Here is a 288,358-nt window from a genome sequence, read left to right on the forward strand (position 1 = left end):
ATAAATACTCCATATTCATCACTGCATCACTTGTGAGATATGAGTCACTGTCCTATATGATTCACTCCATCAAGGCTGTTGCCACATGTGAGAACAATAAAGGGTCTGGGCCGCTGTGATTCTCTTGGAAAAATAAAGGTATAGTACTGAAATAGAGTCTCTGCTTCACTACTGCACTGTGAGATCTGCAACTACGCACAGACATGCTGCCATGTTAAGTGCTCTTCTGTGTAGTTAGGTGGGAGGAGGTGGCCTATATTTGGATGTTCAGGGTCTCAGAAGTTAAATTTCTGCTCTTTTTCTGTAAGGACTATTGCGGTGGGGTTTGGACTGACATTAAGTGGTTGAATCATCAGAACAAACAGTGAGTAACTGTGATGAAAAGAGAAAAAAGGGCTCACTGATGAGGATAAAAAAATATACAAAAAAATACTTCAACTTCCCGAGGAGCATAGTGGTGAGAAACTGAATCACAAAGCTTACACATCGACTGTCTGCAGAAAAACAACAGCTGTTTGGACTGTTTACCTTTAAGGAGAACTACGCCCATTTTCAAAATTCATATTTTCTATGGTCTGAGACAGTCCAAAAATATAAGTAAACATGAACCACTCTCTGCTAAATCCAAAAACTGTAGTTTAGAAGAAGTTAAGAAGAAATAACCCAAAAATTAGTACAAAGTACAAAAAACATTTGCTGAAAATTGGCCAAACAAATAAACAAACAAAAAATGTGAAATTAAAAAAAAAGGAAATGACCTGAAAAAGTTTTTTTAAAAAAGACAGTTATAAAAACAAAAGTTATAATTCTGTAAAAAAAATTATTTTTAGAATAAAATTATGGCAATTATAAATATAGTTTCATTTTAGATATTACCCCTTGCTTATTTAAAATGCTAAAAAACAAAACATAGTTTTGTCAAGTTGACATTTTTGATAGAAATCAAACCAATTTGCTTAGGGTTAAAAGTTGTAAATATTTGTGAAAGGCTCTAGAACTGTGATCCAGATGTAGGTTTCAAAGGGTTAGTTGGGACAAATGTTACAGACACTGGGAGCACCCAGGGGACTGTTCCCTGGGTCCACAAAATCAGGCTCCCATTTCCGGAACTTTTTCACAAAAGATATTTTAACTCCTCAAAGTAGGAACAACACAGGTGTAAGCAATCGAATGATGGCTTAAATCCGTTTAGCTGCTTTGATTTCAGGATCCTGGTTCCCTGCATGCTGGTTCACTGTCACTCTCACTGGAGCAGTTAAACAGAACAGAGCCATCATTAGTGTTATTAGTAACACCTGTGCTTTTTCCTACTATGACAAGTCCAAATGTCTCCTCTGAGAAAGGTCTGTCTACGGAGCAGCTCCAGACTTTGTACTTGATGATTTTACAAGTTTGAAACTTACTCTCTAGTTTTGGCAGTGTTCCCCCTGTGGAGCTTTTGACCTTTTGTAGCACAATGTATTTTATTTTATTTTGCTGACTGCCGGGTAAGGGGAAGTGCATAGAAACACAGCAAAGCACCAACAAAGGCAAGGAAAAAGACTGGAAGCAAGTAAACATGGAACACTTTATTTTTTAAACACTAGTGTGTTCATGTTTATTGTATGTGTTGTTCATGTACAGTATATCCAATGTTCAGTTTCAACCTATAACCTCACTGTACTCACTGCCAAAACACTCGCACTTTCAGAAAGTGAAAATTATTTTATAATTATATTTTTACTAAATTGTAAGATACATTGCAGCAGAATTTATTCCTACGGTTGTTTAATGCGTCACTTTTTTTTAACTTTGTGTGAACTTCATATTTTTAAGCTCTGTGATGAAGAGTGACAATTATATTTAGCTGCAGCATAACGATGCTGCCAAAGCCCAGCATAGGCCACACACACACACACACACACACACACACACACACACACACACACACACACACACACACACACACACACACACACACACACACACACACAGAAAGAAAGAGAAGAAGAGGCAACTAAATGAAAAGACACTCACAAGTGAGCGGGACACACAGTGACATGTCTTGGAAGAAAAAGACCCTTTTTGTGGCTTTGGTGTCCTCTTTCATACGACTGCAGTGATTAATTTATCCAGCACAGTCAGAAAGTATTAGCATAGTGATACATTTTTCGATGTGTTGGCTCTGTCCTCCAGCATATTGGATTTGAATTGAGGTTAAAGTTAATGTGCTGACTTTAAGCTTTAATATAAGGGCTTTGCATCCATATAAGGAGAAAAACATAGAAAATGCAGCCCCACATAATGACACAAATTCATTGGATGATGCATAATTGGGCAAGTTACCAAAAAATAAAATAAAACAATGATTTAGAATTTGGTTGCAAATCCTTTTTGAGTGAATTTTATGATCCATACATTCCAGCAGATACTTTGTGTCTCTCCTTGGTGATACTCTGTCAGTCTTGTAGTTGCAGTTTTTTGCCATCAGTCTGCTATTCAGCAGGATAGATTGAGGTCAGAAGGCCAGAAAAACTGTTTGCTTTGTCTGTTTGGATTATTATTTGGGTCACTGTTCTTAAAATGGGGGACTCAAATACCTTTGAAGCTGAAAGTCAATACTCCAAACACCATTTGGAGTACAGCACCACAGCAATAAGAAATATATCAATGTCCCATTTCTTTTTAACTGTACGAGACATTTCAGTTTGATACATTATACCTGAAATCCTAAATGCTGAGGCCTCAGATACCCTACTAAAAACTTAAAGGGTACCTCACTGATTTAGCGTTGAGCTCCTATAACATTGTTGGACTCATGTTTTTAAAAAGATTCAAATTGATGCAGCAGATCCAGAGATTTGTTTATATTTAGTGCATTGTTCTTCCTCATCAAAATCTGGTGCCAACATTAATAGGAATGCAGTTTGTTTTTTGACAGTTTGATCGGATAATCAGATGTATCTTGCTAGAGCTACCATGATGTCAACACAAGCACATGGTGGGATTAGGCGCAACATTGTTATGTTTAGGCATAGACTGTATAGAAAAATGATGCTGTCCTGCTGTGTATCATGTGTATGTGGCAAATGCCGTCCGCTGGCGTATATAAACACTGCTGGTTCTGTCTGGCCGTATTCTCACTTGACACTGTCCAACGGCTTATCAAATGGATGGCAAATGTTGCTTTTTGTCATCAGGATTTTGTGCCAAAAGCATGGTCAAAGCGGTGCTATTTGGTGACTTTGGAAAGAGAACGGGCTGGTCTGACAACAGTGTCCTCGTCTTATCTGTCAGATCCACCCCTCACTTCTTAACTCCAGCCTCTCATCCAAATCCAAATCCATAAGACACCTGAAACCCAACCCTGTGACCCCAAAACTGTTTATCATCCCCCCTCTGCTGACCAGACCGGATTTGTTAAACTTATTGAAACTTACAAGACACCCTCCAAGCCATTAAAAATAACCAAAAAAATTAGTGATGAATGTTTAATGTGAAATCTTCAAACATTGTTATTTACCTTGATCAACGCCCCACTTGCCGAATAAAGTGGTTATTTTCAAGGGTTACATTGAAAATCAATCGTGAACAGCACTTGTGGCTGAGACAAGATTTAATTTAGAACCAGACCTAGAGAAAATCAGATAAGATGTGGGACATCTGTGAAGTGTGGGACACATAATGCAATAATCATAACTCAATAACTGTCACCAGAAATTGTTTTAACGACTGTAGACCCCAAACTGTGGTGGTCTATTGCCGAGGTCACACATCCAAATGAATTTCTGTCATCTCTCGGCCAGCAGGAGAAATAATCGGAGCCAAAGGGCGTGAAGATGAGGAAATAGAGACTAGGTAGAGGGAAGGACAGTGCAGGAAAAGGAATCAATACCTGATTATCTGAGAGGAAAAGGAGAAGCTTGTGAGGAGAAGAAATGGAGCCTCTTCCATATGAGTCAAAGGAACCCTGCAGTGTAGCTGTTAAAGTCATTTCCTCTCCACACATTTCTGTTGCAGGCTGAAAATAGACTTTGCCATTATATGCAAATAATAGAATATCCTGATGATTATACGGCTGAGCTGCACTTATTTCTAACGTGCTATTTTTTCTCCTTAAATTTACATTTTCTCCACAAAAAATACTGGGATGGGCGGAAAATAGATAAATTGGTGCAGCTGCTCAGTGTAAATAGACTTAAACCAGTCACTCCAAACAGACGCATCTTTTAACTAAAATGAAAACAGCAAAAATGGAAATAGGTACTTACTTTCAAACAGTTTCACTTCTTCCTGAGTTCTTGAAAATTCGATTTATCTGGACAACAAACAGTTTCGTAAATAAAACCATGCAAAATATTCATAGGGAAAGTAAGTCTTTTGTGGAACTGTGTATCTGAAATGTGATTTAGACCCTCGTGACCCCTTTTGGCTCAATAACAATCATATAAAGTATTTTATATGATGATATGTTTCCAATATAATTTTTAAATGTGCGTTTAAACTCTACCTGTCATATATATGTAGTAGAAAGAAGAATATATCCATCTGAAATGTAGTACAATCAACATATAAAGAGGAAAAATGGAAATAATCCAGTGCAAGTACTTAAAAAATATCCTTTGGTACAGTATTAGAATAAATGAACTTTGTTACATTCCACCACACCAAAACATAATCCTGAAAAACAGCCAGAGCTGCTGTCTTTAGACTGGAAGACAGTCACAGGAGATTAATGTCGCTTTGACATCAGTCTCAACTGCCTCTAGTTTATGAAGTCAGTACAAGACGACAATGATTTGTTCAGCTTCTGCAGCAGATAAAAAGCTTGAGGTGTCAGATTCTTGGGATGAAACATCTCACTTAAGGTGCGTATCAGACTTCAGAGGACATGTCTCACAGCTCTTCGTTTCAGAGCTATATTGGAGATGTGCATTGACTTAAATAAGAGTGAGAAGATGTTTTGCTTCGTGGCCGGATACAAAGCAAGGAGGAGTTCTTTGCTTTCACAATACCGGACATTGGAGAAGGTGCTGTATCCAACAGAGAGTGATAGATGACATGAAAACCGCATAAAGCTGTGTCTGACATGTCGGAGACTTGAAAATATCAACCGGGATGAGAAGACATTACTCAGTATCAGAAGTAGTAGTGTTTCTCTTTGGCTTATAATTGAACAACTTTTGGAAGGTGAAGGTATTAGAGAGACTTCATACTTTTAAAGCTTTTATGAATTCTATTTTTGAGCAAAAAGCTATTATGGAAGATGAAGGTGATTTTTGATAGTTTTCCTACAAATCACAGGGCTACATTAAAGCAGACAGCCTCTACCTTTTTCCAATAAAACCAGTATTCACAATCATGTATTCATTAGTGGCCATTGTACACATACAATAGCACAATCATATAAATTGTCCTGGCTACTTCTTTCACACCGTGGGCCTGAGCCGAATCAGTTGCATCTTGACAAACCTAATGTGACCCTTTCTCCGGCTATTTTTGTCATGTGAGTAAGGTGATAGGAGGATTTCAGTCATTAGCTCACATTCTTGAACAGATTGGTGCTATCTAAAGAACAAGCCTGCGTTTCCACCAGTTTGATTAGAACCATTTTAATCAAGGATGCATCATCAATGAAGGGTGTTGCACAACGCATAATGGAAGTAGGAGTAGTTGCAAGATGGCAGAATGTTTGTTCTGTTATCAAAGCGATTGTTTTTATCCAAAAACAAGCACAGGGTGGGATGTGCTGCACTAGGTTATGTAGGAAACAAAAGCACATGGCAACCAATACTGGGTTGTGGCATCGCAAACTTACACCAAAAGCACTGGAAACTGGTGGTATTTGATGACTTCAGAATGAGAATGGGTTGGACATGCAAACATGATCTAATTTGGGTGGAAAAGAGGTATATTTTTGCCTTCCCCAGCCTCTCTTTCCAACTTTTAGAATATGGCACGCCCACTAATACCATCACGATTCACACTTCAGGTCAAGAGAAACCTGCTATTTTTTGGTTCCAGCTGGGAACCAACTTTTCAGGTCATGAATCAAGTTATTCTTGGTCAAAATGCTGTGAAGGTTCAAAATTAGGTGAAGGAACTGGAACAGAACGCGTTCCATATTGGTGTAAAAGGGGCATCAGAGAGTGAAAGTGGATGTAAAGGTGGTGGCCTGTCAGGCAGTAAAGAAACAATAAAAAGGTCACATCTGAGCCACTGTGACCACTATCACTTTGTCAAGGTACTCACACCCCACGTCCCCATTTGGGACTTCTCTCTGTACATCAGCCTGTGTCTCTGTCATGTTTTCAGCCACACCACCACTTCCTCAACTCCCTTGAGAACCTCCACATCTGATACCAGCATACTGATGTTAAATGCTCTCAGCGGGGGGGAGTGGTGTCCTGCCATACTCCATTTCAGTTACTGAGGAATGTCTTTGCTCTGGGGGACTGTGAGTAAGACACATGGGGGTTTTATCTCCTCCATCACTATGTGGTGTCAGGGGATGACAAAACTGTCAGGCCCTAACCCTACAGGCTTTCCTTTGAAAGAGGTGTTACTGTGCGATGTGGGAGGTGGCAGGTGAACATGTGTGTTCAGTGAGATGAAACACATCCATGTCAGTGTCTGCGGACATTTATGCTACATACATGTACTGTGTTCAGTTGGGTTAGCTGTATCTGCAGGAACAGCTCCACAGAGCGAGAATTATTTACACTTTAATAGACTAATGACCCATTGTGCTGGGTGAGCAGTGTTATGGAGGGGATGAGGTCAATTGAGAAGGGAGATAATGAGAATGACAATGATGTGTTGCCTCTATTAGAGTCTGTGTCATCCTTCTTGCCCTTTGATTTGATCACACAACCAGTTCTACAGCCTGATAAACAAGACTCTCATCCCTCACTGTCACCGTGACAAGGAGGCTCGACACCCAGACGCTCTCAAAAAAACACAGGCTCTCTCAAACACAGGCCGACTCATTTAACACAACAAGCAGTGACTAAATTCAAACAAAATACGAAGCATTGTAGAAAAACATGTTAGTATTTCTAGAAGTACGATTTTTTTTTTTTAAGTATCATTTTGATACTGGATGTGTAAAGAAGCAAATGTTTGCACTATCAGTTTTATAAAGTATAATCTTTTGTGTTTGCAGTTTCTTGGGCTGCCCCCATGTGGCCTAAAAATAACCGGTTAAAGGTGTACTATGCAGGATTTTTATTAGGATTTTAAGAAAAAACTCAAAAAAGTAATACAGAAGTAATTCCTCTCAATCGTCACTTATAACCCACTCGAAGTGTGTGATGGTGTATTTATCTGCAGAGACTCTGCCCTTTGCCTGTATTTTCTTATTTTCTTTATTTTGCTGTGTTTGGGACATTTATGGGTACAGTCCGCTGGTGAGGTTGGGACTTTATAAAGAAGTAGTGGCCAGATGCCAGACCGTAAGCAGGAGGCATCCAAGAGAGAGCTACAAATATCATAGACACAGTGCTGAAAAAACACCAATATAACAAGGTGAAACGCCAAGCAGACAGAGTTGGGTTTGGCTTTCAAGTTGGATGGGGATGCTTTTAAAAAAACAGTAGCCAACAATGCCTGCATTGTCTACCTGTAATTGGTTTAATTAAACTCAAACATCTAAGAAATGTATGCTTAGACTGTTTATCAAGTAAAGTGTTTGGGGCTGTAACAACTGATTGATTAAACTGACTAAAATCTAGATTCAGATTCAGAAAACTATTGTCTGTCATGACAGAAAATCGTATTAGACGTGGCTCAACACAGCGAAAAACGGTCATTTAGACAGAATTGAAAAAACATTATACAATGGTGGGTAAAGTGGCATAGTATATGTATGTAGACGTATGGATCATTACCTTGATTTAAGATGTTTATGGCAGTTGGAATGAAGGAGATTTTGTAAGTATTTGTCTTGGTCAAGGGGACTTGATGGTGGCAGCCTGATGGTAGTAGCTGGACAGACTTATGGATAGAGTGAGTGGGATCTTTTGTAATGTGATTGGCTTTTGTTTCAGTTACTTGGGTATGAAATACTGACAATGGAGTTTGGGTTTTACCAGTTATTTTACTTGCTTGGTTAATGATCCTGATGAAAGCTTTGATTTATTCTTAACAGAGATGAAGTTAATCCAGTTGGCAACAAATTTCATCATCGATTAGTTGGGTCCATGTTATAATGTACAGCTATGGCAACGTTACCTAAGGCGTAACTAGTAAGCCAGCCAATGCTGCCCCTTGTGAAGCTCACGTGATGAATTAGAGGAAATGACACTGTCTCCCTTGTTTCTGGAACAATTTTCTGTAGAAATAAAGGATTCATGTCGCTCTGTCTCCAACTAATGGCTTGAAAAATTCTAACTGGAGTTACCGCCTTGGGTTGTATGCTCCTTGAACCAGTCATGCTACAGTTTACATCCATGTCTGTGAAAACATGAATGCTTCACTTATGTCTTCCCCCCGTCAGCACAGAAGATCTATACAATCAGCACAGTTTAAAGGTGGACAGCCAATATTAATGTCACCAATTCAGTGTCACACCAAATGTCTCCCCTTCTTTTTCAGATCAGATCTGACATTGAATAATGGCCAGAAAAGTGTTTTTTTATATGTCACAGTGTAGTTCACCTTTGACCTTTTGAATGTGTAATGTCATTAATTCATCATTTTATTCTTTTAGACATTTGTGTAAAATTTTGTCAGGGAGGGGGAGGCTACGTTTAGAAAAAAAACACAGGCCGTAACCCACTGGCGAACACCATGCGCCCACTGAGCAACTGTCATATGACTGAATGGAGTCCCATCTTTGATCACAATACCCAGTTCTATCTATGGCTTTATCTCATCAGCGGCTTTCTCATCCAGCACACAAATAAGAAGACCACATTGGCAGTCTATTGTAGCTGTTATTCTCAGGTTTGGGTCCAAACAGCCCAAAAACATTTACAAAAATACCCTCTGTGAAACAGGAACAGTTCAGCAGGGACCAGATACAATTCACACTACTGTTCAAAAGGTGAAGGAACTGCCATCACCGTCACAGAAAATACAGAAATCACAACATACACAAAGACAGACATGAAAAATACTTATTTCCTTTGGGTGAAAACACATTCTGCTGCAGAAGTGCAGCCTGAGACACATGTTGTGTTCAATTTTGTTAGGCCCCTGCTTTTTATAGATGACCTTCTCCATCTAAACAAAACATCACCATTTCCAGGTAACGCTATTTTGTGCAACCGACCTGTGAATATTTACAAGCCATACCAGGACTGTGATGGAGTGATTATGTCCCAGTGTCCCCTTTCCAATTACCATGCCTGCTTTGAGATGACAAAGGTCTGTGTTTTTCTTTCTCTGGAAATATCAACCTCTTCACTGAAATCTAATAAAGCTACACAGAATCTGTTTTATTACATTGAATAGTATTTGTGACCCAGTTGACGATGATAATGTTTTCTGGTCTATTAAATAATCTTTTAACTGAATGTATTTATTAGATGAGGGCCGTTGCAATACATGGAACATGATGCAATTAATTGAAGCTACATCTACACCCAGACTGCAGGGATTTGGCTATTCACAGTGTTAAAGAAACTGTTTTTTCTATTGTCATTTGGTATTAGAAGATTCCAAAGAATAAAGATGAAGCATTTAATAAATTATGCCATTGTATTTTCCATAATTAAGTCATTACTATATTGTGCCATTTTCCACATTGGTGTTTGATATAATGCTATTGAGGATCTTGTGTGAATGAAGGTGCCCAAGGGGTTAACACTCGGTCATAACTACTCACTCTTGTAACCACTAAGAGCTTTCAGGAGATGAGCCATTGATTCCCTGGTGGCTCAATGCACAACTGCACAGCAACAACACAGAAGGAGGAGAGTCACGCAGCACAGATAATCCACTTTCACGGGCCAGAAAAAGCATTTGGATCACAACATACAATTCAAAAAGAAGAATTATGTAGAATTATGGCTGTTTGTGCTAAAAACTCAGGATGCATGGTGCATCGCCATAAAAGGGTCGTCAATGTTTTCAGGCTAAGGAGGACGGAGCAGGGACCCACAACCACATATATTTTGTGAAATTGAGTTAAACATGAGATAATTCTCAAAATATTTTTTTGGTCTTCTTGGCTTTAGGCTTGCCTGTAGCTGCTAAATCAGCAGTAGCTGTAGCATGGCTATGTGTGTTTAGTCTCTGCACTTTGCCAATGGTTTGGAGGTGGACAGTATGTATCTCTCGCTTGAAAATTACTAGACGGTTTCATTATGGCTCACAAGAATATTGGTACTTTAATAATAATATAGCTAACTGGCCAGTATGTAGAATATTAGCTTACTATTTCACCTCACTACTATGGATAAGTGCTGCACAGGGATTTATTACTATCTAGTCGGATGGGCATTTTAAATAACTTGCATAGCCTATTTGAGTACTTGCATTACATTGTTATTGAGGAGTTGGGTACTCACAGGAAAAAGGAATGTGAATTGGCCAACAATGAAAAACAAGTTCAATTTGAAAGGCATCTATAGAACAACAAGGTTTGTGTACTGCTATTGAAATTAGTTTATTTTATGACTAATTATTTTTGCTAAGAATGTGGCGCATTCGTGTTGATGTGTTTTGGACAATTAAAAAGCAAACAAACAAGAAAAAATAAAATGAAAAGTTAAATCATCAAACAGTAATTTAGAGGCCTCACTGCAGTAACTCTGAGGGCCCCCTGGGGGTCCCTGATGAAGATCCCAGTACAAAGCTTTGTGTACATGCATATAGGGCTACAATATATTCATATTACAGTACCGATATTGTGATATAAGAGTAGATATCATCTTAGCCTTTAGAGATTATATCTTTTCCTGGTTTTAAGGGGTCCATTACAAAGTAAAGAAAGTAACCCTCTGAAATCATCGGACTATTCTAGCTGATCCATTATTTGCCTTTACTCAGTCATTACATCTACATTACTGATTATTATTTATCAAAAGTCTCATTGTGTGAACATTTTGTAAAGGCACTGATAGACAACACTACAACATCCTTGTAATATCGACATGCAACATGCTTTCGTCTCCTTGCCCTATTACTATCAGTCTCCCTCCCTGCCCATTTCCTTGTCTCTCACCCATTTTTAATCTATTCACATCCATCTCGTCCACATATTACCCTGTCCACCTGTTCCCCTTAAAGCCCCTGACTGATAAACAGCCCTCCTCCACAGGGACCCCATGTTATAATGTTGTGGAAAAGAAGATGTCAACCAGCAGACATCTTTATATGTTATCTTTCTTTATAACAACTCCCTTGGTACTGAGCTGTCATTTTTTTCTGCTTGGAAAAGAAGACTGAACTGAAAGACAGCACAGACACATGCGTGCACAAACACACACCGCTCTGCAGGCAACCCTGCAGGAGCACACTTTGGGTGAAAACACAGACAAAGTGTGCACTAAGATACATACAAGATACTGAACATGTAGTTTACACTGTGCTGTGTTTATTATCCTTAGCTTGAAGATCCCAGTAGCTATTTTTTATTGAAGCAAGAATGAAACCTTGATGTGGAGATGTCTCACTCAAGGAAGATTAAATTAAAATGAATAGCGCAGGAATGATAGGCAAGGTCTCTGGCTGTTTTTCTTTGAGAAGCCATCCTTGTTTCATCCCGTGCTGCTTTCCATCTGCCGCATTTTCAAAAGATTCAGCAACTGCAGCCACATGATCTTTTCCTTAACCTCCTGTGAAATCAGACAAAAACTTACGACTGGAAATTAACTGCATGTGCACTGAATTCTACGCATATTAACAGAAATCAGTAAGTATAATTTAGTGCCTAATAATCTTTGCCACCACACATTAGAATGTCTTCGTATTTAAGTCCCTTTGCATTTAGCACAAAAGCATTACATCAACAGTGTGGAGCCCAGAGGACGAGCCTCCTGGATCTGCCACATCCACTTTGACTGGAAGTAATTAGATAAGACACTTAATGACAGCACGTTGAATAGATGAGATGGAAACCACATGGGCACAGTGTGCAGTCTGCCCTCTAATCCCACCTATCTGTTACCATTTTTGCAAGATGCCACCACCACAAGAAACACACAAGGGGCTATTAAATGTTTGTCAGCCTCCTGCTCTCATCTTTGGCCACAAGAGCAGCGGCAGATCTAATAAAAGCAGAGCAACAAAGCTTCGACTTTAAACTAAATGCAAAAATTAGCCCAACAAACTGTGAAACCACACTAACACAAACTATAAACCTTTGAGTGATGCTGAATAAATCCTCTGTGCTGCAAAATACTGTAATAGAGAAAGTCACATCTGGGGATCAGATTGCTTATTTTATCATACAGCCATTTGCCTGTTCTGTGAGGGCAGTAAATCACCTCTAATTGGATCTCATATGCAGCATGTGTTTAGAGACTGCAACTCCAACCCCTCCAAACCCCCTTGGTGGCATGATATTGAGTGAAGAAAAAAATAGCCATGCTCCATGAATGATGTGGCCTTCATACAATGTAAGCTGCCTTTATGTTAAGTCCATCAGTTTTCAGCTATTACAAAGGGTACTAACGAAGCATGCCGTATTTATGAAACCCATGAAAACCTATTTGGATGAGGTTTCTACAGCACTGTATGAAAGAATGTAGCACATAAAAAGTAAATAGATCAAGATAATGATTTCTATATGAGGAGTTATGAAACTCACCATTTGCATATCTATTTCCGTCCGCTCTCGGGCATGTCTCCATGACTGTCATGGATTAACGGCTTCAGATGTTACCTCATCGCGCAGGAGGGGCAGGTCACCCTAACATTGTTGGATTCAGAGAGAAGGGGTCATATGATACCGTCGACAGGGGAAAAGCTCAGTCCCACTCTCTGCTGAATTGCCCGTTTCAATCATAACCTTTCCTGAATTAATTTGCTTTTTTTGAGAAGGATAGAGAGCTGCAATATATACAGGCAGAATTATAACCACACACTGTCACAAGATGGCTTGTATATGGAGCACATAATAATTAAATAATTTAATCACCTTAGCTGACAAAAAGGTCCACATACTTAGCTTTTGTTTCAACTAAAACTTGATTTTCCCATAGGGAAGGGAAATTCAACTTTAAATGGACATATTTTGTATTCATTTTAAATACCATCAGGAGCTCCAAACCTGCAAGAGGGGTTTAAAGGTTTCCTTTAAAAGATTTCAAAAATCACACCATTTATCATAGAAAGAAACTGTAGTATATTTCAGTGACAGTCACAGCTCGATCATGCCTATAGCTGGACTGAGAAGTTTGTAGGTTCCTGTTAAGCCTGCTGTGTTATGTTTCAAAACACAAATGGCACTTTTGTTAGTGATAGTAATATGCTTGTTCATAACATTGTGGTTTATGTTGGATATTCTAATATATGTGTTACTTTACAGTTTACACCATCAGTGAGTTGGTGGCTGCATTTCATGAGTCCAGCTGTATTTTCCCTCTTTTCATTGTTTTAACTGCTTCTTGTATGAACAGATAATATCATATGACGCTGCCTCCTGTCTCTACTTCAGGTGAAGTCTGGCTGCAATGTAAGGAGTAGTTATGTATCAAAGATGGCAGAATCTATTGACTAAAGCAATTGCCAAAAAGTAATTTACACAAAGCTAAATTCATGGAAACCTTCCATTTTTAAAAATTTCTATAATGACTTTTTGATGTACTGCAAAACCCTAAAGTGTATAAACTCTACATATGTAAATCAACTGCTCAATTGTGCTGCAATGTACAGTTAATCAGACCCTGAAAAATAATATGTTTACTCTTAAATGAAGACCAGTTGCTTCTGTTTTGTATAATTTATGTTGTATTATTTATAATTTGTGTCTTTATTCATTTATTTTCTGTTAAGTATCTTTATTTTCTTTTATTTTTATTTTGGCTAATTTACCAGACAAATCCTTTTTTTCTTTCTTCTTCAGATTCAAACCCTTATACTTTATTGATATTGCTGACCTGCTGTATTGCTGTAGGCCTATATGTGAATCTTTTCAATAAAGTTTCAAAAAAGCAATATGTTTATTTGTAGTGAGGGGAGGGCATGGACGTATAATTGGGAAGGACATGCATTATCCCCCAGTTACTTAAAAAGGCTCAAGGTTGTAGCTGCAGGGAGGGTCAAGATATATAACAAAAAAGTGTGTCAAAGTGCCGCTCCAGCCCACCCACTTCCCTGATAAATAGAGCACAGTCCCTTGCCGTACACATAGGTCACACCGCTCCCTCATTAGGACCGAGCGTCAACAGGTGCGGGCGGGGCAGGGTCAAGAGCCTTTTTTCTTCTAAACAGACGTCGCCAAAGCGTTAAAGTAATTATTAAGTGATTTGTAAAGTTAACAAAAGGCAAAAATATTAAGCACGAAGTTGCCAAACTCAAGAATTCGGATTGTTTTTTCTAGAATTGTCGATAACGAGTGTGGAGGCGGAGGAGGAGGAGACTACCAGCAGGAGAAGCTCTTCCACCGGTGAGTTTACACTAACTTTATACAAGTGTTTGTGTCGAGCATCCGCCGTAACATTTACTGTTGTTTTGAAGACATTTCTATATTTTTTACTCAGCTGCAAACATATTCAGTGGGCAGTAGCCTAAACATGATTTTTAAACTGTTTTTTAAAACATGCTCCTGAGGTGTCAAACTAATGTTAGCTCAACAAAGATGGCAGCAGGTGTGCTGAAGACTGTAAGGGACTGTGGTTTATTTATCAGAGGAGGGGGTGGCGCTGGGTGTGACAAATTAAATCAAATAAATAAATAAATTCCTCACTAAATACTACTTTATTTTTCGGACTTCAAAACAGTTTAAGTGCTGCAAAACAACACAACAACTCAGTTTTCTTGTGCTGCATTCAGAAGCATTTTATAAGCATATAAACTTCTGCAGTGTAAGTAAATTGGTTTGATTTCTTTAAAAAATAATAAAAACATAATAAGCAAATTGGCAAGTAATGTCCCACAAAATTCTAAAAATTAGTAGAAAGAGACCAAAAATGACATGAAGTAGTGAAAAGTCTCCAGAAAACTTTATTCATAATTCTTGTTTTAAGATAATAGATAATTTTCAGCGCTTTCTTAAGGTCATTTTGTTGTTTGTTTTTTGCTTTTTTTTAAATACATTTTTTAATTTAATTTAATTTTTTAACTTATTTTCAGTTAATTTCCCCTGTAACCTTTTTACTCATTTCTTGCTAATTTTTGGGCTGTTTCTTTTTTAGTTTAGATGTTTTAAAGGGTTAAAACAGATAAATCATCAAAGTTGAACTTTTTTTTTACCCGAGATGCCCATGCTCAGACTACAGCTCTCAAGTCTATATTGTGTTTTTGTTGTCTGCTTTGATGATGCTATGTCTTGCTGCTGCAGAATCTGTGTGTGATTTGCTGTGTTTATGCATGTGGAGCCCGCTGTGGTGTCCATCGCCTTTGAATTTTATGTTGGTCACTGTTTGTTTGTTTAATGACATTGTGCTGTAAGGCTGCTCTACAGGGACGTTTGTTGTATTCATAATACATATGGTCTGTGGGTGATATGACAGTATGAATCATGGGACGGTAAGAAATGTTTCAACCATCGGATATGTTGCCATACTGTTTATCCCGAGGTGTGGAAGCCTTATTGATGAGGTGCAATATGTGTATTCATTATATGAATTGCCTGGACCAAGGATGCTTGGATGGCTGATGTATTGTTCTGTTGTTGTTGTTATTGCAATTTTATAGGCCTATAATTTCTGTATAGTTTTTGTGATGTTTCTCAGTGTCTTGCTTCTTGTACTATGTGCTGTAACACAAATTGCCTCTTTGTGTGTGGTTTAGTTTCCTAATCTAAACCAAATGTGCTTGTGTTGTGCCATTGTAGCCAAAGTTGCACACAAATGAACAGGACTGATGGATGGCTTTATTGAATTTTAGGATTTTGGCATTAAAGCAAGTATGATGTATATTTTTTTTATGAATGGGCATGCATGTGTGCAGTGCTCTCATAACCCCTAAAAATAGGGCTTCCAAAAGCGATGGTGTACTTTGAATACTGACTTTATCATGCATGTAGCCTAATGTCTTTTATGTAAATTCTAATAGGAGTGGAGTAGGGATATCCTAATCAAGTTTATTTCGTTCCTGATCCGAGTCATTTGATGTATCTGCTGAAACTGAGAATCGATACTTGGGATAACACAGCTGCACATTGCACACTTCAAGTACTTTTAAAGTTATTAAAATCAATCTAGTGTATATGCTTGACAGTGTAATAGCTCTGCAGTGCAATACAAGAAAAAATGTGTGCATCCAAACACTTCTTGGCTGCAAGTCATGCTCTTCGTTCACAACACCTGTGTGATAGTGAAGGTAAACAAAGGATCAGGCTGGGCAGGTGCTCAAAATAACTGATCCTAGTCAATTAAAAACTGTGTTAATTGGGCCCAAAACCTATCCTTCAACTCCAATTTGGACATCCCTAGTATATTAACCACTGAATGATATCATTCTTTACATTTAAGGATGTCAAAATGATCTAAATGTCCTTCCTTTATTTAATGCATAGATTAAAAAAGTGGCAGATGAAAAAAAGTCAATTCAGACGCTGCTTATCAGTATCTCTTAGAATCAGTTTGGATGACTTGGGAAAACAAATTTCAGTATAGCTGAGTAAATGTTTTATTTGGGCTTGTTGACATCAAAGAACTGTACTACCACTGACGCCCAGGCGGCTGCCACCACAGGGAATGGCTTAAGTGTAGATAAATCCTTTCAGATAAATTTCTAACACATGCTTGCTCCGGAGACTTCCCTAACCGTACAGCCAAAAGGAGCATTAATATTTAGCACAGAAAAATTTATCATTTGAGGTGACATTACTTGTACAGTTGCCACTATTGCTGTTGAAGAGGTTTGCATGTGTGCGAAAATGGACGAATGCTATCAAGACCTAACAGCAGCTTTTAGACCTATTTTCTTGCAGTCTTTGAAATATACACAGTATTAAATTAACTTCATCTGATACATGTGATAGATGAAGGAACACATTGTGTTGTGTTTTATGCCTCATAATTCATCACAGTGCATGCTGTGCTCCTCTGCCAAACACTTGTGCTGTTTTATTTTTTTCATGTTTGGGAAACAAAACAAACAACAAGATTTGAAGTCACCGAACATGGTGCATAAACCCGCTGTTGGTTGTTGCAGACCAATGGAAAGCCAGGATAAGGCCATAGCAATGCATGAATCAAGGCTGTGTTACTGGCAAAAGCTCATATGGTGGGTGTCTGGAATATTAAACTGGGCAGACTGGTACTCTGTAAGACCCTGTGCTCAGCAGACATGATCACACGGTTTGGCCATGATCTGTAAGACACTGTCATTTTACCAGACAGTGAGGAGCTCTGTCTCCTGCATGAGTGCAGAGCTTTGAGGAGGTGTTGTGCCAGCAGCCTCCGAGACAAGCAACAAACAGATCACAAAATGCAGAGATAAAACTGTGCAGCAGCAGAATCTCAACAACTGTGAACAAGGGTGAAGGACAGCAGTACCTAACCACTCTGTGTATGTGAGAACCGACACTTACGCAACAAAGTACTGGATGATCATGTTAGCTTTTGGGTTATTCAGTTCTATTCCGAGCCTTGCAGGGATTACTGATGGGCCTATCATATTTTTGGCAACATCATTTTAGAGGAATTATCTAATATGGGCCGTGTCATTAAGTAAGTGAGTAGGATGAGACAGAAGTAGCGTTTATGTGAGGCAATGAGAAAGACGGGAGAGTGTTCGGTGCATTATTTTATGTATTGTGTCTAAAATAGCAGGTTTGAATCTTTTAACAGCGGTTGTACATTATCATGAGGAACATCACAAGATGCCGTGCAGCTTTTATTTATGATGAGGGCGTCTCTCAGTTCACACACATGCACAGACACACAACAAAGCACAGACAGATGCGAGCGCACGCGCGCGCGCACACACACACACACACACACACACACACACACACACACACACAGACACATAAATGGTAAATATTCATCTGATCCAGCTTTGATCAGCGACCACACATAAACACATGAGGCATTCTGTGAAGCACATTCTCCTTTTTTGCAGACAGGCAGAGAGAAGATATAAATTAAAACTACATCCATCCCTTTTAGAAATAATCAGCATCTCCAAAGGCAGAGATGGTAATTCAAGCATGTGTTCCTGCGTGCATCTGTGCACGCAGCTATTCACTTTCATTGTCTGGTGAAATTGGCTGGAAATTTTGATCAGTTTTGTGGGTCATAGAGGATGAACACCTTCTTTTCTGCTCAGATTTGTGTCCAAATAACATATTAATTATTAACTAAGTGACTTGCTACCATAAGTTATATATTCTTACTGTGTCATTATGTTTATTTTGAATTTGTCTGCTGTCGGTTTGGCTGTTTCGCAGACTTTTTTTTTTGGGTTCTAGTATCTTCTGTTCATCCAAGGCTGGGTCTGGAGGGAGCTGGCTAAGTTGCTAATTCCAGTTACTGGTTGAAATGTGAATGATACTCAACCCTTAATTTCAGACCTGCTGATTAGAAGAAATGTTTAATTTTGTCAAAGCATTTTTGTGATTATAATTTCAGGGATATAACCAAAAAAACAATTAAAAAAAAAAAAAAGACATGAGTGAGGGAACCGGAAATGCAGAAATGCTCATTTATTTTGGTGTTTTAGGGCTCATTCCTGCAGCACTGTATTGCTGCACCGGTTTATACACAGACTACTTGCATCAATTAAATAATCTTACACAATACTCAGCCAATCAAATCTGTGCATTCTGATAAGCATTACAATTTGACTGAGTAAGAAACACACAAGAGAAATGAGACGAGAGACAACAGTCAGAGAAAAGCTAATTCACACGGCGTGTTTGTAAGGAGACAAGTTGACAGTGAAAACAGAGCTTTTAATCAAGAATTCCCACCGACAGTTCAGAACTATGTCTCATAAAATGTTCAGAGACCGTGGCTATTATTAAGAGCAGCAATGTGAATTGCCACGAGACACAACACAGAGCATCTTTTAGGGAAACATACCCACTCAAATCCAAACTGAGGGCACAGAAAATAAAATATTTGTTATGCCAATGAAACATCACCCAAATGGGACATTGGATGCTTAATTAAAAATAAGCAAATACCCTATTATTTGTAATTTAGGTTTGGCTGACCAAGGCCCTATCTCTGCACTTTATGTTACATAATTACAATTGTGACAATTTTTCTTATCATGGAGAAATTATAGATCTACATAATTGCTCATAACAAAAGACTCAGAATCTGAGGCAACGCCTGACAAGGAGTGAAAACCTCCCGAATTTCTAAATCCCAAAATCGATAACCGAATACCCAATGAATGAATATCCGAGTAGTCAAATATTCAGGTCCAGCCCTTGCTGTCAGCAGTCGGAATTAATAATTCAGAAACACTTGCGTCAAAGGAGACTGGACCATTTGTAGCTACAAATGAATTTAGATTTGAATTTGATGGGGGCAAAATGATGCTCCTCTCAGCATTCAAGCAGCAGAAAATAACAGAACAGCAGATGTGTATCACTGAGATATAGCATATACATAATGCACAAGGCAAGAGATGCCAGTGAATGTATGATTAATAAGGAACCAAAACATGGGGCAGAGTTTGAGGTGGAGGAGCTGTAACTAGCAGCAGCTGTGTGTCACAGGTAAACTGCAGACAAAGCAACAACAATGACCAGCAGAGTGTGAGCCTGCCAGACTGTGAAGGCCACCAAATTTCTACAATTGTAGAAGGGCTTCAGCTAACATTTATTTACATTATTGATTAATCTGTCTTTCTATTTATTTATTTATTTATTATTAACAGAGTATTTAGTTGGTCTCTTAAATGTTGACATATGGGAATACGCCTTTTTTTTTTTTTTTTTAAATTTAACCAGCAGATTGATAGAGAAAATCATGCTTATGGTTTGTGCCCTCGCATGTTGACCTATAACGTCACAATAATGGAACATGGAAAGGATGGTCATTTGAACAAGAGTTAATTCACCAGAAGCAGTTAAGGTGGAGCATGTTCTATACAAGAAGCTTATTTTAGATTTGCCCTTAGACTGTTACCTGCTGATATGGTGTGAGTGCTGTCTAGCTAGATACACAAAGATTTGTACTCAAAGACCTGGTCTAGAATAGCCAGGTTAAAGGTGTTCAGTATCCCTGGTCGGAGGGGGCACAGGGCCCCTCCTATCAAGCCACATGACATTAGTCTTGGTGGTGTTGAGACCTTAAGGAGGCTGAGTAAATGCTGCTGTCAGAGGTGCAAAGTTGTCAGCTTTCAGCTAAAATCCTGTGTGTGAATCATGTAGATCTGATGAGATGAGTGCCCATTTTAACTCCTTTATACCCTGTGAGGTAGTTTAATCTACAGCAGCAATGCATCGTATTCTATAAGGTCATCATATGTTTGTGGCGTGGCTGTCATGTGAGAGACATAGTATATCTCTAAAGAGTCAGAAAAACAGCCCAGTTTTCAGCTTTGTGACAATGTATTTTCCAGCTGATCCAAGAGAGTTTTTAAGGAGTTTATTTAGCAACACATAGAGAAAGACTTCATCCTTGAGTTTATCGCTAATATTAATCATCAACACATCTGGAGATAATTGATTTCCACTGTACAGGAAGGGTATGAAAAACAGTCATCCGAACAGTAACTAAAGCTGTCAGAAAAATGGAGTGCAGTAAAAAGGAAGTGGAAACATTTAAATTAAATATACAACTAAATTATGTTGAATTTGTACTTGAGCAAATGTACTTTGTTTTATTCCACTACTGCAAATTCAACCTGAGGGCTATTGCACAAAAAACTAGCGAGCGGATTATGGCAGGATTTTCCAGGTATTCAGGCTGAATTTAGCCGTGACTTGGTTGCACGAGAGCAGAAGCACAAAAGTTGCCATGAAGATTTATTCTGTTCAGCTAGCCTGCTCCTGACCAGGCTAACAGCCAGGCTTGTTCAATCCTAGTGTCTGATTTTGTTCAGCTGTCACTCAGCATGATCTTCTTGGCCTATGTATTTTTATTCATTTTTATTAGCCTGTATTAAAACAGGCTTTCACACTGTAATTCAGGAAAGTTGGCCCACTGTTTTCATTTTTATTGTGGAGTTAAAGGTAATAATGAGTAGACGTTCTTGTCTAAAGTGCTATGAGCAACATTCACACCAGGACATATCTGCCAACCACAACACTACCTGTCCTGATAAACAATATCTGTCAAGACTCTCAACTGTTCATATTGCTCCCAGAAGCAGAAGAAGATGAATCTGCTACATATAGGCTGTTATCACAGTTGTTGAGATGATTAGAAATGGTTAACAAAGTTGCAAAGGTGGTTTTAATGAAGTCAGTTGGCAAATGCCTCATCACTGACGCCCTCGCCATCCCACAGATGGTCTGTGTGGCTAATTGTGGGTGAGTGCGGTGGAGGTGGCCCATGTTGCTTTGGATAAAAGCGTCTGTTAAATGCATGTTGCCTTTAGTGTTAGTGTTTAGTCTTCATAGTATATTTCCGGAACATTAATTTCCACTTCTAACTTTTAAGGCAAAGTGACCAACTGATATTTTGTGAAAATGATAATGACAATGACAATATCTCCTTAAATGGTACTTATGATGTTTACAGTGCAGCTGTAGTTAAAGGTAACGAATAATGAACAGCAGTCTCACCCAGAGCAGCAATGATACTGTCGGAGGAGACTTGAAATCCGACCTGTCGATTGTAAGTTGGCATCATTAATCATAACACCACCTTCACCGCAGGGTTTGAAGTATTAGCTGTATATTTATTTCACTAATTGTGCATCTTAGTCAGTCCGGTATTGTTTGCCAGGCCTTTTCTTTCTGTTTGATTATAGCGTTCATATTTCCTTTTTTTGCACATGATATGCTTTACCTCCTCATATATTTCCACGAGGACCTCCTGCTCACTTGCTGAAAACTATGCCGCATGTGTCTTTTCCATGTCTACATCAGGAAAATCTGTGAACGACACCATGGTCTATTCATGAAAGCTGTTAACACGCATTTATCTGAAATGCTTGGCTTGACATTGTCGCACCCTCTCATCCTGGCTTGGCAAACTTGCAACAGATTAAGCCAGGAGGCACTGATGAGACTAGATCAAGGCTCGCCTTTTCTGTTATCCTGGATTTCTTAATTCTGCTTTTGTGCAATACCCCTCTGCTTGTGTTGTTTTTATTAGACGCCATTGGCTGTAAAGAGATAATGTGACAAGTGATGCGTAAACACAGATGTAGGAGCCAATGAGTTAAAATGAGACATGTAAACTAAACTCAGTGCTTATTGTAAGTGTGACTCTGGTCAAATTATTGTACATCATGGCAATTTTGAAATTTGAGCAAAATGATCGTACAAATACGATAATTTTCGTACATCAGACAACACTGCATGATCCTCACTCGCTCTTATTCAGTTTCCCAGCAGACCAGTTGCTATGCCAATCATCAGACCCCCCCATGTCATCTAATAAGCAGACCTGAGGCCTTGTGGTATTTCTGATTCTACAGGGAACGCTGACTAACTAACGAGACTTCAGTCAACTCTCAGGCTGAAGCTGAAGCTCCTCAATTATAGCTGTCACACTTCTCAGTCTTTAGAGACAAAGTGGAGCATTTTATAACCATGAGTTAGCAAAGAACACAATCCTCCTGACGTAAAAAGATGGTTTGATCCTTGCCAGTATTACCTGTGGTATTTAGAACAGCGAAACACTTTTCATTTTCACACACTCCTCCAGGAAAATACTTTTTTTGTTTATTCATAAGTCAAATTAAAATAATGGCCTGTCTTCTCTGGAGAACTCAAATCAGGATACCAAGCAGATGGGGTGCAAAGCCTTTGAAGCCTATTCCCAGTTACAACCCTCAGGAGCCCAATCCATCATCTGCTGATCCGTCTCTGAGTCTGTGCTAGTCCCTCCCTCTAATTAAGGAAATGAAGGCCATAATTGGAAATTGTGTTAATTCTTTGACATGTTTGAAACTCTATCTCCCCTCACTTCCCCTAAATTGGAGACACACTTGACAAATTTGGGGTGTCAGATCCACTGATGCATATCCCGGTTGAATGTTTCATCTTAGCCCAATTTCCACTATTTGTGCCGCATTATAAGCCCAATGATGAATACCAAGAAATCTTACACGCATGCTTGTTCACCAAAACTAATCTGTAATGGAAAATTGGAACGGGTAGTGGCGAGTTGCTCTAACAGTCATGCATGAATACGAACTCTGTTTTGAACTATGTAATCTTTCAGATGACTCGTTCAGTGGCATAACGGTTCGGTGCTCCGTTTGTGTAGGACACAAACACATATGATTAATATTAATGCATCTACACAGATGAGCATGTGCCAACGTCAAATGCTACCGCTGTTTAGATATTATTCATGCTCTTCTTGACAAAGCCCTCATGTCTTTTGACCTGCGATGTCTAGAAATGAAAAACAAAGCAGTAATAATCATGTTTTGTTTCCCTTGTTCAGGTTACAGAACGAGGAAAACAGTGTGACAAGAAAAAGGGCAAAGTCGACCTTAAACCCACAAAACACCTAAGTAATAAATACAACAAGCTTATCTGTAGAGTCAAGTGGGATGTAGTTTTAACAATAATCACACAAGACAAAACAATCTGTCGCAGAACTCAGCTCTGATCTCATCTAATCAGTGTGTCAGGAAGAACTATTTATGCATTTATTTAAGGGGTTAAATAATTACATGTCCAAATGTTTTTTTGCATCTTGCATTTGGAAGCAGTGAGATACCAGAGGCCGGTGGCAATGGTAGATGCATCTGTTGTATTATTAAACTCTAATTATAGTAGAAAGATGATTAAAAGGGTTGGAAGACGCTTAGTTAAAGAGCAGCGCTGTTGTCAGGATTTGGGATTATGTGTCAGTATTGGAAGCAATTTATTTTTTCATCTATTTTGCACAGGTGAACCACAGACTGGAGTTTTTAACCAGATCACAGTTTGATTTGTTTTTGAACAGTATTTTCATCGTGGAGTCGTAAAAAGAGAAAAGACCAAAGGTCACTTTAAGTTATTTACGGAGGTTGCCTGTAGAGCTGGCTGATTTTATGTGTATTATATATCTAAAAATGTAGTTTAAAGGATAAGGGGCATCATTTTACCATTGTTTTCTTGATTGAACAAAATGAAAAATAATATGAAATAATTCTGTTAAAATTTGTCTATTAAAATATCTGCGGGAAAAAAATTGTCATTGTTTTATCTACTGTACTAATTATTTTTGGCTCTAGACGGACCCTTTTTAAAATGTTAATTGTATGTGTTTATGTTAAAAAATTGACCATTAGCTGATATGTCATCATTAGATTTTTAGATGCCTGAAATATCTTTATTTGTATCAGCCTCAAAGGTGCGACAAATTGAGAGATGATTCGTTTGGCTGTGTTCGGCAGTGGAGGACCAAATGCGAGTTGGATCTGAGCTATATTTGGATATATATTTGGATATTTGGATGCCAGGTTTGGCTCAGGTTTTGGGGCTGTAGATATGGGATGATTTGGTCTGAGAATCAGTTCTAATTAATAGCTTTGGACCAGTTTTAACCCGACTGATATTGACACATCATTCATGACAAGTCTGACATGAGTCTGGCAAGCAGGAACACCGGATTTAAGTCAGTTTTTCCTACCTGGCTACATATGATAAACATATTGGAAAGATTCATGTTGAAAATTGACAGTGGCTCTTTAAAAAAAGCACTAAAAGTGGATAAAAAAAACATTTGTCGACACAGTACGACAAAGGTCAACACACTGGGATCATGCCTGACCCGAGTGTTTACCTTACTTTCCGCCACGCTCCAGTTTACAGCCCCAAAATCTGTGTGGCTGTTTAGCATATGAATAATGAGATATGATAAAAGGAGTTTAGAGAGGGCTGATGAATATGTGTGGCTTTGAAGCGGTTGTTGTGTGATCGTGTGCAGATGAGAGCGTAGGAGGTGTTGTGTGTGGATGTGTGTGTGTCTGGAAGTGTTTGCTGATGAGGGTGACATTTGTGCGCACAGTGAGAGGTTTAACCGCCAGCATCTGGGGCTTCTTTCTCTAAACCCCTAAAATATCAATCCAGGAGAGATAAGAACCCAGCTCAGCCCGACGTTTTAGTCCACCGCATAGTCAGTCAGTGTATGTGTGTGTGTGTGTCAAAGTGAGGACATTGCTCTCCACATACTCCACAGGATTTCAGCACTCTGCACATACACGGTGGATTCATCACCTTAGCAACCATTCGATTGAAAGATGATGAATCATGCCAAAGACTGCTAATTTCTTTGCAGTTGTCAAACATGAACAATGGGCGGTAAGAAGGAGTCACTGAAACGTCATTACAGACTAAATGTTGTGTTTGTGTGTGTGTGTGTGTGTGTGTGTGTGTGTGTGTGTGTGTGTGTGTGTGTGAACTTGAAAGACTACCATAAAGAGACAGAAAGGAGGAGAAACAAAATCATGGCTAATCGGAGAGTAGCATTGGAGAGAAAGAGCAGAGAGGGAGACTTCGTGCTTGTTGTTTATATTTCTGACTGACCAGAAATACCGTAAGCTCCTCATCAGCTTGCTGGAGAGGCTTTCTTTCTATTTCTCCCAGTACAATTAGGTGCTTTTAAAGAAATATGAGGTCATTATGTACTCTCTTTGAAGGGGTCTATTACATGCTGAATTTGACTGCTGCAAATTTGATCGCACACCAGGCATAAATAGCTACGCACTAATGGAGAAATCTCTTTCAGACGCATAAAAAAACAGTCTGACAAGTCTTCCACCCCCTAATTTCAGGTGAGAGAGGATATGGTTAATGTAGGATGATCGAATTTCCTGTTGGTCTCTGCTGAATAAAGCTAAATAACATATCTGACCTCATCTTCTGTGCACTTTAAGGTGACTGAATGGGCCTGGATGCTATTCCCGACAAATAGCAGGCTTTGATAAGAGGAAAGGGTCTGAGGGTCTCCATGTGCGTACATTACTGCCTGCTGAGAGTGCTGACACATCCCTCTCCACACAACAATAGCAGTGATGGTCTAAAAGACATCAATTTAGTTAAAGAAGCATGGACGTGCACCAGCTGCAATGCCCCCGGATTCGAGGGAAGCACTGCTGTCACAAACAATGTGAATAATGTGTTTAAAAGAGGCAGCTTGGCAGCCTCAAATAGTGCCGGCCTGAAATGGTGCTACTAATTCAGCAACAAGATGCAAATATTGCTTCAGCTGTACAATAATGCTGAATGTGAACGATTTCATGTCAAGCAGCGCAGTGAAGGTTAACAGCTCCCACTGCTGGCGGACATCCTGAAAGCATGCGCAGCACCAGTGCACCTTTTTTATGTGCAGCTTTGATCAATTTACAGTCCTGTTTTAAACTTTGAAGTGCAGATAAAAGAGTCAATTTTCTACTGGGGCTGGCAAGATATATATCAAAATGAATTTTTTACTATATTCACTGTCCTGTTGATTTTTAGTCTGGAGTTTTTGTGTGATTGTATCCAACCCAAACCATTGTGATCAGCAGAGCAGCTGGTAATTACTGAAATCAAAGCTAAATCTATTATCCAACAATTACAGAATATTAGATCATTAATCATAAGAGTTATGGAACCTCTACTCTCTTTTTTTAATCACTTTTATTAATCCTGGACGCATTGATTTCACTTGTCTGTTTTGTACATACTCACCCAAACACACACACACTTATAGACAAACACCTAAACCACCTGCTCAAGATAAATCACATATTTTATCCCATTACAACGTTCATTTTCTACAAATTTCACAAGCCTTCTTGGTATGTCTTGAGGGCAACATTATGAACAGATTTGTGAGCTACTCAGATTTTATGTTTATGTAACTATTTTGTCTGTTATGTGTTATCGCTCACACTCAAAGAAAATGTAAAAAAAAAAAAAAGGTAATTTATCAAGTAAAAATGCCATAGTTGCCAGTTGTAGCTTATTTAATGTGAGAATTTGCTTATTTTCGTTGTTTTATGTCGAGAAAATAAAATCTTTTAGCTGTTTAGGCTGTCATTTGGACAAAAGAGATGTTACCTTTGGGAAATTGTGATGGACACTTTTCACCGTTTTCAGATATTTTACAGACTGACTGATTAATTCATTAATTGATTTTAAAAATGAATCAACAAATTAGGGGCCCAACTAAAATTTATTTTCATGATTGGTAAATTTTCCACTTATTTCTGATTAATCATCTTTTCTGTCATTTGTCAGAAAATAGTAAAAAAAAAGCCTTTCAAAATACAGTCCAAAGTGATGTCTTTCTGTTTCTCTGAGCAGCAGTCCAAACATGAAAAGATAGGCTATACAGTGTACAGGGTTTTCCTGCCTATCTAACTCAGTAATATGGAGACATAAAAAGGTATTTAACTATCTTTCGACCAGACTTGTAACTCAGGGCAGTTTAATACACTGTCAGTGTCTCTTGCGGTCTAACACTTTCTTGATAAATCAGCCAGATGAGACGGTTCAGGAGGAAAGTGAGGGTCAGTGTGAGACTCAAACCAGAGACGGGTGAGCTATTATACATATTACAGAATTACGGTATAGCCAATCAAGTAAAAATTAACTTAATTTTTTTTTAATTCTTTTTTTTTCTTTCATATTTAGCAATCAGTGCAGCTTTGACCCAGCATGATCACACTTGATGGGATGTTATGTAGGCTAAACTGAGCATGAACAAACCGTTTGCTGCGCACGCCACCCCTCTTTCAGGCCTTTGCAACCTTTTATCTAAAAAAAACTGGAATAATTTTCTTTCAACTACAGGTCTACAACAAATTAATAAATAATGAAAACCATTTTTAGCTGCAGTTCCAAACCAAACAGCCACAAGGATTATTTTAAGCATTGCATGTAACAGTTTTTATTGTTTGGTCAGTGAAAGTCAAACATCGTCGACAGCAGCTGAGGTTATTTTGGCTGTTACAGGCCCGATGATGTATAACCCTCAGTGTGAAATGTATGTGGGAGCTGGTGGTGTGGAATGTGCCATGTCGTGGTCACAGTGTTCCCTCTTCTCTACCGGTCACTCAGCAAGAGAGTTCCTGTGGGCAGAGTGAGAGAGCATCACACTCTGCCCACACATTTGTCCTCTAAAAACCACAGTCATCTTCATATACACAAAAAACCCCCCCCAAAAAACTGAAGTCAGGAATTAAAGCTCTGGCTTTTTGAATAAGTTTTATTTGTAAAATCCATGTAATATCAAAGGGTACTGTCAGGTGTCTAAATCTAGCTTGGACTGACAACTACAGAGCTGATGTTGGAAACACTAACTCCCCAGAGTTTTTAACATAACAGATACGAGTCATTATTGCCATATAGTGCTTCTTCCAGACCATGCCGACTTTACACATTAGCACACCTCAAGGTAGTAACAGTACATCTCCTGTGTTCCTCTTCGGAAAGAAAGTCATACACTATTCATAAGAATAAAGTCGAATCCCTGTGTATAATTCAGTGGAGAGGCCCCTGTCTGAGACATCTATAAACTCAAGGTGGATACTTTTTAAACACTGCAGTTCTGACCATTTTCAGTTTAGCATTTTAGAAAGAGGAGTGCATTTGAAATTGACCAGTTCATCAACCAATAAAACCAAAACCACAGCCAACACAGTATGTATACACAATTTAGAAAAACAAGACACTCAGACTGAATCTGTCTTTTTTGTGAGACTTGAATGGTTAATGTAGCTATTTCAGTCCAGGCTCAAAACAAAAATCCCTTTGGCTTCCTGCTTAATGTAGGAAATACAGATGCACGGGTCAGGTTTTTTAAAACCTGACCCAACCTGGCCTACTATGAGAACTAACCCAGCCTGACCTGCCTGAACCATACACATACATTAATTGCATTAATCAGTGACCTGAACCTGAACCGCAAACCCCCAAACCAGAGCTGAAAGCTTCTGGTAATGACCTATTTGCTTTTGGCTGTGTGTCAGTTCCAGCAAATATCACAATTTCAAATGTGTGTTTTCTGTTTTAAAAAGTACAAATGACAGAAGAACTCACAAATGACAGTCTCATCTATTTTTTAAGTGGTTACGTCTTAAGCATATTATGTCGAACGCACAGCTGATAACCTACTTGGTTTGTTTACATGAGCGCTCAGCTTATCAGTTTAATGATTTGTTTATATGACGTTACAGAGATACATATTTAACAAATTTAGTGTGGACAGAGAGACTCTTGAACATGGTGTTAGGCCTACATATTTTGAGAGTGAAATATTTTAACAGGACATTATGACTGGAGAGATATAAAGTTAAGATTTTTTAAGTTGTGCAGTTGTTTGTTTTGTCAGTGTGCAGTGTACTACTTGGGGTGTTTTGCTCCCCAAATGTAGCTTCAGAGTGAGTGTTACTTGCTTTTACACTGCTCTCTGGTACAGGCAGCTGCAGATCCACATTCAAGGTGAGGCTGAGCGAGTCGGAGGCAGCTCCCTGAAGGAAGCGAGGCTTTCAGGCTCTGAGATAACATTATCTTCTGCCTTCTGCTTAGAAGAGGTGAATTTAGAGCTCACAGCAACTTAATACAGCACCGTCTCTGGGTTTTGTTTGATATCTAGTATCTTCAAAAAATGTTGCAGATTTCTGATCTGTGGTTAGCATAGTTGGCATGCATTAGCTCGTGTACAGCCAAATCTGATTCCACTGACATAATTCCAAGTTGGGTATAGCCATACTGCTTAAAGGATTATGTTTTTAGGATTTAGGAGGTTAGTGGTTTAAAGATCTTGACAGACATTAAAACATGAACATAATTTAGAAGAAATAATATATTCCCAGTGGTGGAAGAGATATTTAGATCCTTATTACAGCAATGGAAAATATACTCCTTCACAGGTCAAAAACCAACATTTAAATTCAACTAAAAGCGCAGAATTTTTTAAGCTAATTTTTAAGTAAGTGTTGTTAAACTGCAGTCTGTCCAGATAGATTATGATCCATCCAGGCAGATAAAATTAAAATTCCATTTTTATTGATTGATTGAGTCATTCATTCGTTGTGCCAAATACCCTCCAAGTCCAGATGGACTTTAATTTATAAATTTTTGAACCTAATGAAATAGTTTTAACAAGTTGCAGTTTGCTATGCAAATGAATGAAACAATGTGAGCATGATGACAAATTAATGGCCTGTTTGTATCATTTGTTTCCTTACATGCTCACTGCTTCCTAGCCTCTAGGGCCCCACTAGGGGGCGCCATAGCTTCACATTGAGTTAAAGGACATCTTGATTTTAAGAATAACTTGTAATAACTTACAAACATTAGGCATTTATCTCAACATTTAATTTATTTCATTTCATTCGTTGAAATAATTTGTTATTTTTAAAGTCTGGATTATTATTAAAAAACTTGTCATAAAATGTCATAAGATACGGGCAAGACCTAACCTTGGTGAACACCTGAACACAAGTTATATTCATGAAGACCCACTTTCTGCTAAAAAGCTGGAAATGCATTTAAAAAGTACACAGTGAAAACAACCTAAGAGCTAACAGAACAATGGCCAAGTGTCAGGAAAAAGAAAACACCAAATTTGTCACAAAAGAAGCCTATTGTGTGTTTGTCAATAAAGACAGACATAATACAGGCAGAATTGTAAAAGAAAAAAAAATCAGAACAGTTATCAGGAAAACCCATCTCTGATGCAATATTCACAGGAAATAATCTGCTCAAAATCTATCCAAATAGCTTGTTTTACAAAAACTTCCTGCAGTTATCAAGTACACTGTTTTGGTTAGTTGTATAGTCATGGTAATCAGTTATTGTGCACTGTTATTGTTATGTATTGAATCCTTTTTGTCACTTGTTAGGAGTTGTCAGTTTAGTCAAGGACAGACAAGGGATCTCTTAAGGAAAAACATTTGGACCCACTGCTCTTTATGAATGTGTCATGTGCGTGCTCAGCCAAGAGGTTGTCTCCTGCTGAATATCTTTAATAATCATTCATTTACTGTAATGTTAACATTACAATACTTTGAATTTGTTATTTTATGGTGGTAATGAAAATAGATCCTTGGATTTGTGTTAAAGTGTACTTATTGTGGCTTCCTGGGGAGGGCAGCAAAACACTACAGATCACACAGCAGAGCAGACAGACTTTACAACTCAGCAACAGGTCTGTCCTGATCTCACCCAGGATCTGTAAATCCTTTACAGCCTGTGGATAAATAACTGCTGTAGAGTTTGTAACTTTGAAGTCTCTCCTAATGGCTCTAGTGTGTTTTGCCTTTATGGCTTTTTGTTTTTGCAATTGATGGCTGTACTTTTACTTAAGTACTCTAATTATTTAGAACCTCATTGCCAGACATAGATTGTCCAAAAACTTACCAGGACTATAGAAAACTAAAAGAACAACTAATAGTAGTTTGTAATCATTAACTTTTATGTTGGTCGATGCTAACCTAGGTTTTGTTTAAACTTTTACAGATGTGTACAGACTAAGGCTGTGACCAACGATTATTTCATTTAAGATGAACCCTTTGAGACCTGGATGGACAATACTTTTCTTGTGCTGCGTTCAGACACTTTCACAATTATTTGTGTTTTATCATGTAAAAGTTGCAGCTCTGTTTACACTTTAGACTCAAGAGTTTCCATGATATATTTTTGTCAGTATGAGAGATTGTATGCATGACAAAATCTTTAAAATGTGAAGAAACGTGTGTGTCTGTGTATATGTAAAAACTTGTGGTGACAACCTTAATTTAACAACATGGAGTTAATTATTATGTTACATTCTGTCTGGTTTACACCAATCCTCAGTTAGGCTATTGCATATGAAATTATTCTTATTTTATTTTTACTAAATGCCATCTACATCTTTACAAATATATTTTCAAGTTGTCTCTATATTATTTTTTTTTAAGAATCAGTGATCAGCTAACCCATCTCATCTCTTGCTATTTTTCTTAAACAGTAGCTAAGAATCTGTGATTCGTATTGATGCCATTGATTTAATTAATGGGCTCTCATGTTTGGTTACTCTCCACCAGAGAGCACAGTTTACTCTGGAAGCAGTACTTTTTACTCTCCTTTACATTTGAAGTTACCACACTACCATTTTTCACAACAAATAACCTCACCTCACACCACACAGAAATAGAAATATTAGGCTTTCCTTTAATGACAGGTCAATTGGCCCGATTTGCTTCGTAATTTTCTTGAGCAAATTTATTATTAGAAGAGAGAAAAATATATATAATTAATCCTGTAACAAGTATCCAGGGCCCTGCAACCCTTAACAGGACAATCAGGTGTTGTTTGGTGGGTGTATTTTATCCCAAAAAGCAGCTTTGGGGTCTTTGGGTCTTTTTCAGCGTAGGTCTTTCTCTATTTCTGTCCCTTTTCTTTTTGTTTTAGTTATTCTCTCTCTCTCTCTCTCTCTCTCTCTCTCTCTCTCTCTCACAACACACACACACACACACATATATATACAAACTCCATAGTTAATAATAATTAGGATTACTCTGACATACCACGCATTTGTTTAAAAAAAAAAAAAAAAAAAAAAAAGGAAAGAAAAAATAAAGTTTCATGTCTGAAGACAGCAACATTACTGAGCGAGAATGACCCAGTGCGACATTAAATCCATTACAGGCCTGTGAGAGTAACACATCCATAAGCCCCAAATCTCTTTAATACAACACCCATTAGGAAAGTGCTGAGCTCTTTACCAACAGCTAAGATGGTCAAGCACTCAGTAACACCACTGTCTCTGCTCTACGTCCAATATCTTACAGAACATCGACCACTTACCACACATTAATACAAGAGACCAGGGTGTATTTTAACAAAACTTAAAGGGATGCTTATTCTGATGCTTTCTTAAATTATGAATGTTCTTTCTTTGATCTACAATGTCTTTCAACATCTTCTAAAAAAAAAATAACCATAGAAATTTTGGGTTGTTACTTCATGAGTCTCTGAGTCATTGTATGATAAAATAATTGTGTAAAAGTGTAAAAAAACAAAAAAAAAAAAAAAGAGAGAAAAAAAAGCATCATATGGAATTCAGAAATCTCAACAGCATCATAATTGACAGCTGATTTATAATGTATCAGTCATTTCATTATGTCTTTAGCAAAAATGCCAAACATTGAAACATTGACTTGTGGTTGGAACATTTGCTGCTTTTCTTTAATGACAAGAAATTGAATATATTGAAGTTTTGGACCATTGTTTTGACAAAAAAAGCAAACTAAAAACAGCATTGTTTTCTTCTTTTTTTTACAATTAAGATGATAAATGGAAGATGAATTGATTATGGAAATAATTGTTAGTTGCAGCCCTATACAACATCAGTTTGTCTCGGGTATATTGTTTGTCAGAAGGGTAAACTAAAGTTCACCATATAAGAGTAAATTTGGCTTCTTTTGCCAAAATGAAATTAATTTATAGGTTTTTAAATACACCTGTAGTTGTCCTCACTAAAGTTGTTTGAAAGACATTTTCTGAGGCTTCACAAATGTTTTCACAATGTGATGTGACACCACACGACTTTAGAATGAAAATTACACTAAATGTTATAGTTGTAATATAATGTTATAATATACTGTACTTCCAGCATTCGATTAATGATTTAGGGCTCCAAGTCATGAAATGAAATTATGCGAATTCATCATTTAGTTAACTCCATTCAGGGTCAGGGGTATCTTATGTATCTCACAGCAGAAGGCAGAAAGACACTTTAAACAAGTCACAAGTCCATTGCACAGCTATATCAGATTGAACTAATGCTTGAATTCACATTGATATATCAGCAAATCAGCTGCTGCAATCCCCCAAACTGCACATTTTTGCTTGAGGAGTTCAGAGCACCAGGAGGAAAGTTATACAAATGCAGGGAGACGTGCACTTTTTTCTGTGCACAGTAACCCTCAATAGTATCTTTCAAATTCAATTTGCATTAAAATATTAAAGTTAAAAGTTATTTACATTACCATGTTGAAATAATGCTTTAAAATAAGAAGTTATAGGATAGCTCAATGATAGACATGAGCAGGTGTAACCTTAATATCTTGATGAGTGGTCAGTTATGTTTGCAGTGGTGGCTGGATTAGATATTAACTGTGGCCTAAATCACTTTGTGCTGACGGATTTGGAAAGTGATAATCCAAGGTGTGCCTTTTAAAAGCCAGACCGTGGCCACTTCGGTCCATTTGTAGCAGGGTCCTCTCCATCACTCTCCGTAACAGCCAGAAGAAACAATACAGAAGGGCTGATCGCAACCGCAAGCCGCAACCATGAACGGCACAGAGGGACCTTATTTCTATGTCCCTATGGTGAACACCACTGGGATTGTCCGGAGTCCTTATGAGTACCCTCAGTACTACCTTGTCAACCCAGCAGCTTATGCTGCCCTGGGTGCCTACATGTTCTTTCTCATCCTCGCCGGCTTCCCCATCAACTTTCTCACTCTGTACGTCACCATCGAACACAAGAAGCTGCGGACCCCTCTAAACTACATCCTGCTGAACCTTGCAGTGGCTAACCTCTTCATGGTGTTTGGAGGATTCACCACAACGATGTACACCTCTATGCATGGCTACTTCGTCCTAGGACGCCTTGGCTGCAATTTGGAAGGATTCTTTGCTACCCTTGGCGGTGAGATTGCCCTCTGGTCGCTGGTTGTTCTGGCTGTTGAAAGATGGGTGGTCGTCTGCAAGCCCATCAGCAACTTCCGCTTTGGGGAGAATCATGCATTCATGGGTTTGGGCCTCACCTGGATGATGGCCTTGGCTTGTTCTGTGCCCCCTCTTGTCGGCTGGTCTCGTTACATCCCTGAAGGCATGCAGTGCTCATGTGGAGTCGACTACTACACACGTGCAGAAGGCTTCAATAATGAGTCCTTTGTTATCTACATGTTCTGCTGCCACTTCATGATTCCACTGACTGTCATTTTCTTCTGCTACGGTCGTCTGCTCTGTGCTGTCAAGGAGGCTGCTGCTGCCCAGCAGGAGTCTGAGACCACCCAGAGGGCTGAGAGGGAAGTCACCCGCATGGTCGTAATCATGGTTATCGCCTTCCTGGTATGTTGGTTGCCCTACGCCGGTGTGGCCTGGTTTATCTTCACACATCAGGGCTCTGAGTTTGGACCAGTCTTCATGACCATCCCAGCCTTCTTTGCCAAGAGTTCTGCTATCTACAACCCAATGATCTACATCTGCATGAACAAGCAGTTCCGCAACTGCATGATCACAACCTTGTGCTGCGGCAAGAATCCCTTTGAGGAGGAGGAGGGAGCATCCTCTACCAAGACCGAGGCCTCCTCTGTCTCCTCCAGCTCTGTGTCACCTGCATAAAAGGGCCGTCAACACAGGCTCCATGATCCACAGTCCAAGAAGAAGACTTCTGCTCCCCCCGGGAAACGACTGAAGGCTAATGTCTACAGAAATAACCTCCTTTTTGTATTTTTGAGTTGGTTCAACCTAAAGACAGTTGCAGGAAAGGTCAGCCCATTACAGAGTTGTTCCTGTATGTACAGAATATCCAACTTAATGATCTATGAGATTTTTTTTTCTGAAAGGAAAGGAAAAAATGTTAATCTTTTACAGTTGGATCCTATATGATACTGGCTTATTTTTTGAATGTAGAGGCATGTAATCAAGGCAACGTAAAATAAAAGGCACTTTGCAAATGACTCATTCTGTTTATGTTTTACTTACAATTTGGTTGGCAAAGTTCATATGACTCTAGTATATTTAATCGAATAAATAAAAGTGAATGACCTGTTCAGAATGCATTTATGTCTTGAGTTGATTACTGCTGAGCTACTGTTGTCACTCCTGTTCTTCTGTTACAAAACGCAATGGTACAAACACTTAAAGCGAAACAAAAACTTAGAATAGTATTTGAATTTCTTTAGAGGCGTATGTGGCCTCAGTAATCTCATTTCCATCACAGGTCACCTTGGACTTGAAACTCGGCCTAAGGGATTATGACATTATTAATCAGGGATGAAAATACACATGACACAACACCAACTTTATCTGATGACGAATATTAATCACATTAAAGGTTAACACAGACAAAGACTTATTGGATAACAGTATAATCAAGAGACACCTTGATGCAAAGTTTATTAAATGGAAACAATATTTGTGTTCCTTACATCAGTCGTATCACACTCAAACCATACACCATTAACTAAAGTAATTGTTTACGAAAGACTCTGCAACACTTTTAGCATCTCTAACCAGTATTAAACTGATAAAAAGTTCTTTATATCACACTTGATTGTGGCTGTATGAAGAGATTTAGGGGGGATGCAGAGGACATGTGAGAACATGTGCATTTGTCCCCCATAATAAAAATATATAAGGAGCAGAGGATTTTTATTTTGACAAAGCTAAAGACATTTTCAACATATATTTATGCAGAAAGGCACAAATTGGTGCGTTGAAATTCACCAGACTGCAGGAAATTTAGTGTTTGATGCTCAAAATTTGCTGGTGGAGGAAAAAAGGGAGGGTGGTGTCCCCCCAAAAGTTGAAATTAAAGCTATGCCCTTGGGATGGTCTATAAACACGTAGTGAATTACAATACAGTGTGATTGCTGATGCCTACTACACATTCACAAATACTTAAACATGTCTCATAGCTGGAATAATTCTAATAATAATAATAAGATAGGACTTATATAGCGCTTTCTAGGTCATCAAAGACCCTCTACATGAAATGCGAAAGAAAACAAATACAAAATAGAGAAAACAAAATACTGAAAGATGCATACATGAACGGAACAAATACAAGAATAGAATACAAAAGAAAAATTTAGAGGATATGGAAGTTCAGATTTGGGGAGGCAGTGAGAGACAGGTATTGCAGGCTGTTTTGAAAAGGTGTGTTTTGACTTTATTTTTAAAAGAGTACAGTGAGTCTAGGTTGCGGTTGTTTGGGGGGAGGGAAGATCTGGGGCAGCAATAGCAAAGGCTATGTCCCCCAAGGTGTAGTGTTTGGTCCTGGTGATGGGGGTCAGAAGGTGTGCACCTGATGATCTTATGTGGCGTATGGGGGAGTGGTGTCAGAGAACGTCAGTAAAGCATGAGGGTGCAAGGTTATTGAGGGCTTTGTAGGCGATGAGGAGGATCTTGAAGTGAAATTGGTTCTGTATCGGGAGCCAGTGAAGATGTTGAAGGAAGGGTGTGATGTGGTCTCTGGAGCAGGAGTGTGTGAGCAACCGGGCAGCAGAGTTCTGAACATACTGTAATTTTTGGAGGTCAGTGGAGGGGAGGCCATAAAAAATGTTGTTGCAATAGTCAAGTCTGGAGGTTATGAAGGCGTGAATGCAGCGGAGGAGGAGAGGGCGGGTCGTAGACAGGCAATATTACCAAGGTTGAAGAGGGACATTTTGGTGATGTTATTGATGTGAGATTTGAAGGAGAGATGGGGATCCAGGATGATGCCAAGGTTTCCGACCAGGCTGTCTACTGTATTGTATTGTAAATTATTTGTTAAATGTTCTTATGCAGCTGATAAATGCTCAGTGGGGGGACTTAAAGGGTGTTTTTGACTTTTTCAACCAGGACTCTGTTTTCAAATTTACCAATTTTTGAAATTCGTTTAGTACTGAGTGAGAGGGCTTCAGCCGCAAATCAGGCTGCAATTTACCAGCTAGTTTACTAAAAGTTGTTTTTGCCACTGAACGGCTCAGATTGTTATTAAAAGTGTCTGATGACATTCTGGAAAGGATTCAGAGGTAGCCCTTGTTGTCAAAAATTAAGATCATTTTTGTTTTACCACAAACAGTCCTGAAATCACTGCCACCAGACCCCACTTGAATAAACAGTAATTTTAGACTGTATAGAGCCAGCATATTTTCGCAACTAACTGAATGAATTAAGGGTTTTTTTCAGCCAAACCAGAGCAGAGGATTGTGGGAACAATGGAAAGTTGAACCAAGATGGCTTTCTTTTTGTTTCTGTAGCCTTTTGATGAAGTGTGTTTTACAATGAGAAATTACTGTTCATTTAAAGATATCTGGTGGCCTTTGTGATGGTGATTAAGGTCTGCTTCTGGATCTCTGAAGGAGTCATTTTGATAATGTTTTCGCACACTTAGACTAACAATCAGAGCCTCTCAGTGTTAAAAACAAGCACTTGTGGTGGCTGTACATTGACGGTAAAACATGCCACGAGTGGTTACATTTAAGCTGTTGTTTCACAGCTGAAGCCTTCTTGCCCAGTTCTGGACCAATTACAAAAACTGTGTAACACTTTGTCACAAAAACTTTGGAAAATAAAGTCAAGGTTGAAAAATCAGTCACCTGTTGAAGCAGGCGTCCCATGTGCAGAGGCTGCGGGTTTAACTCCCACCTGTGGCCTTTTGTTGCATGTCATCCCCTCTCTCTCCTCCTTTCAGGCTTGAGCTGTTCTATCATTATAGAGACAAAAAGCCCCCACAAAAAGTCTTTTAAAAAATGCCCAAGTTATAGAGAAATGTGTTACCGAAGAATAAGTTATTGGAACAATAATTTGGAGAGCCGCACAACCTTTCTCAGTACATATCCGTAATAAAAAAAAAACAACAATATTTAGAGCACAGGCTTTCTGTTATAATACACCCATTCAGTTACAGTCTGTGTGTATAGACACACCAGAGGTTTCCTCAGGTTTATAGGTCATTTGATGAGAATCCGGCTGTTTTTTACCCTGTGAAAGATGTCATGATGAATTGTATCATTATGATGAATGACTGAAACGCATGATGGCATGATTCCTCGAAAGCTGTCAGTTGTGCAACATACCAGACTAGAGAAAAATAAACACCTCTCCCATAGTGACCTTCGTGTGTAGCTATAGCAACCATCTTACCAGTGGATCTTTGACAGAATACAGATTTTACTCATCAAGCAGTCTGAAGTCAAGCTCCAGCTGAGAGCTTAAGGAGAAGAAAAAAAAATCAATCACTCGCTGTTTAATTTAGCACTAAAAAAGAAACGCTTCTCTTGCTACGGTCACATAGTCATGCTCTTAAAATTTTAATGAAGGTTTTTGGAGAACGTTGGATAGATGGCAACCTTTTGAAAATTTGTCACACTGATAAGATAACATTTAAACTTTTTGTGAATCAATACTGGTTATAATCAAAACTTCAGAAGAATCCAGTAAAAAACAAATCTGTCTCCTAAACAATTATTACCCTAGAGTCATTTTATTATACCATTTCAGATGATGAATATCTGTGCTAAAGTCAGTATTATTGCAGCATTGGCAACGTTTTTCTAACAGTAACAAACATGCTTATTTTGGCGTGTATGTAGGGTATCTTTATAGTATTGACTGATACAACCCAGTACCAAGTAGTATTGAAACGTTTCCTGTCAAAAAATATGTCAGGGGTGTGATCTTAGTATGTACCAACTGCCTGCCAGATCAGAAAATTTTCTGTTTGTGCCGTCTCTGGAGCTCCTCTCCTCCTGGCGAGTCTTCTTGGTTAACACAAGCTCACACAGTCCCAACAAACTCACACCGACACTGAAACTCCTCAGCTTTTTCATTTAACCACTTAATAACCATTAACATTAGCCATGTGATGTGACCAGGCCATGGAGTTATAATAATACCTAGATATCAGATAATAAGATGGCACCTGGTCAGTTCTTTGAAGTGGCTTCTTTTTTTAGAGCATGCTGCAACAAAGTTTCAAGCTTTTGATTTACATGAGCGGTATGCCGCCCACTGAATACATGCCTTAGTTTTTCTGCTGCCCACCATTTCTGGCTCGGATCATAGTCTCATTGTGATGACTTTACAAGTGTTTAAAATGCTTATTTTTGCTGAAGGAAAGTTTCACAAATATAAGACCTCCGTGGATCAAAATTTCATAATAGAAAGAGTCGTAGTTGACCTTGTTAGCAGTTCAAAATGTCTTGTTAACAGTTTTACAGATATCTGTTTCGTAATGCTGAAATATTGCAGTCAAGGTTGGCTTGCTTTCCTGGGGGCTTTGACAGGTGGACAATTGTCCTCGCCACAGAGGTCCTGCAGCAGCAGCAGCTGCAACCCATACGTTCTGTGGTTTGGTGAAGTCGAGCAGGATGTAGTGAACCAAGTTGGCAGTTCAGGGTGCTGAGATACCACCATAATAGTCAAAAGTATTGCTATGCTAAACGCCACTCCATTCAAATTATGTGTATTGAATAAAGCGATGGTATTGGTATTACTTTGGGATACTGGCATTGGTACTGGTATTGTCACGGTTTAATGATAACCAGCCCCAGTATAGAGAGAAATAATATTGCTTGTCACTCCATTCTGTGCAATGCACCGTTAATGTGTGGTACAACTATTGTACGATGATATGCCTTTCAAGGAATGCAGCTAACAAGCTGTACTTCTTATTTTTAGCATTGTGCTTTTGACATGATAACTTTAGTTGTTGATTTTATAGGTGTGTAAGCTGTTAGAAGGTGACTTTTGAATGTATCGTACATTTTCCTCCAGTGTCGATCTTCAGTAAAACAAAGCCTTCAAAGCTGCATATTCAAATGTAGTGTGACCACGACTGACACACCAGAGATCAAAACAAGCGTACAAACTTAAAAGCCTCTCCAGAGACATTACTGAAAAACGGCTGTGCAGAAATATGAAAATCCTTTTGAATTTGTATGGAAAACTTTATTTGATAATAAAAATAGCATTCACAGACTTCTTTTGATAGCTACATATACATTGTAATCCATCTCAAGGAAAGAAGCTGGATAAGTCCACATCTACTTGTACTTAGACTAATGTTATGTATAGCTTCATGGGTCAAATAAAGCTATGAACAATGTAGTATTTATATATGCATAGTTTTATAAAAAAAGATTGGCCCATATACATGTACTGCTTTTATCAACACAGAGACAGCATTATGTCCGGAGCACATTGCAAGAAATAATGCTTGAAGAACACAGACTGCATACAAGTGCTTTATAATACAAAGGCAGGCTAACCATCGAGAGAGATTCAAACCATCAAACATTTTCTGATTGACCAAATACAGTCTTTCATTTTAAAATGTCTTTACATACCTGATCCAGAGTAAATCAACATATTTCCCATAAATCATCAGGTCCATTTCAGAGATATAAACACAATATCACATTCCTCACTGCTGAGGTTTTTCATAAATTTCTCTTTTGTACAAGAAAAAGGCAACATTTTATTCCTTGACAGGTTCCTAATAGATACATTGGAAAAGATCTTTACAGGTGATGGCCAACAGGTTAACTTCTTAAATGTGTTTTTTTTCTTCTTTTTTTTTGTTAATACAGTACCATGGCGACAACAGTGATCAAACAATGCATTTGTTGTGGTTTATCCAATATATTTTAGTTCTTTAATGAAACATAAAACAGAGAATACACACAAAACACATTATAAAGCAGCAGTCAGACTCCAGTGGCGTGACAGCATGGCTCAGCATGGCAGATTGGTCGTCTCCTGTACCGGGACTCTACGTATATTACCAACACAAGAAACCACATCAGCTCTTTGTGTCAGGACCCAGGAGGTGGTCGGTGCGCAATGTGGTTATCGTCAACATGAGGACAGGGCTTATTGTTACTGCGGGACTACAGTGCATGTTCCTTATCAATAATTCTCGCTCAGTCCTATCAGATAAAGTGGTTAAACTACACTTAAATTACACATGCATCTTGCACAGGGATAATTTACACATCTGTTTGTTTTTTTTTTGGCATATCTGAAAAATAATATTTTATGGCAGCTTCAAGCTGGTATTGTGGCATTATGCAGACTCATTTAAAGTATTAAATTGAATATTTAATCAGCAACAAATTTCGATAACTAATTTTCCTGCAACAGAGTCTACCAGAGCAGTTTCGCCTGTAGTTAAAAGTGAGTCAGGTTCCTTCACTGCTACATCAGTACACACAGAGGAACAAAGTGAGCATTCAAGTTATTTTTATAATCCTTCTCCAAGGGAGAAACTAATAACACCATTTCCAATTTTCTCATCAGATCTCTCTCCTTAATATCAGTGGTGTGTGGGTGTATTAGGCAAAGGAGTGTGAGCTGCCACACATTTCAAGGATGCAACACAAGTAAGGGTACAGCATGCTTTCCCAGGTACAGTGTGTACTTTTACCTTGGTCCTCGAGGATATAACGAACCTTGCTCAAGATATGTGCCAAATTAAAAAATAAATAGTGAGCAAATGCAAAAAAAGTCATTTATGTAATTATCACTCTATTATCAGATCTTAAATTTAGATTTTTGCCTTACGTCTGTGACTTTCACAGCTCTTGTGAACCATCAGTGTCTTGTGCTATAGTTTGTTCAGTAAAGCAATTCAGGAATGGAAAAGACATCTAAAAACAAGTTGAAAACAAGCTTAGTAGTTAGAAGATACCACAACTGGAAGCATGTTTCATATCTCTGAGGGAACAAATATTTAGATTCAGCAATGCCTACAAAAAGCAATATCACTGATTTCATATGCAGGCACATACAATACCTTTACTATAGTACAACAACCTCTGATATGTTCAAAATAACTATAACAATGACAAAACAACCAGTATGAACTGATAGAAGGATTGTACTCCTGCTGTTTTATGAATCTCTGGATGGGATCACAAGTAGTTAAGTCAATCAAATCAATCAATAAACCATTTGACCAAATAAAGCACAAGAGTTAGTATCCTCAGAAGTCCAATTCCAGTGTATGGTACATAGTTTTTACAGATAGAGGAGAGTGGCGAGGGGGATCTCTGCTCTAGATGCTGAGGTCTTTGGGGCTTTCTTTGTACAGCCTTCTCTTGGGCTCAGGGAGCTGGTTTGGGCTGTGGCCAACGGTGTTATTGTTATGGCCTGTGTTGTTGTAAGCAGCATTGTTGTGTGCAGCGTTGTTCTTCATCATGCCGTAGTAATCCTTCAGTCGGGGTGCTGCTGCATAGTTCAGCTCGTCCCGGCTGTAGTTGCTGTCAGGGGAAGAGTCCCGTTCCACTCTGTATCGTCGCTCCGGTGTCCCGTTAATCAGAAATCTCTCCTCCCTCCTCTCTGAGGAGGAGTCTCTCAGGAGGTTGCCGTTCTTTGTGGCTCTGTTATAGGTACGGCCCCTGGAAAGAGACAAGGAATCCCCGTTGTTGTTAGTGCGCTCGGGGGTTGTGGCCTCCCTGACTCGCCCAGCCATCTGTGAGTCCTTGAGGAGTCTCCGCTCGTAGAACTTGCGTTCAGGGGTGACTGAGAGGAACCCGCCGTCGTCGTACTCCCTCTCAGGTGTACGGTCCCGATGCGCTCGCTCTGCCCTGCGGTCCATCGACTTGGCCCGCCGACGATCTGGAGACGAACCACGCTTTCGGGTTGGTGAGCGGTCAAGGGAGCCGCGACGCTGCTGACGAAACCTCCCGTCCAAAGTAGAACTGCTGCTTGAGAGCTCTCGCCCCCTCAGTTTCTCGGCAGCTGCAGCCTTCTTCCCCGAGCTGTCTTTCCTCAGAGTCTTTAGGAGTTTGGAGATGCCGCTCTCTGACTCGGACTTCTTGACTTTGCGGCCTCGGCTCTTCTTGTTGCCACTGCTACTGCTGTTACTGTTATCTGGAGACTGCTGTCTGGGGGTACTTTGACTGTGATTGTTATTCCAGGTGTGATGATGGTGGGGGTTAAATTGCCGGCCTTGGTAGTCCATCTGATCTGACCCAGCCCTGTCCCTGTCTCGGCCACGCGGAGCCTCCTCCTGGCGTGATGGTTTGTGAAGGTCTGGTGGATAACTGGACTCCAATGAGGTGTGATATCGGCTGTTAGGTGGCAGCGTTCTCACTTCCGGAGTGTTTTGTGCCCCGGGTGTGGGAGTGTGCCCGTCACTGCTGCCGTCTGCAGGAGAGGAGAAAGGAAGAGAAGCTTGTTCACAAGAAATTTCTTATAAGAGGAAGGAGGTTGAGGAAATCTTTTACATCAATTACATGTGACGTTTATTGTGTTCAGCAGACATGGCTTTCCTTGCTGGCTCATGTGAGCTCTTGCATTGACATAACAGAAAGTCAATGCAGAGATTTATGGAAATCATGCATACATGTGCTCTTTCATAGGCTGCATATATCCCTAGAAACAATCAGGCTAATTTTAATTAATGTAACATTCTGTTATACATCTATACACATAAAATGCATTGAAGTGATGAATCACTTCAATATGTTTTCTCTATAGGGCTGCGAGTTGAGACACGGGGTGATGTCAGCAACAACAGCAGGTGCAACACATCAGCACGTGAAGGGCAGGGGTTATCAATGACACAGCAGGCACCTAGGAAATCATTCAAAACAAAATGGTGAATAACTCAGTGTGCATCATTGGGAAGAACATACCAAAAGCAAAAAAAAAAAACAAAACAAAACAATAGCGTGTTTGGCTGCAGGTCTGCCAAATAAGAGACAGGTTGCTATGGCAGCATCATGTGAGGTGGCATTAAATTAGTCCCAGTAAAAATATCTGGCATGGGACTGGCGGAGGAGGGAAGTTTGTACGTGTACAGATTAGGGCTGCACGATTCTTGATCAAATGAGAATCACAGTTAATTTTTTTTGTTAGAATTAAGATCATGATTCTCAGAGAAAACATTTGTTTATTCGGTAACAAAAACAAATGATTGCTATTTGCACTTTTGCATTTCTTGCTTGTAAAAGTGTCCTACAAAGAAACAAACAAGCATATGGACTTGTTAAAATACCAACATCGCCAAGATCAACATTCCTCTACAAAAAAACAATTGCTTTCATTTGTTGCAAAAGCCTTGATCCTGCTAGGAAGAGCTGGTGAGTTGCATCAGCTGCTTCAGGTGTGTTCAAAACATAGCTCAATTAATATTTTACTAACTATTGCTGGTGTGTTATTGATTTATTTTCCACTGCTTGGGGCCAGCAATCTCATGTGGATGACAGTGGTGTGCAACGTACTGCAGATCATGGTTCCTGTGGATCCGCAAAAAATCTTAAAAGGCATTCATTAATATAAAAATAAGGCCCTAATCGGTATTTAAATGCCTTAAATCAGTCTCTCAAAAGTCTAAAAAATGTTAAGACGTGGGAGTCTGTTATGAGCCTTTTTTTCTGATGTTGCATTGCAAAATTTAAAATAGCTTTTTTTCATATATTTGTTTAAATAAATTAACTGAATATCTCTTGCATTAATGTCACACAGATCACAATAGTGAAACCTACATTTATGTTTTGTTCCGCCTGGGATGCCAAGAGCAGAGGACCTCCTGCCTGCTAGCTACAAGTGCAGATTTAATGGAAATGGGCTATTTAACCAAGATTTTGTATCGCAACTGAAACCAGAACAAGACCATGCATATGAGGCTTGGTCCATTTATGCAAAACATTTTTCTAATTTAGGATGATGTGAATCAAGGCAGATCCCACATGCAGAGTGAGAAGCACTCATGCAAGTCATGTTCTATGTTACAATTAATACTTGGGAAAAATATATCCCTAACTCTAAGTAATATATGGATTCACTATATAGAAAATTATAATACAGACATTGCACTTAAGTGTCAGTCCTTGTACTTTGGCACTCAATTAGCGTGGTGAACATTGTTTTATCGGTGCTTATCATTGTGTATTAGTGATTTACTCCCATTGGTGATATACTGCTTTTTAAAGGGCTAGTGTGCTTTCTAGCCAACTAATTTACTTTACACTTTGTGAGATTTACATCAGTTTACCAGTGCTTACAGTGACTGGTTTACTGTGGAGAACTATGGGTAGCTTGCTCGATAGCCAACAGCTGCTTCTCATGTGTCAGCTCACTGAGATGCTTTCTGCATTTTTTTTTTTTTTTTTTTTTACATTCATACAGCGTAGATGTTGCACCTAAGCCACGTAATGACTGGGAAAACCCTAAATATCTCAGGGTGCACTAACATACATTTTCAGTTATGATATCGCTCAGTGCACAATAGAATAGCCCCAGGCTAGGCTTGTATCTGCCTCCCACGTAATCGCGACCAAAGATTAGGCACTCTTTGTGGTGACCCAGCCTGACCTGACAGATAGCTTTGTGGCTAATTAGATTTTTTGATTGGTAAGCTCAGCAAGAGTCTGTCAGCCTTGAAGTACATTTGTGTGTGCTGCAGCAGGGACATATCATTAGCACTCATTCTAGATAAGCGACTCTCCAAAGCAGATATTTCGGAATGGTTGTCCTTCAGAAATAAGATTGCATTCATGCCTGAATCAAGATGGTGATCTTTTAACGGTTAATCGTGCAGCCCTAGTACGGATTCACAGAAGTTACATTAAGTTTAATCCAGGCATGCCAGGACAATTAAGCATGCACACGATGTAAACACATCCGCGCGCAAACACACACAACGAGGGATTCAGGTAGGGATGAGCTGACAGGAGGGGTGGATAAAATTGAAAGGAAAAAGATGACAGGGAGCGTGGATTGGGACAGACTTTTGGCTACAAACCGTGGTCTGATTTTGGCCCATTAGGTAGAAACAGGGCTCTCCCATCTTGTCATTCCTCATTGTACCAACAGCGAGATGAGGAGCCATCATCGCTGGAGAGAGGAGGAAGAGCCCGCAACAAGAGACAATCAGAGAGAAAGAAGTCGGAATAGAGAGGAGAAAACAAATAAAACAGACAAGAGGCTGTTTTACAGTGCATATTTATAGAGAGAAGAAGGGCTTTGTTGTGAGAGGCAAAAAAATGTCACACTTTCTACATGATCACAAGTCTGTCTGAGAGGGGAAAAGAGTCCGAAAATTAAACCCCAGAAAATAATGCAGAGATATACAACAATATGACTCAAACTGTGAAAGGAATAATCCATCAGCAGAGCATACAGCTTTTGGGAGGGAATATTACTTAAGCTGTAAAACATCTGTGGTAGAGATCCTATACAGTATGAATCACTGAACAAGCTTTTGTAGCAACCATTACTCCACTGATCAATAATATCTGAAAGCTCAATCTTGCACTGAAAGTATGACAGGTTGCTTTAAATTCATGGATCAGAAGATGACATTCTGTAAAATATTTATCATTTACAGTAAAAGGAGTTGTGAAAATCAATTTTTAAAAAAAGTATATGTCCCTGTAGTGCACTAAGCAGATAAGAGGCTTTATTCCAGTCCGTGGTGTGTACAACAGGAGCAATAATAAGATTTTAATGCTGGGATAAGCAGTGTTATTTACAGGAAGGGGAGAAAAACATTGAAAAACATTGCAACATGTTAACCTACCATATTCAGGTACAGATCCATCTCCCCGTTTGAGAACGAGCCGTGCCCTCCGACCACCGTTCTTGATCAGTTCAATGGCACGTGAATGCTTCATGTTCTTTGTGCTCTCACCATTAATCTCCAGAATCTCATCTCCCACCTAAAATGGAGAGAACACATTATTGTCACACCCAGTTCATGGTAGTGTTTCATCAATAATGTGCAAAGAGGAAATTTATGTTGTCATGATGCATAGAAACAAGTACGCACCGATTTATTGGCCGCACATCAGTATAAGCCTTCCTGCATTCACTGATGACAGTACCAAGTTTTTCTATTGTGTCACATAAATTTTGTTCAGGCTTTAAAGCAGGGCTTGAAACTAACGGCATCCCGTCAGGAAACGTGTGCATTGAGTTACATTATGATGCATTCAAGCTTTATTCAGTCAAAATGAGTATTGAGCGAAGATAAGTGATAATGTTCTTATGATTAGTTCAACTGTTAACTTGTAAAATGTAGTTTCTGGTAAGAAACTTGATAAAGTTGTTTGAAGGAGAAATCTGTTCATCCTTTCACAGCAATGGATATTACAGAGGGAACTATGGTATATTAAATGAAGTTAAAGCTATTGAAGCAGTTGTTTTAAAACATGTTTTTCATGTGAAAGGAGGTTATTTTAAAGTTTTTTAAAATAAATGTGTATGTTAGAATTTTCACTAATTCATAGGTAGTGCAATGAAGAACATAATCAATTTAAAATACTTGTTTATTTATAATGGAGATTACTTTGTTTCCCTGCCACAAAAGGAGGACTAAACAACAACATACGAAAACATCAGTGTTCTTAATTGACATCGTTATAGGCCCAGAATTTTAATTGGTGCATCCTTATATAGACATTTAATGGTTACGTACCCTCATCTTGCCATTTCTGACTGCAGCTCCGTCTTCTGCTAGTCTTAACACATACAGGTCCATGTTGTACTCCCGTCCTCCTCTCAGGCTAAAGCCAAAACCTTTACTGTCCCGCTCGAGGTCCACAGAGTAAAACTCAGCATCCTATGAGACAGAAAATCAGAGATAAAGAGAGAGTCACAAGGAGACTAGAGAAGACGAGTAAGTAATCCATGGTGCACAGGGGAGTCAAAAGGTGAGTCCAAACTTCAGGACTAATCAAGCCATGTCCCACAAAAACTCACAAAATGTCAATGGCAGTACAATACCCTGGAATGCATGAATAATTAATGCCACATGAGCCTGTGCGCAGAGTACAGATCACTAAGCAAGGGCATCGCAAGGGCTGGACCCAAAACTTACCTTACTCATCAAAAGTTCCCTCCCAATGGATGTATGGGCTCTCCCAAAATCAGCTTTATTCCTAATCAGACTACTCCCACGTTTAATTTGATAATGTAGAACTTTACAGTTTCAAGTGAGGAGAATTTCATATTAAAGTAAAATATATGGTAGTTTTTGTGGGGTATATCCATCTCTCCATATGTGATAGAAAAATAGAGGTACTATTTTAGGATACGACACCCAGACTTAGACATGAATGAAATTAGAATTGCGTTGAAAATGTCAAGAAAAAGTAGGACGCTGCAGGCACTGTATATGAAAACTCAATCTTGAACTTTAAAGGAGATCTATACGACATTCAGAGCATAATTACAGCAGCAAGCAACTATTTGCTTTATAAAGATAAAGTGGAGCACAGACGTCAGGGAAAACCACGCTCCCTCTGTGTGTTGTAATCTGAGCTTCTGTTGTTGTTGTGTTACATGATCCGACTGCACGTGCATGTAAGTATGTGTGAGTCCCTGTGTGTGTGTCCCACTGTCTAGCTAAACGCCACTGCTCTGCACTGTGCTTACATGGCGGTTAACGCTGATAATAGGATGGTGTTGGTGCAGAAGAAGTGCCCTCCTTGATTAACAATGTTAGCTCTGTTAGCATTATTGCTGTTGTTAGCGCTGTTTGTGTTAGCACCACTAGCTGCTAGCCCCCTCCATGTTGAGAACCATGTGTCTCTGACACAAAAATACACTTTAAATGTCCTATAGAGCTCCTTTTATACCCAGTTTGATGCAGAATGCTCACAGCTCACTACGTTGCCTTTATGTCAAAACTGTCACACCTCGCTCAATATTCTGACATGCAACATTTGCCCCCCCCCCCCATGGACGCAGTTCTGTTGTATATAAGGAAAATGTGTTATGGTACATGACTGATAGGTGGTAACTGATTTATTGATGGCGTGATAACATCTGCTCTTACCTGTGTTGTCTGACTTTGTATCGGTGGAGGAGGAGGAGCTCCTTTCGACTTTGAGTTATTCCTTTGAAAAAGAGAAACCCATATGAATACGCATGGTGCTGCATTATAGAATAAATTGAAAGACATTTGCATCAATGCATATTTAAAAAATGAATGCATCAACACCTACCGGGACTCTGTGGTCTGTTGAGGTGTGTGTGTGGTGGTGATGGTAGCTATCTTCTCAGCATTAGTCAGCAGAGAAGCATTGGAAGACTCTGCGGAAAAACAGACAAATCGAATTAAAAAAAAGAAATAACTCAGTTAAAATGAAGTGACTGCTTTTTGTTAAATGCATTTGCCCACAGCTACGTTTTCAAAAAACACTCTGGAGAACAAAATGTTACTGTCCAGAAGAGTCCACTGAACCGCCCACAGGCTGCTCTATTCAACCTGATGCTAACTGCCTGTGATGTTGTCATTTGCCATTTGCTCATGGACAACACTGGCCCGACTGAATGGAAGAAAAACCAGCAGTAAAGAGAAAAAAAAACCTCATGACTTGCATCATTGTTTCATTCGCTTTTTCACAAGAGATAAAACAAAAACAAGGACAACTGTCTTTTCTTGCCTTTCTTCAACTCTATCTTATCACCCACTAGAACACTGCAGCACACATTAGTTTCCACTGACACTGGCAGGAGTACAGCTCTGTCTGTGTTTAGCAAGAACATCAGGCTGACTCATTCATCTCAGGCTCCTTTACTCACTCTGTCCTCATTACTCCAAGAAATACGACCTCCTCACAGCCACCTCTCTGTGTTTTTGAGGTAAACAGCATGCTGTAGCCACACACATCTTGCATGAAATGAGAATAAGGTGGACCGATAAATGCCATCATTCCCATATTGCAGGACCATGCCATGTTTTCTACTGGAAAGTTTTGCATTGTGCATGTTGAACATGTGGAGGAGTTTGTTCCCGCCTCTCTCTCCTCTGGTCTTAATTGAGCTTCATTTTCTGTCTCTAATGGAGAGTATTACAGTGCAACGCTGCTCAAGTGTTTTCATTGGCTGATCAGTGGCTCAGCCAGTAACAAGCTCCCTTGTTACAGCACTTGACATACAGTAATTCACCCAAAATGTGGACCTTTGCGATACAAACTGCTTGTACTGCAGTATTATGCAGCTGCATTTCCTTCCCTTAACTAAGCTGAGATTAACACCAACAGGAAGCACTTGATTAAATGTGAGCAGCGTTTTTTAATCCTTTCAAACTGGCAAGATATTGCAATTGGTGAGATATCCGGCGAAGAAAATAAACAAAAATCAGAAAGAGAAAAGACTTCTGGAAGTGCTACAGTAGTTTCTGGGGGCAACTTCACCTTACTCCTACTCAGTGACTCACTCTCTGACATACCAGGGTTCACACCCTGATGAAAAGTGCTCTTGCCTGTGAAAAGCAGCGGTGCCCTTTCCTTCCCACCACATCCATGAATAAGTCACATCATGCTGCATTATGAAAGAGCCATGTGAGGCTGGAAGCCAAAAGCCTTACCATCACCCGGGATGATCCTGAGTGAGACCGTGTTCCCGGCTTCCTTGATCAGGTTGACGATGTCCGAGTGTGACTTGTTGGTGATGGAGCAGCCGTTAACAGCCAGTATTCGGTCCCCAACTTTCAGCTTCCCACAGCGGTCCGCTGGACTGCCCTCGATGATGCGGCCTATTTTGTGGGGCATGGCCACACAAGCATTTCCAGCTTTTGTGTTTGTTTGTTTACATGTACATTGTATGTTTGCATGTGTATGTTAGAAATAGTGCAAGGTGATTATTTGATTGATTGTGTTGATTGGTTATATTGATTTATATTTCATAGGAAGGAAAAGACCAAAAGAAAACAGGGAGAAAGAGAAGAAAAGGAAGGTTAATTATCCAAATCAACACTCCAATTGAACTTTATAAAACATGTAGCAATCAGCACTCATGCAAAATATTAGAAAGGGGGAATAAATCACTGAGTTGCAACAGTGATTAATTTAGTTAAAGACTTAGCCTACATTAATTGCTAACTAATTTGATTATTGATTTTTTTTCTTTTTAAAGTTTAAATTCTCTGATTCCAGTTTTTAGTTATAGTAGATGTATGCGGCCTGTGGCCGGAGCTAATTCCTGACAGTGGTTGCACTGAGTTACATTATGATGTGTTCAAGCTTATAGATTATAGTGTGCTCATGAAGTGCTCAAATGTAAATTTGTAAAATGTAGTTTTTGGTGAGAAACTTGAATGAATGTACAGTTTAAGTTTTCTCATTCAAAGATAGTGTAATGAAGGACTGGATGATTTGAAAACAGTTCATATTTTTTTATAATGATGATTTATAGGTTTCACTGGCACTAAAGAAGGAGATACATAGCAATATTGTATAAATTATATAAATATTGGAATTTCAAAATCTGCGCATCTCTAAAAATAGCCATTTGTCGCATCCCTAGTTAAAACAGTATAATGTTGAAAAACTAAATTAGTGGGCTAGGTGGGGAATTTGCAGAATCTCTCTGCCCTCATCGCCTGACATATTAATCAATGTGCTCTGAATCATATGCCACTGGTCAGGGCCCACAGTGACTAACGCCCGACAGCCTATCAATACACTGGTCACAGCATCATTACTACACCTCCCTGCAAGGGATCAATGAGCACACAATCGCTGCCGCAGTGTAAAACCTTCAGGTAATTGGACTGTTAGATTGGAAAATGACACGGATTCCTAAAAAGGAGCAGTCTGAGGTGACGTGCAGCCTATAGCTTATATATGGCTCTAGCTGTGTGGTCATTGCAAACACTGTGAGAAATACAGTCTGCAGCTGAGTGACAGTTTTCAATACTGCACATCTTGTTTACACAGAAGCTCTGAACAGACCCTGGGGATCTCCAGTTCTCCTCACCGGCCTCCCTTTATCTTTGCTCTTCCCTGCACTCCCCTCTACCATCAAGTATTTTTGCAACATCCATATTTATAACATCACCTCACCCTGCAGCCACCCCCCCTCTGTCTCGATTGAAAAATGTACTTGTATCCTGTCACTCTATCTAAATAATGAGATGTGGGACATTAGAGGGTGTGGCAAGTACGCGGGATTTAATACCCAATCTGCTAAGCACATCACCAACCCCAGGTCATAGTGGGAGGGGATGAGAGAGGGGGATGGGCCCTGCTGAACTGGAGAACATGGTTTATGTGTCCATGATGTATGGGAGATTGAATCAGCTGAAACTGCTTTGTTCTCTCCAGGACTGACAAACACCCTGGAAGAATCCTCAGAGCTGTGTTGTGTTTTTTTTGTGTGTTTTTTTTTAAGCACACACATCCCTCTGTCAGATTTCAGCTCGTGTCCCACATGGTTGGAATCCATTAGGAGAGTGAGCGCAGGATGCTATAGCACAATCCCAGATCAGCACATGAAAGCTCTAAGTCCATTCATCTCAGCATCCCAAGAGGAACTGTGGTGCAGCAGAGCAGGGGAGCGCAGAGAGACAGCAGCAAAAACAGGAGCCTCAAAAGACTAGAAGGCGTTTAGACAAGGTTGTTGACGAGCACTGGTGTCACTATAAATAACACATTAATTCTTGCATTTTGCAGAGTAACACCATTAGCCCGTGGGATCAATGAAATTTTCCCTAGCTCGCAGTCAGTGTGGCTAACGTCTCATCCATTCTTGTGTTTTGCCCGTGACACACCACAGTACATCATCATAATGGCCAACTATACAAGGGACCTTGGTGTGACATTGGTGTTGGAAATTCATCACTCTGAGGTTAATACCAAATTTGTTCAAGGAGGACATCTACAATTCCTCATCAATGCCTGAGCAGCTTTAATACATGCAATTCTGCTGTTTTGCTGTGATACTTAAATGGTATAGACAGCGACGGAGTGCGCTGAGTAGACTTCAATTACATGCTGAATGAATTGGTGAGGGCAGCTGTGAGGCAGGAATCTGTGATGATGGTGTTTGTGATAAAGCTGCAGCCAGCCTGATCCTGAGGGAGTGCGCTCTGCACATGAGGAGATTTCTTTATCCCTAAGCTCATGATAGTAGCTTTGTGACCTCGCTCTGTGGCATTAAGTGCACTGCTGTCAAACGCTGTTCGCCTCCTATTCATAATGTGGGGGAAACTCAAAGAGAAGAATATATTTCATACGTTATTCTGCCAGGAGATGGCATCAGTCATTTTATGCAGTGGTTGACTTTCTCTCTTTGTGTCTCTTCGCTGGAGGTATATATGGGAGACTGGGGCTGTTTCATGCATCACCTCTCAGCTTTTTAAATTGGTTAGGGGTAACTGCAGGTCTTGAAAAGGCTTACATTTAAATTACAAAAGCAAAGTTGGAGACGTAGATGTTTTCTCTTTGCCTGTGAAAGTAATGTTAGTTAGCAAATGCGTCATATCTAATAGTAGACTGCCAGGAGACCCTTTCTTACACAAAGACTGCTTGATAGGACTGCAATAAAGACTGTTAATTATGGCGGATTTGCTTTTTTTTATACAGTACCAATCAATGCTGGCATTATGCCGCCCCAGTGTGCAATTTTAGATGGCATGCCAGTGTTCAGCAGTCAAAAGCGGTGTGAAGTGTAACACAACAGTGTCGGCCCCTAGCGTGACATACAAGATGCATGTTGGCAGTGATTTTAACAATGTTATTGCCATTTTATGCCATTCTCAGTCATTTATCAACCCTGTTATCGGGTGGGTGGTCTTGTCCTCTGGTTGGAGGGTAACAACCAAAATACATGGGGCGCAGCCGCAGCATGTCACCTAGGCAGAGCTCTGTCTTTGCAAGGTGTGTTTGCTGCTAGCTTCATTAAGTGTGTACTGAATTTTGCGGCTTTGAAGCACTACAACAGCGGCTACAATTACTAATATTGAATTAGGCTGATTAACTAGATTGTTTTAACTACAGGATGCAATGATTTGATTGATTTTAATGTGAAATGTAAAAACTTTTTCTTTCTTTTTTTTTTTTTTTTTTTACAGATTTTTACACAGTTTTATGTAGTTTTTACCTTTTGAAGGGCTGCAGACCCACAAACAGAGAAGAGAAAATAGACCAGTGACGTAAAAATAGAGAGGAGCAGCACTGTGCCTGCAGGGGCAAGCGTGGCTTCTGTGTCAGTGTAGCATCTTCAGTTAATTATAATGGTTGCGGCTACGATGTAAGAGGTCTAAGGGCAGAGGGATGTCGTATGCTGTAAAGCCCTCTGAGGCAAACTGTGTTTTGTGATAATGGGCTTTATGAATAAAATTGACTTGACTTGACTTGACTACTGCAGGCATGCCCTTGTCCCATGTATTTTGGCTGTAAGGAGCTCCCAAATCTTATTCTCTCTCCAATTTGTGAACATTTTCTTATCTTTGAGTTAATTGCTAACTCGAGCTTTTAAATTTTCTGGTGGTGGTTCGCACTCATAGCAAGTTATAAAAATGTCCTGCCAGCTGTTCATTTAACAAAGACATCGTTTTGGCACTGTTACTATCTTTGTCGGTGGCTGAAAGGCTAACAACCCCCCCATTTTGCTCTTTTTATTCAAAACGATGAGGCATATTAACGACATGGCATTACCGTGTTGAGCAGGCAATATTAAAGGAGTTGTTGATACCTGTTCACTAATTGAGATTGTTTTCACTATGAAGTTGTTAAATCTGACATTAGCAGATACTGTGTTAAATTAAGTAATCGGTTTTAATTCGTAAATCCATTCTTCCATTTTCTGGTTTTACTGGTTTAGGTCAAATTATTTTCTGTAGTTGTATCACTGGGATTTTTTGTTATATACTGCTGGGAAGTACTGAAAGAAAATTGATATAATAATAAATACTTCAAGGCCATATCATCTCTGGTTTACTCTTCTGGTTTTCTCTGGTTGAGTTGCATTCTATGTGATTTTGAAAATGTCAAAAAAGTCTTTAATTTAGCTTGGTGACCACTGCAGAAACACTACCAAACAGGGGTAGAGTTTAAAATTGTTTTCAGCAAAGTATTGTCTTCAGTGTCATGTAGTAACCTTTAAAGAATAATGCTTTGAGACCAAAATATTGCTTTGTTCTCAAGTTGTTTGTATGCTGCTCACAGTCTGAGAGTAAATTAATCACTGAGAGAAATAATGATCTTCAGAAAGACTCTTTTCACATAACATGCACCAATACAGACAGCAAATGCCCAAACAATCAAACTGTTGAGTCAGATTAAAGTCTAATTTGAAACACGCTGAAGTCAAACAGTCGGCCTAAACAAAATAAATTCTAATGTCAAACTGAGTAGAATTCCCTGTCAGTCTCAACTAGCTTAAACTTAGCCCACATCACTTACAAAAGGTGGTGCCAGCGTCAGGCCTGGAAACGGATGACACGATGACGAAACCAAAGCCTTCATTCTCTCCACGTTGGATCTCCACATCGTATGGCTGGAGGGAGGCAGGCACCACTGCACTCCCGCTGCCGCCTCCGCCCCCACTGCCTATCCCGCTGGTGGATCCACTGCCAGAACTGACGGTGTTGAGAGAGTTTTGACTCCCCTGTGGAGTCCGCTTACCCTCCGTCAGGCTGGGTGCCTGGGTGCTGCTGTGGTGGGAGGAGGCTGGCGACGGGGGAACGTCACCTTCCCCTTTTGACACTGAGGATGAGGAGGAAGAGATCAGTATTACTCATGCATTTCATTAACTGTGGATTCATGTATTCATGTCAGGAACCTCGTCAAGGTTAAAGATGGTCTGTGCAGCGTGTGCATTATGTTTATATAACATGCATGTGACAGCACGTGACATACGTATGAATACACATGCACAAACTCTCATCACCTCCGTATCCGCTGGACTTGCGTCTGACAGTGAGGTTGACATGGCCCTGTTTGGCGGCCTGCTGCATCAGCTGCACCACCAGCTGGTGAGACTTGCCCACCACCGCCGTGCCGTCCACACAGATGAGCTCATCACCCGACCGCAGGCGCCCATCTTCATCTGCTGCGCCGTACTTCACTATGTGCCCTATGTAGATCTGAAAAAAGCAAAGCACGCACAATGTAATGGATTACTGACTTTTGTTAAATGGCACTGTAACTCATTGTATCGTCTAACAGAGTGATGAGAATACAGTAGCTTTTATGATTATGATACTGTGCTATGGCTAATTAAGAGTCATTATACTGCAGTAAATTAAACCACCAGCCAAGAGAGAGCGCAATGATTCATTGTGACTTATCTGCTTCTGATTTTAAATGAATCTGTTAAACACAGCAGCGAGTCGACTCTTGCATTACTTCAAGGTATTTGTGGCTGACGTTCGGAGAAACCAAGAAGGCCAATGCAGCCCATTGGGGCCATGGAGAAGCTTGTGTGCTTTAGGCATTGTGTGGGTGTGTACACACACAGCTCTGACAGAAACAAGCGCACAATCACCACGCAACACCTTTTGGCACAAACACCAAGTACGAATTCCTGTGGGGTAGACCTGAAGGCTGCTGCCATTTTATTTCCCTTATTTCCTCAATATCTGCCTTCCACTCTCCCTTTTGCTCCCTACTTTTAAGACAAATATACGGTGCACAACCAGAGGGATTGTGGGTAAAGCTTTGCTTCTCTTAACAAGCTGTCTATATGATGCTCCAGAGAGCAACAGCTCCAGTTAGATGGAGTGATAGGACTTTCTGCAACTATGGTTTAAAGGCAGACTAAACATAGAAGTAGGAGGAATAGGGAAGACAGAGAAAACAGAGAACCTCCTATAGAATTGTGAGGCATACTGAGAAAAAAATTAAAAGCACTAAATTTTTTGGAAACAGGACATATAGGGTGCATTAGTGTGCATGTAGATCTTTTAATTCTTCAGCTATGGCAATAAACTATTAATGGGAGGGTGGAGGAATACTTACCGGCTCCCCAGGCTCGTTCCCTCCTAGGATACGGAAGCCGAAGCCTGTGTCCTTCCGCCAAAGGAAAATGTCCTGCTCCTGGCAATCTGGCACTGAAATACACAAAAGAAACAGTGTGGGGACTCCATGGAGCTCAATCACCAAATCCGCCAAAGACCTAAAGGCTTTGTTCAGTGTTGACTGATTGGCATCTATGCAGGCAAATCTCACTGGATGCTTGTTGCTCTAAACTAACATTTTTTTTTCTTATGTTTTGTTTCATTTTCACAAAGCCTCGTACATTTGTGTACTCGCTGATCAATAAGATGTTTGTTTTTCTATTAGAGGGGCTACAGGTGCTCCTTTCCTCTTTAGCACTGCCTCTGTTGGCAGATTGGCTCCTTGTTCTCACAAGTAGACCACAAACTAGACTGCGAATTCTCATGCTGTGACCTCATCACACTCACAGACCTGAAAAGTTACTGGATGGCGATCCCCTATTATTAGCCCCTATTTATAACTGCTCACATGGATTTGTAGCTTCACTTTTCCCTGTTTTCTCTCCTGCTTTCCATCTCTCTCTCTCTCACACACACACAGCTCCCTACACATTTGCATCTCGCAGTGGACAGAGCAGACTGTGGAGGAGGACACAGGCAATTTGGTGTCAGTCTGTTCAAACCCACAGGGCCAGTCCGCACAGGAGGCACAGGCCGCTTCTTCTTGCACCGCCTGCTGTCTCCACGGCTGCCACGCAAGGCCAGTACTGAACCCATTAACTTAAACTCTCCACTTCCCACGATAACTTGCTTGGTGTGCATTTACGTGCTGCAGGTAGACTTGTAAATAACCCTGTGCTGACCTGTGTATATAGAGCAGTGACAGTGACAGTGGACAAAAAACCCACTGACACCCACAAAAATCTGGCTGTTGTCTTTAGTGAGAAAGGTTAAAATTCAATCCCAGGTCAAAAGACTGCAGTAGTCATGAGTATTTATAGGCTCCAGCCAGGGTGCAAACTTAGCATCATCCACAAGCCGAATGCTGGTTAAAAATGCATTTAGCTTCACTTACCAGCCCCAAATACTAATCAATTGAATGGAGGTTAAAATTTAAACGTTCACTAGCCATTTGGTCATTGGACAAGAAAGTTAATTTCTCAGTGATAAAAATATGACATCCTGGTAGACAAGATATTTTTCATTCCCTTTCCAGTGTGATGCAATGACATGTTGCCACAAATTCCATCAATTTCTGTCAGAGCAGCCTTAAAACATCGTTCCAAACATGTTGGCTTTTTTAATGATTTAGCCACCACAATAAAGGCTTTCTAATGTAATTCCTCTTTTGGAGTGCCTGTATTTCCCTTCTATTTAATTCTAGGTATCGGTATTCGATATTTGATATATTGACCGATATAAATCAAAATTGTCTACAACACAGAAATTTCTCCAGTCAGACGATACTTGTATTCGATCCTTTCTGTACCCAAATTTGATAAAAAATCATTATTTGTTGGGTGTTGCTTTGCACCAATCACTGCAAGCATTATTTGAATAAATGCGACAAGAGATTGGAAATACCACAGCAGTTACAGCCCATGTAGTCAGTGGTGTGCTGAAGTCAGGTGTGGTGTATTTGACAATTTTGGCGGTTCAGCAGGCTTAGACACCACTAAAAGTTTTTTGGTGGCATTATACGCAATTCCATTCACATATACATGTAGTACATAAAAAAGGTGTAAAAAAACTAATCAATTGGTATTAGAACACTTAAAGGGTACTAGGATTGTAATTTTTTTTAACGATACCAGGCCATAGTGACCATTCTGACATTTTCACTGGCCTCCATGCTGCTTTCAACTATTTGGGTAGCCATTTTCTGGTGTGTTTGTGATGTCAAATGTGTAAAAGGAGCACAAAGGCAAACTTGCCTACTAAAAAAGTGTATATCACCAGTTTTTAGTGCGTTTTCCTATGTTTTAAAAACATACATATACATGCTTGTTTGGTTGGAAAAAGGGTGCAACAGTAAATGGTACGACTGTGTGCCACATCAACTGACAGGTGACATGAAGCACTGAGGGAAGCAACATTCCCAAAAGCTCACCTCTCAATCACACCGCCCTGCCACGAAAATATTGCCTTTCTATTGCACTCAATGGACTATTGGAATCACCTCATCACAAATCAAGTACACCTGTGTGGCAGCATGCACATGAAAGCATAGGAAACACAGAGAATCTGGGCGTCTTTGTCATTCTTTGTCTCCTTCTCTCTTTCTTGTTTCATTGTGTCTCCCCCCTCCTCCCCCCGTCGACTCAAAAAGGGGCTGCAGCTCCTTCAGGGGTTATCAAACAGATATACCAATCAGCCGCAGCTTAAAGCAGCCCTCTCCGGGCCCAGTTAATATTTAATCAGCAGCAGTCCTAGATTCTACAGGCAGCCATGATTGTTAACCAACGCTGCAATACACAGCAAGCGCACGTGTGGCTGGCGACAATAACAATGCGCGACAAGCAAACATAGAAGAGCTGCCATAGACATCACCCCTCTACAATCACAATGCAATCTTTTTTACAACACAGAGATGTATTTCACAGCATATACAGACCTATTTTCCCTTTACATATCAGCGGCAGAACCAAGTGCAGGAGGTCTAAAGGATGTAATTCATCCTGAACAGTCGAGTGAACCCATTATTTTTGGAAGATCCTTCCCCCTTTCTCACAGGCTCTTCTATCAGAAACAGAAAATAAGTGGTTTGACACCCTTACAGTGTTTCCCTATGAATAATGCAGGAATAGGCCATGACTGCAAATGATATTGAGGAGTCTTACAGAGAGGCTGCCTACTTTCTGCTGTTCCAGTTTGGGATTTTGGATACTCTGTTTTTCCAGTGACTAAACAGGGCATGAGACAAGCTGTTTGGCTGCTGATAATGTAAATGTGGTCAGTTTTAACAGGCGGTTTAAAAGGTGAAGTGTGACTTGTCCGTTCAATGTATAATGTGAAGGGAAGTACACACGCGCTGCTATTCTTTGTTTTGTTTTTGAACTTGACAGCTCTTTTCAGTCGAGAGGAAGGCTGGGACAGAATGCGTACGACTGACACATGCACCCACACACACGCATATACCTACACATCACTCATCAGCCAGCACTTGTGTGTTTTCAAGGACACTTTCCTCTTGGAGGCACCTTTTGTCACAGGATCAGTTGTGACTCAGTAAGCACACCGTTGTTTAGCAAACACACAAAAAGGCTTCAACTGACACAAACACACAAAGCCAAAGACGTGCCCTGTGGTGATCACACTGTATACACAGCTGTGATTATTTTCCTTTGTGCATCTTGCCACAATTGAAGAAATACATTTAAGAAGCAAAACAATCAGATGTACCTCTCATCTTTATCGAACGTGTCAAACTATCCAAGCAGTGGACATTATAGTTAAAAATTCCACATAGCAGTTATCTGTTGAATCCTAGTTTTGGGGAATTTGGCGCATTTTCTTTTTGGTCAGGAATTAGATAAGGAGATCAATACCAATTTCATGTCTGTCTGTAGCTCTTTCTACACAATAAGGCTGCTACAAAGTCCATTCTTTATGCCTCCTTTCTTCTAATGCTGCCCCAGTGTGTCATTTTTGGACAGCGTGAAGCATCTTGGAAGAAAAAGAGGCATGACAGCCGTGATGTGTAACCATTTTCTAACCATCAATAACAATGGAAAACATGGCGATAACAATTATTTACCATCACTGTTTTATGGAGGTCAATCTCACCCTCAGCTCTTAGGGTGAGGAGCTCCTGGACCTAACTTTTTTTCCAATTTGCCAAAATTTTCAGCTGCTGTTCTTCTTTGAGTTACCGGTGAACTGCTGCTAGTTGCTCTTTAAATCTCCAGGCAATGAGTGGCACGTCGTCAAAATGTCACAACTGTTGTGCTGGCTTTTACAAGTTTATTTAGCATGGTTACTACCTCCGTTTGTCCCCTCATTCTGTAATCTTGCTTTTTATACAGACAGGCAAGGGGAAATAACAGCACAGTGTAAAAGACACTAGTGAAATATGAAGCTACAGCATGCAGCTTGTTAGCTTAGCTTAGCATAAAGGCTGGAGGAATCTTCTCATCCAACTATCCTGCAGAAAATTCCTTTAAATCATTACACAAAAGCTTATCTACAAACGTGTAATAATTGCTTCAGATCTTTAGGTAGGTTCTTCTAAAATTGAGTTGTTTTTTTTCCCCAGATTTAAATCTAAGCCATCAAACGTCTCCTGCCAGATGACCTCAGGTAGTTATATAAGGTTAAAAGGTCTGTAATAAACTCTAAAGTCAGCAAAACTCTCAAAAATTAGTTAGAACTACATGCTACTCACGTCGGCTCTCGTACATGCTCCTGGACTGCGCCCAAATCTTAAAGGGGTCTGGCTTCTTCTGCAGGGTGAGGGTGCCATCTGCAGGGTCCTGAGGGGGCAGGCCTGGCAGAGGCTGGGTGGGGGCAGCAGGAGTGGGAGCCACAGCCTCACTGGGCATGGCAGAGGGTGGGTGGCTGGGAGAATCGGTGTGGGTGCTGCGATGGCTGCACACACTGTGCTGGGAGCTGCTCTGGCTGTCTTTCCTCTCTAACTGGTGCTGGGTGGAGAGAAAACAGAGTGAGAAGTGCATGTGTGTAAAGGGATGGGGGTGGATATAAGCAGAGGATGGAGGTAGAGGGCAGAGAGTGGAGAAAAAAAAGTGAGAGTGATAAGTGAGTCAGTGATAAGGGCAAGATATAGGGGGAAAGAGATGAGTGAGAAGAGTGTTGATGGAGGACAAAGAGAGAGAAAACGCGTCCAAGGTCATCTTTTTTAGACATTGCAGTAGAATATCTCTCACTAAAAACTGCTGCTGGAGTGTGAGGAGAAATGACTTGGTTACCATGGTTGCAAGACAAAGACAGATTGAAATGAGAAGGGAATTTCAGTGAACAAAGATATTGCCTTTTATGAATACCACGATTCCTTGTTTATTGCAGAAGGTCCTGCTCATGGAAAACCAATGCTTAGAATCAAGGTTAGTCTCAGTTGAAGGAGGGATTTGTAAAATTTGGCAGAGAAGACTCTAGGTGGGTAGGAGATAAGTATTATGAGTATTTCGTTGCTACTCAGTCAACTGAAATTGCTCAAAACACTCAGTTGTTTTAACAGTGAAATAAAAAAGTGTTTAACAATTAAAATATTCTGCGTAAATGTTGTGTTTTAGGCCACATTTAGACCGACATTGTCTCTGTGCGTGAAACTGCAGCGTCGCTCTGGCAACACAGGGGGGCTCCAGCAAAACAATGCAGGATCGTCCAGCAAAACCAGTTTAACTTAAATACCTCTTTTTAATCTTGTATCTTTTACTTAAACTGAACTTCCTGATTAGTTTTTCCTTTAGTCACGAAGCAACACACCCCCACCAACGGAGCCTCTTGCTTTGCTGTAACAATATATAGTGTTGTTGAGTGTTGCAGGAATAAGCCCTAAAACCTGAAAATGAGTAATCATTTAAAATCTTCTGATAATCTACCTGGTCTCAAAGTCAATGTTTTTTTTTTTTTGTTAGACACCTGACATAAGGTTTGTGGTTAACACAAGCTTAAAAGATTTTCACATTATTTTTCTAAAACATGAAGTACAGCAGTAAAAACCCTGCCTTAAAAAAGGCAGTTGCTGAAGTGGCTAAATGATACGACATAATGTAGTATCGCACAGAACGCAATTTTACATCCATGTTGTGGCAGCAGCTTTGAAGTCATGTGACTGTGGTGTAGCTTGTTCATCGCCCAACATTAGCTTTACTATTTGCTATTTACTTCTGGTGATTGCATTTATACCGCAAAAATCATAAAAGTGGTGTATGTTTGTGATGGTTATCTTGCCAAAAAAAATGTGTAAGTGTCATAAACTCTCTTTTGCCATGGAGCATATTTTTTGCAATAATTCAAAATCCAATTAAAAAAACAACAACAACAACAACAACAACAACAACAACAACAACAACAAAAAACATTGGCTTTTTGTCCAGGGAACCAGGGTAACGCTAACTTCCGGCCTGACTCACAAATAAATGTCATCCATGCACAACTCTAGAATATCTTAATTTTTTTTCCAACTTGATATTCTGCTGCTAGGCACCATATGGTTTCCTGTAATCGTTGTATTCTGATTCTGCGACCAGAATATGTAAATATCTCAGTTCTATCGCTTGCAGATGCACATTACAACAGACTTTACAGATTCATAAAAAATGAGCCTGACTGAGAAAATGCAATTACTGACAAGCACCAGTGTGACAACTGAATCATTTTTGATCTGGTGTGAATATTAAACCGGTGCGTGAAATGGTAGAGAAGCCATGGCACAGTCTCTCACTCATCACACTGTACGAGACAAAGGGTCAAATATTCCAGTAATGCCTCTTAATGAGAACAACAGCCATGCAAAATTGACTTCTCATCTGATCACTGGAGACTCGCTTAATGAGTTGAGACAGCACAGTCTCTCTTGCATATGGGAGTTTACCGTGAGCTTTAATTTAGACTTTCAACTGGAGGCAAAATGGTCGTTGTGGGCTGACACGAAGTCGCATACAGCATGACATTTCACTGACATAACAGAGAGGGGAAAACTGGCTTTTTCATCACCGGAAAGCTAATCTAAAGTGACAGTCAGGCAGTGCCACTATCGGTTCCACTCGACCCCCTTACAGCACCCACCCCTCCTCTATCCGCCGTGACATGTGACCTGAATAGGTAACACCCACAGCCCTGACTGATACCATTTCAAACTAATCCTAATGCTAATATCCAGCCAGCTGAGGGGCTTTATATGTCGATCAAGACCAACTGAAGTGGTGGGAATAAGACCCATCACTGACCTTGGAGGAGTCTGTCCAGAGGAAACGTCCTTCTGCTCTAACTCAGTGGCTCTCCAGGGGTGAATTAGGGTGACAGTAATTTAAAGCTGCACTGGCGTCTCTTCTGAGCCTGTATTGATTTTTTTTATCAGGTTGAGATGAGTCGTAAAAATGAGGAGGCGTTTGCTCTTTAAACTCCTGAATAACTGCACTGTCCCTTAAGAGACCCTCGCACTGCTCACAGAGCTGGTCTTTCTGCCTCTTCTCTCCTCTTTCCATATCCTCTCTTATCCGCCACAACTACGAGTCACATTGCAATCTGTTGCAATCTTTCCTCCAGCTTCTCCAATCTCCCTCTGCTTTGCTTGCAGCTCACTCTTGTCATCAGTGCCCCCTTCTCCCTGTCTGTTAGCCTCAGTGCATCCTCAGTATCTGTGGGCTATCATAGTTATTCACTGTTGTGGGACAAGCCATCTCCACACTAGTCTTCCCCTCCCTCCCTCCCTCCCTCCCTCATCCACATCCTTTTTTTCCCCTATCTTTGCTTCATGCCTCTTTCCCATCTTCCCTCGGCTGTGGCTGTCTGCCCTCCCTAACAGCTGGTCACTGTTGCACTGTTCTGCCTAGGCTATGCTTAATCAGTCACAGGATGGCAGCATGGCAGGAGTGGAGGGGTGTAGAGAGAGAAAGGGAGAGGGTATAAAACAAAGAAAGATGACAACACGGGCAAGAGGAGGAAAACAATGCAAAAAGTCAAAGTAGCACACTGAGAAAGAAGTGAAGAGGAGTGATGACAGCTGGAGGAGATGAAACGATCTCAGAAGCTCTGGATACAGAACAGTAGAGCAAGAGTTTGATATCAAATCTGTCTTTTGTTCTTTAAATAGCGCTCCTTTCAATCAGTAGAGCTGACACACACACAAAAGAGAAAAGAGAAAGATTATAGTACTCACCACCAGCTTTGGACTCCTCTTGGCTGGCACCACTCCTGCAAAACATCGGCAGAGAGACAGAGAGAGCATTAATGACCTGCGGTGCTCTTCCCCTCGTCCCCTATGATCAAAAAACTCCCCAGGACAAACGGGTAGACCCAGGTTCCTGCTGCAGAGCAGAGCGCAACTGGCCCTGGCTCACTCTCCTCCTCCTCCTCTTCCTCCTCTCTGTTGCTTTCTCTCTGAGCAACACACTGCGCTAGGCTGCTCGCTAATCTAAGTGATCTCCTCCCCCTTTGCTGTATCCCGCTCCACTCAGCGCTCTCACCCGTGCTATTAGAAGCGGAGCAACTGATCTATCTGCATCAGACAGGGCTGACTTATGCTGCAGCAGCCCCTGGACTGCCGGTCAAAGCTACAGGTCGCCACAAGCAGATCCCACCCCTCCTCCGGTTTACTTCCCAGCAGTCTTCAGCACGAGCTCTTCAGCTGAATCTCAACTATTATCCACTGAGAGGGAGCTCAGTAGCTTGAGTATCATATCAAAGGAAACCTTGAGCTTCTGCCTTGCTATGCACATCTTCTCAGTAACTACAGAGCTGTTTCCTCTCCACTTCTCTGCTTTGCTCAAGGCTTACATTGAGAAGCTGATCTTCTCTCACTGCCTTTTTCTTTTTAGCCTTCCCTCCCCTCCTCTTCTTCCGTGCACCATGACTTTCTCTCCCTCTATCTGCCTTTCTTTCTCTCTCTCTCTCTCTCTCTCTCGTATATACCAGTTAACACACTGTAGAGAGTCACCAAGAAGATCAATCTCATTTGTGCTAATGAAATATTAATACTCTGAGCCAGTGTCAGGGGAGAGGATTCACAGCATACCAGTGTAAGGAAGGGAATCATCTACATTCCCACTGAAACTGCTTTCTTTTCACATCCATCACAAGCCAAAAAAACTCCACACACTGATTGTATGCACCGTTTTCCAAGAAAACTCCTTTCCCCTTCCTGATGCTCCTTTGCCTGCCATTCACTACAGAAAAGTGTGTTGAGACAAAAATAGACAAATGAATGCATGAACGACACCGGTACAAAGAGTTGCTGTTGCCAAGGCATTCAAGTAGTTCTGTGTACAGTGACAGCAGTCTGCCTTGATAAATATGAGGTGTGAGCAGCAGCAGTAGCACAGCACATTTACATTATTGCCAGACCTTTGATCCTTTTCGCTCTCCTTCATTACAGAGACCAATGAAGACATTCTGTCTATTCTGCAACATCTGATACGGAGCATGTACGAAACCTACTGGAGGTATTGATGGAACGACTTTAACACATGCAACAACATGCAAGCATCCATCTTAGGCTCTTTCTGCTGCATTGGCAAAAAAATCATTAAATGTTAAAACTCTCTGTTGCTGCAAAGCCCCTCTCTCTACATGATTCATAATTTATCCTCCCTAGTTTCCCCTCTCTCTCTCTCTCTCTCTCTCTCTCTCTCTCTCTCTCTCTCTCTCTCTCTCTCTCTCTCTCTCTCTAAGATTATGGGGTGCCAGTTACTGGAGGAAGTGGAACATCCCAGCTGCTGACGTGCTGATGAGTGTTTTTGGGTTTGTTTGACCCAGGAAGGACACATCAAAAGGTAATAAGTGTTTCCCATTAAAACAGCAGCTTATTTGACCCAGGAGCTCTAAATTAGAGTATGGGAGGTCAAAAAAAAACCATTTCACTTTGAAACAACCTCTGAAAATCTTTAAACTGGCAACAATGTCAACCTAATTAGCATCAAGCATATAAAAATTGAATTTAACTATAGCCATATGGTTCATAAATTTGTGCACGGAACTGAAGGGGAATTAAGATTTGAGGAACTGACGTAGCTTGACCCCGACTCTACATCCCACTCTACACCCACTGTAGCTGTGTCAGCTGAAATAGCTGATTTACATGCTGCACAATGTGAACGCATCTTCATGCATGATGTAGATTTTAAATCTGCTTAACTTTCTTCAGCGTCGTGTTGCTGCTGCACACGTGTAAATTTAGACTTGATCAAATCTGGCCGAATGTAACATTTATGAGCAGCTGAAGCTCGGTGAGAGAAATATGGGAATAGCATGTTCCTGCACACGCAACTCTGTGGAAGCATCCATGAATGCATGAATGCTATGCATATGTAATATGAGCAAGGGTAGGTATGGAAAAAGGTGAGCATTTATTTATGCACAGAGCACAAACACTGACAAATATACAGCAATGCACATAGCATTATCCACTGAGGCCGTAATCCTGATATTTTTTACTCTGCTGAAGCTGCTGAATGACAGTAAAGCTCTGCTCTATACCCCACAACAAACTTGAACACTGAGGATGTAACATTGGCTTAAAAGGCTGATTTTATTATTACTGAGGAAACCTTCCACCACACTGACTAAGACGGTGCCCATTATCATTCAAATGAGAGGGGAAGTAAACAAATTGGGAGTGAAAGCGAGCGCCGACAGTTGTTTGGTGACCTAAACTGGCTCTTAACATCAGTGTGGAGGAGGCTGCTTCCTTTCCCTCTTTTACAGTAGACAGTGAAGTACGCCTCTAATAACTCACACACTAACAAAGAAATATGCTAATGAGGAAATTATTGAACAGCGCTACAAGGCAGACATTGAAATGTAGAGCCTCAAAGATGGGTTTATATTATCAATCTGCAATATAAGCACATGCCAAGTAAAAATGTCCTTGCCTTCTGTCCCATCCCCATCAAAATAACTTATCACATAGAGACTGACTTTTGAGAAATCACACATGCAAACAGCAGCAAGTAACAAGTTCAGAAAAACGCAGAAAAAAGTGTGTTTCTGCATCGCTGTGTGGGTACAAATGTGTGAGTGAGCTGGAGCTTTTCAAACTGAATCTGCAGTGCGTGAATGGCCCTGTGTTTCAATATGCTGTTGAAGCTGTGGCCTTGGTGGGTCTGTGCAGAGCCCACACAGTGAGTGAATGGTCCTTCCTCCACGCTTTCTATATACATTGTTAGAGGGTGTACAACATGAGTAATGTTCCCTTTTGTTGAGCCAAACCTGTAAACATTTGTCCTTGCTCTGCTTATAAGATTGTGCTATTATCCAACAGTCCCCCTCTCTTCATCTGCTCTAAATTATATTGTCCTGCTCTCCCTCATCGTCTGTTATCATCATATTTCATTCCACTTCCTTCATTTCCTCTTCATTTTCTTTCCCCTCTCTCTGTCTTTTCATTTTCTCTCTTCTTTCTCTCTGTCTCTCAGGGGACAGGAGAGCTGTGCACGATTGTCATGGCAACAACAGTGGGAAGACAAGATGGAGGAGTCATAGCTGGCCTGGCCTCCTTTACAGGAGAAAATCTTATGTGTGAAAACGCCAGATGTTATCTTTACAATTTTATCGGAAAATATAAATTTTCCTGGAGTAGAAAAGCTTAAGGTAAAATAAACGTTTTTACAAGTACACATTTGCACATGGAACTGCTTAGAGTGTTTAAAGAAATATATTTTTCCAAATCTTTGGTGCAGGTGGTGCAGATGCAGAAACTTGAGTGTAATATCAGTATATCCGTACATATCAATTCTGAATATGTGAAACAGTAACTTATTTTCCGCAGTATTGATTAGGGATGTTGGACACAATCAGTACAGGATAGTATGGCAATATTTTACGTGGCAATGTTGTATCGATACACAGACACCTGTGTTTTTTTTAATAATATAAATTATAAATATTACAAAAACAAATTAAACTTTTGATAGCCTTCTAGAATAGTAAAATCATCAATTGCTTTTACAGTCCACTGGATACATTTTGCTGCAATATATATGACTGAAGTGAGCTGAACAAACTGAGAACTTTTTAGATAAAATAGATGTTGACAAAATTTTCCTTTGGAGACAAAATTAGCAGATAACAAAAAGGTATTGACTCATATTGCAATATATGTTATTGCTATACAAAGCACATTGCAATAATTTTAAAATTGCAGTAACATTGTACTGTGATAATATCATATTGTGGGGCCTCTGCTGATTCAATTGTAGTATCGATACAATTTAAATTGTATGTCCTAATTGTCAATAGGGGTGGGGGAACAAACCAATACACCTTGGTATCATGGTATTTTGCACAAGTATAATTTTTTAAATAATATAAATTATTCATATTGCAATTACAAATTTAACTTTTGGTAGTCTGCTAGAATAATAAAAGCAAGTGCTTTTTCAGTCCACTAGACACATTTTGCTGCATAAAAATGACAAGTGAGATGAACAGACTGAAAACTTAATCTCATTAGATAAAACAAATTTTGCCAGTTGAAAAAGGTAATAAATCACAATACAAAGCAGTGTATGTTATCGTAATACTTGCATATCATACACGGTTTAAAACCGGAATAATATTGTATCTGGACTGAAGTATCGTGAAAATATCATATCATGGGCCCTTTATGATTCCCACCCCTAAATGTCAGTTTTTCATGTTTTATCGAAATGGTTTTGAATATCTATGTTTTTCAAAATATTGTATCGTAGAAATATGAGTATCATAACAAAACTAAGACATTCAAGTATAAATTATAAAAACTATTTCTGCCAAGTTTAAAGATGCCTATCTGGCTTTTAGACACATTTTTTTCTTTGTAATAGCTGTCACTACACAGTCCTACTCAGCAGCTACTTTACAACACAACAGCCTATTCAACCTCTTGTCATTTTCTGTTTCACAAATGACACGGTGCCATTCTCCCCTCTTCTAGGTGTTCAACCACCACAGAATTGAAGCTAGGGAGATCATCTGCTAGGCAATCCAAAAGCCAAAATGTGGATCTGTTCAGTGTAAGTGCAATGTTCTGTCTTCACATGGAGCATTATTTTAATGGCAAAATGCACTACAAACTTCTGCAAATGCTCTGTGACAAAACAAACTTGAATTTTTTACTTGTAAAGCTTCTGAACTCATGTATCTATGTGAGATTAGCCACGAGCAAACTATACTGACACTGTTCAGTTCAGAGCAGTGCTGCCTCCTGGGGTAAACCGCTGAACTGGTGTAGTGTTGCAAAATATGTTTTTCTCGCTTTGTCGTGCACATCTTATAATACAGACAACTCAGTCTGAATTTTAGTCACTTAAACTAATCTTGGTTCAGTTTATTTTTCACATTTTGTCAGTGCTGTAAGTTTATTTATAACTAACTCAGAATGTTTTGCAACTTCTGCGACACAAATCAATCTACTGCAAAAAAAATCCTTTAAAAAATGAAACATAACAACTGCTGGTCGAAACAAAATAACTTCACGTCTGAGAGAAAACGATTCCTGTGGAAAATCATTGTGTGATGTTATGTTTGTTTGACCTTGTGCTTTGCACCCTCTCTTAAAAACAGTCTCTGCTGACTCTGAGTCAGACAGCGCAGATTGATGAGTCACAGATGAGCAGATTAAGGCTGCTTCTTCTCCTCCAGCTGAAGTCCACCTTGTTCCTCCGCTGAAACTTTTCTCTTAACCAATCTCCTCATACACACTCCCCCTCACTGAACTTCCAGTGCTGTTCAGCAAATCTCACACTCTCTCCCCTAATCCTCCTCCTCCACTTTCTCAAAACATGATCCCTGGTCCTCCTATTCCTCATCCTCTGCTCTCTCTTCTTAACTCCCTCACCCCGCTCCCCTTAGTTCCCATAATTGTTGTTTGTGAATGATTATGTGCTAGCTGCTGGCGATCACTTGAAAGGTTATCGCATTATTCTCAGACAGAGAGAACTGTTACAACTGATTACAGCTGCATCTAATAATTATTTCTACTGTTAATTAATCTATGATGCATATTTTGGATTCATCTCATAAGTCAAGAAAATTACAATATCCCAGAACTGAAGTTGGCGTCTTCAGGTTACTTATTTTGTGTGATCAACAGTCCAAAATCTAAACATATTCAATTCACAGTGATGTTAAGAAAGGAAAAGAAGCAAATCCTCGCATCTGAGAGGCTATAACTACTAAGTGTTTGGCATTTTTTTGTTTGCCTTTACAATTCGACAGGCAAATTCACAAAAGGATAGCGCTGCTTTTGCAGCTTCTATACCTGCACAGATAAGACAAAAAGAAACCGTGGAATTCTCAAAGCACACGCAAAGGGTGAAATGCAGCACTAATTGAGCTGCCAGGAAAAAGCAGTCCTGTGCTCTTGTGCTATTTGCAGATATTTAAATTAGATAATATGCATACATTTGGCGCAAAACTGGCAACTTTCTATGCAAATGAGCGTAATTGCAAAACAGTCCAATCAACGAAGATCAGCGCTAATAGCCACAAGCAGTTACAGGGAAATTATTAGTGTCCTTAGAGACATGGTGCTAACCGAAGCGCACTGACGACTTGAATGTGAATATCTAAGTAAGTCAAGTCAAAATACCTTGCCCTAAGTTTTGAGGAAAGCCTCTGCAGCTCACAATCTGAAAATATCAAAATGTTAAAATGTCATTGTTCTGCCTATTGTGTTACTGGCATCAAGGCAACATTTATACTTTTCCACCAGTATAAGTGCAATAAGATGTACTAAGATGGCAAATTGCACTCAGCTGCAAAACTTTATTGGGGACGTTTGCACTGAAATATCATTAATGCAATATTTTTTGTGGAGAAACCTCTGATGTTGAGGCAGGACAGATAGAGGTTGTAAGTAATGCACATATCATGGCGCTGTCAGCAGCCGAAATCCATTCTTTGTTAATTTGCCCTTAACGCAACGACGACCGTAATATTGATTGCATGCCTCAGTCTGAGAGGTGGCTCCTACTAAAACAAACTTGGTCACAATTTGTGTCAGATTGTGCAGTATATGAGTAGTGAATTTATCGCTATGATGCAAAAAGGTACTTTAGAGCACAGGCGCGTCATCAGCTCACATCATCCATATCCGCCGCTCTTGTGTCGTATTCTGATATTTTGGTTTGTAGTCATGGGTTTCAGCAGCAGTCAGATGTGAATATCTGGTCCTAAATTTGTCACATGATCTTTGGTTATCAAAGCTCCAAATTAGAAAATTGGCTTCTTTTGTAAAAAGGAAAAACATGTTTATATTGCTCAGAATTAAGTATCAAACAAATGTTTTTAGTAAGTGAAAAATTGTTTTGTATCAAGAGGCAAAGTCCCTCCCCTTCTGTTGGACCATCATGGGGCCTTTTTTTTTTTTTTTAGAAAAAATATGTACCAAGTCAAAGGGGGGAGACAAATCACTTTTTGGATCTCGATGAATTGCAATAAATTACATGTAAGTTGTCACACTGTATGTTTTTTGTCTTTCTGTTCCCGGCTGATATAAACACCAGGAGTTGTTAAATAAACAGGTCAGACAGTATAACATTTGTGTGGGAAACAAAGCTTAGGTGACATGCATAGTGCGAGACGAAAGAGTTCACTTAGCAGTTTCCCACAAAATTAAATAGTATGACAAACTGTGACTTGACATGAGAATTTTATCTTTAAAACATCATTTGCGTAATTCATGGCGAAATTCAAATGGGATTAAAAAAAAATAAAAATTTTCCATTCATATTTTTTTCGAAAATAGATCCCATAGGGGACACCGAAAGGGGAGGGACTTCACCGTTCTATTGCACTATTTTAAATTTCAAGCCATACTCCGCCGTATGTCTAACCATTGTAATAGAAGATTAATTATTCTTATTACCGACCCCCTGGCTGCCTGCCCCTCATCACCTGGCCTCTCGCCTGAGCTCATAATAATGACAGGCTGGTGTCACAGCTAACAGAGATGATCTCCGCTGCTGTCAGTCGCCTCTCCTGCCCCAGTGACTGCCTGTAGCCTCCTTCTCACTTATCCTCTCCTTCATTTCCTCTCTGTCTTGCTCTCTTTGAACCTCTCTCTCTGTGCTCTGGTAGAAGGAACACTGTCCTGCATCTCTCAAGACTCACTCACACAGGCCCATAATGATGCTGACATTTAACACAATACAGCAGGGTTATTCCAGCAGCAGTGCACAAGGTCAACTCATTAGAGGGCATAATTGATGTAGGGTGCATATCCCAACCTGCCACTAATAGAGATGTGGGTCAGCTGGCATGGACGGTGATTTAACAACAATAAGGATTGGACACAAATGAGGGACCCCCAATGTCATTCAGTGTCTGTGAGGATACTTTGCACTCGGTCAAACAATTTGTTCTGTTTTGACAAAACATTTATCCCTTGGTCATTCCAGGCCAAAAGTGCCAGCTGTAGCCAACAGTGTAGTGTGTAGGAACATGAATGGCTCAGTATAGAAGTGAACCAGTTGAGAATCCACATAAAAACCATGCGCCTACATAGCAAACAAAAATAGCAAAAATAGCAGAGTATGAGCCAACTGAATACTCAATTTTCTAATCAAAATCAATGGAACGTTCAGTCAAGCTCTGATCTCCTCTCACTTATTCGCTCCAAGTACAGTATTTTCAAAATAAACCACATCCAGAGCAGAAAATAATACCTTTCACAATACCCAGTTATTATTTAGGCAACATAGAGACAATGGCAAAGAGTGACAAAGTCTCTGAGGTCCAATTGAGCTGCAGCCGTATTCATATCATATACGAGTTCCTGACCTAATGTGCTCCTCCTCCCCTCCCCTCTCATTCATCCATCTCGCTTCTTTACCCAGCCTCCCACTCCTTCCCACACTCATCTGCTCCTCGACTGCCATGCTAACTCAGCTCATCGTCTCTTCTCCTCATTTCATCCCATCCAGTCCGAGCATTTTCAACCTGCCGCCCACTCTCTTCCTCACTTTTCTCTCCTGCCTTCTCATTATGTCACTCTTTCCATGCCAGCTATTCAAGCTGTTGTCTGTTCAGCAGACAACAGAACATTCTTTTGTGCTCTAAATCACACATCCTTTGGCGTGCAAACTTCTGTTCCTGCACCTTTTTATCCAAACATCTGACAGCAAGATGTAATACATACCTCTTTGAACCAGCATGGTGACCTCGCTGCCTCTGGGACATTTGCTCAGCAGGTCCACCACCTGATTGTGGCTCATATTCTGGACATTTCTCTTGTTGACCTCCATCAGAATATCTCCCTCTTTTAGGCCACGACAGCGCGGATAGTCCACTATCTGCTTGACCCTCTGCCCTCCTCCCGTCAGGCTGTCTGCGATTGTGAAGCCGAATCCCTTGTCGCCCTTCTCCATGTGGATGGTAATCAGCTCGGGCTGGGTGGCTATGGATGAGGCCAGTGTGACCACATCACTGGAGTAGCCGTGCGAGCCGTTGGACGCCACCTCAGCCGAGGGGCTGTGCGGCCGTGGCTCCCTCATGCCGTTTACGGGTCCGGCCTGGTTGGACGGTGAGTCAAATGTCTCCTGTCCGTTGACAATGATAGGCTCTTTGTCCAAGATTGCCACTGAGGTCACCAGGCTAGTGTTGGGGTCATCAGGGTCAAAGGGCAGCGGGTAGCCACGGCATAAGGCCAGGTCCACCATGGAACCGATGGGGATGGATTGGAAGATCTTCACCACCTGAGCGTGGGTGTAGCCCAGCACGATGGTGTCATTCACACTGACTATCACATCACCTGCACCACGGAAAATGATTCTGTCAGTGATGCTGTCATATACATATTTAACAGCTATTTACTGTTAATATATCCAGTCAAAACACTGTTGGTGTTGTTTAATATAATTCCCCAGTTGTGTGAAATTCAATTATTCAGTGTAATCAGGCAAGAACAAGGTGCCTGTAACAGGGGTGCACTGTGCCTCAAACCCAATGTATGCTGGGACATGATCAAGCTCCCCTGCCACCCCGAACTGCAGGGCCCAATTCAAATGCAACAGTAAAACCTAAAATGACATCACCTCAGTAAAACAGTGCAGTTGGACCAAATCAATATATTTGATCGTCACTATCATGTCATCATATTGACAAACAAGTATGAATATAGGAATATAGAATAAAGGGCTAAAAAAAATATCCACTCTGGTCCCTTAAGCCCTTGCTGAATTCACAACGGGACATCCCTGAGCCGTCATGGGCTTTCAAAGTCTGAGTGCTTTAGAGGAGACACTGGGACTGAGCTCGTAAGTACCACTGAACAGTGTTAATGTAGTGGAGGGAGGTGTGTTGAATGAAAACAGTGCCCCCTGTGGATAGTGGTCGTGTACTGCACCTGTCTCCATCTTGCCATCCACGGCTGCAGGCCCATCCAGCACCAGACTTTTGATCTGTAGGAACTCATCCGGCTCGTCGCCGCCGACCACAGTGAAGCCGAAGCCACGACGACTCTTCTTCAGCTTTGTGTTGATGAAGGTTCCTTTCAGCTCTGCTGGGTTTCTTGTGAAGAAAGGTTTCCCTCCTGTCGAACACCCGAGAAACAACTCTTACTTTAGTGTCCATCTGCAGATTCTACATTCAGCATTCCTTAACAATGACTGCAGTAATTTTGTCTCTCAGATGAGGATCATGCTTTGTAGACAGCGTTCTTATATGTGGAAAAATTTGCAAGTTGAGACAATGACTGATTCCTCTAATGTAGGGCGCCATCAACATCAGCTGTGGCAAGCTACAAAACAGTGGATTGGTTTGTCTTGTTATTAGAAGTTATGGTTGCTGGTGCATCAACATCTTAGACAGTTTGCCATGTGTCCAACATTTTAGGTCTGCAGCACAGCTGCTTGATTATGGCAACAAAAAAAAGAAGATTATTTTGGTGAATGTGAATATTTATTAACGGCAGGTTTTCTTAAACTTATAAAATATTATTCAACTGAAAAACAAATTTAAAAAAATAATTGTAGAATAAATACCTAAAAATGCACCTAAAAAAGAGAAAATAATTCATATGTAAACATAGTGCAAGAAGAAAGAGAGACACCCTGCACTCTTGGCATGGACTGCAATTACTCAGGGCAGCTTGCATGGAGTGAATAGCAGTATAATATATTTGAATATATTTCTCACTTATTCCCTGATGATCTGAATAAGTTGCTAAAGTGGTTGCTAGTCACTTTCTAGGAAGAAGGTAACTAAGAGGGTCTGAAAAGTTGCTGAATCCAATTCTGCATGTACTTTTTTTGTGGTTTCCTTATATATACATTTCCAAAGTCGTTCTTTTTGAACGTCACATCAACAAACTATAAAAACAACAAATCAGCAGAAATTAAATATGTGGAATTTCAAATGTAGATGAATTCAAAATTTGTTATTCATCTTGACAACATAATATATCTTTGGGCCACTGTCAAGAAAACATCAAATTTAAGCAGTAATAATGAAGTATATACTGCGTGTATACAACATAACGACTTACGTTTGGCTCCTGCAGGGACGGGAGGTAGAGTTGACGGGACTTGCGGGTCCCTGTAGGTCTCCAGGTGGTTTGGAGCGTAGTTTGCTAATGGAGCTGCTGCTGAGGAGTGCTCCTCTATCCACTCTGTATGAACACAATCACACACACATTATCAACACACACTCAACACAAGAGGTGTATTTACATGCCACACACATGCATACATATAAACACTTGACAACAACACACGTATAGACACACAGAGCTTTAAGCACACACTGTACATACTTGCCATTCACTTTTACGCCTCAGTTGTAATTAGCTCCTCATCTACATCAGCTTCTGCTAGTGTTATTTGCGAATGTCATATTGTACAAAAAAAGTAATATATATGCAAAACAGTTTAAATTTTATTACATCTCAGGCTAAAGCAGGGGTTTAGTCTGGCACTGTGGGCCCTGCTAAGACAAAATCGAGACAACTGCATCTGTATGTCCAGAGGTTTTCAACACAGAGCAAACATCTGGATATGAATAGATGGAGGAGAGTGTCAGTATTTCAGGAATATAATTACACAACATTGGAATGGGATAATCTGAGCCATAGTACAGTACAAAAAATATTGATAATGTAACATGAAATAAAGTAAATAATGCATGTTTTCACCCATATTATTCTTATTCTTTGTCTTTTCTTTATTTGGGGGATAATCTGAGTTTTGGAACTACAGTTCCTATAATGTAATGGTATTGGGAGATGTAAACGGGAAGTGTAATGTTGCCATGTATTCAATGAGTTAGGTGTAGACTACAGCTTGAGCCCATTCCTTTTTGCCTATATCTGTAATTACATTTTGGCAAATGGGCATCAATTAAGTGTGCTCAATAAGCTTTTAGCAGTTCCTGTTTGCAGCGTATTAAAGGATAAACAGACAGCTATCACTTCATTACTGTGGGACAAAAGAAAAGCAAAAATGTGATGATTCTCAAGCAAATTTGAGCATGGAGCATCTTTTTTTCTATGATTTCTAAGCAGATTTGTGGACATGTATTCAGAGATAATGATATGTATATAATATATAATGAAAAGTGTAAGTTCCACTGAATCTAAAAATGCGTCAGTCAAGTCTGTATGTTAAAATCTGACTGATTTATGACTCTGACGACTACAGTTTTTGACACAACTTGCAGCAATTGGGTTCTAACTGTTTTAAAGTACCCTAATTGCCTCCATGAGCTGCATGTCAGTCGCTGCAGCTCCAGCTCCTCGCGGTGTTGATGAATGGGCAAAATCACAGAGCCAAACTACAATAACTAACTTCCCGTTGTTCTCCGAGCACCAGCAGGTACCTGTCCTTTTCACCTCACACAGTATTTTAACGGCTCTCCCCCCGACCCCCCGGGGAGGCACGTCTCACACTAAAGTAAAAAAATCTTTCTCAGCTTTTTATGGCAATGCAAATTAAATGATCAAATACAGAATGATATAGAGCATATATGATTTTAAATCACAGAACTTAAAATCTAAACACCAAAGACGACACAAGGGATTCGGCCAGCCATATTTTAGTAAAACTTTGTCCCTTTGAGAATCAAAATTTGCATTTACTGAATGTGGGTTTTTTTTGGATCATGTATTGACAGAAGTTGAAGTCAAGTCACAGAAGAAAGGAGAATAGCAGTCTGGCCAAAACCCAGGAGAGCACTGGACGAACTAGAAGGACATGACACTCACAGACATGAAGAAAGAAAGAAATGGTGCCGTGCCAGGGCAGGAAACGAACCTCGAATATACCGCTCACCTTCTGGAGGCTGCGGCTGCTGCTGCTCCAGGATTTTCCGACGCCGCGCCTCCACCACTGGGTTCTCATACTGGGTCTTTCTGTTAATATGACTGAGATGACGAGAGGGAGAGGAAACAAGATGAAAAGGTAAAAAAAAAAAAAAAAGATTAGACAAAAATGTTACAGGATATAAAAACTCATATGTTCTCTTATCAATGTGAAGGCTCAGCTTAAAAGAATCTTTAAAGGAACAATTCACCCTGAAATACATATTTTTCCTCTTACCTACAGTATTATTTATTCATCTATATTGTTTTAGCGTAAGTTGCTGAGTGTTGGAGATATCGGCCATAGACGTCTGTCTTCTCTCCAAAATAATAGAACTACACACCAAAAAAATACATTATAAAAACACAACACTAATGTCTCTTGGTGGGTGTCAATGAGGTGATGAACTTACTCTACATAGTACACCCCATACACTGGGTCTTCTATCCTTTCCCATCCTGGAGGCAGCTCTGAAATACAGAAAGCACACAACATAAAACACAGAATAATACGTAAACCTCTGTCATTAGCAGATATTTTATGTAAAATTGTATTGTATCAAATTCAGCTATCTTATCCAATCTCTCTGATTATGGCACTTGAGGGTTCACGTGACTTTAATGTTTTTCTCACAGTTTTGAAATTGTTTTGCTATGTTTATAAACGTCTGGACATGCTGTCTGAGTTTTCAAATAAATGCAAAAACTGGATCAAATGCCAAGAATAATTAAGGTAAATAACAAAAGACTTTTAGACCCAAAAAACTGGATTAGTTGTAACCCAATTTATGTTGTTTTTAAAACCAATGTTTTTCTGTTTTATCTCATTTCTTAAATTTTAGATGTAGCTTCTACATGCCAAGGACTCTTCTTCCGTTATTTTTTTCTGTTTTATTACATTTGTAAAAAGTAAAATGTTTCAAACAGGTGCAAAGGGTTAAGCAGTAATAATGAAGTATATACTGTGCCAGTAGCACTTATATTGTATGTCGTCAAAGGACATTCATACCTAAATTATGACCCCAATCACTCTCCTGCTGCCCACAACTACTTTATTATATTTTACTGACTTAATCATGACTAAAACATCTCACTAAAACTGTGTGGAAACAACAAAGGGTCTAAAAACATAAAAACTCAAGTGCTAACATCTGCCTTTGTCTGCATGCAATCGTACTAAATATTACCACATTATTCCACTCAGCTTGACATGGTCTCAGCCTGTGAACACACCCCTGCGAGTTGTACACACACCTAACCACACTCCAAGGGAACAGGCAGACAGACGAGGCCTATTAAACTGACACATCCCCATTAAGATGTTGGCATCTCAGTCCTCCTCCTCCTCACTGTATTTGATTTCAGACAAAGACATTACCTCCTTGTGTTACCGTGGGCTTCTCCAGTCCAGTAAACACTTTTATAAAAGACTGGATTTCACAATCAATAATCGCAGACTGTCTGCATCTGAGCAGCCAGCAATAATAAAGGCTTACAGCCAGACATTCAAGGCCTTGTTTGGAGCTGAGCTCTTGTTCCATTATGGGTTTGTTTGTGCTACCTGCAACTGGGACAAGAATCAGCAGCTGAGCCATTTGCTAGTTTGTGAAGCAGCTGCGAGTACATATATCAACCTCTTCAAACCCTTAGCATAACATATAGGACTTTTCCATCTGCACGTTGGCCACAGCAAGTCAGACCGTGCCGCTTTGATTTACATTTCCATTACCAGTTTAAAAACATGCCAAACTGTACTGAGTCGTGCCCGAGATGGACCATCTCCAGAGTCGGGTCAAAGCCCGCCCGCCCCCTTTTAAAGCAGATTGCAGTAGCGTAAGATAGGCTTTGTCATGGTTCAAGAGCAGTTCAGTGTTAACACTCATGAACCATTATAGATCAGTTTTGTCATTCTGTCCCCGTTTTTAAGCAAAAAATGGTAAATGCCAATCAAAATCATAACAACAGCTTGAAAATCCATGATTATAAGTAGCTGGCTACCAACAACCTTTGCACAGTAGGACTGGGTATTGGCACTCAAAAACAAAATCATAAAAAAGTACTTTTTGTTTGGTTTTGCATCTAGCCAATCACTGCAAACCTTCCATAAAATGCGATGTGTGATTGACAGTTGTGTGGTGAAATCTAGCGTGGTGTATTTGATAGAGCTGGCAGTTCAATGTGCCAGGGTGACATCAAAAGTACGACTTTATGACAAGGCTGTGGCTGTGGCATTTTATGCAACTGAGTGCTTCCATTCACTTGATGGGTCTCAAATGAAATAGAAAAGAAAGGTATCGAATGAAGCACTCCTCTGGTATCAGTATCACTTTAAGGGTACTGCTATTAGAACTAGTACCTTCATTTTTTAAACGATATCCAGCCCTATTGCATAGTGCAATAAATGCAAACCGCACTAAAGTGGGTGTTGCTTTTAAATGTCATTGACACAAGACAAGTACATAATCAATTAAAAACGCAGATTCAGGTGTGTAGCCCTGTTGTATGTCTGACGCACCAAACCAAGCCAGCACATGTGTATGGAAAAGGGCTAATAGTTCAAATGTGAGCAAATAACTCCTGGAATTTAGATTATAAACCATGACCAGCAGAATATCGGAATTAGTACATCAAAAGCAAATTGAATGATCCTAAATCCCAAACGGCATGACCTTTGGATACTGATGTTAGAATTAAATCAGATCTATGATCAACAACATACGACTGAACCAAATACGGAACAAGACACGTCCCTGTAATAAATGTGAAGGATTAATGAGCTTAAATTTTTCGAAACATTTGAAGAGCAGAGCAAGAAATGTAATAAAACAAACTGCCAACAGGAATAAAATTAAATTGGACACAGACCCAGGAATAATTTATGATAGTCAGGTGTACATCAGATGGTTTAATTTACCATCTCTAAACAAACTGTCTCTGTTCTGCAGGAATCTGGAGAATTATGCTATCTATAATGCTATTAATGTTTCGGTAAACAAGTACCACTGCTCTCTGTAGCTAGCACAAGCATCCATCACGTCAGTCCTCTGCTTGTAGGTTACAGAGTGTGAGCTGGTAGAGCATCAAATACAAACATTAAAACATTGCTATGCAGTGTCTTTCGTGGTTAAAAGTCTTAAATTCCTTTTTTTTCCTACCTCAAAAATCTCTAAAGAAGAATTTTGAAGCTTCAAATTCAAACAGCATGATCAGAAGTCATATAACCACAGAGCAGCTATTTAGAAATAATCAAATTTCAAAGATGGACAGGCCATACCTGTCATTTAACCTAATAAAAATCCTCAGCATACATTTTTTTAAAACAAAAAAAACTTACCTAGATCACTCTCCAGGTCTTCCGTATGTATCCCTTCTTCTCCAGAGTGAAAGCAGGATGAAACAAAGAAAACAAAATGAAGAGTAGAAAAGGGGATAGATAGAAGAGAAGAGGTGGGTCGGGAATAGAGGAATCAAGAGCAAATAAAGAATGGAGTGACAGTCCAGAGAAAGGCAAACAGGGAAACAAAAACCCCTTAGTTTCAAAGCTTACATTAAACAGGATAAAACACCTTAACAAAGCTGAGCAATGTAGAGAGGTGCAGCATGCCACTTTAAATTTCACCACTTGATGGTGCAATTTTGTAAACTGTGTTCTGAAATAGTCAAGTGACACTGGGGAATTTATCAACATTTTGTTGCTATTTGGGAATTATTTGTCATTTTGTTGTGTGACAGTAGTTGTGAGAGAATGTAAAAGCTACTATTTACTTATATTACAGAAGTAGGACTCATTACAAATCTTGATTTTAACGCTTCTGGGAAATGAACTATTTCATTTTTAGTAAACAAGGAAGCACCATGTATGAGACCTCATGCACCAGCTACTGATCCCCGAAGCACCATGCAGAAGTCAGAATGTACACTTTCACTGTGTGAAGTAGCTGCTTACCATCGTCATCACACTCTTCCAGAGGCCTGGAGGCTTTGTCTCGACACCGAGGATCCAGCCATGATGTGGTCTTCGTGTTGTGGCTGAGAGGAGACAAACAAGACAACAGAATAATTCAACACAGGCCGTCAAACCGACATATAAAAGCACAGCAGGGGTGCATGAATGCATCAATAAGAATTAGAGAGTAAACCACGTCAGCAAGTTTACAGAGGACAGAAGACGCCTGCTGCAAAGAGAAATGAGAATAACAAGAGCGACACAGGCAGGATATCAACAATAAATGACCTGACCCCTCTATTGTTAAACAAGTAAATACTGTTAAATCAGTGATAGCAGAAATGAACATACAAGCTCTGAAAAGACACAGCCATGTCCTGGTGGTGTGCCTTTGCCGTGCTGCAGAGAGGACAGAGAGGTGGAGGTAGTCAGGTGATCAGGATGTGATCTCCTTTAGAGATCGGGGCATGCAGGGATTAACAGGAAAGCAGTGGCACCCAGGGGGCTGGGCAGGTTGGCTGGGGAGGCCTAAAAACCAAATCATTGGGGAAGACAAGCCACTGGACGAACAAAAGTGATCATTGTGCAGGTAAAATACAGAAAACACCAACTACAGTATGAGCTATGGTGAAAAATGCATATTCAGGCAGTGCAAAGAGCGTGATGCAGCAGCTAAAACTGTGAAATGTTTCAGGCTGTTGATACATACTCTATGAAGTAAAGCTCTCCGCTCTCGGTGTAAGCCATCTCCCAGTTCTCAGGCAGCGGTCCCAGCGGGTCCTCCGGAGAGACCTGCGGTTCTGCGAGGGTCTGCTGCCCACTTTCTGCTGTGGAGGTGGCGGCATTGTTCAGAGCACAGGATGGAGCATTATCACGTGCGGGATACGGCCGGAGGATGCCGCCGCGGCTCTCGTCCTGGTCGTTAGGGTTGCCTGTGCACAACAAAGGAGAGGGGAAGAGACTACGTACTAAAGATCCTGGGTAACACAACGGGCACAACACAGAACAATGACAACAACAAAAAAGAACAAAAAAAAAAAACAGTTTATGTTTTGTGCATGCAGGAAAAGAACAGATGAAATAAGCAGACATGCTCACTCTGGTTCCTCTGTAGCACATATTCAACTGTAAAGGTCCAGTGTGTAGGATTTACAGGCATCTGGCCATGAGGTGACAGAACTGAAACTTCTCCCGGTGTCAAGCATGTAGGAGAACTATGATGGTTGATGCGAAAACACGAATGGCCCTATTGAAAGCCAGCAGCTCCTTTTACAATGCTTTTTCAAGGTGGGGATATTGTGCTGGTATGCTGCCTCCCTGTTCTGTGTAAAATGTACAATTGTTTGTTTAGAGAGGGCTGCTGATGCATATATTAATTTATCACACTAGAGTCCGAAATCGTCACGTCTGTCATGCCTCTTTTGTGTCCACGGTACCGGCATGCTGTCTAAAATCACACACTGGAGCGCCACGATGCCCTTGTTGTTTGGTCCTGTTTATAACAGCAAAAGGAAGGGAACCTTCTCTGTTTAAAAGGGGCTTGTGATTTTTCCGCTTTGGGCTACTGAAGAACAACATGGTGGACTCGTGAGAGGACCCATTCCATATGTAGATATAAATGTCTTATGCGAAGGTAACAAAAACAAAATAATTATTTTCAAGTGAATATACAGTAATGAAAACATACTTCTGAATATTTTTTACCATTTCTGCAACTAGACGCCCCTAAATCCTACACACTGGACCTTAAATCACACTAAACTCTCCATAACTGCCCTTCCCCCAACCTTAAGTTTAGCTCCTGTGGTATTCTAGTGTACTGAAAGGCCCCCAGGAATATGCAAATTTTTTCAGCAACAGGGTTTCCCAAACTGTTTTTGACCCCCACCCTGTTTTACCTCTCCACCCATAAGCTTTTTTTCTCCTAAAGCTAGCTGTCCCCCAACCCCCATCCCCACGCTCTCCCCAGATCTCTCCCCAATGTCCTCCTCCACTTCCGTGGGCCTTTCAGAATTTGATCAAATGCTAATTCAACACTCTGGCAGCCTGGCAGGGGGACAGAGAGGGCATAGATTCACAGCATCAAGAGAGAAAAAGAAACCATCGCCTGCACTCAACAAAACAGGATAGAGCTTTAAGGAGAGAGGATATGCCTTAGCTTAAAAATATCATATTGTCACCGTTTTTTATGCAAATTTGAATTTACACGCAGATGAAAAATCTGTCTTTTTAATAAATATCTGGCAAATATAATCATCACCTGAAATATGCACACTTGATGAACATGTTTAGATGCCACAGGGAGTTTAATGATCCAGAAGTTAAAACAGAGGATACAGTTGGGAGAGGATGTGAGGCCTACAGCATGGAGAGCCAATGAGTGCAGCTCGTAATCTACTTTCCCCCACTACACCCCTCCTCACAGGCAGATGGCAGTGTTTGGAGGCTCACAGAAAAAGGAATCAGCATCACAAAGGCATGATGTAACCGCCAGACACCCAGCTCCAAACAACAGGGGAGAGTATCATAAACATACAGACATTATCTCTCTCCCTCTGTATCCCTAATCTCGGGCACACACATCCACACACAGATTCTCCAAAACAAGCATCCACTCGATGCAGCACAGATGGAGAATACTACACAAGCACAAAGAGAGCTGCAGATGCAGAAACTTCAAGAGGTTGTAGAGGTGCAGTGAAGCCCTCACCTGTAAAACTGTTGTTCATTTCCGTGGCCTGGTCGTCATCGTCGTCGTCAGCAGGCACTACGCGGGCGTTTTGCATGTCATTGTAGGACTTGGTGCGCTTTGGGGTGGACTGCTTGGAGTCTGCATCACTGAGAATCACTGTCCCACTGATGGGCTGCCTCGGCGGCTTAGGGGTCCCATAATAGTTACCTAGGCAACAAGAAGGACATTAGCATGCTTGAGAGAGACACAGAAGGAGAAACGGAGACAGAGAGAGGAAGCCGGGGATAAAAACAGGCAGAGCGTGGGGACAGAGAGGTAGCAGGCAGAGGATCTATGAAACCTCCTAATCTTATGCTGAGAGGAAAAGACATAAAGCTGGATCACAATGTGACCATGAATTGTGGAAATAAGCTGGTGGAAACACAGAGCAGTTCTAGTTTGTGTTCGAGGTTGCAGAGCTGTATTATCTGGATTCTCAGAGCATACTAAGCAAAAACATTGGGCCAGCTCACAACACCCAACTTGTTTCTGACTGAAATCGTTGCTGTTAGTGGGGCAAACAAAGAATTCGTCAAGTTTTTCTCTTATGGACTGTCACATGTATCCACTTATTTGCTGTAAATGTGACAGAAAGAGGCACCCTGGTGGCCACAGGTTATAATGCAGAAAACATAAGGGCAATGTCAAAGCAATAGTTTAACATTTTGGGAAATTTTCTTACTTGCTTTCTTGCAGAGAATTAGATCAAAACCACTTTTTTAGCTGTTCGTTAACATGTTGGAAACAGCTAAAAGAGCTCTCTTAGTGGGTAACTAAGGTTAATATCAGTTCCTCTAAAGTTCACTGTTATGTGTCATTTGGTAATCTTTATGAAAGCCAAAATGTTAAGGCCCAAACACACCAAACTGACATCAGAGAACCACCGGCAGTGAAAGCTGCTGTGTCACCTCATGTCGCCTGTGTCTTGACCAAAAAGTTGCACCTTAACAAACCTGCAAAGACTCCAACCGGCATTGAACCAGCACATACACAAACCAGCACATACACAAAATGCGACCAGATGCAGTGGGACATCCTGGTATTTTTGGCATACTGCATTTGAAATACTATGTTTGGGACCTACTAAATCTTTTTCTGGTATACTAAATGGTGTGGTTGTATGGGTATTGTAATGCACAGGCACATATGATGTGTGCAACACGTAGATGAAAGTGGTCTACTTGTCTTTTTCTCAGCAAGAAAACATATAGCTGTCAAACTATTCCTGAAGCATTTTGAAACTGGCCATGGATGTTGTTGCATGTCATCTCCCCTCATTTCCTGTCAGCTCTCTACTGGATACTGTCTAATAAACCAAAGTCACCGCCACACAGTTATATGTATCTGCACTAGTAACACAAGTTTCATTTTACATACAGGTCAGTGAAAATGTGGATGTCTTACACACATCATTCCCTGGCAGCACAGAGGATCTATATATTCAGCACAGTTTCAAGGTTAGTGTCACTGACACCTGAGGGAAGATCAGAAATTTAGAAAGTTGATGTCTAATTTTTGTTGAGAGGCATCATTTTATTTTATTGAGTTCCAGCACAGCAATACAGAGCTCAGACTTGGACGTGGAAATTCAGATATTACACGGATGTATATCTCATACTGAGCTGCCTTACTGCTACACATCCTGTGAAATAAGTCTCATCCAGAGTAAAATATATATTTAGCGGTAACCTGCTTTGGACTTTATTAACAAAGGACACATCAAATGCAGTCATTTATTGATATTTTCAGAAGCAGTTACTAAATGAAGATCAGCACTTACTAAATGGGTGAATTTTATGCCATGTTGGATTGCACATAAGATAAATTTGATATGATTCATATGACAAACAATGAAGAAATATGTTTTTTAGTTAGTGACGACTATAAGTACCACTGAGCTATATGAGGGAGACGTTGTCTGTGTTACTTATAGATTTTAGGTTTTCTGTCAGACATCAGACAGAGATAACAGAGATATTACCCAATAACACTCTTTTAATGCCATTTCAGGTAACATACTATACTATGATGTTTTTATGCAGTTTTGGACTACAAACACTACAACACTATCACTTTTTATGTTATTTTGGGCGACATACTATACTATAACTTTTTAATTCAACAACATATTATCCTATGACTTTTTCATGTTATTTTGGATGACATAGCATACGATGACTTTTTTATGCCGTTTTGTATGATACACTATAGTATGAGTCATATAGGTCATAGTATAATGCGTCAATCAAACAGCATAAAAAAGTAATTGTGTAGCATGTCATCCAAAATAGCAGAAATAAGTCAAAGTATAGTATGTTGTCAAAAAAAGCATGAAAAGTCATAGCATAGTATGTTGTCCTAAACAGCATAAAACAGTTATGGTATATTTAAAGTCATACAAAAAAGCATAAAAAAGCCATTGTTTATTATGTTGTCCAAAATAGCACTAAAAAAGTCATAGTATAGTATGTCATGCAAAATAGCATAACAAAGTTATAGTATAGTTTGTCATTCAAAATAGCATAAAGAGACATAGTAGACAAAAAAGTCATCCTTAAGTATATTGTCCAAGATAGTATAAAAAACTCATTAAAAAATAAAAAAGCATGCTATAAATTTATTATATATATTTTTGAAAAATTGGAAAAATTGCCTCAAGGTGTTATTTAGATATCACATTTACAAAAATGAGAGAGACAGGTCATAGTGACTATGACCTTTGACCTACAACCACTAAAATCTACTCAATTCATCCTTGAGTCCAAGTGGATTGTGTGCTAAACTAAAAGAAATTTGAAGCTTTCCAGAGATATCACTTCCATGAGAGTGGGAGGGAGGGACGCACGGACAGGCAACCCAAAACATAATGCCTCCAGCCTTCGATGTCACCGGCGTGAAGGCATAAAAATCTCTAAAAAAAAAATACCCAACAAAACTGTGAGGAAAGTTGTAAGATGGTACATATAATCAAAGATGTTTCTATAACATCATATATCTATAGAACTCCAGAGTTACTTATAAATCCATAATCCTATCTTCCTGTGGTTTTCTGGATGGCCACAGACTCCTGTGGACAGATATTTGACATTGTCTGCGTGAAAGGGAGAAATGTGCCAACACACAGCAGAACCTGTGCCAAGCAGATTAATGTCCTAACATTCTCTCCCTGCTCCGTGCACACAATCACACACACACACACACACACATTAGACTTCGCTCTGCATAGCACACAGACCCAAAAACAAACACATCCCCACACACACACTTTCGCACACACAGGTTTGTGTCAGTACGAGACTTAGCGCTGCACAACACTGTCCTAATCAGAGTGAGAGGGACAGATTTGGAGTGACCTGCTGTCTCCTGAATGCATCTCCTCCCATCATGCACAGTCTAATCGGAATCAACTGAGTGCACCATCTTACAGCCCGCCTGCATGTAGGAAAAATAAATGTTGCTATGCTGATTCAATCTGTGGAAAATCAGGACACCTGCGCTAGCATGGAGCGTCAGTTCTGATCATCTTCCTCACCTTCATATGTCCCTATTTCCAGAAGTGTGCCACTATCCTCAAGTTCAAGGAAGTCCTCCACTGACAGGAAGTTGTAATCCACCCCTGGGACCTCTCCGTCTCGAGGGGGGCGGGTTGTACCTAACGACAGGAAGAAAGAAGTAAAGTTAAGGAGGCGGCAAAACACTTGATAATATAAACCATGGTGTTTACAATTGATGAGAAGATGAAATAAGATTTTTTTCCTCCTGACACATGTTCGATATACTCAATAAGCTTATTGTTAGTGTTAAAATGCAACATCACATCATTCATTCAGCTTTTTTTGCAACAGGGGGTGGCAGTAAATGAGAGAGCTCTAAAATGAAGAGGGTATGATTGTAATTCAGCACGATGATTGGCAGAGTTGAGTGGCTGCGAATATTATGTCAGGAAATTAAATCGAGGCTCTGCATCCCTCTGCCTCTTGGGAAAGTGCCGCCTGCTAAGAAGATAAAATAAAGGTCACCTTAAAGAATAGTCCTGACTCTGTTATCAATCCATCAGTTTCTTCACGGTGAGTCTGGAATTGTAAAATACACTAGCATAATAGTATTATAGTCACTTTATTTAAGCTGTTACTGATTGTTGAAGCTGCTTTGTCCCTGTTAGGACTGCACTGCTGAGCTGATACACTTACAGCATTCTTATGCATTGTTTAACTGTAGTACAATAAACCTCTTTAGTCTGAGGTATTATAAACCAGGACTGATTCCCAAGTGTGAAAACATGATGTGAAACAGGATATTTTACATAATTCCAAAAAATATTCACATTAAACTCCCAATCAGCGCTTTAGTTTCACATTCTGTTTAAAAATAAATTGACCTCAAGATTTTCCTCACTGATCTTACTGCCCTGAGACTGATCCCCTATTTGAGTTGATGACTGGTGGTCTGTGGTGTTTTTACTTTGTAGTGGGAACAATCTGTAGGAGGAAGGTGACACCAGACAATGGAGACAGAGGCAATTGTTTTTCTCACTCTACATAAAGGAGATGAGATGACAGGCCAGATGGTATACGGAAGTTGTAACCCATCTGTGGTCAGGACAGGAGTGTATCCATGCACACTGTAATGCGTGCAGCAGAGAAGCATTGTGAACTACACACAATGCCTCCTACTGGGTCTTAGTAAGGGTAAACAGACATACAGTAACATACTACTGGAAAAGAGCAGCTACCCTACAACAAGGCTACAGCCCGGCTAACATCTCTGTGAGGCTGTACTCACAGTATACATAGCTGCACTTTGAGCTAAATGTGAAAGCATCTTAGCACACAAACTACAGCTGAACATGATGGGAAAGTCAATAATTTAGCATGTATTTGGTCAGACGTTGTAGGGCCGCCCCCGAAATGTTTTTAATAGGGGTTATCGGCCTGGCTGGTTACTGGGGCCAATATTTGGCATTTTGCTGATTATCTACCTCAGAGAGCTATTTCTATGTATTTATTTATTTATTTTTAATTTCTTATTTGACTTAATAAAAAAAAGTTGCTGAGGCCTTGCTGTATGTGAGGTTGAAAGTTTCAGTTTTGATGAAACATTTGCTAAAGGTATTTAAACAAAGTTTGGGTTGGAGTTTTTTATATTCTAAATATTGACCAGCAGAGCACCAGCGAGAGAGAGATTTTCATTTTTATTATAAGTGTATATCAGTTGCAAATATCACTTATCAGTCTCAATAACTACTAATAATTGGTATCGGCCCTGAAAAATATCAGTCAACTTTTAATTTTTTAATCATCAGTTGAAGACCTCTCAGTCAACTGAGATTATTCACGTAAACCAGGGTTTTTTTTTTCTTGTCAGTCAGTTTGCATTGTACTTAAAAGGTCTCATCTGTCCCTAGATTTAGCTGCAAAGTGGCCCATCCTTCTGTGATACTCTCAGGTACAGGTCGCTGCAGACCCAGGGTGAGCAGTGAGACAGAGGTAGTATCCCTAAAGGAAAAGAGCCTCGTCATGTTTTCATCACTGTTTTCTTCTACCTTCTGCTTAAAAGCAGTGGATTTACAACTCACAGCAACTTAATATTATATACACGTGGCTTTTGTTTGATATCTAGTGCAAAGTACAAACGTCTCTGTCAATCCATCAAGTCGTTATTGTTATATTTCACTGGATAAGTGAAATCTTTTACATTCTACCAGCAGGAAAGTCAGAGGGTCACCAAAGTCACTTGGGTTTATCCAGGCATCATGGAGATCTTCTCCAGATTTCATGGAAATTCACAGAATATATGTTGAGATATATCAGTAAAAAGCCATATTTTGCAACAAATGAAGTGCTTGAGATGACAGTCACCAAAAACATTTTGATCCATCCTCTGGGGAACATGAATATCAGTACAAAATTACATATCAATCCATCCAAAAGTTATTAGCTAGATATAGATATAACACTGAACCAAAGTGTTGAATAAAAATTAAAACTGCTCAATCCAGGCCACTAGCACTGTTAAAAACTCTTTTTCAGAGCAGATATGACTGTTGACAATCACTCTTCAGCCACTTTTACATCATCTATTTTAGACAAGTGAGCTCATGTTTGACACAAGACTCTTTCTTGTTGGAGTGTTTACCTGAGCCTCTCCAATATGCAAGCTCACACTCTGCATCCCTCAGGGTCCATCCAGCCCACAAACACCTGATAATAAGCAGGTATTTACCGCTCAGTCCTACACCTGTACTGCACTGCAAAGGAAGAAACTGATTCTCTTTATCGCTTCTCTTCCTGCCTTTTTGAAGATGATTCTCAAAATAAAATGAAATGAAAGGAGGGCAGAGATTCAGTTGACAAGACATAGTGTTTAAGATGTGAGCAAAAAAAACTAAAAACACAATATATCATCGAACTGACCATTTACAGCAGCAGCACAGAGGCAAAGTGCTGCTTTGTATTCGCCTCAGTGGATCAGGATGAGATGAAAGTGAAGTTGTCTGGGAGTTTGAGTCATAGGACGAGGTGGTCCCATGGTGGGAGATGTTTCTGAGGCTCAGTGTGCTCTAATGACGCTGTCTGCTGAGCAGGGAATGGAGCTGTTATTCCAGGCTATTCCCCACAGTGGAGGGCTCTGATAGGATGACTAATTCTGGTGTGCCTATATTACAGAATATTGAAGGCTGAGCGCTGCCTCTTTCAACTTTGGTTATGTGTTACATCATTATACGTTTCACATACAACAGTAAATTCTCTCAATATTTGATCTCTTTTCTGTTTTAAAATAAATTTTATTGAGTTTCATAGTGCACGACAACAACCAAAGACAACAAAACAAGAGAAGGCAAATCTAAACAAAAGAAATATAACAAGACAGCACTAAAAATTGAGACTCATAGTCATGGCACACTGGTATCAGAGAGAACAACACAGTTTCCTGGTACTTTACCACTAGTTCACATGAAACAGAAATAAGGCAGGAAAGATTATATTTAAAACGGGACAAGCAGATAAAAACTCCATTCAGTTCGATTTTATGAGATGGATTCACACTGAAAGTTAATCCACCCCTCTTTAGTAAGTCTGTACTTTTATAAGGTAAATGAACTAAGACTGGTTGCCATATTTTTTTTAAAAAGTGTTGTTTCCTTTTAATGTAGCAGAGAGGTTTTCCACTGGTAAGACCTTGTATATTTCTCTGTACCACTGTGTTACCATTTGGGGGCTTGTCTTTAATCCATTAAAATAAAATAAATTGTCCAGCTAGCAACAGCAATTTCATCAGGAGAGTGTATTGTGAGTGGTTAAGATCAAAACCTTCTGGTGGGAATCTCAAAAGAAATAGTGCAGGTTCAAGCTTAAATTTCATTTTTAAGATTATACAGAGTTCTTTTTTTAACATTTTTCCATACACGTGCAATCATTGGGCATTGCTATATTAAGTGAAAATAAGTCCCCACCTCTTTTTGGCATTTTTTACACAGGGGAGAAATGTTAGAGCTACATTTCTTAAGAAACTGAGGTGTGCGTTGTGTCCCGTGAAGTATTCGATACTGGCTTTCCTCAAGGCGATTACATGTAAAGATCTTATTTGACAGTAAAAAAAAACCTTTGACCATTCTTCCTGGCTTAGTTGGGTTTTGAGGTCTTTATCCCATGTGTTGGTGATTTTAACAATGTTATATTGATCCAGGGACTGTAGCTTCTGATGAAAATGGAAATAAACTTTTTTTATATATATATATATATATTTGGAGTGGGTAAAAATTTGTCAAGAGGACCCCTGATGTATTTATCATCAGGACACTTACATGAATTGTAGATTCCCAATAGCCTCACACACTTCCCATTCAGTAACTGGGGAGCATAGAGTTGCCCTTGCATCATCAGACAGAGATGATAGTGCAATTTTGTCAAAAAACTTGTAACTCGGGGTAGAATTGTACTTACATTCAGATTCATAGTTCAGAGCATATTTCTTTTGTTACTTTTGTCATTTTTGGTGGTCTGATTTTTTTTGAGGGATTGTAGTCCATTATCATGTCTAAGCCCCCCCCAATACTAAAATCACCCCCATAATTGTATAGTGTGTGGATAAAGAGTAAAATTCCCTGTCAAATGTATTAGGGACATAGACAGATCCTATTAACACATAGTCCCCAAAAAGGAAACCTGTTTTAAGGATATATCTTCCATTTTTATCTGAAAAGATTTTATCAATGGTGAAGTTAAGCTTTTTATGACTTAATACTGCTACTCGCCTACTTTTGAGTTATACGATGAATAAAATACCTGTCCAACCCATTTCCTCTTTAGTTTTAAATGTTCTGCATCAGTGAGATGAGTCTCTTGGAGCAAAGCTATTCCAATGTTATCTTTCTTAAATTCTGCAAGAATCTTTCGTCTTTTAACTGCACTGTTGATACCCTTAATATTAAGTGTCACAATTTTAATCGTATTCATTTTATGCTATCTTTAATACATGCAGCTGTGCTTTCTTGGCTGACAATAATAGTATACAAAACTGTAAATGAAAGAGGTGCTAGCTGAGAAAAGTAAATAAATAATAAATACTTCTTGTATATTAGCACAGAGCCATTGTGAAATAAAACCATTAACTGCTTCTTAGCCAATGTTTTCACAGGGCAGCAGGCAAAAAAAAATATAAAGATTAAAAATTGCACGGCATTTAAGGATCATCTGAACCCTCTTGTTAACACAAAAATATATTTTATCCCTCTTACTAACAGAAAAATATATTTTAACCCTCTTATTAACACAAAAAAATATATTTTAAGCCTCTTACTAACGTAAAAATATATTTTAACCATTTAACTAACACAGAAATATATTTTAACCATTTATCTAACACAGAAATATATTTTAACCATTTAACTAACACAGAAATGTATTTCTACAATGTGTGCGTTTAGTCCAGCTGCAGTCTGAAGCATCACGTTTGGGTATTGCCCCGGAACATGAATAAGGCAGTGCGTCCCGTAACGTGTATAAATAATAACCAAAACATTGAGCACATGGCTACATCACGTGACACTGCAATTAGTCAAGTTATAATGACAGTACGGGCTATGTTGATACTATGAAGAGTTGTTTAGTAGTTTAACAATATTAGAGTCGTATTCATGCAGTGGGCTGGAGAAAAGTCTCCTCTGCTGTGCGGAACCTTTGCTCCGTGCCACCGGACCCGTCCGGACCGGGCGGAAACACGGATAGCAAAGCCGGGTTTCTCAACATGAATCGGATGCGTTAAAGTTTGTTGAATTCACGGCTTTTTTTCCCTCACAGCTGCGGAGAGATCTTGCTGTATGAAGAAGGATTAACTCTCGTTTATTCTTGGCTGCGGCCATAAGTTTCAGCCTGTCTCTTGAGTTGTGGATTTTGTTTATGACCGGCGGATTTCGGACTTCTGTGGGCTCTGTCGATCTTTATACGGCCTTTCTCCATCTCCAGTCCAAAGATCCTCAGGAGCCAGCCTTTAAAGACTTGCATGGTTTTTTTTTTTTACGGATATTTTCCGTTTCCACGGATATTTCACGGATATTATCATCGAGGAGCTCGGTGAGTACCTGTTTCTGTGTTTGGGATTCTCTTAACTTGTTCAGGATTCGTCACGTTGTCGATACGCTTTGCTTGAATGTCCAGCTTGTTGTTTATACTTTCCATGGTAGCATTGAGAGGCACAAGTGTTGTTTTTTTCCATGACCTTGCTGGTGTTTTTGGTCACTTCACGGATTAACGTTGCCATGTCTAAATTGGAGGCGTCCATGTGTGTGACTCGCTGCTGGCTTCGTTAGCCTCCAGTGCGGTTGTTTCTTCTTGAAGTTGAAGTTGTTGTGTCGGTATTAAATTATTTTGTCTCCTCGGCATATTCAAATTGCTGTCGTGTCAGTATTAGGTGTTTTTTTTCTTGTTAACTTCAGTAAAGGAAAGATTACTGGCAGGGTGGCAGGAGCTCAGCTGACACGCGTCTACCTGGCAGCCATAATTTAGATTTCTAAATTACAAAGTGACCTATAAATATTGTATCTTATAACCCTCATGATAACTTGTTGAACTTGACGTTGTACTGCATCAAAATGTGCAGATTTTGTTCATCAGAGGAGGACTCTGCAACCGTTTGACAATTCAACCTCCTCCTGCTTCTGAGTTACGTAACTTGATCTGCTGTTTGTACTCTGCTTCTCTGTGAAATACTGCACAATTTAAACGCAGTAAATTCAGTACAGTAGGACATCACTCTTGTTGCGTGGGAGCAATCAATCATCACCATCGCCACAGTGTGATGTATTTTATGTTACATCCATGGATGCTCAAGGATACAGTCATATATATGTGCCCATGCAGTGGGAACCACCAACAGAATATCACCTTACTACTGGAAAATTATTGGCTGCAGCAAACTTAAACAAGAGAAGACAATTGTCACGTGTATCATGATACAGCAGTATAACAATATTAATTCTCAAACAGGCAATTATACTATTTATTATAAATAATATTGTTTATTTTTAATCAAAGTAAACATTGAAGTTTTATTTTCTGATGATCTACACTGATCTTTCTGTGAATTATTTTATTGAGTTCTGATTGTTTAAACCTAATTGCAAATAAACATCTCTTCTACTGAAGACGGCAATGGAAATTTAACCCTTTGGTCCCCAGTTTAAAGGTGGACTAGTTCAACAAACACTGGGCAGCAAAACCATCAACAGCCAGCAATGCAGCACAGGAATGTCCTGTGTTTCAGTCCTTCCAAAGACCGAGGTCAGTGCTCACAATGGACAAATTACAGCTAACTATTAAATAGACCAAAAGACTACGCCCAAAAGAAAATACTGGAGAACATGATTTACTTAAATATTTAATAAGGTGCAAACAACTAATGTTTTGATGCGCACCGTGTCTTCAGAGTCAAACAGTTACGGCACAGTTTTAAAAACATTTAACAACCTTCTCCATATAAAGAATCAAAGTAATTATGAGTTGCAGCCCTAAATCCATTTTTGTTCGCAACGGCATCCACAATGGCCGAATACAGCCAGAGATATTAAAGGGATAGCTATCATAGTATAAATGGTACAGCAGGTCTCTGACAGTCGACTAATTTGTATTGTGTCCTGGTAAATATACGGTTATTTGCTTATTGCACAGACAATCTCTTATAACAGAAAGATGATAAACATACATGACATAATAAAATATGTTTTTCATCAGCAGTTGTCATCTGAAGCCCATTTGATGATGAAATTTACTGTTGCTAAAGAAACATTGACGTCTTTAAAGAAAAAGCTATTTTGCCAGAATCATAAACTATGGAGTCTGTGTTTCGTGCTGGAGATAATTCCTGTTGAATAACTGGCAGCTTGTCTTGAGTTGACTCTGAATGCTCTCAGTGTATGACAGCAACAGTGAGGTAGGGCTCGTCTCCATACTATCACAGTGGATGGTCTCTATTTTCTCAGGCCAGAGAGACAATGACTGGACCGTACTCGGCCCTGACCGCGGCTCTGATGAACTAACAGTCATCAATGGGCTCCATTCTTTCACTGTGAGAAACCAGGCAGGGCATGCATGAATGGAAAAATGAAGCAAGAGCACATTTGGAAACGTCTTCAGTTATGAAATTCCACCAAACTAAACAGAGAGTAGTCTTTGTTCAGGGACGCTTATTCATCCACAGAGCATACAAAATGCATGAGTGTTCATTTTTCCTTCCAACTTTGTTGTACTGGGAAGAAAAAACAGTATAGAGCTTCTATAAAGGAGGTGGGCACAGTAGCACCTGTATGCAATCCTGTACGTCAACTAAAAATAACCACAGCAGCATCTCTCTGTCACTTCTAAAACATTTAAAGCTTCATTTCTTGCAGGGACATTGCACTGGATTACATTATTTGCCAAATCCCAGGGAAACAAACATTAAAAGATTTACAAAAAGCCAGCATCATACATTTCTATAAATAATTACAATAATTAATCACAACCGAAAGATCTTTTTGACTGATATGTCTTTGAACTACGGTGGAATTAAGATCTCTGAGTTGTGCCTTCGACTTTGTTTTGCTTTCAGAAAATCAAATGTGACAGGCTCGGGCCTACTTCTGCAGGCATCAAATATGCTCTTGAAAAAGCCACTTCTGCACACCGCATTTCGAGTTTAATGGTGTCAGTGGGTATGATCGCTCACTAAAAGAGAGGAGACAAGTCTCTCATCGCTCTCACTGATGGAATTTTAATTCAGCACGAACACTGGCTTAAATGTGCCTAACTGAAAAGATGCTGCACACTTTCTAATGCCAGAAACGCTCAGGACTTTCATAAAAAAAGTGTGCTCACTTTTGGTGTTTAGCACCGAGTTATTTTCAGAAATGTTGTCTTAGTATAGACAGAGTATTCATTCTGTATGTTTTCAAATATTTTCAGTGTATTGTGCAGTAATTCAAAAGACAGATAAGTATCTGACTTGTATGTACCAGTGCAGTGTGCATCATACATAAGTCACACAACAAATGAATCACAGATAGAGGTAGTATTATGTAACAGGCTTTTTTTATGGCAGCTTGTTACAGATAGAGTCTACACCAGAGCGTCTTCCTTAGTAACCCAAAAATACTAATCTTGCCCAAGGTGAGACTGGTCACTGCTGGTTTAAGAACTTGTTTTAAATCCACCAAATGTTACAACAAGAACTGTATTTTAAAAAAACTGGTGAAAGATGTTTCAGAGAATATTTACTTATTAACTCCTATTAACTCCTCTGTTTATTAGTCGCCTCTTTCACCGACAGTAATACTTTTTAAAAATATGTCAACATTTAAAAGTCTGTTACACTTAAAAGAATTGTTCAACATTTTGGGACATATGGAAATTTGCTTTCTTGCTGAGAGTAAATTCAGATGACTGATACCACGCTCATGTCTGTAAACATGGCACTAAAGCATTCAGTCTGTTAGCTTAGCATAAAGACTGGACCTCCAGGCTTGTAACAAAATCCAGTTTGCAGCAACTCTATAGCTCACTTACGCGTTATATCTTGTTTGTTTAATCTGCACAAAAAAAAAACAAAGTGGAAAAAGTTGTGGCTTTTCAGGGGTAATGTGCAGGCCCATTTCTTGGCTGGATACACATTCAGTAACTCCATTAAAACCTAGGGGTGTAAATCTCAAGTTTCATCACATTACAATATAATATCAATTCTTTGGACCATGATACGATATCAATAAGTTCCACAATACGATTTTTGATTCAATTCAGGGACCTGCGATCGATATAAGACGATATCAGTAAATATCATCATAGTCTTTTTCTTGGCAGCTTACTATTCACCTACTATCACCCTGATGCTAGGGATAGTAACACTGTTTGAATGTTTAGGAAGGAGGTGCACGTGGACAGAAATGGTGATACATACATACGTACATGCTGTAGGAATTTCAAAATAAAGGTGTATAATGCACAGGATAATCTTTTTTTTTTAAAAAAGAAGTTGACATATACATCTATCAATCATCGCTTGACCACCAGAAGTGCGCGGCGGTGTATTTTTCTGCAGAGACTCTGCCCTCTGTTTGTGTTTTCGTCTCATTTTCTTTGTTCGGGACATTTATGGACGTGTACCCTGATTGCACTCAGGTGAGGTCGGGACTTTATAAAAAGGCAGCAACCAGGTGTCAGACCCTACGCAGCAGGTATCCAACAGACAGCACTGGAAAAAACATATAGCGAGGCTGGCGTACGTGTTTACATTACACATGTACACGTTATCCTTTGCATTGATAATATTTGATCTATGACCATTTAATGGTATATGTATATATAGTGATGTGTTCTTTAGTGAGCTTTAGAAGCGTGCTTACATTCAGTCAAGATAGCTGTTTACCTGTTTGTAGTCTTTATGATAAACTAAGCTTACTGCCTCCCGGCAGTAGCTGCTTATTTAACATACAGACACGTTTCACATCTTTTATATCACTCCGTGGTCAAGACATCCTGTCAGTTTTATTTACTTGTAATAAATCGATTAAGACAAAAAAGATATTCATTATCATCCAGCTCTCTAAATTCTACAACACAGACTGCTGAGAGGTGTTGCTGATCTTCTGGTGACACTTAAGCAGCATGACGATGCAGACTGCTGATTAAAAAGTAGTTCAGCAAGATGCAACATCTTGCTGAACTACTTTTTTGGATGCAAGCTTAAAATTGTCTGTGCTTCAATACTACATATCTTAAATGGTAAGAGAACAGTGAGCTATAGTAATCCATTAACTGATAGATTTTTCTATTAGTTGTTTAAACATCAATGAGGCCACTTCAGGACTTGAGCGAGGACAAAAAAGCAGCAAGGTTGACAGGCACAACCAAACAGGGCATTCATCAACTGTTATTTTTTAACAGAGTAATTTCACCTGCTAGTTTGATCAAGACTCTTGAGGTGTCACAACCAAAAGAAAATGATCACAATAAACGCCTTTTCAAAAAGAATTTGGCTTAAAAAATGAGTTGAGAAGTTAAAACATGCAAATCCAAATCTCAACATGACAGCGGATGACAGAAAACTAGAAACTGTAAGAACAAAATAGTTCAGACACAGCATTTGGCTCCCAAGGAGAGGTGTTTCAAAATATTACCCCTCAGGTACAGCAGATGAGTGCGTGTGAATTCTACCTCCATGCAAAAGTTTCCAGCATGTGTATGAAAAAATCCTCTGCTAAATGCATACATGCTGATATTTAGCAGGTGTGTTTACCATGTTAACCATCTTTGTTTAGCATGTTAGCATGCTAACATTTACTAAGTAGCACTTAAGAGTAAGAGCTGATGGGAATATTATTAGTTTTGTGAGTGTGTAGTCATAAACCAAAGTATTGGACATACTGAGATTCATCCTGAAGGAGAAATTAATATCTGCAGCAAATTTCATTCATGCAGTTTTTGCACAAATAAATTTGCACACAAACCTTCTTGTAGATGTTTGCCTGTCTCACACCAAATGACCGGTTAAGTGATTTAACGGTTGCAGACATTTTTCCAACGTCTGAAAATCATGACTTTCAATAGCATTGTGGTGCCCTCATATGATCTGGTGGGCATAAATCTCAGTCCGCTCATCTTAAGTCAATTTTTTTATCGTCTTGACGTTACAGTGATATCATATATATATATATATATATATATATATATATATATATATATATATATATATATATATATATATATATATATATATATATATTTCCAGTTTCATTGCAGATTATTTTGATGCTGAACTGACAAGAACAACATCAATATCTGACATTCTTTTAACTTGTGTTTCTGACATGTTTTGGGAGAAATGTAAGAAACAGTTAATATCTAATATTTCATAAAGGAGATTTGGTGTCATATTTTCCACCAGAACCAGCATGGGGAATGCTCTCAAAAGACATCCAGTTGAGGTCTTGAAAATAGTGACCCTGCATGATCCCAAGTCTTTGCAAAATCTTACAGTCTGTGTTAAAAACTCAGTGTCAGACTTTAGCTTTTTCAAAGTCTTTTCAAAGTCTCCTAGTGTATGATGAGCATCAGAGTCATGTGATGTAATGCGTCTGAGTGAAATCAGTGATTTTTCGAATACATTGAGTAACCAAATTACAATCATCTCTTTATTACAAAGTCAGCCGTGTTCTTGTCATACATTTATACATCTATCTGCTTTCAAAGTGCAGTACTACAGTGTATATAAACACCGACATTCAGAGTACTGTGAGACCATAGAAATGTTTCGACCATTAGAGATTTAGCAGCGCTGTTTATACCAATCCTTTAAATCTCTCTGGCTGCATTACGCTGTCATTCACTGCAGGAAATGTGGCAAGTCAGTCAGCTGGATTGCATCCATAATATTGCTTTCAAAAGAAAAGAAAAAAAATCACCAGCATTACACCCACAGCTCGCCTTTGTTACCCTTTACTTTTTATTGTATAAGGAATAAATATAAATCTCACTGTCTGCTCAGCTTATAAGCATCTTGTGTCTCTCCCACAATCTCTCTTGATTCCTCCTTTGTATCTCCCTCTTTTTCCTCCCTTACAAGTTTTCTGCCTCACCATTAAATCCTCCTCTTCTTTCATCTTCATTTCTCACTACGAGGAAGTTTAATTTATCTATTTCTGTCTCCTTACTTTTGGAAATATTCATAGGTTTTAGTGGGCGGACACAGCAGTGGTTTCTAGGTGTGATGAGGTAACCATGCCACTTAGGAGACTTTAGAGATCGAACAACATCCAATCAGTATCACTCTCTCTTAACAATGACGTCTCCGGCTCGTGTCCATCCTCACAGGGAGAAGGAGGGAGGAGGTACAGGGCTGTTGCGACAGGGGGCATCTGCTAAATGGTGGAGCGTCAGAAAGATGGAAAAGGACGAGGACAGTGTAGACACAGGAAAAACAATCACCTAATGGGCACGTGAAATCCCTTGCACAACAAAACAGCTCGCACTTTCTCCCTCATTCTCACCTCTTACCGTCTGACAAACAACCGTCACACTGCCGAGAAGCCAAATGCAAACACACACTGCACCTCTGGCCTGTTGTGCAGCACACTCTCTCTACTGCTCCTCCTCACATCTCCACTTTCATCTTGTCTGGGCATCGTGTTATTGAGTGAGGAGCATCTCGCTCTCTTTCTCACAAGGATAAAGCTGTGTGTGTGTGTGTGTGTGTGTGTGTGTGTGTGTGTGTGTGTGTGTGGTATTGATCCATGCACTGCTAAAAGGATAAGGGAGTCCAGGCAAGCGTGTCTCCACTTCTGTCACGTCATCAACATAGAAACAGAGAAAACTCTCTGCAGAATGCAGAATGGACACAAAATTAATCAAACTTTTATTTTAATTGTTGATAAATTCATTATTTTTTTCCATTAACCAATTAATCCTTTAGTTTTCAAAGCATCACAAAAATGCCTGTCACAGTTTCCCAAAGCCTGCCTGAAATCCAAAGATATCTAATTTACAATAATATAACAAAGAGAAGAGCAACATTTCTTCATATAAGAAGCTGAAACCAGAGATTTTTTGCCTCATCATTGAATTAAATGATTAGTAGTTGATCAAAATTGTAGCAGCTGCATTTACAGTCAGTTGACTGATCACTGTAGCTCTAATCTTATTTATATCTTTAACTGAATATTTTTGCATTTTGGACTGTCGGTGAAATGAAACAAGCAAATCTGAAGAAAAAACTTCAGCTCTATTGACTTGTAATTGCCATTTATTTTATTATTTCTGACATTTGGGACATGGATACTGGGGATGCATCAATCTGTGACTGATATCAGGCCGATACTGACTCAAAAAGCTGGACTGGGTATTGTCTACAATGGGGCACTGACTGCAAAATGTGGGGACCAAAACGTCCCCAAAAGTGAATTGCACTGCTCGACCTGAAGCAATATTAGTTGACTGAGGGGTCTCACAAGAATGATTTAAGTCTCTGATGTCCAGATGCCAGCCCTAGACATTATACTACCTTTTGTGAATGCATAAGGTCCAGATATCACACAGTTAATAATCAAAACTGGAAATTTGTAAGTCACATTTTGTAGAAAGCTTGCAGTGGATTGCACTGTACTGTAAAGGTGATTAATATGCCCACTTGTATAAGAAGTGGAGGCGCACAAAGAGCTACAGTGTGTCATGAGCCAAATGTTAGAGTACAAACCTGAAAGTGGTTTTGCAGTCTGCAGCTAAATCTAGAGCAGCGTGCAGTGGGGGGTGTAAAGTAAGCACTCTGTAAGGCGTTACGTTTACAGTAAACACGCACACATAATGCAGGTATGAGTGTCCACACTGACACACAATCAGACCCACAGCTGGAAAGACACAGATATGGAAGAGAGAAGAAGCATGTAAACATATATATACAGTGGTGTATTCAAAGTGTGGACTATAAATACCAGGTTGTGGAAGCCAGTTTCTGTCCTCACTGGCAGTTCATAAAAAGCTCTGGAGCAGGGGACATGTGTCCCTGAAGTGGCCTGTTTGAGTGCCTGCTATGACCCACATCCTGTCTCCTAATACTGGGCCACTCACTGCTACTGAACACGCATCATAAACTGTAGGAGCATCCAAACTGCCCCAGCTCATTAATTACAGACCTTGACGTTATTACCTTACAGTAGGTACTCTTACACACTTTTAACAATATCATATGAACTGGCTAATCTGCAATCGTGACAAAAAGCAATCCTTTTCAGCTTTGTCATGGCAAAAGGTAACAATTCATCCATGCATAGATAGGTTTGTTTCGGTATTACTCAAGTTTTGAGATTAACATCCTCCAAAGAGACCAAATTAAACTGCAGAATAGCAGCAACATCTCTCGCAGAGGTGCCAAAGGAAGCAGCAAAACTTACTGATAACACTGAGATGACCATCACCAGCTGTCCTCCTTCAACTACATGAGGGCTACAATGTCCTTATACTCAAGTCATGACACAAAGACAGATTGATTTCTTCTTTTTTTTTCTTGAGAATTTAAAAAAAATTACATTAAAAAACAGTTGTTTTGCAATGAAAATGTATCAGTTTGGTCATGAAATGATGTAGAAACCCGCGTAAGAAAGCACTCATAAAACTAGACCCTCTTTGCAGTAGGAAGATACAAAAATTGGTGCTACACGACCGGAGAAACAGAGAAAAAGGACTCTGGCATTGGCTTTTGCTCAAAAGGGAGAAAACCTACAACTACCAGAATGAATCGGACCAATGAATGCTCCTGCTGGTGGGTGCGCCGCCTCTCCCCAGCCTCCATTTGCTAAATGTCACTCAAATAACAGACCAAGAAGTGACTCAAAATGACCACAAAGAGATGCAAAGGAACTGCAGAGAGACAAAAATTGCCCAAAAGTGTCAAAGAATGACCCCAAAGAGACACACACAAAAAATATGCTTAATTACCACAAAAAGATACAAAACAATAACAAAAAGAAGCAAAATCACAAAGTCTATGTGTCTTGCTATTAGGTAGGAGAGGTGGTGGGGCCGTTTAAATATCTGTGCCCAGGGGCCCATTGTCTTATGATACGTCCATGCATTTAAGTAAAACTTCCCTTCCATCTGCACTAAAACATTTACAGGTAATAGAGAGCACCTTCAAGTTCCTTAATCTTATTCAAATGGCCTCGGACAGAATCAAGAGGAGTTTGCATTTTCCAAATGTATTTGAATTATTCTGCTGCTGTAAATGAGAAGGGTTAGTGGCGAGCATTTAGAGGCCATTTTATCTAGCTTCAGAGAAAAATCATATTTTCTGAGGCCATCTGGCTACTGAATCTTTTAAAATGCACAGCGCTCATCTTTCTCTGTTTTAGCAGCCAGAAATTCATATTTTCCTTCATATATTGCTCGACATAATTTGGCATTTTGCCATCACAAATACTGAGCTAAAATAGATCCACTGAAATGCTATTACTCTCAGTATTTGCACAAAGGTCAAACACAAATGGGCTTTTACGTAGTTGAAAATGCCAAATGCTGTCTTTTATTGGGCACTGTAAAAAAATAAAATAAAAAAAAATCATATTTTTGCATGAAGTTGCACTGCAGCCCTTTCTGGTGGGCTGATGCAAGGCGTGTGAGTTTATACTGAGAGGGAAGCTGTTATCTGTGGAGGCTGACTAAATATTTCATTCATGTAGCTGAGTGGATGTTTGTATCGTCTAAAAGTGGCACTGAGCCTGCCAGGGATATCCACATGTAACATTATGTACTGTACAGGAGTGGGAGGCTGAAGGATTAAAAAAATGTGACCTGGTATGAACGATGTACCCTAAAAACATCCTCTAATGCCACAATGACTACATTCACATGCACACCGATATTCCACCAAATATGACAGTATTCTGAATTTGATACAGCATCCTAAACAGCATTTTCCATTTGGATCTTCCAAAAAAAACGGAAGCATTTTCTGATTAAGATGTGGGATTATTCAGATTTTAGGAGCAGTCTTTGGACATGTACGGCGCATTCTGAATATGAATCTTAGTTGAGGCTTTCACTGCAGTTTGTGACACACAGCCTTTTGTCTCTTTAGGGTCAGCTCTGTGCGTTGTACGCAAACCACCAAGCCAACAGTTTGCAAAGCTGGGGTGGAGATGCAAGCCCAAAAGAAAAGCCCACATTTCTGAAAAGATTAAGAAACGCACTTAGGCTTTCTAAACATCACGAAAGTCTTTGATATTAACCCTGTGAAACCTGAGCAAATGCATCTGATTTTTTTTTTCTTAAAAACATGAGGAGAAGGTTAAGTTAACTTAACAAAAACTGGCTCAAACATTAGCATGAAATTAGCAAAAATAAAAAAGAAAATTACCTAAAAAAAAGTGCTGAAAATTAAAAATAATCTGGAACAGAATTTTAAATGATGGAAATAATAATAAGTATAGTTTTTTTTATCATTTACCGCCAGTTTTATAATAATAAGCCCACATTTTTAAAAGCAATTCTCAGGTCATTTTCTTGTCATATAGTACTAATTTTTCCATTTGTGTGACATTTCTTGTCAAGTTGCACATTGCTTTTTTTTTCCTTACATTTTTTAAAAGAAATCAAAGCAATTTGCTTAATGTTCAAGAGGTTAAATAGCTTACAAAGGGTATCTAAACGCATGAAAACTGGTGTCGATCCAGGTTTCAAAGGGTTAACAGGTTTTTGGTTTTACACAGACCTTTTCAAATAGGTTACTGAACCTGCTATCAGAGAAGGTTGACATTTTTCTTCCTAAAAAAATACTTAATGCAGCTGATAAATAATGAAAATATTTGGCAAAAAATGTATTAATCAACAACTAACTGGTTGATTTAGTTGCAGCTTTGGTTGAAACACTGTAGCTAACAGGGATCCCAGTAAAAAAAAAAATAGTAAAAATTGCCCCTGCCTAATTATCCTTATTACTATTTATTACAATACAACAACAGTGCTCCCTCATTCTCCCACATTCTTACCTGCATCTTGTTTAATCTGTATATCTTTGATTTTTTTTCTGGTATATCTTTGATTTTTGTATTTAAAACCTGTACATTTTTTCTTCTTCTTTGATACATGCCTATTTTTGCACTTTTGTATATTTTATATTTTGTATATATTGATATTTTATATATTTTTTCTGTACACACGGCTGCTGTGACAAGTTAATTTCCCACAAGTGGGATAAATAAACGCGTCTAAGTCTAAGACTAAGTAAACTAAACATTTGCTCACCGTCAGCATATTTAGCTCAGATCATGCATTATGTATGTACTTATATATTTAACATAACTGATAGTGATTACCAGGCGGGAAAGTACATGTTAACAGTGCCTTTTTTCTTGGTGCTGTTGTCATGTTTTTTCACATTTGCTCTGTTGTTCGCTGAGCTCCTGATTGTCCAGTATCAACATCATAAGCTACTCCTACAGTTACTTAATCTGCACAGACTACTACAACAGTAACCTGGACTTTATTTTTGGCCTGAAAATGAACCCTGAATCTGACACTTGAATGTCTGCAGACTGTTTCACACTGTTGTTTCACAATCAGATTTTCATAATCCAGTAACTTGATAGCACTGGATGCTATTGTGTGCAATTTGGAGCTTCAGAAGTCAATGTGTCGTAGTGTTTCATATTTTTCTAAAAGCTGAGGTTGTACAGAAGCTAGAAGTTATTTGAAGTGTGTTCTTTCTGACTGTACATTTTATATTTCTATCTTGTATTGTGGAAACAAACAAACAAGTGAAGTGCAGTATGTCAGAGTCAGGCTGATATCTATGTCTCTGCAGCCTCTCTCTTTCTCTCGATGTCCTGTTGTGACCTCTGGGTCAGTTTGGTTCACTGTTACCTGAGGCCAAGATAACCTGAACACTTTCACACCCACATCAACTCCTGTTTGACTCTTCAGACCTTTACTCCTCCACCAGCTGTCATCATGGCAAAAACAGCTTTGGATTATGTCCACAAAAAGACAAAGCTAATATTTTTGTAAAATAACAACAAACAAAAGACTATACACACACACGCACACACACTACCGCGACCGCAACCGCATACACAAGCACAACTCCAGGTGAAGAAACGTCCTGTGTATTAACAAAAGACAGCGGGGCTGACGGCACTCTGACATCTGATACCCTCAATCATCTTCCTGCTGTTGATGGTCTGGGGAGCTTCCACTCATTGTCTAACACAGACATACACACACATGTAGACACACACTGGTTCAGCCAAACATCTGCTGTTTTTAACCCTTGCTGGTTGCGAGTGTGAGCTTGACGGGGGGAAAACACACCAGACAGAGCAACTTCCAACTGACTTTGGGAGTGAGATTAGCCTGATGATGCGGCTGTAAACTGTGCAGAATTTTCTAGAATTTAATAAGCAAGTTATAACAAACAACAGATGGAATTTATCCTAAACTACGGTGAAATTATGTCACATCAAACTTTATACCCCTAAAAGACAAAATCTTACGACTGCTGCTTGTCCCGTCCATAATCTGAGAAGCTGCAGCTAAAGCATAAATCGGGGCGTGTTTCCAGCATAAACACATGCTCAGTGTTGATGGGGATGTGTGTGTTATGAAAACAGAGGCTGAGAAGTGACGTGAGAAGAAATTACATACATATCTCAGAGCAGACGGAGCAGGGGAGGGGCAGAGAAGGCCAACAGTCACACAGGGAGTTAGCAGGGAACTCTCTTGGGCCTCTAAGCCAATTACCGGAGCAGCATTGATTGAGGCAGCACTTTAAGGCCTCATCTACACAAGTAGTCCCTTAATACACTGGTCAGATTATGGGAGCGTCTCAACCACAAACTACAGCTAGACGACCATTTGCATCCATTATGGTGTCAGCAGGTTACATCTTTTTAGTGATGCTAATAGGACTAATACGAAATACAACAAAATATTTGATCTAAACATGGGCGACGTTTCTTTTAATTAAAGGAACTGTTGCTCCATCTTCATACTCAAAGGTTTTAAAAGTCTTCGGCTGCTGAGATGGACAGGTACCTGACCTGTTTCCTGATCGGCTGACCCGTAGACCAAGGTGAATACTACGTCCTGAGTGCCGTGGCTGTGTTCAATCAGCACTTCCATCCCCCATTAAAGGGATTGCTGGCCCATAATGATTTATGAAGGGGAACGGAGAGAGAATCAATGTAGTGGAGGCCCTCAGATTAATGATTAAGCAAATAGCAGCCCCACTCCAGATCCTATCAGGGGCCGAGGTGCTGCGAGGAGCACGCCATGCTGTAGTAAGTTCAATTAACTGCCCTGGGGTTGGGGAAGCTTCAGCAGAGAGCTACAATGGTTCTGTTTGCCTCCCACAATGAAACATAAATGCAAAACCACTTTCACTGCCGTCATGATTCAACAGAACAAGCTCCTGGAAGAGTTTCTGTCAAATACGTCTGCAGTGTTGCAAAAAAGGGCCACATTTTTGTATGTCAAAATTCTCAAAATATGTTTGAAGCGAAAGATATCAAGCATCGACAGTTTGTGTTCACATTTGCTGATGCTATCATCAGACAGTTTTTGCTTTTAAACCTATTAAAATCTATTTATTTAGTTTGGCTTTTGGTTAATGCCGTGCTAATTATTAATACTGTTATTAGTTATAAATTATTTCGGTTTTACTTTTCTTACTCTTTATCGTCTAATTTTGTTGTCCCTTTTGCTTTTGTTTTGATTTGTTGCATCTTCATTATAAATCATTTTGAGCTACATCTCTTTTATGTAAGTCAGGCATGTCAAACTGGTCCACAGGGGGGCCGGTGTGGCTGCAGGTTTTTGTGCCAACCAACCAAGAGCACACAGTTTGACCAATCAACTGTCTGAAGACGGAGATCAGTTGATTAAATGAGTCAAGTCTGGTGTGCTGCTACTTGGTTGGAAACAAAACCTGCAGCCACACCGGCCCCCCTGTGGACCGGTTTGACATGCCTGATGTAAGTGATCTACAAGTCAAGTTCATTATTATTAATGTTATTATTACAGCATTTTTATAGGCAAAGTTCCTTTATGACTTATTGGGTTTCACATTTAATGTTTAAGACTACTGGCTTATTTCTTTAGGGTCCATGACTATTTTTTAAGGATTTTATGCAAAAATTTGTTCTCAATTAACTACTTATTTAGTCTAAAACAATGTTGTAAAATAGTTAATAATAACATTACATTTTTTTCAGTCACAAAAGTTGTAAAAAAGCTACAGATCACCACATTTGAATAGCTGAAACAAGGTGATGTTAAGGTGTTTGCTCCAAAAATGACTGAAACGATTCAGCAATTATCTAAACAGTAGCCTGTTCTATTTTTGTTGATGAATTAACTGATTAATCGACTAATCATTTCAACCCTTCAGGTGGAAAATCATGCTTACATTTAATAAAAGTGAGGAATCTAAATAAAAGTACTTTTTCAGTATTTCAGGTATATAAGACCTTGCCCACACATACATGGGTTTATTTGAAAAGTCAGCTTACGTTGCCTTTGAGCCTTTCATCCACACACAAACTGCACTTTGGGTTACTGAGACTCTTTTTCCCAGTGTTGACACATCAACTTTTTTGGCTTGTAACATCAGATTTTTTGTCATTATCTCCATTCAAATTAGGCAGCATTTTGTGAAATGGCGAAAGTAGCCAAATAGTTTCTAATAGTTGATATAATAGTTTACAGCTAGTAGTAAGTACAGTTACTCTTCCACTATGTTGAGGAACACACGCGTCTGAATGTCTTACTGCGGTCACTGTTACAGGTAGCCCTCTGTTAAAAGCTTTTTCAGGCTTCTGATTAAGCCAACATCTTCTTCTTTGTGTGGCTTAAAGTTTAAATTGCTGCCCGTTAGTTTGACCTACTCTTGGCAGTGCTTCAATTGTGTTTTTGCATTTTTTTTTTGGTAAAAATTTCTTGGAAGGAGGAGGGAAAACGCTGTTTTCAAAAATACTCCGTGCATGTGGACGAGGTCTTACTAGCACTCACATTGAAACATTACAAACAATACCCAGCCCTTAATTTAAAGAAAGGCTAACTTTCTTTATCAAAGAGCCCATTTTAATGGTTTTAAAAGCCGAGCAGGTTCCTTGCTGTGATTGTTTGAATAAAGGGATGATGCAGTTACCCATTAAAGAGAAGCAGGACAGAGGACAGAGGGAGAGAGAGGCCAGACACACAATACTGCTGCTGCCCAACACAACAGGCCATTCTTTCAGCTCGCGCCACAACACTCCTCACAGCTGAGTCCCAGCCGCTATTCTCCTGCTGTTCCCCCGGCTCCCTCCCCGTCTCTCTCTCTCCCCTTTCAATATGGGGGAGAAGAATGAGGGAGGAGGGGACATGGGGGCTGAAAATGAATAGTGGGCAAGCTGAAGCGTCATTAGCAGGAGATCTTGTAAAAAAAAAAATAAAAAAAATCCACAAAAGACGTCAGGGTTTTTGTTTTTCACACCCTATTAGAAACCAGTGTTTATTAGGGGAAAAGTAAAAAAAAAAAAGGGGGACGGAGCTTTCATTTAAAGCTGAGAGGAGAGAGCTGGTGTGTGAGGAGGGGTGACTCAGGGAGGTAAAATTGAGGGGAAGATGGATAAAATGTGGCAGACAAACATGCATGTGTGCACACAAATCCGCCATCATCACAAACACATGGCACATCACTCCATCAAAACCACCACAAATCTGCATCAGCACTGATTCTCACACTCTCTCTTTCCAAAAAAGAAATCCACCTGCCTCTGTATGTCTGCCTCCGTATGTATCTGTTAATTCTCCCCACCCACATCCCCTTCAATCTAATCCCGGAAGCCAGGGCATCATTCCCAGGAGAAGAAGTAAATGTCACAGATTTACCTCTACACCGCCACTGCTGCCGCTGCTGCTTTCCCCTCCGCACGTTATTCCACAGAAATATTCAAAAAGATAAATCCAAGCAGGCTGATTTCTGCTCTCCCTCTTCCCACCACACCACCCATGGATCATCCAGTTGTCTGTGAGCGAGTGCTAGCTCCCAGCTTGCGAGCTCATTCAGGCAGGCAGCTAGTAGGCAGCTGCCGTTTTTCTTCAAAGCTCCACAAGCAGAGCAAATTAGAGGTCCAGCCCAGCTTAGAGGCTAAGCCATTGTGAGCTATTCACACTCCAGTTCCTGTCTGAGGCCAATGGCTGCAGCCCCCCTTCATACTCCCGCCCACTCTCCCTCCCTCCCTCCCTCTCTCTCTCTCTCTCTTCCCTGTCACTGTCTTCCCTTCTCCTTCTCCTGCTATCTTAGCCATAAATATAGACGCTTGGCATTACCTAACACATGGTAGCTCCTGATAAACAGCCAGCTTCGGGCAGGTCTCAAAACCTCTCCAGGGGTGAAGCTGGGTTAAAGAAGGAAGCAAAGGGCAACAGGACATGGATTCAGGATGTAGAAGAAGACGGGAGGAGGGCACCGGTCTCATATAGTGTAAAACAGGCTCCTGTGCTAGTGTGTAAATATGATGACGAGGGTTTTTGTTCGAGTTGGATGCAGCTTTGTTTACTATGCTTTGACCGGACTTCAGCAGAGAGCCTGCGCTTCATTAGGGCCTTGGGAGATTAAGAGCCCAATGGCAGACCAAAGGAAAGCTTCCACCTGGCAGTGCAGGCCTGTACCTGCATGGACATGGATGGCTGCCCAGGCAACCTGACCACAAAACCCCAGAGCTGCCCTGAGGGGAGAGGACTGCAGCTTTCTGTTTGGATTCACAATGTCCAATCTTAGCCACATGCCCTCATTGTACCACAGCTCAAAGTTAAAGAATAGAAGCTGGACTGGCAGACCTGGAGTGAATCAGCAAAAGTAAAATATGTCTTACATTGTTTGTCATTGTTTTTCCTGAGTATTTTCAACGACCTCTCCTGTTAAATGTTGGAGTATTTGGGTTAGTCTTTGCAGTGTGACACTAAGAATGACATTTGTTACTTCTGAATAGTTGAAGGGTGAAGTTGGGCATGTCTTGGTAGGATTAACAAGAGGCTAAACTCACTTTACAGCTTCAACAGAACATCCTTTGGCATAATTTTGCAGTCAAACAAGGAAAGACTCCAAATATTGAGGGCTTATTTTACCTCACTCATGCAAAACCATCACCAGAGTAAACTTCTGCAAACCATATGGAACATTTGTACATGATTATGTAGTGGATGTTAAATCTTTATGTTTCAGCAATGCTGCAGATAACATGTGGTTGTCTCTAGCACAAAAACACATGGCTATGGAATTAGCTCATAAAACACCTGCTGGGTCACAGCTGGATATGCCGATGTCTCAAAAAAAAGCCCAAAAAACACCCAGTTTTGTTGACTGCTGGTCTCAAAGAGTGGTCTGTGGCTTGGCACTTATCTCGTCTAGATGTCACACCATCACCATCCTATTCACCTCCTGATGACAAAGTAGTGTTGTCAAACATATGTATCAATACATATCAATTCTGAATATTTGAAAAGGTGGCATCAAAAATCAATATTTTCCAAGGTGTTGTAGCATATTGAAGTTAGAAGTTCCAGGTTCCTGACACCATGACATATTCAGCTGTACTAATGTTTCCAAAATACTTCATATTTAGGCTAAACATATCCGTGGTTTGCATCAATGTACAACGGCAACATTTTTTCTGGCGGCTGGGCTGCTGATGCAGATTTTACTGATGCGGTTCTTCATCAGACTTTGCAGATATTGTATATCTGAAAAATTGTGAACATTGCCTGTTTACTTGATGATATTTGGTCATTCTGTGCAGTAGTGATTTAACGCTACTGAAATTTCTTCACTTTGAAAGCAATGTTATTCGATAACATTTTTGATACTATGGGGAACAGTTGAAATTTTGAAATAGGAATCTTAAATTCATTCAAGATAAATATAGCAGGCTATATCATGACAACAACGGACCGTTCTTGTCTTGCTTTGTAGCCGCGAACAGCAGAATGACAGCATTGATATGAAGTGATACATTGACATTTTTGTCAACGCTTCTGGTCAGTAAAATTAAACAGCTGAATTTCTTTATTTTTACAAGGAATATCTGGACATTTTGGGAAATAAACTTGGGAGTTTTAGTAGATAGAAAGCATTCTTGTGTATGTCAACTGAGTATGAAGCTACAACCAGCAGATTAGCATAGCTTGGCATAATGACTGGAAACAGGGGGAAACAGCTAGCATGGTAGCTAAGTTTAAAATAAGTCAAAAACTAAGAGTGAAAATAATAATTTGCTGTAGATTTTGTTTTACTGGGAACAACCGAGAAATGTTAGCAGTTTCCCCATGCTTCCAGTGTGTGAAATAAGCTAACCATCTGCTAGCTGGAAATGAGTTGAATCAATCTTCTAGTCCAACTCTCAGTAATAAAAGGAATAAGTGTTTATTCCAAGGTGTCAAGCTACTGACAAAATAACAGCAGCAGTATGGCAGTGAGGACTAACAAAACAGTCATGTAACATATGTCGTTTACAATTTGTAAAATGACCAAATGCTCTAGTTGGGTCTTCTAATAAGCAAATAGTCAAATAACAAGCATGAACTGCACAAAAAAAAGCCGTATAATCAATCTTGAAGTAGATTGGCAGGGTTTTTATGTATAACACCAAGTAGGGCCCTAGGATAATAACAGCTGGCTCATCCCGGGAGTAAAAATGATCAAAAACAAAACAGACACTGTAAGCATCCACATGAAAACGCAAAGTTCAGTGAAGAAAGTTGAAGCATATCCCATTTCAGATCAATCTGGCACGATCACAGTCACTGCTCGGAGGCATCGAGGCTCCCAAACACCAGCTACAGTAATGTGGGCTAGCTGGCCGCCACAGCAGATCCACATCTAAACCATCACAAGACTCGCGCACAGATTAGTCTTTTAAAGACGACATGATCAGAACAGAGAATCTTTGTTCAGTCAGTGTACTTGCACAGTTCATTTCCTTGACCTCAAAGATGCAGCTATCGTCATCGTTCCCCGCGAAGAAGACACACTAGCAGGCGAGTGAAATTATCTGTGAATATCTAAATCAGTTCACACCTGCTTTAACCCTCTGAAAGCTGGATCGACATCACTTTTCTTTTGCAGACAGCTTTTACAGTTATGTAAACCTTTGAAACCTGAGCAAATTGGTTTGATTTCTTCGGAAAATGTGGCGAAAAAAAAAATGTCTAACTTGGTAAGAGCTGTCCCGCAAATTGCAAGAAATCAGAAAAATATGACGAGAAAATGACCTAAAATTTATTTATTTTTTTTAAAAAGGGAGGATTATTAGAAAAGTATCCCAAAAACTATATTTATAATTCTGATAATTTTATGTTTAAAATTGTTACAGGAAAAAATAGCATAAAATATATACAGTTAATACATTTATTTTTAATTTTTAGGTCATTTTCTTGTGTGTTTTTGTTTTATTCTTTTATTTCGTTAAATATTTTCTTATTTTCAGGAAATTTAAGAAATGTTTTAAACTAATTTCTTGCTAATTTTTGGGCCATGTCTTGTGCAGTTGCTCATCTCCTTCAGAATTCAATGGGTTAATTAACAATCCCAAGCTCTGGTTATGCTTCATGTGGACTCCCAGTTTGGCTGAAACATCTCTGGTTCAAGCATGTAAGAACTGCCGTTCTCCCCAGTCGTACAGAGAGGACTACATGAAGCATTTCAGCAGTTGTGGGACACGATAGTGACTCATTAATCAGGGAGAGATCACTTTAATTTGACCTGAGTGACTCTGGGATGATCCTGTCAACAAATCTTTACTTGAGTATCCACAAGATCAAAGGAGGATTGTCTTACATGAGCTTGGTGAGGATACATGAATGAGGATTTTGAATAACAAAATCATTGTGAGCCACATTTTACGGTCACGGTCTTTGTGTTTTCTCATCAGGATTGATTGACTTGATGTAGGACCAGATTCAAAGTACAGCTTGTTCTTAACTCAGAAACAGAGACTGTGTTGATGTAATGGTTTCTTCTAGATGATGTATGTAAGATGCCTTTGAAATGGGCTCGGAGGAGATTGTCAATAACAAATACAACGTCAGAGACCTCAGCCTCCAGTGCCACCTTCCTCCCACTTGCCAATCACACTAAAGCAGGAAGGAGGATCTGCAGGCCTTTTAGCCTGTACGATGATTTATTCTAATGTTTCCAAATGATGCCAGTTTGTCACTGTATCTGTAAAATATGCTAAACATGGCAATGAAAGCACATGCATTAAACATAAGTCTAACACACACATAGTCCATGTAAACACACATAGCGCCTGCACCTGTCTACATACATCATTACTATGCAAAAACACATATTTGCCCAGCTTCCTCAATGACCTCGGAAACCGTCGTTTTTCCCCATCGCTCGCCATTTCCAGAGCGAAATCTTGTGTTAGCACAGCAGATATTTGGTCACAAGAACAAAATATGAACCGTGCGTGTGTGAAAAGCAGGCAAACAGAAGCTGGGGCCCACTCATCCGTTACAAGAATGAATGGCCATCATTAGCATGAGGCTCCCCGGCAGCACCCTGCAATGCAGCGACACACACAATGGCGAGTGCCACGCTTCCCCCTGCCGTTCCCCCAGAGAAGCCCTTTTGTTTGAGCAGCATCTGGACCTGACCTCCATACATTTGAGGCTGATGACCCCCCTCTCAGCTCCTCATCTCTTCTCCTCTCCTCTCTTACCCTAACCTCCTCTTAAAAACCTGCTCTGCCTCTACAACAACCCCCCTCCTCCTCCTCCTCCTCCTCCTCCTCCTCCTCCTTCTCCTCCTCTCCTCTCCTGTCTGTTCTTCACACACAGATACCCCCTCCTTCTTCTAGCTAAGGAGAGCAGCCATCTCTTGCTTCTTGAAAAGAAGGTCTGTGTACTAGTGGGCCTTACACAAAGCCTGCAGGGTGAATTAGAAAACCAAGAGGAAAAAGCACCAGGGCTACTGGCCATCTGTCCCTCTGGGTTGGACGTGCCTGCTCCGACTGTGCCTGCCCCCCTCTTCCCCTCACATAATTCCCACCCCTACCCCCACCTTCCCTGATTCCCTTAGCCTATATACACAGCATCAACCACATACACACTCTCTGCCATGCATACATCACAGGCTTCGGATGGCGGATGGTGGTTGGCGGTGAGAGTGGAGAAAAAAAGGAGAAGGAGAGAACGAGGAGAGAATAAGGAGCTGCCACTTGCCTGGATGCAGAGCGAGCCCGGAGCCAGCAAATCAAGCCGTAATCCCTTTCTTTGTGTGAGCGGCAAACAGAGAAATTTGTCTCCAACAATGATTTCCCCGAGATCGGCAGTGGAGTGGAAAACAAGGAAGCGAGGGAGTGAAGGACAGCGAGGAGGGGAGGGAGAAACAGAGAGAGAGAGAGAGAGAGAAGGAGAGAGAGAGAGGAGGAGATGGAGGGTGAGAGCAGCAGAGGCAGGGAGACAGTGGGAGCAGCTACAGTGTGACAGAGAGAGACAGAGGAAGGCAGCAGTCACCACCGAGCCACAGGGACGCTGACACTCACTGGAGGATTTGAAGTGAAGAGAGAGGAGGACGACGGAGAAGAGAGCAGAGAGGGAGAGGGAGGGTGAGATCAGGTGGGGGGAGGGAGGATTGGTTCGCTCTGTGGCTCAAACGCCGGGATAACGCCGAGATAACCCTCATCCCCAAGCAGCAGCTGTAGACGTGAGAGGGAAATGAATCCCACGAGAGAGCGACTTCTCTATCAATTGTGACATTTGCCGCACATGATAACAATGGCCATCTGTAGCAGTGGAGATATGAAGGAGAGGGGAGGAGGACGGGTTTGAGGGGGTGGGGGGTCCTATAAACACACACACATGCCTCAAAAGAGGAAAAAAAACACCTCGACCAGTGGTGGAGGGAAAAGCACCTGTTCGAGTCAAGCAAGAGGGAGCAACACATGTGCTCAGGAGAGAGAGGGAGTGGAGGGGGGACATGAGACACAAAGGAAACAGAGGGCCGAGAAGTGTGGCTTTTATTTGACTGCCTTTGTCATTCTGCCTTGTCATGCCATGAAAACATTTGCATGTGTGTGTGAGAGAGAGAGACAATAAACAGGAGGTGGCAGCGATAGTAGGTCACCAAGAAAGGAAGAGAGGGAGGAACAGGAAGAAAGAAAGACAGAGCGAGAGAGAGGGAAACAGTATAAACCTTTCAGTGTTGGACTGACCAGCATTGTGTTGTGACCCATTTTTGTCTTTGAAGTGGCTAAGAGAAAAAATCTAAGAAAAAAACTCCATCAAAACATGACCACAATTTGCATCATCACTAAAAGGGGACCAAAATGCTTTTCCTTAATTGCCGTCTCATTTATAGTTTTATATATCGGTTGTTCATCTTAAATGATGCCAAAGTTTCAAATAACACGTCAAACTTATTTTAAAGTAATCCCTGTGAGCAAAAACTGCAACCCAAAAATACAACGAGCTTGCCGCATTTTTCTGAGGCTGGTAGCTGTGTTAATGTGATTTAAGCTAGAAGAAATTATTTGTTACACAAGTTAACTTTTCACAGGAGTCACAGGACTTGTATTATTGATTATCTCCATCTTTTAGTTTGACTGCAATTTGCTGGAAAATGAAATGGCTCTACCTTAGAGCAGCTGATGCAGCTTTCAGCTTTTCATAGCCATTTCTGCAGGCCAGATTTAAAAGTTATATTTATATGGTCATCAGCTCCATGTGCATGACTGCAAGTATTTTCATCACATAGCCTACATTGCTACATGTAACTACATGCTAATGTCAGGGAAACGTTGAGTCTTATAGTTGTAGATACTGTTAATTTCTCCCTGAGTTTGAGTCACATTCCTCCTGATACATGTCCATTTGTGAATTAGAGGCTTTTATTAGTGATTTTTCATGCTTGAGTGTGGCTATATTCTGTTACAGTCATTCCCCAGCTGCAAGTACACTGCTAAACGTAGCTACATGCTAATGTCAGGGAAATGCACAAACTTGATTGCCAACGTTGTTAATTTCTCCTTTATTTCGAATTGTATTCCTGCTGGGCCTTGTCAGGTTGTTAAGATTTAGCTTTTATTGACTAATTTTGGTGATTTTTAATGTAAGAGAGTGGCACAATACTTTGTTACAGTCATTCATTTGCTGCAAGTATCTTGCTTCATATGGCCAGCTACTAGGGATGCGCGATAATTATCGGGACCCATAATTATCGGCCTGATAATGGGACCTATGATGTCATACCAATAATTCTGATAATGACATTTTTAGCCGATAAATAGAACTGATAATAAAAAGCATAAATTGCTTTGAAAATCACTGGTGTTGCCCATGGCTTTACTCCACTAGTGCTGCAAACTGCATATTCTAATGCATACAATTTACTTTTACTCTGATTAAACAGATTGTCAGAGCATTTCATTTGAAAAATAAAAAAAAAATCATTACCCTATTCATACCTTCAGGTAATGAAAAACAAACAGAAAGAAATGATCGGTTATTGGTATCATATTGGCAACAAGAATCTGGAAATTATCGCTTATCGATATCGTCTGAAATAATCATTATCGTGCATCACTACTAGCTACATGCTGACGTCAAGGAAATATGTATCTTGGTTGCAGACGTTGTCAATTTCTCCCTGATATTGGATCATATTCCTGCTGGAACATGTGTGGTTGTGTTTTAAAGCTTGAAATGGTGATTTTTCAGGATAGAAATATATCCTGTCACAGACATTTCGCTGCTCTTGATGGTGCAGAGACGCTTAAATGTCTCAGAAAAGCTGGCCAATCAGAGCAGACTGGGGTCTTTCAGGAGGGGCGCTAAAAGAGGCAAAAGGTGAATACAGGTGTTCAAGCATGAACAGTATGAGGAAAATATGTGTTTTTGGAACATTAAAACATGTAAACATAGTAGAAACCCTTAATTGCAAGAACCTGAAAATAAGCATAATAGAGCCACTTCAACACTAATAAGCCTCACATAGGAGTTTTGTCATATTAGGTTTTTCTTTTCCTTTTCATTGAATTCCATGAAAAGACCAGTACCAACAAATATTCTCTGTCTTACAAGATCTGCCGTGTAACCAAAGCCCGATATGCCATATTTTTCTGTACCAAAGCCCTACATTGTTTAGAAACACATTAAAAACACATCAGTGAGCCACACTGTTTCACTGGATGACATGTTCCTTTATCAACATGAACGTGGGCACTGGAGTTTATTTTAAGTCAATCCCACATCCACCATCCTGCTGCTGTAAATACTCACTAAAGCACCAAATTCATGTCCTCAAATAATCCCCAACAAACACAATTTACTCCCGTTAGAGTCAAGTTCTCAGAGCAACTATACATTTGAGACCGGTTAAGATCGATGCCTCCAGCAGGAACAAATAGGCTCAGGCCTTAAAGAAGCCAAAAAGTACAGAAAGACATGCTAGCACATTTTTATTTGGGTGTTTTTATGGGATTTGTTGACAATCAGAAAATATAGTTCCAGCCTCCTTTACTGATTTATCACTACGCATCTGTTCTGTGTTCATGGACTGATGCATTATCTCGAGACGCTGGCCAGATTTATTTTGACATACAGGCTGTAAAAAGTAGAATATTTCACTTTAATGAGTAATCAGGGACACTTCTTTCTGCATGTATGTGTTCAGGTGTGTGTCTAAGCAACAGTGTCATGCTTTATTGCTTATATGTATTGTTCCAAAAAGTAGTGTGAGTAATAACTTGCTCAGGTGTGAGAATACAATCAGCAGGATTTAAAGTTGACTCTACATTTTACTCTCCTTATATTTTTCAAGCACAGCCATTCTCATTTCTGTGGCATCAAATACAGCATCTTGGTCAGCGGCCATTGCCAGTATTTTGTCCATGCTAAAGTGGAAATAGACAAGTGCTTCGCTTTAACTTTACAATTACAAAGTAAAGCTTGATTGCACAACGTATTAGCTATAGAATAATGACACCATAAGCTGAAGGATTGGCTCCCTGTAAGCCGCGCTTTCACTATGTAATTTCGGTCTGCCACTAGACAGAATCTGAAGAGGATATCACTATTGTTTTCCCCAATAGTGATTAATAGCTATCACCAGTTAACAAAGAGTTCTTTGCAGTTACTAGAGGTGAGAGTACCTAACTTTGAGTATGAACATTATAGGGAAATAAAGAGGAATTAGGAGGAAAATGTGTCCAGAAAAAAATCTGTCAACCCCTCAGACTGTATTACAAAATGCTTTACGACATATTTCCCATTTCTGTTGTGCATAAAGTCAAATTTTAATGTGTGCCCTATGCACTCAGAGGCCTTTCCATCGTCCTGTGATGTTTGCAAGAGCCCAACATGTTCATCACATAATCAGGCAGGAATCTATTTTCAATATATCAGAACATCATAATCCCAGGCAGGGCACTGGGGAAGGCTCAGAGAGGCGGATTTACCGGTCACATGGCAGAGCGCAAGAGGACACACAGCCAGAGATAGGGCAGAGAGGCAGAGAGTGAATAAGCAAAGAACAAGAGAGACAGAAAGAGGAAAAAAAAACATTAATCTAGTCGAGAAGCCGCATTTTATTATGAAGCACTGCAATGCAAATGAACACACACACACAGGCGCAGTCCATAGAAACCAGAGGAAGTGGAATCATGTTGCCTTCCTTGATTAAATCATGTCTATGCATATGTGTGATAATCAAAACTATTCCTCGGAACACACACACACACACATACACACACTCTCTTTCTCTAATCACATCCCCAATAGATCCACTGTGCCGTTTTGTTGAAACGCTTTAAGCCTAAAATGTTGTGGTCATCACAACTCATGCAAAAGGCTCTTTTAACACAAACATGACATGAGTACAGTGGGGAAATTAACAGAGTAGAGCTGAACTGTGTCACCCAACCGCAGATCCAACTGTTTGTGACGTAACCGAGCCCAGCTGTGGACTCTGGCACGGCACTGAGTGTTTGGCTCGAGCCACACTTTTTGTATATTTCTCAGTTATGTGAGACAGCTGCAAAAATGGTGCTCTGGCACTGTCAAGACACGAGTGGCTCTAATGGACACTAATATGTAACAAAAACTACAGGGATGATGATGATGTGGAAAATGTTTGTCTTTTCAGAGGTGGCGATGATTTCAAATGATGAAAAGGAAATAAAGTGTAAGGGAATAATTCATGGGTGAGTGAAAGGGAAGAATGAGATCAAGAAGAGATTAAACAAACAAGAAAAAAGCCAAAAGAAAGTGGGTTATTGAGTAAAGATGGAGAAATTATGCTAAAGATTGGTTAAATTCTTCAGCCAAACGTCCTGGTTTTAACATCAACCAGCACAGCGTCATCATTACTGATTTTGTTACTCACAAGGCACAGCATGGCGATACAGATTGGCTCGGATGATCTTTTGAAGCTCGTGATCGGGGGAAGACTTCTGAAATCTCAGGCTCAGGTAGTGCTTCAGGTCCTTGTTGAGCTTGTGACCTGGAAACAGCAAACAGACCAAAACAGCTCAAGTAAACAAACCCCCACATCGAGAAATCTGCTTGTCTCTTTGCTGTTTACATGCTGTCATTCGACCAAATTTAAGGTCATGAAAGGTTGTGACATTTCTGTTGTGGAAATGCTCCTGGATACTACAAGAGCTAAAGACAGATCTTGTTTACCTTCCTGTGGTGGTTTGGAAAAATATAAGTCCTCTAGTGAATAAACAAGTTTGTTTATTGTGTTTACATCTAAAATGTCATGTCAAAAATGTAATGAGTAATCCTAATATTTTAATTACTTCATTACATAATGTAGCTTACTATGGCAATGAAGCTGAAAATTGTCTGGAAAAGAGCTATCCAAAAAGAAGACCTCCCTGCATGATGAAAAGATCCAAAAGGAAAAGAATATATGTTTTACTCGACATACAAACTTTTACTTTTAATGTGACGGCCCCTCTGCTGGTTCCTCTTTCTCTGTTAGGTTCCTGTGCTCATTGCAGGGCAGCAGACTTTATGATTTGAATGTAACCCCTTTGTAATCACCAACATTTTTATAGTAACTGAAATTTAATTACATCTTTTTTCTTAGTAACTTTAACTAATTACATTGACATTTATTGTGTAATTTAATTACACGTTACTACTTACTCCTCAAAACTAGATAAGTGGGTATAATTTTCAACACATTTACCGTATTAGTTTAATGTGAAACATAGTTACCGGTCAGTGTCAAAAGAAAAAGTGATAAAAAGCGTTCAAATCAATATTATCCAGTGAGAAAACAGCACAAAGTAGGATACAAAGATCCAAATGTCGTTACAATGACAGTTTCCATTTGATATAATCAGTCGACAAAAACAAAACCACAGATGAAAAATTCTACCAAGCAAAGTTAAGTGAACTATTAAAATCGTGTTGCATGAAACTCATTTTTGATTTTCTTCGTGTTACTGTCGCATGGAAGTTATGTTTCATGCAATTTGCAACCTGCAACTAGTTGCATTAATGCTCCACAGTCTAAAGAAAGCCTAACATTTGCTGATTAGCAATAAACACAAAGTACAGCTGATGCTGATGGGAATGCCATTAGTTAAGCTGGTATTAGACAAAAATAAAATTTTGACCTGATGCTGACACTAGATGGAAAGTGAATGGTTCGACAAAGCCATTGGAATTCATCCTTAGAAGACATGAATGTTTGTACCAAATTTAATGGCATCTATCAAATATTTGTTGAGAAATTTCACTCAGAACAACATGTCAACCTCATGGTAGCACACAAGGAAAAAATAAGTGCATCACCAAAGTCATTAGGATTCATCCTCTGGGAACCATAACACCAATGTTCATGGTAATCTATCAAATAGTCTTTGGGATGTTTGACTACAACCAAAAAACATCACTAGCCGATGACACTAGAGGTGAAGTCATTGGGTTTTGTCTGTGCAAAATGTCATGGCAGTCCATAAAATAGTCCTTGAAATATTTTAGTGTGAACCAAAGTGTGGGACTGACCTACCAACTGACTGACCGACCGACCGACCGACTGACTGACACTCACTGCCATCCATACAGCCCCACTCTACTGGATTTCATTCATTCCAACTTCTATCTATTTCTTAGATGGAAATGTGGCAAATTGCAAAGATGTAATGTTGACAGTGTGAGTAGAGCAGAGAAAGACACACAATGTCTAACAGGATGGTTAATTTAGAGAGAAACACAGAGATTGAGGCGGGTTTGTGTAATTGATTAAAAGAGTCTCTGATTGGCTGTAATTCTCAGGCTTACTCAGCATTCATCCAATCAGAGGTGCTGATGCTGCTGGCTGCGTTTGGACAGAGCCGCGGCGCTCACAATGGGGCCAGATGGTCAGAGCTCACTCTCACACCAGGGTCTCATTTAGGACCATTTAATGATCTCCAAATATATCATCCATGTCTGGGAGAGCTGGCAAGCAGTTGTTGGGGGAGGTGCCATGGCCTCCTGTCGGCCTCCGATCACAGCGGAGGAGTTTCTCTTGGCTCCGTGCTTTCAGATGGCAGGGTCAGTGTGCTGACCGGGTCGGTAGAGTTTACTTTGAAACCAGTGGGAATAAAGATGCAGTGACATGACTGTTTAAGCACTTCTAGGTTCTGTTATGTCACATATTTCAGTGTGAAAATGAAAACGTGAACATGGTAAAGTTGTGCATTTTCTTAATTTGACTGGGTCACTAAAAAGTGGGCGTGTCTTTGCTGTAGCGCTGTAGAGAACTGTTTAAGCTTCACCATACCTCCAGGTCAAAGGAGAGATGAATAAATTAGACCTCAACCACATTCTTTGGAAATGTCAACAAAGTTTTTCTCAACTGACATCCAAACACAAACCTGCTCATATCGCTTCACTGACCATTAAAAAAAAAAGAAACTTTCAATTCTAATTTCTGATATTGCATACTCTTACTTTTGTTGCTTGTCTTACCTACAAATTAGTTTACTGTATTCAGTAATTGATTTAAAGGAGAAGTTAAGTATTTTGTGAAATATGTTTCTTAACTTTTTTGCTGAGTCAGATGAGAAGATTGTGTCTTATATGTCTGTATTGAAAATAGCTTTGGTTAGATGAAGGCTGCAAACAGAGAAACAACTAGCTGGGCTCTGTCTAAAAGTGACAAATCAAACCTATCAGCACTTCCAATGCTGGTCTTACACCAAACAACTTTTCAGTCGACTTCACTATTGCAGACATAATTGTGGCATGTTCCTGTTTTCTTGATTGATTGGTGTAAAGAGGTTAGAGTCGGAGCTGTCTAAGTAAGTCTTTTTTTTGTTTGTTTGTTTAATATAATCACACCTTTTTACACTTGGCTCATTCAAGCTGCAAAGTTTAGTGACATGACTTTGTCAAAAACCAATAGCTACACTCTCTCTGGCACCACACAAGAAGCAGCAAACCAGATAGACAGTAAAAATGGTGGGGACTCACATGAAGGCCACTAATCTGAACATGTTTCAGTTCCCTTGGACTGTGGAAAAGGAGACAAAAATGGTGAAGTTGCAGATTGGACAAGGGTAGGTGTTTAATAGACATGTACCTGATCCACCAACCAGCCCTTATTTCAGTGAAGTCTTACATTTTGAAACAGTCCACCTCTCATTCCTACGGTCTCCTCCCACTAAAATAGTGCAGCTAACCAGTAGAGGCTGGTAGCAGGCTGAAACAACAAAATCAAAAATATAAAGCTTGTATGCAAATGCAGCGTGTACCTGTGCTGAATTGACAAAAATACTGTCGACATATGGCAACTTGTGTTTCTCTGGCCGCTTGAGGAATAGTTAATATGCCACAATTCTTAAAGGGAGCTTGGTGTGAAATTTTCGACCAAGAGCAAAATAGGAAAAATCTCAAAAGGAATCAAAATCTTATAGTGTATGTCTACAAAATCTCACATTATCTTTAGATGTGATAGGTTGTCATACACTTAAGTCTTTTAAAAGTCCGCTAGTCTATCGTGGGCGTAGAGCTCAGTAGTTAAAATGTTGTATAAGGGCTGCACAATAAATTGAAATATTATCAAATAGCAAAATTGCCAAGTGCAATGCCCATATTGCAGGAGCAGCAATTGTTGGATAAAGGTTAATTGTGTCATAACATTACAAATGAAGTGTTGTATTGCTACAGATGCCCAAGCCTGCAAATTATATTCCAGTATGTGTAAAAATGACAATTTGCCGCTTAGGGCTTTGTGCTGGACTTCTTCTTGACTGGGAATAGTTGCCCAGAAATCAGCCAATACTCCAGGAAGCTGCAAGCTAGGTCTCCAGTCTTTAAGCTGAGCTAACTGTCTGCTGGCTTTAACTTTACCATATAGACATGAGAGTGGTATCAATTTTCTCATCTATCTCTCAGTAAGAAAGCAAACAAGCATATTTTCCCGGTATGCTTGTAGATGTGGAATGAGGTTTGTAACTGAAAATCCTTCAAAACGGAGCAGGAAGTGCTTGCGGCCTAAGAGGAAGTGCCTCTGCTAAGACAGTCGAGGACAAGGACAAACAAGCATCAGTGAAGCAGCTGAGAAAGTGAAAACAGTCTTAAAGCAGAGGAGTATCTGTCATCTGCCCTGAGGTGTGGCCCTGTGGTGACATCATCATCTGTCAGCTTCACATCCACCTCCTCCCCCCTCATAGACATGACTATAAATACCGAAGAATATAACACTGATGATGCGACATCCCAAAAGACACAACAGCCACACACAGTAGGCTACAAACATTAAATCTTAACCAAATCAGCCACTAATATGTTTGTCAAAATGAAGCTTGGGAGACCATATTTGCCATGTAGGGATTTGCATCAATTTGATATCAATAATAACATTTAAAGGTGTGAATCACATTCATAAACACAGCTAAGCTAATGTTATCATCGCTGTTATTTAGATTCTGACGTGGGGTTTATCTACCCAGAAGTGGAGACACTGGTTGGTAGTCTACCTTGCTGTATTTTTCCATTCCTCTACACAGACACGCACACACGCATGCACACAGCCCACTGTGTAATTCAGTGCAAGCAAAGCACAGTCAGGTAATTGTTACCTAGCAACCAGTCAGTGCTGACGACCATCATTACGGTCCCTGCTAGGCAAGCAGCAGTCAGATTGTAAAAGGAAAAACACATACAACAGTGCACACACACACATACAAGTGTTCAATTCATTCTCTGCATCTCCCATGTCCGTGGTTATGTGATTTATTTAAACTGCTCCTCAACAATAATGAAATATGCTACACGCACGTTAGTGTTTTGCATTGTGTCATTTCTGCTGGCTCAGATGCTTCCCTGAGATAAAGACCGCTGTCAGGAACAACCCCCCTCCTGTGGATACGTACAGCGAGCAGAGGGCGGGCCGCCCAGGTGTCATGCTCCATCAATGAGAAAGTCATCAAATATTTAATATTTATGAGGATTAAAGCCGTGTGGATCAGAGATTACCGTCACACCACTGTGTGTGCGTGTGCAGTTCATACACTGTTTACTTAGTTTCTCCCCGGATTTTTAATCACAAATGCTGTTTCACCAGCGAAGAACCAGATGTTATGGTGCTGTAAATGTCAAATTGAAAAATAAAACCATACTGGTGTCTAGCTGCTTTACTAAATAAGTTCTTCTCAGATGCAGACAGCAGGTTCATGGTTTGATATGAAACATTTCAGCAGAGTCACAGTTTGATACATCGTCAGCTTAGAAATATAGCCTCCAGAGTGTGCTACACTTGTTTTTATTTTCAATTTCCTATTCAGCTTTACCAATTTATTACATGGTATTTAAGATTTGGGGATAAAACAATAGCTTTTTTTTATTGACCCATTTAGAGTAGTTTCCCAGCAGCATGCAACAAAAGGAAAAACAAAAACAAAGGTTTAAACAAAAACAACTAGATGGGGTGAGAAAACAGGAGATATTATCTCACTGTGCTGCAGTGTTCCACAGATTTTGAACAATACACACGCTGAATTGTTCAATTCACCATGTGCACTGAATGGGGTTTCTTAAGACACAGCGTATTGTGACTGGGAATGTGATGTATACATTATGTCTGCTAATCTATAGATGTATGTTTTTCTCTAAATATAATCTGTATAATCTGTGTTGACATTTTCATATACTAAAAATAGGTTTATATTGAGGGATTATATAGATTTGACTAAATAGGTTTATATTAAGGGATTATATAGATTTGATTAAATACAATAGAGGCTGCCTATATGAGAGTAATTACTCAGAGAGCTCTTTTATAGCACGAATCAATATAATCAATATCAGTGCGTTAATGTTGATATGCCTATGAGGTAAATATGTAGTTTACATGGGCATTTAGATTATGGAAGTAAAACATTTCCAATATTTCTATCAAACACCATTTTATAAGACCACCTTTTACTCCTTCTGCTATAAAACGTTAGACTCGACTTTCAGATGTTTTTGTGAAGAAAGCAAATATTTTGATGCTGCATTTTCGTGTCTGTGACGTGTGCTAACCGACCCCGGTCTCCCCTATTTCTACTATCCCTGTATTTCTTCACAGAGCTACAACATTTGGATGGTGAAAAGTTGGATTTAAAACAATTAACTAATTAGTCGATTGACAGCAAAAAGCTTTTTTTTTTTTGCAAAAATTACATAAATTTACAATTTTAGCCAATAAAATGTGAATATTTTCGAGTTTTCATAGCTTTCTATGATAGTAAGCTGTATTGTCTTTTGGTTTTGGACTGCAGGTCAGACAAAACAAGCTTTTTTAAATGAGTCATCTTGGGCTCTGGTAAAACTGTAAAAGGCATTTTTGATGGTGTTCTGACATTTTATAGACCAAAAGAGGAATCAGTGGAGAAAATAAACATCAGTTGCAGCCTTAAGAAAATGCAATGTTATTCTGTCTGCCAGTGAAAATACTGAAAACAACAGACAGTCTGTCTCTGAATGATAAAACGGATCATTTGAGAGCTTGCAGAGGATATTCTTGATTCTCATAACAATGAAATCACTCCATCAGGGAAAATCTGAGACACCAGAGACGTTAGCGCGTTGAGAGATGTTTCCTGGGAGCTGAGATGTTTGTGGAGTCGGCTGGTAAAAGACTGACGGAGATCGCTGCTTTTCAGCCCGGGATGAGGCAGAGCAGTGAAGTGTGATGATGTGAGGCCCCTGTCATTTTACAGATAGTCAGAGAGTGAGACAGAGAGATGGGTTTAACCCAAATAAGAGTGGATTATACACATCCTCCATGCCTCCAGTCGGCATTACATAACCTTAAATCTAGTTATGCATCCCTGTCTCATTTTGGGGACGGGGTGGGTGGGTAGATGTGTGCAAACATCTAAGGACGTAATGATACACACACTCTCTCGTGTATTCCTTTGAACATAAAAACACAGAAATGAATCTGCGTTTTAAAGATATGATATTAATTGCCTTTGCAGCTCTTTTAAAAAGGTTTGGATGCTTTTTTAAATTAATGCTACATAATATAAAAAGAAGTGACATTAAAACAAACCAAAATAAAATAAACATATGGCCGTGGCTGCTTCAAACATCAGCAGAAGACTGTCAAGCAGCTGCAGCCCAGAGTACCACAGAGCAGCTGTCTTCACTACAAGTCACTGGTACTATCTGTCAATCATGTCTGTGGAAATAACCACGCCAGGTGGTTACTATTTCAAAAAGACAAAGTGGTAGACATCCAAACAGTAGTTGTGGTTTGGGTGTTTTTGGTGTCTCTCATAAAGAGTGAACATTATTTTAAAGAAACATCCATGTGAGTGTTTGTGTGTGTGTGTGTGTGTGTGTGTGTGTGTGTGTGTGTGTGTGTGACGCTCTGTTCAGCTGCTGATTGGGATTCATCTCCCGTCCTCCAGCTCAACACTGCCCTCTGTGTCTCTGAGCCTCACCACTGAAAGTCTGCTTCACACAAGCACCGTTACCACAGCAACCCAGAGCCAACCAGCGAAAGAGGTGAGCCATGTGTGGTCATTATGGGCTGCTGCCCCCCAGTGGTGGAGCTCAAGTCCATGAGGTTGGGGTGAAAAAACAAGACCTACATAGCATGTAACTACAAATATGGCATGCTTCATCCCTGTAAGAGTTACTTTGAATAATCAAAAAAACTATTAATTTTAAGCTTATAACTAAAAAATTATTAAGTATTACCTTTAAATACAGTTTTTTAATATTCACTTGAGTATGTCACTTTCTTCAGAGGCAAATAATGTACTTTTTACTTATCTACATTATTCTGAAGATACTTTTTAGATTAGGATTTAACAAACACAACATCTCATGAATTTGTAAAATATGATATATTGTTGAAAATCAAAATTTTAAATATTATATACAATAGTTTAAAAAGAGCTCCAGCTGTAATGTTAAAATGCTGCCTTCGCATCCTACCCCTACACAATATTTAAATGTGATGTGTATAATAATACTGAGGGGCTGGTGCTTTTACTTTTGATATGACCCACTAGAAGTGTGAGGCAGTGTATTCATCTGCATAGACTGTACTCTGCCTTTATTTTCTCGCTTTATTCCTATTTTCTGGGCTTTATAAAAAGGTAGCGACCAGGTGCCAGACTGTAAGCAGCACGCATCCAATAGACATAGCGTTGAAAAAAAAACCAAAACAACAAAATGCATTAGCGAGACGAAACGCTAAACGAGTGAATCTGAGGTTGGCTTTTACTCTCACTTTCGCTTGGGAGAATGTTTACAAAGAGTAACTGACAGTCCTGCATAGTATACCTTTAAGTATTTTCATTTTAAGTAAGTTTATACTTTTACTGCACTACATTTTTGAGGGAAATATTGCATTTTTACAGCTGGAGTTCATTATTACATTAAGATATTGCTAACAAACCATGAATTTATAAAATATGATGCATTCATTAAACTATCCAATATTATATAAAACAGTTATAATGTGCTCCAAGTCCATCAACTGTTATAATAAAATGCTCCCTACACATAAATAATAATATTTAAAATAGGATATATAACATTAAAAGGCCAGTACTTTTACTTTTGATTACATTTTTCTGATTATACTTCTGAATTTTTACTCAAGTGAAATATCAAATGTAAGACTTTAACTTGTATTTTTAGTGGTATTACTAATTTTACTTTCATTAGGTAAAATATTCTTTCACCTCTGCCACCCAGGTGTTTGTAAGACACCTTAAAGTACCAATCATACTTGCTTACAGTCAACAATTAAACAGCAAACACATACAATCTGCAACCAAACTGTAACGGACAGATCTTTTGAGTTTAGTAAAATATCAACACAATGGTTTTCTTTTAGGAAACAGACCACACATGGATATGTAGTATAAGTGGCCACAGCAGCAAAAATCCCTAAATTATAGCTTCTCTCTGGGAGAATGCTGTACAGTTAATACTCTGCAACTGGTAACTGACTAATTACTGAAAGCAAAATACACATTACAAAATAATGAGGATGGTTACACTGAGAATGGAAATATTCTCATACAAACTCTTGTTTAAACACTAAAACAGACTCAAAACAAACATCACCACAGAGAAATCAACTCTGTATGTGTGTGTCTCGTCAGGAGCTCTGCTCTTGTGTGTCAGGCTCGTCTTTGTGTGTTTCTCTCTCTCCTGGAAGTCGCCGCTGGCACAGATTAGGTGTTAAATGACAGGCAGGTTGCCCTTACTGTGTGTAGAGGAGAGCAGACAACCCTGCAGTAATTGGAGGGCACACACATACACACACTCACACGCATACATGCACACACACACACACACACACACACATTATCCCACCTAATGAAACACCACCTGTAGTGATGACAGAGAGGATTACGGCACAAGACAAGACGCCCTCCCAAGCTCGATCACCACCAGAGGGTGTTGGGCTAAGGTGACCCTGTGTAGGTGTGTGGCCAAGAAACAGTCAGGTGGAAAGCCAGCTGCTCTTCAGACTTCGCACAACTGGTATGGCGTGTTTTAAAGGAATATAGGAACATTTCAGGGAAATAAACTTGTTTGCTTTCTTGATGCAGCCTGTTCTACACTAAGTGCACAGTTTGGTGTATGAGTGAAACACACAGGCTTTCCACTAAGTCCATTATAAATGGAATAACTGACGTTGTTTAAAGAGCGTGAAAGACCGCTCAGTTTGGATGGGACAGGAGGTGGACGGGTCAAACAAACACCGGACTTTGACCCAGGTGACTAGCGTTTGACACCAATAAACAACACTGGATGTGGTGTTTCTCCAGACGTGTTTGTGCCACTCAAAGCGAGATGAATTTTAGTGACATCCACATCTTTTTCGAACCACAAACTGCCAAAACCTAACTGCCCCCTCTGCTTCAAGATACAACACAAAAGGCTGCCTCCAGAGTCATTTCGGTAACGCCCAGGGCTTCTGCCCAAGTGTCAAAATATGACTAGTAGAGATGAGATCGTGTTGCTTATCGAGTTAGATGTAAAGATCAATACAAATCGCACATTTGTCTGTTATAAGCAGGCTAGCTTAGCTTAGCATAGAGACTGTAAACAGGGGGAAACAGTTAGCCTGGCTATGTCCAAAGGTTAGAAACCTACCAGCATTTTAGTTTTAGTTTATTTGCACACAGATGTGTGTAGAAAAGATTATGTGTATAGAAAGAAGTTTTATAAATGTACAAATTACAAAAAGGTTTATATTTACAAGATAAAATGTGTTACAAAGGAATCAATGGAAGCTCTAAAGGTCAATTATTAATATCTCATTTGTTTAATCCAAACAAAAACTATAGATTTGCTGTAAAAACTGCAACATTTATGTGCTGGTCTATTTCTTCAGTTTTAGTACAGATGAAATTAAGATTTTACCTGTTGATCAGTGAGCTTTAGAGGTGGCGGTAGGTGCATTTTTTTTTACCTTCAGACAGAGCCAGGCTTGTTTCTTCTGTTTCCACTTGTTATGCTGAGCTAAGCTAACTGGCTGGTGACTATAACTTCAGTTATATAGAACACACGTGAAAGTGTTATCAATCTTCTTTCCAAATTATTGACAAGTAGACAAATGCATGTGTTAGTATGTATAATGTCAAACTTATCCTTTAACACAATAATTGGGTAGACACCATCAGATGTGCTCAACATTACAAAGAGCATTGTTGTACAGAATGAGAGAGATCTCAGTGGTCAGTTGAGGATTTCACAAGCCCGTCTGTTATCACGTTTTGATTAAGACGGCTCCACTCTGTCTGCGTGCTTCTATCTAGTGCTGTGGCACAACAGGAGCAACAAACTGAAACACAGTTACACAAAATACACACACTGATTGTCCATCACAGTTTTATTCCAACCACGCCATCTTCCAAATCTTTAAATTGCCCTCTTTGTCATCATCCCAAGTCATCTCAGGCCGATAACCCGGAGCTGAGACTGAGCACAAAGAGACGGCATTTCCTCCAGAGGACAAATAATATTGTATTTCCTCTGGCTGATTCCAAATAATGGCCACAGAGTAGGAACTGGAAATGCTGGTTCTTAAACAGTAAATTCCATTGTTTCAGCAGCTTCCTGTGGGTCTCAGGACATCCCGTCAGTCAACACTGGACTCTCCAGTTACACTTGAGAGCATTTAACTCTACATTATCCAGCAATATGAGGAGGGGCCGACTGAGAGAGGTGAACACATCAGTAAGGATGCAACAGACAAAACTAATCAGATACTCTCTGCTCTCAGTGATGGGTTTCACTCCACTCGCTTGGTGTGATAAAGTAGCTACAATCTCCAGCTATTACATCGCCATTATCCCAGCTGAGAGGTCACAACAGCTGATGCAGAAGACATGATAAAAATGATCTTAAACATGGGACACACTTGTTTTGTTCTCATGTCAATTAAACACATAAACACCCTCCCTCTTCTTCTCCTCGCACACAGATATAGAAGCAGGGTGTAAGGCTTTTTGTTACTGCTTAAAGCTGCCGCCGTCTTATTGCGGCCTTCTATGAGCCCTGCAATCAGCGTTGTAGGGGTGGAGAGGAAAAAACAACAATCACAGAGAGGTCCGCCATAAAGCTCTGGACCGGTCCTCTGCCTTCTACTTCTATAATTACGTCCATAAGCAGCCACACCCTGGGCTGCTTTCATGTTATTCCCAGTCTGAAGCTGTGTACAGTGAGAAACTAGACAGGAGCCCCGATTCATACTGACATACTCCTCCAAAGGGTTTCTCATCTGTGTTTTTGTTAAGCCTTTATCTGATTTCCAGCAACCAATGGTATCAGTAAATTTCAGTATGGCGGGAAATTACTCCCAGATTGAAACTAAAGTGAAACTAAAGTCAATAAGTATTTTAAAGTGAAAATATCCAGGGTTTTTTTTTTTGCTTTTTTTTTGCTTTAACTTATCATTATGAAGTAAATTCTGACTGTAGTATGTAATGGCTATAGAATGATGACAATAGAATTTAAGAATTTTAAATTTATTTTTTTAAACATTTAAATCCTGGTCACCATTTGCTTCAATTGTTTGGGAGATGAGTGCAACGTCTTTTCACCTTGAACCTCTGCCAGTGTTTTGTAGACTATAAAAATTTACTCGAATTTCCATCGGTATGAGGATGAGTAGATAATGACTGAATCTTCATTTATGGGTGAACTGTTCCTTTAATGGCTGAAGCGCACAAGCATGTTTTTAACTGCTAAATAGCTGTGAGATAATTAAAAGACTTTAAAAAATGACCCTCCGGTGCCTTAAATGTCCTCAATAAAGAGTCAGTTCATAAAAAGGGTGCATCTGGTTGTTCTCTTCAAACACTGGCTTACAACAAACCGTCTGGTTTTGTCTGTTGGACAGGCAGAAACATATGGATGGTTTATGTGAGGAGGCAGACGGGCCAGTTCTGACCCAGTTCTCCAATGCTGTGCTGCTGAGTCAGAGTCAGCAGTGCATGATGGGAGAACTGGTATGAAAGAAGAGTCACAGACAAAGACGCACACACAGGAACACACACCGAGGCGAGCAGAGGCGGTATGTTCCGCTCCAGTGCGCTGCATCTGTTCATAGCTAAATATAACCAGAGGAAGCCAGGCCTACCGCTCCCTCCGCTCTGTGTTAATAGCTGAGTAGGCCAAAGGATGGAGGAATAAAAAAGAAGGCAGGGAGGAGAAAGAAAGGTTGGTGCCACTGTAAAAGAACGAGTAAAAGCATGAGGGAGTGGGTTGAGAGGAGGGTCAGTCTTGAGTGATGTGGGCTCCATCCCAGATAAACAAAGATACTGCTTATAAATTCTGCGCCCAAAAATATTTTAACACAGACTAAACATGGAAACTATTTCTGTCAAATACTGGAACACCAAACTCAACACGCTCCAGATGGCAGGATCTCTATTCTTGTCCCCTGGGTTCATTTTTAAAGTTAAAGGAAAAACACATCTTTGTGCCATGTTTCTAAAAAAAAAAAAAAAAAAAAAAAGTAAAGCACACAAAGCAGCTATTTAATGTGTCCATTGTATCTTTTTTCCTCCCGTGGGCAACACGTGTAAAAACACTGAATCCTCCCTGTCGCTGATGGAAAGCATCAAGCTTCGGCCGGTATGTGAGCATGCCATCAGTTCTAACTGGCTGCCTCTGTTAAATGTCATTGCCTGCCTGGCCGTCGCACACAAAGGGCCCCACTGTGATTAAAGTCCCCTCTTTCACAGGAGCCAATGACCATGGGCAATGAGACGGAGATGAGATACACGTCCCTGTCCTCCCTCGGCTTCAGCAGCAGACTGGAGCGCATCACACCACGGGGACGAGTGTGTCATCACCGGCCGCCTAATTTGATGAAACTCACAATAAAACAAGAGACGAGGAATTACCACATTAGGCTTGAATTATAGCGTATATGCATCTGGATGAAGGAATGGAAAAGGAGAAGTCTTTCCACCGAGCATAATAACCACTAATTTGTACCTTGAGGGTTGTAATTGAAGGAGCTTCTCGTGCACAAACAAACCAATGAACTTGAAGGGGAAACCAGAAGACGGGACATCTAGTGACCTATATATCTGACTTCTCTGCCGTGTTAAACCTAATATTAATTAACATATATGGAACACCCAATTTTACAAGAATAGCCGCTCTAACCAAGGGGCCATCCATCAGATATGCAGAGCTATGTGTAGGGAGATAGCTGACAGACATGAGGCCCCACAGGGAGGTTCATTAAATTAATCTGTCATGTGAATTTCCTCAGTTAGTTACCCAATGGATGCTGCTACCACAATTTTATGCTGAGAGGAAGCAGAATTTCAGAAGTGCCAGCTGAGCATGTTTGTTAGAGGATTTAGCTAACATGCTAAAAAGTGTTTTTAACCAGAACATGAGGCGTAGGTGCTCAGAATTACAGTTTTTTAAGTTCAAGAAACCTTCTTTTAAACAGACGAGAGGGGGGAAAATAAATGCAACTGATTACTTCCAGTGAAGCAAAAGTCCCCCACTGTCGACATGCAAATGTTTTTGCCAGTGACTCTTATTTATGAACTGCATTTCTTTATGTCCTTATTTATTTGAATATATGTTGGTGCTTGTTCAATTGTTTCTAATTGATTGTGTGTGTCCTGTCAAGATTTTGAAGATCCTCATTCAAAATGAGGATCTCCCTCAATGACTCCCGAGTTTAAATAAAGTATAAATAAAAAAAAATTTAAAAGTCTGAAGTCTCCATCAGAAGTGTCTGAGAGTAGAGATAACACACCGCAGACTGACAGCTGGGGATCAGCAGCTGAGATTAGATTAAAGAGAGGCCTTGGATCTCAGCAGCCAGCAGTGATGTTACGATGCTGCAAACCTTTGTAGGTGCAGCCCTGCCTCTTCAAATCTAATCACCCTCAGCAACATGTAGCAGCGCATCACATACACGAGTTCACAAAACGGAAACCATGAAAGTGAAGTTGTTAATTATTAAAGAAGTCACTGCTGGAAATATGGATCTTTCATAGAACCAGGCGTCTATACAGTATAAAGACAAAAATACTTTTGAAATTGGTGCTCCACGACCAGAGAAAATAGAAGATAAGGGATAAAGCATTCGTTTTTGCTCAAGAGGTAGAAAACCTACAACTACCAGAATGCACTGTGCTGCACTGGATCAATACATGCTTCTGCTGGTGGGTGACGTCATGCAAGCCTGTCCAGTTTGAGACGGCAAACAATATGGCTCATAACAAACAATACAGAATTTAGTTAAAAGATAAGCTAAAATATGTTTCTGAAAACACTTTAGGTGAGAAATAGCTGCTCAGTAACAGTATCTTTGGTTTGTATTTGCTGCACCATTTTACCATTTCATCTAAGTTTTTTTAGCCTTCGTGTTTACAGGACAGAAAACAGTGTGGCACTCCCTTCTTGTTCACAAATTCTCATATTACAATCAAAACAGTGCACTAAAATATACTTATGGAGACATTTTAAGCAAGAAATAGGCAATACAGTACCAAAATCTTTGTTTATATTTGATCAGCACTGCTGAGTTTCACAGTTCGATCTGAATTTGGTTTCTCTTATGAGAGTTAGAGGGGCTCTCGCTCTTCATCCTGGCTGTTTCATTACTCCCTGCAATATTTTAAACTGACCCACTGTCCAAAAAAAGGTAAAACTTAACCATTGTCTGGTTTGGTCGATTCATTTTTTGATGAACATTAGTTCTAAGTCCTAAGCTCACTGAAAAACACTGGTTTCCTGTGACTGCTTCATAATAAAAGTGACTTAATGTTTTGCCAGTTAAATGCTTTTAATTTGAAGCTGCATCAGTAAGAAATGTTCCGTTTGCATTAGCAGCATTTTTTCCCACAATTATCACCATAGACACCCGGTTCATAGTACTGCAAATATACAAATATTGCAGTATTTTTATTTGTGGGCCACACGTCAATCATCTTTGTCTTACCTCATGGCAGGGATAGATAATGACTTAACATACACATTTTGATATTACCTAAAAGTTCAAGAAAAAGGAATCAGTGTTGATAAAAAAAAAAAACAATAAACAGTATGAGAACAGCCAAAACTGACTTTATGTTGTGAGATACTTCCCACACTGCCAGGCACGGCTTCTGGCTTTTGCTTTTGGTGATGCAAGAACATTGATTTGTCGGGTAAATCTACCCCGTATTCCCTTCCCACAGGTGACAGTATAACAGATGGTCCAGAGAAAAGAAGAGCCTGTCTCTTTTTTTTGTAAGCAATGTGTGCATACAGAAAAATGCAAAAAAAATTGTACAGATTTAACCAACCAGAGGCACGCAGATAAAATGTGGAAATACTTTGATATTTTCTCCTGAATGTTCGTTGTGCCTTTAAAGAAACACAAACCATGTCGAGTGTGTAAGATCACCTCATTGTGCTCAGTGAAGAGACTAAACTGGAGCATTCAGTCAAACTGCAGCAAATTAAAGGTGAATATGTGTCTGTGTGTGAGATGTTAGACTGCGGTCACACACTGTGCATCCTTCATGGTTTGTTCTCCATCAAACCATCAAATATCTGACCTTCAGATCGCAGGAAATCGCAGACTCTCTTCACAGCCGGATAGCACTGAACACAGAGATGATTGCGAGACATTTAAGATGAAAGAATGAAAGGAGATAACCAACAGGTGATGAAGACAGGGCGATGAAAAAAGCTGCAGGGGGCAGTTTCATTATGGTGTTGAGCAAAGTGAGTGGCGATGTGGAGCAGCAACTCTAAATGATCGAGAGACCTTTGAAAAAGATTCCTGGTTGCTTCCACCAAAAATATTTTAGTGTTACTATTATAATAATCATTTGAAGTAGAGCTGATTAATCAATTTTGGAGTATTTCCCAAACCTCCCCTCAAGAACCTCTTGTCCTGCATGTGTTATATCTCTCCCTCTGATCATTTAATTCAGCTGTGCTGGAGCAGGAAGAGATCTAAAACATGCATGACAAGAGGTACTCAAGTAGAGGTTTGGGAAACACTGGATTAATGGATTGGCATAAAAAAGACACACTTTTCCCAAGTCCCATCATTTTTTTGCAGTTTTTTGTATATCCCATCATCTGTGCTGTTCTGCAAAGCAGTTCGTATGTGTGATGGTGCAGAGGGCCACATCACACCGCCTGGCCTACAGTGATCACAGAGTTTACATCCATAAGATGCCCTCCTGCTTGTTAGACTGTCTCCTGATTTACCCTTGTCTCAATATTATTATTATTATTATTATTATTATTATTATTATTATTATTATTATTATTATTAGTATTATTATTATTATTATTATTATTATTATAGGGGCTACCAGCGTTTATTCTAATGCAGGAGGCGCTACCAATAACACAGAGCGATAGATACAGTAGGATTAGACCAATCACAGTGCAGTTTGCTTCAGATGACGTGTGGCATACGTAGCGGTGACAAAGTGTCGGATCGTCTTCCGATTGGTGGACACGACCAAACAAACCTCTGACCTCTCTCCAAAGGAACTATGGGAAACCAATATGGCGTTTAGCATCGATGCTAATGTACTCTTATCATCGAAATATGGATAAAATATGGACGGAAGACACCCAATATCGGATCTATCATCATGGATTTATTGAACAAGGTCCCGATAAAATACCCGAATTCCGGGGCTGGATACTGAGGCCTCTAAAAAAACTACGATGCCGATCGGAGTCCCTCTGAACGGCACAGACGGCAGCTTCCACGGGAAAAAAGTAAGATCCGACAAACGGTCTCAAAGTTATTAAAACCTTTCCAAACGATACAAAGAGGGTTTAACAGATAAAACAAAGAATTTTAAGATGGCACCTTGTGCTTAAATGTGCACATTTTTTTCACTTTTGTTTTGACATTTTGAAGTTATTAATCGAGGAAATGCGTGTCAGACATATCGATCATGAAAGTAATTGCTAGTTGCGACAGACAAATGAGGAAGACAGAGTTAAGAGGAGGAGACAGGGACATTTGAGTATTTTGACACTGTTATCTCTCTACATTCATCTTTAAGCAGTTTCCACCTCTGCGTCAGACATAATCTTACAAAAAAGGATCCTGCGGCACAAACTTCACCTTTGACACATGAAAAAAAATTAGGTCGACTGAGGAGATGGACAAAAAATGTTGACTCTTTAAAAATAAATACAAGAAAATAAACATTCGTCTGGATCAGAAATGATTATATAATCACTCTTAACAATTATATGTTGAGATGACTAAAATGAGATCGAGCACTACCTCCCACTCAAAGCCATTCTGCCTCTGCAGGATTTAATCATGGCTTTAATGAGGCGCAGATTCATTGTGTTTGATTTAACATCATTTGTCAGGTCCTTGTCCTCTTAGCTCTCTCTTAATATGAGGCTGTTGTCACCCAAAAATTAAGCTTTATAAAGGGATCTGTTGTCACAACATAATTAGTCGACTAGGCCCATTCGAGTCAATTTCTCTTTTAGTGATCTTCTTTTGTTGCTCCTTCTACATTCAAGGCTATTGTCACAAATTGTAAAACCAGATTAGTAATTCCTTCCTTCTCACATCCTTTACACTAACAACAAGAAACCCACCAGAGTTGGAGAGGTGGTGACAATAGGATTGGACTCTTTCCAAAGCGTACCCAGACATATTCAAGCCAGTGACGAGTTCAAGGTCTAAGAGTAGGAAGGATGTGTATTAAATGTGGCCAAACATAGTAAAGACCTTGTGTTTTTTTCTTATACGTGTGGTCTTACTTCCCCGCCGGGGATGATTCGTACAATAGTGCAAACTGTACACACTCACACTGTATGGATTTGCTTGTGTGTTCAGGTCATTAAAATGTTACAAATCCCCCGTAAAATTAGGTAAACTACAGGCAGCCCTCTCTCTCGGTGCTTTACCAGTTTCCAAAAAATGATCGTCTTCATTAGTCAGAAATGTCAGAATCTTCTTGTTCCCAAGTAACCAAGTTAGAAATTAACTTTTTGTTTTATTAATATCTGCTTACAACTATATTGTAGTTGTTTTTTTTTAAATAATTATCATAACTTATGGTTCAAAATTTCTCAGATTATCTCATTTATATTCCAGTCTTACAAAGCTCGGGTTCATTTTTGTGATAACTGAGAGGGAACTTTTATCACTGAGATAACAGCTGCAGCACAGCCAAGTGCATGATGGTTATGCTGACTCTTTGCTACATCACAAATACAGAACGTATTCGTTCTCAAATCTGCAAGACTAATATCTCAAAACACAACAGAGAAACTAAATTATCTGCATGGTTATATAAAACAAAATGTAAGTGGTAAAAAAATCTTATTTTGTTACATTTGGGTGAGCCAACTTTCTAAAAACTGTTCAATCCATAACTCTGGATGTAACCATCTTGTCGCTGCAAACGGGCAGTTCTTAGAAACTTTTTTTCAAAACTGAAAACTTATTTGAAAGCTCAAGGATGCGCAGAGCTTCTGACATTAAATATGTGAGAGTTGGTTGCCAACAAGCATTACACTCGTGAGGTATGGCATCACAAATCAAAGAGAAACGGTTACCAAACACAGTTTCCTTGAACACATCAATATGAAGTGTTTTCAGAGCGGTCCCTGGCTGCAGATGCATCAGCAGGGGATGAAAACGTTAGGATGTAAGGAATAAAAAAGCTAGTGTCGCAGCTCTGCTGGAACTCAGTCTTTTCCAAAAGGTTTATGTAAAGACTTGTTAATAGACTAAAACTCGCTTTGACTTTTCTCCGTGTATTAAAGGACGACTTCACCCACAGAATGATTATTTGTATATCAATTACTCACCCAACGTTATTTGGAATTTGTGAACAAAACTTTTTCCCGCATGCCTCCGCAGTGAAAGATTAATCCAAAAATAGCAAAAATTCTTGATGCATTGAAGTAAAAGGGGCTGCATTTAACAACAGCAAAACAGTGTCTAAACTTCTGCAGGAGTACAACTGATGCATTTTCTAGGGTTGGGTACCAAACTTTTAACTTAACTTTTACCAACCTAATTACGTCAGAACTACAGGGTACCGATTCTGTATGTCAGTACCAATCGTCTGTACCTGAGAGCACATCCGTGTGAAAACACTGGGTTTAGACAAGAAGTGTAAGTGCTGTGAGGTGCCTGAAAGCCAGGAAGCCAGCCACAGCGTTTCTACTCTGGCAACCTGAGCCACACTTTCAACTTCGGAAAGGAAGTGGAAGCACCGGAGGCCTGGTAGCCCACCGCATGGCTCCGCAGCCGCCCAGTTGGCTTTCAAGCGAATCAAAACTAGCGCTGCTGTGTCGACGGCCACGATATTTCAACATCTGGTCTATTTTCTTTTCTTCATTATTAAAGTAATATCCTAGTCTCACTGCCACACAAAAACAAACATACTTTAACAGACGGACGGAGGCAGACGATTAGATTAGAAAAGAGCAGAGGAGCAGAACTGTGTTTAAGTCTATAGCGTTACCCTAAGCTTGTTCAAAATGTACATTTTTTGTCATGACAGACAAAGCAAACTGGTAACAAATTCAAGGAAAAAATAAATAAAATAAAACTGATATGCTATTGTTTTCACTAAACCCTTGCTCTTTAAAACACTTCTGCATAAACAGTCTCACGCACAGATGAGTAGCACACCTGTGCAGCTCAGTGGAGTGCACATGCAGAGGTCAAATGCACTCACCTTGGCGTGCAAATCTTGTATAAAAGTTTTTAAAACAGTGGGTTTTAGCACAAAATGCAAAAATGCTAAGCACGTAACTATGTAAGTGATTAATCATTCTCCACGCGTTGTGTGAGAGTTTATAAACAGATGTGTTTCATCATGCATTTCTCAGTTTTTGGCCGTTTTCTTCGCAGAATCAGTGTAAGACAGGGTGAATAGTTTATATACAAATGATCATTTTGTGGGCAAAGTATTTCTTTAAACTGTTTCCATTTGTCTCGCTCTAAACAAATGACTTGTTCAGGCTTTATCCAAATCACAGTCCTGTCCTCTGTCTCACCCTACCTGACCTGCTCAGCACAAAGTATTTCTCGACTCTGTGCACCCGACTCCCCCACCGCCATACCTCACCCCTCAGCGCAGCCAGATGCTGCCAACTTCTGACGAACAGCTGCAGTCCAAGGTCACTCCCTCCCCCGGACAGACAGAGGCTTGCGAACAGTCCCAGGCTGTACCAGTACTAATCTGCAGTGTTTGAGTTACCACGTATATCTCTGGAAACAAATATTTACCTTTTATCATCTTTCCTGTTTTAAAAATATGCTTCTGTCTGTGCTCTTCATTTTAAGAAACAGTTATCTTAAGGCATTTCAGTCAGATTATAGCATTCACAGTGACGGTTCACTGATGAAACAGCCTCAGCTACCATATATAACCTCACACTGGAGCTCTATATTGAGAACAGAGACAAACATAAAAGATTAAAATAATGTTTTCCTGCTGAGAGCTCAATGAGATTTGAGTCAGTTTCAGGTCACGTTTACAAAAGGCGGCATAGCACAAGATGAGACGGAGAGCGAGTTACACAAGTTAAGTGTTCAAAGTAAATTTAGCCGACACCAACGGCTCAAGAAAAATGTTTCCATCATTATGCTGCTTTGTCAAAAAGAGTCTAAATTTACTTTGGAGATACAGTGATTCAGAGCCACAGCTGGAAAAAAAACAGCGAGTGATTTGATAGGCGGAGGCATGTGTCAGACTGTGGTAGATTTGTATGTGAAAGCAGGCCAACGGACTGAAGAAAAATATTGGTTTTTAGGAAGGCTCATGTGATATGTTTGTTTGGTCAAGACCAGAAAGTCAGATATGACTTTGAAAAGCAGGACAGAGGAGACACTCAAATTATTTAGGTCTTTATAAGGCTTAAATCAGTCAGAGAAGAAAAGTGTCATTATCGCTGAAATTATTTGTCTATAATTGATAAGTCAGATCATCGGATAGATGAATAAAATAGATCATTACTGTCCACTATGGTGGAATTTTTTTTTCCTTGGCCCACAGACACAGGAGACAATCAAATAAAAAGCAGACAATGGGCCTTAATCAAATGTACATGGTCCACAGAGTTGTTATGGGTGTTACAATTAGCTATTAACATTTTTTGTACCAAGCTGTTAATATGTTTACCTCTGCAGTAAAGTTGGCCATTTTAACAGAGGCGTCTATGGGGATTTAATTTGTTTAGGAGCCGGCCTCAAGTGGCCAGCCGAGGAACGACAGTCTTCGGCGCTTCCACATTAGCTTCACTTTTCAGCTTCAGATGTTGCCTCAGCACTGTTGAGTTAAAAATATTGCTTGCATTTGGGATGAAGGACATCTTAAATTCATTTTTAGTTGGCAGATGGACTCTATTGCGCCTCCAAACCGGTTGGAGAAAGGATGGGCGCTATCTGCCAAAACACTTTTTTCCTGTTTCTTACTGTAAATATTTGGATCAAGGGCTTTTGTAGTTTGCTAAAGCCAAGGACCCAAAAATGACAACTTACTAGTTTTTTAAATGTGAGAAATTGTCGCTTTTCTCTATTTTATGTTAGCCTGCCGCAGCGCCGTCTTGATTCTCCTAATCCTGCTTTGTGCCAAAACGTGGGCATGTGTAAGGTTTAACATTATATTATTGTTGGCTTACAATTAAGTTACAGTGTGCCTCAGGAGATTTTGCGGAGAAAAGCAAATGTAATGTAACAGGTAGTGTAACGAATGACTTTTTACAGAAAGTAGTTAGGTGAACATATGCATTACTCTTTTTAAAAGTAACAAGTAATGTGCAAGACATTACTTTTTATTTTAGAAACGACCCCAACACTGTATTAGTTATGCAAGCAATATGACAGTAAGGTGACAAAAATGATGGTGTTGCTTGTATATAGCAGAAAATGCCACAGAACAAGGACAAAAACACATTATTTTTCAGAAAATAAACTTGCAGTGGCAGGTTGAGGACTGATTAGCCTGTGGTGCCAGTCAACAGAGTAATGCCTTATGGGTTTTTTGCAGATGAATTCCAGCTGCATGCACAGCTGTTTTCATGGATCACATCAGTAGCACTGTGTGAAGCTGCTGAACACATGAACTCTGTTATTAAGTTTTGTAAATTATACTAAAACAGTAGTTACGATCTTTGTGCACCTTTGAGAAGCTGCACAGCTGCAGCAGACAACCTCCCCTTCCAACACTAATAACCCCCATTGTCTGGGCCAATCTGCTGCTGTGACTAACTCAAACCACCACAACTGGAACCATCTTCAAGCTTCTTGACAGTAATGAGAATATCAGGTGGAGGAAGTCTTTGATTTAGAAAAGATGTTCTTCCACCTGCCACGAGACGCAGATATATGATTGAGAATGAAGGAGATGCTGTGGACACACAGAGCTCATGAAGGTGTTTGAACCCTCTCCACCTGTTTGAAGTTGTCAGTCCTCTGGTGTGATTTAAGTTTTTAAAGGGTGAAAACTCTGGGAACAGCATCATGGGAAAATAGTTCCTCTAAACCGCTGAGATCAAAGCGGGCTCTGCGCACTGACTCCAGCTCCCGTGTATGTGGTCCGTTTCAGGTGTAACATAAACCACAACAGAACAGAGGATAGATATCAAGACAAAAACCACCATAAACTTTATATTTTTATGCTCACAAATGTTCCAATCTGTCAACCAATGAAGAAATCTCAGAAAATGAGCATCTTTAATGTCATCATGAAAATATCATCACTGAATCTTGAAGCTGCGGAATAAAAGCATTTCAGCGTATTTGCATTCAGCACTGTTCCTAGTAATACTGAGTTAGTATCATCATCAGGTTACTCACAAATCCCTGCACATATATACTGTAAAGAAATGTAAACATGTTTTGACATTTCTTATATAAACTATTTTAAACAGCTATATAACATGAATTACATTATCTTACTATTTTAACACCAGCCTCTCCTCAGTCCTCCACATTCATCATACTACATGATTCTACCACTAGAGGGCTCCGTGCATGACATCTGTATTGACAACAGCTTCGCTTGACACATTTCTATAGCAGTCATCTCCAGCTGTTATGTATAAATAAATGTTTCTCTTGCCAGCTGACGACTCATAACATAGATCCAACATCATGCAACATGCTGTGGTTCAGGCCTACAGTGTGGGGGGCGTCTCACTCTGCCAGGAAACTTCCTCTGCTACACAGGAAGTGATGCATTTTTAAAATTCACAGGAAACAGCAGTGGTTTGTTTGGGATAAACATTAAAAAAAAGTCCACCAGACTAAATACAGAAAGCAGTCAACCCTGAACTGCACTGACAGATTTTAGTACCACTAACTAAACATGATATGATAAAATCTCAGTAAATATAAAACATTATTTATTTGACTAAATACAAAAACTACCTTCCACAAAAATATTGTTACGATGGGTACTTTTTAAAACTTTGCACAAATACACAGCAGAACGAAACCAAAGCTAAGCAAACCATTTAATAGTTTACTCTATAAAATGTTCCAAAAACCTCAATACGTCATCTTCAAACAACTAGTTTCAAGTCCAAAAACACAAAAAAATGATATATTTTTTCAATTAACATTTTTATATAATCAATCACTTAAGACAAAGAAAATCAGCCAATCCTTTCAACTGACTTGTGGAACCAAACATGGCATTTTTACTTGAAAAAAATACTTTTATTATTAATGAAAATAGCCACAAAACATTTTTTTGTGGATTGACTAACAGATGAATCATCGAATAGTTTCAAGTCATTACCTTCGAACAGGAAATGTAATTTTGTCAGGATTAATCAAAAGATCAATAGTTATATTAAACAATACTGAAAATAATTGTTAGCAGCTCTGTACAGTCTAATAAATTCAATTTCATGCTTTGGTTTGCAGATATTGAACAATGGGATGAACAGATTTTTTTTTTTTATCATAACTGCATTACTGTCCAACTGCAAAGTATTTATACTTCATCCAGGACTACAGGCTGCATGTTTTCTGGTCTGGATTTTGTTTAATGAAGCATGATAGCTGAGCTCTTTGAGGATATTCCAGGAAAAGTATTTCACATGAAAGCATTTCAGATACCCCCCCTCCCCCCCTCCTCCTCCTCCTCCTCATGGTTTTGTTGTTTCATTAAGTGTGACCCACTGGGACAACAATGGCAGAAACAGAAGTGCGACTGTGCAAGTCTGACTGGGTTAATTTCTTACAACATTAGATCACCAACCCTGGAACTCAGTAAATATTAACAAGCAGTGTCCTGCCAGTCGAAAGCCTTCACAGTGATCTGGTGCAGTCATCGCTGTAGTGTAACTACAAGGATAAAGCTGAGTTATTCAAACTAATTCTAGCTTCTCCGTACAACTTATTTTGCTTTAAAAGTGATCCACCTCTATACGTCTTACTGGTATATACAGTCAGAAGCTTTCAGATTAAACAGCAGTGTGAATATTAGTGTCAGGATATCAGACGATTGTGCATAAAGCTTTTTATACCCTGGTAAACCAAGTAGGGTCGGGTCAGCCCTCTCAAGAGCTTATGAGCAACCTGAATCTCTGGAGATTGACGGACGCGGAGGAGGGGAGGGACAGAGAGATCAGCAGCAGGAGAAATCCTCTAAGGATCATCTGCAAACCTTTCACCTCTGCAAAACAACACACCAAGGCTTATCAAGCTTTATATCATGAGAATGATGTTACAAGTGTAGCAGCGTTTTACAATCAAACCAGCACAGACTATGCCTTTGGAGATGTATTTTGAATTCTAACGTCCTGCTCCAGTTTGTGAATCCAGCATGATGACAGAGGACCTTTGGGAAAATTAGAGCGTTTCTCACACTGTGCTATTTGCATCTTAAGGAAGGTGTAATTACTGGTCCTAACGACCACAACAAACCCAAAGAAACAGACTAAAAGTAGCACTATGATTCATGTGTATAAAACAGAGCCTGTAATGGTGCGTAATCCCTTCCAGATGTGTGAATCTAGGAGGAGCACAGCTTAAATGTCAATTTATCTCCACCATACGAGACTCTCTTTCAGTGAACGTGTGTGTGTGTGTGTGTGTGTGTGTGTGTGTGTGTGTGTGTGTGTGTGATTGACTTAGTAGGAGCATGTGTTAGTGTGTAGGTCACTGAAAGTGCATGTTAGAGCAGCAGAGAGAGACAGAGGAAGACAAACTGAGGGAGTGAATCCAGTGACAAGCTCTTAAAGCTGCATCATTTTTCTTTCTGGATCACCTGATTCAAAACGTCGTAGGCACTCTGCAGGAAGAGGGGAGGACAAACTAACAGTCAGCAGCAGCACAGTCTGCTCAAACATAACTAGCTCATATGACGAAAGTTCAGAAAGTTCAGTTTTCACAGACAAGTAATTGCATCATAATAATTATGGTGCAAAAGTCAAGAGACATAAAATAAAATGGGAAAAATTAAAATAGAAATGAAAGAATATAAGAAATACGTAAAAAAGTGGTTTACGTTTTTTCAGCACGTCAATAATAAGTTGCTGCTCTGTAGGATTCAGCAAATTTGTGCACAAATGATATTGAGGACAAGGAGAACATTTTTAATTATGGCTTTCTGCGGAGCAATGACAGCTACTTCTGTACAGAGGATTGTGTTTGCATGGGGAGTCAGAGTCAAGAGTGATGGGATCATCACGTGAATGGTCTCACTAAAACAGATTTCATCCAAAATTTCAGGATGTCAACAGCTGCTTTTAACCACATTTATCAGCGACTCATCAAAAGACAGGACGTAAAAGTCGCATGAATGTTGCTATCACTGTTCGGACTGAGGCCGCTCTGCAAGAAATCAGATCTGCATCCGATTTGGGACCACATGTAAAAAATGTCCCATATCAGTTTTGAAAAGATCAGATTAAAAAAAAAGTTATCTGAGATACATATGAGCAAAAAATCTGTTTGGGGCCATTTTGGCCTGCAGTCTGAATGTAGCTTCAGAGAGAGACAAGACGTGATTCCTAAGAGACATTCATCGTGTTGCACTTGGTTGTTCACATCAATAGTAACAAAAATAGTGATTTTAAAAATGTAAAAGCAGAGCTACAGTGAGTGGATCAGTTATGGCCAACAATGGCATGAAGATGGTGTGACTGCAAGTTCTTTATCAGCCTATGGGGGATAAAAAACTGCTCTAACGGCCAAAAACTCTCAGCGTTTAACTATCCCGGCTGCTCAGAAAATACTGACATTTCCACACAATGATCACATTTTCTGTCTCTTTCTCATTAACTGACTTATCACTAAGCCCCGCCACCATAGGTCACTCGGACAAACAATCGGCGCGCTGCCTAAACTAACAACGGCAGCTGTCAGTGTCAAGGACATATCCAAACATATACAGAACTTTTGGGCACAGAAGCTCTTTATTTCTCAACAGAAGCCATTAAAACGGTCTTCACTATGCGGCGGTATTGGCATTAGCCAGCATTTGCTTTCTATGTAACGTCACAGCTATGTTAATGTTGATGGTTTTCAGTTGGATGGGCTTTAACTACAACCTTTTGCTACAGTTAACACTGATGTCCAAATGTCACAGAACAAAAATACTAAGCAGATGACATGATGAGCTACGCTACTAAGCTGAAGCTGAAGTTGATGTTATACATGATGTTGCCGACACAGTGTATGAGGTTATACATAAACTTGTCATTTTGCTTACACGATGTTGCCTTACCTTAGAACAAATGTAGACACTCTTGTTAATATTCTCTGTGTGCCACATAGCTTAATCCAAAGGAGACATTTGCTCTGTTAATGTGAGGTTTAGGGTACGGGATAAAATAAAGTCCATATTCTAGCCCCCATTTTTTAAGTTTTAAGTGCATAAATTTTAGTAAAACAGCAGGGAAATCAAAATTTTTTGGATGTTTTTCTATGAGGGTCCATCGTCAGGATGTCCGAGTGCATTGTGTAGCTGCATGAAATGTGATTGGCTCGTGGCGTTTGGCAACTGTCCTTGGGCATTTATTTTACACTTTTACATTTTGACAAAACAATGGAGGGGAGGCTAATAAATAAATTATTGATAAAAAAAAATATCTGTTTAATTCAGTACAGCTTGTTTATTCTTGTTAATCTTAATGTGGTTTTATTTAAATTGGAGAGCTGTGTGCTAATATAATAATAATAAAAATAAGTAAGGTATGGCATCAATTTAAAAAAAAGTCTCTTATAGATGCCAAATATAGATGAAACGTCTCATAACATCAACTCTCACTGTCCATGATTCAGTTAATTATGGAAATCAAACATTTGTACGATGGGCGTCCTATTTTCACACATTAAACAAACACAACATGATTAATTGTAGAGAAACCTGTCAATGAATTTTAAAAAAAAGGAATTACCATGTGTAAACAGCAGTATAACAGGAGACATGCTTTACTTTCATATTGCACATGCACACATATTCATGTGAAAGCCTTACAAACAAACTATGGCAGATTAACTTATAAAGTTTGTTTGTCTAAATTCCTAATTTTGAAAATACAAGGTTTTATCCTGAAAAATGTGCTATTCACTAACAGCAATGTAAATGTTATAGCTGAATGTCATATTTTCTTTAAATTTCCTTTAATCTTTTATCTGCTCCAAATAAATTCCAAATAAACACCCAGTGATGTGTTCGATGAGGTTACCACTAGTAGTAGGCTACAGAGGAGGAAGTGGGTATATTCTCTATTATATTCTAACAGCATTTTTGGGCTGAGAGGTGGACACACTGTAAGTCAGTGACATTCAACTTACGGCAGGGATTCACATCGGGTTTTTTGTACTTTTAATGTAAATAAAGTGCCAAATTGGATAAAATACATCAAAATAAAGCTAGTGCCTGGGGAGGAGATCCCACAGACCCCTCTACACCTTTCAGGCTAATCCCCCGATGTCTCCAAATCCTAGAAATGCCCTTGTGTACACCTGACCCACGTGAAGCTGGTGCAGCTGGCCCCTGGCCTCCTGTCGGAGTATCCCTGCTGAAAAAGAGAAAGAGTAGGGTATACCTCGTATAACTGTGTATAGCCTATATCACTGCTACCTACCTGCTAAAAACCTTCAACTTCTGAGTATTTGAGACATGTTAAATGCCAATTTCTTATCTGTAAATTCATTTTATTATGATAAAATGTAAGCCTTATACAAGAAAATACTGAGATGCAGATGGTGGCATGAAGGTGAGAAGCAAACTAGGATTGATAAATGATCTAAGGCAGTGTTTCCAAAAACCTCTCCTCGAGTACACTTGTGTTTTAGATCTCTCCTTGTGTTGGAGCAGGGAGAGATATTATATAGCAGGACTGGTGGTACTCAAGAAGGGGTTTAGGAAACTCTGATTAAAGAAAAAGTGTCTTAATTCGAGGATCAAGATGTGGCCTTCGCACTGTAACGTGCTGCCTGTTTGCTGCTTTTGCTCAGCTTCATGGCGAACATGTCTCTGTTAAGGACTCTGTAGGGGGTGAAACATGATGCATGTGAACTCCACAAGAAACAAACGTACAGTATTTTAGAAACCCTGAGAGCTCTCTATGCTTATACTGATAATGTGACTGGCATGCGGTGGAGGAGTAAACTGCATCTCTTCATGAACTAACTGTGATGACAGGCTACTTAATCAGCTGAGAATTCCTTTCAGGCTGAGGAAGTTTCTAAAAGTTAAGCTCCTCTTTACAAACTGCACGTTGAGATATACACGATCTGACCACACTGTGACAATACGTGAAGCACAAATACATTGTGTCTGTCTGTCTGTCTGTCTGTCTGTGTGTGTCCTGGCTGTGGGGTAACACCTGTTTTCTGCACCGCTGAAATAATGCACCTCCTCCAGCTTTCAGACGAGCTTCCAGTTCATAAATTTCAGTTGGACTTTGAAAGTATACAAGGCAGGAATTGTCAGCTACTGTTTGTAAGGTATTTCAGCGAAAGTGAAAGCAGACCCCATGTTGTGCGCTGTGTCCACGAGTTTTGTAGCATGTAGAGTTTTTATAAGTCCCGATCTCACCTGACCACTGGGCCCAAAAAGTTTCCGAGCAAAGTAAAATAAGAAGAAAATAAGACAGGTGCACTCAGTAGATTGCAGCTACAATTCTTGTGATTTCAGCAGACTCAGCACATTTCAGAAGCATCTAAGAAGTTAGGGAAACTACACGCCTTGTCTATTTTTGACAGAGTTAAGACACATTGCACAGAGCAGATCGAGTTTTCATGCTAATACAAACTGTATGTATGTTTGTAGATAGACAGACAGACATATGCATGTATTTCTAAATACTAAACCACAGTCAAAAATCTTTGATCCATGTCATTCAAAACTTGACTTTTAAGTAATAACTTTGTCTGTGGGCTTCATCACAACAAGGACATAACAATAAACACAACTAAAACAGACTAAAAAATAAACCATTTGAATATCAAGGACAAATGACCAAAGCAACAAAATCTACAAGTATACAAATCGGGCAGGCAAAATGCTCCACTGCTGAAACTCTCCCTGTGCAGCATCATGGCGTGCAGCCAACTTTAATGAGAATATAATCTTGCTTCTTTTCTCTGCTATGACAGTAAACTGAATATCTTTGGGTTGTTAAATAAACATTCGAGGACGTCATCTTGGGCTTTGGGATACACTGATCGCCATTATTCACCATTTTGACATTTTATAGACCAAACAACCAATCGATTCATTGAAAAAAATAATCTACAAATGGATTAACAATAAGAATAATTGTGAGTTGCAGCTGTGCTGACCTAGTGCCCAACTTTTGGCACAAATACCAGATTGATATCTATTTAAAAGATGATTTGGAGAAATGTGAGCGCAATTACAAGGAGCAATAAGACCTTTGGTTAGATAAAATACAGTCTTGAATTTTGATCTAAAGCAGATCTGAGCTAAGAGGAAATAAACAAGATTACAAATCTGAGCGGACATTTGTTCTGTGTTACAGGCTCGAATAGAGTATAATAAAAACTGACAAAAACACTGTTTCATGGCTACAGTTAACTGAATGGAAATTATAACAATGACTGTCTCTGCCTGCTGGAGTATCACATCCACAGTACTGATGGTTGTGTCCTGTTTCTGTCTGGTCTGCGCTCCATTGCAACCTCAATGTAACAGCACCTGAGGCAACATGTCTGAATTAAAGCTGTTTGTTCAAGCTTAAATGACACAAGCTGCTTGTGTGTCGCTGCTCCTTCACTGGTATGCTGCCATAGTTAGCAATATTAACACATCACTTTATCAAGACCGAAGCAAAATCCTAATGTATAATCCTTAAAAAGTGAAAAACACACAGCTCCTTTGAAGACATCCACACCAAAGTTTCTCCAAATGTCAAACTCTCAGTCTGTGTGACTGTTTGTACCCAATATGTTTAAAATATGAAAAGATAAGAACATATATACCACTGCTGCCTAAAACACAGATGGATGGTGACTGTGAAGAAAAAGTAAAAAGCAAAGAGTACAGAGAGAAGAAGGAGAGAAAGCTGCAGCAGTCGTGTCACAAGCTGTTGACAAGCCTTTCAGGGATAAACTTATGCAGTCACTAAATCAAGACTGACAAAATCTTCATACTTAAGAAAATATGAGGGACTAGCATTCTGGGACGAGCACATCACAGAAGAGATCTGTGTCTACAGAGCTGTCGCATCCTCTCTGGATGTGTGTAAACCTTCTTAACTGTGCAAAAAGACTAGAGACACAATTTCAGTGACAACTTAGTGCAGTCTTTGGAGACAGTTTGAAGATGGAGCTTGAGATTCAGATCACAGAGTATGACGGGGATGCTGAGGTTACAGGACCAGTCTTTGCTTTGAATATTCACAGTCGGACTATTTCACAACATCAGGACCCATGAAAGAAAAACAGCTAATACAAGAGATTACTTCAGGTCAAGCAGTTGCCTTATTTTTGTCTTTGCTTGTCAGTGTGCTGTGCAGTGATGTTCTCAGCTACAGTCAGTTTCATTTCGGCTTTTTTTTTTTTTTTTTTTTTAATCTAGTGTCGGCAAAAAAAAATGTTGCACGTTTTCAATCCGTCATTAGCACCATTAGCTTGTTTACCATATTACACTAATGTCCCTGTCACACTTAACGTCTCACTGAACTTTGTTCAAACGTTCAAACTTGATTTGGAAAAAAAGTTGAATATTCATTTTGAACAGCCAAATTGGACTCCACTCATTCTGAGTCGGCCCTGAGAGTTACAAATCTGATCTGATCAATCAAACAACAGAGTGAACAGTCATAAATCTAATATGAGAAACAAATCTAATTTGCCTGCGGTCCGAATGTAGTGACCCTTGAGTTGCACTCCAACTTTTGTTTACTTCAGCAGGATGGAGCTTACTATCTGGGAAGATAGGATGGAAGAATATTTAAACAGATGGTCTCCTTAATCACAAGACCACCTTGTTGCCAAGAAGTGAGAGGGGTAATGGTGGAAAGCAAGATGTGACCTAACTGGAAAAACAGGAACAAAGTGGAGAATTTGATGTATAAACGTTGTTTCATCAGGGTGTACCAGTGAACTCCCGGCCCCACCTCTCAGGAATGCCTGGCATCCAGCAGGCCGCCCTCATTCCCTCTGGCTGGGTTCAAGTGGAGGCGAGATCTAAGGCGACCGAGGGCCATTTGTCCCGGAGATCAGACAGACACCCAGACAAACCCACCCATGTTCCAAGAGCCATAAACCCCCTTTTAGGTGCTGGAGGGATTACCACTTCACTTTAAAGGTAAAAACTCTCAAAACTCACACCACTGTGCTGTTCACACCTGTTTTTGTCTCAATATACTGTACATAGCTCACAAGTATCATTTGGATGACATTATATAACCTGATGCATAACCTTTGCACCTTTACAGGACACCGCTGTTATCAGATGCGCATTAAAATACAGAAACAACACTATGAAGACCAAACCTTTCACCTGTGAGCTAAGTTCAATTGATGGTAAGTGATAGGAGCCTCACTGGATAGCGAGAAGGAGAGTACTCCCTCTTTGAACTTTAACCTCATAATTATGCCGAATCATAAATCTGTTCATCATTCACATGGGCCTCTGTAAACAAAGTACACTAATGATTGTTACATTATAAGTGACCACAGCCCATTGGTGGGGAAAAAGGAGAATATGTTGCACAGTCACTCAGTGTATTTGTGTTTAATTTGTACTTTGTGAGTATAAGTTTGAATAAGCCAGGGGGTTTCAAACTGGGTGCAAAGGGACAGATATTAGGCTGAACTTGCACCTGTATGTCATCTTTCTAGTCTTCCAACAACTCAAAGCGCTTTTCACTATATGCAATATTCACCCATTCACACACACACACACACACACACACACACACACACACACACACACACACACACACACACACACACACACACACACACACTCACATGGTGGTCAAGGCTATCATACATGGTGCCACCTGCTAATCAGTTAAACATTCACCTGCACTCACACACTGATGGCACAAGTAAAAAGAAACATTCATGCTGGTATTTAAAGGAAAACAACACATTATTATGCTACATTTAAGCTTCTCCTCTTAACTAAACCAAGACAATGAAAAGTATATTAAACCCTTTTTCCATCAAAATTAGGGTGTATGCAAATGTTTTATACACAGGAAAATCTGTTAAAACTGGACTGCTTTCCCATTGCCAGTGAACCAGTCTGTTCACACACAGAGTTTAGAATAATAACTGGATTTATAACTGGATGGAGAGTCAGTCTTATGAATTACTGCAGGGCAGAGTCACATGGACACTGTGTGTGAACAGGTTACCATGCTAACAGTAAACAACAAAGATGGTGACAGCTGTAGCCTCAAAATGCTAAGTAGACAGATGAGTTAAAAATGCACAACAAAAATAGACTAAAATGTTTTGTTTTTTAGTGACTACAAGGGGAAAAAATCAAAAAATGACATATTTGTCAAAAGATAAAAACTAAACTTGAAAAGGTGTCAACGTTATTGCTGATTCTAGTGTATGATTATACATTTGTTGTGTAAATAGCAAGCTCTCTCACATCTCTGTTATTCATTCCCAGTTTGTGTTCATTAAAACCTAAACTGAAAACCACAGGGGTGTAATATTTCACCTGTCCACCACAGGAATGCCAAGATTTCATTCAGGTGGTTTTCTTTCTGCATTCCTCAGTGGGAGCTACACACACACCTGTGGGGCTGAAAAATACCACAGTAACGACCCGCCTCCCAGCACACCCTGATACAGTTTCCACCTACAGCACTGAGGTGATGTGACCTGCTGTAATGTGACCCACAGCTCTTTGGTGGGGAGAGGAGAGAGATCTGATCCATCCCGGCTGGTTCTGCATGGGAGCCCAACAGACTGTGAGGCACAATGGAGGTCTTGTGAGCGACTCTGATGGAAGAATATCCTCCTCCTTTAATTACAGATGAGGAGGAGAAGCTGCAGACTTGTGCAAGAAAATAATGACAAAGCCATGAAGTCGGCTCAGGATATTTTTCATGTCTGGAGTCAGGGTGCTGAAGCAGGCTTTACAAGTACAACTTGTTTCCACAGGAGTTTAGAATAATTAAAAAACTGTACGTTAAAAAATCTCCCATGGTGCAACACTGGTATGATCAAGTGTCAAACAAATGCCCCCTCTGCAGATGCAAAGCAGCGTTAGCGCTGAGCTCGTGTCCCAGGGGTCGTGACTTCAGCTCCGGAGGTCAAGCGTTCACTGTGCAGCCACTAATGGACACAGTACACTGGAGAGGCAATGATGCTACACTGAAACTAAACCGCCTTATATAACACAGTTAATGATTTCCCTGGAGAAAAAGCACTGCAAGCCTTGTCAAATATTGTTCGAGCGAGGGGAGTGAACGTGAGCGTGTGTGTAGAAAGAGACATTTGAGGTGAAATATACAAAATGAAAAAAGTGATTTCAGTATTCACTCAGGCATCGCAAAACATCCGGATTTGGCCAACAGGAGGAACAACAGAAACATGCACAGCACACTGGAGACACTTGAGAGAAAAAAAATAAGTTTGAATCAGTGGCTGCATCCCTCTAGCTGTCTTCTCAGACAGATGCAGATGCAGCCGACCATGGTCAATGGGTCAAGCCCATCTAACACGCAGCGAGCACTTCCAGAAATAACCCCAGCTGCCCGTGAGTGGTGTCACAAACAAAGCCTCCCTCAGTAAACATAAACAACATTACAGGAAGAAGTAGAGCTCGAACGATAATAATAATTCTTGGATTAGCTGATCAACGGAAAAAATGTGTTTCAATCAGTTTTCAAAAAAATTAAGGCTGCATGATATGCAAAAAAAACATTATATTGCAATTCACATGCAACCCACCAGTTGGGAACCACTACTACAACACGCATGTCCAAAGCCTGGCCCATGGCCCATTTATGGCCCATACACTCATTTGAAATGGCTCACAGCATGTTTTTTCAAAACGTGGCCTGCCACACTACTGTATACTGGTCAAACAGGAGAGTTCATTTTGCATTTTTTCTGTCAAGTCAAGTCAAGTCAATTTTATTTATAGAGCCCATTATCACAAAACATGGTTTACCTCAGAGGGCTTTACAGTGTACGACATCCCTCTGCCCTTAGACCCTCACACCCAAGGAAAAACTCACGAAAAAGAACCCCTGTTCACGTCATGATGGCGAAATTATCATACAGTCTGTAGACAACTAGGAACTACACAGACAGAACTACTGTAGTTTCATAAACAGATGGTAAACAAGCAAACAAACAGTTCAACACACTCTCATCCTAACTCATAAAATATTGCTGCTTTTGCATCTGTTGTTGGCCAAGCGGCCATATTTGACAAGTTGGGAATGTCTGAACAATTACAGAGCAGCAGACATAACCTGCGAGGTAGCAAACATGGCCATAGCAAAAAAACGTTAAGTCAACTGAGAGGGCCGTTGCTTTCAGGAGCGGTGAAAAATGTACTTTTTGTAACCCATGCAATAAGAAGCTGGCCCTCGGGTTTTTTCACATTACTGAATCTAGCCCCCATTCAAAAGTTTGCAAAACCCTGCTGTATGTATTAAGGAAGAAGCCTTGTGAGATTTTAAACTGCAGATGAAACACTGCCATTAACAGCTGAGAAAACAACAAGCCACATAAGGTGACAGCGGCCTTTAAGCCTTGGGCAGAGAAAGTAAGGTATCATGGCAGCAGACAGTTTGTGTGCTGTGAGTGTTGTGAGTGCAGATGAAGCTCTGGAGGTCTCTGTAAGTGGCCTAATCTGTGACCCCGCAGGTCTGACCCACAGTGGCTTTAACAGCAATGTTAGACAAATGAGGGCAGGAGGACTGTCAGGGCAGCTTCATGTCAAAGCCTGTGAAAACTCCAGGCTGCTGTTGGAGGAGAAGACGAGCAGCGAGCGGCACCGTGCATCCCTCCCTCTGCCCTACTTCACACACGCATCACCATTTTGTTATGTGCTCATAATGCTGGGCCACATGGCAATTATAAAACAACTTCCACTGGGACTGTGTTGTGCGTGAGTGTTAATCTCACTCACTCACTCACACACACAATGATTAAAGTCAGGTATTGTGGGACTCTTTTTCGTAGATTACCAGGAAAGCTACCTAAAACTTTGAATCCTAGCTTCAGTTTTACTAAAATATGATCATTAAGTAACATATTTTACAAACTGCGGACCTTCAAACATGTCTTAAACCCTTACCTAACTCCAATGACATGTTCAGGTAAAATGGGAGAATAATGTTTTTTTTCTTTTCTTTTGATTTGTTTTTTTTTTTTTTAACAGATAAATCAGTTCAGTCATAAATGAATTTAATCATTAAGTAACTTCTGTGTATTTTTTTTCATGTCCAACTTCTCTACCACACTTTCCCTTTTTTAACAGACTGTATCTTTGATGCTATACTGTCTACACTGGACATGTTTGTGTACTTGCAAGTAAGAAACAGTTACGGCTAATTCAGGACTATCGTGGCTGACATGGAGTCAGTGCATCATGTTTGATATTTTTAAAAGACAAAAATGCTAAAAATGTTAGTGATATTACATGGTGGCACACAGTTGCATAACTAATGATTTCATGGCACATGACAGCCTAAACATGCTGGTTTCACAGCAGAAAAATGTCTCGTTTTACCGATTTCTTTGTCCCATTTTACCTCTATTCACTAAGTAGGAACTCAAAACCCCTTTTCCATAAAAGGTTTAGAGTATTGTGAAAATATTTTTATTAAAAGTCAAACAATTTATTTAATTCACCATCATTTTTAAATGTCTGGTTTGCCCAAACAAGCTACTCAGATCAATAAAAATGGTTATTTTATGCAAAGCACATTTGTTATAACAAACAATAACACCTTTGGTGACTGGCTGCTAATATTTAAAGAGCCCACACAGTAAAACCTTATTTGTCCCATTTTACCAGATGTTTCACGTTACCTGACTTCATACAGTGTTGGAGACTTTTGTCAGTGGTTCTTACCTTGACGCACAGTTTTCAACCTGACGGGACCTTTGTAGCAATTAATCACAGCTAAAATATCATAGAGGGGTAATCCAGACACAGGCAACCCTTCCACCTCCAAGAGCAGCTCCCCATCGCAGAGTTTACTGTCCTGACAAACCACAGCATCCTCCCTAACTTGTCCGATGTACGGAAACTCTCCATTCTCTGCTCCGCCGCGCAGATCCACGTTCAGCTCCCCGGACGCGTCCCGGATCACCAGGCAGTCGTTCACTTTATTGATCCAGTGGTTCTTCTTCTGTATTACTTTTGACATGATGACTCAAGTCTAAACCCGTTAATCCCGCGGAGTGGTGTAAAAACCAGCCGATGCATAGCACAGAAACAGTCCTAACAGAGAGAAAACTTCATGTTTGGGTGTCACTCCAAGTTGGGCCATTTTTACCCTCCTCCTGAGCCAAACCATGCTGCTCCCAGCGCGTGCAAATATCCCAGAGGATCAAACTCCAGATTGTTGCCGCTTCTGTTGTTTCTGCATCTTTTAACAACACGCGCTCTAATTCCACTGTCGCTTTTACATCCAAGCGCACGCCTCCTATCTCTATTAATCTGCTACTTCTGCCTCCCTCTCTTTCAAGTATTCCCTCCTTTTTAAAACTTCCCAGAAGAAAACATTTACCTATCCCGTGCGGCTCCTTTAGGCAGGTAACGCGACAAGTTCATCCTCTTTGCTCCTGCGCTGTGGATGGAGAAATATTGAGAGAGGGGCGCATGCGTCCAGCCTCTACTCCACGAGGGAAAATCCTACCCGACCCCACACCTACCGGGTCTTAACGCTCCTCCCCGCACGAGTTTCCAAACGGATTACAGCGATCTCCGCGTCTAATCCCCCCAGGAGCTCCAGCATTTAGTCCTTATTCATAAATAATGGAGCCCGCACCACAGAGACCAGTTTCTCTCTGCAGACCGAGCTGCAGCTTTATGAGTTTGATGGTTAAAACTCCAAACCAGCAGCTGCCAGAGGAGTCGTGCACCTTATCCTGGCACACTTTTTTCTTTTTTTTTTTTACTGGAAAAGTGACACAGAGCAAATGCTTTTGGACAAATTCAAACAGAAACTCTAATAGACCTACAGTGTTTTTGCATTCACTTGCTAAACAGCTTTGACAGTTCTCACGCAAATAAATACAAAATATCGTATTTAAGTAGATTTGTGCTGGAATGTAACTAAGTACATGTACTCAAGTGATGTGCATTAGTAGCCTACAAATTTGAGGTACTTTACTTGACCTCTTTTAATTACATGCACCTTCTACTCCAGTACACTCCAGAGGAAAATATTGTAGTTTACTTTACTCCACTACATTTATGTGATAACTTCAGTTAAATTTCAAATTAGACGTTTGTACACACACAAATGAGTGATTTGTCCATCGATTAAAAAAGTCCACCACTGAGATAGTAGTAGTAGTTGTAGTAGTAGTAGTAGAAGTAGTGGTAATAGTAGCACTAGCAGTAGTAGTAGTAGTACTTTCAAGTCAAGTCCCCCAAATTTGTAATTGACTTCAGTATTTACAGAAAACAAATAATCATCTGGTAAAATGTATTAATATTGATGAGACTACTGTACATAAATGTTGTATAGGGATCATCCACTTACAATAACACAGTTCAATAATGAGATCATTTCATGGGCCGAAAATGCTCTTTTATTCCTTTGTTTTCTTATATTGTATGGTGTTGTAAAAAATATTTTTATGTTGCTTGGTCACATTTCCATTAATAAGTAACAGCATGAATTTGAAGCAAAGATTTAAAGTAAATTTAGTAATAACCTTCAAACATTTTGAACACTTGTCACCAATTTGACTTCCACCATCTTCCTATAAACCTGACTATTGTGAGGAGATCCCCCAAAGTGACTCAGAAAGACTTTCACAAAGGGTTAAAGAAACACAATAGTCAAACTATTTGTGTTATATTGTAAATGTAGATATTTCTGTCTAGATTAGTCCTTTAGTCTTTTTGACAAGCTCAGCCATCATTTAGCTGTAGTTTCCATTTCATCATTACAATTTGTAAGTTTATCCTGTATTCACAAACACAGCTGTTTTTATTCCCTAAGAAGATGACAATTTGTAAGTCAAATAGGTTTTTCCTCCAACTGCCCTAAAAAGGAAGCCAAACCAATGTGATTTCAGAGAAAGCGAAAAGATCCCTTGTCAATGCCTGATAGTAACTTTATCCCTAATCATACAAATATATCTGCAGTTTGGATCAGAGCGAGGAGGGATCAGGTGAGAAACACATGCCACTGCAGAGGAAAAACAGGCACTCTGTGTTTCCTGCCTGCTCAGATAAAGTACAGTAACTGGCACTCTACCACAGCCTGTGAGGGCAGTGGCCTGGATAGCAGTGCATGAAAGGCAGCTTTCCATCCCATTACATCCCAGTGTTGAGTGCTGGGAGTGTTCATGTTGACTCAACTGTGTCACTTCTTACCTCTCCTGTTAGTCATATAGAAGTTATTTGTCTTGAACAACTAAAATATGTCCATCACTCTATTTTTGTAACGTGGTCGGTTTGAATTTGATTCATATGTATGTGTATGTCTGGTGAGCACAACATACATGACACATGTCTATCATTATTCTCTGTGTGGGTTCTGCTCTGCAAGTCACATGTCACATGAGATTTTCAGCAGGGACAACCAACAGCTGCAGGCGGCTGAACGTGACACACATCCAGCTCCAATGTGCTGAACACTGTTTCAAACATAAAGCCCTGAGATCAAATCATTGTCTGAAATCTTGCCTCACAGCCCATTTGCCAGAAAAAAATGCTGGCATTGTTCATTTCAGCAAACCATGGATATGTTACATTTATATGTAGTGGATGTGTTAAAACTTTACATTTTAATTTTCAATCTTCTGTTGTGGCAACACTGTGGTTGACATGGGGTTTTGTGAAGACACATGAACATAATGTTTTGCCTGAAAATGCCCTGGTTGGCTGCTACAAACAACTGTTGATGAAAACACCCAATTTTGATGCCACAAACATGGTTGTATACGTCCCAAACCGATGTTGAAAAACACACGTCACCACATGGCTGGACACATCCCAACTGTTGATAAAAAACACCTGCTTTTGTAACCACAAACGTAAATGGACACTAGCAAACTGTTGCTAAAAAACATGCACGTTTGTTGCCACAAAAACTGCTGGACACATCCCAAACTGTTTTTAAAAACACCCACATTTGTCACCACAAACATGTCTGTGCGTGTCAAAAACTAATATTAAAAACCACCGCTATTGTAGCCACATTCCACACTAGTAATAAAAAACAGACCCTTTTCTGACAGCAAACACTGCTGGAGACGTCCCAAAATGATGTTAAAACCACCAATTTTTGTCACCACATGACTAGATGCATCTCAAACTACAAAAAGAGCTGGACACGTCCCAAACTGTTTTCAAAAAGCGCCACCTTTTGTTGCCATAAACACAACTGGACACATCCCAAATTGTTGATAAAAAAAACTCCTGCTTTTGTTTTCACAAACATAGGTGGTCACATCTCAAACTCATAGATGGACAAGATATGAGTGTCGACGTTCTCGTCTAACTCTCAGCAGCAAAGTGGGTAAGTGTATTTCTCAAAATATTCAAGTGTTCCTTTAACATTTTCAGCAGGAGAATGAGGCACATGTCAGAAAAGTCAAGTCTTGAGGAGAAGTCAATCTGGAAAGGAAAACACCTGTGTGGGCAAAACATTAATAGCTTCATTATTATGACTGTCACAGTGAAGTAAATCAGTTTTATGTCGCTTATAGAAGAGGTTTTTTTGTAACCATTAGATATTTTTTGCATCCTCTGCGCCAGATAAAGCAATCTTGGTTGTATTTTTATTCTTTTTGAAGAAAAAAAAAACAAAACAGACTGATTTCTATGTAGGCTATTAAAATCTAATAGCTGCCATGACATGCATTAATTAGTAAACTTTACTCAGTAATAAACAAAATGCACTTCTTGCTGTTTTTAATGAGTAACTGTTAAATGCAGGATAAAAAAACACATATTACTTATTGTTCAGAATGAATCTAACTTAAACCACCTAGTAGCACCAAAGTCTGCCGGAAAAGAAGAAGAAGAAGAAGAAGAAGAAGAGGCCTGAGCATGCACGAGCACGAGGAGACGGGACGGGAAGTCAAACTGCTCGGATTTTTAATGTTCCTTTTTAAAGAATAATACGGTAAGTTATCCAACAATAACTGTGTGTGCGCTTGTGTTTTTGACTGCTGCCAATATTAGCTAGCGTTAGCTAACGTATGCTAAGCGCTAGCTGGTGTATGCTACCGCTAACAGTGCCTGTTAGCAAGTTAGCTAGCTTGCTAGCGCTAGTGCTAGCTAACAGGCACGGCACAGCATTTTAGGAGCCGGCAGAGCTTGTTCAGGAGTGTTTCGGTGTTGAAGTTGGAGATTGGCTTCCCCACCGCCGTGCAGGAGTTGCCTGAAAACCTATTTTAACCGTGGAAACAAAAGTGGGTATTTGCAAACTTGAAATGTAGCCAGTTTTGACACAGCAAACACTACAGTGTTGACACCTGTTAGCAGTGCCGATTTGCTCAGTATTCATATGCATCATAAATTAATTCATTGTCCATATTTATTTCTATTTTCAATGGAAACTAATGTTTAAAATGAGATTTTGGTGAAATGTGCACCATGAAAATGTTAACTTTATAGAACTTGCCTAAGCCTATTTACTCATTTTATTTATTTATTTATTTATTTTTTTGTAAGTCTTTGCAGAGTTCAACAGGAGCAGAGTGACTTTTTTGATGCCTTTGACCGCCACACACCACGCTTTGTCACAAACTTTAAGTCCAAGAAAGGATGTCTTGGAGACTCATTGGCTGAGTTTGTGCAGCAGATTGATTCAGGGGTGAGTCTACTACAGGCTTCTTGTATAATGATCTTTGTGATTTGAACACAAATACTGTTTTGTTTTTTATTTTAATTTTTTTATTTTTTTGCAACAATGGTGATGAGGGGATATAAGATGGAATAAGAAAAGGTTATATCTTAAAAATCTCTTCTCCAATCAGTAACTGTTTGCTGCACTGTCAAACAAACTTTGTGGTGACACTTGTTCCATATTCACTTTGAGTAAAATGATTGTACTTTAAATTCTGATTGTTGCATAATCTTTTATTGTTCACCTCTAGAAACCAGATGAGACAGCTATTCGCACCCTTGTACTCTGAGGCCTCTCTGTTCTACTTTGTGATGACCCCAGTAACTTCTACAAGGCCTGCTTTGTAAGTACTCCTATTTTCATCTTGAAGGAGCATAAAGAGTTTTGGGAGAATTTGCTTTGTATTTGCCAGTGTTGTAGTGATAGTCAGATATAAAGACTTATGCCAGTTATATCTCTGAGTTCATGATACAAACACAGTATACTTCACTTACAATTATTAAGTTATCTGAAATACTAATTCTAAGTAGTCTATATTAAGTCAAGAGTACATCTTAAGTTTATTTTCAAGTACTGTAACTAAAACTCTAGTGTAAGTGTACAACAAGAAAAAGCATTGGTTAGTACAACATACAGTACTTATTGCACTGGACTTCGTTTTTTGAGGCAGTCGGTTTGCATGCTTTTTCTAAGTAAGGTTAACCAATCCGAGTTTACAGTGTACCGGTGTTTTAAAAAAGGGCTCCACTTTTCATTTTGGTGATTTGAGATTTAGCAATGTGAATGAGCTGTTTCTTTTTGAATAGAGAGTACATGGTTTACCTGGTCACTTTGTTACGACAAATGAGAAAAGCCTGACTTTGAGTGGTACATAAAGGCGAGCCCGCAGCAACAACTGGTGATATAATGAATGTAAATCCTCTAGAATTGTGTAACACAGACTGTGTTTAGTTTTTATGAGTGACAGTAATTGGCCGTCCAAACCTCGGGAATGCCATGAGTCCACAATCAAGGCACAGTAATTAAACATTAACCAGCAAGTCAAACATTGTATCGATCTGTCACAGCGGTCAAAAGACACGGCTTCAAAGCTCTGGCTGGTGACAACAAAGAGACTTTCAGAGTCACATCACTCTCTTTGCAGAATATGCTCTTACTTGTTATAATTTATCGGTCATCTTACTGAATTTATTTATGCCTTATGATTCAGACACAAACACAGAGAGAAGAGAGCTCGTACAGTTTTTTGTAGAGTCTAAAAATAGTTTTGATTTCACATATGCTTCTTTCTTTCTCGGTGCATATGGTGACAATGAAACACCCACTCATCCAATACATGAAATATTCACATAATCTAACTGTAACATTAAAAAGACAAGTAACAAACAATTAACATTCATGACAGTTTTGAGTAAGGGTACATTTTAATGCTTAAATCATGTTTTACATAATTTTTTATAATAATAAATAGTATTTTTTTTTAAAAAGTGTCGATCATCAGTTGATGTATTTTAGAGCTTTTTCTTCTCCTCCTCTGATATAAATTAAGTTGTTGGCATTTCCACACGCCAAAAGCCAAAAGTCTCTTATGTTTTGGGAAGACGTAAGCATGGGAAAATCTAATTTTATAGGCAACAATATTCCTTTATGAACAGTTTTTCTACTTCTAAATGATTATTCTTTGCTTGGTTTATCATGGCTACAACAAATAGTGTATAATGGCAGCAAAACAAAAATCAATAGCTTTTCCATTCCCTGGACAAAACGCTCTCAGTTCCAACTCAAAACGCCCTGTGCTGGAAGGACACTCTTACTATATGTTAACTCAGAGACGTCGGTTACCTTCATGTGTGGATATTGTTTATTCAGACAAAATGCGACCAGAAAAATGGTGCCATGGGACAGAGGCAAAAAATGTTCAAATTTGGCCCTGAGTGATGGAAAAATGATATATCATGACATTTCAAGTTCATATGGTGAACTTAGTGTAAACAGTTGCTTATTTACACATCCAGTTAAGTTATCATTCATTTGGACGAGTGTTTTTGGTAACATGGTAAATTAGTGCAATATTCTTTCTTTGAGTTTTAGTCCATTTGCCAGCCTATAGAGCTCCATCGTGAACCCGGAAATGTTGAGTACTCCAAGGTTTTACGTTATAAATGCATAGTATGGGTCCCCAACAGTAGGAAACTGATGGATGCTAACTTGCATATGTTGGGCAATTTGCATAATAGAACTAATTCACAAAAAATTGCATAATATCATATATAGACAGTATATCAGCCACTGAAATGGCCACTACTCTGCATTTAACTCTTTTAAACAGGTGGTAGGCCATTCTGATAAACATTTGTACCCTTTGTCTGGGAATAATATCAGAATGGCCTACCACCTGTATAAACTGAGTTGAATGTAACCTACAGTAGGTCTTTCTGTCAGGTGCAAATGTCTATCAGAATGACCTACTCCACATATAACTCTATTTGGTATTAGTTTAGGTTCTCTATTTATACAGGTGGTAAGCTATACTGATAGATATTTTTCCCTGTCAAAATGACTGACTCATGATTTAACTCTGTTTATATAAGTGGTAAACGTGTGCCTGAGAAGATGACTTAAAATATGCAGACTTCTGGTTTAAAATATAAATTTTGAAAATATCATAAATGGATTCAGCAACCCCCCCCCACCAAAAAAAAAACAACAACAACAAGGTATGTCCAAATTGGCCAAGCAGTGGCTAAAATACTGTCAGTATATAAACAGCTCAATCTAAGATAATGAAAACATGATCATTCCTATTTTCTGATAATTATAAACTGAAAATATTATATGCCATTTCTACCAGTCAGTGCCCCTAAATCCTACAAACGGGACCTTTAAGTAAACATCACTGTGAAGTCCAGTCAGCCAGCAGTGTGTGTGTACTGGCCAGGCTGATGCCTTCAGTTACCTTCTTGTGCATGTGAGAGAGATTAGTGCAACACAGTTGAACAGCTGGTCAGTTGAGTTTAGAAAGATTTACTTCTGTTCCACATGGGAAAAAAAACAAACCCATCATGGCCTGACTTTTTATCGCACACACTGCGTTTTTCATATAGCTGCACATTTAATGATTGTATCAAAGCATGTGTATTAAAAACAATTGTTTTAATCTCATGGAACGTATTTGTTAATTTGCAGACAAGCTGAGAGGGCTGAGAAACATTGTCAGTTTGTGGAATACACAGCGTATTGACACAAAGATGGATTCAGCTGCTATTTGTAATTCAAAGAAACATCAGACAGGCACAGTGTTTGTGTTGTGAAATCATGAGAAACAGATTCATGTACACCTGCGAAGCAAGATGGCTGGAGGGTTTGTTAAATAATGCAGCAGTAACCACCTGAATCCTCATATTCCAGATGTCTCACGGGATACAAGGTTCAAATCTTCTCTTTCAGAGAAACCTGTAATAAATGCAGCAGTTACATTTTAATGAGCACAATCTTCTCTTGAGGTGCTTGTATGCAAACAGCATTTTCTCATGAGAAACATGGCAAAAATGACGGAAACACATAATTGACAAAATAAAGTGTTCCTTAAGATGTCTAAAATGATAATGATGACTGTCCTGTCAAACTGTCTGCCTGTTAAGAGGAGACCAGGAGGAGTGTGGGGGGTAGAAGGAGATGAAGAGCATGAAGGGAGATATGGAAACACAGACTGACTCAAAGACGATGGTAGAATGAAAGGAAATGAAATATCTTGGCGAGGAACTGTTTGTGACGATGCTTTTGACCATTCATTAAAAAAATAGGGCATCTGTGAGGTCATAACTCACAGAAAGTGAGAGGAGGGATGGGGAAGACACATGATGACAAAGCGACAGGAGTTGTCATGCAGTGGATGTTGCACTCTGGACCATCCAACCCCCTCCCTTACATAAGACACACGCTTGGCTGCAGGCGTAGAAAACAAGGCCTGTCCCCATGCATTGAGCCTTCCCCTTCACTGGTTCTTAACCATGCAGAGCACAACAGGAGCAGACAGTGAGCAATATTGAATTATTCAGGCACAGAGAACATTGCAGCTACGGATGGAAGGGGGCCGTGTTGACTTTAGTTGAGAAAAGCAAAGCAATGAGAATTCAAAAAGGCGAAGTTGGTTATTCATGCAAATTCCCAGAGTGTTTCTCTGTGTGCTGTTTGCTGTGAAAATGTTTATTATGGTGTTCATTATGCATGTCTGCACACCAGAGGTACAAGGTATTTATTCAAGCCCTGTATGTTGGAGCCATTTCCTTATAATTTCACTTTTCTTTTTCTTTGTTTTTTTGTGAGTCACTTAAATGCATTGCCTGACCTGCATCTCAGGATCCTCTCATTAAAAGCAGGTGTGCTAAATTAGTCAATCAGGGAAGACATCAGGAGAATACAGTCTTCAACTGCTGTGTGTTTGGTTGAATCTTAGTTTTTTTAATCTCATAAATCTATTTATTGTCCCATTGATTTGAACTTTTTTGTAAAGGCCTGTTTATTTTGGGTAATGTTTGATTGGGGTTTTTGATTTTGTTTGAATGCAAAAGTTAAACAAATCAGTTCAGTTTCGCCTAGCAACTCTCCACACATCCTCGCACCCTGGATCATCGAACAAAACAGTGAGTACAACCAAACACAGTGAGTTGGTCATATCTGCGATGGCATGTGGGTGGATTCAAGCTTATTTAGATAAGTACCAACTAGAGGTATTTGGGCTTTACTCAAAGCAGCAGTTCCTCTCATCTCTGCTGAGCTGTATAGCATCTTTCAGCTCTTTGTTTTAGTTCAGTCTCTCATTAACATAAATCTCAGATGCAGCAGGTCAGCCCCTGCCTGGGTTCATACCTTTGAATCCGCCCACTCCACAAAGTTTGTCTGACACCAGCCCAGTTGCCACAAGAAAATGTTGGCATTGCATGTTTCTGGAAACACATTTTTATGTTTCATACGTCTCATATCAGCATGTTCAAAATGTTGCCATTGGCAGGGGCATGTCTAGAGAGTGGCCTTGAGTGCCATTGGCCACCCCTGAAATCTGATAGGCCACCACAGGTGCCACTCCATTATTAATGGCTATCTGCCCAGTCACTTTCAGTGGCATGTCCAGACTTTTTTTTTACTGGGTTGGCCAAAGTGAGGTGCTGACTTATGAAGGGGTGGCATATACGAGCTCTGTTGCAGACACACGTGTCGGCATAGCTTTAGTTTTCCATTTTGTCTCCACTGCCCATACCTACTTTAATTACTAACATTGCAGTGTCTTACATTCCTGTTTATATTTTAATTTGAAAGATAAATAGATCTACCAATCACAACACAACAGAGTGACGCCACTCAAATGTAAAATAAAGCTTTTGTACTTTGATAAAGAAACTGTTCCTCTCTGAAGTGCTAACAAAATAAAAGTGCCAAAAATTACATTAAATAACCCTGTGTGAGCAAACTTTTTAACAGTTGTATCAATTACTTTGTAAAATTAGTCAGGCTAGACAGTACTCTGGCACAATACTGCCTTTCAGGCATTTTTTAAGAGTACATTGCACCTATAAACAAAAAATTCTGTTTACTCATCAAACAGTTGAAACTAAAAGAGCACATAGCCAGTCATAATGAGGTGGCACCTGACGTGTCCAGTCAGATTTCAGGGGTGCCCCGCACCCCAAGCCACTCCTTAGACACACCCCTGGTCAGTTTTAATTTATAGGTAAAATTCAGCCCTAAACCTTGGAGGCAGTAATGTACCAGAAATAAACTGATACAAAAGTAATCTAGTTTTGTTCTTCAGCTAAAGTATTATTTTGATAAAACAAGTAAATGCATGTTTTAGGAGATCTTTGTAAGAGTATTCGTACTTTGGGGTAGTTTAATGTTGTGAGTACTTCCTCCTCCACTGGTGCACATACGAACACATTCCTTGCTGCAATGCTAACTCACTAGATTTAACTCTGTTGCATTTTATTAGTAGCCACGAGATTCACATCACCAGCAGACCTCATGCTTGGTTTAAAAATACTTCAGTGAACGGGATAATGCGGTGTCCTTCCACCTCCACTTGTTATTACAGTAGCTCACAGTTCTCGGCCAGTGAGGTGGACACAAAGTTTTATCACAAACTATGAGTCCTTTTTAGATTCAGTTAATTTCACTGATTTGGACATATTCAAATTAAAATGTAAGCCATTATACAGGATATAAATGTATGCTAATGAGCAGTATTTCAACTAAGCTCAACCATACTGCCACATTTACCATTTTAATCTCTTTCTATGAAATCTCATGGGGTGTGAACGACAAGTAATGGACATTTCTGCCTTTAAGGTGTCCTCAATCCACCTGATGAGCACTGACAGTTTAATACCTGAAGGTAGAGCTATACTGTATGTGGGACAGGGATGTATATGATAGATTTTATATTTAGAAAACGCAGAGAAGTGACAAGAATTCAATTAATCGGAACAGCTGATCTGCAGTGCACTGATTTAAGTTTTTATATAGGCCTTTTGTTTTCACCAAGACCAGACTGCAGCTGCGTTTTAGATCGATAGCCAAGATTTTTCACAACAGGCATCAAAAAGGTGTTTCATTTGTTCTGAGATGCTGCCACAACTCTCTGCCATCAAACATCCCAAATAAAAAGCACAGATCCCCTTGAGACAGACAACAATGCAATTAAACCCAATTCAAAGATTTTGTAGCATAATTAGACACTTAAATCAAACACTCAATAATCAAAAGTCGGAAAAGTAACATGAAAAAGACATTTGAATTGTTTATTATCAAAACTCCATCCTGGTAATTGTCTTGTGCTTTTCATCAGAAAGAGAATGAATGGAGCTCTTTTCCTTTTTGTGTTTTATTTGCTTTCAAAGAGAGCATCTGTTTGTTTGTGCAGTAATGCATCTCATATGTCTGTGATATGCACTCAGTGGGTTTTATGGTCTGATTTCTTAAGTTTTGATGTAATTTACCATTTCCTTATGCTGATTTAAATCTTAAATTATGATCACTAAAACAACTTAGTCAGGCTTTTATTGAAGACTGTCATCAACCGCTAACAGAGTGGACTGCAAAGGTAATTTATCTCAGAGGAGGTGGTGCTTTTTAATAAAAAGTCAATTATCTAGGAGTGATACTTTGGCTGGCCAGGCAAAGGAAATATCAAAAACACCCTCTGAAGTCAAACTGCATAAACAGAAGGCCAATTGGAGAGAAATTAGATGATAATGCTCAACAGACCTGCTTAAAAGTGAAGCTACCATCTTTAAACTAAAAATAGAGTGAACGTCAGTGTGTCTTTGATAAGATGAAGAGTACTCAAAGATGTGAGGACTAGACTGATATAAATTGTTTGCTTCTCAACTTATTTTGATGTTTTGCTCTCAGCTGAAGTGAGAGTCTTAATAATTGTGTCATGCTCTAACTGAGTGCTTATTAGAGTTTTTCACAAGAGCTTACACAACGCAAATATTCCTTACCTATAGTATCTATGATAAAAATCACAATGTGTTTAATTGACAAGCCTTGATTGATTAATTTGTCACTTGGAGTGAGATGAAAAGATGAATACCACTGTTAAATCTATTTTTAAAAAATACGGTTACAGCCAGGAGGCTGTTAGTTTGCATTAAGACTGGAAACAGTGGGCAACAGCTAGCCTGAGTTTGGACAGAGATTCTTTGAGGTACTATTTTTTTTTATTATGTTTGATTTATTTATTTTTTTATATGTATTCTTTATATTCTGTATGGCGGTGTGGACTTAAATCACATGACTTGGACTTGAGCCAGACTCAGAAATTTGATGACATTAGACTCAACTTGACAAAATCATAAATAATTTTAACACCAATGACACATAACATCACTTGACTCTCTTTTGACTTGAGAAAACCATCTCCCAAACCCAAAGATTAAATAGCATGGTACAGGTGTGTTCAGGGAGTGGCCTGAAATCTGATTGGCCACCCCATTAAAATTGGCTGGTCAGTTTGAACTCTCTGATGAGTAACCTGAATTTTTGTTTATCTGTGCAATTCAGTCCTGAATCTGAGAAGCAGTGATGTGCTAGAATATTGTCTAGCCTGAGTAATTGTACATACAATTATACTGATACACCTGTTAAAAAAAGTATGCTTATTTATTTATTTTAATTTTTTCGCACTTTTATTTTCCTTACACTTTATACTTGCTGTTGTACTATATACTTAAAGAGTGACATTTTTTTTAAATTTAAGTTTAAAAGCTTTATTTTACGGTTGTGTGGTGTCACTCTGTTGTGTTGTGATTGGTAGATCTATTTATCTTTTACACAAAACTATAAACAGGAATGTTAGACACTGCAGTGTTAGTAAGGGTAGGTATGGGCAGCGGAGACAAAAGGGGCAAATTAAAGCTATGCCAACGTGTGTGCCTGCAGCAGCGCTTGTGCTTCATGCCACCCATGCAGAAGTCAGTGCCCCACTTGGACAGACCATTGGCTTTGCATCTAAAAAGTGTACCACAAATAAATTAATTTCCTGAAATCAGCCAATGCTGACGCTCTTCATTCCAAGCAAGTACACATTTAATACCCCACATCCACTTTGAACCAATCAAACAGCATCCAATCAAGTTGCAGGACAGAACCTTCGAGAACTAAAAAAAAAAAAAAAGCATTCATGATTTTGTTCATTTAATTTTATTGTTACACTGTTTTTGAAATTGCATCATATTTGGTAGAGAGTGCATTATGACTCATTTAGGACTTGAAACTAAAGACTAGGACTTGGGTGTTGACTTGAGACTTTGGTGCAAAGACTTGAGACTGACCAGTGACTTCCAAAACAATGACTTGGTCTCAACTCAGCTGTATATGAAGAAAGAAACATAATGGCATACCCTATTCTTACCATTGTATAAGGAAAAGGTGCCATCCCTGATATGTTACATATGTTGTATTATATTTTATTTGTACTCCGTGCCCTTTTAAAAAGTAGATTTTATGAGTTTCTTCTGTGAGCTCTTTGTTCTGTTTGATCTCTAGTCTAAGGGAAAACATAATACAAAACTTGTGTTCTGACACCACTTTCACATTTTGCCTCACTTGTGTCTAAGATCTAAGATTAACAACAGTGTTTCTCCATTTTATATACCCAGTAATTTTGTCTCTGGTGACTAATAATCATTAGAAGCTTTAGAGAAACACTTAATTGTTTGTGAAATTGGAAAACGTTAGTAATAAAGTTAAAACAGTGTTGCTGGGAAATGCAACAAAGCAACTAAACTTTTATTAACAAAATGAAGAATAAAAGAGACGTTTTTGAGACAACAGAGAAGACAATAGTGGGGATACAATGAGACATTTCCATGAGATGAGTCAGCCTGTTACTGTGAACACTACAGAGGATGTTTGGTGGGTGTGAGGATATGGACGCTTGTTGTCCAGGAAGTCACAAAGCTCAGCAATTAGAGGAGGATGCCTCTTTTTTTTAATAAGGATATCCTGTGCTCACAATCCTGTCATGTGATCAAGGTAACCACGACCACTCTGAGAGAGCTGATTCTTATTATGTGAACTTCACTGCCAAACATATAAACATTATTAGATTAATGACTATTGCATTAAATTATTTTCTTTCACCAGAGAAAGAGCAAAGAAGTAAAGAATCCCTGCACACTCCATTAATCTAGAATAAAATAAAATTCCTGCACTTAAAAAATTACTTTAGTTAAAGTGTAAAACTATTACCAGCAAAATGAACTTAAAGTTGTTTGGGCAGTTTAATTTTGGCATCACTGGGCAGAAATCGAGCAATAAACTTAGAGTATATTTTAATTCCAGTGGTCTGAGCGAACGTTAGGCTTCTGCTTCTTCTTTTGGCTCTGTTTTCAGGCTTTGGAAAATCCAGACCTTGACGAGAGACTTTGGCTAATGACAGGTCATTTCTGAGAGAGGGCATTCCTATTGGCTGTTCTGTAAATGCAAATGCACGTCAGATCCCTTCTGTTAAAGCCTGATTTAATGGCAGAGAATCCTGCAAAAAAAAGTTGCTATTGAATACACTGCAAAGCAACCCAAACCTCCACTCAATGGCTGAAATGACACTAATCTAGTCAACACGTACCCCAGCTCCAGGGACCGGACAGCCCAACTCCCTGCCAGATCAGCAAGTTTTCTGTTGCTGCTGTTATACAGGTTAGATCTGGCTAAAGGTCCATGTCCTGTGTTGAGTGAATGCACGAGAGGCAACTCTACAATGAAAATGATTAAATAAATGGATGAGTTACTGTATGAAGCACGTACATATGGTTGTCTGATGGGAGGGCCTGGGGACAGAGAGGGAAGAGCTGCAGGAGGAGGGGTGTATTTTCATATTATGACATGTTTTTTTAGTGACAGTTTTTTTCTTTTATTGACATCCATTATATGGTATATATCAATTAACAGATCAGCAGTGTTTTTGCTGCTGTTGTTTTGTTTTGCCTTTTCCAGATTTCTACCTACCCCAGTAGCAGCTTTCACTAAAAGGATGACATGTAAATAAAGATAAGGGTAACAAAATAACTGCACCTAACTAAACCTGCGTCAATATCAATTTGCTTGAGCTACTGTCTTGTGTAAATTGGTTTGATTTTTTTTCTAAAATGTGAAAAAGTGCAATTAGAAGCTTAGCATGAAATGTCTGGCAAATTGCCATAAAAAATAAAAATTGTACAATGTAATGAGAGAGAGAGATAAGATAATTACTAAATAACTAGATTAAAAAAAATCAAGAAAACCAGAATTAGAAATGTTGTAATTATATATTTAGAATGGATTACAGAAAAAAAGTATTATTTTCATTTAGCACTTTTACATGTCATTTCCTGTTTTTGTTATTTTATTTTATTTAATTTTTGGTAATTCGAGTTAATTTTATCATACAATTTCCTGCTAATATTTGGGTCATTTCTTGTTTATTGTCTTCTTTCAATATTAAAAAAAAAACACTGGGTGACCTCTAGCTCACCTGGCACAGTGAACACCCCAAATGCCTGAGGCTTCTGCAGCGGCCCGGGTTTAAGTTCAGCCTGTGGCCTTTTGCTGCATGTCATTCCCCCCTCTCTCTCCCACCTTTCTTGTCTTTCTTCAGCTGACTCTCAGAGGATCCTAACAATGCAGATGTGATATAACACAGCAGAGTATAAGGTCACATGTGGGAGACCTCATCGCGACCACAGAGGTAGATCATATTTTCAGCTTGATTTTGAAAATAAGCCGCTTGTCTCAATGTTGACGTGACAGTTTTTCTGTTTGGCAGTCAATACATACATTTGATGCCTCAGTTTAACCAAAGCAACTGGCTTTTAACTGCAGGATCTTTCTATAATCTCTGTAATATGTTCTGACTGTCTGCAGCCTGAGTGGTCTTGTTTTTGATATTAGCCAGACTTTGATGAACAAAACAGTTGGCTTCATAGAGCTTTGTACTGTGGCTCTGCTCTCTCTCATTTATTGAATCATTTTGGCTCCACTGCTGCCACTGCTGGATGTCTTTTTATATCAGCTGGCTGCAGTTTGTATCTTTATCTTGTGATGCTGTGCAGGGAGCCATAAAGATACACGCACTGGTCACACACACACACACACACACACACACACACACACACACACAAATTACAACAAGTCAAAGGGTTTAATTTATCTAATTAAGCTCTTATTATCTGTTTGCAATCATGTATTTCTTTAATTTTTTTTCTAATGCATATTTTTCTTAAAGTGCAGCCTGAGATGATGTCAGACTGCTATCCATTACACATATGTTTGTGTGTGTGGGAAATCCGTTAATCCATGTAGTATTTGTGAGAATTAAACTAAGCTTGTGTTTACAGATGTCTGAAATCTTGCAAACTGTGTAGATAAATAGGAAATGACTTACGCTGTCAACTAGACATACCATGCAAACATGTAGGCTCCGAGTAGCAGTAATAAGGCCGTCCACATGTGCATTGCTGTGTTACTGCAGACCTGCCGCTATTAAATATTCACAGTTCCAGGTAATGAATTGGCACACTTTGTTGCTGTTCAAATACTGAGCAGCAAAACAAGCACGGTTGCCATGGTTTCTCATGTGTTCACCAGATGTTTCTGTCTTTGTAGAGCACCTGTTTCCTAATAGAGCTCCCTGGGAATCAAAGCGCATTTTCACAGGACATAAACTAGATATATTCATGTTTGCTCTTGTCATAGATAAGCCATACATTGCAATCACATGCACTCGCCATGAGAGGCAAATATATATCACTGATTATCCTTATTTAACTGTACATATGATCCTCAGTCATTGTATGCATTTTTGCATCTATTCTGCGTTTACAGACTCGTATCTGTTTACCAGCAGACTCACAGATTACATTTACATTTAACTCCCTTTATGCTGACCAGAGGCTGAATGTAGCTTTATTTCTGTGCAGCAAACCACATACTTAAATTTAGGTTTTCCTTATTGTTTCAATGTTATTTTTTATTTTATATCTACTTTATTTTTGTTTGGGATATTTCCCTTTTGACATGTGATTCTCAGAGTCTCCGCACCTTTTTCTGGGTAAGGTCGAATTATCAGACTCTACTTACCTTTTAAAAGACAGGTTGAACATCAACAATAGGCCTTTTCCATAGTTGACATTTTGACATTTGACAGTAAGTGTAAAAATAATAAAATGAATGATGGCTTAGTTCCATTTATGTGGTATCATTTGTATTTCACTGTCAGATGGTTATGACTTTAATTTGTTAGAACAGACACAGGTCAAACTACCTGCTGTCAAAGATAAACCCCGTTTATACATAGATTTGATTTTTGTTCTATTTATTTTATCATGTTTTTTTCCAATAACATTTAATTCTGTGTTGTTGTTTTTTAAATATCCTAATATCCCTGTATCCTCACACGTTTTTCTTGATTTGTTCTAGTTACGTGACCAGACACAACACTCAAAAAAAAGGTTGGACTGTAACACCATATAACTGAGCCTGCACACGAAGGACATTTCTGCGTGTTACTCTTCCATTAATGGATAAGGTATGTTTTTTTTAAAATTTTTCTCACTGTCAACTAATGCCACAAAGAGAACAATGTCAAAACAAAGCCCATGCATTCTTATGGGAGATTTTTTTTGATGTCACATAAACATATAGTTTCATTTTTTTAAAGGCTAAATAATTGCAATAATAATTGTAATAATAATTGTATTTATGGCAGCAGGATGGTGTTGGCTATGTGGCTGATTTGATTTCAAATAAACCACAGTGCTTTGTTTTGTTGAAGGAACATGTCACTCAGTGCAAAACTGTGTCTCACTGATGTGTTTTGGCAACAATGGAGGTCAATAGCACAAAGTAACAAGCTGCATCAGGCTTCGGATACATAGAAAGTACCTCTTAAAGGAATTGGAGGATGGTGGTAAAGTATGGGTTAAGTCATCATTTGGTTGTATCATGTTTTGATCGAGATTGGACATTTATTTACAATACACTGCAATCAAATGTTACTTCAGGTTTTGGCAAGAGCATAACATACCAATATGCTTATCTCAAATAAAAAATATCACTAGACTTATCCTTTAAATATGAATAAACATACAGTAAATGTGAAATTCAAAGGAGTACTTTTTACAATGCAAGACACAGCTATTTTTGGGGGGGGGCTTTTGCCTTTATTGTGATGGGACAGGTTGAGTGTGAAAAGGGGAAAGAGGGGGGATGACATGCAGCAAAGGGCCAAGGCCAGAACTGAACCCACAGCCACTGCAGCAATGACTTATACGAGGTGCCAGCTCTACCAACTGAGCTGCTGGGTACCCCATAACACAGCTGCTTAACATTAACATTGTTTTAAATATATTTTTTTAATATTTTAAATGAAGTACAGATCAAGGAAGTCTACATTAGATTTTATCTTGCGTGACACATATCCTGTCTCTTTAAGTAGTAGGCCTAGATGCCACTTCAGTCATAGAAATACATCAATAAGCAAATGATATGGAGACACACACACACACACACACACACACACACACACACACACACACACACACACACACACACACACACACACACACACAGAGTTGCATGTGATTGGGTACAGACTGACTCCCTCGGGTGAAATTTGGTTTGCTCTGAGTTCTGTCCTGAAGCGTTTTAAGTCTAATACTGCTCTCTACTGGTTGAGAGTGATGCATCATGTTGACTCTTCCAAAAAAATTCCAAAGGGAAAAACCCATGTGAGGAATAAAAAAGCTGATTTATTCAGATACATGTGCCCACAGAGAAATTACTCGGCTCTATTACTCACAGTGCTCTGGGGATGAACATCTTACGTTTGTACATAAAATGTGTTTTTACTACATCCTTTGGTCTCAATTTTACATTTTTGATCTCCTGTTGTGAGGACTGTCCCGCATATTTTCATACATATTGTCTCCAGATGGATCACAGTCTCGTCGTTTCTAATTTGGAGTTCACTGGCCTCATATAAAGCACAACTGAGCGTAGAATCAGTAAAACCAAGTTATTGCTCTCCACTTTATGCACACTTTATTGTATAAAGCATCCTGCTGAGATATGAGCCAAACACAGGACAACAACAGAAACATTTTGTCTTTCTGGTTTATACCAGCTGCCCAGGATTAAGACTTAAGTCTTTGTTATTTTGGGAGTCAGGCTTGTTTGAGTGATAACTTCCCTCAAGTCTCGTTTCCTGCAAACAGCTGCGGCTCTGCTTCAAGTATTCTTATCATGACAGATAGCTCACAACCCTATAAGATCCTCTTGTGAATTCTGCTCCTAATGTGTATCTGTCAGCAGGAACTCCTCCGAGGTTTGCACTAACGCACATTTATCAACAGTCTCTAACTCATTTAAGTTTTTTTTCATTTCCAGAAAACCATCACTCCTAAAGATTTCCACACCGCTTATTACAATTCTTTTAATGTCACGTGTTAGCCTCAAAAGGAATATCTGAAAACCACATAAAGCTCAAATTTATCATCTTTCAGGATTTCTACATTTCCCATGGCCACCAGTGGAGTGGGCTCACTGGAAAGGTGGAAGGCCAGGCAGGAGTGACGCATGGGTGCCTCTAGGCAGTGTGGGAAAGAGACTTTAGTCCAGGAGATCAAGAGTCAGATGTCTGTGAGACTACCCTAAATGCGCTGTCAAAACCAGCCTGGGGTGCCTAATTGTAGCACAGATGAGTCAAGTATACTGGCATATTATTGTCATCTTAAAGGTTCAAAGTGTAGGATTTATGGGGATATATTGGCAGAAATGGAAGATAACATAATAAATATGTTTTCTTTGGTGCACAATCACCTGAAAGTAAGAATCGTTGTGTTTTGATACCTTAGAATGAGCTGTTTATATCTATATAGGTATCGGCTCCTTGTTTACTGCCATGTCTCTACAGTAGCCCAGAGCAGACAAACCAAACACTGGCTCTAGACAGGGTCATTCACTTTTGTGTGTCAGCCACCATAGTTAGCAGCACCTCTGCAATGAGCTGAACAGCGTCAGAGAAACACTGATTTGTCACATGAAACTGCTTTATTCAGTGTTGTTACTGGTTGTAATCACCTGTTCAGAGGCACTCAGTAGCTCAGTTGGTAAAGCGGTTTCCCCCTTGCTGCAGTGGCTGCAGGTTCAATTCCTGCCTCAGGCCTTTGCTGCATGATATCCCCTCTCTCTCCCCCTTTTCACACTATGGCTGTCCTATCTCAAATGAAGGCAAAAGCCAAAAAATTATCTTTAATCACCTGTTCTGTTAGTCCTAGAGAGGTGGAGACCTCTGCTGATAATTTGGCTCATGGTTAACACCTCCTGAACATGTGGATCTTAAAAGGTGAGGACACTTTGGCAGGTGCTGGCCCGGTGGCCCATCTACGATGACCTGAAGAGCGGAGAAGGGCTAACTTGAAATGTGAAACTTTTTAGTCAGTGTTAGATGCTTTAAAAACAATCTGGAAACCAAAAACACAATTCCAAATGAGAGTGTTAGATGATAAATACATTCAAAGATAATAGTAATTTATTTTAATGCTAAGATAAAAGCTGCTTGGGGTGCCTGGTGGCTCAGTGGACAGTGCAGGCACCCCATGTATGAAGGCAGTGTCCTTGCTGCAGCGGCCGCAGGTTTGATTCCAGCTAACAGCCCTTTGTTGTTCCCTCTCTCTCCACCTTTCATGCTATCATTCTGTCCTATCGAATAAAAAAATGGCGAATAAAAATTAAAACAAATCTTTTAAAAATGAAAGCCACTTTACTTAGGTATGTTTACCACATTACCTGTGGAGATGTGCTGTTCAGTATTATAAGAATAAGAAAAAAAATTATTCAAATGTATTTCCTGAATGACCTTTGTCATAAAATATATCATCAATATATTAAGTTTCACATGTATGAAATAACCCAAAATAATCACTTTAAATGTGCTACCAAATTATTTTATTAATTAGTTGTTATAGGACTTACAGTTTCAGGTTTGGCTGCAGATTTTGTGTAGATGGGTCAGGTTGGGTCAGGTTGCAGAACTAATTGGCTGTATGTGCAACTGGATGGGCGGGTACAGTATTGCATTTTGTGGTGCCAGAGAGAAAGAAGGTCTTGAAAATCAAACCTGTGCAAAACTCAGTATTCATAAATAGGCAACAATTTGCCAACATAAACCAACTTTATACTGTAAAAAAAAATGTTTACAGCTTGTTCTACTGTCCCCTAAGAGGCAAAAAAATCAGTTATTACTATTTTAAACTTGCAATAACTTTTTTTTGTGGCCACCCGCGGGGCAGCGGAAACAAGTTGTGACCACAATATGACCACAACACATAACATATTGTCAACATTAACACATTGTCAAGAGATATATGGCTCTTTAGCTGTTAAATGCTCCACTTTGTTCATCAGCAAGTCGCTAACTTTACTATTTGGTGCTGAGCAGTTAGTGTTGCCAACAGTTCTTTTTGAGGGTTTTTTTCAGCAGAAAATGAAGCTATGAGTGCAGAAAGAGCCAGATCACAAAACAATGAGTTGAAATTAACTCATTGACCTAACTTAACTACAGAAACTAACTTTAAAGCTCTGTAAAGCCGAGGGGAGCTGCAGGATCAGCTGCCACATCACTACAAGCAACCCTTTAACATGCACATAAGTGAACATAAGCCACTGCTCATTACTGACAAAGAAATCAAATCATCAATCAATCTTGCTCATATACAGCGTTGTTGTTGTTATTGGTCATGCCTGCCTCTGTAAGTTGTGCGTAACCACTCTAATTTTCTGGAAGCTCTGCCTACAGGGAGTATCTTAGCTTCTGACCTCCGACCTCTGCCGTGGCTGTCTGAGCCTGTCCATGACGTGGACCCCCGCATATCTCGAGACTCGACTGGGTGGTCGGTACAGTACCAAAACACGACCCCATTCTGACAGGCCAGATACTGTGGGAATCCTCCCTGTGGCCAAACCCAGTGAGAACCAGCACAGAGTGATTAGGTGTAGCTGAGACTCTTGAGCATCATGTCGGGAAGTACAGTACGAAACCTGCACAACATGATACGCTCAACTACATATTGAGCCTGTTCAATGTAACACATTTAAAAGGCTCAACTGGTGATGTGAACAAAAATGTTACAAAAAAGTAATTGGTAAGGTTTTATAAAGCAAATTATTTTATGATTTTAAAACGCCATCAAAAGTGAGAATAAATGATATTAAAAACAATGTTAATATATAAATAAATACTGAAATCAGGGCAACCTCTCACTCTCCAGGTAGAGTGTGTGACCCACATGCCTGGGGCCTCTGCAGTGACCTGGGTTCGAGTTTGGCCTTTGGCCCTTTGCTACATGTCATTCCCCCGTCTCTCTCTCTCTCGCTCATCCTTCCTGTCTATCTTAAAGGGAAAATGCCTCAAAAGAATAATCTTAAAAAAAATAATACTGAAATTATCTTAAATAACAAATTTCACTCATAGTATATTCAGTTTTCAAATTATAATTGCTTTTTATGCTGTGGAAACCTCACGGAAAAGGTTTCAATTTAAAGTAAATCCTGGATTTTGCTTCAATGAAGCTAACATGACTGAACTTATTATTTTATTATTATTATTGATATTATTATATTTTTTTATTTTGTCAGTCAGATTGCAGTTTTGATCTTGACAACTGATAAGATATCTGGACAGGCAACTCTTCATTGACTTTATTTCAAGTTTTGATTAAATGTATGATTCTTAAAGTAAGGTGTCAGATATGGTTAACATAATTATCATTGTGAGTTGATATATACATAAATACATGGAAAAGCAGTAAACCCTCCTTAATGTGTTTATAAAATGAATGTGACAACTATTTATCCTCCATAGAGTTTACTTCAGGGGTTCCACGATCATGGAAAACCTGTAAAATGAATGAAATTTTACAATCATATTTTTCAGTCCTGGAAAATTAACAGAATTAGTAAAAATTTTTGAAAGTTCTGGTAAACCTTTATTTATGTTCTTATTTTTATTGAACCTTTATTTATTTTATGTAGCTGTCGACATACCGTAGCTCTGATATGCGTCAACGTGTCTCGTTTTGTCGTTTACCATCACATACATTTTTTTCATTTTGTCCTTGCATTGCGTCCTTTCGTGTATTTCAGTTAGAAGTTTGAATTTGATATGTTTGAAAATGATGTGCGAATGGGGCAAGAAAAAAAAAATTATAGGTCCTTGAAAAGTCGCAGAAATATTTTGTAATTTTGATCCTGATAATGTGTCGCAACCCTGTAACTTAGAATAATCAGGCCCTTAAAAGCCTATATGAAGTCATGGTCGCTTTCAGGTTAAATTATAGTTCTTTCTGTCTTTCAGTTTACGTATTCAGTCCCACAAATGTTTTTTCCTTAGTTTATGATTTTGTTAGGCAATGCACATGTGTGCCTTTTTATTTATACAACTTTGACAGAATGTATGTGTGTATATGTACAGCATATCCTCTAACTTGTTTATTGTTTTGCAAGCTAAGTTTCTTCCATGAATTTGTAAACTGAAATGGTTTCAGTTTTAAAAAAACAAAACATAATTCATTCAATATGGGCTGTGTCTCCTGCCAATGATACCTATCCAAGATCTTGAACTGAATCTACAGTTGTATCGTGTCTTTCGCTGTTTATGTGATAATCAATACTGAAATGGTGCACAGCTGAAGTGAATTTTTTTGTATGAGTGGAGTGAAATCAGGAGCAGAGGGTCAACAGAGAGGTGTAAAACCTGTCTGCTGTGCTGATAAGGAATCGATGGTGGTGGGAAAAAAAGACAAGACTAAATGTTATCAGCTGCAGGACAAACTGCACCCCAGATTTTGTATTATATTTCAATGCTCTCATCAAATCAGACATTTTGTTAAGCACAAAAAAGGATACATCAACCAATTTAAAATGTCTTAAAGTGCATTCTTGCAGAGCGCAGTCTGCAGCAGCCACAATTTAAAATTACTTGAGTTTAGTAAGCAACATCCAACTAATCTGCCCTGACAGCTCAGAACATGTCTCAATCCCTCTAAAGCTTCTCACAGCCCTGCAGACAAAGTGTCCATCCTACCAACGTCAGCAATCTCAGGAGCTCTGTGCCCCTGTTTTCTGTCTCCAGCGTTTTTCAAGAGGTCAAAGTTCAGACCTCTCGCTGGGACCTGTTTATCATAGCAGGGGTTGTGTGACCAAGGCAGAAGGGTAGAGGGGGTTGGGAGGAGGGAGGCTTGTTTTCAAGTGGTCACCTCCAGCAGAGCTCCTAGCTGGAGTCAGTGGCCCATGGGTGAGAGCACCGTGAAGAGGACATGGTATAAAGAGAGTTCAGGGTCCAGACAGCTGAGAGAGCGAGAGAGTGGCAGCTTTCATTAACTCAGATTTAATAAACCTGGAATATTTACCAAACCAGGAAAATCAACGTCACATATACAGCCTTTATCGCTGGTCTGCATCTTCGCCTGGCAACAAAGAAGTCATCATGGTGGTACTGATGAACTACTGGATGTGTGTGGTTGCTCTGTCAGCAACAGTGACCTCGAGCCATGCCTTGAGAAGGTGAGAGCTTTATTCCTTTGTGCTTTGCCTGATTAAATAAGACTACAGAGCAGCAGTGAGGATTTACTGTATAATTGCATTCGCATTACAACATTAAGACATGCTACAGCAAAATATTGACAGAAAAAAAACACAAGGACAGGAAAACAAATGTGTTTTATTGGCTCATTATAGAAGTTAATGATTTCAGCATTGGCTTTACATGTGTTTTTGTTCATTTTTCTGGCTATAGCGCTGAGAGCAAAGCAGTCTGTTCCTTATTAAATGCACATTGTCATAATAGGATGCTGACCAGTCATGTGCACCAGAAATATAGCTTGGAAAATGTACTGCTGCACATAACTCTATAGCATTTCTTCAGTCAACAAGCTGTTCCTCGAATTTCTGTCACCTGAAGATGAATTTTCAAGCTTGTCTGTTGTATTTCCAGAATCTCGCTGAAAAAGATGCCATCTATCAGAGAGACACTTAGGGAGATGGGTGTTTCTGCAGAGCAGATTTTGACCGAATTGACCCAGAGGAGCACAGACGACAACAACAACGGAACTGTTCCCACACCTCTGACCAACTACTTGGATGTGAGACAGTTTTGTGTATTACATATTTCAAGGGACATTTCTGAAACTTCTGGCATGTTTATGGAAGTCAGGCAGATCCAGATGTACTGAGGCAAAGGCAACTGACTTTGCTGTTTAGTCTTGAAGACTGAAAACAGACTTTACTCGTCAAGGTTAAAGCCATTCATCTGAGACGCTTCAGTACTTCACTTTGTCAAAATGTCGATTTGAGTATAACAGCAGAACGCGTGCACCTTTTGATTAATGCTTTAAACTATTCTTTATGCATGAGTCATACTCTAAATTTTTATTTTGTGCAGTCAAATTTTATTTGTGCCTTACACACAAACAAAAACATTCAGACAACATCAAAATTGCATTAAAATCAGGTTGTTTTTTTTTGTTGTTCACTAATAGACTCAGTACTTTGGTGAAATCAGTATCGGCTCTCCAGCTCAGATGTTCAACGTGGTGTTTGACACAGGCTCAGCCAACCTATGGGTGCCCTCGCAAAGCTGCTCGCCTTTCTCCACTGCCTGTTGTAAGTGTCACACATAAATCAGAAAATAACTGATATTTTTTATAATAGCATTACATAAAATGACAATGTAACAAAATGTTTGTGTTTCCATCCAAATGTAGCAGAAACTCTAAATAATTTTTCAGAAAATAGGCAAAGAAAATGCTAATTTATGTCCTTGTCCATACTATTGGGATTTGGCTCATCTAGATAAACAGAAGGGGGTGTAAAATTGTCCAGTGAGATGTCACTGCAGAGAATGAGGGTTTTAACCACATCGCACAAGTTAAAAGTTGAACCTCAGAAAAAAACAATGGATTTATAATAAAGAGCTCACTGGACACTGGAAAAAGAGCGTTTTGACCAACTAATATTACAGCTAGGCGCTCTTATAGGAGTTGAGATGTCATTATTTATTGACTGAATCTGTTTCCATTGAACTTTGTTACATTTCCGTTTGACTGATACGCCAACATTTCTGCCTTCCCAAAGCGTAAACAATTTTTTTGTTTTTTAATTTGTGATATTTTGAGATTTTTCAAATTCAGGGTTCCCACAGTAATAGACATGTTCGATTTAAGACTTTTTAAATGCCATTTGTAAGAAACTTCAAAACTAAAAAAAACAAGAAAAAGAAAATGTGAACCAACATCAAGTACTTAGGATTAGGAACAATTTTGCCCAAATGTTTATTGTAACATAAAACATAACTTTTATTTGGGCACATAGTTGTTATTTGTTTGTTTGTTTTTTAAATAAAGTTACCTATTATTTTGATATTTTTTAATTTTGAAAGATTGATTTAAGACATAAATGCATAAAACTGAAATGTGCTTAAAAGGACTCGAAGAAAACGCACCTGAAAGGAGTCGCCCATAATGATGAACCTACAGAAAATGATCATCTGATATGTGTGGCTGACCTCAGCTTTACATATCTTTATAGAAAGTTTCATCTCATTGTTTTGCTGCCTGATCTCAATTTTATTGCTTTAAAAACAACTGTACACTCAATGCTCAGCACCAAAAAGACTAAGACAGCAACTGGCTGGTGAAGAAAGTAGAGCATTTAGTAACTGAGAAGTCAGTAATTTCCATCAAAAATCAGTAGAGACCATAAAAGAAGGTGAAAATTGGGCTTATGTTCGCCAACTGTCCAGAAACACAACTCCGTATGAAGTGTAAATATGAAAACATTTGCTTATTTATCAACTTAAACGTTAATTCCAACGTGTTTACGCTGCCCTCAAGTGGGCTATAATCAGTAATTGCAAGTTTAATAAATAATGTAAATGTTATTCTCATGTTGGAGGAGATATTGTTCAATGAGGTTTCCCTGATAAATGGTTGTTTCATGACTCAAATCAATTTTGAACTTTTAGTTACTCACAACAGGTACGATGCCTCCAAATCTCAGACCTACGTTGAGAACGGAACTGGATTTTCCATCCAGTATGCCTCCGGAACTGTCAGAGGATTTCTGAGCGAGGATGTTGTCGTGGTGAGTTCAAAGTCAACACCCTGTAAAAAGATAAAAGGAGTTTCTGTTCACTTAAATTGGTGCCTTAATGTCACGGTTAGACTGACTTTATTACAGCGTACACATGACCCAAGACATACACTCATGTTTCATCACAGGATTTATAGTATAGAAGCCCTCAAAATCAATAGCACAATAGCTAAAAATAAATTCACCTGTGTCTCAGCAGAACAGGATTTACCGGAGTTTCTGCACCTTAAAATTAGCGGTTCTTATCGTATTTTATGTGTATGAGGGAGTGTGGTTTCAAATCATGATCATATTATGATCAGGTCATGACAATATTATGCTGGAGCATTTTTAAAGCCCTGGCACTTATAGTTTTTATTATGATGTATTATGTTTGCCAGCTTTATAACAAGACAAGGTTCGGCCGCTATGTCAAATTGTCTTCAAAGCTTGGGACAGATCCCCTTGAAGTGGCGGGGAGGTGGTGATGGTCAATACCACTGCACTTGTCTTTTTAAATGTGTAACCCCAAATTAGATGATTTGTTCTAACATCAAGTGGCCCATAGATATTTTTTATCCACACAGTGTTTCCCCACATCGTGTGGTGCAGGGATCATGTGTTCTGTAGGCCAGCCTGGAGGTAATCATCGGCCTGGTTCCCTCAGCAAAAAGCCAGGAGGATTTTTCCATTGGAGTTTGGATTATTGCAGAAGACCAGCTCTCTGGGAAAAATTAAAGTTTTCAGTACTTTCAGGTTTTGTTCAGCAATATAATCCTCACAAATGAACACCACTTGTAAGATTTTTGAGGCCTAAATGCAATCGCCAAGGGTAAATGGACCATTAGGCCTGGTGATACTTCAACATGCAGACTGGAGAAGTCAGGGACAAATCGGAAATCTTCCGATGAGTGGATGACCCACTGCCTCCAAGAAGGAAAGAGCTAACAATAGGCTCTAAACAAACTAGTGCAAGGTCGCATGACTCCAATGTTGCCACCACAATGAAGCTGTAAAGCTGTGTTTGGCACAATGACGTTCTGTAGTATCATTTAGCCTTTTAAAACACATAAAAGCTTCGAAATTTATAAGTGGGAAATTTCCTTACGTATTTTATGTTGTACAACAAAACCTGAAAATACCTTTAGCTTGTGTTAATCACAGAGCCTATTTCAGACATCTAATCCAAAACACATTTGAAAAACCCACTGACTTTGAGATGAAAGAATCTTAAGTGCTAAAATTCAGACTTATTTCCAGGTTTTAGGACTCATTTTTGTAGCAGTCTACTGCTGGTGGTGACCACAAGGCTGATCTGGCCTCACAGAACTGACCTGTTCTGACCTTTGACTCTTGTTGAAGCTTGTTTTTGTTTTTTTCCTGCAGGTTGGAGGTATTCCTGTGGTGCAAGTGTTTGCTGAAGCTGCCTCTCTGTCTGCCATGCCCTTCATCTTTGCCAAATTTGACGGAGTCCTGGGGATGGGTTACCCTAACGTGGCCATTGATGGCATCACTCCAGTGTTTGACCGCATCATGTCCCAGCATGTCCTCAAAGAAGAGGTGTTCTCTGTCTACTACAGCAGGTGAGTTGAGTTTACAAACATCCCTTCAGCTTCTACGTCATTTTGTATGAAATAAAGACAAGAACGCGTGATTTAGAGTCTTCAGAAAATTGGAACAATAGAAGAAAAACCTACATAATGCTTTGGTAATTTGGCTTGGACCTAACAATGAGGAAAATAAATCAAAAGGTTAAAACTATAATTTGATAAATGATAAAAAATGAATCTAATTCTGTTTTCTGTTTTCTGGTTTTAACATCTGTTCAAATGTTTTTATCCTACCAGTAGAGCTGAGAAAAGACTGGTTTTAAAGTTATCACATCCAAAGAGTTGACTTTGGATCTGAGTAAAACAAGGGAGTGTTTTGAGAAAGTAGTTAGTCTCCATTTATTACGCTCAGTTATATCCAGTGGAAAACAGCTGAGGAAAGATGATGACGGCTCCCTGAAGTTTCTTGGAAAACGTGCAAAAATGAGAGTGCATCGGAGTGAAACATCAGCTGAGGGAGTATTCAGATGCTGATAAAAATCACCAGAAACACAGCTGTAACACTGACAGTGAGGATATGCACAGCAAAAGTGGGCTTGAATGGTTAATGATTTTTTTCAGGGACCCAAAACACTCCCCAGGTGGAGAGCTGGTCCTCGGTGGCACAGACCCAAACTACTACACTGGAAACTTTAACTATTTGGACACCAGGGAGACAGGGAAATGGGAAGTTACCATGAAAGGGTAAGATACTCACTTCATACATCATATTGCATGTGTGTGTGTGCTTGTGCACTCGTTCAGAAATGATGTGATTTATCTCCCCCCTCTTCCTTCATTCTTGCAGGGTTTCTGTGGGGATGGAGACGATGTTTTGTGTGGAGGGCTGCACAGCTGTGATTGACACCGGCTCCTCCTACATCACAGGCCCGGCCTCCTCTGTGTCCCTGCTGATGAAAACCATCGGCGCACAGCTGGATGAAAGTGGAGTACGTTTTTCACACGCAACATGGTATCCCACAAAAACATTTGTGTATAAAAACAGTCGTGACCTGTCATCACAAATTTAATTTGTGTTCATCAGTACAAAGTCAACTGTGACGCTGTCAAGATGTTGCCCAGCATCACTTTCCACCTGGGTGGCCACGAGTATTCACTCACTCAGGAGGATTACATCTTATGGGTGAGCAGAATGATAAATGCTGAATAATTTTGATATAAACATGCACTGTCAGAACCAAACCAAGCACATTTACTTCAGTACCGTAATTAAATACAATTTCAGGAAACAATCAGCTTAATTTATCACACAGCTACAGTTTTTACTGTTCTACACAGCAAACCATATGATCAATTTACAATTATGATTTTTTATTATATTATAGTGGCCTTGTACTCTAACACAGATGTTTTCTGTTATGTGGCTGATTCAACCTGCTCACAGTGTTGGAATTTATTTATGCTTGCGTGATAAGAATGGCAAGTTGTAGTTGCACACGTTAAAAAAAAGACATCCTTCAGGAACCTGGGGGCACTGTATATTCATCAGTCTGACTGAGGACATCGAGCATAACAGATACTTTTGTTTCTTTAAAGCTGTAAAACGTTGTCATATGTACTGGAAACTGCAACCATATTCATACAGCATTAAATGAGACAGATAATCCCTGAAAAAAAAGTATTGTTGCTGTACCTACTCTATTGCCTTGAAGTGATTCTAATGGTCTTATTATATGTGAACATTGACAACAAACCAGAGTCTCTGATGCAGCTGTCAGTTATGTCAATCACTGTGGTCAAACTGTAAAATATGAATCAAGTTTCTACTGCATTGCCTTTTTCTTGCCTCAGATGTCTTCAGGAACAAATTTTCGTGTACTGTTTCTCTGTAAAATAAGAAAGTTTGTGTTATATATTTCTGAAAACATCTGAGGTGAGAAATAGGCAATGCAGTAACAGAATCTTGATTCGTATTTTAACAGCGCTGCTTAATTTGACAGTTTGACTGCAGTGATTGACATGATTGACAGCTGCGTTAAAGACTCCTCAGCTCTAATTGGTAGTTTTTCGGTGAGCCACGGTAGATTCTACTGAATGCTGTTAGAAGCAGTAAGAGGAGCAGGAGAGACATGATCTTTTTTTTCACAGACAGTCTTTCTGATTTACTTCTTTCAGAATATTGTGACAGTTTCAGCAAATTTGACAAAGTTATTTTTCACAGAAGTCATCAACTGCAGCTTTTCTTCATTTTATTGACAATATCTGTGCTTTTAGTAGAAATTGTAGTAGAATTTTGAATGCAGGACTGTACTTGTACAGTCAGTATTTTTACATTGTGGTGTTGTCGCTTTTACTTCTATAAAAGATCTGAGTGCTTTTTACACAACTGTAAATATGCTGCTGTTATAGTGCCTTTCCTTTTTTTGCTCCAGCAATCACAGATTGAAGGGGACGTCTGCACCGTCACCTTTAGGGGCTTGGATGTGCCGCCGCCCACAGGTCCCATCTGGATTTTGGGAGCCAACTTCATTGCCCGCTACTACACAGAGTTTGACCGTCGCAATAATCGGATAGGGTTTGCCACAGCAGTCTGACAGAAAGTTAAACATCAGCCATGTTGCTTTGTTTTCCTTTTCTCTATCTTTGCTGCTATCTCCTTTTTGTCCAGTCCTCCCTTCATTTGCCTTTTATGATAACTTGAGATCAAACTACATCTGTTTTATAACACTGGTAAAGAAGCGTGCACATTAAGGAATATTTTCTTGCAAATCCTGATTTTTTATATTTTGTACCAGTTGCACTGAACACCTTCTAACCTTTTTTATTTATAGCAATTTCCAGCAAATGCAAAGTATCTGTGCCTGTGTGACTCTGCTGATAATTACCCTAAAGCAACAGTGAAAATCCATACCTGTATTGTACTGACGTAACAAGAATAAACTTGTTTACTGGGGTTAAAATTCAACTCGATCCTGACTTTATTAATTAATACATAGTTTTCTTTCAAGTGTTTTTAATGGATTTTTTGGACATGGGAAAGTTCCGTTGAAAACAGATTGCTGTGGCAGCTGTAATCGGCCACACCAGAGCAGGCACGTAAATATTTGTCATTGTTTATAAAACGGTAAAGTGCCTCTTCGAAACAATCCTGTTCTGAATTTCCTTTGGTTTTATGAGCAAATCACCTGCCACAATTTGTTTGCGGCCCCTTGCAATGATAAGAATACAGCACCATTGCTAACAGCTAGCTAATTGGGACCAGGCTATTTAAAAAAACAAAAATGTAAATTGCTGATCCTTGAAATGTCTTAACTCTCCACAGAACACTTCTATTATATATAAATATTAATAATAGAAGTGTGTATGTATGTATGTATGTATGCATATATATAGATAGAGAGAAAGAGAGTGAGAGAGGCCTATATCAGCATTTCATTCATATTCAATGAAAACTAAGACTTAGATTTTAGATTTTTATTTTTTATATTGATTTGCCATTCGGGCTGTCAGCATGGGAGTCATTAAGTAAGCAAAGTTTCTATTTTTGTTTGAAAATTCATGGGAATGGAAATAAATTAGTAATTTTTTTTCAATAAAAAGTGTGTTTAAAGGCAGCTGCAAATAATTCGACGTAATTTAAATTGATGTGGGAGAGATAATCTGTAACAGATAGCATTATGGTAACTTTCTGTTAAAGCAGTGTCAATCAAGGATCAAGCCATATGTTGTTCTTACCGTAGCATAGTTTATCAATTAGGATAACTTGATTTTTATCAATTAGGACAACTGGATTTGCTTACTCCTGTCAGAAGACAAAACTGTGGATTCAAGTACTTTCAGATCAGAGTCACGTGGATGTTTTTTCCTTTTTGAGTGGACATAAATGAGTTAATCCAAGGCTGTATTTGAGCTTCAACCCACCATAGTCAGCGTTAATGCGTTAATCCTAATGGGATTACAATTGGTACATAATGCTTAATTTTTCAAATCGCATCAATCCCAGGCAATCCTGGACAATGTTCCTGTCTTTAAAAGGCTGTACTGGACTGAGTTTTAAAGCTAGAGTTGATAATGGTATGAAACTAGAAGAGCTAGCTATCTTCTCAGGAAGGGGGCTAAGTAATGCTCCAAAGTTTGGCTAAGTGTTGGGAGAGGAAAAGGCACGTCCACTTCACAGGGGTCCCTTAACTGCTCACCTCAAATAAAAATGGGTTCTAGTCTCCCTTTCACAGACAGGCCCACATTATGCTAGTCCCATGCAGTTTTTTGTTTTTTTTTTGCATACAGTATAAATGTGTTATTTTCGTCTATTGTATTTGGATATTTATACATATTGGGATCCCTACACAGTCTTGAAATTGCTCCCACCAACAAGCGGAGCACACAGGCGCAGCTAATCAGACAGATGTCAGCAATCAACCACATCAACAAAGCTGGAGAAGCATGGTTTTTGGAGTGTGGAAATTACCACAGACCTGTTGGATGGAACTAAATCAAAGTAGTTCACCACAGCACTTGCTGAATGGTTGAAAACTGACTGCTAACTTGCCAACATCAGTCAACAAATGTTGTCATTTGATTCCAAATCATGACAATCTGGTGAGAACTGCTTTACCTTGTTAATATTGACTTCAAAACTGTTTTAAAAGGCGAAATAATGGAATTGGAAATGTGATTTTAAAAAGCAGTCAATTGCAATTATGTATTGAAATTCAGCAATTAATTGTGATTTTCTTTTTTCTTAAATTTGACAGCATTACTTAAGATAGACAAAAAAAAAATAAATCTCACCACGTAAGGGCATAGTTAAGACCAGAACACAAGCTATATTCATACCATACAGCAATGCATCTTGGTAATTTACATTACAGTTAACTAAAAAAGGGAACATTTGCCTTAAGCCAGCACTCAGCCTTCGCTGTGAAGGATTTTATATCTGGAATTAATTGGTTTCAGTTGATAATGTGTTCCAGAAGACGTAGAAGTTGAATACTTTACACTGGGAACAAACTGATAAAATGTAGCACATGTAAAAAAGTAAAGTTAAGTTAAAAAAAAGTTTTAATGTTCACCATCCTGTGTTTATATAATAAAGAAGACCTTAATTCAATTGAATTTAACATGATTTAAACCATTTGTTAGAAACATCTGACACATTTTGAAGAAAAAATGAGGAAGTGATTCATGGGGACAGGAAATGTTGCTGCATAACGAGTGACTCGTTTCTCCTAAGTGCTGGTCGACGCTGCGCCCAGGGGTTGGTACAAATGACTTCATTCAGATCCAAGGAAATAAGAAAAAATAAGAAAATCAACAGAAGAAAAGGACAGGAGGAGTTACAGATAAAACAACTGGATACACATTTATCTCATGTGGCAGTCGTGTGGCACAGCGTGATGTGAAAACTTTTCTCCCACTGGAGTCGCATTTGTAGAGAGCAGAGCTGGCTCTACCCCCAATAAGCTTTACAGGGCCCCAGAAACAATTATTTTCAATAAACACAAAACAATAATAAAATAAAAAATGAACTTCCTAAATAACATTGAAAATATTCATGACATTTTGACACTTTTATTTATTATTTGGAGGATTTAGTTTGGCCAAGTAAATAACATACTGTCTGCTAAGAAACAAACATTCCAGAGATTTTGTGGTTAAAAAAAAGAAAAGAAAAGAAAAAAACTTTTCTGGTTGAATAAGACAAGGTCATTTTTAAATATCCTATAAGGATGATCTTCACAAGCTGTTCTCTAAACTTGGCAGCACTGCAGCACATGCTTTAAGTTAAATTCTTAACATCTGTGAGGCGGTTCAAGAAAGTGACATGATTCTTTTCATGTTACATCAGCCATATGTTACAGCGTGTCCTCAGATGTCTGCATGATGGCTGTTTCAGTTTGGCATTAACTGTGTTGCAACACATGACTATATTTAAAAGTTCCTCATAAGAAATCATAGGGAAAAGTAGAAATGTACCTCACATCCTGAGGTCTCTGTAATAATAAGCAGTTTAACAAAATTAAATTAGATAAAAAAAATAAGAAGTAACGCATGTACATAGTTTTCAAAAGTACTGCTTCAAACTAACTACTGACTTGCTGTATTAGTTTCTTTTGTTGCAATTTTAGGTAATTTTTTTTTCATCTTTTTCATTTGATCACTTTACCAGACTTTGCATAATATCATTAGTTATTTGTAATAAATGTATGTCCTTCATCATATGGTTGCCTTGCGTATCATAGATTTTTGGTAGTTTCATATCCTTTCTACATTTGGACATCTTACATATGAACACAGATGAGAAATAGCTGCTGATGAGTAACCAAGTGGCAACCTCTGTGGCTGAAAAATGAAGCCAACATATAAATGCCAAAAACTGCAGTTCTTCGGACAACCATTTGAGACTGGCCACAGAAGCCAGTCAATAGACAGGTTTTCAGGCCAAAACTGTCCTCGGCTTCTCATTCAGGTCCACCGCTCAAAAACATTAGTCCATGGTAGCTACATCCAGCTGTTTTTTTTTTTAAATCTAGATGTAGAACCCTCTGATGAAATTGCTATCTCGTATCTTTTAAACAGACTGGACGATATATTTTGTCTAAAAGAAGAAAACACAACTGCACTTTCAGTTTTCAACCAGCTCTGTGTTGTTGCACTATGGGCAGAACATGCAAATAAAAGACGCTCCTTTCTTGTCAGTGCAACATCTCAAAAACAACTTGAGGGAATTTCTTCAAATTCAGCATAAAATTCCACTTGGATGCAACCATTAACTGATCACAATTCGATGGTCGAAACACCAGGGTCACAACTTAAGAATTCATATGATTATTATGTCAAAATTTCACAAAAACATCCGAGGGGATATAATATTGAGGTGATGATATTTTGTATTATAAAAGTCAAGTGTCAGCTTCACTGTGACATCATAATGTTCTGCAAAAAAAAAAAAAAAAAAAAAATTTTCTGGCCATAACTTAACCTCATAACTCAGGAATTGAAGGGAAGGCATTTGGTAAGACTGAACTGGTGACAATAATTTTGAGTCCCCACCTTAAAACTGTGCATGTCTCGATATCCTGGCATGTTTCCTTTGTACACTCAAAAAAAAAAGTACCTCGTGGCTTTACAAACACCTCTTTAAACTACTTTTCACTTTCTGGTATGTCTGGGAAAATCCCTGCACTCAAGCTGACATGCAAACAATGTGCTACCAAAATGACCCTGCATAAATATGCATACAACATTAACTTCACTGATTATTAGATTCTTAGCTTGTTGACCATTTACGATAAGTGATTGATTAAAGCAAGTTCTGTTGTTTTTTTTCTTTTTTAAAAGATTCATAGAATTCACAGATTCCTACCATTGGTCTGCTTTGTTTTCACACCTCTCTTGACTCCGGACAAAACCCTCAGGCCATCTTGGCCCAGTCATCTCCTTCAGAGTTTTATTACCTGTTCAGTTAATTAAAACTGGTTTGAAAAGTGCCAAAGACACCAGAGGTAAATTGAACAGGACCAAACAGATCAGGCATGAAAACAACCTAAAGCTCACATTTAGGCAGCATCAACAAGCAGTAACCTTATTATTTAGTGGCTTTTATGCTACTTATTGCTGATACTTAATTTAAGTCAAGTTTATGAGATGCTTTGCATCTTAAAGCAGAAACACATTCTGCAGGCAAGACAACATGTGTAGCAGTATGAAATTGATGAGCCCTCCGTCTTGAAGGAAGAACAAGGCCGTCTTTAATATCTATATCTAACTGCAGAGCAAAACTGGTGAATATGATACAACACACACAAATATATCTATATACACACAATACCAATGCATGCAAATAAACTAAATCCTACATAGTCACAAATATGCACATACACACATCATACATGCATCTGGCCACATTGAAAATGTATCTATTTATTAATTTATAAAAACTGTGTTTGTTTACTGTTTTAACTGTATCAGCCCTGCACTCTGAAGTTGGATTTCCAGACTGGAAAGAACTTGACTGGTTTGGTCCTGAAATATATCTCCATTGAATGGATAGATGTCAAGACATTTCATACGAACATGTTCCTCAGAGGACTAACTTTGGGGATCCCCTTAATCCTCTTTCGTGACTTGTCATCCAACACCACTCTGATGTTCACACATGTGCTTTTAGAGAGAGATCTCCACAACTAATGGATTTCTATGAAATATATCTAAATGGATCATTTAGTTGTGTCGTAAAGTTGAAAACACCACGCAGGGGAACAAAGAAAATGACCCACACTTAATCACTTCAAGACTTGAAAAGGGTCATGCAGGCTCAACAACACTTGCTTGAGATGTGACTCCCACAAATACAAATGTAAATTTATTTAATATGTTTCAGCCTTTAAAATATGTTCAACTGTGAATAAAACTGTGCTTCAACCACACAAAACACAGCTGACCAAACAATGAAAACAAAGGAAAACCCAACAATTTAAACATATGAAAAGCTAATAACAAGTCTAACAACAACAACAATAATAATAAAGGAGACACAAGAGCACAAAAGAACCAAGAAACTGAAAAGAAACTTGATATCACTACACAAACCAACCAAAAAGAAAAGAAAGGGAAAGGAAAGAATAGAAAAGAAAAGGAAAGAAAAGAAAAAGAAACAAAACACACTGCTTGTATTCTCACAGGGAAACCCCTAACATTTCCAGTGTTCTGAGCCGTCAGCTTCCGGCCCCAAACCAATTACCAATTAAAAAACAAAAATTAGCCAGCAAAAACAAAACCAAGTGATGCCTCTTTTGAATAGACAAGCTAAGCGAAGCACTATCGTTGTACTGCAGTTTGTATCTCCTTTAAAGTTTGTGTTTCCACCACCGAGCGGGACGCTTCGCTTTACCAGGAACGAAACACTATTAGGGGAGCACATTTCCACACAACACCTGTAACACAGCAGCTTCCGCCGGTGTGCTGCAGGCGGCACCGGTGACTGACGGCCTCGGAGCTGGACGTTTTGTTGCTGTTTTTTTTTTTTAAATGGAGGATGAAGTTGTCGGGAGGATTGAACAACGAACGACAGAGTAACTACCATCAGGACTGTGCTTCTTCCACTTCAAAGCTGCAGCTCGAGGCTAGCAGGTAAGTTAAGCTAACGTTATGCAGTGTGCTGTTTGACTTTCCGCGGACTCCCGCAAGCAAGTGGGGAAAGAGAGAAAGAAAACGAGTATTGCTGCGCTTAAGTTTTATACTGGGTAGGAAAGCCCTGCTGCTTTTTCTGTTCTAATTTTGGTCCTATATGGTGGGTGCTGGAAAATGAGCGTGCTGAATTGTCGCGAGAGTGAACGCTCACCGTCTGAGCGCGTTCATGCCAAGAACAACAAGGTTGATGTCTAAGCTGTGTTCAAAAGCCTCCCCTCCTTCACTCACTCACTATTCACTATATAGTGTGTATTAAATAGTGCACTATATAGGGAATAACCAAACGAGATTTTGGACACTACGTTGGAATTTTTTCCCCCGGAAATACACAGGCGCCTTGCGTTGTTGTAGATGGGAGTTGAATGTGGTTTACATTGTATGTACACTCAAATTTGCTGTGCATTGTGGGCATTTTATAGTGCACTATATAGTGGGTGAAATTAACAGCAAAGAATTCAGAATTCGGACACCACTACAAAATTGCGAACACACTATACAGTGCACTATATCTGCATCTGTAAGGAGATCATGTGAGAAGTAATGCGTAGACACACCTGTAGGAGCCAGGAAATGAGTAGAAATCAGACGTGCAAACTAAACTGCTTATTGTATGTATGGTCTAATTATCTTACATTACAGGAATTTTGATGGAACATTGTACAGAGGGCAAAATCATCGTACAAATACGATACAATTATCGTACATCTGACAAAAGTGTTGCAACACTGTTGCTTCCAGAGTTTTTGAGAGATTCTGCTATTGTTTTGAGCATTTCTTCTGATGTTTACAGAGTTTCTCCGGTTGTTTCTGCTGTTTTTTCTAGCGTTTCTAATGTTTTTTCAAGTGTTTTTACTGTTGTTTCCCAAGTTTCTACTGTTGTTTTATTTGTCTGCAGCTTTTATGAGAAATTCTATTGTGTTTTGAGTGTCTACTTTTGTTTTGAGTGTTTCTACTGTTGTTTCCAGAGCTTCTACTATTGAAGAGTTTTCAATAGAGTTTCTGTTTTTTTATTTTAGAGTTTTTACTGTTGTTCCTAGACTCTCTTTTGTTGTTTCCAGAGTTTCTACTGTTGTTTCAGAGAATCTGCTGTAGAGTTTCTAATGTTGTTTCTACTGCTGTTGTTTTGTAGTGTTTCTACTCTTCTCTCTAATGTTGTTTCTTGAGCTTTTAGTATTGGCCAAGGCTTTGCCAGCAATACATTCTTTTACTTCATATCAGGATACAGTGTATGGGCCAGTACTATACCGCAGCCTTTTTTCTGTCAAACATATTGGTCAAGATCAGGCCCATTTATGTTTGATTTGACCATCATGCTGTATTATGGACAGTCTTGGGCTGAGAAAGTGGCGTATAATGGGCCAGAAGAAATACAATACGTGGCCTAAGTATCAGCCTTCATAATCTTGCTCTATATCTGAGTGACGCTCATCATAAAAATGTCTGAAGTAGAAAACCCCACAAGAGTAAACATGTGTCTTTAAGGTGATTTAAAAACTGACTCGACAAAAAAGCTATTCTTGCTGACTTAGCAGGCAGAGTAAACACAAAGATAACAAAACAATACAAGCACATATATTCATCAGACGCCCCTGTCAGATCTTTTTGTCTCATTTTCTTTGAATTGGTTGGGAAAGACCTCTCATGTGACAGTGAGAGCGCCTCGTGCTTCCTTGCTCTCACATCCATGAATTGTCTTTTTTAGATTTTATCTGTTGACAGCAGGCAGTGAGGTGAGGGTGGATATCTCTGTCATTGCATTTAATCAACAGTACATTCAAACCATTGCAAAAACACCTATCATGCTTTGTGTCAACAGAACTGTTCAGAATGGAAACCAGTCAAGACAACCAGCATGTTTCACAACATATACTGTGATCTACAGAATGCCTGCCAAATATTTCCTAGATAAACTTCAGGCTATATCCAAAATATTGAACTGAAGTAGTTGCACAAGCCTTCTTGCCTGAACATTTGCCCTCTCTTGCTTAACAAGACTCCAATCTGTCGATCTGGTGGCTGTATGTAACAAATTTCTAGTGTTTTATATTGTTGAATAACTATTTATTGTATATATTTATGTCATCATTTCAAGCCAAGAAATATCACTCGTCTAACTTACTCATTCACAGATTTTACACATAATGAGAGAAGACTCTTTTTACATTCCTCTACATTTTGGGCTTATCTCTCAAGTTTCTTGTCAAGAGTTAAACGAGAAGACCACTCATGAATAAGTGGAGGCACTGACGGCTAGGATAACTCAACCATTATAACTAATTTGAGCCGTCGTCAGATCTAATTTTTTCTTGTTTAAGTTTGGGAAGTTTTTGTTCCAAAAGGAGGACTAGGCCAGAGACATTCCTACTTACAGACATCATTAGAGTCTCTGATGTAATTGTCCACAATATTCATGTTAATTTATAACCCCGTCCTCCACTTCAGTTTTACTCTAAACATTTTGTGCTATGGAACAGAACATCATGATTGAAAATGCAGATAAACAAGGTCAAAAGTGCATAGCACCAAATTCTGGACCCTGTACAAACACATTGTATATGGGTTTGTCTCCTGCTCCTTCATTTGATTTTCTGTTGCATACATAAGAGCTCAGCCATAGACACATGCTGTATTACTGTGTAACCCTCCTGATGTCTTGCCCATGCCCTGAATTTGAAACCATATCACACTTTCCAGAACAGTCCCATGAACAGATTTCTTAAGCATTATTCAGTGTTGATAGTAGCGCTCAGGGCCTTAACTTAAAGTATAGCTAATTCAGATCTTCATATATGTTTTATTTTCTTTCTATTACTTAATGAAAAGATCAAACCAACACATTTATCTGTTTCTTAATACCTTCTGACTTCGCTTCATGTCTGCAGCACTACCAAGCCTGTTACAGCTGAAACAGGCATGAATGCAACGCTTCACGTGAGTGGAGTGGACAGGGGTTTTTTTTCACCTGGTGCACAGATTTCTTTTTTGTGGCTTGTGGTTGCTGCCAGCTTCAAAATGTGCATATTGCCAAGTGATACTGAAATTGGTCATGCAGTGTTTGGAAGCTTATGGCTGTGTCCTGCGTTGTAAAACCTGTGTTTATGAGATACAGGTGAATTTTATCGTGCTGTTTGCTTTGAGTTGTGTAAATCCTATTGAGATGCAATGGGCCAGTCCAGAGGAAAAAAAATGCTGAATCTTGTTCTGAGTCCAACTCTTCCGATACACTATTTTGGTTCTGAATTAACTAACTGGATCATTTTATTTCCAGGATGCATTGATTTGATTGACTTATTTGAATGTGAAATGTAAAAACATTTATAATTGCCTCTGTTCCAACGAGGTATTCTTTTGAATCCTTTGTACCATTTTCTTTTTTACACAATTCCATGTAGTTTTTACCTGTTTTAGGGACCAGCTGCAAAAAAAATAGAGAAGAGCCTGTAGACTATGCAAATAATGAACGAAGCTCCCGTGACATCACCCATTGGTTTGTGTAGTGCAGTTTTGAAGCCTCAAGGTCAGCATTTAGGCTGTTGCCATTTGTGTTTCTTTGGAGCCAGAGTGACCATATTTGGATGAGAGGTTGTAGCTGTGGAGGAGTGAGGGCTGGATCTGACTCATAGACTGCAGCGAACTTACAGCCAGCCTGTCACTCAAGTGGCCAAGCCCCTAAATATATGTAATTTTGGGCCATAATAAAATGTAAATGGGTAAATAATTCAGCGTTGTACCATGAATTGTGAAATAAGCGATTGAGACTTAGGCTGGGTTTTTTTTTTGTTATTTTTTGGTACCAGGCTATAAATGTATTTCTGCTGTAAAGTTGAACATTTCAACATGGAGATCTATCGGGACTAAGTGAACTGCAGTTTTTGGCATTTGCCAGCCTTGGAGGTTGCTACTTAGAAGAGTCACGTGATGACTGCATGGGCAAGCACGGCTTCTGTGGTTAGTGTAGCAGCTTTAGTTTATTACAATTGATGCGATTTGGCTCACGTGTTGCTGCTTCCGTGTCAGATGTATTTTGGCAAATAGTTCCTACTGGAGACATAAATCTAATCACACACATTTCACAGGCATTGTTCCTTATGATTTCATGTGACATATGCATTGATTGATTGATTTTTTTAAAGATGACTTACAAATATGTAGTTTAAATTTTAAAAAAGGTTGATTAATTTCCTAGTGCTGCTGGGCACTGTAGTTTTAAGTAAATGTTACTGTAACATAAGTAAATAGTGCATTTGCTGGTGACTGTTTTCACTGGTGCATTAATACACACTTGGCACTTTAAAGAGTATAGAGAGCACTTAGACTAGAGAGTGCTGCAGGGATGATGTTTTTCTGTAGCCCGCGCGGACGTTAGAGGTGCCCTGGTTCCCTATGAGAGCCTATGAGATTTTTCCATTCTATTTTGGATCAATGCAGAAAATAATCTCAAACGTTTAAGTTACTTACACTTTTTGTTCAGCAAGATAATCTTAACAAATGAACACCACTTTTAGGATTTGTTAAGCCTGAATGCGATCTCCAGAAGTAAAAAGCCAATGCTAGGCTGTAAAGGGTCTACCCTACAGATGCACGACTTCAGCATCGCCACCACAACAAGGCTGGAAAGCCGCATTCGGCACGGTTCAGCTTGATGATGTTCTGTAGTCTCATTTAGCCATTTTTTAGCAACCACCTTTTTAAAGAAAAATTAAAGCTTCAAAATCAAGAGTAGGGTATTTACTGACGTATTTTATGGCGTAGAACAAAACGAGAAAGTCTCTTAAGCTAGTGTTAACCAGAGACCTTATTTCAGGCATCTAACCAAAAACCACTGTGTGTCAGATGAGGGAACAGGAGGTGCTGAAATGCATCACATTTCTGGGTTCTAGGACTCATTCCTGCGGTACTCTATTTACGGCAGCAGGATGCAATGGCGGTGGCGTGGCTGATCAAACGATATCAAAAAGTACTCATTACACAGAATAGAAGTCCAGTGTTCTATTATTGTTCTGATTTGGTGATAAAGTTATTGTTTCTAATGTTGTAACAAGTAAACGGCATTTTAATGTGATTGCTGCCAGAGTGGATCAGATTTTAACTACATGACATTTTTGTTGGGTATCGACCACAATGCATGATATTTTATTTGTTCATCACATGTTTTATATTCAAAAGGCAAAATTTCAAGTATGAAAACACAAAATCTCACAGTAGGACAGCAATAAATGACGCAGTTACAGGAGTTTACAATGCTTAATGCTGGAATGTGTTCAAAGCAATGGAATTCACTTCCTGTGTTAATAGATCCCAGACTAAATGTTTTTTTTTCTTTCTCTTGCTTTCTCTGTTGGAGTCTGTCGATCTGTTCCCTGTCAAAAGTAGCCTATAAAGGCGTTTATGTGGATTTGTCAGGTCATACACTAAGACCCCCACTGTCACCGTAAACCAATCCTCCCTATGGTGCAACATGATGGTGTAAAAAAAAAAAAGAAAAAAAAGGGATTCCTTGAGCAGCAGGAAACATCACCTGCCTTAAACAACCTCGCCAGAACCCCGCAGTGATCCGCTGAACTTCTCTGCGAGAGCTGAGTGGATCTGATTTTTCATGCTTGGTGGGTCCACTCGATCACAGTGTCAGAGCAAGGGTGTGTAGCCTTTCATCAGAAATGTTGCTGTCAGAGTTCACATGCAGACTTGTGTTTAAAATGCAAATTGCCTCAAAGGGATAAAGTTTCTAGAACAAGAACAGATGTTGTAAGCATCTATACCTCAAGCTCCCATAAGATTTATTGTAAAATTTTTCATTTTAGTAATTCCCTCAGAAGCTCACTCTGAACAGAAAATACATTATACAGGCAATTTACATTCCAAAAATCAATCTTCCATGACACTTCTGTAGAGACCAGGATCCTGTATTTTGAGGAGAGGTGGGAGGTCTTTAAAAGGGCTGTCTGTCAGCTGCGACAGTTAGTCTCGGTTTGAACTCACTCCGTGCGGGAGGAGCACATCATGCAATGCCTTTAAGAACAGCGCCACATGACGAAGTGTCAAATTTACTTAACAGCAAAATCCTTTCTGTGGAGTGGAACTGAATATATGAAAAGGATCTCTTTGCTTCAATGTGTGTGACAGAGGAGTCCAGTGTTTTCCACTGTCAAACACTTACCAGATGACCATCCTTGTGTCAACCCTGATTCAGAGCAAAGCTAAGGTAGGTGAGAACCTTTTCTATAAATCACTGTAGACAAAAATGTTTCAGTCAGTGCAGGAAAATGATGTTCTGTGTCAGTCTATAAAGTTGTTTGCTTGATTTGCTGACCTACATAGAGATATCATGAACAGCAGGAAGAGAAAAAAAAACATGTGACAGGTGACATTTGCATCATGTGCTGCTGCCTTTACCACATACCAGTCAAATAAATGGTTTTATTTGATTACATTAATTTGATCATCATCAATCAACAAGTGGGTTTCCAATACCCGTCAGAGGTTGGCATAATGTCTGTCAGCTCACACGTAGCTTCTTGTATAACTCTGGGAACCCCCTGTTATCTTCTTTGTTTCAAATGCCACTTTTTACCAGATTATTATTTTGTATTTGCTTTTATAGTTAAAACCACAAGGACACAGGAATTTCCCCCCCTTCCTTCAGATCCTGGCAACATTTGCATGCACATGCTGTACAGTTTGAATGCAAATCATGACACATGGTTACCAGGACACATAATCTTTACAGAGAGAGTCAAGTTTATGTTCCATAATCCAAAAGTTATACAAGAATAAATTGTACAGCTCTGCCTTATATTGGGAACAGACAACAAGAAAGAAAGCAACAGTGAAAGGAATACCTCTTGTCTCTGGTGGCTTTAAAAGAATTGCCTTTTGTGTAGTAATACATCTCAGAAGTAGAACAGGCAATGAGTAAGTCCTGTTTTATTGCTTCAAGTCAGATTTTTGCCAGCTTTTGTCTTAACTGTTGCAGGAGCTGAACACACAGGTCAAGTATCTCAATAAGATGACTATGAAGGAATACCTTCCAGTGCAGACATTTTGCCTGCACTGTGAGGAGCATATGCTTGTCAACATGTTTTAATCGTCAGTAGAAGATTAAGTTCATATGGAGCCCATTTTTACTGTAAAAGCTGCCAGAAGGTGCTTGGTAGCAGACATCATCGCCTACAAGAGGAGTCTGCTGCTCTTCCAGGCTGAGCCTCCGTGGTAGAGGGCACTGTTTGACCGTAGTTGGAACTTGTCTAACACGCGCTAACTCCTCTGAGGTCACACACAGTTAAATAACGGTCACCGGTAGCGCTGCAGCCAAAGAGGCACTGTGCATTTTGCTGAAACTCAAAACGCGATATTTAAACTCATCTTAGGAAACAGAAATACACACAAATAGTGTGCAGGGCTAAAAAAAAATTGATGTTGCTATTGCAGCTCTTGTACGTGTAGTTTATTGAAAATTTCATGGGCGCAGTTGTTCAGATGCATAGTGTTTAACTGTTTTGGCACAAATAGGAGGTAATTCCATTTAGGTTTGCTTTGAACTGCTTAAAGTTTCCTTTTAAAATCATTTATAAGAAATCTCCCTTATAAAGAAAACATTATCACCATTTGGGAGGGAAAGTACCATGCTGAGTGGATTCATATTGAATTGGTTAAGGTCAGGATGCATCCTTGACCCTTAATGTTGTCATAGATGAGATCATTCATCTTTGGGCTGTCAACATGCATGATATATTTGAGTAAGTTTTGTCACGTAATAGTTTTTAGGATGCATCAGTGCACTGGCCAGCTGAGTAAACAACAGAACATTAGTGGTGTGTCCATCACGTACCAGTTACAACACAACAGCTAATTTTCACAATTTTCACCTTAGATTATATATACTGACGAGCCAAAACATTAAAACCAATGGCAGGTGAAGTGTATAACATTGATCACGGTACAATGCAATGGTCTGCTGAGAAACGTTTGGTTCTGGCATTCATGTGGATGTGACTTGACACGTTCCAAACACCATTACAGCGCAAGTATTTCTTCTCATGACTAGAGTTGCAGAGATATATTGGTTTCAAGGTATATTGTGGTATGGAATTTTTTTTTTACAATATTTTTTGAAATTTCATTTCTATATCAAAACATGCACTTGTGATATGAAAGTTGATGGTTGTCATTTTGTATTAATGCGCTTATCTATGGTATTTAAAAAATTAAAACTGACAATCTCTTCTGCACATTTGCAACTCCTTTTCCCCCTTGATTCCCTTTTTTATACATACTTCCATCAAAAAAAGTGTCTATTTTAATTATAATTGTTTGTTTCACCAAAGAAGACTCCTGTTTTCATTCTTTTAAGGCTAATTGTAGCTGATCATAATCAGCTACATAATAATATTAATAATAATTGTGTTATACCAAACACTGTGATACCATGAAAGCGTGATATTTTCTGAGATGGTTATCGCACTTTAAAAATGTCATACTGTTGCAGCCCTACTCATTACAATACTCTCTGATGACTAGGGCTGGGTATTGTTTAAAAAAAATGAAAATAAACCTTCAAGTAATTTTATTTGCAATCACAAGAGAGATAGATAGAGAGAAAGGGGGAAAAAAAAGGGCGAGAGAACATTATGCCACTTTTGTAAAAGCACCGGGCGGGTTTACGGCACCCAGTATACAGACACAACACCTGTATTTATCCTCTTTAAACAACCAAACTGGCCACCGACGTTGTTAGGAGTTGATATTTTGTTAAATGCATCCTTTGATGTCTTGTGACGAGAGAAATTGAAGATGTTGCTGTTGCTACTGAGTGTGCACAGAGGAAAGTTGTGTGAGTCCGCCCAGCTGCACACACACAGTGACAGGACTAACTGTTACCTTCACAAGGCTTTTCATCAAGGAGTTTAATGTCAGAGTCCAGCTGTCTTAGTGTCGGTGAGATTAAGTTGGCATGGTGTTGGATGGTAGATGCTGCTGCAGCTGTGTAGCTGCTGCTTACCGGGCAGATGTTAAGCTGACTGTTTTCCGTGAGGATAGTGGCTCAGGATGGCTAAGACAGAGAGTCTGCTGATCCGGCGGAAAGATGGTACGGTTTTAGGATCAGACCCCTGACGCAAGAAGGATCGAATGGAAGTGATGTTTGGCACAGAGTTGTTTGGTACCTTTAAGGTATCAAGTACCAATACCCAGCCCTACTGATGACTCAAGGACCATGCCACACTGTAAAACCTGCTCAGGAATAGTCAGAGTAACGGGACAAGGAACATCCAACTGGCTGGACTGCTGCCATTGCGGTTTGCCATTCGAAGGGCACTTGGTCTTTAACGGTGTGCGGGTGGGTGGAGTGTATCGGGTGGCTTTTACATGATTGCCAGGACCAAAGGTTTCCCAGCAGAACATTGTATTGTAACAGAATAATAAATGTTTTTTCACTTCACCAGCTACTGGTTTTAATGTTTTGAATGTATTTTCTATATATTCATTATCATACATATTTACAAATGTATTTAGATATCCTGATCTATATTCTTTATCTTTGCCACTTACTTTACAACAATATATATGTATTAGAGCTAGGGGATATGTAGAAAGTAAAATTTCACAATTTTTATCAAATACCTTGATACCAATATTGCAACAGTATTGTTGGGTAGACTGTTGGTGCTTTCTCAAAAAATATTTACACGATAAGATTTTAGATAAATAATCATTACTAATGTAGATATAAGTGTGTGTATTATAGTTATCATGTGCAACTATAATGTTTTCTTATTTCATCTTAATTTAAATGTCCACGTGTGTCATCCTTCCCCTCAAAGACTTGAGGGAAGAGAGGATAATGTGCAATCGACTTAATCATAATAATGTTTGCGTGTGTTAGTTGCAGGTAAAGTGTCTGTGTGTAATTATGTTCCTGAGCTTCCCTCTGACTATGGCTGAGGTCCCTGGTCCATGCAGACACTCCATCACGAGGGAGCACCTGCTGACAGTCAGGCATCTGGTAAGTGTTGAAGCAACATGGTTGTTATATCAACATCAGCAACAAAGAGATCACCCTAAATGACCCGGGCTCCAATTTCTCTGTGTTGTTGTTTCTGCAGATGGACAACCAGTTGAGAAGCGGGTGCTCAATAACCTACACATTCATAGAACGGAGAAGTTTGGTAAGGTAACATTTGCTGACTGTTTCCTTTCCAAAACTTTGATCCACTTTCCAGTTTTCCATTATTTGTAACATGCTTTCATGTTTATTACCTCGTTTTCTGATTTCCCACAGAGCAAATGTTGCTTTGTAAAAGCTGCTTTACCTTGGATCCTGGAGCTCCTCACCACCCACTTCAAATACAGTCGGGGTTCAGTCAATGATGGCTACGTTCAGACCCTGAGAGCGCTCATCCTCAACATCTACTCTCAGAAATGTGTGCCTCAGATCAATGAAGAGGTGGAGGTGAGTGCGTGTTCTAAGTACAGCCTGTCTCTTCCAACTGAAGGATAAAATTTTCTATAATATGAAACATGAAGACAAAATATTTGAAGTGAAGAGCTGCCAAGCACAAGGAGATAAATCTGTAATACTTGGGAAAAAATTTAAAGCATGTTTCTCGGAATCTGCTGCAGGACAAGCCAGAGAGTTTTGAGATGCTCTACAGAGGGTCGACTTCAGAGGCGCTGCAGAGGGCTTCGGAGGTGCTCTCTGTGTACTGGGAGCTGATGACAACGAGTGATGCACCAGTAGACTGGACATGCCAGCAGGAATACACAGAAACCTTTGGCTCTACCACAGACCTATACACAGAGTCACCCACACTTTATTTTACAGGTGGGAATCTCTTCTGCAAAAGTTCTGTGATGACTTATGCAGATGTTCATAGCCACTGATATCACAGAATGTGTGTCTTTCTCAACAGAAAATTATGGTAGGAACTCGGTGAATGCCTCACAGAGAAGACCAGTCGCAGACCTGTACAAGCTTGGCTTCATCATTGTCTCCATCTGCGGAGGACTGCTGTTCGTACTCATTCTCTACTGTCTCATCACACAAAAGGTACCAATGCTTTTGTTGTTTTGACTCCCAAATCACATGTGCCCTAATAAAGTTTAGCCATGCATTCCAGTCATATTGCAGTAAACCACGCCTTGGCAGCCAGGCTGTGCTTTCTGGGTAACTCCCTCTGCCCTCCCTTATTGGTAAATACTGAGCACAACAAAATAAGGTGGAGGCTGGACTCACTGGTAGGAGCAGATTTTGCAGCAGCACAAAAGTCTGCAAATGCATGTGTGCATTCATGGCTTTTCTCCTATTTGAGGTTAATTGGTGTAGTCAGCTGTTTTCAAATAATATCTCAAAGCTGTGGTTTATGACAAGCTCAGGTAAACAATCTAACTAAATTACCTGGCGTCATTTGTGTGTACGCAAACAGAGCTGTTGTAGTAGTTTGTGCTACTTTTGTTGTCCAGTGTGCTCTCTGTCATATACATCCAATGTTTTCCTTAGTTCAAGGTTTGACTGGCTCCCTTTAATTATGCCATGTTGTTTCACCCTCTGCTGTAGTGCCACCTGACAGGACTCACTGAATCAATTCCCAATATTCACATAACAGTAGATAATGGAAATAACTTTGCATTTTCTTTGCTCATTTTCTGTGAATTTGGTTAAAATTTACGCCTCATTTAGATGGAAACACAATTATTGCCTTGCATGCAAATTTGAGGACATAAGTTTAGTAAAACATCAGTTCAGGCTTTTAGTTGTAGCTGAGTGCTTTCAACATATTGATCCAGAGAAACACACAAAACATTTGACCTGTTTTAAGCCAAAACAATCTTTTCCTACCCATAACCAAGTAATTTTTGTGCCTAACCCTAATCACACCACAGTGTTTAGAAATGTGAAGTTTAAGTGCATCTGTTACAAAGTAATGTACAAGTGCAAATTATCTGTGGTCTGCAAAAACAATGACAACTTTTCCTTTTGGTGATTGGGTTGTTTTTCAACATTTGCAGTATAGGATGCAGCTTTTTACAGGCTAACAAGTTTTAAAACACTACAGCAGTGGAAAGTGCTTATAGGGATCACATCTACAATGATCAACCAGTTTTATAAATAAAAAAGCTTTTGACAGAATAATTCCAGTGCCATCAGCTATTATTTCAGATTACAGTCTAGCTGAATCTCACAATCAACATTTGTCGTTGTTCATTAAGCCTTGGTAATGACCTTAACATAATTTAATAGTTAAGCAACTAAATTATTTTGCGTAATTGGTATGTTCCCAGGGCCCGATGTCCTTGATTTAAATTAACATTGTAAGAGACTGATAAGTTCAACTTGTAAAAGACTGTAGGGAAACGGGCACTAAAAATCTGTTCACCCACTGTGGATATATTGAGGTCTAAAAAATCAAGGACATTGTCTCGCCTGCAAATTTAGTATTGGTTTCGTATAACATCAGCAGACATTTAGTGGTTCAACATAATGATCCAGGGAGACATACATAGAACAATGACCCTGGGAAAAACATCATAAAATGATCATAAAACCCTTTGAAAGGTCCCCTTATTTTGTCATATTAAGATGATATTGAGCAGGGGGACATAGTCCTGAAACAGCACCAACTGTAGTTTATCACCTGTCAAGGCTGTGGTTTCTTGAGAGCAGTTATATGCTAATAGGCCTGCTAGTAGGTAAAGTTTAACTTTTTTTCTCATGAAGGTCTCCATACATTCTGTGGTTTCATTCACATAACGGTAGACGACACTGATCCTTTAAGCCCAACATTTGCAAAAAAAAAAAAAAAAAAAAAATTAAAAAATCATACTATCAGGAAATCTGGGAATGGTTTTTCCTTTACTAAGTACCAGCCCTAGCATAACAAAATAATGTGAAGGCTAGTGGGAACAGAAGAGTTACTCTGCCGAAGCACATGCACAAAACTCTGCAAATGCACATCAGTGTATTTATGTTCTTTCTTCTATTTGAGGCTATTTGGCAACATAAGCTTTCATTTCAGAGTATTCATCGTATGACTCAGAGTAGTGGTTTTTCAAGTTACTGAGGCTCATGATTCACATTTGGCCATGTTTGTTTAACCTAAATCCTTAGCTTGGCATACTCTAATATTCAAACTCTCACCTATTTCACAAAACAAATACTTCACCAAGTGCAGTGCTTTTATGTCCCCTTAAAAACATGAAACATGCAAAAAAGGTGTAATATGAGCCCAATAAAGTGAGAGCCCTGGAACATTACCAGCTGTGGTGCTTCTCTCAGAGAAAGCTGAAGAAACCTGGCTTTCATTGAATTATGTATAGTAAGTGTTATATTAGGTGTCTGTGGGCTGTGAAGTGCTTACATTAATAGGAAAGCTGGAGATAGTTTTCCTTTTGACAAGAGTCTAAAAAGGCTTGGTGGCAGTAAATGACACTGCTCCATGTTTGTGTTCAGTGTTTATTTTGGAAAGTTTGAAAAGCTACATTTTATATATCCTAGTGGTGAAATTTTGTTTATGCATCTGACCAAGATATGTAATTAGTAAACATTGGGCAGCCACAGCTAAATCCCTAGGGATTAACTAATTCTGATGCCAGAGCTTTAAACAAACTACTACTACTACTACTAATATGCAAGTGATGCATTGATTGAGATCTGCAGGCATGAGCATGTAATCTGCACAAAGGGGCACACTGAGGGGCGCCTCAAGTTCAAAGTCAAATTTCTATCTTATGTGTTTAAAATGTTCTGCATAGTTTTCACTAGTCATAGTCATAGTTTCATTAGTCATAGTTTTTCTCATAGTTCACTTTTGAGACAGAAATTTATTAAAAACAACATGCTATATGTATGTTAACAACCCAATGATGTGTAAAAATAAATATCAATTCCAAATATTCTATGTAAATCCCAATGTTAAATCCAGTGTTGTAGAACTTAAGATTGGTCTCGTATTAGACTCGACTGCTTATTCTCAGTTGTCTCAGTCTGAGACAAAGAGTCAAGTCAAGTCAGTTTTATTTATATAGCCCATTATCACAAAACATGGTTTGCCTCAGAGGGCTTTACAGTGTACGACATCCCTCTGCCCTTAGACCCTCACATCACCCAAGGAAAAACTCCCCAAAAAGAACCCCTGTAAGAGGACTCATGATTTTATTTAAAGACCACAATCCCTCCACAATACTACATCATCACTAAACAACATCACTTAATTGCCTGTGCAAAAAAAAGGAGTTTTGAAAAAAGATGGTTAAACTCATTTCACCCCCTTGGTGTTTGTATTTTTCTGTTCACAGAAAACAAAGGAAAATTCCCACGCACTCACTTCCTTCATATACTGTATGAGGCAATAAAACAGAATTTAGAGGAATCTTCATTTGTTTTCTGTGGGTGTTTTTATGGGGATATGGATATTTCAGATCAGTTTGAGGATTGTCTATGGTTTGCATTTTGCACATTTTGCTGACCCTTGAAAGTCTGGGAGTTGTATCGTCAGTCCAAGACCCCTCAGTGGACTGAGACTGCTTCCAGTCAAGCAGTCATTTTTTTTGCCTGTGTCACAGTCTGGCTTTTGTTCGATATCTAGTTTTTGCAAAAAATGTTGTTGCACATTGCAGGTCTGTTCTTAGCACCGTTAGCTTGTTTACAATACTACATATTGCCGCTGTCACACTAAACGTCCTGTGTAGCCTGTTCAAACTTTAAAACTTCGTATGGAAAAAAGAGAATGAATCGTCAAATATTTGTATGAAGCAGCCTAATCTGATTTGACTGGCATAATTCTGAGTTGGGTACAGCTCTAGTGTTGTCTAGTCTTGGTCATGATTTGGTCTCAGTTTAGGTGGTGTTGACAATAAGGTTTTAGTATGCCATATTGCTGTTTTAAAAAAAAAACTGTAGCTGTCATATTTTGGGGTTATGGTTGTTAGTGTGGTTTTCATGAGATGCCAGACGTTGAGGTTTTCATGGATGTGGTTTCTTGGAAAAATGATAGATACAGTGTGGGCTATTTGCACATTTTTTAAAAAAAAAAAATTAAGATTAAGCACTTACATGTATGTTTAATAAAACATATATCTTTTTAATATAAAAATATTGTCAGCAATTACATATAACATACTGTTGTATGTGAAGTTTTCCCTCAAATTTGAGGAAAGTAAGCTTAATGGGAAGAAGAAGAGCTAAATTTGTTTGTTTCCTCTGGCGTTCCCACTTGGGAGGCGCTTCTAAGAATTTGGACGTGCAATTTTATTTGTTGTTTGGATGAGTCAGTCAGCAGCATCATAAACGCTTTAACAAGTCCAATGATATGCTGTTTGTGGTACTCAGCTAAGCCAAGAAAACACTGGCAAGATGGCCTACATCTAATGGTGTTTTTTTTTTTATTTAATGATGAAGTGTTGTGATTTTTCTTGTAAGTATTTGTCATGCAGTCTCATCTTAGTCTGACATAAAGTTTTACTTTAAAATTTGAAAAACAAAAATGCAAAATATATCAGCTAGGAAACTAGGTTTAGCCATTTCACAAACATGTTGGGTTTTATTTTGATTTAAATCACATTACACCGGAACTGAGGGGAAGTTTATATCAGTGACTTTCAGCATTCAATCACATTAGAGTGCAACACAAGTGATGGGTTAATGGCAAACAAATGGGTCTATTTGAGGGGCCCTTTCAACTTGCATTAGCACTAATAGGACTTCATTAGTGAGAAGTTGGTTTCTCAAAGACAGCTTTTGATGATCAATTAAATCAGACATTTTAGCTTGAGGAAGAGTCAGCGAAACACAGTACAAGCAGTTCTTGGTAGATAAAGAGGGTATGCCCCTGGAAGGCAACCTAGGTCATTGGTGAGACTTGTGTTTTGGACACTCAAAATCACACTGAATCCTGCAGTGAAGTAATTTAAAATAGGAAGGGGAGACATACATTCAATTTCCAGCATGAATTGTTCCTGTCTTAAGTAATATAGCTTGAAAGAGCAGATTAAATGTAATTTGAAGCATTTACTGTTGAGATCCTTATTTAACCTATTGCATGCAATGACAGTACACACACAGCAGAGTCATTGGGATGCTGCATGGCTGGCAGTAAATGCACAAACAGACACTGCGTAACTGCAGAAAATTGCTTGATGTGGTTTAATTCTCCATTTGTGCATGCTATTCTTAGACTACAAGCCATGCTTTCTCCCTTTGTCTATGACGCCGCTCATTGTATTTCCTGTCTCGCCTGCTTTCCACCACAGTGTGTGGGTACATGTTTCCTTGCCAACTGCCCCTTAAGGCTTCAACTTTAACCCCTTTGAAGCTTCTCTGCCTTTAATGAACTTCATCTGTGCATGTGCAGTGAGAATGTCTTAAGTACAGAAGGATGCACAGGCATGTAATGCTCCGTGAGGAACACTGGAAATTGTACACCATGAACCTTGGATGAGGACACGAGCAACTTCATGTTTTTACACTTGTGTTTAAATGCAGGGTTATTTCATAATGGTTCTCCACTGAATTAACTGTGTAATAACAGTATTTATCTGCCAAATGTGCAAAAAGAAATCTTGCCAAAACAAGTAGTCCACTCACCTCAACAATCTTTGCAAAGACAGATGGTCAAACATTTTCTAGGCTGTGATGTGTTGTACATGTTGAAAAAACATTAGCTCTGTGAGAGAGTTTGCAGCTAAAGCATGGCCGTTAACTGTGAACTGTCTTTGACACATGTGAGCTCTGTCCACCTGTACACCTTCAGGCAATATGGCAGTTTTAAAAAGTTTTATTGGAGGCAAGCCTATAAGTGCATGAAGCTCCAAACAGGAGCCAAACATACGGCTCTTTTTAATACTTAGAGACAAACAAATCGTCTGTTTCTAAACACCTGGAATTCCCATCCCAGCTGCACAGTTTCCCTGCAGCAAGGAGCAGTGTGTCCAAATCATAATCTGCAACACTGAAGATACAAAAGACTTCAAACGTAGTATTTATTTTGGATGGGATCATCTTAAAACTGACCTTTGACCCGCCTTGGGCCACCACCCACCCATTGAGAAGCTGAATCTATATTTGTTTTGTCTAGAGGGGTGAGAAAAAGTAACGTTAACATTTGATTGCCAAAGACTTTGAAGTGATACTTGGCCGAGAACTCATCTTATGACTGTTTACTCAGTCGAGGAGAATGGAGGCTGTGTTGCAGTTTAGCTGTTAGAATGGATTTCAGCAAATTTGTGGTGGAAAAAAACATTGAATCACCCATAGAAAAATTTCCACTTCTTGCAGCTGTACCTTATACTGCCCTGTCATTTTGTGTGCTCAGTATGTCCCAACTCTGTCATATCTTTGCCAAAAAAAGGTCAAATTAAGTGTTTTTCTCTGTCTTCACATGCAACCCTGTCAGTCAACTGTTGCATCATCAAAAGTAATTTGCTTGAAAAGGGCTGAGTTTCTCCAAATAAGATCTGTGTGTATTGCTATGTGAATAAATCTATAGTTACTCTAATTATATTTCCTTTCCAAAAACAGAGAACTCACAACCGTCACAGATCAAGATCATACACAAACTCAAGGTAAGAACATACTTAAAGCTACAGTTGGTAACTTTGATAAGAAACATCTTTTTTCATATTTACTGACTGTATTCACACAGCACTAAATAAGATGGATAATGTGTAAGGGAAATCATATTCCTCTGTCTGCTCTAGTCCCATGTAGTATTTCTAATAGCCTTACTGCATGTGGACGAAAACAACCAATCAGAACTACGGAGTCTCTAATGCAGTGATAACGTGAGTCACTGCTCATGAACTGCGGTCACACTGTCAAACTAGGCAGTGCTGATCAAATATCAATCGAGATTCTGTAACTGCATTGCCAATTTCTCACCTCAAATGTTTTAACGTACTTTAGTGTACTGTTTAGCTGTGAAATGAGAGTTTGTGACCTGTCTGCTATGTTGGATACAGTTAAACAGGGGTACCATGCACCGCCCACCTGGCAGACCATCTTTATAATTTTACAGCTAAACAGCTAAAATATGTTTCTGAAAACTGAAAACATTTGACGGGAGAAATAGGCAACGCAGGAAGAGAATCTTAATTTATATTTGATCAGCACCGCCTAGTTTGACCACAAAAGTTACCAATTGTAGCTTTAAGGGGAGCTTTGGTATTTTGAACCTGGATCCTGTTTCCCCATGTTTAGTAACTATTGAGGACAACAACTTTTGTAAAAGAAAAAAACTGCATTATAATCTCTAAGGCATTGTACACCGTTAATTTACATCTATTGGTTTAGCCACTGACAGGATCAGATTGTTATCATAAGTAGGGCAGCTCGCTTATGGCAAAAATAATAATCACGATTATTTTTGATTGATATTGAAATCAGGATAATTTAACATGATTACTCATTGGCCTTCGGAACATCATGCAGTTATTGAACATTAACTCTGGTGTTTATTTTTCACTGGATGTCCTTTAACTTTAAATACAGGTGAACTTAAAAACAACAAAAGCTATGTGGTGCAGCCACAACTGTGTAACACATCTTGCTCATTACTGTAGTTTGTTCACATTCGCATAATAATAAAACCTAACCCAACTAAAATAATGTAACAATACATAACAGTTACTGTATCTATAACAGCAAAATCAAAATTTGAGTAAAGTTCAATGATTGTTTCACTAACTCAGGAGAGTCTCAGCACACTGACATTTCTTACTTAGATTGCTAACTTTGGAACTAACTTCTGTCACTTTAATCAGCAGCTGACATAGACATAGGAACGTGTGCTGGGTGTTTAAGAGTTTTAACATTTATTCACTGACAAACAGCCTCAACTGTTGACACATCACAGCTGCGTTTCACTTTATACTCTCTGCTCCTCTAGCTGAAGCGTCACTGTCATCATCACTGGCACACACACGTCCGCTCTTCCCGCTCCTGCTTGTTGTCGCTCGCGCTCTCTCTCTTACTGCGCACACTGTCTGGATCCAAAATGAGATACTGAAGTTTCAAAACAACCAGAGAGGCAGTGTGTCGTGACTCGCTGTTTTCAATCTGTGCTGAAACTTCTGTTTGGACTTTGGTGGGATGGGCAAAGCACTAGAAAAGGCTATGCTTGATTTACAAAATAAAGGACAAGACAGAAGCAACATTGTTAAACTAATGTTGCACAAAATCGTTTCATCTCGATTCTCTTGTTTTAAAAATCAATGGAAGCCAATATCGTAATGGAAATTGAAATTCAATTAATTGCACAGCTCTAATCATAAGTGTCTGAAAACATTACAGAAAACCAAAATGTTTTTCCGTACCTTTTGCTGGTTTATGCTATTTTGACTCAAGGTCTCAAGTCACACTCAACGAGATGTCCTGTTCTGAAATCTTGCAAGAGGTGTCTTGTTGCAGGAAAAACAATGGCCAAAAAATTAGTGAGAGGTGGAGGGAGGGAGTGCTTGGAAATGTTCGTTGTGTGGGGAGTACAGAAAGCGCAGTGCCTTGACGCAGCGAGCCAACAATCGACTGTCGGTCAGTGTTGGGCTGACAGTGAGCATCCGTGAACCTAGTCTCCACGATTGTCCCGCATCATGGGCCCTCATCAGTGCTAGTTGGCTTTTTTTCCAACGATTCAGCGTGTTGAATCAGCCTCCGCAACAGTGGAGCATGTTGGTGATAAAATCACTCTGATTGGCCGGTCAGCTCAATGCACAAGAAGAGACAAGGAAGGGAGGAAAGTAAACAATCAGCTAAAGTCAAGGGGGAGTGAGGTCGAAACAAACTTGTCATATAAGGGAAGATTATTTTTCTTTAGCCATTGCGCTCTGAAGGCACACTTCTTTGTGTTGTTGTTCACAAAATAAATATGCTCTGTACTTTCAGCTTTGGATTGTGGTGTTAATGCGCTGAACTAACTACCCTCATGGTGGTCATCTGGTTTTCCCCGTTTTGATAGACTATTACAAATGGCCACCGTCTGCTGGTATGGAGGGCTGTCTCCTTTCACGCAGGCGCAGAACATTAGTGCTTGTTAGCTGTCCGTTTGGTGTGCGCATGTGCAACTTTTGGCAGAGACACTACTTGTTGCAGCTGGTTCTCTGATTTTGGTTTGGTGGGTGAATATTTAGCTGATTTAAACAATGTGAAAATGCCAGCGAGACTTCAAAACAAAACTTCTTGAGAGACTTGGTCACAATAATAAACAGACGAGTGAAAGGCAAGGGTAAATGTTTCATTACTCTGTAGGATCATTTTTGTAATGTTGGACACTATCTTAGCCTGTCAGTGGTAAAAAGAAGCACATTAAGGGGACATAAATTGATGGTGCACAATGGCCCATAACATTACACTGCAATTTTGCAGCTGCAGCAATCTGTCTCAATAGTGGACCAGTTTGAAAAAAATATTTGTTTCCATTAGTCAGTTACTCACATGTGGTAATAGGGTCCAGGTAAAAAAAAGTTCCCCTTTAACATCTTACAATCACTCTTTCTGTGTTTATTGAACTTATCCAAAATTATTCATTTGTCTGTATTAAAGCAGCAACCTGCAGGACATGGAGATGGAGCCACAATAAAGTGAGTATCCTCCTCACCTACATCACCGACAGTTAAACAGCTGGAGCTGGCACACATCATTATATGTCTTAATTTATTGTGTCACAATGTAAAGTATGACTGTTGTGAACATCCATCTTTATAGTCTTTGTTTTTTCAATATTCATTTTATCTCCACAGATAACACAGGGCACATCGCTGCAGCAGCAGATGGAGCACTTGTGAAGCTGCACATTTAATCCATCATGACCAAGTTTTCATATCAGTATTTGTGTGTGTGTAATATGTCATGCTCACCTATTTAATCAGAAGCTTGGCTTTGACTGAGAGCAAAGATGGGCCTTATTTGGAATAATAATGTATATTATGTTTATGCGTAATGTATTACAGATATCTTTTCACTAAAAAAGTTTTATTTTTACACTAGTTATGTATGTTGAATAATGTGTCTCCATTTGCTACCACTTAACCAACTGTTTGTAACATTTCCACAAGTTATTTATTAGTCTCACTCTATTCAATCACCGAATTGATAATAAAGGTTCCATCACTACCAAATCCAAACTATAACGCTCTCTAGCCGTCCAGCTACCAGCGCATTTATATACGAGCACAACAAAATCACATGTAAAGAGTCGGCAATGACCTCATTAAAGGATCTGGGCCACTTCATAGCCTACATCCTGTTTGACTTAATGCGTTTTTGCTTGTTAAAACAGCCTTTGTGAAGCAGTTTAGTTTCACTCGTTATCAGCCTACAGTGTCGATCAACACACAGTCTGCATGTGGCAAACTTCTAACAGATATGATCAAATATTTCTTCATCCAGTTTCATAACAAATCAGTATGGGCTCAGCGTGAACTCTGGAGAATATTCTGTTAATGTTAAAACACAGCAAGCTGTTGTCAGTTGCAGAGAGGCTGACATACGATCCAGATAGATACACACCAGTCGCTGCTGCAGCTAAACAAGGAATGTCCTCACTGTGCAGGGCATAAAAGACGTTGGTGGGAAATATATACTATCATAGTTTAGTCTTATATGTGACATTTTATCACTACTGAATGGTGGCAGCAAAAGCAGGACGATACAGAGAGAGAGAGAGAGAGGGAGAGAGAGAGAGGCATGCATTCCCTCGTGTTGTCATGACTTTCACTCATGTTTACTCAGTAGTGGTCCAGCCTCTCGTTTTATAATAATCAATTGCATAACGTCTGCATTTGAGAGGAATTTTATTCCCCACGCACTTGAAATGTACACGTCTTGAGGAGAAGACCACAACAGTAAATCCTGTCAAAAGACTCCCACATGTAACTGCATGCATGCGTGTTGGCCTCTAATTTTTTTTTTTTGTAGAATCTATGTAGGAAGCGGAGGTGGAGAAAAAAACAACACAACCCTACCCCACAGCTGCTGCAGAACTGTGTGCAGCCTGCAATATATCACCAACTATAACACTAATTTCACAGGCTGCCGCTTATCAGGGTGCAAACCGCCGCTGCCGCGCTGGCAGTAATCCATTCTATATCCCAAGACTTCGCCACATTACAAAACAAGGAAAGTATTTCTATAATCCAATTTAGTGCCTTTCTACTGAGGATTAAAGGCAGCTGTGCAAGATGAAAAGGCAAGTTGCCTTCAACAATAAATATGTGGGAACTGCCTAAGACCAGTTAGTTGTCAAGAGAGCTGCCGCCCTTTTTCTTTCTCCAAATCTCCCAATCTCACTGTCTTTTGTTTTTACCTTCAAATTAGAAGAAACACAGCATACTGTTGCTAAAATAATAGATCACTCTCGATAATTAGGGACAAAAATAACTCTGGAAGCAGATTTTATTTTCTCAAATGTAATAAGTGGTGGTTTCCAAGATAGAATATTCACTTTGTCATACTTTTGCTGCTAATTGGATAAATGCAGAATCATGATAGCTATGTTATAAATCTTGACATTAGCTTACTGACCATCAAGCACAGTACAGCACACATTGGCTCAGAAATTAAACTCCAAAAAGTGAATGTGTTACCAAACACACTACAAATAAAAACAATTATTAGATTCAATTATTACAGTCTTAAAACAAATATATAATTATCTTTGGCTAATTCATAGGCTCAGTTGAGGAGGAATAAATGTTTTCCATACAGCTTAAAATGTTAATAGACAAGTTGTAAAGTATTTAAAAGTAGTGCTGTCACTGATAGTACATAAGAGAGACTCGGCCAAATAATCATGGCTGCTCAACCTGCTGTTTTATCACCGTGTGCCACATGGTGGAGGCAAAGATCCAAACTGAGTCTCCCACTAATGATAGGAAGCTGAAGACAGGTTACACTTTGCCAGACAGGACACAAGCACAACATGTTGTCATAAGTTCCATCGTATTTATGCTATTTTTGCCAGAAAACATCAACTGCTTAAAGAATTAGTTTGTGGAAAATCATCTGGACTTTTCTCATTGGTCTTTGTCATCCATGTGCCATTCATCTGGATATGTGATTATACAGCTGTGGTATTTCCCGTTGACGAATGCTGGAGCTGTTTAATCATTTGGACAAATAGAAGCTCTCCTAACAGTTAAGAAACACATCTCAAATCTGTTTTCATGGAGTGGACTGTGAACAATTTAGGGTAAACATTGTGACAGGAGATTAGAAGTTGGGGGTAAAACAGATGAAGAAACACTGAATGAGACAAATCAGAGAGTGAGAGAGAGCAGGAAGAGCTACACATCAATAAAGGCAACACGCCGCAAACAGTAGGCAGCCTCAGAAGGAATGTCTTTGGCGCTGATCTCATTGGCATCCAAACGCAGCATTCGCAGCCTGGAGAAGTTTATCATGTCGATTGTACTGCAGAAACTTTTTAGAGAGAACTCTGAAACACAGAAGAGGAGATAGGTATGAAGGGAGGAAACGCGTTCTAGTCATCCTGTGCAGGAACAAATGTATTCAAATCACAGAGAGCAATCAAACCAAGCCAAACTTTATAAAAACGAGTGCTGCTGTGTAATCCCCCTGGGACTTTAAGTATGTTTTTGTGCTAGAAGGTTGGAGTTGGTTCTCATATTTCTATATTAAAGCTACTTTTGTTTGATTAAACTCAGTCAAGACTGTTTTTTTTTCTCCTCTTTTTATTTGGTTTTTTATTGGGAACTTTTGAATTTCGTGTGTGAGCTTCCACTGAAGAAAGTGTTTATAGAAAATCCCTGCCGCTAGAGGAGGGGCATCATTTCAAAGAGTCTTTTGCTTTCACCGATTGGTTGGAAATTTCACTTCGCTGCATGCTCAGTCCCCACCCCGAGAGTAATGTACGGTGTGACATCACTGTTGGGCGTGGCCAAGAGTGCAAGTCGAACTCTCAAAGAAATAACAACATAAAAAAAATCTGAAGCTGAACTGCCAAATGCAATTAAATGGTATAGTGAAAACAGCACAGCTCGAAACTATATGGGTGAACCGGTGCATGCCTGAACTTCACTTTGGGTCCAAAATCACAGAAGTCAACTGGAGTGCATTAAGTCGCTGGAGGGTTCACTAAAGTGTGAATTAAAGGATGCAAAGAGGTAAATGAGATCAGCTCCTTTAAATCAAATTGTTTTCTATCAAACTTCCTTCTCTCTAAAAAAGTTTTTTCTGCAACCTCATTAGCAGATCGTGTTGAGAGGGTCAACAGTTCCAACTTTGTACCCACGTTTGTGCTGTTAAAGATTTGTCAGACTTTTGTGTTGTTAGTCGCTCAGTTCTTATCCCGAGTGAGCAGAACAGTGTGTGTCTTGCTATGCCAACCAACCCAATTATAAAATCCAATTTAAGTAGCTCCTCATGTTTGATTTTAAACTGCGAGAAATGCTCAGGGAAAAAAGGGGTAACTGGCAATAAATAGTCCGATAGCTTGGCACCATAAATCATCACTTATATCAGCTTTTACACAATTTAAGTTTCAGTATGTTATTTTTGATAATTAGAAATAAGAGTAAAGGATTTTTCTAATCACAGAAAAGTTCTTCATGGTACGTCACTCTAATATCTCCTTTAAATCCTTAAATATGTTTACTTTTATATTGCGTTATAATAACAGAGAAGTGTCTCTACCTTTGATGTTATTGGCGTGTAAATAAAGGTTCTCCAGGTTCCTACCGACAACAGGGATCTTCTCCAGTTTATTGAAAGAAAGATCAAGCTCAGACAGCGTGCTGACATTGAAGACATTGGATGGAAGTCCTTTATCTGTCAGCTTGTTATGAGCTAAGCGCACAAACTGCAGTTTGGGATTCATGGTGAGGAAGCCCGCTGGCACGCTCTCTATGTCATTAAACTCCAGGTAGAGCTGCTGCAGCCTCTCAGGGAGGTTGTCAGGGATTTTCCTCAGCTTGTTTTTCCTCATATCCAGCATGGTCAGAGACTTAAGTCCCTTGAACACACCTCCAACATCCTCCAGAACATTTGCTTGGAGCTGAAGGGTGGTGAGGTTGGCCATCCCCCCGAATGAGCTGGGGGAGATTTTTGAGATCTTGTTGTGGCCAAGTCGCAGGTCCATGATGGACTTGGGCAGGTTGGGAGGCACATGTGTGAGCTCATTGTGATCCAAGAGGAGCCGTTCCAGGTGCTTGAGCTTGCTGAAGACATTCTTGCCAATCATGTCTGATTTAAGCTGGTTTTGAAACAGCACAATCCAGACCAAGTTGGTAGCATTGTCAAATATGCCATCTTTGATGCCTGTGATCTGGTTGCGCTGCAGGTAGACATACTTGACATGTGAGGGGACATAGGGAACGTGCTGAAGGTTGCGGCCGTGACAGTACATAGCTGTGGGGAAGGATGAAGGGCAGTCGCACTCCAGGGGGCAGTCCACATCATCGGCCCGCCAGTCGGTGTGCCGCCGCCGTCCTCGTAGATGAGACAGCCACTGCAACTGGCTGTAATACTGACCAATGCTCAGATCCAGTGTTCCCATAATGAGGAGGAGCACCACTGTCCGCATGATCACTGATGAAAAACCAGGAAGAAAAAGATATCAAGTCAAAATTACAATACGTGTGACCCAAATCTGTAACGCACTCTGAAATGAAATATTCTGCCACAAACAATGACTCTCTGCTCCACTTTTGAAATGTACAGTTGGTACAGTATACCTACCAGTTGGTTGATCAGAGACGCTGCCTCCTCCCTTGCTCACGTCGCCTGTGTCTTTCTCAGACTGAGTGGATTATGTTGTTGGTATAGAGTAAACACCCCCCCTCTCTACGTAGCTACAGCCCCATCATCAGACACCCACTCTCATTAAAGGACATACATTTTTTTTTAGCTCACATGTAAAACCTACACTGCAACGCATCACCTCCAGCTTGGTCAATATCAATCCCATCTGTGAACCCGGTGCAGACATCTGCTTTTTAACAACCTTATGCTCCTTTACTGTGCTTTGCCTTATCATTAGGAGAGCCACTTGAAGTCTGGCTTGCTGTTTATTGTACAGCGTTGAGGGTATGGAGAGGGTAGGGGGTTTTGGTGTAGAAAATTTAACGAACTGGTCAGACACTGTAATTAGTGGTGTGGTAGTGGGTTTTTCTTATATAACACAATGCATCTTAGTCTAATCCAACTCATAAATTGCAGCATGCTTTTGTACATTGCTCATTGTATGTTTCAACATGTACAAAGTATGACAACCCTGTTATCTGTCAGAAATCCCACTCCGAAAACATGTTTTTCATTCTGTCCCCGTCTGCTTCAGGTACTTATTACTTTACTCAATTACAGTGTAGAAACTGTAGAGAAAGTTAACATTTGAGCTGGCGCCTGCAGACAGGACAGCACCATCATCATCCTGCAGATTGTTTTGAATGAATGGGCCTCACCGTTCATCTGCCTCACCAGAGCAGGAAAGATTGGAGGCAGAGTTACAGAGTTTTTCGTCCCCTCCAGTTTGCTTCCCTCACTCCCTCTAAAGGAGTAAAACAACAATGTGTTGATTTGAAACTGGAAGACGTTCAGCACTTAATAGAAGCTAATCACTAAACAATTACAACAGAGGAAAGGGAACCTGAGGATACACAGATGGGACTCCTTTGCACAAATGACTTGGCAGGTTTTTAGTCACGGTGCAAGTCTTTTGCCAAAAACTTGATTAAAACAGTAAAAACTGTTTTTACAACAGATGTTACATGATCTGATGTTTAAGAAGCGATGCAAATCATTCTGTTATAGCCTATCTAGGATAACATGAAATATAAATCCTTCCTCACAAATGTATCCAAAGTAGCAGTGGGGGACGATAAAAAGTTTCCAGGAAAGCAATATCTCTTTAAAACTTTGATGTTGGATTTTTCATTCAGTTATAATCAAACAATGTTTAGCTATCTACTTTATACAACAGGCATTAATATTTTACATCTGGGCAGCTTTATTTTCTGTGTGACGCAGAATGCGCCACAAAGACTGTCTGAATTGAAACAGGATGCAGACGCTGCATTATAATTAGAGCAACATGTTTTATCCAAAACATTTTGTGTGGCCATCATTTATTCATGGATCCAACTACAGCCTGCAAAACCTTAAAGACTTCATAGTACCAATTTTATGACAGTACACAATAAACATTGATTCCTAAGGCATTTTGCTGTGGCAAGCTGTACCATAAAGTGAAACCAAAACTATTTGATGTCATAAATGGACTGTAATAGGAAAAATATGTTGCTTTAAAAAGTATATGTTTGTTTATTGCCTGGAAATTCTTTAAAAATGAGAAGATCAGAGAGCTGTGATTTTTAATTAGTATGTATTCCAATCTAAATGACAATACTGGTGTCGTTTCGCACATTTACCAACAAAGGCAAATGCTGCTAGTAAATTCTCAAACCAGTTTTTTAGAATAGATTACAGCATTTTGAGCAACATCGTGACTGCTCCAGACATTTAATGATAAACTATTGGATGGACCCTGAACCTTGCTTTATGTTCTTTGGAGAAAATGTTCACATGAATTTAACTGTCGTCACTTTCAGCCTAACATTTTTAACAATTTAAAGACGTGTTACATATAGCCTATAGCTAACATGTCATGCATTGAAAATGTTGCAGATTGTCATAATTTTTCGGTCTTACCTTGACAACACGTCTTACTTTTTCACTAGCCTTTGTTATTTTCTTTCATTTATTTTTGTTTCTTATTCAATATTGTTCAAGTTAGTTTACTGTGTAGGTTTGCCCATTTTATATTATTTTTATTTTTTTGATTTACTTTTTATTTTTTATTTTTGGTTTAGTTTTTATGAGTTTTAGAGTTAGTTTTATATATATTTTATTGTAATATTGGGGTAATTGTCATGGATGAGATATAAGAAGTTCAAATAGGCATTACTAAGGCAGTTGACTCACAGTAATGGAGACGTCCCAGTCCCAGTAAACATATGCACTTATACCTACTCGTGCTTGTTAGGCTGAAAAATTTGACCAAATTGACTAAAACTAAGGTAATATCCTACATTTTTATATTATTTCAGTTAGTTTTGTAAGTAAACAACATTGTTTCACTTAGTTGATTTTTTTTTCAGAAGTCTAGTTTTTCATTTTATTTCAGTCAACTCAATCTTTTTAATTACCTTTAAAAGCCATGCTCTCTACATATAAATAGATATAACATATAAAAAATGTAATGGACATTTAGAGGAACCTTACAATTGCAGTCCCCAGAAGTTACACCCTGATTATTCTTGCATAGCCAAATAGAAATGTGTTAGTTTGTAAGCCTATTTCATGGTTATATATTTTGCAAGCAGTTGTTTTTCTGTAACCTCATTACATTCTGTCTCTTTGCGGCCAATGCACCGGTAGCAGATGAAAGTTACCTTTGTGATAAACAGTGGCGCCTTAGAATTATTTTTATTGGGGTGGCCAGATGGGGCTACTGAAAAACTTCGGGTGGCACACTGAAATCAAAAAGCTATAAATCAATTTTGGGAATCCTTTCATGCTTTTGTCATATAGACTACTTGAAAACTATGTCAAAATGAGAGGAAGGGAGTCGCATACTGATATACTTTGGTTTCTTATTTTACAGTAAATGGTACTAATTATTTGATGTGCATGGATGAATAAAGTGCGGTTACAATTTCGAGTTCCACAACAATACTGTTTTAATTTGTAATGTATCTATGCATGTCAGGAGATTCATTGTTCCTTAGGCTGGTTGTCCTTCTTCTTAAAAAGACAAATATGCAGCTTTAATTTGAATGAGTACATCGATTGTAAAGTATAACCACAGACCTCATTTCAGTCAAAGCCCATTCAAAAAAAACATAAACCTGAGACTAGGGAACTGGGAGAGATAAAATGGTAACACATTTCCATGTTTTAGGACTCATTCTTGCACCACTCCATTATTTTTGATTCTTTTTGTGAGAGGAGGCCAGCTGTTTCGCAGGTAACCAGTTTACTGTGCCATATATATCTATATTCTGCCAGCTGTAAACTAGTCAATCATATTTGTATTTTCTTAAACATGTTAACAAAACAGAACCTGCAGATCCTCTAACTTAATCACTGGCAAAACCCCCTATGTCATGATCAAGTTAAGTCAAGTTATTATTATTATTATTTATTTACTTCAAGGCAATACGTTTTCAAGATTATTTAAGTAAGATCAAAGTGTCAGATTTTACAGTGTACGTGGTTTCACTGGTTGCAAACTACAGTGGTAGTAATGGCATATTGTGGGGCTTTTATGCAAAGTGAAACTTTTTCAGACACCGATTCATTTTTTTCACTTTTCATGGCATGCTAATTTAACATGCCAGGAAAAACATCCTTCATTTTTTTTAAACAGTTGAGCGACTGGATGTTTATTTGACTACATTCTCACAGGGAACTGCGAGCTGATCAAACAACAGGCAAAAAAAACCCAGTAAATATCAAGAGATTTAATCCGGAGTAAAAGACAGACAGGATAGTGTTGTGCAACATTTACCACTACATTTCATTTACATGTAAAAGTTTACCGTCCCATTTTCTCCCCATGCCTCACACAACAGACATCATGCAACAACTTTTATATCACAGCTTTGAAGAAAATACATTCTATAGAAGTATGTAGAGACCAGTTGGCGGCACAGTATCATCAATCTGCTTCAGTTATCGTCCGTCTTGTGAGCATAGTGAGCTTGATTATTGTTACACATGATAAATACCTTTTAGTAACTGCAAAACTGCAACGTGGCCAGAAAACTCCTACTCTGTGGTCAGGACAAATGCTTCAGCCATCACATCTGGATACAAAACAAACATTGTGGTTTCTGGTAATCGTCATTCAAAAAACAACTATGAATGATGCTTGCAAAATATCTCTCAACAAGCCCCTTAAGACATAAAATGTCAGTCATAATGGTTTCAACACTGAGACAGACAACAATCTAAAAACTGAGTTGACGCCATAAAGCTAACTAAAAAATGTACATGATAAAACTGTCCTACCATAGAAAACATACAGTACCTTTTGTGTCCCCCAGTGAGAGGATTTACAGATAATTGCACACACAGAATACTTTTCAGTGCATTCAAAGAGTTCAAAAGTCCTTGAAGCACATGGACCAAAATGCCTAGATGCATTTCATCTGTGAAAATAAAATAATTCGAGGTGAACAAAAATAAATTAAAACAGCTAAAACTCACTATAAAGGTATTATTTTAAAGCCACTTGGCAATGCACATCATCCCTAAAGCTCTTCTTGAAAGCTTTTTTTCCAACTAAATCTTACTCATGTGTGTAAGTGTTTGTGTGAAACTGAATACCTCTTAAAAAGTCTCGATTTTACGAGCCTGGAAGTTGTGTGGCTGACTTTTTACTTTTCTTCCTTCTCTTCAAGAGTAGAGGATTAGTTGAGTCTTCAATGGTTTTGATTTTAATTTGATCATAGTCCACTCTCATCGTTTGCAGTGCATTTGTCATTTCCTCCTGATAATAACAATAACAAGATCATTTTAATCAAACACAAGTGAGATGAAAACGGTACCCACAATATGCACAAACAGTTTAACTTAATATTATATGGATTTCAGTATGAAGTAACAGAATCGGGTATCCTGAAAGCATAAAATATTTGCATTAAATTAAATATGCTCATTGATTGTACCCCCTGTTCAACCCACTCCTGAGAATTCTCTATATAAACACAATTTAAGAGATGTTTCCAAGTGTCTAAAGAAGCATTAAAAAGTGCTGTACAGACACACTTACCTTAACTTGCTCCCAGACGTCTTGTTCCTCATGCAACACGCGGCTTGTGTGAAGAGGCGTTTGTGGGACCTCCACTGATTGCTGCATTGGTAAACGAACATAAATAAGTGTTCACCAAAATCTCACAAAGATCTCTTTAAAAGCAGCGGTTTTCAAACAGATTCAAGTCTTAAGGGAGCCGCTCACATTAATCCAGGGATGGTTTATGAACTCGGTGATGCTCATTCTCTGGGTAGGCTCAGTTTTCAGTAAGTGGCAGATCAGCTGTTTTGCTGTAACAGGAAATCATCATAATCATTATTCAATGTGTATGTGTGTCCCCCACTAACATGAGACGTATCTTTCGTAGACAGTCGTAGAGGATCTGAGATTATGTGGGACAGTTTTGTGGCGTCAGCCTGAAGTCGTATAACAACATTTCAGAACAGTTAAATAAAAAAAATTAAAATCAGGATGCCTTTGCAATGTGTAATTCATAGAATCCACTGAAAACAATGTGACTGCTTTGCCGTTGTGCTTTTGCACCAAAGCCACAGAATAATGCCATTACTGGGGTCATTTATACAACTAACCACGCGCGGTTTCGCTTCTTGGCTGAGTAAAAGAAAAGGTATGTTTTGTCTTCCCAGAAGAAACACTGTCATGTGGATGAGCACACACGTAAAGTACAGTGGTGGAGGAAGTATTCAGATCCTTTACTTAAGTAAAAGTACAAATACCACACTGTAACAACGTTACTAGTAAAATCCCACATTGAAAATGTTACTTTAGTAAAAATATGTCGGTGCATTCGGGGAAATGTATTCAAATATTAAAGGTAAAATGACCTGTAATAGTAATTACTAATACTAGTGATTAAAAGAAAAAGCCGCAAGTCCTCATATTTTAGAAGCTAGAACCATGACAATAATAAATAAAATAGCAATTAGGTCACAGCCACTTTCAAGTCAGACTTCACCCACTTCTGGCTACATCTGGTACAGATATGGATCCAGATAATTTAGTTGATTTGACAGGTAAAGACAAAAGTACAGATAATGATGTGTGACAAAATTCAGACATGCCTCCCTCTCACCTTCCTCAGACACGTCGCACCACTCTGGGTTAGGGAACTCATATTGTCCATTGCGGATCCGCCTTTTCATTCCTGGGGATATTGCCAGACCATGATGTGAGAAAAACGGAGGATATCCACAAAGTCTGCGTGTAAGACAGAAGAAAAGAAGACAGCCTAATGACAAGCTAATCCCATGATTAGAGGTAATCTAAAAGTGATCTTAAAAGTGAACCATGTGTCATTGCAAGGTGAAAATGGTAAAATTGCAAAGAAAACACATCACATTGATTGACTTACAAAATATACATAATGACACCCAGAGACCACATGTCGCAGGATCTGTCGTACTTCTCTGGACCAAGAACTTCTGGAGCTACAACAGTGTTAACAGATACTATTTCAATTGGGAGAAACAGTTCTGTTTCACATTTAATACCTACACTCTACACAAAAGACAGATGTCTGTCAAAAAAACCCAAACAGTCATAAAAGTACAGTATACAGGATTTTCCAGGCATTCACAGCATGTAACTTCTCATAACCAACATCCGTCTGGCCAGTTTCCACAGGAAGAAAACTGTTAAGTCTTCTCAAGCATTCAACAAGAAATTGGTTACCTTCCACAAAGCACATGACAAAAATGTGATGAATCAAAATCAGGTTGAAAAGCCCCTCTCCAGCCTAAACCTCCAGGAAGTGCGGCAGGCTTTGAGGCCAATTTTCGTTGTGGCCAAACAGTGGAATTACAACTCCTGAGTCCGTCATGTGATAAAAACACATCAGTAGGCATCACATAATGTGAGTTTTTTAATCTGGTAGGAGAACTTTCCCATCAAAGGTGAAACCTCAAAGGTATGATGATTTATAGTTTGATATGCTGTGCTCGCCCAGTGAGCAAATAGCACAACTAATCAACAATGTTAAGGAAAGGGTCAGAAGAATATGGAATATGCTAAAAATGCCAAAATACACTGGACTGAGGCATGAATAAGTAATGAATTGACAGTGCAAAGAAAATGTTCGGATTTTGTGAATTGTACTGAGATAACGCATTTTGTTCTGTGATCTGTAAGGCTTTTCCATGTACACAAAAATGTGATTATCTCGCATAGTCACAGTTGTTACTGTTGGTGTATGGCTGTCATTGACATCAGGAGGCCTCATCTCAAACAACCTCGCACAATTCAATAAGACATTCATCAAAACAAAAGAACATGTTCACAGCTGCACCTGTCAGTACCTCAGCATGGACAGATACTCTGGTGTAACTTCATTATGATAATATTACTTTTACATGTAGATCACATGTTGTGGAGTCTTACCGACATAGTAGGGGGTAAAACACGGTGTTGCTAGAGAGTTTAAGGTGGTGATTTCTTTGGCAAACCCAAAATCTGTCAGCTTGAGGAGGGCATCGGGTCTTTTGGAGGTGTACAACAGGTTCTCTGGCTGAAAGAGACAACAACAGCTGTCAAGTGTCTGGATGACTATATTCAATTCGGTCAGGACCACTTCAAGAAAGACAATTCTTGGCAGCTTATTGCAATTATTAGTATTTTGTGGTATGGCTCTGTTCTGGGGACCCCCTGCCCTTCCTCGTGCTTACGTGGAAAGCGTTAAAAAGGAACACTTTCCTGAGGCAGGGAGAGCAGTAGCAAAAAGAAAAGAACAAAACCCCCCACAGAGCAGGCACCAATGACACGACGTCATAGATCGAGTCAGAACAGCACAAAGGAGGAGGAGGGCGCAAAAGCGGCATGCAGAGGGAACAGGAAAGGGCAGATGGGCTAGAGCAGCTTAACTATGGCGCCGTGAGTGAGAAAAGCGAGTCAGATGCTTAGAGGTAAATCAGCTGGCCATCAGCTGATGATGCTTGCGTGATATCAGCTGATATCAACAGTAGCAGCGCTTGACACCGTGCTACGAACTAACACTATGCCCAATTTAACCCAATCTAAAAAACAGAAGACATACTGTTTTAAAATGACGTCTCTCAGTGCCTTTTGAAACAAAAACAATAACATTTACTAAGTGAGTTAGAAATTTTAAGTTTTGTCTTTAAGCTCCAATAACACTCATAGATTGGTGAGGCCACTAGAGAGCCGATAACAACATAAAATGTTAGTATAGTGTCACAATGCTGAACTGTCTAACTTCGATACAACACTGTACCTTAAAAAATATCGATATTCAATACCATTTTCAATACAACCAGAAAAAATACACACCAAGGGTTTACAGGTTTAATTTTTAATTAAAAGATAAATATAACAAGGCTGTAACATTGCAGTGATGACTTCTCTTTTCTTGGTTAGTAAGAGAGAACAGAATAATATTAGTTCTACATTACCCATAACAGAGAGCTAGAAAGTGCAGCTGGTGCCAGTGCATCGATACTAGGAAAAATGACTAATGAAACCGTTTTATAAATCAAAAAATAAATATTTTTTACATCACTGTATTAGAATAGGAAAACAGGCACTGAAGCCCATTAATGAAGCTCAGGAAGTGCAATAACAATTACCAACCCAGTCTCACTCAAAACTCCTCAAACAACGCTTAATCAGTATCTCTCTGCATCCAATACCAACGCACCAAGGCAACCTGTAGTGGTGGTATGAGATGCATCTTGCAGCAGCATTTTTTGATGCTCAGAGTAACAGCTGTAGTATAAAGATCGAGAAAGTTCACAAGGGATGGACAGAAGGGAGGTATATGGGTCAAACAAACTCGACCCAGGAGCCCTGTTTATGTCCTGTGTGAAACCAAAAGTTTTATAGTATGTGATATATGTCATGTGATGCTATATAACATTACATCTAAGTTTATTTTGAAAAGAGACAGAACATTATTCAACAAAATATAATGTGCAGAAAATTTCCTATGAAAATATAAGTTTGTTTTGAAAAGACACATTGAATGAAACAAGCGTGAATTGATCCGCCTTCCCTGGGCGTCCAAAACTGACTCTGGAGGGGTACCTTGAGTGGCATAGTTTGATGTGTACGGCAAGCATTGGTATTTGACAAGCTGGGAGTAAGAATGAACAGATGTTGCAAATATACTGATTTATGCTCAGTTCTCTCCTTTTGTAAATGGTGGCAAAAGCAGGCATACCTGGTCACTGTGAGGGCTTCAGTTTAGTCTGCCTAGTGGCCTCTATTACACGTTACTGCCCTCTCTATCTCCCAATGGCTCCTGTATCTCTTAATAATTAACTGAAGACAAGTATGCCGTATAAGTAGTCTTAATATCATATTTTGTAAACCTGGCTCAACTGGCATTACGCATGCTGGAATTGGACCATCAACGTAATTAATCTTTATTACAGTAATACCACCAAATATCCCTCAATAATTTTCAATATTATGTGCGTTCATGTCAAATCAAATTAGTGAAATATACAATGTTCCATTTACATGAGCACTATATATTTTTCGTTGCGTATAGCTGCACTTGATTTGTTCTTTCACTCTACAGTAGATAAGGGGAAAGAAAAAGAAAAAAAACTCAAGAACCTTTTAGAAAAAGCCTCCACTGTTGGAGCTGTTCATGGAAACAATATTATGTTTGTCATTAGAGGCTGTATCTGTCTTATTTAGCTGCCTTCACTGTTTGCTTGGATTTCCATATGTACAGAAGCCAGGAAGACTTCACTTTTGAATCTCCTCTTTTCCCCTGGTTTTTATACTTGGCCCTAAATATGAGCTCTTGGTCATACAAAGGATATTAAATTGTCAGTAGCATATGAGCATGGTAATAATTTTACTAATATGATGGAGGATCCCTTGTTACTTTCAATAAAACCATTCCACTGATGGAAGTCTTATGTCAGATTTAAACAGTGAAGTATTACCTTGATGTCTCTATGAGCAATGTTGATGGAATGCAAGAAATGTATCGCTTCTCCGATACTTTTCATGATGTCAGAGGCCTCTGAGTGAGAAGGAAGAGAGAAAATATGAATATGGTGGAGGTCAAATAATGAAAAGCAGATTAAATTATACATTCAGCAGCACAGTTTGTGATTGTTACAGTTGTAATCATTCACAAATTCATAAAATCTCATCTTTCGGTTTTGATTGTTCATCGTGGTTGGCAGTTTTTCAGGAATATCCGTTCGATATAAACATACTTCTCTGTGCAAGATTCGAATTGCCATCACATGCATGAAGGAAACAAGGCATGCATACAATATTATACATTATAGGGATGCAACTACAATATTGCCAATACTCTTGAGCTACTGATTAAGTACAACAAATAACAAATAATCATTTTTGACATTTTTTGGTTTCAACAACTGACACAAGTAATAGTTTATTAAAAGAGGTGCAGATTAATTTCCTGACGACAGCTTTACTGCTAATCATTAACTTTCCAACAGCTGTAGCCTATTAGAACTGTATTTCAAGAATACTTCACTCGCAAAAGGACCAAGGTAATATGCCATGAGTACTTGACATACAAATGGTTAGAGTATTCCTTTTAAATACTACATTGCAAATTGTTTCCTACTGCCACTGCTTCGCATTAAGAGTGTACAACTGGTGAAAAACAGAAGACTTTTGTGGTAAAAACAGACACATTGTAACATCCGTTTGCACTGACCTTGACTTGATCAAAAATTCGTTAACAAAACCAGACAATGTTACTGACAACAGATCAGTTTTTAATACTGCTGGGATATAATAAAACATGTAGGCAGAGCCACCAAAGCTGTTACAGGCTGCACCCCTCCTACTCCTCAGCAAGATGACCAGCTCTCTGCTTTATTGTTGTGTGGAAAACCACTCACGCTGGACACCTTTGGCAAAACAGCATACATTGTTTTGGCTGCAATGTAAACAGATAGAGCAGGTGGTTTTCTGTTGTATTCCTGAGAAATATAGTTCCTTGAGGTTTGTTTGCTGCCCCCAGAAGTTTGAGACTTGGAGTGTTAAATCACACTTGCTCATATCAACAGTAAACACGAGTGCAAAAAATCAGCCAGGGGCCTGCTCCATGAAGCTTGCAAAGAAAAGCGGGGAATTATGGCCAACGCCTGACTTGAATTAACCTAACAAATCAGTCAGCTCTTAAGTTGTTCCATAAAGGTCAATTGCAGTTTGAAACAGATTCAAGATGTCAAGATTATTATTTGTGCTTCCTGAGAGATTTAACTAAGACCAAATCAATTAATCATAGCAAACAGCAGTGGGAAAGAGAGAGCAGCGATGTCCATGGCCTCCGAGCAGCAGGGAAGGGCTAGCAAGACATTGCTTACTGACTTTATGCATAATTTAAATTATATTAAATCATTATGATACAACTTTTTGGGCACAATACATTCAGGAGGAAAGAAGGACGCGTACATCTACTGCTAGCTCACAGAGCACCACTGTGCTAGCTAATGTTACTGCTCTGGCAAAAAGGATGTCAGTAATGTTTACATCTCAAGCTTTCATGAGCATGAGCCTCTCACACATGAGTAAAGTCTCTCTTCCTTCTGAGCAGTGATATAAGTGGTGGGTGTCATTCGTTAGAAAGAAAATAGTTCCTTTGTGAAAGTGGTCACAACAAGTTCTGTAGATTATCTTGAGTAACTGGGTCATGAATTCTGGAAAGAGACATTGCTGTTGAGATTGTTTTGGGGGTTTTTGGCGCTTTGAGCACCACAAGCCGAGTGTCAACTAGTTTTATAATGTTGGAGTGAAGGTGGACATCTCTACGTCCGATATCTCCAATACTCTGCAAACCAAAATGCAAATTGATAAAGTAACAGTAAAGGCAAGAGGAAAAATTATGCATTTTGGTTGAACTGTTCACTAATTCAATAGCGGAAAGAAAGTTTGAACAGGAAATCCAACAAGTGGAGAAAATTGCAGGCAGAACTGCCAAAATCAAGACAATGACACATTTTTCTTCAACTGATGAGACTTGTATGTCTTGTTTTCATTAAATTAAATTGGAGGAAAAGTGGAAAATAAAAGCAACGAAAAACAGATTCAGTAAAGTCTTAACAGATGGATTGGAATGTTGAAATGTAACGCCAAACAAAATAAGTATTTGCATAAAATGTCTCTTATTACCCTGCCTGTTTTCATGTTGTCAAATATTGCCTTATCACCACAGTCTTCCTCTACAACGATCTTTAGCAGCCTCTCTCTTCTCAGGCAGGCAATGTTATAAAGCACCACAAAACAAGAAACAGTAATTTCACACGCCATTTGTGGAATCACCTGAGATTCGGGTACTGGAAACTAATTTTAATGAGACCAAACTTCATTTCTGTATGAGACTTGGTGCATGCTGGGGAAAGATTGTAGTTGTGCTGTGCCTCTGTCTGGGACGCCTGATGGGGAGTCAAGAGGTAAGACAGACATATCGGTATCCCTTGTCTCCAAGCAAAACCTCTGCATAGAGTACAAAAAAGAAAGCATCTAACTTAATCTACTATTTATTTAAGTTGATTTTGTATTAACTTACATTTTGATGATAATGGTTAAGAAGGTAAAATATCATAACAGCACACCAGAAATCCAATCTTGAAATAACTGCGTTCCTGTCCGGTCAGTGTTACAGAACCTCGGCATGTCTCGACAGCCTGGCTTTGACTAGCAGTTTCCCAGCACAAGTTGCCATGGTAACAAAGCTTAAACTTTGTTGAATTTGCTTTATGGAACCAAAATCAACTAAAATTGAGTCAGACTTATCTAAATAAACCTGGCTTATTTGGTAAACTCACTTTATGGAACAGGCTCCAGGACTAAAATCTTAAGGATTGTAACTTTAACTTGCTTGAGAAATAATAATCCCTTCACCTCTTTCTGTAAACGCGTGATTCCCTCTGTCTTGGATATGACTGAATAATTCACCTCCATCCATGCTGAAAAGAAAAACAGCAGTATAATAAGTTTGTAAAGGTTCATTATTTAACTCCTCAATGGAAAACAATTGAGAATTTCTTCTGCTTCCCCCAATATGGTAACAAATGTGGCAGCAGGAGCACAAGGCTGTCCAAGAACCAGATGTTTCTAATTTGCGGAGTGAAAATCAGTCAAACAAACAAACAAACTAACAAACTAACTAACAAACAATCAATTATTAACCAAACGACTGATGTCGATGGGATTAGCTTTCAGTACAGCTTGATTGGTAAGCTTAATGCAGCAGTGTCATTAACACTTTAAAACTTGGATCAGCATCACTTTTCTTATGCTGCGCTTTTGCCTTTGACAGGTATTTAAACCTTTCAACCTTAAGCAAAGTGATGCAATTTCTTTCAAAAATATGTGGGAAAAAAGGCAATGAGCAACTTGGCAAGAAATGTCCCACAAATTGGAGAAATTAGGAGATTCAGAAAATTATTAAAAATAAAGAAAAAGAAAAATGTCCAGAGATCTATATTTATAATAATCATAATTACTATACTAAAAATTATGTCACAGAATTATTATTTGTATGCACTTTTTTTCTACCTTTTTCCTTTTTTTGTGTGCCAAATTTCAGGTCATTCTCTTTTACTTTTTTTCTTATTTTTTTATTGGGCCATTTGTTCTTAAGTTGCTCCTTCCTTCGTCCCATGTTTTTGAAAGAAATCAAGCCAGTTTGCTGAGGTTTGAACGGATTAATATCAAGCACAGACACACATCATCATCACTTTAGACATGCAAGAAGTTCACAGAGAAGATTCAACAGATAAACATAAAAGTTTTATGTGCAGTACATCTGACAGGGTTTGAGAGAAATGTCTACACTTCTCGTGGCAGTCGGGAGAAAACTTTTTAAAATGGGATGATTTGGTGGGTTAGGACCTCCAGCTCCTCCTGTAGCAATGTTCCTCAAAAGGGGGTACTGGTACCCCTAGGGGTCCTTTGGAGTACTGCAGGGGGCACAAAAGATTTTTAAAAATATCAGTCATGCATAATTCTTTTAATAATAATAATACTATAATAAATTCATTTTAAATTAATGTAAGTGTATAAACCACATTTTATGGAGAATACTTCTATTTTCAATGCAGTTGTTAAATGTTTTAAACTGTCAACATGTTCATTTTGCTGGTCAGGAGGTACTTGGGGTAGGTAAAGGTAAATTACTGAAAAAAGTTTGAGAGTCACAGTCGTCAGTTGGGGGAGTTGGTGGGCAGGGTGAGAGGGGTCAGACATCATTATGGTTTTGCTTGTTTTATTGTGCATGTGTGATATAGTGATTTAATTGGTGATGGGGGGGGGTGTAATCTTGATGATGTATTGACTCTGCGCTGCAGTTTGTCACATGTGTGCCTATTAGTGCTGCCATAACAATTTGTTATGGATGGGTTAAAGATACTCTCCATGGTGGCTGTGAAGGAGGAGGATTTGTTTAACTTTGACTTTGTCAAGCTGTCGTTGGAAAAACAGTCTGTTCTCAGCTTTTTTTTCGTAATGTGGTCTGTATTGGTCCGTATCTGAGCCAATAAATTTAAAGTAGTCAGTGCTGGTTCTCCTCAGACGTGTATGGGGGGTTTTGGGGGGAGCTGAGTCTGGAATGAGTTAAATTAAAATAATAAACAAAATGTTAATAAGTTAGGAAAAAACAAAACATGTTAAACATGTTTTGATTCTCTTTTTATTTTTTTTCAAAGATAAAAATAAGTAGATAAGTAAATAAATATATCAGTTCTTTAAACTAAACAGAATCAAAGGGGTTTTTTTTATTTCAAAATTAAACTCATTATATACTATAGTTTTTGAGTTTTTAGATGTGTTAAAGGGATAGTTTGGATTTTAAGAAGTTGGACTGTATGAGATACTTAGGTTTAGTCAGTGTGTTACATACATTAGCTGGCGTTGGGTGCGCCTTAGGTTTGTAGAAATAGACAGGGCGCACACTCCACATGAGAAACAAAACTTCACATTGAAAACACTCTCAATACAGCATCCACTTAGGCTGATATGGTATTTTTTTGGGTAGGCTTTTTTTAGGTGGCTAAAACACCTTTTGAGGTCAACCCCTCTATATAGCCTGGACATGCTAAACTGTGGGGGAGCTGCCCCGTCTATTTCTGCAAACCAAGAGCGCACTGACTGCCAGCTACTGTATGTAATACTTACTAAACATAAATATCTCATAAAGCCACACTTCAAAAATACCGAACTATGCCTTTAAGCCAGAGGTGGTCATCAAGACACCATGTGACTGCTTGGGCATCCTGCTCAGAGTGTCAGTCTTCATTGTTGTTGGTTATAAGTCTAATTGTGGTGGTGTTATCAGCATATTTAAACAGACAGTTCACCTCAAAATTAAAAATACATACTTTTCCTCTTAGTGGTGCTATTAGTCAATCTGGATGGTTTTGGTGATTGTTGCTGAGTGTTGGAGATATCCAATATGATGCCTAAAGCACCAATGAAATTTTAAAAAAATCATTAACAGCAATGTCTCTTTCCAGAAATCGTGACCTGGTTACTAAAGACAATCCACACACCTTATTTTGAGCAGTTTCGGCAACCCTGTAACTCACACCAAACCTATCTAGATTGAATAATATTGCTACAGGTAGGGAAAAATATGTATTTTTGATTCTGGCATTAACTTTTCCATTATGAATGGTTACTGAGCTGTGGTGGGATGTATGGTTTTGTGTAAAGCTAGAAGAGCCAGGGTGAGAGGACACAAATCTGGGAGACGTCTGTGCTGAGGTTCACTTTTTGGTATTTCTTATTAAAGTTGTGATTGGGACAAAAGATCTCATGCTGTATCCTGATAATCCTGTTGTGGCAAAAGGCTTAAATAACTTTTCTCAACACAATGAACTGTTAGGTGAAAAAGTCCAGATCAAAATTTAAAACAGCCGGAAACATTCCACACATGTAACGACTAAATACTCACTCATCATTAGTCACTTTTATAGCTCAATAAAGAATTATAATGACACCGCGTTAATCGCATCCTATCAAGGTTGAGAGCATTTTTCTATTCTTTTGTAACCACAGAAATGGCTGAGGTTCAGGTAGAGGCTTGCCTTAGACAAAGGAGCCTCTGCCTGCTTTTTATTACTTTCTGGCCTGAAGTGATCTGGAAACTACTCACCTCAGTTGGTGCGCATTAACAAAAGCGGCTCCACCAGCACACAAAGCAACGAATGCAAGCTCCAACTCCCAGGAGCACTTCAAGGATGAGCAATGTCCAAAGAAGGAAATCTTCTTTTGTCAAAATAGATGAGATCATTTTTTAGGATCAAACATGTGTGTGTATGCTCGCGCATGCAAAAGAACTCACCACTCCATCAGGATGAGGAGGCACTTCCTGCCCTGGTAAAGATTCTCATAAACATCTATGATGGATACAATGTAGGGGCAAGTTGACACCCTCCAGTGGAGGTCCACCTCCCGCCGGGCCTCTGGACAATCCTGTAGCATCTGAAATGCACAGAAGAGAGATGAACCTGCCCTCAGTGTAATAGTTCAATATTTTTGTTTAATTTATCAAAATGAAATACCATTCTAGGTGGATGTTTTAAAAGCAATTACAGGGCTCATGCATTTTACCTACAAAGGTAAATTTTACAGCAGTAAAAGGGGAGCTCATATTATATTGTTTTTTTTTCTACGAGTCTGTATACTCAGCATCATAGCAAATTCCAGAAATTTAGATGTGGATTTTGGTTTGGTGTGCCACCCCAAGTTTTTCAGTGGCCCAATTAGGCCACACCGATGAAAAATCTCTGGTGGTGGTACTGTTTGCCTCAGTTGCTAATAGAGCTGCTTTATCTATTAATTGATTGGGTAACTGACAAGAAACAGTAACGTTTTCAATGAATAAATTGTTTTTTCACTATTTTCTGAGTTTTTATGGACAAAATCTAGTTGAACTAGTTAAATTAGTTGCAGCTATAGTTGCAAATCAGCTCCATGCCAATTATTGGGTATAGTAGCAAGTGCATTCTTGTTTTTTAACAATGAATTATAAGAACAGTATTTATGCTACACTACGGCTAAACAAATATCTTTCATTTTAAGATACATATTTCATCTTTACATTTAATAGGCCACTTTTCACTGAAGCATATATTCATTCATCTATTGGGAAAAAATAGTAACTGTTGTATTCACCTGTATGAAGAGAGAGGTGCTTTGTTTGGTGCAGAACAATCTGAACAATACTGCTACAAAATGTATTATCTTGTATCACAAGAAAAATGGCTGTGTGCTGAGTTTTGGTGGCATTTGTCATTTTCTCTTCATAAATGTGTTGCAGCCTCAAGGATGTCAGTTTTACAGTCTGCTTTATCAGACTCTTTCACAGGACCCCAGACTATGATTTACTGTGGTTCATTTCTTTGACTGGATGAGCCAGTCTAACTCTGTTTAAAGTATCATAACAAAATGTTCGCTCAGTTTCTGAGATGCACTGCTTTTACAAACCTCAGAAATGTCAGTAAAGTGATTTATGTTAAATCTGATGGCTCTGTGAAAGATTTGGGTTAACTGATGTTCATACAGATTACGAAGACATCTGTAACTGGATGTTGATGTACATACGTACACTGTGCATGCTGGCACTTCGTGTCTGTCCCGTCTCGGTCATACTCAGTGTACACTTATACTGATATTGATCTGATATTGATTTTGTTAGATGGATAAAAAATTGTTTTCTGCGGTCCTGTCTATAACAATACATTGCTTAGATTCTGTGCCAGTGTTGTGGGTATGTACTTTATTTATCAGAGGAGGGAAGGTGGCCAGAGTGTGACTTATTTTTATTAAAAATAAATATAAAATACTACCTTTAAAAGTTGTATGCGCCTTACCTAAGCCAAAAATAAAGACACAAGTCCCTCCTCAGTGCTTATTTTTTTAAAGAATGCCTAAGCTTGTTTTGCAGCATCCCTTTCCCCCTCAAAATAACAAACAGTCCCTATCCCTAACCCCCAAGAGAGGCTGACTAGGAGCATTTGCATAAAGACCTAGTCCAGTTACCATATGACTGAGGTGTGAAATCAAGTTACATTATCTGGGTGTGTTAGAAATTGGATTTAGTACCATGTAAGTCTGTCCCAGATATTTAAATGTATTTTAAAAATCCAGTTTAAGTCAGATTAACACAATAATTCAACTTTTTCTGGCATCATGTAAACATACTGTAAAGTAAGGAAAATCATGCAGTTGGCCTATAAAAATTGCCCCTGATAGTGTTTTGGATTGATATTACTGCTGCATATTGTGTATTTCGCGCTTTACTGCTGTAGATTGTTAAGGTTGTGCTATTTTAACTACATTATATACTACTTATATAGTATATAAATATACTTAGGATGGTAACTTAGGTTAAGCTAAAGCAATATCCTATAAGATCATGATGTGTTTCTAGTGTTGCTGTCCTGAGAGAACCATGTATTTCTAAAAAGTCAGCTTTTCATGACCTCAGAAGAACAGCTGTTTTTTGCTCAGTGACATTGCATTTTACAGCTAATCCAAAAAGTTTTTATAGAGATCATTAAACTTCAATTAAACATTAAACTTGCTCAACTTCAAGTATGAGAATTTTCTAAATGTAGTTGTTTATTCAATGCAATGTTCAAATGTAGTGGAGTAAAAAGTACAATATTTGCCTCAGAGCTGTAGTGGAGTGAAGTATTAAGTTGTATAAAAGGGAAATACTCAAATAAAGTACTTCAGATTTGTAGTTAAGTAGATACACATCACATTCCATCACTGTACTCACTCTGTAAAGTTGGCAAAATGTCTCTAAAGAAACTGCACTGAGCCCATCTAACTGGGTGGGTCTTTAGCAAGAAATCATATTTCAGAAATGCAAATTAGAAGGCACACAAACAAAAATGTGGGACGGGACATTTGCTTCCTATAAAAAAAAAAAAATGCAAGTAAAGTCTACTCAAATATGCGGCTCTGCAAATAATAAACACATAAAGCAAACCTAAGTCAGGGAAAAGATCAGCCGTTTGCTTGCTTATCCATTTTGTTTACCCATCTAAAACACTGCCTAATGAAAGCTGAGCGTGTGCTATCTGCATGACACCTCGTCCTGCTGTACCACACCAGACGTCATAATCTCTCAGTCATCTCAGGCCTCTCGCATGAGGCTACTTTTAGACACGGCATGTTCCCCTCTCTCTTTCTGGCTGACAGCATTTGGATAGGAAAAGTCAACACTCCTCTTTCAAAACACCTCGACAGGCCTGAGGCTGTATACATTTCACAAACTGTGGAATAGAAATTAGACCCTGACAAAGTCGTTGGTTATGTATGATCCCCTAAATTGTAGGTTACCATAAAAAGCAAAACATAACTCATATCCAATACCAACTTTGACATCACTTCTTGAACTCTGGCAGAACTCCAATTGCTGCCTGTCAGTAAAATTGCACAAACCACAACATGTACTCTATAGCTGGATTTGCATCATACATCGCATAGGAGTAACAAATTGATCCACAGGAATGCAGTGGGATAACATCTTTATATATCTCCCCCTACTTGAATTTGAGATTAAAAGGTGACACATGCTGTCCTCTGGAGAGGAATGAGGAGACCGTGTATGAGAAGCAGATTTTCTAAAATCAAAGATAAGAGAGAAGCATCTGTTAACTTTCAACTCCGCTTGATACAACCCGAACTCTGCCTTGACTTCACTTTCTTTGACTCAGTTCTGAGAATCTGACAAATGACAAACACCCTCATCGCATGATATCATCATTTGTCAGGCTTTGATCCTGTTTATGGCACACATATTATGGAAAACAAGTTTCAGAGAAAAAATACTGTTTTAGTTGAGGAGATGAACTTAGATAGTAAGTGACAAGAACACAAGATGCTCTGGGGCCTAGTGGAAATGTTTGGTAAATGTGTATGAAATCGATCAAATGCACAACATGTTTTAGTTGATCCAAACCATTTAAATGGAGATTATAATCAAATCTGTATAATTTATCACAAACTGCTGGATTTTGCTTTTGAATTACTAAATTAAGAGTAGCACAATACACTCCTAAATCATTCTCAAAGCTTCATTCATGCATTAATGAGCTCAATATTACTCTCAGAAGGCCTGTAAACCATGCACAAAACATAAACATCTTGAACCATATCCCGTAGACCATTAATAATTTGTGGTTGTCCTGGATTGTGCAAAGGCCATTGCACTTGCCAGAGGTGACATGACTGGTTCAAGTGAGAAAAATGTGTTGACTGCCTCCTGAGTTATATACAAACAAAAACATTCATCTGCAATGAATCCAAACATGTCTTTCTCCATATCCAAACCTATATGAAAATATTTATCAATGTAATTGAATTTTAAGCAGAAAAATATAATTCCTCTCAAAACTTCTTCTGAGCATTAATATATGCAATCTTTACACTCAGAAGGACTTTTGCACAAAACATAAACATCCTGAGCCAAAGTTCATAGACTAGTAATAATTTGTGGTCATTCTGAATTATGCAAAGGTCATGGCAAGAACAAACTGTGCTCACCATCTCTGACACATCCTCAGCGCTACATACATATAAATACATTAATCTGCAATGAACCAAAACACACGTCTTAGTCTACTCCATGTCCAAACAATATCAAATATCTATCACTGTAAGTGGGCAATGCAACTGTTTACGTATTAGGGTGACATCTGGTTAAATGGGTCAAATAAGGTTTTACATCTCTTTAAAGTGGACCTATTACGTTTTTCGGGGGTATTTCCCTTTTCTTTATTTTTTTGTATAGCATTTTTGTGCTTGTAAAAAAGGTCTCCTTAGTAAAAAAAAAATCTAAGCCGAAGGGAGCTCTCTCTCCCTCAGGAGGCATTGCTCCAAAGCTGCCTTGAGATTCAGTGTTTACATCCGTAACTCGGTAATATCACAAAGTAACAAAAAGAATAGAATATGAATAGAGAGAGCCAGCTGACCAATCAGAGCAGACTGGGCCTCTTTGGAGGCAGGGCACAAGCTCAGAAAGACTGTTTCAGACGGAGAGCAGTATGAGACACATGATGTGTTTTTTTTAACATGAAAGCATGTTAACCTATTCTAGTAGACCCCCAAAATACAAATATGATCCTGAAAATTAGCATAATAAATTAAAAATTAGCAGCCAGTCACCAAACATGTTATTGCATTCGTTGTTACAAATGTACCCTATCATTTCTGTTGATCTGAGATAACTAGCATGGGCACACCAAAGGTTGAAAAAATCCACTGGTCACAAAACTTGCAAGAAAAGCCATGCGGCATGCTGATTATCTCACGTTGGTAATAAGAGTACTGCAGCTAAAATAATAGGGATATAACAACAAAAATTATTTTAGGATGGTGCATGTTATTAATAGTTTGACTTTTGTTAAAAAATATTTTCACAATACACTTAACTTTTTTTATGGGTGCATATTTAATACATTTAGGTAAAATAGGACCAAAAAAAAACTAAAATAAATTACTTTTCTGCAGTGAAAACAGCTTAGTTTTTTTTTTTGGCTAACAGATGCCATAAAATCATGACTTACACTATCGTGTGCCATAATCAAATACAAATGACATTTATAGTATTTTTGTCACTCAGAAATATTGAAGATGATGCATCCATGTCAGCCACAGAAGTCCAGAATTAGCCATAATTGTTACTCACATGCAAGTACACAAACATGTCCAATGCAGACGATATGGCAGCAAAGAAACAGTCCACAAAACAACATTCATAAAAATGTCATAGAGTCATAATATAGTATGTCATAAAAATATTATAAAAATTCAATCACAGTGTAACGTAAAAGTGTAAAAAATAAAATTAAAAAAATAAAAATCTTAGGATGTCAGAAAAAGTCAAGGTAGACTAACATAGTATAGTAGTCTATGTCATAGAAAATGCATAGTATAGTATGTCATAACAAATGTTACAGTAGGAAAGCATGGCAGAAAAGTTGGACAATCTTTTTTTTAACATGTACCCAGAGGTTACATTGATGATTAAATGAATTATTGACTGAACTGTTAAATTGATTTAACCATTAAAAAACAAAACAAAACCCAAAACATTTCACCTTATGTCTTAATTTACCTGGACATGCCATGGGATTGAGGTAGGGGTAGGCTACTTGATGTGTTTGAAGGGCCACAGTTTCTAAAATATTTTACCTATCATCATATTTTCTTCATAAAAATATAGCAGAGAAAAATAACAAGTTCTAAAAAGAAAAACCTTTATGATAGTATTCAGAGTTTTATGTAGTTTTCTTGGTGGTCCTAACATACCAAAAAATGTCCTAAATTACCTGACGTCACTATAAAAACATGCTCTGCTATCTTTACAAGCAGATTATAGTAGTGCAGGTTTCAAACTCCCCAATTTATTGCACTCGGCCAATGGACGTCATGTTTCACAAGCACAACAGGTGTAAAAACACGAGCACAGAGAAGCGTCCATTCTCCTCTCAGTATAAATTTAACACATGTTAAGTAATTAATAATTAATATCTATAATTACTATAAAGTTGAGGAACAAGATTAAGATAACAGTGTGTTTACCTTCAGTGCATACTTTTCTCCACTCTCTTTGTGAAATACTTCCAACACTCTGCCATTTATCCCCATCCCGAGCACCTGACTCGTTACACTGTAATCGTCTGTTATTACAGTTCTCTTGATTTGAAGAGGATTGTTAAAAGGTTTCACAAAACACTGAGGGAAAGCAGCGGAGTTCAGGTTTGGCTGCGGTTGGATCGGGAAAGCCGGCTGTTTCGACATGTTAACTATCGGGAACACATGAGTCATGACCGTCCGACAGGTGCGTTTCTCCTCTTCTCACGGGTTACTAAGCCGTTTGCAACACCTGACATTAGCTCATGTTGTCCTTGAGTGATATCAGCCCACCGCTAACGGGACAGCTCCCACTCAAATCCTCCAAAACAAGCGGGTGACTGTCCGGGAAGTTCAGCTTCTTGACAGACTGCCACTGAGTTTAACAAGCTGGCCCGGACTTCAAACCGTCATCTAATGAAAAAAAATTATGCTCATCAATCTGTGGATAAACAAATTACAAAACTTCTGGGCTGAAATGGTGGACGTTAAAGCAGCATCGCTCTCTGACGGTCCGACAGGGGCGTGACTGAGGACAGCAGGGCTGGAGGGCACCTCCGCTGCCACCCAGCTGCCACCACAAAATACTGATGTCTCATTGCCACTGCACAAAAAAACATGCCAACATCTGTAAACATCTGGCTTTTTTAATGCAATAAGAAGGCGTCTGATCAGTACACTGACTCTGCAGTACACAGGAGTTTTTATTGCCTCTGGCTCTGATCGACATTGATGGAAACACAACACCCGGGTGAACCATATACCTCTTTCCCACCAAAATTAGCGTTTGCACGCAGGTTTTTTTAAACACAGGTAAACCCGCTAAATGTGACAATAGGCTGTTTTCCCCCTGCCACTAAACTCACCTCTGGAGAGTCAGCCTCTCATGAGCTGGTGTGTGTGTGTTTATGTCTTGTCTTGTTGGTGTGTCCGTGCAATGTCACAGACAGGCAGTAGAAACACTTCAACAAACATCAGGGAGATGAGAACCACCTCCAGTGTCAGAAACCGTCTTTGGGAGAAATGTATTTGGCATTTAATTTAAGTTTTTAGTTTGGTGCTGGTCCCATTCACTAATATGGGGGGAGAGGCTTTATGACCGATACTGCAAACAGACACCGGGGGGCGATCGAGATTGAAAAGAAAAGTTAGACTTTGAGGGAACTGTCACGTTCATCTTTATGTACAGTATATGGGGAGAACACGGTAATTTCAGCTTCTTAACCGGCGAGATGCAATGACACGCTATCATAATTACTGTCCGTCTCCACCTAAGCAGCGCTAAAACACTGATCCAAAATCATCTGCACCATGTGTGAAAGTGAGACTGAATAAGTAAGTGATATAAAGAGACGAAGAAACCACTGAAAAGTTTTCAAAGACATTTGTTCCTACTGCCGTCTACTGTTTACCTGCTCTCCAGCTTGTCTGTGACATTGCACAGACACAAAAAAAATAAAAATTGGCATGTACTCTAAGTTTCCAGTTTGGCCCGTGTCCCATACACTAACAGGGGGGTAGTCGGGTTTATGACCTGTACTGCAGCCAGTCATCAGGGGGCGATCAAGATATTCATGTTTGGCTATTCGGTAGCCTACATGGCTCAAGCATATTTACAACTTCAGTTATTTAACAAACAGGAAATTGGACACTGCAAACAAAAAAATACGAAAAACAAGACGGAGACAAAAATAATGCAGGACAAACTAACATAAATGGGGTATCAACCAAAGTATCAAATGTTTCACGAATTACAAATGTCCAGTGTTTTCTCATCTTTGCCATCTTTCAGTCCATGTTATGTTTGGATGTAATGTTGTATTTCTATTTTGAATTCTATATTTTGGGTTTCTTTCAAGTCCATTTACATTAATGAATTTAATTTTTATATATACACCTACAGTGCCTCCAGGTCACATGATGCCCAAAAAGACTTTATCCCAGGGAAAGAGACATCTGTAATTTGTTTATTTATTTTTTTTATGGTCTGAAGGCAACAATTGGCCCTTGGTCCAGATTGTGGACCATAATGTTATCAAATACACCTGTGGTTCTCCACTACAATTACACGTAAAATTTCTGCTGTGAAAAAGGTCCTTTGTCATTGTTTAAAGCTCCAGACAATAGATGCATGTATGCGGTTGGACTATTAATTACACAAAACTATATCCCCTCCCTTTCTTTTTGTCACAGCCAGGTCCTCTTCATTTTGTTTGGATTTCCTCAAATGAATGAAACAGCGCCCCTCTGCGCAGGTCAACACCTGCCAACCGGAGGACAGGTGAGCTGCTATATCTTGATTAAAACTACTGAAATACCTCTTAATCAGATGTAATCTCTGTCATGTCATTGTAAAACCAAACGGAGATGTCGCTGGAAAAGAAACGTGTTATTGTGAAGTCATGCACACCCTGTCCTCATAAAAACAACAGAAAGTTTACATTATTATAATAAAACAGTTGAGAGCGTTAGCTTGTTTCCCCTCTTATGCTAATGCTAATGTTGTTGGCGTTTTTGTTTGTCAAACTGTTAGCTAACGGCCAAGCAGTTATGTCAACAAAAATACAGACCAGCACAAAAATTGGGACATATGTCATGGATACTTTATCTGAGACTAGGGAAATTAGATGGACATGAAGTCAGTTTGAATTTCTATCCGTCTGTTTCTTTGCTCTCTGGTTTCTTTCATGAAGGTTCAACCTTTCTTTCTTGACTACCTAACTTTAAAGCGATACTTTATATACTTTGTTTAGCATTATGTTTGTGCTTGAAGCATTTTTACAAAGCAGTGAACAATTTCTAATGGCCACTTTTGGGATGCTCCCTGTGGTTTTCGCAGTATATGCACCTTGCACTGGGATAACATAACGTTATTACTGACATAGTAATATCATAAAATAATAATAATACAAAAACACATAAAATAATAACAATAAAATCCTAAAAAACACACTAAAAACATTTTTTATCATACATGCCTGTGTTTCGTTTGTCCTGTGGAACTAACAACGTCACGGTACAGTTTCACGTCGGACATAAATATTCCACGGACTGCCATACCCATCGAGGAGCAGCTGCTCACTGTAAAGCCAATACAAGAAACACATTAAGCTATTTCGCTGCTATTGAGGCGTTGTTTGAGTGTTTGTGTGCGGATCTATTGAAAATAGTCACACCCCGTCAGAGGCGGACATGCTGAATTCATCGCAGAAGTTTTTTATTTTCTGAGAAGATGTTTGCGAAACCGTTTCGTGTCAAGTCCAACACCGCAATCAAAGGATCAGACAGGTGAGTCAGTGCTGCTGTCAGCTCAACCCACACTCATGACTGTCGCCATTTCATCTAAGCCACAGTTTATCATTTTAATCTGTACTCAAGTGATTTTCTGAACACCGCTAAAAAAAGCTAAACGTATCAGAAGGCTGCCCACATATTAGACGCCACCTGATGTTGCTGGCACAAGGTAAAGCTAGTTTGTCTATGCATCTATATAGATTCAGACCCCAGCAGTATATCTGTTTTTAGCTGTAGTTCGCTATTGTGTATTTGTAATTAATCCCACCACCTAAACTGACAGTTTAGGTGGTGGGATTCTTGACAGTATATCATATTTAGCGAGGATATTGTTTAACATTGTTATATTATCTTGGATCATTTTTCATGCTGCAATTTTAATGCAGTTCTGCAAAAGCAATATCAGCTAGATTTACACCCTATTTATCTCTGGAATACTTTGTCACCTGTAACACACTAATGTTATGAATAGTGCACAGTCACAGAATATTTGCCTGCAATTCACCAGTGTCAAACATGAACAACGCTACAATATCAGAGGAAAATAAAATGTCTTTAGCAGGAAGACCCTGGATGAGAAATGGTAAGCCGTTAACCCTTTGATGCAAGAGCAAATTGGCTTGATTTATTTCAGAAACACAGAGGGAGCGACAAACAAATTAACAAGAAATGGCCCCAGAAACAGCAAGAAATTAAAAAACTTAAAAGAGAATTACCTGATAATAATCAAAAAAGACAAAAAGAAAAAAGTCAGTTAAAACCCCCTCTCCAAAAAAAAACCAAGAAAATGACAAAAAAATTAAGTGCTATTTTTTTTCTTTTTTGTGTTATATAGTTAAAAAATATGTTGAAAGAATTATGAATATTATTTTCTGGACATTTACCCTCCTGATCATATCTAATAATCCCCCCATTTCCCACTTACCTACCTACTCACCCACCTAATTTTCAGACTATTTCCTTTTCACCTTTTAAATTCTATTTTTTTATTTATTTATTTTTTGCCATTTGTGGGATATTTCCTACCAAGTGGCTCATTAAAGGTGTTTCCCATGTTTTTGAAAAGAATCAAACCAATTTTCTCTGGTTTTATATTCTAGTGAAGAAAATTGATATAAATACCTAATTCAGGTATTAAAGAGCTAAGTAAGCCGTAAAGTCTGAGGAATGGTTTATGGGATTATTTGGATGATTGAAAACACCAGAAGGTTGTATTTAGTTTAAGAGAAAACAGTGCACATAGATTTTTTTTTAATGAAAACTGTTCAAAATATTGCAACTGTAAAATACATATATCTCTACTTGTAGTCTTTGCTAGTATAATGTTACCCTGTGACTGAGACTTTTGCTTCAACCTTTAGGAGGAAGCTCAAAGCTGACATATCTGCTGCCTTTCCTTCACTGTCTGCTGAGGAGCTGTCTGAGCTGGTCCCCAACAAAGAGGAGTTAAATGTAGTGAAGATTTATGCACATAAGGGAGATGCCGTGACACTTTATGTTCTTCATAAAAATCCATTGTTCTTTGAACTGGAAAAACGACTTTATCCTACAGGTAATGAACAGGCTGTTAAGTTACATTGTGGTGATTGAGTGGACAAAATACTTATTCTAACCGTGCATTGTCATATTATAATTTTCAGTCTATGTGCTTTGGCGCTACCCTGCTCTTCTGCCAGCATTCAGAACATGGCCTCCTGTGCTTCAAAAGTTAATTGGAGGAGCAGGTACACATTATTTTCTAAGATCAAGACACGGGCAGATCTATAATTTTATACATTTGGATTATTATTAAGTAACAAACACCGTGTTTCCCAAAAGATCTAATGCTACCAGGTGTGGTGGTGCCTCCCAGCGGTCTCCCAGATGTGAAACAGGGCGACTGCTGTGCTGTTACGTTAGTGAGCAACAGGTAGGTTACGATAAAAGATTTGGAAAGAATATGTTCCTCACAGATTTGAGTGTGATGTTGTTTTCCTGGTCAACTGCAGAGCTCCTGTTGCAGTCGGCACTGCTGCAGGATCCACAGGAGAGATGCTCAGCTCGGGTATGAAAGGGAGAGGAGTGTGTGTTCTCCACACGTACATGGATAATCTCTGGTGAGTAGCTTTCATCTCCCTGCTGATTTCAGTGTTGCATTTTTTATTTAAAGTGATACTTTGACATGTTCTTACTGAGTGCCAGATGAGAAGATTGATACAGTTTGCTTTAAACTGTGTTTCCACCAAAAACTTTTGGTCTTGAGAAACAAAACTGACATTTACAGACACATACATAGACCTTAGATCTGTTCAGCTTTTCCACTGCAGACAGTACTTAAATGTGGGTGTGGTTGTTGTTCCTCACTGCTCCATCCAGCTCTTGCTGTATTCCCTCTTCCCCTGCGTTGCAGAGGAATGTCTGCACCTAGGTGGTTAAAAAAAGCTTCAAAACCAGCCACAACTCACCACAGCAAGAGCATTGATTCAACTGACCAAAAAACAGACTGTGGAGCTTCTAGCTCCAATTTTTTTGTCGGATCAGTGTGTTAAGTACCCTAACAGAGATTTACAAAAATAGTGACGGTAAGCAACAGTGCTTCTGGTAGCATCCACAACTTTTCACCATGGATACACAAAAATAACTGTGTTAATGTCTACTGAATTGAACCAGACTGCTTGGCAGACATGCAGCTTAAGAGAAGTAGCAATCTTGTCATCAACTCTCAGCAAGGAAGCGGCTAAACATATTTCCCCAATTTATTGAACTATTATTTTAATATTGATATCCCAGCATTGATCAAAGTCATCAGCTCATGTTTTTAGATTCTATTATGGTCAACAACCCTCCAAAAAAAATGCCTCATGCAGAGTTGGCACTCTGAAAGATTTTCTTATTTTAGCCAAAATTATGATCTTATACACAGGATCACTGTACAGCTATACACTTTACACATGTGGTTTTACCCTCTTTTTAGGGCTTTTGGAGACAAGTCAGGTCCTCCATCTTTACCAGATGCAGGGAATGAAGGGCAAGAGGTGACTGGAGAGGAATATGAGGTTGATAAGATAGAAGAAGAGAAGGAGGAGGTTGTGGCTGAGAACTGTGCGGAGGTGGAGCAGAATCCCGCCGGTGACACGGCCACGGACGAAGCCTGCTTTGTTATTGAGAAGCTGAGTCTGACTGAGCCGGAGGAGGAGAAGGGTGAAAAGAGCAATGAGGAAGAGGAGGGGAGCCAGGATGACCAGAAAATGCCCCAAGGTACCAGATTTAGTCACACCTCCCATCAATTGTTACAATGTCTTTAAATAAGGAAGTCTTTGAAGTTGTAGATTCGGCTTTGAAGTACCTAGCGCCAGTTGTACTGAATTGGCTTTTATTAAGACTCATAAGCTTCATAAGAACTCTAATCCCCGATTTAAATCAATTTGAGACATTCACTGCTAAATGATTGCAGGGCAGGCCTGAGGGCTCGCCGAGCTGTTTTTGTCAATTTTATGTTTTGTTAATTCAACTGGAGGATAAGATTTTCTGATGTGGCAAAATGGGAGCGTGTTCAGAGAGAAGAGGATGTGACCCAGGTCAAACCCTGATGTTACAGAGATAATGGATGCCCTGCTGCTGCAGTGTTTTCTCCATGCTCTCAAGAGCAAGGTGAAGAAGTCGGAGCTCCCCCTGCTGACCAGCACTTTCCTCCGCAACCACATGTTCTCCTGCTGGTAAAGTACAGTTCATCTTTTAAGATGTGCTGAGGAGGAGTTAAATATAGTACTAAAAACATCTTGTGTTATTTCAGCCCAAGTGGAAAACAACTTGATATCAAGAAATCCAGCTATAAAAAGGTATATAAGATGTCCACAATGTTGCATTTTACTCACATAAAAAGACTTAATTTATAGCTTCATCTGTTTTTTTTTTGTTTTTTTTTCCCAACAGCTGTCAAAGTTCCTACAGGCAATGCAGAAGCAGCATAACCTCGTGCGAGTGAAAGAACTGACCAAGGGTGTGGAGAGCATTGTGGAGGTGGACTGGAAAAATCAAGAGTGAGCTAAGCCCTGCCCCAACTTAAAGAAATTCCTGGTTGTGATTCAAACTAACAGCCCACCCACATTCAAACTGACTAGCCCTCTTGTTTTTGTTTTTTCTTGCTTTACATTCTTCATAGACTGCGCTCCTTCAAAGTTCCCGAGGAGACTGATGTTGAAGTGGCTAAAGTGCAGGATGGAGGGGAAGGAGAACCTCCGTACCATCCTCCAGAGATCACAACTCTGTACTCTGTGTCGGCTCGACTGGAGCCTCTCTTTCTGGATGCAAAAAAGAGGTGTGTGTTTTCCTAACCAGGCCACTTGATGCGTCCACATGTTTGCACGGTTCAGACCGTAGGGGGACGTAGCCGGAAGTGTTGAAGTTTGTGAATCAGCAAGCATCCATAAGTTTCATGTTTTCTTGAATGTGACACTGAATCTCAAGTTCTCCAGTAGGGCTGCTCTGTAGCTGACCTCGACCTCTGTCGACAATTTTCTCATGATAGAAAGTCACACAAGTCCTAATCTCAGGCTCTTCTAAAATCACTCCCTTGTTTACTGATTTAATGCTCCCTTGTAGAAACTCATTTTATTTTCCCTTTAATGACCAGTAAATTGAAATCCTAGGGCGTGTGTCCACATTGCATTTTTTTTTCAACAGAAAAGCTGTGGCAGGGCACTTCAAAATATGCTCCCAGCACTTTTTTAAATGCGTGCTGCGCGTAAGTTTTGTTTCTTTACAAACAACACCTTGACACAAAAGTTGGCTAAGTATGGGGCCAGTGCATTTACTTTTGCCACTCTAGTCAAAAAACAAGTAGGCTGCCCCTCTTTTTGCATTGTGCCATACCAGTAATAACACACAAAGGTCAATTTGCCATACACAAAAAGCAAATAACAGTAACAACAAAGTGTCACCAATATCAAAGTGTGCATGACTTATCATGCAGAGAGTTTGTGAACCCATATATGCTACAAATAATACACCAAATAGATCTTCATAATAAGTTCATTAACCTGCTTCAGAATTCAATACAGCAGAGTGGTGACAACACAGCTATTTTTCAAAAATAATACAAATTCAGCTCTTCAAACAAAAAAATACCTTTGCAAATCTCTCTACTATATACTACTTTCCTGTTTGCAATTGTGTATCAAAAACACATGACCTGCAGACTGCATCTTAAAGACTAGAAAACAACTAAAGCTCACCTTTCATGAGTATACGCAATGTTTTGCAAAGCCAAACTTATGTAATCTCTTTCCAGTCACGAAAACATTCTTCTGCTCAGCTGATTTTTCATGGACCCCAGAAATGCTTGATTAAAATTTTCCAGTCTTCAACACGTCTCTTGCAAGAGCTTACTTTCTCTCACTTCCAAAAACAAAGTTTAAACCAGAAGCAAAACATAACATCCTGCAGGCTGAATAAACCAGGGACAGGGCCTTTTCAGACTCGCTTCATTTGTTAACATCTGACTACAATGACCCACAGAAAACTCTCAGGCAGTAATGGTACCTGCTCCCTCATCCTCTCATTCATGTGTTTTGTTTTGTTTTTTAAACAATTCATTGTACTTACAGAAAGTGTAGCCAGGTATGCTAGGAGCCTGCAGTTACTGCTATTGGTTACTGCACGATTTCAATCACGAATAGTTGGCACACATTTTGCCACCCTTGCTAAAGTGCTGCCGAAGGCAACAGCCTAGTTTGCCTATATGGAGGTGCTGGCTGTAGCTGGATAGCTAGTGTAATGCTACATCAACAGAGGGATGATTACACAGTAAACAACAAGCTTACAAAGCATATGGAGATAAAAGCAAACCAGCAACACTCAGTGCCCGCTGGTTGATATGCTCTCTCAAATGTGCATTTCTGTTCTTTCTGGTCACAGCAGTTGCACAAAGAAGTCAGAGTGCACTGAAAAAACACACTGGGTGCGGTGCCTTTTCTCTAGGCAGCTGCATGCAGCCGCATATGCTCTCTCCTCATTGGGAACGTGAAAAAAGACGCCGGCGCTCAGAAGAAAAAAAAAATGCTATGTGTACACAGGCCTTTAGGCGCTCATAAATCATCATTTGGCATCTTTACTGACAGCTCCAGCACTTTTTCATCTTTAAAATGGGACACGTTTTTGGGCTTTTTTTTGTTTTTACTGATCTGTTAAGTTTTCCAGTCAGTACATCTTTAGCTGTGTTGCACATACCTGCCATACGAAAAACAGTTTACCTAGTTTGCTATTATGTGCTTCTCATATTACCAGTTTACATTTGCATTAAACTTCATGTTGGGACAGGCATGTAAACTAGTGTTTAAATGCTGTGTTGTGTGACGTTGCCCTTGCTATAAACTTCTCATTAAGTACATAGAATCGATTATTTCAAATAGTCTGTTTTGGCCAGCTCTGTCTTTGTTTTTTTAATTCAGCAGATGAAATTCAGTAGCACTGCAGGAGTCTTTAAAATGCTGTAAGCTGAAGATATATTGGTACATTTCTCCAACATGCACATTTATTCTGATACTTATTTGTGCTTGACCCGACAGGAAAGGAACAATACTGCAGCCTGCTGAAGTGAGACATATTGTCACAGAGTATGTGAAGACGAATGAACTGGTGGATGAAAACAATAAGAAGTAAGCAGATGTATACATTCAATAAAAGGACCTTAGTGTGTTGGAAAAACAAATACTGCGTGTCAGTCAGCTGTCAAAAGAGCAGGAAGATCCTCTGTGATTGAACACCTCTGAAAGCACAGAGCTCTGCTTGAGTTTAAACATAACCACCCTGCCATTTTTTTCACAACTGGGTGAATTAATGAAAAGGCAGCCTTAATGGCTAGAGCTGACCCCAGATCATGTGATGTTTTTATAAATGGCCAAAATGTTAAAAATGTAAACAAAGCAGCATATTTCCTGTTGAGTGCAATGCTTCCAGTCTATGAAGTGCTTTTTTCAGTGTTTTCCTTCTTTGTTAACAGCTATGTGACCATAAACCCGACTCTGTGTGACTGCTTGCTGGAAAAATCAGAGTACCAGGAGGTCCAGTTTCTCAAGTGGGATGACCTCTTTAGCAGGTAAAGACTGATTTCTTATGTATGTATTTATTTTTGGAACCATGTAGGGTTAAAATATAAATGTTGCAATTTGATTAGGTATACCCAAAACTAAAAAAAATTAAGCTAATCCTAAAGTGACAAAAACTGCAGTTCCTCAAATGGCCACGTGAGGCTGGCTATAAAAGTGAGTCAATGCTATGTTAAAATGCCCAAATTCACAGCAGAAAATGGCCTGTCACAATAGTAGAAATAATATTAATAATAATACATTTTTTTTATAGTTGCCTTCCTAAGCACTCAAGGACACTTTACAAGACACAGTCAAAAACAAGCAGCAATGCTTCCATAGATCTTAAAGTCAAACAATCACTAATGAACAGCATTAAGTTAATATAATAACTTTGAAACATTGTCATAAATAACTAGGCATAAAATCATTATAATGAAATCATCATCAGTGCAAATCAAGATGTGTGTGTCACCATAAAATCAGACCAAATATGCCGGCTTGAAAAGGTGTGTTATAATATCGACTTAATGCCCGATATATGGACATGACCTTGATCATTTTGCTGACCTTGTTATTATTATGTGTTTGTTTCTGTTAGAATGTCACTGACATGATGCCAGAATAAACAGCAGGGTTTTCCTGACCATGACAGGACTTAGGAATAGAAATGTCCCTCTTTTTTTCTCTCCCCTCCGCCTACTTGCGTGAGTTAGAAGAAAAACAAAACAATACATAGAGGACAAAACAGCTTAGTTTAATGGTAGCATGCAGCTGCACTTTTGGAATGGAAGAGGCACAGTCCTGATAGTGATTTGCTTGCTAACCCATGGCAACTAGCCAAGAAGTCTTTTGTTTTAAGTTTAACCCTCAAATAAAATCGCCCTCCGCTCCTCAAATCTGCAAGCCAAGCTCCCAGGCCATCCATCCTTGGATTGCTAAAAATGTGAGTTTCCCAGAGCATCACTTGGCTTGTCTATTCAAAAGAGGCATCACCTGGTTTTGTTTGATTGTTTTGTCCAAAATTTGCATTAACTTTCAAACTGAGTCATTTTGGCCTACTTCCATAAAGGAATTTCAGTATTGGTTTGATTACTTTGAAAACTACATTAAATTCCAATGTTTGAATATTTTTAAGAATCAAAACGGAACTACTTTTTAAAAGGGTGTGCATGCATTATTATGCAAATATATTAACATTATATCAACGACACAGTGCATCCTGTTGATTTTTATAGATCAACAATTAATCAAGAAGAAGATTTATAAATTGACGTGTTACTGCAACATGTGAACACAATGTAATGCAGGCAGAGGGAGACAGTCATCATTTTATTGCAGGTTGGATGCAGATTAAAATAAACATCTTATTGCAAATCCATATTCCAGATCAGATTTGTAAACAACAATAATGCATTGTCTCTGAAGTTTGACAACATCTGGTTTCAGGAAAAACAAGATGCACTGTGAAGAAATGACAACATAGCAAAGTTCACTTAAGGCATGATGAAACTAGAACATTATGATTGTGTTGAGGCAGGGACTTTAATTACAACATAGTTTTGGTAGAAGTAATCAGTTTCTTAGGGATTCCATTGTACTGGTTGAAAAAAGACAAAGACCTCACATGCTTTGCTATTTCAACCATTTTTATTAACTTCGTAAAGAATTACTGGCTTCATTATCCATGTTGTCATGTTGAGCTCAATGATGATTAGAACTGACCTCAGTTTTATTATTCAGGTTAATTTGATGGACAAATAATGTCGCAATTTATCAGAATCAGAATCAGAATCAGAAAAAGATTTATTGCCAGGTATAGTTAACACAATACGAGGAATTTGTTCTGGTGGGTTGGTGCAACATGAATATAGAAAAAGAAAACAGATAAAATAGAAGATACAAATATAAAATATAAAATATAAAAAGTACGAGTCTTACAGTGCAAAACAAAACAAGTAACACAAGTAACAGTGTAACAGTGCAAGAAACAGAACCATGGAATTAAAGTTATATACAAGAATGTTTGGAGTGCAAGATATATATTGATATTTACATTGAAATTCACATTTATACAGGTTTGAGTGCAACTTTATCAATATAATGAATTTGAAAGTTGATTTGTGAAAGTCTGACAATTTAACATGGGGGTCTCTGGGGAATGACTTGCTTTTTGAGCCATTAGAGGAACTGCAATTTTTGGCACTTCGGCATTGTACTACCCAATTCATCAGTGTCCTTGTCAGTCTCCATATCTCTGTCATCTAACCTCTGGTGAAAGTTAAAGAATGCCACCTCATTTTCCCGCAGGACGTTGGGAAGAATGCAGGAGTGCTATCAAGTTGTGTTCCCTGGACAAGCACCCATAACAAAAAAGGGCCACATTGAGCCCATAGACATCTCCGTGGCTTCTCGAGGCTCCAATAAAAAGGTGACAACTCTTACCACAGTCCCCTGTATTACCAGCTGTGATCAGCACTTACCAGTAGAGTTTAATAAGAGTACAGCTATATTAGCGGCACGACAGACCATACCATAATTGTATAAAGAGAACTGGAGACAGCATTGGAGGTGGGCCCACTTCATTCCTATGAAAGTTGTTCAGTGGCGCATGAAGCAAAAAAAGGTTCAACTGCCACGTATAAAATTACTCTCATGATTGGCACTGCTTCCACGCTGTGTGATGCTGAGAGCACGCACATGAGAGACTTCCACCGCCCAAGCTGACTACTTCTTGTTTAAACCTCTGCTAACATGAATTAGGATAAAATAATTCAATCATGCATCTATCCTTGACTATCCAAATGTTAATGAACAGAATGGAACAAATTCTGATAGTGAAAAGAGTCATTTCGCAGGAGTTACGATGCTCTGAAAATGTCTCCACTGATTTGCCTCTCTTTATCCATGTAAGTTAATGGGAATGAGTATTTTCCGGCCACAAGGCATCACGTGACAAATGTAATTCCACAGTTTCGCCACAAAAACTAGCTTCAAAGTCTGGCAGACTTCCTGGGATCTTGGGCTGTAGTAAGTCACAGTGGTACTTTGAGCTAAATGCCAACTTTAATATGCCAAAAAAATGACAATGCCAACATGATTTTTAGCATTTATAATTGTTTGCCATGTTAACCATCTTAAGTTCAAGGTAAAGTTTAACATTCAGAGAATAATTCGAAACCAGAAAGTGGAGCAATGGCGTCCTGAGCAGAGAATGAACTCACGCTCCCTCTATATGTGTTATGAACGTAACTTCTCTGTGGTTTTTTTGTGAAAGCCAATATGACCATATTTGCATAGTAGTGCATGTTTGTATCCCACAGCTAGCTCATCACCTCCACCTCCCCTTTTTTTGTATGGTGGTTAAAGCTGATACGGGGTTGGTATTGACGTAGAAGCGTAGCACCCACCCTCTGGTTCTCTCCTGGTTAGCACCATCGGCTCTGACAGCACGCTGACATTGTTCAGCGCTGTTTATGAATTGGCACCGTTAGCTGCCAGATGCTTGCTCAGCTACCTCCGTGTTGAGAACCATGTTCAGACAATCCATACGCTCTCAATTTCACATAGAGCCCCTACTTTAAGTGTGTTAGCATCTGAGTTTTGCCATTTTGCAGTAAAAACAAAGTACAACTCTGGCTAAAGGGGTTTTTAGATTGTTGCAATTCGTCCTGAGGGAGGCATAAGAATTTTTATTCACAAATATCAACCTCATAATGGCACTAGGTCAAAAATGAGTGGTCCACCAAAAGTATGTGGTTTCTTTTTGGGGCACCATGAATGTCTGTGTGATATCTTATGGCAGACCATTTAATTGTTGTTGACATATTTGTCCGGACTGGAGTCGTGGACCGACTGACTAACAGTGAAGCCCTGGAGTCACCCTGATAGTGTGGCCAAAAATCTGATGATGATAAATCAACTTATACTTACGGGACATTTCATTAGGAAATATTAAGTTTACAGACCTTTCTGTTTATACAAATAATGTAATAGTGGTGTTGTTCATAGGGCTGCGGCGATGCATTGACGTAATCGACGTTATCGATTACATTAATTATTTCTGTTGGAGAAAAGTTATAGTGTTATTCAAATTGCACTAATTTTACTATAAGATGTTTTGTTGGACTGCTAGATTTGTTACTGTAACAAAGAGTAACTGTTTTGTTACTCCTCCTAAAAGTATCTTGAATTTTAGTGTAAGAAGCTCTTGCATTAATTTTATTTTGGAGAGACTTTATATAGACTGTAAAACACATATTACCAGTTAAGACTGGGCTATTTTTTGATGGGGAATAATGCCCTGCAGTGTATGACAAGTTTTAAAATGTTATTTTAAGTGAATTTGTAGTTATATTTGAGTAATAAAAAAATAATACTTAGATCAATTAAAAAACTATAGAAAAGTCGATTAATCGGAAAAATATCGATAGATTAATCCATAAAAAAATAATTGTTAGGTGCAGACCTAGTTGTTTATAAATGAACTTAAAAACACATTTATCATTTCTGTACTGCAGTACACTTCTTGGCACGATAAAATCAGATATATTATTTGGCTGTACTAGCTCTAATTGTTTCCATGTGCTCCCTGTAGGTCACTCTAATAAAGAATCTGGAAGTGTATGGTTTGGATCCTGCAGCAGTGGCCTCTGCTTTGCAGCACAGAGTCCAGGCCAGCTCTGTCTTACAGCCCGTCCCTGGATCTAAGGATAAAGTCCTGGTCCAGATCCAAGGCAACCAGATTTTTCAAGTCGGCAATTTGCTGCTAGGTTTGGAACTTAATAATACTTGAAGTATCTTACAGTGTTTCCCAATTGCTTTGTTTAGTTGAACAAATAAATTCATTTTGTCTAATCTTTTATTTTTATTTCAGATCATTATCAAATTCCGCGCAAGTACATCCAAGGACTAGACAAAGCTCCAAAAGGTGGCAAGAAGAAGTAACATTTCAACCTACTTTACCATTCACTGTGTTTAAAGCTGCTTTATTATATGTCAACACAACAACCAACCATTGACAATTTGTGAAATAAAAGTGGTTCACTGTCATCTTCTAGAGGTTGATGAATGAAGCAATTTTGTTGTGTTTTTTTGTTTATAAAAAAGAAGTTTAATGATTTGACTTAATTTCTGGAATTTTGGTTTGATGTTTTTCAGAACATTTTTTATTTAAAATGAAATATTTTAAAATCACATGGTGAGTTCTCAAAAAAGAGTGACTATTCAGTGTTCAGTTTTTACAATATATACACATCTTTCATAATTTTTGAAAACAGCAAAGTTTTAAATGTAGCAACTCCTTCTTAATTTTTAATGCCTCTGCACCGGCGGCCAAATTAATGATGTTTCCATCCGTCAATTCCATTCCCACGAATGTGATATTTTAATAACATCTCAAGGAAATTTCTTGAAATTTGGCACAGATGTTCAAGTGGACTCAAGGATGAACTAATTAGATTTTGGTGGTTAAAGGTGAAGGTCACTGTGACCTGACCTCACAAAACATGTCGCTTCCCCCCATAACTCAAGAATTGATATGTTAATTTTGACATCAAATGGATCAAATGATGAAGTGATGGCATTATGTTTACAAAAGTTCGAAGCTCAACTTCACTATGAAGACAAACATGTTATACAATTTGACAGGAAATGAGGGGGGAGGGAGAGACGGGGAATGATATGGAAGGTACCCAGATGGACATAAACGGACGTTACGATTTATAATCTGTGCGTTAACTCTAAGGTCAGTCTGTACCTCTCAAAAGCAACTCTTAACCTATATTTTTCACATTCACATCTGGAAGCTCCACTGAAACAGTTCAGGATCAAGGGTGTTGTGTAAGGGACCCACAGTGCTGGTAATAAGGTCCAGGCAAGTCTTCCCTCGCCCGGTGTTCAGTCACTATGAGGTTATACCTGGTATATGGTGGTATACCTGAAAGTCCAAATAAACAAACAATAAATAGCACATTTACAAGCATGTCATTTTGTTTTGTTCAAAACACTGCAGTAAACAAAGAAACATGGATACAATGAAAAGCAGCAAACCTGTTTTAAACAAGACAGTATTTTATGCAGTGTTTTTGAAATTCAAGGCAGCAGTATTTCACATCACCACACCAAAGGACTTTTAATAATTCTCCTGTCTTAAATTCCTCCAAGCTCCTCAAATTTTGCCATAATTTTTTGTTTGTTTTTGTCAGGGTTTAAATTTGTTTTTTTAGTGATAGACTCAAGTTTGACTGAGGAGGCTGCATGCAATTACACAGCCTCAGTTATGCTGAGGTCAGGTCTTTTGGGTGACCATTCAAGTGCTCCATCTGCACATTTGCTTTCCAAGTCTTTATCATGTTTGTGGTGTTTTTGATTATGTTGTAGTGGTGAAAGATGAAATTTGTGCATATTGTTTCCCTTAAGGCGATCAACAAAAGATCTATCCAGCTTCTCACCCCCGGAGCATAATTTTAGCTGATCGTTTCAGGTTTTCTTACTGAAGTTGCTCCGGCACATCTGAGTGGATAAAGATGATCCGCAACTGAGTCTCCATTGAGTTGTTATCAAGCACTCTTACCAATGAGCTTCAAAGAACAGTTCACTCTAAAATCAAAATACATAATTTCTTACTTGGGCTATTTATCAGTCTAGATTGTTTTGGAGAGATGTCTGCCTTCTCTAAAATATAATGGAACCTAAAGGGACTCTGCTTTAGCTGCTCGGAGTGCCAAAAAATAAAATTGAAAAACTCAACCACTGTCTCTTTTCAGACATCATGACTCGATCACTCAAGATAATCCACTGACCTTGTTGTGAGCAGTTTCATGTAGGAACTATTTTCTTATTTCCAAAGTACACCTGCCCACCATATCACCTAGCAGCACTGAGCTACCTAACGTTACAGCTCAGCTGAGGAAGACACCATCAATGTTTACATCTCACACCATCACTAGCAGTGACATTTTTTTTATTATGAGTTTGTGAAAAAAATAATGAAATCATAAAAGGAAGATACAGTTTTTTTTTTTGTTTTTTTTTAAAAATGCTTTAATGACCACTGTCTTTAGTTTGGGAACCCCAAAATAAAGACAAAATAGTCAAAAACAAATCAGAAAAATACTTGCATTTTATTGTTGCTATATGGTCCTAAATCAAATAGTAACAAATGCTTAAATATTTAAATATAGATTTACATATTAAAATAGTGAAAGCTCAGTTTTATGTTATATGTTTGTAACTACATTAAAAAAGAGTCAATCTATCATGACAAGTTTGTACCAGAATATTAAAAGCAGCTTTACCAAGATTGTACCTTGTTTGTTTGCTCTGACTATGGAACCAATTGCAGGAAATGGATTCTTAAATTTAAACTACGATGTCAAAGAGTGGAGATTATCAAAAGCCATCCATCTTTAATAGAGGGGCAGATCGAGTAAAACACAGTAATAAAGAAAATTAAATGGGTTTTATGGAGTCCGAGTTCAATTGTAGGCTTTGTTATATGCTGAGAGCAACAAAGTCATTTACCATTTATGACTGCGGTGAGATAATTTCCTGTTTCTTGACAGCAGGAAGCAAACTTCCTCAGGGACAATGTGTCTGTGATTGTGTTTATTAAAGATGGAAGGGCTTGTTTACAGTTTTGTTTTGCAGTAGGTGGACACCTGCTGCACACAGGCAAAGAACTCTTGGCGAAACTTGGACTGGGTGCATACATACAGGTACATGTTTGCGGCAGCATTGGTCAGGCTCAGCATGGTGCCAATGTCTGCTGCTATATTTATCCGGAGGCTGTAATCATTACGATCAAAACTGTACATGTGGGTCGTGCGGATGATGATCTGAGTTATAGCACGGGTGACAGACAGCAGCACAAAACTCATAGACACAGTCACCAAAAGCATCACAGATTTTCTCTTCCTGGAGTGCAGCAGAGGCAGCACTTTGTTGACCCTGGAAGTCAAATCAGCTGCGATATGAACCCGATTGCTGAGAGAGATTAGGCGCAGAGTCAGCCCGTTAAGTGTGAGGATGATGAGGAAGGGGAATATGTAGGCTTGCAGGGTTTGAAGTCCAACCAAGGCATGAATGAACTGAGTTGGGGCCTCTGGATTGTAAACACATGTAGTCTGGTTGTTCTTGTTGACTGAGGCGTTAGACCGGTAGTAAGGAATAGCAAAAACATGACTGAAGAGGAAAACTGCTGTTGTGGTCCATGCTGCACATCTTGTCGTGCAGATTTTCGTTTTTAGTTTCCATGTGTGGATGGCGACAAAACGTTCCATTGTAAAGACAACCACCAGCCACGTTGAGGCGTTGTATGCTCCATAGTTAAAAATGTCCCTCAGGCTGCACCAAGGCTCGTAACTCCAAAATGGCTCCTGCTGGTGGTACTTAACAGAAAGTTCGAGAACCACAATGAAGATGAGAACCAGGTTGTCAGCCACAGACATGGCCATGAGGTAGAAGGTGCTGGATCGGGAGAGCATGCAGTTCCTCCTCCAGATGATCAGGAAGGTGATAATATTGGCTGAGAAAAAGATAAGAAAGGCACCTGGATGCTGTAAATCCCTTATCCAATAAATTGACAGCGTCATAAAACATTTTTTTTGGAAGAGCTCTAACTCTTTCAGTGATGTACTTACAGGGGATGCCAACAGTTGCTAGAGCAGGGTAGAAAACCTCTTGTATTGTCACCATCCAGTGTTTCTTTTGAGGGCTCATATCCTCTCGTGCCACAGTTGGCACAATGATAGGAGTCTCTAAGCTCGGTATGTACATAATGCTCAACATCAGATGATTACTCCCTCCTCAGCTCAACATACAAACCATGACAGTGTGTCAACAGCCTAGTGTTATGCTGAATGTTGATGATTAAAGGGGATTTATGACAGCGCAATAAAAGGTAATAAAAAAGGATGAATTCTCATTTAATTAAATTTGGTTTTTATCTTGGTCTATGGAGTTGTTAAATTAAGATTATTATGTGTTTTTACATGGTTTATTTGGTCGCTTGGAGGCAATATGATTTTGTGCCTTTTTATGCCTCTGCGTTGGCGATAGCTGAGGCTGGAGTCATCATGTTTTCGGGTTGTCCATCCAGCACATTCCTCAAGGACATTATTTCCAATTTGACACAAATGTTCACTTGGATTTAATGATGAGCTGATTGGATTTTGGTGGTCAAGGTCCCTTTGACCTTGTCTGTCTCATTCTTATGAATGCAATATCTCAAGAAGACCTTGAAGGCAATTTTTTAAATTTGGCACAAACGAGTTGAGTAGATTCAAGGATGAACTGATTAGATCTTGGTGGTCAAATGTCACAGTAACCTCACATTTCTTCCATTCTTGTGAAAGAAATATCTCAAGAACAGCCTGAGGGAATTTCTTTAATTGGTTAAAAAAAAAGTCCACTTGGACTCAATAATGAGGTGATTAGAATAGATAGATAGACAGACAGACACATAGATAAGTCCTACTTTATGAAAGGGATGCTTTGCTGATTTTCAACCAGCTTTGTATCAAAACAATATGGGTAGTATGTGGAGATGAACTGTGGTAATCTTCCCTCCATCCAACCAGTGCCTAGCTATCCCATCTTCCCCCTGGCTGGCTCTTAGGACTGTTGCTCAAACTACAGTCTGTACCTCTGCATTTTCGCATTGCTAGCCAACCATGCTACTGCCACCATGCAGACAAAGAGTATAGATGCAGATCAAGAGATACGCCCGCCCTTCTCTCTTTCTCAAACTTGGACCGAAAGCCAATCAAATGGTAAAACTAGGCAGTGCTGATTGAATATAAATCGAGTTATGTTACTGAACTGCCTATTTGTCACCTCAAATTTAGAAATGTTTTTAAATGCTCTGTTTTGCTGTAATGGCGAGAGTTTGTGAATAGGAAGTGGGTGCCATCCTGCTTCCTGCACTGTGAAACAGAGGTTGGAAAAAAAACAAAAAAAAAAAAACAGTAAAGCCAAGCAGTGCTGATTAAATATACACCAAGATTCTCTTACTGAGTTGCATATTTCTCATCTCAAATGTTTTAAGAAACATGTTTTAGCTCAGTTTAACTGTAACATGAGATTGGGCTGGCTGCCATTGTATTGAACAGACAAAGTCGCATAACGTCACCTAACAGATGAATTCTGGTAGTTTTAGGTTTTATTCCTATTTCGCAAAATCGTCCTTTTTCTCTGTTTTCTCAGGTCATGTAGCACCAGTTTCAAAAGTATTTGCGTCTTTCTTCTACAGAGATGGCGTAGTTTAATGTGAGGACTCTCTTTATATCAGTAAAATACTCATTTAATACAGCCTGGATTTTTTTCTATGTTGCTTTGACATGGCCAAAAGAAAAAAAGAAAATCACAGAACTTGTTTCCTGCTCTTCTGCACACATGGTTTGACTGGCCATCTGGCATATGGTGGATTTTCCCAGTGGGCTGCCACAGCTGAGATTTTTTAATTTACTTTTTCCTGACTGACCACTAAAATGGGAAGATCCGTCCAATGGTTACTGGGTTGGCTCAGTCACATCTTTAAATCTCCAGTTTGGTGTATTCATCAACCTTTGTTTTTCCAACAAAAAGAGTGCCAAATTGGATAAGTCAAAAAAAACATTGTAGCCAGATTTCTCAGACCTTTGTAGTCACTTCCTGATCAAGTCAAGTCAGTCAGTTTGGATCACAAATCAAATCTAAGCCCATTATCACAAATTACAATTTGGCTCAGAGGGCTTTACAGCATACTACATCCCTCTGTCCTCGGACCCTCACAGAAGATAAGGAAAAACTTCCCCCAAAAAATCCCTTTAACGGTGAAAATAACAAAACAGCAGCTCTCCCTCCCCTTTCTTGCCATGCACATGCAGGCAGGAGTGAGCTGCTGTGGTTACGTCAATCGGCATTGCCAGGTCATATTGTCATAAGTCTGTTGTAATGTCAACTATTTAAGTTTGAGGGAAAACATAGTATGTAGAGAGAAAGAGAGAAATGCAAAGTTAGAAAGGGCTGCTATCTTGTGAGGAACGCACACTGTTACCTGTGCCTGCTACGATGGTCAAGCAGTGGTATTTGGACAAAGTAATCATGATATATAACATAGATCCATATGACTTGTCAGCCCAGGGCTGGATTACAGACCCAATGCACTACCTTCATTCGCTTAACAGGACATTGTAAACTATCTTGTTTTTGGACTCAGTACATACATTTTAGTAACACGTGAACAGTGCGTACCTCACATGATGGCGCCCCCATCCCACATGGCATGATGTACCCTCACATTGTCAGTGCAGTATGTGTCCCCTCAGAAGTTGAAAAAAAAAACCCTTATCCTTGTGTAAAATTATATACATATGACCTACTTTTTTATATCCTTGCATTCGTGCGAATTAGTTTGATGGGTGGCTGCAGGCCAAAATGCAAGGGCCATTTAGTTTGTCCTAGTCCTCCCCTGTTTATACACACTGATCTCATCTGAGATATATGTTTGGTTATCAGCAAACCTTGTTGAACAGTACACTTTCTTAATGTTACTGGCAGCACAAAGTGAGACATGGGTCTCTTTAATCTAATCTAAGATGGTTTGATCAAATTTAAGGCAGTGTGGGCTTGCCAGCTCCTGAAACTTAAATCAAACAAGCTATTTTCCAAAAACTCAAAGGCGGAAAGAGCATCTGGCATGTAAGGACAATAAATAATGCAGATGACTGTCATGCACATCCACTCCAGTGCTCAAATTAGGTTTGGGTCCCATCAAACCTACAGTTTCTATCTCTGAGCCAGGACAACAGAAAGAGCCAAGTCCAAGTATGATGTATTGATACTAATAAGCGCTGGTGTGAGGCCTCTAAGGGGCTTTCCAGTTGGATTGTGTCCTCTAGAGGCTTGTTGACGAGACCATGAGTGCTACTCTCTCAATACAGCATATTGCATTATTTGGGCCAATGTAGTGGGTCCAAAGGAGTAATGAAGTGTGAGCCAGTTCGATAGCAATAAGCTGTGGCTTTTTCACAGTCTACCTTACAGACAAACTGATGCTATAGGCTTTGTCAACACTTCACATACTTTTGAAAACCGATATTTTCCACATTTTGGCCTCTGGTCCACAGGAAAACCGAATTTTAGATCTCTAAAACTGAGGCATCTGTTGCACCTAGTGTTATTGCACCATCTCAGCATGATGCGCAGCTTAACTATTTGTCTAGTGGAATGCCAGATCTGCACTTAAAACTCATCCAAAAAGAACAGATTTGAATCAGGCACAGTCAAACCAGCAGATGTGACACTTTCCATAGTCAGATTGTTGTTGATGAGAAATGGAAGAAAACTTTAGCATTTCTAGAGCAGCACTCATAACTGTGACTCACTCACACATCCTCATATCTGAGGTGAATCAGCAATAGTGAGATTTCCAGGAGGTGTTTTGTTGTGTTAGCCTGTAAACTTTTCTACCTTGGTGGCGAGGTGAGACTGCTGAAGAGCACTAAGAAGCATTTGGTGTCATTTTTGTGTTCTAGTGTGGACGGTTATTTGAAAGTCAAAGTTGAATGAACAGAATTTTTTTTTTAAAGCAGAGGGGGGAAAAATAAATGAATTAAAAAAAATACCTGTATATGTGCTGACAGGGCCATAGAGAGTTCCCATTCACACCATCAGCTTTCTTAATGTTTTTTTTTTCTACTTGAACAAACGCTCTAAACCTTCATGTTCTCCCAGACATCTGAGGGGCATTACACACGGTGAGTAAAAAGCCCCATCATTCATACACTCTGTAAAATGTTAAAGCACCTCTCATATTCTCACTGTCTTCTTCGCTAGAAAAGTTGCCATCATTTGAAAATAGCAGTCGGTAGTTGAGACAGACAGGAAATGAGGGGGGAGAGAGGGGGATGGCATGCCTCAAGGAACCTTGGCTGGAATCAAAATGGGAACATTGTTGTTAAATTTTATGCAGCTTAATCTCTCATACTGGGATGCTACCCTTCCACTGGTCAATGAGTAAGCATGCAAACAGGAGCATTGTTTGTGGTCTGTGTGTTTATTCCAAACCAAAATGGCTCAATCCTGTCTAATCCAATTTGGTTAAAACAGCCAGGCAAGGAGCTACACATATGAATATCATTCACGAAAGTACGTGAATGATATTCACAGTCGACAGTCTTGGCAAATTGATATAGCATAATGGTTCAAAATGTACCTCAATCAAATATTAATATCTGGTGTCATGAGGATCCGATTTACATCAGATCTGCATTAAAAATTGAGATTTGAAAAAAATAACCTCCACTGCTCAGTATTTTCTAGTCAGTTTACGGCTTTTGTTTTTTCGTCCCCTTTGCGTGTCTATCTGCACATCATGTTCTCTGAAGCCATCTGTTTGTCTGGTGCTGAAAACCTTTCCAAACCTTTGACACTGTTGACCGAAAAGGTAGCCAAACTTAGCAGTCACACATAGAGCAGTACATATTTCAGAAATTAATATTAGGCTGTCACAATTCAGTGCATTATGTGCCAACACTATGCACCCTCTTTTGAGGAAGAGGGACTCTCTCTTTAGGCTCACTATCAAGCCGCTCTCTCTCTCTGTCTCTGTCTGTCTGTCTCTCTCATTCTTTCTCTCTTTCCACATGCCCCATCTGCTACAATGCTAAAGAGACTCTTTGGCTGTTCTTTATGAGAATAAAAAAGAAATGTCTTGTAGGCAATAAATTAAATTGGCAGAAAATCTAAATACTATGTGTCTAATCTAAAAGCAAAACTGAATTTATTTGTTTTCAGCATGTCTGAGTATGATGATTAATGCAGTACTAAACCACAAACAACTTGAAAAGTCTGGACTATCTAGCATGTTTTGATTTCAGGTCAGCACATCCACTTGATAAAATGGACATCACTTTTATTAGTTGTGGGGTTAACATTGCTTTGCATAACACAACGTGGTCTCAGCTCTTATGGATACCCAGCCTTACACTTAAAACCCTCTGTCACTTTTACATTTTTCATTTATCAAGGATTAAGGAGGCAAGTTGTAATGTGTTAATTAGTGAGCTTTAGAGCTGTTTGTAGGGAGATGTTTTTAAACTTTGGACAGAGCAGCGTTGTTAACCCCTGCTCTTATGCTAAGCTAAGCTAACTATATCCTGGCTCTAGGGGCGCCTGGTGGCCCAGTGGAAAGAGCAGTGCCCTGGTTTCAAAGGTTGTATCCTGGCCGCAGCAGCCGTGGGTTTGATTCTGGCCTCCACCCTTTGCTGCATGTCGCCCCCTCTCTCCCTCCCCCTTTCACGCTTAAACTGTCCTGTCTATTAAAGGCAATCAAAAAATCTTGATGATCTGTTTCTTTAAGTTAACAAACTGCACCATAAACTTACTGATTACAAATGCACTGAATCATTTTGTTTTGTAGGATGTCGAGGATTTCACAGCAGAGACATGCATTTGACTGAAAAGAAAAAAAACGTGAAGGAACAGAGAGGAAGAAAAACACCATTGGACATATGTGCTGGTTGCTATAGTAGATGTGGTGTCATGTTGCTGCGGAAACCAGTGTTCAAAAATTTGTTATCTCCAGACAGAAAGGAGTCATCTGGGGAGGATTTCATGTCTCCGGCTGCACAGAGGGTCATCTAATAATTCACATGAACTGGCTTCTTTCCAGGCTGCCCACAGCGATGCTGCAGGGTCGCCTGCTCCTCCCTGCAGCCACCTACTGAGGAGATATCTGAGTTTACTAATGCTGTGCCAAGAAATATGACTGTGATTATTGTGTGGTGCCGAGGTTACATAAGGCCGTAAGCCAGTCATTAGGAAAGATGTTTTTAAACATTTCTGAAATCTGTTTTTGGCATTCGCTAGCCTGTTAGTGAATGATGTCAATGGTTGTAGTGTCATTTTGGTGCTACAGATTATTTCTGTTTTCACCTTTTCTGTAACTGTGAAGCCTGCGGTCCATTGCCAATCTATGGAGGCTTGTAGACTTTATTTTACTACCGATAAAAGCAATATAAATTAAATAACAAATAATTTTTTGTTGTCTTACCTAGCTACATGCTTTTAAAGTAATATCCATTTGCAATGCATTAAAAACATATTCTGAGTCAATCTGACTGTTGCATGTCTAATGTTGGATTATGCTTTAATGAAGGATTCAACTTGCATCGGTTTCAATTTAGATAACACACTTGCTCATTGCATAACGGATGTGTGGTGATGCTTCTTTGGCGCTTACATCAGGATCACCGAGGTCGTCCTGATTCACTGCTGGACGAATTTACAGCTGAGAGGATGAGAAGATCAAAATTATTTGGATGTAGTTATAAAAAAAATAATCTGGTTCATCTGTTTTTAGTCTGTCATCACAAGCAACATGTTTTTTATAGTATCTGATAATCCACTGACAGTGTTTGGGCTTGTAATGTGGTTCATAAAATTACAAAAAGGCAAGCAACTTAAATCAGTGTTCTTTTTAATGTAAACATGTATATTATTATGCTTTGGTGACAAAATTATTTCCTCACAGCTAGGATTTTGGGCAGGTCATGAAACAACACAGAGATGAAAAGATCCATCCTTTCATAATATCTCAGCCAACTGGGGTATGATAGCTATCAATCCCAACAACCCAGATGGGTGCTCAAAAATTCCTGAGCGCTGTCATGAGGGCAGGACAGTTAAAACCTCAAGGCAGAAACTGACAGGAAGCAGATGTCAAACAAGACAAAAAAATAAATAGAAAGTGAAAATAGTTTGATAAGAGCTAAAGGAGTCAAGGAACTGACATAATATGCCTATATTCCTGCACCCGGACCAAGCGCAGTACTGATTTAATGGGAATGTACACTAATCAGAAGGTGCAAATTAGAGAGAATTAGCAGACACAGTCTGTGTCGCCATCTGTTGGTCACCAGCCAGCACAGCAGGGACTCTTTACAGAAAATTACCAAATACCGAATTCCAGGCCCTATGCATAAGCAGTCTCCAAGGGGAAAGAGGGTCCGCAGCAAGCCTCCACTGTATTTTGATACAAAGTTCTGTCTCTCAATAGATTTAACCAATTTTAGTACAGTTGCAGTATTAATTGCTTAGAAAAAGAAAGTGCAAACAATACTAAACTTTAAATTCAAGGCTTTTTGAGGGCCCCTATCACATTGGGGCTGTAGGCTATCAGTATGTAGGCTATCACCACCACTATGACGTCCCTGCAAAGGTTTATTGTCTGCCATCACAGAAGATTAAGAGTCCCACACAATCTTTTAAATAAAAGTATGGCTTCTAAGTAACATCTGTGGACCATGGTTGAACAATGTAATAGGAAACAGTAATGTTGCACTGCATCCACTTTCCATGATGTCTAATGTGATTTGTAGTTTTTTTTGTATGGTTTTGTTGTTTGGTGAAATGATTTGTATTTTTGTACTTATGTGTATTTATATGAAACGCTTGATATCCTGGGATGCAAGACAAATTTTAGATTTTTCTCTGACAATAAAGCAAAATTAGATCAAAATCAAATATTGGTTTGCAGATTAGAAAACAGGTATTAATTTTATTGTGATTTACCTCCTGACATTTGAATAAAAAAAAATTCCACTTTGACCACAACAGATAAGTTGCACAAATATATGTAAATGCCACTGAGTTTATCACAGTGATGAATAACAGTCCCTACCAACAAGTAGCAGTCTTTCTCTATGAAATGCTTGCAGAAAAGGTTAGTGCAGCTCCCCATCGCTTCACATAGAACTGACGTTACCTGCATGCTATTCGACTAACCAACAAACAAACAGAGTTTTAGGATACATAGACTGAAATCTATGCTGCGAGTCACTGATCCATCAGACAGGCTACAGTACGTCATCATGCTGAGAGGATTGCACTGCTAGAACAGGATTACACCACTTGACATTTTTCCCGAGCAAAACTGCTTAACCACTTTGATTAGAGACACACAGAAAAAAACAAACATTTATAACGAAATGACAGATCAATTCAGAATATTTTAGGGTGGCTGATTATGTTCTTGTGATGTTGCTGAATAAGGCTAGATAGATTATTTGAGGGCACAGATGTGCCCCAGCTGCCCGACCGGGATACAGCATGTTCAGTGTAAATGTTATCGCTCTATGTTTATGGAGGATTTTAAACCCTAAATAAAATCAAATTTTTTAAAAAAAGATCAGATTAAGTGAAATACAATATGCGGTGTTATATTTAGTTTCTTTTTAGGTTTGGTTTTTCTGTCTCAATGTGAAATGAAAAACATTATTATTGGCAGGTCTTTGTATTGAATATTCATTGCACAAAACCTGAAAATATCCTTTTAACATATGTTTTCATTTATTTATATAACACAGTAAATGCATTCAATAAACATATAAACACATACAAATGTGGATCTTATTTTATTTTTTGCTCATTTTTTTATAAGCATTGTAAATCTTCCATATACCTTCCTTAAGGGCTTCTAGGCAGTGTTTATTTTTATCTAGGCTAATCTTTTCACTGAAAAAGACAGATTTGTTCTTTGGACTGAGAAAAAATAGACTAAAGTACCATAAAAGTAAACATTTCACATAGTATTATATAGATAAACTATTTCCTCTCTAGGGCATATTTTCTATATAACACACAAGCCACCGGCAATAAAATACAACCAAACCCATCTGTTTTTTAAAAAATGTGTAATTCATACAGCTTCCCGCTGCAAATGGCCTCCTGGGTAAACGGGTGATGCAGTCAAGATAGGACTGCACCTCATTCTTCAGCGCCCAGATTCCTAAAACACATACGTTAGGATGTTGTAGGCTTTGTAGTTTGTGGACTTGTTAACTGTCTAGCTACATAATCCCAGAAGTCCTCCGCTCTAAACTCACCCAGCTCACTGGGTCTGTCTGTGGATGACTTCCTGAAAGACTAATGGCAGCAGTTGAGGTTTGAGAAAATCACATTCAGCAACAGGACCATAAACACCGGCTCCTCCTATACATGTGTGCTCTCACCTCTCTTCTTCCTCCACACCAACACCCATCTTTAGACAGAGATCCTCTAATAGGACAACCGACACCCTTCAATATGCTGCCTTTGCTTTTTTTTAAATGGAACCGAACATAGCAGGCATTATGTCACCCCAGTGTGTGATTTTAGACAGCATGCCGACGTTTCGGAAGTGAGAGAAGTGCAGCAGGTGTGACGTGTAACGCAACAGAGTCAGCCTCCTGTGTGACATCTAACCATGGATGTATTAAGAATCTGGATACAGCCATGGAGATGGAGCCTTGTTCATTCCTAAAAGAGCTGTTCGTTGGCAAAAAAAAGCTCTTTTAGCAGGTATAAAGTACTAGATTCAATAGTTATGGCGACGGAGCACTGCCGAGTGGTGTCCACATGTGCTCAAACGGATAGCTGAGGTTGAATCCAGTAGGTGGCGGTAATGCGACTTAATGGACACCAACCACCATCCAACCTGACAGAAGAAGAAGAAGAAGAAGATAATTACCAACCATGGATGTATCATCCATGGCTGTATTATATTATCCGACTTCACTGTAATACATCCATATGTATTATAGATCAGCGCCTGGCGCACTTCCTGGGGGCTTGTGACCAACCTGTGAACCTGTGATGTCCCCAGGTCATCCTACTGCGCATGTGTCGGCGTCTGTATGCTCCTGTCAGAGCCCCTGTCATAACTTGACTTTTTAGCCAGTTTTAGACCATATCTGTGCAATACACTTTTAGACATTGGTCGTTTTAACAATATATTTTAACTGGACAAAGGATTTTAGTCATCAGACTTGGATTTTAACTTGTTTCACGGACTTGCCTTTGCTGGAGCGCGCAACCATCAGCGAGCATATAGTCCACTAGTCACTCTGAAGGCCTATTGCCTCGCAATAACCTATTTTTAAAATGATTTTTTTTTTTTTTAACCGATGGTGGGGTTGCTTTAATGTTGTTTGAAGTTTCCCATTCTAACGATCGTGTTGTGTTCTAATTTATTCCGGGACTTCCTTCGGCTATAATGGCCGTGTGTTTGCACTGCAAACACCACTACTCAAAGAGGACATCCAGCGCCTGAAGTCCGACCTTTGTAAAAGAGATCAGCCGATTGAAGGTTTTGTCTGTGTGGCGGCTGCACAAGCAAAACACATTTCCTACTCCCGGTCTTGCAGTCTTGTCGTCACGTCAACTGGCAGATCGCCTCCTCCCCCGGTGTCAGCGATTATCTCGGCAACTGCGGCGACCCTTCCCTGGTTACCTCCAACACATGCCGGCACTGATTGTCCAGCATCTGAGGAACTGGGCACTGCTCACAACTGCTCCACTGAACGCGAACACCAAAACACTGACGCCGCCAGAAGATCGGGAGGCCGGCTCGGGAACTAAACTCATGATCCCGGCCCACAGCTCCATTCCCAGCCGTCCTGGACAGAGGTGGTGCGCCGTGGCCGAAAGAGAGATCCTACTATTGGGAGGACGGTTCCTCTTCAATCTCCTTTCAACCCTCTCCAATCGCTACACCTCTCCGGTGGACTTGGCCCCCAGCCATCCTAGCGATGCGCCTGCAGTTCGGACTCCTGCGGCTCCTCTTGCACGCGCTCCGAACCATCCCGGCGATGAACCTGTTGTCCCGGCTCCTGTGGCTCCTGCGGCTTCGGGGGCCCCTCATCAGACGCTCAGGAGGTCCTCCCCGGACTGAGCCTCTTCGTCTCTGTCCACCTGAGCAGACCCTCCACCTTCTGTCCCTGTCCTCATTGCAGGAGGAGGCATCAAAGCGGCAGCTGTCCTGTCCAGGTAGTCCCCACACATGATCTCCTCCTCCTCTTCTCCCTCCCACCACGTTAATGATATATTCGTTTATTTAAGCACTTAATTGTGCCCAGCCCACATGGTCTTATAAGACACTGATGATAATAATGCAAGAATACAAAGATGGTCACATAGCCTTTTCTAATACATCCACAGTACAAAATATATATTATACAAGGAACATTTCAAAATATACAAATCAATAACAGTCAACTGTACTATTGGAGTGCATACAGTGTTTTCTGGCGTCATATCCATGCATTTTCAATGAACCTGGCTAAGACATAAATCTCCTCCTTAAAGAGCCAACTCAACATATCACACTCAGCCAACCAAAATAAGTAAGGGTTCTTTGCCTGAACTTTTTCAAACAAATGCTTTCTCAGTTCAGTATACAAAGAGCAGAAGAACAAGATCACACAAAAGACACATATGCTGCTCTTCAGGAATACCTTTATACTGACTTCTGTCGCCAGAGGCAAGGTACCAGATCTTAACTGAGCACACAGGGACTTCTGTCCCCTCCTTAAGTTTAATGTTAGATAACGTTCAGTGTAGTAATGTTCTTTAATTTGAACATAATTTATGAGTTTTGGCGTACTCCAAATCTCCTCCTTCTATTGTTTTGTATGAAGAAAAAGAAATCAGAAAAATTAAATATTGCAGAGAGGTCTCTTGACCAAGGGTAATTGTATGCTTGATCCCACTTCAAAATCGTTAATAATTGGAGATTCCGTAACTTTTTTAAAATTCTGGTCCCATTCCCATTCTGGGTTTTGTAGCTGATCGTTTATTCTCAGTTTGCATTCATAGTTTCATGGTTACATGGTTCATGGGAACGTGCGCCTCTCTTTAAAAAGTGGATTCGTCATAACTGCCGTGGGAGCCGAATGCTTTTGGTCAATATTCAGCATGTGGTCCTGTCTTCTCCACATGCATGACTGTGTAAACAGCAATATTCATATTTGTCATCTCAGGTCACTATCTCTTGCATTAGCTCCCCCTACTGTCCTCGCCTACATTGCCTCTTTCACCGGTCCATTTACCCATTCAGCCTGACTGTTATCTGCATCATGACATCCTGCTTAATAGACTGGTATTGGTTTTTCCGGGCCTGTCCTTCAGTGGTTTTCAACCTATTTAAAGGGAAGGACCGTCTCTGTTTCCCTCGGAAACATTACATCTGAAGAATTCAGTGTTTTTTGTGGGGTTTGACAGGGCTCAGTTATTGGTCCACTTCAATGTCAGTTTATACATGCTCCCTCTAGGTACCATCATACAGAATCACAAAGTATCCTATCATTCTTATGCTGATGATACACAGCTTTATGCCGCTCGTTCCCTAGACAACCTTAGTCCTGTAAATGACCTTGTTAGATGCATTGATGACATCAACCACTTGATGTCTCAAAACTTTTGACAACTTAACAAAGACAAAACTGAAATTCTGATAGTAGTTAATAATAATAAATAAGTTAATAATTAGTAGTTAATAAAATATTTTCTCTGAAGCACAGTGAGCATGTCAGAAACCTGGGAGTTATTATCGATTCAAATCTTGATTTCGACAATCACATCACAACCACCACAAAGACAGCCTTCTATCATTTGAAAAACATCTCCAAACTTAGGAGCTTCCTGTCCCAGTCAGACTCAGAAAAACTGGTCTATGCATTCATTTCTAGCAGATTAGATTATTGTCATGCCCTCTTTGCGGGTCTTCCCAAAAAGACAGTTGGTAGGCTCAAGCTCATTCAAAATGCAGCAGCGAGAGTGCTAACTGGGACCCGAAAGTGGAACACGTTACACCTGTACTGAAAACACTCCACTGACAGCCAGACAGTAGAGAATTGCTTTTAAAATACTACTGCTTATTTACAAGACCTTAAATGGTATGGCTCCCAAATATATTTCTGACCTGATCACTAGTTATACCCCAGCCAGATCCCTCAGATCATCAAACATGGGTCACCTAAATGTACCCAGGATTAAAACCAAATCAGGTGAAGGTGCATTTAATCACTATGGTGCTGCTCTTTGGAACAAACTGCCTGATAACCTAAGATCTTCGGCAACTGTATACTCCTTTAAAAGCAGTCTCAAAACATTGCTTTTCTCTCAGGCTTATTGTAGTTAGTGTGAGTGTGTGTGTGTGTGTGTGTGTGTGTGTGTCTATGTCTATGAGAGTGTGCCTGTGTGTATTTGTGTTTGCCTGTGTGCGCCTGTTGTTGTCAACTGTTATGGCTAACAACATTCTGTGTATGTGTGCGCATTACATGGTTTGTTGAGAGGATATTTTATTTATGCTTTTTATCACATTGTTAAATGTTTTCTGTTTTTCTGTAAAGCACATAGAGTTTACCTGAGTATGAAGTGTGCTATACAAATAAACTTGCCTTGCCTTGCTTTGCCTTTGCATGTGCACACATACTTGGCCAATAAACATCACTCTGATTCTGAGCAGATATATTGTATTTATCAGTTCCACATGTTGCCCACTTAACCTGCTGTCCCTTTCCATCCAACTCCCGCTCGGTTGAACTTAAGTGGATTCCCTTATCATCCATAATATCTGTTTTCCTGAATATGAATGTATAGACATGTGCATGTAATGTATCATCTATAATGTATCTATACATCTGTTTTCATGCACGCCGTCGGTCAAATCTAAAACAGCCTTTAACTGCCAGAGGTCAGAGCATGTCTGGCTCACAGCATCACAAGTGAACATATCACCATCTTGTGTGTCCATAACATATTGCAAGATCACACTACATTGCTTTTTTTTTGTTCCACCCATAATTATAATGTTGTGTTATACATAAATATATTTGTCTGATGTACAGACTTTTGCTCGAGCTTGTTTTCTTCAAACATATTCATCTAATGACTTTCTGTATTAGAGCCAAAGTCACAAAAAGCACTTTTTTTTTTTACAGCCTTGTTACTTAGATGTGCAATCCATACTATTTTATAAAGTGACCTCCGGCTTTAATGACCTCCCCTGGGTAAAATATTGTTGAATCCCAATGGCAAAGATCAAACTGAGGTCATTCCGAGGTCAAAACCTAAGAACACAAAGGCAAAGCTAAAGGCACACAGAAAATCAAAGACAAGAAATCAGAGGATTGCTAACCCATGTGATCTCACATCTATTCAGTTGAATGGATGGTATAAGTGCTCGCACTAAACTGCAGCTGAAGGATTCGGTGTCAGGATGTGTCACTCAGAGTGCATCTTTGTTTCTGTTTTGAACCACTGCAAATCACAGGGTAGGGTAAGGGTAAAAACTGCATAATCACTGATCAATTATCTCTCAGTCTTATGCGTAATTCATCAACTGGGATTCTTGATGAATTTTCAGCAATACAGAGTAGACAAAAATCTGTTTTCTTTTATAAACATTTATGAAGGACAGTCAAGGACAGGGGACTGATGTATGGCATTCCCAAAGAGAGGAGGCATGCTTAGCAGTTTTATTTGCTACAAGTGTCAATAGTACATCATAAAATGTCAACACGTCACGGTTGTGGACATTGCCTGCTTAGGGGGCAGGACCAGAGATTATTTTCTTTGGCTGTACTTACTGACTCCAGCTTGGGGTTAAATTCAGAGCACCTCTATCTGTCATCCCTCCTCCGCATGGCTTCCAGAGTCCAATGAGTTAGTGTTCCAGGGGCCTCCATCTGAAAAGATTTGGGTCGTTGTATTTGACTAAGACCAGATTTTAAAAAAAAAAGTTGTAATGGCTTTATTTTATCAGGGTCTTCATGGATCCCTGAAATTTTTGTATTTGTGAATTTAAGGGTAAAATCAAGGCCTCCAGAGCTTTAAGAAATAGGCATAAATGGACACTGGCCATTAAGAGCATCTTAATTCATATATTACGTGCAAGACTAGGAATTTAATTTTTTCTTTTACTGTCTGCCATTTCTGTAACATCACAGTTGAGAAGTGTTCACACATTCAAGCCTTTCTTTCTTTATAGCAGTCTGTGAGCTTCTGTAAAACCTGCTAATTCTCATTATGTAAATTCTCAGTGTTGTTACAGTAATTAACCTGTCAATGTTGGGTTTGTCTGTTCTTTGCTACTGTAGGAACATGGTGGTGCAACATCGTGCTCTCTGTGGATGAGGACCCACTCTGTATGTAGATACATGGCTCATTCTAAGGTAACAAAAACACAACACATAGGTATTTTCAGGTGATTATACTATAATGCATACTTATTATGTTATATTATATTATATTTCTGCCATTGCACCCCCCTAAATCATACACACTGGACCTTTAATGGTTATATGGCATAGCATATACTGGACACACTCTAACTGTTACACTCTTCTCCTTGTACATCCTTATGGCAATCTCTATATACTATTCACTGTTTTGTCATCTTGACTGAATTAACCGCCTCATCGTCTATGCTTGATAACAGTGTGAATTGTCACCTGGATAATTAATCAAAATCAATCAAAAGAGAGCAAGGGGTAAAAACCATCTGTTTTATTTGTTTCTCGTCACGACACTATCAAGATTGTTTTATCAAAACGTTTTCAATCTAATTTGAGATGACTACACGGATCAATCGTTGGTTTGAACCCGGTCTGTGTCTTCTTGCGTCACTGGAGGCATTTTTTCACTGAAAAGGTGTGATGACGGTTAAATGTGTAAATGCTGCCAGAGCAGCTGAATAAAGAACTGGGAGCCACAGAAGAGGCCTGGTGCTTGATCAGGAAAAATCAGTGCTCCATGGCCTTAATCTGCAGGATTAGGGCATCGGAAAGTTCTCTCCTGTGTGTCTGTGTGCATGTGTGTTCTTGCAAAGCTTTTTTTGAAGGTAACTTGCTCGTGTGTAGCATGTGCTAGCATGCTTTTGCATACTGAGACAGGTGTGAACGAGTGTGTGAACAATCGTATCAGGAGCCACATGTGCAGCAGCAGCAGGCAGACAGGAGGGAAGGGAGGTGCCCATGGGTTAAGAGCTAAAGCCGCTTGGCCCAGATGAAGATGGCTCTCAGGCTCTCTGCCAATCAAAACCCAGCCAACAACCCACTCTCACTGACAGGGCAGGGAAACAGTGCATTGGGCCTCACGCATACTTGATGCAGCCTGCAGTATATACAGACACAGTATGGTATGAAAAAACAGCATTACAGAGATAGAGACAGTGAGGGCTCTACTGAAAATTGCGTTTACATAAAGCTGTTATAATCAATATTTTTATATGAACAGTGAATGAAATTACTTGGTTTATGTAAAAGGGTCACTCTTACGAACAAACCCCCCTGACTCTGGAGTTAACCCCAGCCTGATGGTGCATTATTGCTTATTTTAGCACATTGTTGTGGTTTTAAAGCCCGAAAGTTATTGTCTTGGTTTACTTTCATCGCTCTCATGTTTTTCTCTTTGGCCGCAGCAGGCAGCTGTTTTTAGAGAAAAAGCTCTCGACACCTTCTGTATATTACCTGTCAAGCATAAAACTGAAGACATGTACAGTTAGCAACCAGCTGGTGAAAAAACTGAAGCATTTATCAGCTAAGCAGCCAGATATTTCCTTTAGAATTTGGTGGAGATCAAAACAGAGTGGAAAAGACAGTGAATATGGGACTTCAAATAATTAAATAAACAACAACAACAAAAACAACAACAACAACAACAACAACAATAATAATAATAATAATAATAATAATAATAATGATATTAATAAGATCTTGGATTTATATAGCGCCTTTCAAAAGAACCATGGGCACTTTACATAGAAATTAAACTAAACTAAACAACATACAATAAATAAACAAATACAAAATACAAAACTGAAAAAGGTAACAAAAAGTTGCAGTTAAATTCATCAGCAAGACAGAAACATTACTACTGTTCATGAATGATAGTGATGCTTCTTATTTAGAGGATGTGTAAATCCGTTTTTTTTAAAAATGAAAGAAATTATATTGCATATAAGTTTTTATGCTTGAAAACGTTGGTATATCTATACAAGTAAAATATAGCAAAGTGCCATTGAAGTAGACTAAGCCTTAACACCATGAATGAACCAGGTGACATAAATTTTCACTTAAGTCTCACATTAAATGAGAGACTAAAAAAGCGTGCTGACAAAAACATTAGATCTGTGTAGAGCAATGAAGAGACTATAACATTACTCAAATTAATTCATGAAACAAACAAATGTCTATAACTTCTATCAGGTTTTGATTTATAAACATGACAAACATTTTAAAGTTGGATGTGAGTTCTTTTAATGTAATCTTATTTTGCCTTCTCCTGAAATGGTTTAATGGCACCGGACTGGAGAATGAACGCCAAAAGTTGTTTTTAGAAAGTTACTCTGAGGTGTAAATAATCACTGTTTGGGCAACTTATCTCATACAACAATTTATATGCTATCTAATGAATTAGCACCCCATGAATGGCGTCGTCCACTTACATACGTAACATAAAATTATGTACTTGGCATTAAGTTACAAAGGTTAGGTTTAGGAAAAGCGTCATGTTTGGGTGTTGCCAAGTTTTGTACGTAATGTTAAGTTACATACATAATCAAATATACATAATGTATAGTTGCGTAGGTGAGGTTTAGGAATGTTAAGTTAAGTAGGTTCAGATTTCGGAAAAGAAACATGGTCGGGTATGTTATGTTAAGTATGTAACACAAACTTTCAAACTTAACGTAAACTACTTAATGTAACGTTATGTAGGTAAGGTTTAAGAAAGTTAAGTTATATACTTGACATAATGAACTTGACATAATGAAATTAACATAATGAACTTAACATAAAGTTATGTAGGTTAGGTTTAGGGAAAATAAACATGGTTAGGTCATTATCAAAAAAGTACTTAATATAAAGTTCTGTAAAAGAAACATGGTTAGGCATTGTCATGTTCTGTAATTAATGCAAACTCACAGACAACATAATGTACTTAACATAAAGTTATGTAGGTTAGGTAAGGAAAAAGAAACAATCCTGATTACGTGGGTTATATACAGATTCTAGTGCAATACTTTTCGTAGGTATACATACAAACAGTGCATGAGAAGAGCATGGTTTGGTATTGTTAACAGTTTGGATGTGTGATTCATTACAAGGCATGAGACATGAGATATATGACTACATTTATCTCAAGGTCTGCGTAGGTAAATAATTTCCATTTAAATGCTCATCTTGTACTTAATTGACCCTGAACTTAATGCACACTTCTCCCTCTCTACCTTATTCCTTTCTCTTTTTTCATCGCTCTGTCACTCAGATATTCTAACAGCTTTCTTGTATGTCTTGTTGTAATTACAGTGCCGATAGAGGAAAACATGATGTTTAAAATATCAGAAAGGCCATGAACATGTTGCAGTCTGCAGCTGGTTTCAGTCAGTGAGGATAAAGTCTCTTTGAACATCTGCCAAAACTCAGAGATCATCTAACGAGAGATAAGCACACAGTTCACTGTGACATAATGTCAAGCATACAAATACTAATGGTTTCAAAAACAAGCTTTCCTGTTATCCATTAAATGCCAGTTGTGTTTTTGGCCATGCTATCTTTATCACTAGGCAGGTGGTGTGGATTAGGGATGCTCTCTAAACTTCAGTATGGCACACATCATACAAGAATTTATAATCCACAAGCCTGCAGCTTTTTAGTCCTTAACAGCCACCTGACCATCCATCTTTTCCTTGATTGCCTCATCTTCCAGCCTCTCCTCACTTCACTGCTCTAATCTTCTTCCTATTTAGTCCCATAGTCCCCTTTGCCAATCAGCGAGCTCTGCCACATTTGTCACAATCCATCACTTCTGTTCGTTCAGCCACCCCTCCTCTGCTGCATGATGCTGCCTTCCTTACTAATTGAATTTTTGTCAGAGCTCAGGGTCCTTTAGGTGACCGCCATGCAACTTATTGATTGAAGTCTTAATCATTGTCATTGGTGTAAAATTAACACAAGTGTTCCAGTCCAATGCATGGGTAGTTTAGTAGAGCTTTTTAATCCACAGTTAAATATTAGTTAAAGTTAAGTTTTATTTACAAATTTGGTGCAATCAGCTCTGAAGGAGTCAGGCAGCCAATGTTAAGATGCTCCAATGGCTGTAATTCTACTGTTTTTGTTGTTTTGCTTTTGGTGTCTTTTTTTTTTTTTACTGTTGTAACTATATCTTATATAAGATTAAATCTGTTCATGATTTTTTTTTATTCATGTAATCAAGTCAAAACAGAATTGTAGTAGTTCAGATGACAGAACACAAAAGCATGACTCAATCTCTTTGCATCAGTGAGAGCAACACTGTTTGATTTTTACAATATTTCTCAGGCGGAAAAATGCAGTCTTACCCATGTAGCCATTACGGTTTATGTCATTGTCAAAGATGATAGCATTCTTCACTTATATTGACATTGTTATGTGTCGTCCGCGTTTCTATGAAAATTTATACTGTGCTGTCATAGAATTCAGCAGTGCCGAAGCATAAATAATGAAAAAATGAGATTTATTGAACCCTGTGACACACTATATGTAATGTAATTGGATCTGAAACATGCTCAACAAACAAAAACTGTCTCAGTGGGTATGGACCCTGTTGAGGACAGTGTAATTTATTGTATCAAATCTGACACTTAATGCTGAACTTCAGGATTGTCAGTTACTATTTGTTAGCAGGCTCGCCACTGAAAGTGAAAGTAAAGGCTGACCCCAGATTCACTCTCATTTGGTGTTTTTCCTGGCTTTTTGGGCGCTGTGTCTCTTGGATGCCTGCTTGCTTATGGTCTGACACCTGGTCGCTACCTTGAAACTGCAACCTCATCCGAACACCGTGGGGGTACACACCCAGAAATGTCCCAAACCCAGAGGAAAATAAGAAAGTACAGCCTGAGTCTCTGCAGAAAGATACACTGCCACACACTTCTTGCAGGTCATAAGAGATGATTGAGAGGTATTACTTCCATATGAGCCTATACATTATTTTTTTAGGAAAAATTCTTCTTAATATCTTTAAATCAAGGGGGACCAGTACGACAAAATAATAAAGGGACAGAACACTAGTATTGTAAGTTTGCCACAAAATCCACTCAGAGCAGCCAAGAAGTGCTTGTCTTTCCCTTTCAGTTTTGTCATTTGGATAAAGATTTTTAAAAAAATGCTGAAATTTAGAAACATATTCTCTCCCACGTACTTATCCAGGAGACCAAAGGTCTGTGTAGTACCAGTGAGAGACTTGCATTTTAAGTTTAAAGAGTTATACAAGAGCAGCCTGCAGCCTTACAGCAGATAATGGGTCATGACCACACAGGAAAATATAAAGGAGAGTAGCAGGGTAGGGGGGAAATAACAAAAGAGGGATGAATACACAGAAATGAAATGGAATCTCATCTTCCATCTGAAAAGAACATCAAAGGAGATGCTTAATCTCAGGAGGCAGTACTTTGTCATCTGATGTGCATCCCCTCTGTCTCTCAATCCCTCTCCATCCCTTTCTCATGATGAGATGGATGATGATGAACATGCGTGAGGGAGGGAGGGAGGGAGGGAGGGAGGAAGGGATAATACCTCCTGAATACATGATGAATGTAGTCATTGGGCTTAAACTGACTGGGGGGCGAGTGGCACACAGAGACCGAGAGCGTGCATGTGAGTGACACCGAATACCATCATCAACTCTCCCCTGCAGCCTCTCTCAGTCTCTCCATCCTCCTCCTGAAGAGAGACACATGGCATCGTGCAACAGACAGGACAAGTAAAAAAGAGGATGAAATGCATCTTTTTTTCTTTTTAAACTGAGCTACCAGAGGCAAGAGGGAAGAGACAAGTGAGACGCACAAGTAAAGCAGCATCTCGTGGTTGGCTCCAGCCCACCCAGCATCTTTTTTTTTCCTAAGCAACAAGATCAGGAGCTGTGCTCAGTGTGCACAGCCTGAGGAGGAGAGAGGATGCTGAACAACATGACGGACTGCGAGGAGGGAGAGGGGGGACCCAACAGTCAGGGTGAGTGACGAAACCTGCCACAGACTGATGAGGGCGAGGAGTGCGTGGCAGTGTGTGGACTTGGGTGCGTCAGTTCTCATGCAAATGGGTGCTGGATGTGCTCACACACGTGTGAGTTAAAGAAAGTTGAGGGAAGGAGATTATGTAATTTCAGGAAGATAGGTGTTAGTCCTTGCATCTGCCTTTTTGTGTTCGAAGAGAGACAGAGATGTAGAGAGAAAACTTGCAAACTCTGTCAGCTCTGGTTGTTTGTCTGAGGTTGACTGGACACAAATATTATGTTCCACATGTTGAGAGACAGGAAACAACAAGTGCTCCAGTCAAGCATCAGTCTGCACCGTATCACATCAACTTTTGACTCTTTGCACCTCTTGGGGAAGCATATGACAGACTTTTTCCACATTTTTTTCAAAATCAGCTGTTTATTGTCGGGTGGATGGATGGGTTTGACATCTTTGCTTAGAGGATGTGTTTCGGATGTTGCCCCCCAAGAGGTTCATCCCATGCCTGTAGATTCATACGTCCATGTCAAACACACTTTTAGCACTCTACTACAAAAAGGTTTCCAGCGGACTGAGTGCAGCCCCTGCAGAGCGTCTGGGGAAACCAGCCTTTCACTCTCAAACTCATTCATGTCTCTTCCCATCAAGAACAACTCGCCTGGGGCAATATCTGCCTTTCATAACTCTGTGTGTGTGTGTGTGTGTGTGTGTGTGTGTGTGTGTGTGTGTGTGTTTGTGTTTGTGTGTGTGTGTGAGTGTGTGTGTGCACGCACGCGCGCGCGTGTGTGTACAATCTGAGTGTGCTCAAGCATGCATGCAAATATGATTTGGCTTGCACCTTTCCATATATATTTTAACATATTTAAGGTCCAGAACAACCTTTTTCATCAAATCTCTTCACTTTCAGTTTGCTTTCATTGGTTCTCACAAGTGCTGCAATAATTAATTAATAAGTGAATCGAAAGAAAATTTGTTTGCTACTATTTTGATGATCAATTCATCTTTCAATCATTTTTAATTCTCTGTTTTCAGCTTCTCAAATGTGAGGAATTTCTGTCTGTTTTGAATAGCTTTAGTTTTTTGAGTGGCTAGACAAAACAAGCAAATAAGAGACCTCACTGTGGTTCCTTTGTCAAATGTTTTAATTATTTAACAAATTACACAATTGATTCAATGTAAAAATTATAATTAGTTGCAGCTCTAAGTACTACAAATATAGTTTTTTTAGTTGTGTTTGTGTCTGTGTAGACACACTCAACAATGGAAATTCTCTGCTTCATTAGTGCTATAAGGTAGGATTTATCAGGACTAAGACAAATATTTTTTCTCAATTACAACAGTTTGGGATCTGTGTCACAAACCTGTTCTCATTTCCAGGTTGTCAAGTACCGACGCTTGGCCACGCCCCTTTGCTTCTCATGGCATCACACAGGGAATCCCTTTAGCTTGTGTATGTGACGCACAGCTGAACACCTTGTAACGTGCTTAATGTTGTAAAACTGATGCAGTTAGGTTTAGGCAACAAAACTACTCGGTTAGGTTCAGAAAAAGATTGTGTTTTGGTTCAAAATAAGTACATTTGTTTTTGTAACGTGACTTAAATATGTCACTGACTTATTGTAGGATAGACGTCTGTACGTAAATTGGATAATATTATTACAACATGTTAAAACAACACTGACTAAATGCCAGCGTCAGACTATTGTGCCTCATTGTGTTACATTTGTCCACACTGCATCTGTTTAAAATGGGACTCCGTCACGTCATGTATAGAGACCACTTACCTATCAGCTGTGCACTCAGAGACATAACCACTTAAAAGATGTGTGAGTACTCACTTCCTCATTGTTCATATTCACAACAATACTATCACAGGTAATTTATAGAAATATTGTTGTAGCTTCCACACTATGTCATACCACCACCTCCACCTTGTAAAACATGCTAGCTTGAAAGCATCCCACTATATTTTGCAGTATTTACAAAAACATAAGCGTCCTCAAGATCTGCCTCCAGCTAGATCCCAACTTATTGTAGCGACACCCACATTCCCTTAATGTAGCTCTTAGTGTGCTGTAAAGTTATGCTCCAAAACGCAAATATCACTTTCTGTCAGTGCTTGTAATGTGTCTGTTCAGAATGTGGTGGTTTATGCTGTTTTCTTTTTGTTGTTGTTTTTAGTTTATAGTTTACAACATTAGTGAGTTGGCTGGTAAACTTCATGACTTAAGCTAAAATGCCATGACGAGTCTAATTACGTCATCTGTGTGGTTGAAAAGAGAAAGTACCTTCTTTTTGAAAAGCATTTTCTCCCCCTCACCTGCGGCAATGCCCCAATGTCAAAATATATTTACATTAACAAAGACTTTTAATTCAAACTTCTTCATTTTTAAGACTTCTGTAGCAGCTATTTCTCATCATGTGCTGTGCTGTCAACGCGGGTGACAGGACTATAATAGAAATGGGGGCGTGCAGCAAAAGTTTTGCTCAAAACTGCATGCCGCATCATGCAGTAGTTTGCTGTGTCATTCACAGGCAGTTTGGACAGTCCAATAGGGAATAATGTATTCAAACACATTTAGCTGCTGATGCTTGCTTGCTAGGTAGGACACAGTGTAATACTTTCTCTGTCTTTACTCATGTTACTCTCACTGTCGTGTATTGCTGTGGATGGGTTTACATTGAAGGTAGTTGAATGCCCAGTGCATCTCATTAACAAAGTGTACTTTTGGCATCAATATCATATGGCGAGAGGCGTGATAAAGCAGCAGTAATTGATGC

At 39.2% G+C, this 288,358-nt stretch overlaps 9 protein-coding genes and 4 long non-coding RNA genes across 34 annotated transcripts in view; 9 read left to right on the forward strand and 4 right to left on the reverse strand.

The window, feature by feature from the left end:
• The first annotated feature begins 14,247 nt into the window (after positions 1–14,247).
• Positions 14,248–78,452, forward strand: LOC148188703 (uncharacterized). Of its 2 annotated transcripts, none has more exons than XR_015777466.1 (7): positions 14,248–14,380; positions 14,471–14,536; positions 66,597–66,663; positions 66,893–66,993; positions 68,635–68,809; positions 70,134–70,212; positions 78,308–78,452. It is a non-coding gene; the product is annotated as an uncharacterized LOC148188703 (long non-coding RNA). The 2 variants fall into 2 exon arrangements; XR_015777467.1 differs by lacking the exon at positions 78,308–78,452 and adding an exon at positions 70,763–74,297.
• LOC121947398 (rhodopsin) lies at positions 34,362–35,834 on the forward strand. Its single transcript, XM_042492445.2, has one exon. It carries the CDS (start codon positions 34,438–34,440, stop codon positions 35,494–35,496), a length of 1,059 nt encoding a protein of 352 aa, XP_042348379.1. The 5' UTR covers positions 34,362–34,437; the 3' UTR covers positions 35,497–35,834.
• LOC121947397 (membrane-associated guanylate kinase, WW and PDZ domain-containing protein 1-like) lies at positions 40,791–159,424 on the reverse strand. Of its 12 annotated transcripts, XM_088082035.1 has the most exons (25): positions 158,673–159,424; positions 121,553–121,669; positions 88,704–88,823; positions 85,151–85,339; positions 83,150–83,417; positions 82,792–82,839; positions 82,441–82,523; positions 81,829–81,867; positions 78,908–78,965; positions 78,448–78,557; positions 76,686–76,808; positions 75,546–75,731; positions 74,340–74,951; positions 65,382–65,416; positions 61,926–62,181; positions 57,564–57,655; positions 56,494–56,689; positions 56,007–56,309; positions 51,188–51,391; positions 49,821–49,908; positions 49,652–49,712; positions 48,290–48,433; positions 47,393–47,531; positions 46,616–46,707; positions 43,815–44,013 (listed from the first exon to the last, which is right to left on the reverse strand). In XM_088082035.1, exons 1-25 carry the CDS (start codon positions 158,968–158,970, stop codon positions 43,957–43,959), a joined length of 3,918 nt encoding a protein of 1,305 aa, XP_087938161.1. In that variant the 5' UTR covers positions 158,971–159,424; the 3' UTR covers positions 43,815–43,956. The 12 variants fall into 12 exon arrangements, with proteins under 12 accessions (XP_042348364.1, XP_042348368.1, XP_042348369.1 ...); XM_042492430.2 differs by lacking the exon at positions 46,616–46,707 and having other exon boundaries at positions 40,791–44,013; positions 81,829–81,864; positions 158,673–159,419; XM_042492434.2 differs by lacking the exon at positions 46,616–46,707 and having other exon boundaries at positions 40,791–44,013; positions 51,188–51,355; positions 158,673–159,419.
• Positions 93,292–135,835, forward strand: LOC148188704 (uncharacterized). The gene is made up of 3 exons (XR_015777468.1): positions 93,292–94,743; positions 129,072–129,168; positions 134,883–135,835. It is a non-coding gene; the product is annotated as an uncharacterized LOC148188704 (long non-coding RNA).
• LOC121947399 (uncharacterized) lies at positions 138,439–158,666 on the forward strand. The gene is made up of 4 exons (XR_006106076.2): positions 138,439–138,903; positions 153,700–153,917; positions 154,048–154,135; positions 155,354–158,666. It is a non-coding gene; the product is annotated as an uncharacterized LOC121947399 (long non-coding RNA).
• Positions 159,425–162,782: 3,358 nt separating the features above from the next.
• ren (renin) lies at positions 162,783–190,815 on the forward strand. 6 transcript variants are annotated; one of them, XM_088082037.1, is made up of 14 exons: positions 162,783–162,912; positions 163,464–163,605; positions 163,889–163,981; positions 174,773–174,862; positions 176,593–176,701; positions 183,590–183,735; positions 184,166–184,313; positions 184,710–184,833; positions 186,194–186,312; positions 187,687–187,883; positions 188,472–188,594; positions 188,698–188,839; positions 188,935–189,033; positions 190,283–190,815. In XM_088082037.1, the coding sequence occupies exons 5-14, from the start codon at positions 176,693–176,695 to the stop codon at positions 190,442–190,444; spliced, it is 1,269 nt and encodes a 422-aa protein (XP_087938163.1). In that variant the 5' UTR covers positions 162,783–162,912; positions 163,464–163,605; positions 163,889–163,981; positions 174,773–174,862; positions 176,593–176,692; the 3' UTR covers positions 190,445–190,815. The 6 variants fall into 6 exon arrangements, with proteins under 6 accessions (XP_087938163.1, XP_042347907.2, XP_087938164.1 ...); XM_042491973.2 differs by lacking the exon at positions 174,773–174,862; XM_088082038.1 differs by lacking the exon at positions 174,773–174,862 and having other exon boundaries at positions 162,798–162,912; positions 163,473–163,605.
• Positions 190,816–196,638: 5,823 nt separating this feature from the next.
• Positions 196,639–220,683, forward strand: csf1b (colony stimulating factor 1b (macrophage)). 2 transcript variants are annotated; one of them, XM_042491687.2, is made up of 10 exons: positions 196,639–196,982; positions 203,166–203,244; positions 206,923–207,042; positions 207,143–207,205; positions 207,319–207,489; positions 207,660–207,861; positions 207,950–208,086; positions 214,552–214,595; positions 217,567–217,604; positions 217,764–220,683. In XM_042491687.2, the coding sequence occupies exons 1-9, from the start codon at positions 196,888–196,890 to the stop codon at positions 217,601–217,603; spliced, it is 948 nt and encodes a 315-aa protein (XP_042347621.1). In that variant the 5' UTR covers positions 196,639–196,887; the 3' UTR covers position 217,604; positions 217,764–220,683. The 2 variants fall into 2 exon arrangements, with proteins under 2 accessions (XP_042347621.1, XP_042347622.1); XM_042491688.2 differs by having other exon boundaries at positions 196,640–196,982; positions 217,570–217,604.
• fmodb (fibromodulin b) lies at positions 220,305–226,345 on the reverse strand. Its single transcript, XM_088082040.1, has 2 exons — positions 221,677–226,345; positions 220,305–220,459 (listed from the first exon to the last, which is right to left on the reverse strand). The coding sequence occupies exons 1-2, from the start codon at positions 222,563–222,565 to the stop codon at positions 220,308–220,310; spliced, it is 1,041 nt and encodes a 346-aa protein (XP_087938166.1). The 5' UTR covers positions 222,566–226,345; the 3' UTR covers positions 220,305–220,307.
• Positions 226,346–226,487: 142 nt separating this feature from the next.
• On the reverse strand, positions 226,488–245,936 carry LOC121947328 (MAP kinase-activated protein kinase 2-like). 3 transcript variants are annotated; one of them, XM_042492330.2, is made up of 11 exons: positions 245,375–245,936; positions 239,118–239,257; positions 235,676–235,740; positions 232,729–232,808; positions 230,195–230,321; positions 229,170–229,245; positions 228,891–229,015; positions 228,002–228,087; positions 227,816–227,896; positions 227,371–227,533; positions 226,488–226,847 (listed from the first exon to the last, which is right to left on the reverse strand). In XM_042492330.2, exons 1-10 carry the CDS (start codon positions 245,618–245,620, stop codon positions 227,390–227,392), a joined length of 1,170 nt encoding a protein of 389 aa, XP_042348264.1. In that variant the 5' UTR covers positions 245,621–245,936; the 3' UTR covers positions 226,488–226,847; positions 227,371–227,389. The 3 variants fall into 3 exon arrangements, with proteins under 3 accessions (XP_042348264.1, XP_042348263.1, XP_042348262.1); XM_042492329.2 differs by having other exon boundaries at positions 226,488–227,192; XM_042492328.2 differs by having other exon boundaries at positions 226,488–227,533.
• On the forward strand, positions 245,522–270,949 carry LOC148188705 (uncharacterized). Its single transcript, XR_015777471.1, has 3 exons — positions 245,522–245,633; positions 247,619–247,706; positions 270,188–270,949. It is a non-coding gene; the product is annotated as an uncharacterized LOC148188705 (long non-coding RNA).
• On the forward strand, positions 248,453–260,862 carry eif2d (eukaryotic translation initiation factor 2D). Its single transcript, XM_042491924.2, has 15 exons — positions 248,453–248,713; positions 250,081–250,271; positions 250,360–250,443; positions 250,538–250,628; positions 250,708–250,815; positions 251,673–251,956; positions 252,297–252,414; positions 252,492–252,537; positions 252,632–252,738; positions 252,861–253,016; positions 255,265–255,354; positions 255,699–255,794; positions 258,094–258,214; positions 260,381–260,555; positions 260,660–260,862. Exons 1-15 carry the CDS (start codon positions 248,658–248,660, stop codon positions 260,728–260,730), a joined length of 1,794 nt encoding a protein of 597 aa, XP_042347858.2. The 5' UTR covers positions 248,453–248,657; the 3' UTR covers positions 260,731–260,862.
• LOC121946460 (putative G protein-coupled receptor 139) lies at positions 262,853–264,561 on the reverse strand. Its single transcript, XM_042491022.2, has 2 exons — positions 264,426–264,561; positions 262,853–264,310 (listed from the first exon to the last, which is right to left on the reverse strand). Exons 1-2 carry the CDS (start codon positions 264,559–264,561, stop codon positions 263,415–263,417), a joined length of 1,032 nt encoding a protein of 343 aa, XP_042346956.2. The 3' UTR covers positions 262,853–263,414.
• Positions 270,950–285,194: 14,245 nt separating the features above from the next.
• slc12a5b (solute carrier family 12 member 5b) overlaps positions 285,195–288,358 on the forward strand; it is a 47,757-nt gene continuing 44,593 nt past the window's right edge. The window contains exon 1 of one of the 2 annotated variants that reach the window (XM_088082041.1): positions 285,195–285,575. In XM_088082041.1, coding sequence (XP_087938167.1) covers positions 285,521–285,575 — 55 coding nt within the window. In that variant the 5' untranslated portion in view covers positions 285,195–285,520. The remainder of the gene's footprint in view (positions 285,576–288,358) is intronic. The other variant, XM_042491395.2, reaches the window with a different exon arrangement.

This window comes from Plectropomus leopardus, chromosome 9 (assembly GCF_026936395.1).
Source record: "Plectropomus leopardus strain MGB_pleo_1.0 chromosome 9, ASM2693639v1, whole genome shotgun sequence".
NCBI lineage: Eukaryota > Metazoa > Chordata > Actinopteri > Perciformes > Serranidae > Plectropomus > Plectropomus leopardus.

Coding starts and splice junctions, on each gene's coding strand:
- fmodb (XM_088082040.1), bottom strand. CDS start 222,565: ATGCGGACAGTGGTGCTCCTCCTCATTATGGGAACACTGGATCTGAGC. Junction 220,460..221,676: donor ACACGCCAATAACATCAAAG/GTAGAGACACTT, acceptor TCTGTGTTTCAG/AGTTCTCTCTAAAAAGTTTC.
- eif2d (XM_042491924.2), top strand. CDS start 248,658: ATGTTTGCGAAACCGTTTCGTGTCAAGTCCAACACCGCAATCAAAGGA. Junction 252,415..252,491: donor AACCACATGTTCTCCTGCTG/GTAAAGTACAGT, acceptor GTGTTATTTCAG/CCCAAGTGGAAAACAACTTG. Junction 253,017..255,264: donor TTTCTGGATGCAAAAAAGAG/GTGTGTGTTTTC, acceptor TTGACCCGACAG/GAAAGGAACAATACTGCAGC.
- ren (XM_088082037.1), top strand. Junction 186,313..187,686: donor TGAGCGAGGATGTTGTCGTG/GTGAGTTCAAAG, acceptor TTTTTCCTGCAG/GTTGGAGGTATTCCTGTGGT. Junction 189,034..190,282: donor AGGAGGATTACATCTTATGG/GTGAGCAGAATG, acceptor TTTTTGCTCCAG/CAATCACAGATTGAAGGGGA.
- LOC121947398 (XM_042492445.2), top strand. CDS start 34,438: ATGAACGGCACAGAGGGACCTTATTTCTATGTCCCTATGGTGAACACC.
- LOC121947328 (XM_042492330.2), bottom strand. CDS start 245,620: ATGACTCATGTGTTCCCGATAGTTAACATGTCGAAACAGCCGGCTTTC. Junction 230,322..232,728: donor TTGCTCATAGAGACATCAAG/GTAATACTTCAC, acceptor TGTCTCTTTCAG/CCAGAGAACCTGTTGTACAC. Junction 227,897..228,001: donor TAAACCATCCCTGGATTAAT/GTGAGCGGCTCC, acceptor TTACCAATGCAG/CAATCAGTGGAGGTCCCACA.
- csf1b (XM_042491687.2), top strand. CDS start 196,888: ATGAAGTTGTCGGGAGGATTGAACAACGAACGACAGAGTAACTACCAT. Junction 208,087..214,551: donor ACTGTCTCATCACACAAAAG/GTACCAATGCTT, acceptor TTCCAAAAACAG/AGAACTCACAACCGTCACAG. Junction 214,596..217,566: donor AGATCATACACAAACTCAAG/GTAAGAACATAC, acceptor TCTGTATTAAAG/CAGCAACCTGCAGGACATGG.
- LOC121947397 (XM_042492429.2), bottom strand. CDS start 158,970: ATGTCAAAAGTAATACAGAAGAAGAACCACTGGATCAATAAAGTGAAC. Junction 85,340..88,703: donor GGAAATAGGGACATATGAAG/GTGAGGAAGATG, acceptor CTTGTTGCCTAG/GTAACTATTATGGGACCCCT. Junction 44,014..47,392: donor TGGATCTGTACCTGAATATG/GTAGGTTAACAT, acceptor CCTCTCCTGCAG/ACGGCAGCAGTGACGGGCAC.
- LOC121946460 (XM_042491022.2), bottom strand. CDS start 264,561: ATGTACATACCGAGCTTAGAGACTCCTATCATTGTGCCAACTGTGGCA. Junction 264,311..264,425: donor AGCAACTGTTGGCATCCCCT/GTAAGTACATCA, acceptor TCTTTTTCTCAG/CCAATATTATCACCTTCCTG.